We start from the raw sequence: 243,793 nt of genomic DNA, 5'->3' as shown, positions 1-243,793 counted from the left end.
CCTTTGCCTCAAGGGGCAACTACAAAGAATGTATAATTTCTAGTGCCACCCATACAGCTCTGTTAGCTCTGACCAGGCTAATGTATAAGAAGAAAGAGGTGGGTGGTCTGCAGGCTACCCAGTAACATATTGAGTAAAGAACGTAGATATGTTTGTGAACTGGCTGATGAGAGAAATATAGGAGTCAATATTTGTTTTTGGGATCCGAAGACAACTGCTTAAAGTGCTTTCTGCAAATCTAGTGGCAGGTTGCCTGTATTCCCCACAAAATGGCAAAGAAGATTTGGGTGCAGATTTCAGTGTGTCATTAACTGTCAAAGCGCTATGGATTCTAAAGGAACAAAAAATTGTTTTTTTCTGAATAATTTATTGCTTCCCTTGTGAGGTTACTTTGCTGTATGCTGGCCCAGGAAAGGCAGCTTATGCTGAAATATAAAAATGCCAAACCAAACAATTTATTCTAGTTCTGTCTTATGTTCACACTTAATCTGACCACATATTACATTTGCTTCCTCTTAAAAAAAATAGATAGCTTGTGCCCAAATTGTTTATTTTCTCTTTTTTTAGGTTCACTGTGCTTATTTAACTGATCAGATTGTTCTGGGTCTTTTTTTGAACAACCATTTACTCTAAAACATATAATCAAACAAGGAATTTGAAGAGCCGACAATTTTTTGTGTCCAAATTTTCATTTTACTTCCTCTCCAATTGCCAGAGGAAAGCAATCATGTGCTAGGCAGAAGATGAAAGTTTATAATAAATGCCTGTATTTTGAAACCTGTAGGGGATGGGGAAAAGAGTCACTTGGCTTTCACCCAGAACATGTGATAATCAGATTAACACTGAAGTGTATTTTGTGTGTAAATGCATCCAGGGTAGGAATGGGGAAGGACATTGGAGGGTGCACTACAGCAGAAGCCAGCAGTGAAGCATTCCTGGTGGAGGGGAGGAATTTCTTTCAAACCCAGGACTTTGGAGGGGGCAGAGACAGCACTCCATGCACTGAAGCGTAACACTGATTCTGTCCTGCTGCTCTTTGAGGATGTTGCTGTTTGCCATGGGTTTTCTGCTAGTCATCCTTCAGCCGTCCACCGGCCAGTTCCCCAGAGCTTGTGCAAACAGGCAGAGCTTGCTGAGGAAGGAGTGCTGTCCCCCCTGGGATGGAGACGGGTCCCCTTGTGGGGAGCTTTCCAGCAGAGGGTCCTGCCAGAACATCCTTCTCTCTCAGGCTCCTCTGGGCCCACAGTTCCCTTTCTCAGGAGTGGATGACAGAGAGGATTGGCCCTCTGTATTTTACAACCGGACATGTAAATGTGAAGGCAACTTCATGGGATTCAACTGTGGGGAGTGCAAGTTTGGTTTCTCAGGACCCAACTGCACTGAAAGGCGACTGAGAACAAGAAGAAACATCTTCCAGCTCACCACCAGTGAGAAGGACAAGTTTCTTGCCTACCTTAACTTGGCAAAGAACACCCCTAGTCAGGACTATGTTATTGCTACTGGCACATATACTCAGATGAACAATGGCTCCAACCCCATGTTCAGAAGCATCAATGTGTATGACCTTTTTGTGTGGATGCATTATTATGCCTCTCGAGACACACTCTTAGGTGGGTCCAATGTGTGGCAGGACATTGATTTTGCCCACGAAGCCCCTGGTTTTCTACCTTGGCATCGGGTCTTTCTGCTGATATGGGAACGTGAGATGCAGAAGATAACAGGTGATGAGAACTTCACCATCCCCTACTGGGACTGGCGAGATGCAGAGGACTGTGTAGTCTGCACTGACGAGTACATGGGTGGCAGACATCCCACCAACCCTAATTTACTCAGCCCAGCATCTTTTTTCTCTTCATGGCAGGTAAGGACGGGCAAAGGGGAAGGGGAAGAGAAAGGCTGATTGTGCCAGAATTATCCTGCCGACTCTAGGCACTTAAGTGATGTGCACAAGTTGGGAGCTTAGCCATGCTGCATTCCCTTAGACATCCCTGGAGAGAAAGTAAGCACTACCAGAGAGCAAATTAGGATTTATGTGGATTTAATCTTCATTTAGAGCTGTTAATTTGCCTCTTTGTCTTTTCTTTTTCTGACTGTGGGATTTAGGCTGCATAATTAAGAACCTAAAGTTAAGGTGGAAGGAGGAAAGTTATTCCTTTGTGTCCAGACGTGGCCTTTAGCAGGCTAAACAGGCTTGGGTCTGCTGAAGCAGTTAGGTGACAAAAAGCGGGATTTATGTACACAAATTGCTAGAACATAACCATTGCAAGATGGTGACAGAATGATTGGAAATAGAAGCAAAGAGTGTTCAGAGGCTCTACCCCTTTCCAAGAGTTTAAAACTCTCCAGCTAAACTTGTCTGCTTTTAAATTAAAAACCAAACAAACAAAATAAATCTTTAGAGTGCAGAAGAACCAGCTGTGGTTCTTCATCTTCAAAAGATACATAGGAAGTAAACTCTTTTGCTCAGAGGAATTAAGAAGCAAAATCAGTAGGTATTCTCTCCATTTAAAAGCACTGCAAATTAAATCAAGGTAATTTTACATATTTATTTAGGTGATATGTTCTTATATAGCTGAACTATACTGTGCTGTTCTAATACCGAGAGCTTCCAGACCTTTTTTTGTCTCTTGCTCATTACTGCCACATTGCCTAAAACACAGTACGGAGGTCTATTGGCTTCTGTAGGCACACTCCATCATGACAATAGCAACAGTCCCTTCTGGCGCTGAAGCCTATGATTATGTTGGTGTAAATCTGTCTTGGTTCTATTTATTTCTGTAGCAACAGCCCAAATGAAGGTTGGGCAGTTTTAGTGATTTAATGGAAAGTGAAAGAGAGACAAGCTTGAGCAGCTTTCTGATATTCTGGTACTAAAAAACAGCAACTAACTGGGCTGGTTACACTGTATTTAGTCTTGATTTGAGTCCTCTGAACAATACAGGCTGTGAATATACCTGTAAATTCAAACATTCTCATATTCTGTAACAGACCTATTTTAGGACATTCTCGGGCATATATTTTGTAAGTATTCAGTAGTTCTCCCTCAAAGAGGTACTTTTCAGGGACCATTTCTAGAGGATGTTTGCATACAGACACCCTGTTTGGGAAGCTAAAATGGTTTTACTGACATAGACACGGATTATTTGACACCGTTTGTCCTCAGTGCCCAGGAAAGATCCTGGCCACATTTAATTTACCAGTGTAGGCATAGCCATAAAGTAGGTATACTTTACAAGCACATATTTTCATCCATTTTCCAAGATTCTGCTCATTTCTAGCAGTATGAATCTGGATGAACTCTCCTAACTTAATTAGATTGCATTAACAGAATGAAGTGGGTCTGATGCTTTCTGCGCTGAGCTGAACAGAGAGTTATGTGAAAATGGTACAAGTACTAAAGCGGTTTAAATGAAATTAGAATTGCACTGGTTACATATGTCAAGTGGAGCTATCAATATAGTATATTGCATGAGATAACCAAGGTAGTAGGAGGCAGGTAGTATAAAGGAATCCGCAAGCTCCTAGCAGAATTTTCTTAAAAACCTGGAGGGGTCAGATGGTTATGTTTAGCTCATTTTTTCAAAGGTATTATTAATCATATCCAGATTCTTAGAATTTTTCCATCCTGGTAATAAGTACTCAAAAAATTTATGAGTAGTAATGAATATATTTACGAAACAGTCAGGTTTAAAACTTCTAATTTAAGGTAATTTTCCACAAACATATTTGGAAAATAAAAATAATATTTTATGAAACAAGTTGCTTTAACAGATATTTTTGTATAACTTTACTAGGAGCAACAATAAAAATTGTGCTATGTTTAAAACACATTTAGTGTCAGCGTACATATATAAGAGCACCTAAGTCCTTTGCTGAAGTTTTCCAAGTAATTTATGAAAATGGGTGCTTATCCCTTATATTTTTTCAGCCACTTCTGGAAATGCTACACTTCTCTCAAAATTTCAGAAACAGGGCTACAATAACTTTACCTCCAAAGGGTATTAGTCCCCTTTAACATCTTCCATCTATGTATATCTCTGCTGCCTTATGCTGAGAAGGAATGAAAGAGATGGAATAGATGTGCATTTTCAGTCGGTGAGTTTGGGGTGAAGATACAACACAAACTGATATTTCTTTATTAGCTTTGAATCCAAATTTAAACAATTGCTTATGATGGAATAACTTAGTCAATGCAGTTCCTTCAAGTAGCACAAAGTAAGAGACCAGAATCTCACTCCAAAAATTCAAAAAGGGACAAAAATAGCCTTAGCTTGAACCAGAAAACAGCCATAGATTTGATGGAGAATACGCTGATTATCCAAGCTCTAGCTAAAGAGCAAGAGAAAAAAAAATAGGAGGATCCAGAAATGTGAAGGAATTTAGGCTTTTAATAAGCACTCAAAATAAAAAGAGGGCAAGAAAAACCTTTTGAATAACACATGTATAATATGGTGTCCTTTTTTAGAATTTTAAGTCTCTTTCCAAAGCATAACAAAACAATGCGTGTTATGTTAGGACATATTTATAGATTTATTGAAAAAAAAAAGGTAAAGTGCCTATTTGCAGAACAGCATCTCTCTTTTTATAATCCCTAAAGAAAGGAGAAAATACTTTATTCCATTGAAAAGTTGCCATGGCAACATGGATACCCATGAATGCATGCTGAAATTCTTGCTTTTGCCTTACTTTTTCTTCAGCATGCTGCTGTTACCACTCAGCTGAGTGAATTATCTGTCCACATTTTTCTCATGTTTATCATCTAAGTGAAACTTCTGATTCCTGCCTCTGTTTTTACCAGCAGACTATCAGGAATCTTTAGTGTTTTTACTTGTTTGCTTGGCTCATGTTTTAGGGTAGATGGGAAGGATTTTGTCATGTTTTCAGTTACTTGTTTGTGATGATTCAAGTGTTGCATTCAGAATTAGGACTGCATGACACCTACTAATGATTTACCAAATTTTGTAGTTCCACGCTGACATGCTGACACATAGAAAACTATGTGGGAAATGGAGATCTTCCATGACATTTTGAGAGTTTTTTTGTTTTAGTGCCCATTTCTATAATTATTCAAGGTAACGGATTTGCTAAAGAAATAATTGTTATGCCTTGCTTAAATAGCAGTAGGTGAAATTCTCCTCTCCTCTGCACCAGAAATAATTTGGAGAAATAACTGAAGTCAGCGGATCTACAAATGCATAAAAATTTACTTCTCAGTGAAGAAAATAAAGCAGGAGAGCAAAAGTGCTGTTCTAGGTTTGCTATTGTGGCAAGCAGGCTATACCACCAACTTCAGCCTCCCTGTAATCTGTCTCTTCTAAAAGAAGAGTGACCTGAGACAAGTAATTGCATAACATGGAGAGCTGTCTGCTCTCAGATGTGCTGGTGTAAGCCTGCAGCCCATTCTTTGTTGCAAGCACCGAGAATTTCCCTTAGCACTTCACTATGTATCACCCTGCAGAACACTTGCACAAATGCAAAGCTACTACAAAAGGGAAACAAGTTACACAAATACAGAATGGATATAATGCTCCTGAACTAATAATGACAGTACTTTAGATCCATTACCTGAAAATATGACTTCATAAGAAATATAAAATTTAGCTATTCAGACACAGTTATTTAATTCTAAGCACAGTTTATCAGGGAGCTGTATTGCTAGCTGAATAGTCTGAGAGGATCATTTGAAGCACTCTTTTACGTTCACCTTTAAAAACTGCAAGAAAATTTCAGAAATACAAACACCAAATCCAATGTTCTTGATTCTTAAATCAGCCAAAGTTTTACATCCAACTTCTTGTGTATGCCCAAGTATCTCATGAACTCAATGACTTTATTTTTTATTGCAACTTAATAGGTTTTGGTGCCAGCTACAGGCTGGTAAAGTAAAAAACAACAGCCCAAATGGGGTAAGTAACTGTAAAAGAAGAGTTTATCAAGATTGGTCTTCTAATTATATACTTACATGGATTATGAATTTGAGACATTTCCTATTATAAAGAGATAAGTCCCTACATACCACACCTCAGTAGCACGGCCTGAGGGAATTGGGATCTGTGCACAGCAGGGGCAGCCACTCAGGTATTCTCAGCCTCTTTAAGTCACTGTAACCTCAAAGTAATACCCCTTCTTCCATGGGATCACGAGTGGATGACAGCAGAGTTTGGCCTGTTGTTGCCTGGCTGTTGTCTAACACATAGCCATGCTTGCTCCGGAGTTGCATAGCGTAAAAGATAAACATCTTCAGAGGTGTATAAATTAATAGTTAAGGAATTTCATAAAAATTGCATTTTGTTAATAATTCACCAGAAAAGGAAGCCTACCTGTAGAGAGATGTGTCTTTGTGAATTTGCGGTAGACATGGAGACAACACCGCTAACGGTACAGCTTGCAGACAGCCAGAGAGCAGGGAATCACAGCCTGCCAAACCAGAAAGGGTTAATGAATATTTCTGCAGTAATTGCTAATGGAGTTTCCTACTCCACCCCAGCACCACTTTGAGGTGCTGAATGGGGTGTAAGTTACCCCCCAGTTCTGGGCTGTCTTGGAGCTAACAGATGAAACTCTGCCAGCTTTTACTGAAGGCTGAGAAAATACCTTGAAAGCCCTGCATTTGTTTCAGTGCTGTCACTTCAAGTTTGCCTCATCAGCTTTTAGCTTGAGTTTCTAATCTCCTTCAGTTACTGCATACACTGTAACGGTCAGAAAGATAATTAATGACCTTATACTTGCAAAAGATGTTTCTTAGAATTTCTTGAAGCTTTGCTTTCCAAGTTTTCATTCTCTGCCTGTTTTACCTTTCCATTCTTGCTAATATGGAGGAGTACACGAAGAACCAGATATAAATATACACAGGCCCTTAAAAACCTTTTGCTCTGCTATGGATACAGCACCTTTTGAAGTTCTGCCTATAAAAGCAAGCTCCCAAAGTACAGTTTGTTCTGTCGCAAGTTATTTGGGGATTTCCTTACATTTTCCCAGTTTGGTGAGCAAATGGCTTCTGGATGCCATTTAATTAAGATTAGATTATGCCAGGCCCTAATGCAGCCAAAAAAGTAAAAATAAAATGTCTTTACAATTGCCAAACATTTTAAACCCAGTGTGAGGGCTGCACTTTAACGCCATTCCCAAGCAAGGATGTGAGAATAAGAGAAAGGCAATGAATTAGTCCAAAATCTTTTTTGGCCACATAGTGGGGCCCAAGGGTCCAGTTCAGGAGTCTAGATTTCATGTAGGCCAAACAGAGACATCAGGATGTGTCAAAGAGGGCCAGGAAGTGCCCACATCACACCCTTAGGGAGAGCTGGGATGGGCGCCACAGATAAGCAAGTCATGTGGTTGCTCTGGCTGTAGTCTGAATTGATTCTTTTAGGCTATACTAACCTGGAGCATAACACCATGAAAACATGCTGATGTAGTTTCTGGATGGGGGCAGTCTCCTTCCTGGTGGGCTCAGAAGAGGAGCAGAGCAAGGGACCAGCTCTAAAAGAAGCTGAGGTGCAGATTAACCCTTTGTCTGGATGTACTTCCCCAGCAAACTAAGGAACTTCAGATCACTTTGCAAGTGAGCAGCTATTTCAATAATGTAGAAAATCACCTTTTTCCAAATAACAAGGTATATATTACCTGTGCTATATGTCTCTCTGAGTGCAGATCTAATAAGTCTAAAGCAACCAAAAAGAATTTGTCACTAAAACCCCCAAAGCTTTGAATTTAAAAATAGCGAACAAAGGACTGAACACTGCTGAAGACTCCTGTAATATAATTCGCTTTATTTGGGCACAGGGGCTAGTCTGTGCAAGCAGCTGCAAACTAATAGAGAAAAGGGTTTCCCATTTGTGAAAAGGTGCGAGACAGCAGCAACGCTTCCACACACGTACAGTCTGTTTTCTAAGAAACGATACAAAGAGCTGTGCTAAAGCTCTCAACTGCAGTGCACAGAGGGATTTTTTTGCTAGGGGCTACAAGGCCCAGGAGTGATGCTGCGTATTCTGGACTGCCATCTACTGGCACTTGCTCTGCTAACTACTTACATAAGATTTTCCTCAGAGTATCTTCCTAACAATTTCCCTGGAGCCAGTGAATTTATGCATGCAGTCTGAATATGAGGCTTTGTCCAGGGTAAACGGAGAAATTTGCTCAGGACTATTCTGAAAGGGAACAAAAAATCCTGTGTTAAAACAGCATGTTTCTAGTAGAAAGTCCTCCGTCTGAACGAAGAGAAGGCAATGATGTGACCCATTTTGTGTGTGCTTTGTGAAGATTACATCCAGAAAGAACCATTTAACTGACCTATGTTCTCTTACTACTCACACATCACATGATTGATAAAACAGCAAATTATAGTTTCAGGGTAGACTCATAGTTAAATTTACCTAAGCTATACCTTTCTGGAAAAACATCCTGACTAATTTTATAACCAGACTTAAATTTTCAGTTCAAAACAAATAGCAAAAGGTCACGGGCTTACCTGTGACCTGTGAAGGTCATTGGTGCCCGTTATGTTGACATTTCTTGACCATGAGTTACCAGACACCTTATAGCATCTGGCTTCTGTTTAGGATGAATTCTGTTACTCAGACAGTTAATGAGGGTTACTCTGAGACATAAAAGTAAAAACCAAAATCAGCACTCTAACCATTTATAAGCCTCATAACATTAACAGATACATTAAATCCCACTGAAATGGATAAGCAGAATGAAGGGGAAATGTTCCTTTGTTTAGATATATTTGAGCTCATGCTTGAAGATTTCCTGTCTAAATATCTGAAAAGCCGGTCTTGAAGGCAGCATGTGATTCCTCTTTAGGACCCAGTGGGGATATATGCCCAGGTCAGTGGGGTGGGTGTGAAAAGATAGGACGTGGCAGGGCACAGAAGCCAGAAGGTATGGACCTAGATAAGGTCCATAGGAAACAGAGCTAAACAGAAAATCCACGCGTGAGCCAAGTGCCAACTGGGAAATGGGTTGAGCTTCACCAGCCAAGACACACTTGCCTTCTTCACTAATGCACTTCTAGAGATGTAGGATTGTGCATTTTTATAAACAAATTACTAGAACATCTCCATCAGCCTGAATCATCCCCCTATTTCCCTTCTAACAGGAATAAACTCTCTCAGCAACGCAAAACCATCAGAAAAACAGCACCGTAGCTACCCTTTGTGTTTATAACTGTAGGTCTTTCCCTGTCTCTGCCTCTCCCTTCTTGGTGGAGATTCTTAAAAGAGACTTCTTGGAGGCACAGTGCTGACTTCAGTCCCTCTCAATACTGACCCACTTGGTGAGCTTCTGGGGGGAATGTGCACATGAAACTCTGCTGTAAAACTATCTACAGCCTCCAAGGGCACCTTAGTAGTTTTAACAGACTAGGGTGGATTTCAGCTAACAGAGCAGTCTCTAAGGATAAATTTATCTGATAAGCTTTCTTATCTCCTCAAAAAAAAGATGAGAATAATTTATTCATAAGATTCGTATTCATAGGAAACTTATCATTTAAGAACTCCAGATTGTTAAGAAATCTAGGTTATGTCACCATCTCCATCATACATTTTCTGTGAATTTGTGGTCAGATCACTTAGAAAAGGATTCATCTCATCTCCTTCCACTCTTTAAAAAGTTAGGCAGCAAAGCAACTTGCCTCTGGCTCTGTCTTTAGCCACTTCAGAGGCACATCCATGCCTCCAGGGTGTGATTCATCCCACCCTAATGCAGAAGCAGAGCATTAAGTTGAACACACTTAATTTTATTTCCCTGGCTAACTGCAGTCCAGAGACAGTTTCTGCATTGATTCTTTTTGTACATTTTATTTCATTGACTTAGTCAATGGAGAGAGTTAGGCACCTCTAGAGGTAAGGTCATCTCACCTACCAGACATCTGGCATAGGAGGGCTGGATCACGCTCTGGAGGTACCTCTCTCTGTTGACTGCAGAGGTTGTCCTAAAGTGTTGCTTCAGTCTGGCAATTTGTACACAGCTAGTGCTGGTGAAATTTATCTCCCTCTTGCTTCCGTCACTAACAGAGAATCTCATGTTCTTCCATCCCATTCACAGCAGATGCGATCACTTTCACTCACCTTCTCATTCATTGTTTCGGTCCATGAAATAGAAGTACACCTCCAGGATGAAAGAAGCCTAGAGTCAGTGTTATGTGCTTTCTCCTCTATGATGTCTCACTCAATAATGAGACCTGTTCTTTCTCCACACACAGTTCTCATTAACCACATTGATTACCTGCTGAGCACAGAGTCCTATATTTTGAAGGGATCCCTGGTGATTTGGAGTTTTATTTGTTTTGGTGAGATTTTCAGAAGAAAAGCAAAACAATACACAGCAGTTTTCGTTCAGAGCCTCAGCCTCACCTGAAGGGGATACAAAACAGCTTCTGGGAGTTTTGACCCACTGTGGCTCTGTTTATTTTTCATAGACCCATCAGTACACACCCACCAAACCCTCTAGGCTGATCTTCCACCCCTTGTCATTGTATCATTACATTTTTCTCCATCCTTCATCCTGACTCCAAGTTACTGAATATAACGTAGAAATATTAGCTAGCACTTGTGCTAACTCTCTGTAGATTTATTGTGCCAAAATATGAAGAAAATTCTTCCCTCTCATTCTGATCACTGGCCAAGCAGGTGATGCACGGAGACCTACTATAAAAGCTCATGGTCACCAGAGGACCCACGTCCTTAGGTAAGAAATAAGTTATTGTGGCTTAAAAAGATATTGAACAGCACCTTAGTGACACTGAGAGTCTGTGTTGGCACTTTTAACCCATGGCAATGGGAAGGTGCTTGACTCAGCCAAAATCAGCTGACTATCACTGGAAGTTACATTGAACTACATTGCTCTTCCAGGGGTCTCAAACTGGACTGGCAGCTTCCACAGATCATCTGACAAATAACAACTTGTTATGCCATGGTAACTGGACTTTGCCTGTGAAACCAGAACATTTATATAAACGATACTGGATTTTGACAGTATTTAATATCTGTATCCATTTCTCTCTATTTAAGGTCCCTTTCCCAATACCCGTCACTACGGTAGCTCAGCTGGTGATGTAAGTTCATCCCCACAACATTCCTCTGAAGTAGGGCAACATCTTTTCCAATTTGGTACATATAGCATCACCAAGACATAGTAAAACTAAGCACCCATTTAGTTTGGCAAAACACAAACAAATATTTTCAGAATAAAAGATTTTTTTTTCATATTCCAAATCAACAATTCCCACTCTTACTGTGTGTGGAGAAAAAAAATCTACATTTAAGGCTTTTTTCAATACTCTGCTGAAGCCAAAGAGCCTCCATTTAGCAACTGCAGCAGCAGATTGAACTCTGTTTGTGTCCTGCTGCATTGGTAGGTAACACTAAATTTAGCCTCAGCGAGTTTTCAAAGGTACAAATGAGAATTGATGCCTTAGTCCACATAGGTAGTTTCAGATACAGACTAGTGTATTATTTCAAAATATGCACGGTATTAGAGGGGTGTCTGCTATGAAACAAGCCAACTCATATTAAAATCATACATAGAAAACTGAAAAATTAATACATATTTATGCAACAGACATCACATTGTACATTCTCTTTGCTCCTTTAAAAAAATTCATTGAAGTACCTCTTTTGTTTACTTTTATTTTTTGCAGTTGCAACTCTGCTAATAGAAAGTGTTTTATACAGGTAATTTGTACTCGGTCTGAAGAGTACAACAGCCAACAGGCTTTATGCAACGCCACAGGTGAGGGGCCTATACTGCGAAATCCTGGGAACAACGATAAATCAAGGACCCCAAGGCTCCCATCCTCAGCTGAAGTTGAATTTTGTCTGTCACTGACTCAGTATGAATCTGGATCCATGGATAAAATGGCCAATTACAGCTTCCGAAACACTTTGGAAGGTAACGTGTTTTATTCTATTATGCCATTTGCATCTGTAAATTGATTCTTCCTGGGGTTAGAGTCTTTAAACTCTGGGCAGTTTGAGCTGACTCAATGAAGCACCACTCAAAAAAAAAAATATTCCGGAATAAAAACAGACAGAAAGAACCATGTTAAAGGCATTTGAAAAGAAAATAGAAACTATAGATTAGGTCAGACCCTAAATCCATCTGTTGGGACATATTGTCTCCTGCTGCAGTCAGCACCAGGCACAGCAAAGAAATGTAGCACTGCATAAAAGGAGATCATCTAATAATCTGCTTACACATGATCATAACCTTGTCCATGTGGGCTACAGGTTTGCTCTGGAATCCACTGTCTTCCAGAGGCCGTGCTGGACTACAAGGGTGAAAGGCAGTGCTACCAGTTGGCATGTTATGTCTACATCGTGCCACTGTGAACTCCATAGCAGACTTCTCCCCAAACTCTAAGGATTAGGGATTAAGTTATAGCTCAGAAATGACCCTTAGTATGATTTCCAAAATAATTTATTTATTTACCTTAATTTTCTAACTATTCAACCTGTTTTGAATGTTCCTAATTTGCTAGTAAACAAGGGTTCTTTGCTAAAAGGAATAGTTAGTCTTAACTGTCCATCCACCCAATTTTTTTGAATTTTGCTAAATTGCTAATAAACAAGGATAGCACTTTATATATTTATAAATAAAGATTGCTACAGTATCATATATCAGATGAACCAAATATTATCTACTTTTGATGTCGCAGAGAGGCTTGCTTGCAAGGAACTGTGCAGGGGCAAAACCAATGCAATATAGGAGTTGGTGTGAGGATACGAAAGCAAAGCTTTTAGTATGTTCAGTGTTACTCTTAATGCAGTGTGGAATGCCATAAAGCTTTCTGGGGGGGGGGGGGGGGGTGGGCGGGGGAAGTCAACCTGATTCTGCTCTAAGAACAGTAAAAAATGTGGAGCCTGCTGAAGCCAAGAGAGAATCCAGACATTAATTAACTCCAGCTCTGGACATAGCTGTGCTTTCTACCTTGGGTTTGGGAAAGAAAAAGGTGACATAACTGAGTAGAGGTTTGTTCACATTTTTCTCCATGAAGTATGTGAATAGATGCAAAGGGTGGAATAGTAGGAGTAGAGAAAAGGGAATTAAAGGAAACAAGTAAAGAAATAATGAGGATCTACCATCATGCTGCTAGTATTGCAAATGAAAGCAAGGGCACAGCCTATGAAAGTTATGCAGAGCTATATACAGTCAAAATGAAAGTTATGCAGAGAGAAGTCAGTCAAAATGGACCACTCACTCACAAAGCACAAATTTCAGCATCCTGACTGCTCATTAAATAACAAGAATTCATGAATACTTGCAGAAAAAGGGCAAAACCTGTTTTTTGTCCATGCTAACTCTAAATTGAAAGCTAAACAGAGCCATAGATCAAGTATACCTCTTTGATACAAATGGATACATTTTCCTATTGAAAATGACAGCAGCTATTTGAAAAGAAGAGATAACATAGATGTTCAACAGAATTGCACAATGGTCAGGAAAGCACCTACAGTTCCCGAAGAGCATGGGAGAAGTTGTTTTATCTCTAAAATCATAATCAGCGTTTTGTCTGATTAATTTATTGAACGCTTTCTCTACTTCTGTCGCTTTGTCACATTAATTTCATGGCTAGCAAGCACAGTCATGCCTGGTCTTTGTTAATATCATAGTGTCATGTGCCAATCACACCTGAAGAGGGTCATGCTTTAATCTGAATAATGGCAATGTCACTACACGTGAAAAGAGTTCTTCCAGATCAGATTTTCCTCCAAGTGCGTTCTTTTGTTCTGTGTAACAACCCTTCAGAATCTGAATAGTGTTCATATTTCTCCTAGCTGAGGTTATGAAGCTCCAGCTCAACACTGTGGTCATTTGGAGCCCTCCAAATGCTACATGAGGCATGTCATTGTTGCCGCCAATAGGGTCTAATGGGTTTCATGTGATTTAGATAGTCCTTCCAATAGTCTGGGGAAAAACCTCCATGTTCTCGAGGATGTATGCAAGTCAGATATGATTCAGAAGACACACACCTTAAGTAGCTACAGAAGCAGCATATATTATCTTGGTCATAGTGCTGCATGGCTTCTGGATGCATCCAGTTAGCTCTATGCAGGGACAAAGCATGCCTGTTTTATCAGTCCATCCAGATGTGCCCTCCCTGACACACCCCGTAACCCTTTCAGAGCATCTGTAGAACCCCTCATATGTGATTTGAAAAGGGAAGAAAAGAGGTTGAGCAGCTCTTTCTCTCCTGGCAGTGAGGACCTTTGCGAGTCCTTGGACCCAAGGGGAGGGAGCCTGGGAATCTGTAGCACAGTGAGGAAAAGCTCACTAGGGTAAGACTGAGGCAACTAATATCCCCTCCTTAGAAGCTCTGTAGACATGAAACCAAAAAACCCCAAACAACCTAACATTAGATCCTGCCTATTCCAGGGGAAATCCTGTTAAGAAAGTGACCATGTTTGCTCATAGTCCAAATCCCAGGGCAATTACCAGAGCCTATATTGTTGTCTAACTTTTATAGCCTAGCTAAAGGAGATCTACAGTGCCAAGAGCAGATATGGAAGAGAGTAAAGGCCAAAAGAGTGATGTTACATTTCTTTCCATAAGAACATTTCATTATAGCCAGAGATCACTGGAGTGAAGCTGTGTCCAGAGTATTCCATGATAAGAGGCTCTTTTGGTGATGAGTCTGTCTGAGTGAGGGCCAGGTGTGGCTCACTAGGCATTTATCTATATTATCATGGAGATGGAGCTTATTCCATCAGACATAGTGTTATTCTGAGACAGCTTTTTACTTTTTTTTTTCTTTGAGGATATTTTATTTTTTAACCTGAATTATTTCAACACTCAACTTTACACTGCAGGACCACAAACGTTTCTGTCAACTAACTTATTTAGCTAACAAGATAGTAAACTGCAATGCAAAGCCAAGAATACATGGCTAATGTTGAAAAATATTGTGGAAATGTTTTAAATTAGTTTTACTGTAAAAAAATATATTATACTGTGTTAGCTTCTTTCTTACAAATGGCCTTCTTAGGTTTTGTTGTGTACAGATGCCAATCTTAAATTGCCAGCTTACATTTATTGTGCTAGTGCCTACTTCTGTGTGATGGCATTCTTACAAACCTGCTAACACTCTAACATGTACTTTTCTAAGCAAAAAGCTTTTCAGTTCTTCTTTACACAAGTTTGTGCCAATACACTTAAGGACAAATTTTAGATCAAAAAAAAATCCGAAGTAAGTCCATTGACTTTACTGGAGTTACTCTAGACTTACAAAAGATGACCAGAATGAAGCCAGTGACTGTAGTTGAGCGCCTCCTGATTTCCACCAATGTGAGATTTACTCCTCAGTTTTAGTGCTGTAATGGAAAACACCTGTGTTCACTGATCATGTAAAAGAACCACTTCTGGGCAAAATTTTGTGCTCTTCCATGCTTGAGTGAAATTCCTTTTTACCTTTTGAAGGTGTAGGTATCAGCATCATTATAAGCAGATGCCAACAGTGCAGTCTGAATCTGTGTTTGACTGATAGAAAATGCTGCTATAGAGACAGAAATTATGTCACTGAACAGTAACAGCCATAAACACCAATGGTCAATATTAGCCAATAAAGCAACAGACCCCTGAGGCTGAGCACACAGGTTGCCCTCTCACTCTGGGACAGGCCAGTTTCTGCTCTGACTGAAAAACATGTTAAAACCAGTTTTCAGGTTGCCCCTTGAAGTGGAAGCAATTAATTTAAGTAGGATTTGGTGAATCATGGCCCTAACTGGGGAACGCTGTTGACTTCATTGAACACTTCATATATACAAGAGAACAAAAAATCGGTCTAGTTTATAAGCAGCAGCTGAGATCAGAAAGGGATTAGCTGCTTGCAAGTAAAATAGTTGGGTTTGTTCTTTGTGCAGCTTAGTTTTGGTGTGACACCTTGAATGCTACCTCCTAGGAATAAAGAGATGGCTGAAAAACTTGTAGTTTTTTTCTTTATGAGCAAATTCCACATTTAAAATTATTTTATTCATGACAACTTCAAATGAAAATCAGTGCCTTCTAAGTTTTGCAGAAAGTGACAAAAGAACGTTTTAAAAAAACCTAAAACTCTATTTCACTTTCCTTATTCATGAATTAACTCATGACACGTGGTGTCAAGTCAAGCCATGTCATAGCATTCCACTGTCTGTCACAATTATGTATCGTTAGTGCTGTTCTGTCATGAAATAATAGAATAAAACATCAAACACTTCAAAAAGTAATTTCATTTTAATAGGACATTTTCCTTTTTTTTCTGAGAGATTTTCATCTGGAAAACTTCTCAGTATTTTCATGGTGATCCATATAGCTAATGAAAAATGGTTTCTCAAAATGAAGTTTGCTAACAGAAAACTTCTAATTAAAAAAGTTTTATTCTGTAGCCAACAACCCTCAACCAGCTTAAACTCTCAATCTCTGGGTAAATTTATGCTGCACATTGAGAAAGTGCTGTGAAGAAGCAGAGGGTCATTACCAGAGAACTATAAAGACTGTTCAGCCCAGACCACAGTGAAGCTATCCAAGAGTTCTTTTAAGAAAAAAACTAGATGGTGACATGGTCTAAATCAGATAATCGCAAACTTTCATTTACTACAGCCCCCTAGGCCAAATTCTACAGATCTTGCAGCTACCTCACTGTAGAGGGATTACAGCAATAACATTGCTTGAGAAAATATGTAAGATTTAACCCTGAAAAATTTCCTGTGAGATTGCCAATGGCAGGAAAACTCCATGAACATAAGCCAGAAGAACAACACTAACTTCAAAGACCAGCAAGGATATGGCCTTAAAATTCTTATATCTTCCTTCCTGTTATGAAGTAAATGCATCCACCTGACTTGAACTACTCTAAAATGTGAAATCCTTATTAAAGAAAAAATCATCCTCAGGGACAGTGCGTATAAGTATATCAGCCAGCTGGACTCAGAATCATAGAGTCATTTAGGCTGGAAAAGGCTCTTAAGATCATTGAGTCCAAGTGTAAACCTAACACTGACAAGTCCACCACTAAAACCATGGCCCTAAGTGACACATCTACAGCTCTTTTAAATACCTTCAGGGATGGAGACTCAACCACTTCCCTGGGCAGCCTCTTCCAGTGCTTGGCAACCCTTTCAATTAAGAAACTTTTCCTAATATCCGATCTAAACCTCCCCTGACACAGCTTGAGGTCATTTCATCCTGTCCTATCACTTGTTACCTGGGAGAAGAGACCAGCACCCACCTCACTACAACCTCCTTTCTGGTGGTTGTAGAGAGCGATAAGGTCTCCCCTCAGCCTCCTCTTCTCCAGGCTAAACAATACAAGTTCCCTCAGATGCTTCTCAGAAGACTTGTTCTCCAGGTCCTTCACCAGTTTTGTTGACCTTCTCTGGACACGCTCCACACCTCAATGTCCTTCTTGTACTGAGGGGCCCAAAACTGAACACAGAATACTCGAGGTGCGGCCTCACCAGTGCCAAGTACAGGGGCACCATCCCTGCCCTGCTCCTGCTGGACACACTATTCCTGATACAAGGCCAGACGCTGTTGGCCTCCTTGCCCACCTGGGCACACTGCCGGCTCATGCTCAGCCAGCTGGCAGCCAGCACCCCCAGGTCCTTCTCCACCAGGCAGCTTTCCAGCCTCTCTTCCCCAAGCCTGCAGAGTTGCCTGGGGTTGGTGTGACCAAAGTGCAGGACCCAGCCCTTAACCTTGTTAAACCTCATAGAATTGGCCTCGGCCCATCCACCCAGCCTGTCCAAGTCCCTCTGCAGAGCCTTCCTACTTCAAGCAGATCAACACTCCTGCCCAACTTGGGGTCGTCTGCAAACTTACTGAGGGCGCACTTGATCCCCTGCAGGATGCACTCGATCCCCTCAACATGCAACATACAAAGCAGGATTTGACCTTTACAGTCCATGCTGTCCTAATCACTGGCTTAGAAAGTCATACAAAGATATATTTTTTTTTTAAGAAAAACAGTTTCGCAGTTAAAAAACACCTGCAAAATTGTTATGTATAGCTCAATGATGTTAGGGATACCACACATCTTAAGCAGTCCACTAACATAATCAGAAGGGATAGGACTGTTGGAATGGTTCCTCATTCCTGTATCACTGAACACTGCTAATGCTCTCCAAGCTCTGCATACCTTCTGCTAAGTGTCCTTACAGGGCTTCAGTCAATGGCAAATGCGCAACTAAGGAAAACACAGCCTGCTTTCAGTATATAAAGCTCTGCACTTGACTGATTGTACGTGGGCTTCTGTGGTCTCCATTATTAGATTGTAAAATCCACAGTTAATATAATTAAATACTCTATTAAAAGACATACACCTGACCCAACTTCGTGTTCAATGAGAACCACCTATATATCATCCTATAAACTGTCAAGCAGCTTTAATTGTGAGTGGCATCTTTAGCTGCTCCTATAATAAACTTTGGACTAAATATCCATCTGATTTAATTTGACCTGGATCCAGTGAAGCTACTGCAAATCCACTGAATCACTGTAGCTGATTTACAGTGCTATCAGAAGCAGCAGCATTAGGTCTATGATCTTTTAAAAATGTGATTTTTGTTGTCATTGAAATCACTGGTAAAAATTCCATTCACTTCAGTGATGTATGTCTCAATGGCTATTTCTAATGTACCATAATTAAATGGGGGTTTAAAAGGATGTCTGGATGCTACAGCTTCCTATAGTGGCCAGATGATTTAAGAGCTCCTTGCCAATGGGAACAGCCCTTCTTCTCTATGCAAGCTCTTCCATCCAGCAGTCAATTTCTCTCCCTCTTTGTTTGGTACCAATACTGGTTCTCATCGTATCCTTGCATGAGATACTGTGTCTCAGTAGCCTGAAAAAACCCCGAGATCCCGAAGTCCAGGGTAGTTTTCTGACAGATTAGTGAGTTAAATCAGTTCACAGAAGGACTGACAAGCGCTTCAGTTAATGCATGGGAAGGCACAGCATGGGGCGAGGCAGGTGGGGAAAGTGGAGTCCCCCTATCTAGAAGCAGGGAGCTCTTATTTCAGGTCACTGCAGTTGTAGATCTGTAGCCTTACATTTTCTGTAGAGGTGATTTTACTGCAGCCAATGCAGTGAAGTTTCCTGTACTCTGAAAAAATTCTCATGTTTCCACATATTCTTTTGAATTCATTCTACCCAATTTAATATTATCCTGAACACCTGGTTTTCCTGAAGTCTTTTAAAAGTCTGAGGGAAAAGAATAAGACCCAGGCTAATAAAATAAAGTGACACCACATTGTGGTTTTATTCCTGCTAACTTTACAACTTATATGGAGTTTCCATAACAAGAAATCAGATATTAGAGCTTGCCATGCACATGATTAAACATGGTACCAATTTTGACACTGACAGAATGTACCCCAGTTAACTGGGAGCTGGAGGGTGAGGTTGCTAAAGCTCTCCCAGTTAGAGAGGTTTTGATTATTAAGATTAATTGCTTGTGTGCAGATGTTCCATGAGAAGTTGTGCAGAGCCAAAGTAACTATTCTGTATATTTTTTAATGAATTATTAGATCAAGTGTTTGCAATGCATTTAGGAATTTTAAGTATCCCAAGTCCGACACAGAACAGCTAGCCTTTGGTGTAAGTCTATCTTAAACATACTTCTGTTTATAAGTGAATAAATATAAGTGGAAGTGTTACTTCAGAAAAATATACAGACGGAGCATTTTCATTTAATATTCACTTAAATTTCCTAGTATTGCTACATCAACTGATCCCAATGATCACCCGCTGTGGCCATCAACAAAGAGGACAAAATTGTTGCCATCAGTTCCTGTAAGTTCTGGTCAGACTGTCGATGCACATCATTCATCATAGCACATTTGGTAATATTTTATTCTGCTGTTTCACCTGAGTGAACTCTAGGTGACACAGAATTCACCATGAGGCAAATTTCTGTGGGCAAGTTTTTTCCTTTGAGCACTTCTGCCCATTGTTGTTTATGTCACCAGGCAGTGTTTCAATAATCCTGGTCCACAATGACGTACTTAAACCCTGCCGTTACCTATAGACATCAACACTTTCCTCTTTCTCTCCTAAATCCAGGCTCAGTCCACCTGGAAGTCTTACAGTTTTCATCATAAGCTACCACTACCTCCTCCAGCTGTCTTTATTATGTTTTCTCCTCTGACTTCCCTTGAATTTCTCAGAATCTTTGTGATACTATTACAATCAGAAAGATAAATGGTTATTATGGTATATTGGTTCCTAGATGCCACAGCTATGATTTGATCCTTATTATAATTATCAATGTTTTTACGCTGGAAGCTTTTCTATTGTTTGAAGAGGTTACCAGACAAGGCAAAGCCTGATGAGGGAATTTAGAGTCACAAAGAGATGCAATCATTTCACACAAAAGATTGGAGTCCCAGTGAGGTGTAAAACTCAGGTTTCCAAGTGCGCAGGGTATGACTTTTCTCATATGGCATCTCTAGCCATGTGTCAATTAATACTTGGTGTAACTCAGAGAGGAGCAAATCCAAAGAGCAAAGCAGTTGCTCTGAGGACCTGACCTCCTTGTTATACATGAGGGTTTTGACAGGGAAGGGGTTCCTTCAGACTCGCTCTAGTTCAGTCCCATGAACTGGGCACCCGCTGGTGGTTGGCACATTTTAGATTTCCTCCAAAAGGAACCCAGCTTGTAAAGACAGATATTGCCCCGTGATGTGAGTCACAGCACGAAACAGAAGGACTATTGGGAGATTCACTTCCTGGAAAATCGCAGAGAAGCATCGGATGCTTGAGTTGACTTTTATTAGGAGTCCTTACAAGTAGGGAGGAAGCTTGGCTGTGAGAATGCTGAGAAGGGCTACCAACGTCAGAGCTGAGGTATGGACAGGCTACTAAAAAATAAAACCTGATATATAGACCCATCTTCCAGCATTTCTTACTGGGGGTTGCTCTGTGTGACCTCTTCTCAAAGCCCATATTTTAAATGCCCTCCAAAATAAGAGCAATCCACAGATGTTCATCCTGTAAGTCTGGCTGTGGAAGATTATTGATTATTTACCAAATTCTTTTGTAAAGGTTATAGCTTGTGTTGTACTGGCTCCTATCAATAAAAGAACATGTTCCATAGCGACAATATTAAACGACTGAGTATGTGAGGAGAAAAAATATCTTGTTTTATCTTAGAAACCTGTAAGTACAGAGAAAATAAATGAATAAATAAATGAATAAATTTTCTCAACACAAATAAATGTACATGCATAAATGTCTGCAGGGATGACGTTGCCTTTTAAAGGCCAGACAAAATGGACAAAGATATTTAAAAATTCGGAGAAATTAAGCAGTACATTCTCTGACATGCTGCATTAAGTACATGGCAGGAGTTCTAATTTAGCTTATTCTAATTTCATCTTTGCTATGCCTTTGAAATATATTAACACTCCTTTACTTGTTTTCTTAAGCCCTTGTCTAAAAAGCTGAACGTAAATGAAGTGAAAGTAGGTACTTTGATCTTCAGTCTTACTGGGAAAAGAATTATACGCATTGCCATGTCAGCATATGATTTCCTCTTGAATATACAGGCTTTGCTGATCCACGGACTGCAATATCAAACATATCTCAAAGTGGCTTACATAACGCACTTCACATTTACATGAATGGCTCCATGTCCCAAGTACAAGGCTCTGCAAATGATCCTATCTTTGTACTACACCATGCATTTGTTGACAGGTGAGTTGACTTCTTCTTGATAAACCTAATTTATTTTGTGTTTTTACAGTGTGCTTTTCACCTACGTTCCAAAACTGCAAATATTTTACATACCATTACATGCACAGCATTTTCAGACATGTAGAATTGAGCTCTGCTATGGTTTGAGAGCATCTTTCCTAACCTGTCTGTATGTTCACTGGATTAAATATAATTTGAAAAGTTGACAAATGCATTCAGCTATTATTACCAAGGTAAAAATAGTTCTCCAATGATGTCATAGTGATTAATATATATGGATGTGTATGTCAGGAAGTTTGGACCAAAAGTGCGTGACTCATTTTAACACAACTATAATCAGTTGGAGCAACTCCTTTACATTCTAAATGTCAGTGCTGTTTTAATTTCTATTCCATAAGGAAAATCCAAACGTGCTATTCATAAATAAAGAAGAAAAAAATTCATATTTCAGTGTGATAAACAAAACTGTGACTGTCTCTTGATGAAAGAGTACAGCTGTGCAGAATGAAAGGAAAGCAAACAGAAGGATATCATGTTTATTAATAAGAAAGGGTAGAGGAGCACATTTTTGCAAGAAAATAGTGAAATTGCCATGTTAAGGACAGCATTCCAAAATTTAATATTGACCTTAAAAATTTCTGTGTCACTATAATATATGCAAATGGCTACAATCAATTTACTGTGGACTGCATTACACCAAACTCTGATGACTAAAGAGCTATAAAAAAGTTAGCTAAGCAAAGGACTGTAAAACCGCAAACCCAAAACTTGTTCTGGAGCAGTTTAAATTACCAACTTGCTCTACTTTCCCACCAGGCTCTGACCATGACTTGGCTACTGCAATGCTCAGAACAAAACAACTATTACCCTGTACAAGCTTCTGGGAGTCTTTCACAAACTTATATGCTAAGATACCTACTGACTGAGACCGTGCCTGCATGCAGCAAGGCGCTTATTCAGATGAAAACCAAAATGGTTTCTTTATTTGGGTCACTGAGGTACGCAGCACAGGAGGGCTGCAGATTACATCTTGCAGACATCATCTTGCACTGAAGTTCTTTAGTTTCAGGCAGTTCACACCAAAACTCTCATACGAAACTTTATCATATTTAAACAAAAAGCTAGTCGGTGTAAAAGACAAATTTGAAGTTGGGCTTTATCTCCTCAGTTTATATATTTAATGAGCCTAATAATTGTATTCTTCATACTTTACCCATCCAGGAATAGGGCATCAAGTCTAAGCAGGTCACCCAGGCATCAGCGGAATGGTTCCTTCCACGGGGTGACCCACGTCTTCTGCTTCTAATGCCATAGGGTATAATTAGCATCCTGGAGGTGTCAGTTTTGTACCTCTTTGCTGTGAAAACCTTTTCTTCAGAACATTTTTAAAGTTAAACAGTGTAGCTTAGCTGTGATTTAGTATATCCACCCATTGACTGCTCGACAGGATGGATGCACAAAGGTTTCAGGTGTGGTTACAAATTTCTAGTTTGGCACCTGGAAATTAACTTTCCAACATTAGACTAATAAAAAAAAGGATCAATTGAATATTTAGAGAAAAGGAACACATAAGGGAAAGCATTATGCTCTGCAATATCAAAAGGATTGTTTTCCTTAGACATTCACACTTGCATAAGACCTACGCATCTCTTAGCTCCCACTCGTTGCAGGGTTTAAGTAGCACCTTGATCTTCATGCTGACCCCTCCCACAGAGGAATTTCAGTCATAGGCATTATGAGCCCCCAGAAATACTTTTCATAACTGCAGTTGTTATCCATTTTAAAAGGCAAAATTATTTGCAAAATGTAACATCTTTAAATCCTGCTAGTGTTGAGGAAAATAATCACTGCACAGGCACGGTGGGGGCAATACAGATATCGGTGATGCAACCGCATCCCATCTGTGGCATGAAGAACGTTAGCAGTGCTCTGCAGCTGCTGTATATATGGGCTTTAGTACACACGGATGTAAAAACTGATAATAATGCTGCCTTTTGTATAAGTGACAGAAATGCATTAGCATGATTAGGGTTACTTAGCAGCCTTATCCATGACAGATTAATCATGCTTTTAGTTATAATTAATAAGTAGGTGACTGATAGGTACGTACAGTACATTTAAAAAAACCCTGTTCCTCTCCTACATAAACTTTAAATCTGAAGGGCTGCAAAGAAGTTCTTTTCTGAGAGGCAAGCAAGAATACAAAGAATAGAGGAAATAGGAAAAACAGTCTCCACAGCAGCAGAAGCAATTTTTTTTTGTTCCATACCAACATTTCTCATTTGGGCAGAACACTTCTGAGCTGATTGCTGTCACTACTTTGGGCCAATGGGCTTTTAACTAAATTTTTAACTAAATCTTCTGCTGAGGACAGCATCTCTTCCAAGTCTTGATGAGGACATGGAGAGTTGTGAGATGGGGGCTTACTGGCAAAGGGTGTAAAAAGACTGGACACCAGCAACCGCAGGTCTGCTGGGTTTTACAAAGGCAGGGAACAGTTCTGTGTCAAAAAATCAAGGATGGTCCAGCACTTTGAGCATCCATGTAGGACCCAGAAGAGGGATTCCTCACTCCACTGCAAATTCCTTGGGTGAAACTGAGCGTGTAATTTGCTCTTCCAAACTCACATCTCCTGGAGGTGTGTTTCCCTCCCATTGATTTCAACAAGACTTTTGAGGAGCTGTTGATCTGAGCTTCAGCTAACCCATCTGTAAAGTGGGTGATATTAGATGCCTACGCAACAGGGACGCTGTCAGGGTAAATGCATTAACGACTGTGAAATGCTCAGTTACGACCATAATAGGAGTGATAGAAGTAAGGCAATAGATCATTGGAACTGATTTTACATGGAAACATATGGTACAGAGGAGGATAAACAAGTGTATACGGAGTCTGCTGACAGGTGTGAGCCAAATGTTAGGAGCTGCTTTCCAAACTGAGCAACAGTCAGCCTCCCATCTGCTACCCCCAGCTTTTCCTACCCAGGCCTGATGCACAAAATGATGGAAGGATGGACGGAGCAGAGGTGTAGCTGAGAAGATCCCTCAGGTGAAAAGCAAAGTGTTTACTTGCAAATGCTCTGCTTTATTTAGGTTATTCTCCTTCAGCAATGCAGAAGTATGAAGGTACCCAAGCAACAATTTTCTTGGCAATGATAAATCAGGCTCTTTGCCTTCTTATATGCTAGCCAGAAGACCTAGAGATCAGAGCTCGGTGCTTGGTAAAAGCAGGTGACCACCCTGAAAATTATTAATTGTTAATTGAATGGCTTAAAAAAAAAAGATGCAATAAAATATACATTCAGCAAAAATGAGAGCTTTTTTAGCTCTATGAAGCATTTCTCTTAATTGCAAATCTCTTTGCTATTCAGATATGCTCTACAGTCAGCACAAGGGAATAACAAGGGGGGAGTCAATTCACTCAAGCTGGAAGGAGCAGCTGCACAGGCAGTGAAAGCAACGTCCCACAGTTCCCTTGAGCTCACTAGGGTGTTCGCTCTGAAAAGGAACTCTTTCCTTTTTGTCAACTTTTCAGCCCCTCCATCCCTATAGCCACATATTATCATCATTGCTTCTCCCTGCCCTTTGAATTTTTCTTCAATCTTTCTTCTTATTTGTTCTGTACCTCTCCCCTCTTTGACTTCATGTCCCACCCCAACAGTTCCCCTCAAAAACTGCAAGAAAAACTAAATAGCATTGGGGAAAATAAGTTGCCATTAAAGATCTCCATACTACTCTATACCTGTACAGCAGCTACAGCAATTGGGCCCCAGTCTCATCTCATTTATAAGTTGTGCAGTAAAGGACAGGGTTTATTACCATAATATGAACGACTTTCAGAGGCCCTGATTTTAGAACAAGCAATTTAGAACTGATTTTCTGGAGTAACACAACAAGGTGTAGACTTTCAGTCTCTTGCATCTCTAAAAGGTAGACTTGTTAGACTACTTGTACAGCTTGACCCGGATTGTCAGTTCTAGCAGTGCCACCACTACGGCACCTTTTTCTCCAGCTTTCATGAGTAACTGAACAGCTTGGAATTCTGTTGCAACCATCACTGCATTAACCCAGTGTTCTGACCAGTTGTTCCTCTGTGTTCGTACCCTTCTACCATTTCTTTATTCTCTGTCACATCAGATGAACTGGTCTCTCTTTTCAAGGTCCTTCACTGCCCATCCCCAAATCATCCCTTTTTCATTGCTGAGGAACTCTCTCACCTCTTCAATAAGTTCATGGTATGAATCTCTATCTTACATCTATTTGGCATTCAGACAAGTCCCTCCATACTCGTCCTGGCTGGGAATTTTTTACCTTATACATCCACAGATTCAATCATTCTTTCTTTGCAGAAAGGCTCAGGCATTAGTAAGATAAAACCTTCACTTGGTGGGTGGACCATTGCAGTCCCTCTGCATGGCTGCCTAGTTCTCCTCCTATCTGTTTGTATCCATCTGTTGTCCTTTGTCCTATGTGTATATTATAAGCTCTGTCATTAAGGGACTGTCTAATTGCACTGGTCTGCACAGAGCCTGGGACATTCTTAGCCTCTGTCTATGGGTCTCATGTATCAAAGCACCATGAGGTTTGATAGGAGAAAGCAATTGCTTCATTTACAATCATATGAAATGGCAATGACAAGAGACAGCTGGACATCCCTATGCTGATTTTGTTGCTTCAGTTACTCTTTTGCTTGCTATCACACAGGACTAAATCCTTGTGTCAAAGAGACAGTATTACAGAATCACAGAATCACAGAATCCCAGAATCACAGAATCCCAGGTTGGAAGGGACCTCAGGGATCATCTAGTCCAACCTTTCTAGGAAGAGCACAGTCTAGACAAGGTGGCCCAGCACCCTGTCCAGCCGACTCTTGAAGGTGTCCAACGTGGCCGAGTCAACCACTTCCCTGGGGAGATTATTCCAATGGTGACTGTCCTCACTGTGAAAAACTTCCCTCTGGTGTCCAGTCGGAATCTCCCCAAGAGCAACTTGTGTCCATTCCCCCTTGTCCCATGGGACTCTGTGTAAAAAGGGAACCTCCATCTTCTTTGTAGCTACCCCTTAAGTACTGGTCCGTGGTGATTAGATCCCCTCTAAGCCTCCTTTTCTCAAGGCTGAACAAACCCAGCTCTCCCAGCCTAGCCTTGTATGGCAGCTTCCCAGTCCTTTGGTCATCTTGGTGGCCCTTCTCTGGACCCCTTCCAGCATGTCCACATCCTTTTTGTAAAGCGGGGACCAGAACTGTACACAGGACTCCTGGTGTGGCCTGACAAGCACTGAGTAGAGAGGGAAAATAACTTCTTTATCTCTGATGGCGATGCCCTTTTTGATGCAACCCAGCCTCCTGTTGGCCTTCGTGGCCGCAGCAGCACACTGTTCGCTCATGTTGAGCTTCCTGTCCACCAGGACCCCCAGGTCCCTTTCCACAGAGCTGCTCTCCAGCCAGGTGGATCCCAGCCTGTGCTGCACTCCTGGATTATGTTTTCCCAGGTGAAAACCTTCAGGGGTGGGGGCTGTGTATTTGTGTGTCTGCACAAACACTCTGCTAAAAGAAATCCAAGTCAAGCATTAGGTTACGTAGGAAATGGAGACACTCTCATTTAAAGCCACTTACGTACATGCACACTTCCAAGCGGGTGCAGGAGAAACCCTCCTACACATCAGCTTCAGAGCCCAATGAAAATGCCACTAATTGTGCCTGATCAAGGCAAATGTCTCTTTGCTGTTCAGCAGCATCAGCTGCCACAGACTCCTCTGCAGGATGCTAAAATAACCCCTTCTGCTTCAGTGGCAGGCTGGAGCTGGGAGCTTTAGGAAATGCCAGACTCTGGCTTATCTGAGGATCTAACAATAAAATGTTCCTTACTGCATTGCTTATCAATAAAGTGTTAAACTGAAAAACATGTATGGAACAATCTGTTAAACAATATATTGGAACCTGATTTGTATGCCAGCCGCGCCTCATTTCCTAAGCCAACTTTATGGACACTTTCTGTACCTGTGGACTCAATATACACATCTTCATGCCAGTCCCTTCCCCTTCCACTCCAAAAAAAAAAAAAAAGTTAGCATCGTGTCAAAAGTGATTTTGTTGGAAAATATTTTAACAAGAGGAAATTTGATTTTCACTCCCAGGAGATGTCAAAATAAAAGCTTCTTATTTTTACTCTGTTTCTGAAACAGAACATTTTCATTTTCTCTTAAATGTCATCTCAGGTTTTTTAAACCAAAAAATGGCACTAGAAAAACCAAGTTTTTCTCTTGTTTTGAAATGTTGACAGGAAACAAGGACTCTTTTTAGCAGTTAAAAACTATTTGCTTCAAGAATTTGGAACATTTAGAGTGAAAGCATTCAAAAAGAATAATTAGAAATTCTTGTAAGGCAACACTAGGTTTCCAGACTTGTTTAATAAATGAAATAAGATTCGTTCCTTACCTGAACTGTCTCCAGTGGGAGAAAACATAAACAAACATGCGGCCTAGGAAGTATTATCCCCACTTGGTATATGGAAACTTAGAGACACCAAAACAAGTGACTTAAGCACAGCTGAGATGGAGATTGTAGTACAATGATATATCAGCTAGTAATAAAGCCATGTAAAAATTGAGAAGTCAATGCATAAACACTAAGCATAAGATTAATTTCCTCCTTTGATATGGGCACAGTGAGACTTACTGATTTCTGAGGTGTTTGCAAAAAGTGATGACACAACCTAGAAGTTATATTTTTCTGGAGCTGAATGAACTATGACCTGGAGCCACATGAAATCTGTTAGACAGAGGCAGGTCAAGAGGCTGCCATTAGCAATACACCTCCTCCCACAGTAACAGTAAACCCACAGTGCTTCTGCATCGTGTCAGCTCAGGATCTCAGTCTGTGTGCCCAGCACTGCACCCTCCCAAATGCCTGCATAAAGGCAGTTGATGAGGTGAAGTCATCTCCATAATTAACCCTGGCATGAAGGTGAAACATGGTTTCACCTCCAACCTAAAGCATTCTATGATTCTATGGTTCTATGATTAAAGTCCTTCCACTCAGTGAAAGCATGAACATCACTGGGCTATTGCTATGCCCAGGGGTAAGCAAGTACAGCTTTTATGAGAGAAACCCCTGAGATTTGCTCCTGACCTAGGTGTGTTTTGCACCATTTCCAGAACAGAGCTGAGATGATGATGGTGTGTAGCAGGACAGCTCATAATGCTCCCAAATACCACTTCACCTTGTAAAAGCTTTTGATATCTGGCAGCGGAGTGAAACCTCACTGAAGCTGGTGGGTGTGACAGTCATTTCTTACTCAGGATGCATGTCCATAACTTTTAGGCTGTCTTTTGGAATTAAACATCTGTATTATAAAGTGCCTTTGCACAAAATAATTGAACCCTGTTCACCATGCAGCAGAGATGGAAGGGGTGAGATGGTAACAGTGGAGGGCTGTATGGTTTCAGTGGGACTATATGCATATGTTGAATGCATGCAAGATGCATAAAGAGGGGAAAAAACCCACTTTAGATACAGACAGGCAAGGCAGCAGGAAGCCAAAGATGGCTGGAGAAGCACCGAAATGTGGTGATTCTGGAGCCGTAGCAAAACATCCAAAGGAGACCCCATAAACCGTTTTATCTGTAGGGCTGTGACTAGTGAGGCGCTCTGTGTAGGAGACTACCTTAGACCTTAGTCCGCCAGTCCCAGGGAGCTCTGCTGTCCCCTGGCAGCTTGGCTAGTGAGAGCATCAGCATTGGAGCTGATGACCTGCTCACACCTTAATTACCGGTTAACCTGTAGACCTGCATCAGAGCCACAGCTACAGAACTGCTCTAAGGAAACACACTTTTAGCACCGGCTAAGCTGTGTTATTCTTGAGCTATAATGCAGACATCCCCTTTTAAGCCCCACTTATAGTCAGTAGAAATTACAGTCAGAGAGTCACTGACTAGTGACCAGCTCAGCTGCAAACATCTCTGCTGAGGCACTTTTTTGTCTTTTGATTAAATGAGTCCACTCAAAATGCTCCTTTTTATCTCTGCACAGTACTTAGCACAGAGGGTTCATTTAAACTCAAGTTCAGAAATTACTGTAATAAAAACACCCACAACACAGGTAATGTAAGGAGCTATGTCCCGTTACTTGTGTATGTAATAAAACTGAGTCTGGGAAAGTTACCTCCACACCTCCAAAGCTCTTGGGGGAATTAATTACATTTCTGCAATGCATCCTGGGTGGCAGTTGCCTATCAGACCTCTTCTCCCTGCCTTGCATGTATTATATGGCCCCTACTGGGAAGAAAGCCCTGATCAGCATGCACAGCTATGTCCCACCAGCAGGCTTTGCAGCACAGAAGCAGGGTAGCCCAGCTGTCACCCTTCTCTGATGCTTAACAAAATCACTTCATTACCAGGAGCTTCTGTGCTGGAAGACCCGGTATCACAGAAGCCAGGTCTGTTTTACCAGGAGTGACATCAGAGGAAGAAAACTGCTCTCCAGCAGAGCTTTGCATATGAGGGTGGGCCAGGAGTGACTTTGGTCACAAGCTGTATTGGCACACTAGTGTGACATACAGAGCAGATCAGTACTGGAGTGGGAAACTCAAGCATGGAAATTTTTAGAAATGAAAGCAAGGAAGGATTTGTCTTAATTTTGTTTCCCCTTGGGGATGTCTACAAATGTGCGGGAGGACACATGCTCCCTCTGTTACCACGAGCCCTCGATTTGCACAGAACCGGAGCTGCTAACCTTCCCCGCTTAACCTCTCAGGCTTAGTAGCATGTTAACCAGAGCTACTCAGCTTGTTTGATGGAGCTGACTCACTCAAAGTGGGCTCAGTGTGTGGGTAGAGTGAGTTCACATTTACTGCAAAATACCACAAAAATATATCCATGGAAAACAGAGTGTAAGTGGGAAGGCTGGGGTGTTGCTGAGAAACACAGCTCCCCAGTATCTCTCTTTTGATATCCCCATGTCTGGGGCTGAAAGGCAAATCATACAGCAAGATGCTGAAGCTGGACTCTTAACATCTGTTTTAGTAATGCTGGGCAGTTCCTGTTACTGCAGTTGCAAAGCACCCAAAGGGATGCAGGAACTGCCTTGGAGGGTCACTCCACAGGTCCGTCTGGCCCGTATCATGGCTAGAGTGATGGCCAGAAGCAAAAGCGAAGGAATATAGGTTTAGAGCAGCGCTTCTCCAGAACTCCCTGCTTTGCCCATTGGACAGATAGAGGCTGAGTCTGTATAGTACACTTGAGATTGCATCTGCGTCGAAAGTAACCCACACTCTTAAATAAGTCCTCTAGCAATCCACTGATAGATCATACAGAATCAGAGACAGAGAGAAATAAGGACAAGGAACAGGCTCTGGAGATGAATGTTCTTTTTATTGATTAAGCATGCATAAAACCTACAGTGCTGCTGATCCACCTTGCTTTGGGCAACAGCAAGAGGAAAGTTAAACAGACATCTTCTGGATTATATGTGAAATATAGTAGTTGGCAAATTCACCTGCTATTTCATTATTCAGGTTATATGATTGTAATGATCCATTCTGCTCTTAAAAATTAATAATATAGGAGGTTCAGTTCAAATAGGCCCATTTAAAGTGCATGTTTCATATCACTCTTACTGCAAGATTTTAGTCCAGCCAACGCAGTTATAGAATGGATCACTTTGTACGCTACATATTATGCAAGTGATTAGTGGTTTTTAAAAAGAAAGGTTACTTTTCCCTGAAACTTGGCAAAAGCCGCATGGTTAGTCTTCACCTATTCTCTTAACGCTGGGGGAGGAGAAAGCTCTTTCTGTGACACAGCGATCAAGACAAGCTCTGATGCAGACAGCTAGCATAGCATTGAGTTTCCTTCCTGCGGCATTTCTGCAATAATAGCTACTGTAATTGTTCAAATTGTAAAAAATCACAGGAAAACATGGTACTTTTCTCACCCACGTGTAGCTACCTTCTATTCATCAAAAGAAATTATCACTTTGCCACCGTAGATGTGATTTATATATTACATGCCCTTGTGAACCTCAATAATGACAATCTCTCAGTCTCAAAAGAATTGAATTACAGAGCACAGGAGTGGATTACACAGAGTCAGTCCAGCTACCTCCACAGCAGTCCATTTTAATCTGCTTGTTATCTTTCTCTTTAGGGGAAACTAGTTACTAAATTTTGGAGCAGCTGGCATTTGTACTATCTCTTACTTCAGGTGATGTTTTCCTGTTAGCTGTAAACCATGGCAAAGATGAACCTGAGAAAGTTAACACAGGTTATATGCTCCAGCAAATGTTAAATCTTTTTCCCATGCAATACATGGTTGCATTTGTATTTCCTTATTTACAAAGCACACAGGAAACACCATCATGTCTCATTTATATCTTGGATTTTACAATGTTGGACAGCATTGGAGACCTAAATCTGAATGAGAAACAAATATTTCTAGCCAAAAATTGCCCTGATTTGACAGCAAGGGGTGTAACACCACACACGGTGACAGCTATTTTAAGGAACAAGAATGTCTCTCTTGCAGCTAGGAAAAGTTATTGTTGGCCTTTGTTGTTGTAAAACAGAGGCTGGCTTGACTAAGAAGAGTGAAAGAGTTTAGATCAGATATCTGACCAAATCTCAGCCCAGCTAAGCCTCACCTAAACTCACCATTTCTTTCCAGCATAGGTGCAGAATAAGCTTCCGCAGGAGTTAGCTTTCTTTGCCCATAACTTGGTTACAACGAGGCCCTACTTAGTCCTACACTAGAGAATACTGACATTCCTCTGCACAGATTCCTCCACAATTTCCAACACCCAGCTCCTGTCTTTAGTGTTGTGAGCAATATGTCATGCTCAGCTAATCGATTATCTACTTTTCCAGTAGGAATAAAGCTTTTTATGTTGTAATCCATCATCAACTGATCAAATACAAGCTGGGCTCAGCACTTGTTGGTTCTGTGAGGTTCATTGACTGGGAAAGTGGGTTACAGGGCTGCCCAGCAGATTAGGCTTTGTGGTGCAGGAGCTATGCCCCAGGCTTATATGCAGTGGGGTCAAAGCCCCAAGCAGCTGTAGGGTTTTCTGGAAAGAGTTAGGCATTTTGCAGTGTGTCTCATGGAAATCAGCACAGCAAATGCGGAGTAGAAATGCAGGACTTCAGCAGCTCTCTCTGAGAGAGGATAGGCACTTGGTCCTACACCACCAGCAGCAATCTCTGCTCAGGATTATTTTGTCTGAATCCTCTGCAGGAGTCAGGTGTCTGAGGAGTAATTTCTCACAACAGAGGTTGGAGGAGCTGCTGCTTCTTTTATTCTAGAAGAGAAACACTTGGAGCACTACATGATTATTGACGCAATGACTGGAAGCTGTGTAGCCCTCTGCACCCAAATGAGCATGCTAAGTAGCAATGAGAGATCCAACTGCATCTTCTCCAAATGGCTATGTATATTTAAATTGTTTGACATAAAGAGGAACAGTTTCAGATGGAAAGGCTGAAGACCCTTTCTCTTTCCCTAATCCTACAGAGGTTTTGAAGGCATTTTAAAGATAAGATAAAAACTGCTCTAAATCACATTGGTAGAGGGAATATTAAAAATACCTCATAACCTCAGCAGCTGCAGTAACCTTGAAACTTTCAACAAAGCAGGACATGGGCAAAGAAAGTGGCATTCATTATCTCTTAGCAGGGATTGGTTGTGTGGGACTATACCTTTCCCATCTCTCTCCCTCTTGGTTTCTTTATCCAACACTTTCCAAGCACCCAGTTTGTGCAGTGCTGGAAAGGAGATGGAAGGAAGTACAGATGCTTGTAGTGGGATGGTAAGGCAGAGTTGTGCCAAGATCCTCAGGCACCACATGGCTCCCCAGCTCTGGTGGTACTTTGTAATGGGTAGGAAGGTGTCAGCATGGTGCACTTTATTATACCTCATCCAAAGAATGGTACTTTAGGAGGCTGCCTGCAGCCAATGTCAACGTGGCTGAATGAGTAAGGGGCTTGATGTCATCTGCACATTGCCCCTTAGTGTTGCAGTGGCCTAGTCCACTGTGATCCACAAACACAAACAACCTTTTGGTTCAGAAGGTGGAGTAAAGGGAAGCAACACAGTAGGCCAGACCTTTCCTGACAATTAATATTCATATTTCAGAGACATATAATTGATATACATGTGAATATATCCTCCAAGAAAAAATTAGAAGCACGACATTACATGGGGGAACAACTCCACTGGACTAAACCAACCTTTTTTGTCTGTTTTGTACAAGATTGTGTTTAAAGTGCTAGGTGATGACAAATCTAGTAGCCCAGTAGTGGTATGGCTACACCAGTGACATGGCAGCTCCTGGGAGCAGGGGTGCTCTGCTCTGCCAACATCGTGATGCTCTCAGGGAGGATCAGGTGGATAGGGAATACATGCTCAGCCTCGATACTGGTTGGACCCAAGAACACGGAGCTGTGGATAGGCACCCACACAGACAATATTTATATATATGCATATGCATATATGCATATGTGCTTGACCAGCTATGCAAATCAACACAAGAAATACAGTACTCACACCAATTCCAACAGCACCAACAACCTCATCTTCCTGCCCTCTTTGGCTGACCAGTATGAAAAAGCCTGTTATGGGAAAATGCATGTACATATGTATGTGTGTATATATATCACGCATACAGTTTGGATGGCTGCATAACTCCCTTAGATAACCAGTCTAGCCAGTAACTGCCCCTGAATCTCTTGGTCTCCCAGTTGCCTCACCCACAGGCAGACACGTGCACGAACAGCTCTCTCTGGTAGCGAGTCCAGGGACTGGCATAGAAGTAACTTGGCAGTGGCACTGCAAGGGTTTGTGGAAGCGGCTTTGTGCCCAAGGACATTTGCCACATGCTGCAGCCTGGAAGTGATGGTGGAAGCCTGGATGTTCCCCAGCATCTAGGACTGGACACAGAGCAAACACTGTAACACAGGGAAGTCCTCAGTGGTGATTCAACAGCCGGCGAGACATAGCCTCAGAGGCCTTGGATAGGTTTCTCACAATAACTGTGGGCAGCATCTTAATTTTTAATCAGACACTTGCATTGCAACCAGCGCCTTTTTTTTACAATCTGCCTGAGAGTCCCTGTAGTGTCTTTAGCCAACTTAAAACAAAAAGAAAAAAAATTACACTGCAATAAAACCGCATACATTGGCAAACAGTACAGTGCCTTGACTCTACAACCTCAGCATTAGCAGCTCTTCCAGGACTGAAGCACCAATGCTTCCCCAAAAAGCCTGGGATGGGAATTACCTGAGGCAACTTTGTAATACCAGCTGACTAGAGCCAACTTTTAAAGTGATGACTACTGTGTAACCACAGTCTGCGGACTGGCATTTCAGCTTTCCTCAATTTGCTTCCTTTCCCTTTCTTTCCAAATGAAAATACATGTTGCTTGCCAGACTTCTTTTACAGAATGTCAGATCTCATGATACTGAAATAAATAGTATAAATGAGTTCTAAGCAACAATGTTCTGCCTTATTTCTGCCATAGTCAGCCTGATCTAGCCTCAGTCTCACAACTGTAGATGAGGAATGAAAGTCTGTCTCAAATCTGCACAACTAGTAGCATGGTTTCACATTTAAATGTGATAAGGTTATTAGTGGCTTACAAATTTGCCATCTAGCAGCTAAACCATTAGTACTGTCTGTGTGCAGGCTTAGCTGAGGCGTGGATTTATTAGGCTACTGAGAAACAAGGGGCGCAGTTTCACTGTTGCTTTAAGTCAGCTTAACCTAGCACAGAGGTTAAGAAGAAGAAACAGTTCCGCTCACCAATCAGTGCTACCAAGAGGTGCTCACCTCTGTTCCTCCCCTGTGCTGATACTGGCCAGCCTGCCAAAGCATGATGAATCAGGTCCATGACTTTATTTCAGCTCAGCTATCCCAGAATAAATAAAAACAAATTACATGTTTGGTTTTAAACCAAATCAGTTCCTTCATCCTGATTATGGCCTGGTTGTGCAAATTCTTACAAGGAAAGTGAGGACAAGAAGGTAGGAGGAAAGCAGGACTGTGTCCCCTGTAGTAGTATGGACCTAGGTTGACCATTACCCTTCACCTTAAGGGGACTGTCATCCTCCCACTGCGGACACCTGCAGTGTCACACATGTTCCTGGTTGCATGGCAGAGGAATTCAGACAGAGGTGCTGAACCCTCTTCTTCCCCTTTTCCTTCTCTCCAGCTGTCCTTAATTGCAAGGTAAAACACACCAAATTAAACTTCTGCTGGAAAGTCTTCCTGAAGGGCCAGTTAGGTTTACGCTATGTGTCAGTGTCTCTGCAGTAGTTGAATACAAGGAAATCTTTAATAACAGATATTTAAGGTCTGGTTTCTCCTCCTACACTGCAGTTGGTCAAGTGCAGCTCTGCTCACGACTGTGGAGGCACACTGCTGAGAAATGGCTTTTAGGAGAGACTCTTTTCAAAACGATAAAGAAAATGCCTACTCTCATTGTTTTACTCTACTTTTTCCATCTTTAAAGAGTTCTTTCTTGTGAGCAGCATCTTTTTTTTTTCAGACCACACAACATTATCTGGAACAGTATGAAGTTATCCAGCCTATATACAGCAGTACTCTCTTACTCTGCTTGATATTTCCCACTGGCAACGTAAACCCATTTATTTCTTGACTCATCCTTTCATTAGCTATAATCCCATTGCATATATTATTCATAGAATAATATGAATTCAGAAATATATATCAGTGGCTTTTTTTTTAATAAACCTGAAATCAATCTTATTTTTCCACCCATTCTTTAAACCATGTCTTTTTTTCCAAATTAATTTTCCACTAAGGCTCATTTCATTTCACTTTGTATAATCTAGTATGTATGGAGCAGAATAAAGTAAATATTCAGGTCTATTTATATGCAATTAAATGGAAGAGATATATCCATGTCTTTTATAGATGGTTTTAATTTTCTCTGTAAAAGCACCTTACCACACTAAAACTCTTCGTGAAAGCAAAGGATGTTTCCCCAGAATGAAAATTTAAACTACCGAACATCAACATACCAGATGGGTGTCGTTATTACTTTTTACCACATACCAGCCTTTTAGTGCTGGTACACACAAGTATTAAGCTCACTAACAGTTAGAGAGATCTGTATATAGATACATAGTTAAAAACTGGAATAAAATTGAGACTACATGCTTTGCAATGGTATAACCTGACTCCAAGAGGTATCATAGTCTGGTAGGCACAAAGTGTGCCATAGTTGAGGTCACACTCCACTGCAGCATGTCTAGGGTGAACTTGGGCAAGTAATTTTTACTCTGTGGCTATTTTCTCTGAAGTAAAATGGGGTCTCTAACACTTTCTAAAATTTCTCTGACATGCAGGAAGACTATTCTTTGCCTTTATGACTTTTCAGGAATCCATCTGACCAGGTAGCCTCCCTTAGCTATTTCTGCATCAAACATGCAGATTCTGACTGAACCAGAGAATCTGTTTTTCCCAATATTTAAATAAAAACACTGAGCTTTATTTTAGCTTAAATTTGTCTAAAACCAACCCATTCTGCAATATTGAAATACTGTTTATTATCACAAAAATAATCTTTGCATAGACTGTTGATTATCATCATCTAGTAATTCTAAAACCTTCAATTTTTACTTTAATAAAGCAACCACTGCATAATAATTTCTACTTTGGAAGAGTAAACTAAAAAGATTGAGCCTTTCTGAGTTCTAAATGTGAGAAATGGCATCTTTCAGACTTCGAATTATTCTTCTATCCCTTTCAGTTTCTTAGCCTCTTATTTGGGACATGGAGTTCTGATTTCTTCAAGCAAAGGAAGAAGCCTTCCAGATGCAAACAGTATTTGCTCTAATCTCGATAGAATTATTTTTTAAACTGTCCAAGGCCTTTAAAGAAAAGCTACCTCTTCTGAGTCACTTTTGCTTGCCACTGAAGAAATACAAAGGGTATTAGAGCTATCAAGAGACTGATCTCCATTTTAATTAGTTCATTTCCATATTTTAAATTTGTATTTCTTAAGTCCTGATTGCCCATGACCCTTCTAGGTAAGAGTTGTCACCCTAGATGATTTATGGTTTATTCCTGCTAGATCCCAGGTTGGGTTCTTCCCATTTCTATTCCCTGAATAAAATTCCCGATGACTTTTGATTAGCTCTTCTCTTCTTTCCTTTATCCTTCCTCGCATTCCCCATCACGCTCACATCCCATCTGCTTTCTTCAGCACTGCCAACATCTCCCAAATGATGCCTGTCTAGCTGGGATTGCCATGCTAAAAAAGTCTCCCTGTCTAGAAAATGTCACTCCTACCTATAGAAATAACTAATTATCTGCTTGCCCTCTTTGTCTATATGCTGAGGAAGAAAGTAACCAACCAGACTGCTGTAGGAGTCAGACAGATTTCTCTCTCACTGAACTCTTGCCCAGTACTTTTTTTGCACAGAAGCAATATGGAGATTGGATATCACAGAGCCCTGATCCGATTCTTTAGCTGTCTTTTTGTTACCTTTAGTCTCATTACATCAAGAAAAGAAGGAAAAGTAGAATAAAACAGCCCTTTGGCTGTCATTTAATTCATAGCCTTGCTTTGTTAGGCTCTCAGGGCGAGGGGAAGATGCAGAGGTTCATACAAGGACAACGTAATAGCAGTGGTTTGCTAAGATAACCAACAGTTCCAGGGAGTTCAGGTCTGCTGTTCTGCCACAATCCTGGCTCTTCCACCAGGAACTCTGTCACTCCACAAAGGGACTAACTAATTGCATCAGCATTTTGTCTCTCTGCATGTAACTTTAATTCTGCAGTCCTAAGCTCTTCCAAGCTTGCAGCCACTGAGCAAAGCACAGAAATCAAGTATATATCTTCAAGGTACTAACAGGAAATAACTTACAACATGGCTGCTTTTAAGGGGAAAAAAAAAGAAAAACTTCTATCAACAGTAAGTGGATCAACATCTGATGCTGGAAGTACTGATTTCTCTCTGTCACAGAAACCATATGCCCTCATATAAATAACTGCTGTCAGATAAAGCAACTGTTTCTGTAGACCAAGGCACATGAAAGAATTGTCAGATGATCCATTGTAGCTGTTCAGATGTGTTCTCTTTGCCTACAGAAAGGATAGCACTGCATGAAGGAGAGCACATTTGGTGCTAGCTGCCTTAAATGGAGCCAGGGATTAAGAAAGCACCTTCTTTGAGGAAAAAAGTATCCTACAGCGTGTAATTCAGTTCCAGCACTCTGAAACAAAAGGCAGTGTGATTATTTTCTCCAGATATACTTTTTTTTTTGGCCCAAGACTTTCCAGTTAAGACAAGTCCCCAAGGATAAGGGCACTGTGCCAGTGTTACTGCCTGGCTGATAGCAAAAGCCACAGGCTACTTCAGGATTTCAGTCTTCGTTAAAAATGTATGAAGGGAGTTAACAGAAAAAGAACTATTTGCACTTCACAACAGAGATACCGCTTAGGTTGTACTCTCCTCATGGATTTTCTCCCCAGCTGGATGTAGTTGGGAGGTTTCTTCATCCGCTCAGCTGGAAAACCTTTCTTGAAAGGCAAGGGTAAGGTTTCTTCGTAACTTTTCTTACAAAATATAAGTAAGGCAGGGAAATAGCTGTGCCCTCTTTTAAAAGGAGAAATACAGACAGATGAGGATGTGAAAAATACTACTGATATATTAAATCTGTTAGTTTTCTCAGACAAAGAAGAAGATCATGATGATCCTCATGAAAATGCAGAGCATCATGCATTATCTTGCCAAGAAAAAATTAGTATTGTGAACCCATCTTACTGAACAAGCTGGGAACAAGACTTTAAGTGGAAAAAATAAATGCAACTTCACCAAATTGCTTTATTAGCAAGCAGAATAGGATCCTAATCTTTCAAAATGTCAAAAAAAACCCAAACCAAACAAAGCAAAAAAATACAAACAAAAGATAAATACACAGGGCCAGATATTATAAAGGGAAAATAATGGAAAAACCTCTTAAAACCCTAATGGATGTTTCTGAGAATGCTACGGTGGCATAAAGATATGTTAACTGAAACAGTTTTCAGTAAAGATTGTATAATCTTATGCTGGCTAAAGGACAGAACTGTTCATAAACAACTCAATGAATTGTGCAATATATATATCCTTAGACTGGATATAAGGAAAAAATTTTTTACAATGAGGGTAGTGAAATGCTGGCCCAGGTTTCCCAGAGGTGGTCAATTCCCCATCCCTGGAAACATTCCAGGTGAGGCTGGCCGGGGCTCTGAGCAACCTGATCTAGCTGAGGGTGTCCCTGCTCACTGCAGGGGGTTGGGCTAGATGGCCTCTAAAGGTCCCTTCCAGCCCAAACCATTCCATGATTCTATGATTGTATATTGTGCATCAGCACAACCCATCATATCAGTAATTAGAGGCATACAATTGTGTCTAAATCTAAAGATCAGCTGCAAGGGCAGACAATTCAATGCTCCTGCTATTGCTATGAAAAGCTTGATACCTAATGTGGGAACCACACTGTGAATGAAGGAATCCAAAAGTACATATGTTCATTTCCATGGAAATGCTTTGCATTTGCATTCTGCTTGAAAGATTACTGGTCTAACGATTCTTCTTGAAACTGCTTACAAAATGGCAACATTAAGTCATCCAGAGAGGATGCTGCACTTCAGGGCATGTCATACAAAGCTATTTCAGGAAAATGATGAGTTCTGGATCTGAACCTTGTGCTCATCAGCCCTCCAGATAGTCAGATTGTGGCTGCTCAGCATTTTCTAAAAAACAGACCCCAAGAAGTACCTCAGATCGAGCATTCAAAAGTTAGGGTATGATCATCACCAGACTTTGAAAACCTGATCCAAACCCTATCTCTGCCTTCTTCTTAAGATATTACCATGTTCCTATAACGAAAGTATCTCTAACCTCTGACAGCCCTGTGCTGCAGAGAAGAGCTGTCTCAGCTCCCATCTACAACTGTTAGGAAAACAAGGCACTGATAGTCGGGGTGCCTTGCCAATTAGGGAAAGGACTGGAGTCCAACACACACCCCTACTCCCCTCAGACTAAACTAATGTCCTGGTTTCCTTTATGTTCTATGCCTTTTTAAATGATTACTGAATTTCCCTATGCTGTTCTCCAAAGTTGTAATCTGATTACAGTTTCTGTTCAAACTTTCTTGTGATAACTGCAGCTGAAGCCTCGATATCATTGTTTAAATTTATCCATCTGAAAGCTTCAGCTGAACATTATTATTCTGACAAGAGTTTTTCTAGACAGGGCTGATGAAATTAACTGAAGAAGAGAACTACAAATGAAGATTTTAATCAATATTAATACCTGCATTGTTAAGGGTTGACAAGAAGTATGAACATAGTGATGTTGTCATCTATTAAATCTTTTGATCCTAAAAAAAGAACCAAGGCTTTGGCCTTACCTCTGTTTTGATGAGCGTGATAGGGCTTTAATTTGGTGGGGTAAGCAAAGTGTTTTTCAGCATTTCTGCCCAAAGACAAAAGGTAAAAATCTACTGGCAGAATTCTTGGATGCGCTGCAGAGATCCTGATACTGCTGAGCACTTGCATTTGGATGTATGTTTTTGTGATAACTTGAGTCCCTGAACAGGTGGTTAATAATTACAAGAGGGGGCAAAGTCTGTGTCCTCCAGCCAGTGGCCAATGTCACGGAGCAGCAACTGTTGAGCCAAGATATCAAGTACAGTCTATGGGTCTCTTTAGACCATTTCCGCCCCCCATAACAGATAAATTAATTCAGTGATGCCTCCTTCAGCTTGATGCTGATAATCTCCCCTACCAATATCTTCTGATTGTCTATGGGGTCCCTTTTCTTCACGTATAAAATACCTGCATCTGCTCCCCTTGCAGCATTTTGCCAACTCCCAGTTCCAACCATCCAGGTGTCTGCTGACAAGCCAAGGTCACCATATAAACAGCAGGGGATCAGGGAAGGGATTTGAGGATTGAGACAAAGTGAAGAACTGAGCAGAAAAAGCTTGGACACAAAAGGAGGAGATCTGAGAATGGTTTAGAGGGTTGTTCATGTTGCTTTCCAAACACTTCCAGTAGTTGACTTGAAAATGTCAATGCAAACTCTTCCCATACTGCAACCTTTAAGGTTTCTGCTTCCAAGTTAAAGAACAGACATACTGCCCTGCACTGACAGACAGCTAATGGGAGAAACTTTGGCAGAGAAAAATGGAAAGGATCAGCTGAGGTCCGAGGCATGGGTAACAGCCTGTGTTTGTGAGGCAAGGTTTTGGTAGCAAGGGGGCTGCAAGGGTGGCCTCTGCGAGAAGATGCTGGAATCTGCCCCCATGTTGGATGAAGGCCATCTGGCTCCAAGACAGGCCTGCCACTGGCCAAGGCTGAGCCCATCAGTGACGGTGGTAGTGCCTCTGGGATAACATATCAAGAAAGGGTAAAAAAATCTGTGCAATAGCAGCTGGGAGCAAGGAGTGAAGTGAGAATATGTAAAACAACTATGCAGACACCAAGGTCAGTGAAGAAGCTATGGCTGGAGAAAGACTCTTTCCTGATAGCTGATCTGCTTTATCAAGTTTTTGGACTCATATAGCTTATCCCTTCTCCCTCAGATGTTTCCACCTCCTTGGTGGTGTCAAACCAACCATGATGTAGCCATACTTTAACACAGATGTGAAAAACCTTGGTAAGAATATAGAGGAAGGGGAACAGTGCTGAGCAGTTGACAACAAGACCATTCAAAGCAGCCCTAAATGTTTCTGAGGGTGAGGAGGAAGGACTGAGGTCTATAATCCTTTTTTCTCTATCCTTCATGACCATGTGAGTTCCTGAGCAGAAACTGCAATGAGGTCACAGTGAGACAGTGAATTCAATTTATGGAATTTAAAATGGATTTTTTTAATCTTCAGGAGGAAAATTTCTGCCAACCTCCACAATTATTTGACATGCTTTTTCTTCTACAGCATTTTTGAACGATGGTTAAGAAGACACAGGCCCATGCTAGAAGTTTACCCAGCAGCCAACGCACCCATTGGGCACAATCGAGAAAATTACATGGTGCCCTTTATCCCCCTTTACAGAAATGGAGAATTTTTTAAACCCTCGAGAGAACTGGGGTATGACTATGCGTATCTGCAAGAACCAGGTAACGTTGTTATTTTGGGAAAATGCCAAACTTGTTGCCTATAACCTGGAATATATCTGTAAAATGAGAAGAGATTAAAAAATCCTTCTATTTCAGCTTTTTGCCTGAGTATAGTCCCAAATTGTACCTGCTTGTTTTCACATTTCTTGTGTGATGTAGAGTCAACATGATACCATTAGAAAAGTTCCAACCAAAAATCCATCACTGACTTCAATCCTACCTATCCTAGCCTATTAGGAGCAGAATTTCACCCAAATGGTCAGCTCATGATCAGAACTGGGGAGAAGAAGTGCTGGATTTTCAGTCTGCCATTTACCCAGCTCAGCTGTTACCGTGCAGCACAAATGGGAAACAGTGGGATTTTCAGATTTCTGGACATGGCTTAAAGGAGGGCAGATGCAAATGTCTCTTTCTAGTTTAAATGTAATGTGATCTCTTAAATACCCAGAGTAAAATTCACTGCCAAAAGCCAACAAAAGCTCTGTACAGCACTTAGAACGGTGATCTCTGACTTTGTGCTTGTCCTATGGTTCTTTATATGAATGCAACTTAATAATTCATAATGATAATTTCATTTAATCAAATTAATTTTGCACTGTTTAGTGATGGTTTTGACTTGCATTGCTCTTCAGAGAGAGTTTTGAGTTGGGCATCTTGGCACAAGGAAAACAGAGGCCCTTAGGGCTGTAGCTTCTGGGGAACCTCAGGTAGACCAGGTCTTTTGTTCAGAGTAGTGGACTTCATAGTTTCGCTTGAGTAGTACAGGCCTCCTTATTGTCTATGGGAAGGATTAAAATCTGCTAAAGATGTAAGGTTGCCCGGAACTGAGGATTACTCAGATACTTTGGCCCAATCATTTACAAAACTGGGCCGTTGGAATGATCAGATCAGTTACGTTCACCACCGCCAAAAGCTAGCCAGGATGTGGGCTGCAGCTCTTGCAAAGCATTGGCCACGGAACAAGTAGGTTACTGGGCACGCTTGCTTTTCCTGTTTGAGGCAGAAAATTTCTGTGAATGTGTCTCTTCAGCAATTAAGAGCTGAAAGTCCAATTACTACATAACAAGCACACAGGACTTTTTAGTGATGCTGTCATTCTTATAACTTGCTTTTTGTCTTTATCAAAACAATATTAGTTCTCAGGGCATCCCTGCTTTCCTGACAGACTTTGCTTACTAATGGGGTGTATGGTTTCTGCATACTTGATCAACTGTGCAATCATGCATTTATCTTGTTAATTCACTTTACAAGTAAAATCTAGCTTGTGATTTAAAGTCACCCAGAAAACATGTTTTTGACTCTCTTATATGTAACAAAAGGAATCTGCCACTCCCCTGTATAATTGTGAAAGCTGTTTTAGTACTACAACCCAGGGATATTCAATATCAATATCAATATCAATATCAGTCAATATTTCTCCTAAAATGCCATTAACTATTTGATCAACCCCAAGCATTCATACAGAAAATAATCTAATTCATACAGAAAATAATATAATAAAAGCTTCAAATATAATATCAAAATTATTATTTTGGTCTTGTTAGTAGTATTTTTGCTTTTTTTGAATGTTGCCATCATTTAACTCGTGATCAAGACCAAAAATATTTATACATATTTTTAATGAAAGCCAATAGTTTCCTAAAACCACATTATTCATAAAATTGTACCACTAAAAAAGTGCCAAATACCTTGGCTTCTTTAAAAAAAAAAAAAAAAGCCCTGAATTGTTACAGCAAAAAGAAGCAAATGGTAAACTATTTACCATTTAACGACGGAATTCCTTTGCTTTCTGGTATCTTCTCTTTTCCCAGGGGATCATACGGTCCTCAGAAAATGAAATTCTTATTAAATTCTGCCTCCTCTTCCCCAGAAGGAAGGAAAGTAGTTTCTTAATTATTTTGAAAGATAAACACGAAGAGTGACATTCAGCCTCATTTAGAAAGCTCAGATAATCCTCGGATGTTGCTCAGCCCCTTGTTAATCTCACTGAGAAGAAGAGAGTTTAAGATATTTCTTATCAGAAGGAGAGAACTGGTACAAATGGAAAATGGGCTGGAATCTCAAAATGCAGGTATGGATTTTCTCAGCACTCCAGTGTTTAAACGCAGACTTTTCTCCAGATAGGAATGTGGGGTTTCTGCTCAGAGGAACATGAGAGCAAACAGGAACTTCTTGGTGGAGGACCAGAATCAGGAAAGCCTGCTGACCCTCCCTGAAACCTCCCGTGTGCTGCAGGGGGAACAGAAACTCTGTGACTGGCAGCCAGGAGTTACTAGACAAATAAGAAAAAGTTACAAAGAGAAAAAAAAAAATCACAGCAGTAAAGGTCTGGGTGGTTAAGAAGGGGCAGCATTTCTGCAGATCTTCCAAATGAAGAGGAAGAGGAAAGGCAGAGGAAGAGGACAGGACAGAGTGAGGAATGAGCACACAAGACCTGGCTCCATCCTGTCCTCAAAACCTGGCTTGTTTGTTTTTAAATATAGCTGGAGGAAAGCAGCAAGGGCAGCGGTTCTGAGTTAGCAACTTGGTACAGATGAAGCAGGACTACACAGAGCGTGATGAGGCTGGTTACAAGAACTAAAACTTGGAAAGAGTCCAATGACAAAATGGCATTTTAATGTTAAATGATATTGTTGCTGTTCCCCTGAGGAAAAGCTGATGCCTGGATCCCTGCTTTCCGCTGAAAAGCAAATCAGTATGTGACAGTATGTGGTTATTTTAATTGCAGCTTCATTTATTTTTATATGTACGACAGCCCTGAAGCAGAAGTTGTCACAAACAGCGTGTGTGGAAAACCATCCCTCAGGAGTCAAAGACACATGTCAGAGTCTAGTTACTGGGGAGCTGATCTGAGCAGAAACTAGAGCAGACACCCAGCTTTCCTTGACATGAGAACCATGAACTGTAAAACTACCACAACCCTCATGGCTTCCTGGAAATGAACATTTGTTAGCATCAATAAAATGATTTGGAAGACTAACGGCACCACCTAGCAATAGCTGTCAAAACAATTCTCTATGGCAAGAGCTGTTCCAAGCACTTACATTTCAGGGCCTGGACCAAGTCTTTTCTATTTTTTTTTTCTTCCAGAAATAGGAAAAGATAAATCCGTAGACAGAGCCTTGACTTTTCCCCAGAAAATCTCCCTCTTTCAGTGGGAACAATTTGACAATCACTACATGTGTAGCCCGGTGATTCACATTTTTTGGGGGAAAAGCAGGCAGCTACCTAATTATAAACCCAGGAATCTAACCATCAGTTGCAATTTTTGGACATCTTAACTGAGGATCTTTGACACTTAGGGCAAAGCAAGGGATAAGAGCATTCTGATTACAACATAGAAGGCCAGGTTGCTCAGGGATGTGTTGCAGGAGGAGCGCTCAGACACAGAATCTGACTGCAGCTTATTTATATTTCTGTTTTTTCAGCAATTTGGTTGCAAAATCACATCCAGGCGAGGATGGTCCCTGGTTTTCTTCAGGCAGAGATAAAGAGGTATAGATTAAGGTTAATTAAAACAGGAGAGAACCATAGAAAAGAGGATGCAAAAATATATTCCTCAGAAAAAAGAGTATTTTCATCGTTATGTAATGAAGTTTAATGGAGGAACAGAAATACAGATTTTTAAAACTGGTTTGTTTTATTTTTCTTTTTTTCTGGGAGCCATTTAGGGGTAGGAAACTATCTTTACGTGAGTTATTAACACCCTAGTGGCATATGGTGTCATGATATCAGGTATCCTATAGCCAGATCTCACCTCTTCTTTGAGACATTTATATAAGTAAACTGTGAAAGAGCGCCTATGGAGTGCGGATGTTAACTGAGGTTGTCAAACAGAAAGTAAACAGTATAGCTCTATAAATACACCCAGGAATGCTTCATTTATCTCCTCTCAATATTCCAGAGTAATCAATTTTTGCCAGTGTCATGGTTTAACCCCAGCCAGAATTAAGCCCCACAGAACTGCTCACTCACTCCCTCTTGGTGGGATGGGGGAGAGAATTGGAAGAGTAAAAGAGAGATAACTCGTGGGTTGAGACAAAGACAGTGTGATAGGTAAAGCAAAAGCTGTGCATGCAAGCGAAGCAAAACAAGGAATTCATTCACTCCTTCCCATGGGCAGGCGGGTGTTCAGCCGTCTCCAGGAAAGCAGGGCTCCATCATGCGTAACGGTTACTTGGGAAGACAAACATTACTTGGGAAGATAACTCCAAATATCTCCCCTTTCCTTCTTCTTCCCACAGCTTTCTATGCTGAGCATGATGCCATATGGTATGGAATATCCCTTGGGTCAGTTGGGGTCAGCTGTCCCAGCCATGTCTTCTCCCAACCTCCTGTGCACCCCCAGCCCCTCGCTGGTGGGGTCGGTTGAGAGGCAGAAAAGGCCTTGACTCTGTGTAAGCCCTGCTCAGCAACAGCTAAAAAACATCCCTGAATTATCAACACAGTTTCAAGACCAAAATAAAAACATAGTCCCACACTAGGTACTCTGAAGACAATTAACTCTATCTCAGCCAAAACCCACAGTAATCCACAGCCAGTAATCCACCGTGCGGATGTGCCACCTTTGTCAGCAAGTGGGCAGGACTCCACAGCAATATTACAACACAGAAGTAGCAGGTGGAGACAACTCATCAATTTCAGCAGTGAAAAATGAATTATAAATCTGTTGTTAGCCATGCAGAAATGATCTAATTCTCACCGTTTCTAGAACAGCACATGATGAAGGCTGGGTCTCAGTTTCCTGATTTACCCACATCGGCCTGAAGGCAGAACTGAAAGGGACTAGCTTGAGTTTACACCATTAGATACCGTAGCTTGCCCATAAACAACCCACTACCACCCACTGCATGGCATCTCTTGCAGTCCACAGATAGTGGACTAGGGCTGACAGTCTTCTCTAGATTGTCTCTCATTTTTGTCAGAAGACAACATTTCAGAATACTTTCCAAGCAGGAAAGAGACTCTGATTCAGTTAGTGGGAGCTGTGAACTTTCCATCACTGCAGAGACAAGTGGTCCTGCCTTAACACAGACTGAGGGACTCAATAACTTGAATCCATCCCAGCTCATCGTCCTGGTTTTTGATTGTGGAAGTCTCACTGGTATTTCCTCTGACCACCCAGAGGGACACGATCAGTGAACCATACACAAACAAGAAATGGCAGAAACCAAATGGAAAGAGCTTTCTCACCAGGATAAGAGAAAAGTTGCAAGTCGACATAATAAGATATGTTTGTGCAGCCTCAAGGCTTGCTCTAAAATCTTGTCCCCATTAGCTACCCTTGTTAGGGGTAGAAATGCATGTAAAATGGAATAGCAAGACTGCCAAAATATCAGTGGGGTATATGGCAATATAAATGATAGAAAATTAGTTCTGTTTATTTCTTGACTGGCTAGAGCTTTTATTTCTAATTTGTGGAATTAACCCTAGAAAGACTTTGCCATCCTCTAGTTTACAAAGAAGGCATAACTAAAATATATAAATATTATTTTTAAAAATTAAAATATTAAGTAATTATAATTAAATTAAATATTAATTAAATAATTAAATTTTAAAAGTAATTAAAAGTTAAATAAATGTTTTCATCCTTGGAATCCATTATATCAATAATGTAGTTTGACATTACCACAAAAGGAAGAACTCAAGACACCCAATAATAGAATGGCCATAGCATGTTTCTTCTTTAATCATCATGGCAAGTCCACATTATAGCCCTAATATAGGAGACACATTGGTTCACCTTAAAATTACACTGTTTTGGTTTCCTACTCTCTTGTTGTGGTTCAGCCCCAGTCAGCAACTTAGCACCGCACAGCCGCACTCACAGCCACCAGTGGGATGGGGAAGAGAATTGGAAGGGCAAAAGTAGAGAAAACTTGTGGGTTGACATAAGAACAGTTTAATAATTTAAATAGTAATAATAGCAATAATAATAATAATAGGAAAACAATGAGGGGGAGAGAGAGGTGAAATCCAGGGGTAAAAAACCCAAGTGATGCAACCACTCACCGCCCACCAACTGATGCCACCAGTCCCTGAGCCACAATCGCTGCCCCTCCCCAGCCAACTCCCCCCAGATAATATACTGGGCATGACGTCACATGGTATGGGATATCCCTTTGGCCAGTTTGGGTCAGCTGTCCTGGCTGTGCCCCCTCCCCTCCCGGCTTCTTGTGCACCCGGCAGAGCATGGGGAGCTGGAAAAGTTCTTGACTAGTACAAACACTACCCAGCAACAACTAAAGCATCAGTGTGTTATCAACATTATTTTCATACTAAGTCCAAAGCACAGCACTGTACCAGCTGCAGAGAAGAAAATTAACTCTATCCCAGCCAAAACCATGACACCAGTAACATCCAGTAACCCACACTAAATGGGAGTTCCTGGTATTTTTAAATTACATTAAAAAAGAATGATCTGATGGTATTAGGACTAAGAAATTATTTGTTGCTCTTATCTAGAGCTAATACTGTCTTTGAGAAGGAAGGGCATGTCAAGAGTTAAATGCTAAGACCATGGCTGGGGTTAGTCACTGCTATTTTCCTATCAGAAAGAATAAGACGAGGAGATATTGTTGGTGTTAGTCACTAATAGGAGGGTACATATATCAAACACCAGCCCAACCTGACTTCCTCTTGCTTTGTCATGAACCTATTGACTGAAAGGACAGTTTTAATCTATATTCATGGCAGTTTCCAGCGGGGATTATCATTTCACTCTGAACACTGGTATAAAAGGAATGGAACTGGCTTTGGCTAATGTGTCCCACAAAGCAGCTATGTGTCGCTGCCCCCCACCACTCCCTTGACCTTTTTCTCAGGTAGTCATCAGCAACACAGTTGTTGCACTCTTGGGCCTTGCACAGTAAGAGATTAAAGAATTATGATAATGGAATACTTGAAAGCCTAGTTTGCATGATTTTGGCTGGGCAGCCAGTCCAATCATAATTTACTGTTGTGTTACAGTCACAGGCTAACAGATTATAGGGTGTCCTGGAGTGCTCCATCCTCTGACACCCAGGAGTTGTCATGACAACTTTATGGTAGCGATGCCAAACACTTTTTGTGCAGCAAAAAGAAACAGGCAGTAGATGCCAGGGGGTGGCTTTTGGCTTTGAGCTAATTACAGAAACTGTACAGACTGAGGCTGAAAGCAAGAGAAGGGCATGTTTGACTGATTATCAGGATATAATAAAATAGATTAATCCCTTCTGAAAGAGCCTGCCATGAAATGTGACATCTCATCACCTCAAAGTCATGTTATGTTTTACCAGGGAGATGATAGCTCAGGCCAACTAATATTGATGGAAGAGATGGTTCAAGGACAAAGTATGAATTTAAGATGTCATTTAGAAAACCCTCATATCCCAGATATATTCTGCAAGGAAGAGAACCCTGTGATAATGCTCTTCTTCCATAATATTAAAACAGTATCAAGTTCTTGTTATTTATCAGTTTTCTTTTATCATATTCATACTTGTCTAAATAGCCAGATTAGTTCTAATTCAGACATGTTTGCAAAATAAGCATAAAAGAGTGAGGTTAAAAAACATTGGAGCTACAAAGTCAAGCACACAAGGTTAAGAAATGCCAGCATTAATGTTCTCTGTAGGGTCATAATTCACCTTTCCCCCCCCCCCATATGTATGTATTAGCTTTAATTGCACACTATTTTTTCCCCAGACCCTCTCCTCATTCACTACACAGCATAGACAGCATCCGTTAAGAACCAGATGTCCAATCGTTTTTACTTTTGATTCTCGTTTCCTCAGTTCAGCAGTGTGTAGCCTAGCGTATGATTTATCGCACACTTTTAAAATGCTATCCTGAAGATGCTTCCTCTAACACTTTTCTTTGGTGCCAATCACTACGGCAGATGAGTCCTGCAGAAATATTAATTTATATTCACAATACAAATGATTCAGTGAATGGTACCATCCTCATCTGACAGATGAGAAATGAGGGATTAAAGAGATAATGTACCTCATACCCGGAGGTTTGTGGAGTTCACTCTGAAACATCAAGAACCTAATTTTTTTATAATTCTTAGTGCTGTATGTCTAATGAGGTGAGAAGCAGAAAGCTGAGCATGCAGATTCTCGCAAATACAATCTCAGAATACAAAGTTGGATTAACTGGAAAACAGGGACCAGAGAGTTAGTAACCAAACATTCCCCAAAGCGAAGCTGAGTTGTAGCAACAAACAAATTGTATTCTGCCTAAATGCAGCCTAAAATGGAATTAGATCTCAGAAAGTGATTCAGACACCAAGTGCTAAGGATAGCTTAACCTTAAAGGTGCTGCAAACCAAAAGCATCTATTTGGAGCACAGTGCACATAACAGCATATACTCAGAAGCACCATGATCCAAGAAGATATATGGGTTACTTTTCTGGGCACCAGTGAAAAAGAAAGATGGAGGAAGATGTTTATAGCCTTTGTGGGGGTATAGCACACTAAATGTGGTTAAGAACATCTAAATCAGTCCAGATGCATAAACATTATTTAAAAACAAACCACCATAAGAGGTCCCTCCGTATGGGTCCCCTTTTCTTTCCCTAATAGCTAGCAATTACAGCTAATAATAGCAATTACAGCTAGTAACTGGGAGATGGGGATTCCAAATCCTCCTTGACCCAAGGGGACAGGTATTCCCATTTCTCAAATTCAAGCCAACAGCTTGTTGGATGCACTGTGAACAGGTCGTTTTCCAGCCTCTACCATGAAGTGAGAGCCCTGTATGGCAGGGTTTTCATATCTCGTTAAGCTATAGTGGAAAAAACAGAGACACAGACACACATATTCATACCAAAAAGCACTAAGACAGCTGATTATCTAAACAGTGAGAAGCTACCCTGGATTCACCAAAGGAAGAGGATTTCTGCTGCAGAGAGTCACCAGAGATTAATTGTCTGCTGCCTTTCCCCACACAAGAACTAGTAAATGAAATGAGCAGGGGGCAGGTTGAAAATCAGTGAAATGAAGGGTTTTTTTCCCACTCAATATGTAGTTAAGGCAGGCATATCCTTGCTGCAAGAAGTTGTGATAAAAGTTCAGAGAACAGCTAGAAATGCTGATGGAAGGAAAAAAAATCCTCCAATGACTATTATATGCAACAACACCACATCTGGCTGAGGAAATCCCTGAGCTGCAAATTGTTGAAGGCTGGGTAAGTATTTTGTGAAAAGATTGTAATAGGCTTGACCTGTTCTTAAACTCTTCCTAGTGCTCTGCTTCGGTTATTGTTGCCAACAGGATGCTGAGCTAGCAGCACCTTTGGCCATACTGTATCAAACTTCTTGGGTTATAGTCTTACAGTTTTGACAAAACCATAAAGAGCACTGGGGACGGTGAACTCTATTACTGCCTTTAATACAAAGATTGAGAAACAGACTATAAGGACTGAAGTGATTTGTTTATTTATGTCTATTTGTGACCTTCAGACAATATCATTCTTTTTTCCCTCAGCCTTCCAGTATTATATGTTATACAACTTTTGTAAACTGACACTACATTGCATCATGTAAAAGGAGCTTTCTTTTCTTTTTTTCTTTGTTTTATTTTGTTTTGTGTTGTTTTGTTTTGGTTTGTTTTGGCTTTTTTTCCAGCACTTGATTCTTTCCAGGAGTTTTTAATACCCTACCTCGAGCAGGCCCGTCAGATCTGGGCTTGGTTGGTTGGAGCAGCCGTGATTGGAGGCATCATTACTGCTGTGCTCACAGGGCTCATTCTGGCCTGCCGGAAGAAAAGAAGAGGAACTTCTTCAGAGATACAACCCTTGCTCATAGAAAGTGAAGATTACAACAATATATCTTATCAGTCCAATTTCTAGAGGCCTCCAGTAACTCAGTGATGTTACTAAGGTGCTAATCAAGCACGCAATGTTTGATTCATGTTTACAATACCATGTTGAGGTATGCTGCATAAGCAGGCTGGACAGTTTGGCTTCTCAAGCCTCTTGTAACCACCAGTTTTGTAGTATCTCATCAGATCTACTCCTACAAAAATCTCCCAGGTCCAACAGAAGTTACCATGCCACCCAAAGAACATAATGTATTTCCTATGCTTGATTAAACAATGCTCCTATGAAACCAGACTGGTTTGTATATTGGTAGCCTTAATGTACAATTCTCTGCTCTTTTATTTGCTCTTTTACAGCTGTAGGCTCCAATCCCACCATGTGATTGGTACAGGGATTTAGGGAGAGGTGCCTGACTGCACCACCAGTGCTACGTTGACTCCATCTTATAATGTAAGAGCAGAAAGAGCCCTTTAGTTTAGTAAGCAAAATATGTGGTGTCTCTGAGCAAAGTGAATGACCTCTAGACACATTTTTCTTCTAGGATAAAAATATTTTTCCCTCCCGCTCCTGTAATGCTCTGTTTGTCCTTGACTGAGCGCCATCAGCAGCAGAAAGCACGTTCTCAGAAACCATGTTTCACTTGTCTGAAATGCTTGTTAGTTGTCTTCTGTACCATCCTGCATTCATCCGTGGGGCTGAGAGGTTTTCAGGAGATGAAACCTGGTCTCACTGCGTGCACCTCTGTTTCATTTGACTTAAAAATTACTCATATTATGGTTGACTTTTGGTTGCTCAGTATGCATATGTACCATACAGGTAACCCACACATAACAAGACAAGGTGTGGTGGGTTGACCTTGGCTGGGTGCCAGGTGCCCACCAAAGCCGCTCTGTCACTCCCCTCCTCAGTTGGACAGGGGAGAGAAAATATTACAAAAGTCTCATGGGCTGAGACAAGGACAGGGAGATCACTCAGCAATTACTGTCACAGGCAAAACAGACTTGACTCAGGGAAATTAATTTAATTTATTGCCAATTAAAAGTCAGAATAGAAGAATTAGAAATAAAACCTAAAACTTAATACACCTTCCCCCATGCCTCCCTTCTTCCTGGGCTCAACTTCCCTCCTGATTTCTCTGCCTCCTCCCCCTGATCAGTCTCTGCTGCTCCTTCCTCCTCAGGAGGAGACTCCTCACACTCTTCCCTTGCTCCAGCGTGAGGTCCCTCCCACAGGAGACAGTCCTCCATGCACTGCTCCAATGTGGGTTATTCCCATGGCCTGCAGTTCATTAACTGCTCCAGGGTGGGTCCCTTCCATGGGGTGCAGTCCTTCAGGAATAGGCTGCTCCAGCAAGGGTCCCCCACGGGGTCACAAGTCCTGCCAGCACACCTGCTCCAGCGTGGCCTCCTCTTTCCACAGGTCCTGCCAGGAGCATGTGGGCTGCCCACGGGGCACAGCCTCCTTCAGGAACATCCACCTGTTCCAGCGTGGGTTCCCCCATAGGCTGCAGGTGGATAGCTGCTCCACCATTAACCCCCACGGGCTGCAGGGGCACAGCCATGGTCTTCACGGGAATCTCTGCTCCGGCGCCTGGAGCAACTCCTCCCCCTCCTTCTTCACTGGCTTTGGTGTCTGCAGGCTGGTTTCTCTCACATGTTCTCACTCCCCTCTCCTGCCTGATGTTGCAGAGCATTTTTTTAACCCCCTTAACTATGTTATCCCAGAGGCGCTACCACTATCACTGATGGGCTCAGCCTTGGCCAGCAGCGGATCCATCTTGGAGCCAGCTGGCGTTGGCTCTATCGGACATGGGGGAAGCCCCTTCTCACAGAAGCCACCCCTGCAGCCCCCCCATACCAAAACCTTGCCATGCAAATCCAATATAAAGGTATCTAGTTACATGATGACCCTTAACCAAAGAGAATCACTCCTTTTTTTTGGGGATGGAGACTCCAAGTGGCTTTCAATAGTTCCAGAGCTAATCTCCAGCCAAAACCATAAATTCAGAGCTGTCCCAAAATGCTCTGTACTCTTAGTCTGGTTCAGAGGATTCCCATCAGTTTTTGGTTTTCTTTTAAAAAATTAACTGAACAAAGCAAGGGCCATGCCTTTGGTGCTGGAGAGACCTGCTCTACTGATGATGATGCTGCCATCTGGGTTTATTCTTGTGGTTAAAGTGATAGATGCAGCCTTAGAGAACTGCAGATGAGGGCACCTTGAAGACTGCAAGGAGCCACAAGCAGGTTCAGAGGGACTGTGAGAAGGCTGAGAGAAGGAAGTTGAGCGGGAAAGAAGGAACAACACTGCATCATTTGAAAATGGGGGAAACGTACTTTGACCATCGGTCTGAGTGCACTTTCCTACTCAACAAATGCCATGGGACCTCTCAGATGAGCTATTTTCACTCACAACTGCCTCCAGAGAACATCACCATGGCGCACTGAAAGGAATTATTTTGATAGTTTACAACTGTCCAACTGCATGGATTCATTTCTATTTCATGGCAATTGCACTGGAATTGTCCTGTGAACTACGGAACTTACAGCTCTTTACCAGGCAGAGGACAAGACAGTAAGGGGCTGGTATGTGCACTGGGAAGGGTCCACCTAGAGCAGATGTTTGTATAGGAGGTGTCCTTCTGCATTTTTTTCACATCAAAGTGTTAATATCCCTCTCCTGCTGTGAAAAATCCTGCTTTCAAGGAGCATACAGGACATTTGCAGTCTCCCAGCTATCCTTGACTGAACAGTAATAGTCACAAAAACAGGCAAAATGGAAGGTGGGACTAAAACTGCCAGCGTATTCCACTAGCAGTAGAAGGAAAGGTCACCATCTACACCCCCAAATCCAACCATATCCCATACCCTGTAGCTAAGTGACTGACTGGTGCTGAAGATCTGCTCCATAATTCATGTAATAACGCCATAGGTGGTTCTTCACACACTTCAAAACACATTTTGCCAAACCTCAGTACTTGGCCAGGGGAAGGTGAGTGGGAAAGGATATTCTTCTTAATGAAAAACACCGTAATAATTTTTGAAAGTATCATTTTTTCCTCTGATAACTCTTCCCAGCATGTCACTGACCTTGCACTAGGTATAAACACCTTGTCCATTTACACAGCTCAGGAACTTTGATGAAGTGGAGACATTAACTTTGCCTACATGTTTTTAACCTAACAATTAAAATAAAATGAGAAGGAATAGGCAGGGTATTTTTTCATCTGGCTGCAGTTAAACTCATCATCCTGGAGGGATGGTACCTTTTGCCATCATTTTATCAATACCACTTGGGAATGAGAAAGCAAAAGATACAACCTTGAGATTAATATATGTAGTTGAATTGTGTATCCTTACTTCTCAAAAATAAATAATTAACCAAAACTTTTGACAGCAGTTCAGAAAAATCTCAGAGAAGTCTGCACACTTGTATAAACCATGTTTCACACGTAGTTTTCCTAAAAAACCTACAACCCTGCCAAATGCAGAAATTATTAGGTGGACAGCTTCCAGGACATTCAACATCTTGCAGAAAGACCGAGTGGGTGCTTTGGTCCGCAGTACATCAGAAAGACCCCAACCACATTACTGGGAAGTGGATTATGACTTTTAAAAAATTTGTTTCAGAGTTGCTGTAGAATCAGATGTGACTTCAAGATCATAAAAAAATATCAGCTCTCTACTAAGATCTATCAAAAGCAGTACAGTCTGAGTGGGTGCTTCAAATAAAACACTGTGAGAGGCTTTACCAGACCAAGCAGACTAAAGAAAATGCCCGGATTTTGTTTCACTCAGTCAGGTTCTTGAGCGCTTGTCTTAAGTGGGAAGGATTTCTACACACTTCTGGAATGGGAGGGAATTTTGTTCATTGTTGATTTTGGTGGGTTGGGGTCAGGCAGGTGCTGCTTTCTGTTCCCACTGTGCTCTAAACAAAGACACGCAGAGTGCAGAGGACTGATGTGCTTCAAAGTTCCAGTGGTGGGATGACTGTGTATGAGAAAGAGATAAACTTCTTCTGCTTCTGAGATGGTCTCATAGTCAAAGATCCCAAAAGAATGTATTTGTCACAGTCCCTCATTCCGAATGGTCTGGATTTATCAGGAATCTCAAGAGGTGGCATATGAAGTAAGCATGTGCCTAATGTTTTAGGTCGGAAAATGACTCTGGGTGGCTAAATAAGGGTGCCTGGTACAATTTTGGTACTTCAGGTATCCTACCCAGCTTCCTGCTGTAGTCCCAGGGGATCCTGGGTCTCCTGTAGCATATCTGCCAACCCTGTGTGGATGTTTCAGCTAGTGTAGGGCATCTCAAACTATATTAGAGCCCCTGTTTAAGCAGTGAAATCCCAGCCTTCCCTGCCAGCAGTAATACATACGCACATATGCACATACACAATGCTTCCACAGTTAAAGCAGTATGCCATTAATTAAAATCAGGTCACAAACAGCAACTCAACCATGTTTTGTTGTTGTTTATTCCAAAGTCATGAAGCTTCCTGTAAATACCTTGAGAGTACAGTGTCATAATTACATGATGAATAAATGTATGGTGCTTTGTCAAATACAATAGGAGACATAAACTCATGTTAGGGTGTCCTGCTAATATAACAGAATGTAAAAATAACATCCGAACCACAACAGAACTCAGCAGCCAAATACTTTGTCAAGATTGCCATTGAGATAAATGGCTAATTCAGTCTAGTATTTTTGGGAAGAAGCATCCTTTCCGTACTGCAGCCAGGATTTTGCAATTTAACTAAACAAATTTGAAATGAAGGAATGTTTGCCAGGCAAATCCATAAAACTCTCTTCATCAGGTGTGGCCGTCCCCATTTTACAGGTAGGCAAAAAGAACATGGGATTTTAGACAGAAGCTTAATACAGTTGAGTATCAAAACCTCAGTGAACTTGAATTCAGTTACTCTGAAAATACCAAGCAGATCGACTGGTTTGTAAGGAAACTTTGTAAGATGAAGGGATAGAGCTGAGGATTTCTCCCTATCTGATCCCCTTTTTAGCCAATGATTTGCACCTTCCTGCACAACACTGTATAATTAAGAAAGGGACACTATGGGAAAAGATTTATGCACATGACTCAGGAAAAAGAGAAGAAAAATACCCCAAAGGACTCAGGAAAAAGAGAGAGAAAAAAAAAAAACCCAAGCTTTTTTTATCATTAGTTTTCTAGCTCTGCATTATTACATAGCTAACTGGTAAAAGCTTTGCTTCATTTGATGGGAACTAGCAGAGTCAAAAAGCTTATGGCTTACTCTTTGAAGGTTTACGAGGCATGCAGTTACAATAGTGACCTATTTAAATCCTTCCAGACAGTGAAATACAGTTCCTCTGTTGTGTTGTGGGGCAGCGAGCTGAAGCTACAAAACAGGCTGTTTCATATGACAAGAGTATGAGTTGTTATGGGCAGGAACCCATGAAGTATTATTCTTGTTCTGAAAGTCAAGCCTGGGGGAAAAAATTAACAATGAAAGTTCAGAACCAAATTTTGCCTTCTGTTTCACTTGGAAACTAAGCAGACATTTCTCTTCAAAGAATTGTACCACATCCTGATCTATAAAAACATAAGAACAGATTGAAATTACATTAATGTAAACAGGCATCTCTGAAAAGAACATTGAGTACTCAAAATTGTGGACATTTATGCTAGTATTTTCCAAAATGGCTATCTTGCACATTGTATAGAGATAAAAAAGTAAATGCTGCCTTCCTTTTTAATATATTATTTTTATTTCAGCTCTAGTGGAAAAAATATATAATTACAGAATTGGAAATTCAGACCAAATTTTCTGGCCTCTTTCTTTCAGGACAGGAAAGAGTGAGGGAAGAATGTGGCCAGCACTGAAAAAGTCAAAACCTGTGACTACAGAAAAGACAGGGCATTCATTTTTTTTCTATCACATTATACATGTTAACTGGGAATAACTACTTCCAAGGCTTATTTCTTGAAAGAAAAATTGGAAAATTGAACTTAGTTTATTGCTTTTTCCAAATTTTAGGAATGGCAACAATCTCATCTGGAGTCCATATCTTTCTTCCTGAGACTGGATTTTGATTAGTTATTTTCTGTCTGCATAGCACTCTGGTTCAAAGAAGTCCTTTGACTAGTGGGATCGCAGTCTTTTCAGGATACCCACACTTGTACCAGTGTGCCGAGCTCTCGGACATTTGCCATATCAAACTCTCACTTGGCTTACGAGCCCCAAATAACTATCCAAAGTGAGATAAAATTGGATCATTTATCTTCTTCCTTTCTGAGATAATTCCAACTCTATATCCTCATCAATTCAGAAAACCACTATGAAATAACATAAGCTGTGGCTAAAGAAGGCTAAATGTCCAACCGGCTCTCTGCCTTCAGTGCACACGGCTGTCTCATGGGAGGAGGGCTGGTGTGTGCCCAGGAGTCCATCAACCCCCCAGCAGCTGGCTCAGCCTCCGGGTTGAAGTTATGGAGCAACCCAAGTGTAGACCTGCTGCAGACATTGCCTTGAAGGTTCATATGACAGTGTAGACATGATCCTAGAGAGATGCTTTGCTTTAAAACAAAGATATTCACTTGTCAAAGCTCTGATTGCGGTAGTATTGCTTAGTTTGAACAGTACTTTTCACTAATGAAGTTTGGAAAGAAAAAAAGCCCAAATAATCCTTCGCCATTAGAAAGTACTAGGGTTTTTTCCAGCTGGTTTCCACTCTCTTGAGCATCTTTGAAGGTTTATTTTAAAACAGGCATGCTTTGGACATGCTAACGTTTCCCAAGTAAAAAGATGATTGGGTTTTTTGTTCTGAAATGAAAACATATTTACATAAATGTAAAACCAGAGAAACTGCAAAAAAAAAAACCCCAACCCCATACGCACATTGTGGAACAAATATAGCTGGCCCAGTCAAGGCATCTTTTTGGACGTCGGTTTGAGGAAAAATGTCACAATTATGATTTTTCTCCTGAAGAATTTCTTACCTAGATGTGCTGCTTCAAATTTGCTCTTGTAAGTGATTAGAAGGAACAGAGAGAGAGAAAAACTCAATGGGAATAAGGGTTTCACAACCTGGCGCATATGGGCTAAGGCTTCTTTCAGAAAAAGCTAATTAATAAGCCCAGAGCTTCATCAACATATACATCCTGGAAGAGGTTCTTGGTCACATCTGAATCTCGGTGAAAACTCTGCCCTTCTGCAGTCACAGCAGCATCAGTGCCTCCTTCTCAAAGATGCAGAGCAGAACATATGTATTGGGAGTTGTCTGCTTAACAGCACAATCCTTCTTCTTTCCCTTTATAAACAATGAGCTCTCAAGCTCCCTGAAGCAAAGAAACCATGCGAGGAAATATTTAATCAGTGAAAGGAGGAATTTATATGCAGTTGATAAACTAGAGGCTACATGGAAATAGAGAATGTAATTGAAAAAAGCAACCCTTTCCATCACTGCCCACTGTCCTTAAACGCCTACGTGTGAAAGCAGAAACATGACTTAATTTCAGTGATGACCATAAATGGTCAGACTTTCACCAAAGCAAATCCCTGATTCTCATTCAGATTACATAATCTTTGCTATTATGGCTCTTCCCCATTTTGTACACAGTTGTCCTTGCAGCACTGCCCCTCCTCTCTTTCTAAAAACCATCGCCAGGACTGGGATGATGCAAACCATCACTTTTCTAAAGCTAATCAAGGTGACTACAAGACCCCCATTGGTTTGTGCTCATTAGGAGCGCTATAAGGGCTGGTGTATGTTATAATTAAAACTGAGGACCTCTGCATTTCCCAAAGTGGCATTTTCCTGAGTTAAGGGAAGCAGGGGGTGGGAGAAGCTTCTTGACACAACATGTGCTATGGAGGAAGAGAGAACAGAAAAGGAGAACTATGAGACACAGGGATGAGGCTGTTTCCAGTCACCCGAAGGTTAGGGCACATCTCTAACCTAGATGAAGGCTTAAGGCATGCAGAGAGGAAGAAATGGATCTGAAAGCTCAGCTCCCATTCATCTCCCATGAAGAGGGAGTAGACAGAGATTAATGAAAGCACCAATGCATCCAGCTCCAACAGACAATGATACTTCACTATCAGGTGGAGACCCTTTGCCAAGTTGCATCTCAGCCATGTTTTTAAGCTCTTCTTGGGGGCATTATATTTTTCTCAGAGGCACATATCAAACAGTTACAAGTGCTTAAGCAATAGAATAATGCCATACATGAATCTTCATGTTCTTATCAAATATTTTTAAGCAGTTAATTATGTTGTTCTGACATAATAAAGGAAAAATGCAGCACTTGTATCTTCTCTGCAGAGATTTTGCCATTTATTCTGCATGAACACTAGCGCAGATATGGTCAGGGTATATTCAGTTGTCAGTGGAAGCTGGCATTCACCTCACTCATCTGTTCTAGACAGTACATGCTTTCAAGCATCTAACACCTAATGTGGCACAATAACACACCCTGTACCCCAGGTCCTGAACAATGTGTTTCTACAAAGCTAGAGAAATACAGAGGGTATGTCCATACCCTCAGCTAGCCACACAACTGAGACTGCACTCAAGAGTCAGACAACCTCATTGTCTACACAGTTCGCCCTCAGATATGACAGGTTGGAGCTTCAAGCTGGAAAGTGCACACAGGTGGCTCACCTGGTTGCATTTAAACCTGCTTTCAACTCACATTGCAGATTCAATCCGAGGGGCCTCGACTCTCCCTGATGCCAAAGTGTACCTTTAGGATAGGCTCTGACTCAGCACCATACAAAGATGTAATGGCCAATGTTGTGACATGACCTGCTTCTGACTACAGATCATGTATCACTGCTGTGTTTCTCCTTAAAACAGTTGTTTTCCTCTTTGCCTTAAACCTCTCCTTTTCCCAGCAGCTCACAGAGTTTCTGCGCAGCATGCCTAACCAGGCTGCACTGAGTGCAGCTCAGGACACAGTCCACTCTGTATGCTTGCTGGTGTTTTGTATTTCTCTCAGATTATTAAAGGGAGAAGAAAAGGCTCAGAGGTGTTATTTACTCAGTTCAGAAGCAACATGTTATCACTTTGTTACATTTCTAACATGCAAACACTGCTGCAGAGTGCCAGGAGGGAATCAGTTTCCCCTGAAAAAGAAATGACATGCTCTTCTGAAATCAGAAGAAATGCCCTGCTGTTGATGAACATATTCTTGGTTACAGCACAAGCAGGAAGTTTTTGCTTTTCCTCCCCACCTCTCATCCAAGTTTCTTCCCCAGGGATGTAGAGTATGAGCTGAGCAACGTGACCTTGCAATGACAGCATTTCAATGTGTGACTGGTGCACCAAAAGCAATGCAGCAGCATCTCTCTTCTCAGTGTTGCTATGTACACTAGACATTTATGTAACACTGCTTCTCATCCTCAAGGCTGTCCTTACCTAGGGTCAGCAGCAACGAACACAAAATTTATTTATTGAACTGTCAGAGCTACTTACAGAAAGCACAGAGAACTATACACTCCAGTATTTTGGTGAAAAGGAGTTAACAGGTAAAGCCATTCCCAACCCGGAAGCTGCAAAACAGAAGTAGATGTTTTTTGAAACCGTTTAACTCAAAAGAGTCAATAGTGGATTTATTTTAAAAAAATTTCTTATTTCCAAGGTGTTTGCTAAAAATATACTAGTTTTCTTTTGTGCTTTAGCACAAAGTTGTGCATAGAAAGGCAATATCTTTGCATATATTAGTTCTCAAACCCCAGGGAGACTTTGTATCCACATCTAGACAATAGGGCTTGCTTGTAATTTCTAAAGGTAAGAAGCCAAGAAGAATGTCACACTCCCATGTTTGAAATATTTCATCCTGTTCATTGCTGGCATTCCTCAGCCTCTCCTGCCCTCCTTGGTTTGCTCCTCCGTTGACAGCAGTTTACCTGAAGCTTCAGGAGCTACTCTCGGCTTCTCCGTCCTGGCGTAACAGTACAGATCGTTGTGCAGAAGGCGCAGATTTTGGGCTGTGCGATGGACAGACTTTGTCAGGAAGAAGCAGACAGCATGTGAATATTTTTTTGCAAGGTCTGACGTCCTCAGAAATCTAGGGGCTCTGGAAACAGGCAATCTACAGTTGGGATGGGTGGCTGTCTCCAGCTTTCTCTCCATGCCCCCATAATAATGGGGCAGATCCACTGCTGTTAGCAAGGCTCCAGAAGCTCTCTCTTACAAATATGATCCTTCTAGAGAATATAACATTTCAGGCATGGCAAACCGTGAGCATCCACTGCAAGTCTGGAGATATTCATAACATCAGAGGCAGTGCACAGCACTCTATGGTACCAGAACAGATCCCACCGTTCTTATGCCATGGATCATAAAACCAGCAGGATACTAAATCTTCACAAATACTCATCCAGCCCTTTAAGGAGCAGCATTTGTTTATTCGCTGTTTCCTGATTTGAATTTGCTGTTACCTTTGTGTAACAGCATGTCAGTCCAGCAGGGAACTCAGGGTTCAACCCTAAAAGATGCTGCCTAATCAATCTACTGTATCTACAAAGGAATTCCAGAGTTCCTGGGATTTACTATCCTCAGTACAGGCACTAAAATATCAGGCTTTTTCTGGGAATGAAGAGTTTCATTTCAGCTCCATGTGTTTCACCAGTGTATCACTACAGTGACCTTAATGAAATACACCAGCAGCAGAGACGATTCAAACCCCAAATCACCATTCAGAGTTCACTCATCAGCTGTATTATAGATATCCCTGAAAAATGTACATTCATTGCAGAAAAGCTCAGTTCAGCACGGGCAACAGTGGCATTCTGATGAAACCTTGCTGTTAAATCCTCTTTGTTAAAACAATAAAAACTGGTTTTATTTCTGAGGGGTGGGAAATCTGCAGACAAATCGGATGCATAATCCAGAGAAGAACAGATCCAGCTTGTCTTAAATCATACTGGCATGTTGATGAAATGATTGCCAGGCTGAAGTGAAAATTAATCTCCCTGGAAGCCCTTTTATTTTTTAAACAAGTAAACATTGTATTTTAATAACGATGTCTCTTCTCTGACTTATGGGTCTTGAACTGCTATAGGCAATGACTAGTTAGCCTCCTGCCTGCTTCTCCAAGCAACATCTTGTAGTTTGAAACTATGACCTGGTGCGTTAGTGTTGAGTAGAGGCTTTTCTCTTAGGCAGCTGTTCTAAAAGCAAATTTCTCACCAAACCATTACTTCTCTGCTCTGTTAGGCTGTTATAGCTGAATTACTGTTCCCAATGCAGCTGGTCTGCCACCCATATTACCTGCCTCTTCTCAGCCAGCTCCAAATCACTTTCTCATCTATGTGCTAGAAGCATTAGAAGCAAAGACTGCACTTGCTTGCACTGCTGCAAGGGATGCTCACAGGTTGCTCCATGCTATATCAGGCTCCGTGCATGGATGCAAGCATATGTAGTATTTCTCTCACCTGCAAGACACATCTGCTATCAAGATAGGTGAAGATCTGCAACCATGGAAAATGATGGAGATTCAGTGCTGAGGGAGTAAGCCCATGATCGGGATGCAGTGCGTGTGTGCTGCAGTGCTAGTGGAAGCTGAATGCGAGCAGTGCTTTCATACACATCTTCACATCAGCCTTGTGTGGGCAGGAGTCTTTAAACAGAGAGAGGGTTTATCTCATTTCCCTTCACAGCAACTGTTCTCTAGTTTATTGCAGCGAAATGATTGGCATTCTGCAGAAAAATGTATTTGGCTTCAACTTTCTACCCTAAGCAGTGCAGTCACCAGCTAGGCATCTGTGCACGCATGGGTGTGCTCCCTCCAGCCCAGGTTCAAGGTTCTGTGTAGTGACCTCTCATATGCCTTTCAGCCCTGTCTGCTGGAAGAGCAGATAAAAGACCAAGGAAGAACTCACAAGCTACTAGTACCATATGCTGAAATAGGGAAACGTTGCTCCAAACTGAGGGCTGGAATCATCACGGAGGGACAGGCTGTCCTGCAGACTTCAGGGGTGAAGGTCGCTCCTCATGAGGCCTTCCCACGCTCCATCAGGGCTCACCTCTGCAGTCCTTTGCTACGGCAGTGAACATTTACTCACACACGTAGTCTCAGGGAGTAGGACTTCTCAAGTAAATCTGATTAATCCAGCTGTTAGCTGGGTAAAGCCCCGAGTCTCACACCGCTGTACAAAGGCTGGATTCCCATTGCAGAGAAAGGGCTTGGTTTCCATCACGGCATGAAAACACTTCTGTTTTAAACAAAAGTCCTGAAACTTTTATGATGAATAAAACACAAAGATCCCACTGGGCAAACACTGAGGGGTCTGCAGTTTTGTGACAGACTGAGCGAGAAGTGGCAGAATACACGGTCGGATCCTTCCCCTGCCAGCAGGACACTTACAACAGACCCACTTACAGGACTCAGTTTAAAGCATAAAGAGACATTCAGTTACATAAATCTGTTTGATCTGTAAATGTGGAATTAAGTGCTGTCAGCCTTCACTTATTTGCCTGGCACAGTTATATTTTCTTGTACACTTGGCTTACAGATAAAAAAGCTATGGAGTTGAAAATAGGGCTCAGCTCATTTGTGCAAGCTGGAGACATATTCAGAAGCAGCAAGGACAATGCAGCCTGTTGAAAGACTGTGTTTACCATAACATCTGCCACTCCAGAAGCCAAGCCACTGTCACTAAACTTTTTTCTCCTCTAAAAAGCATAGCTCAGGGAAAAGGAAAGAAGCAACTGAGACTTTTAGCCTTTCCCCAAACTCACCCTCACCTGATCTAGCAATTGCTCATATGAACAGCAGAGAGGTTTGGTCAGATGAAGCTTTACAGAAAATAAAACACAAATACAGTTGCACAGCAATTAGACAGACCTTTTCACTGCAGGTGCACTGAAGTGATCCTGAAACATTAATTAAGCCTCACAACACTCCAGAAAGGTAGACAGTCCCAAGCCTGTTTTACAAGTGAGTCAGCCGAGGTGGGTACAGGACAAAGATAAAAAGAGGAGACCCTGGCTCTGCTTGCATCTTGCTCTGACAGCACTGCCTGATGTAACGACAGCCATTTAACAATGCCTACATGTAGTGTCAGCTCCTGCTGCAATGGAAAACAAGAGCACAGTACTATTATTAATATTTTAATTATAAGGCACTACCTATATAGGAGCTGAGCCAGAAAATATAATCTGTTTTAGCACAGAGCTAACCCCAGAACCAGCTGCTCGTTATACGATAACGGAACCAATATCTGTCAGAAAGGAGACGTTGAAACCACAAATAACATTGTGATTAGATGACTTCTAAACTGTATTTAAAAACCATTAGATACTAGATCCTAAAACAGGAGGAAAAAGATCACTGTCTGGCTGTGGTTAACAGAATCATAGAATCATTAAGGTTGGAAAAGACCCTTAAGATCATCGAGTCCAACTGCTAATAGATGCAGTCATTATTTTAATCATGCTTTAAGCTAACTGGCAGCCAACAAAAAAGCCTGTAGTATTGGCAATACCTGATATCTATGCATTTTGCCATCAGTGTTATGTGTATTATAAAGCCCATGGAGGCACTATTAGAAAGAAATACTAATGACTAAAAAGGATCTAATGCTTTTCTGCATGCCCCCAGTTTTACAGTGATGGCTGAACGAGATCCAATGGGAAAATAATGATCCAGCCCCTCCCCCCCCCCAAAAAAAAAAAAAAATTAGAATCAGTAGCTGCAATGTAGGCTCCCATCTCACACTGCATTTCTGTTTTGGCTTCTCTCTCCTCTAGGCTACTTTGAGAATTCTCATCAGTTGAAATATGTCCATTTCTGGCTCTTTCCTTCTCTGAATTTCAAATTGGGCAGAGCCAGAGGTAAAACTTCAGTGCAAAGACCAAACGCTGAGAAACAAGTCTCAAAATGGCTTCATTGCTGCGCCTCCATCCTGCTGCTCCACTGAGGGCAACTCCTGAGCAGAAGCTGCCAAGGCAAAGACCAAACTCATTTTCACTAGTTACACATACAACATGCCTATACACCACCTCCCAGAAAAATGCTTCCCTCTGAACACTGATATTGATACTTGCAGACCCCTGTACAGAGTTTGTTGCGAGCTGAAAATTAGTGTCTTTCCTACTAAAATAAAAAAGGTATCATTGAAGAGCTGTAAACTGAATCAAACGCACTATGCTAAATACAGGTGAACCATGGGCATGAGAGATGCTGAGCCATCTTACATCTGCATGTGCTGCAAACACTACAGGATATTGCTCCCAAGCTTTTGCTGGAGATTAAGGGGCAGGTTGTCAGCAAGTGTAAAGCAACGCTGCTTTATTAAGATGCACCAGAATGGTGCCTATTTATGCCAGCTAAGTGCCTGACGCTGCTTAAAAGTCTTCTCAACAAAATAAGGCAATAGGGGTAAAAAAAAAATTTAGGAAGTTGGATCAGCCATTGGATGGAGGAAAAAAAGGCTGCATCTCAGAACCAAAAAGTTTTAAAGTGCCTGTTTCAACACCTAGCCCTTCCATGGCAACAATGAGCAGAGTGGAAAACAGCTGTGGGGAGAAGGGAAGGGGAGATTCAGTTTGGATGTTTCAGATCCTCCCCTTTGGAACATACTGAAACCATGCTGCAGCTTCTGCAAAGTTTCTATCTGCACACATGATGCAAAAAAGCCACTGGCCTGATCCTGCTTTCAGTGACACCAGGGCAAACAAGTATGACTGCAGGGAAGGTACTCAAAGGGTCACAGTCAACCAAACATACTCTGGCACCTCTAAAATGGGTTTTCAACCTGCTGCATTGTAAAATAATTGGTAAGAGAATCTGAGTGCTTGAAGTACTTGACATTCAAGGCATGTGAGTGCAGAACGAGTGCAACTTCCACGTTGAGCATGTGGTATAATAAAACATCATATCCTGTCTGCTCCTGTTAATTGCTTTTCTTGCTCCATCTTTCTGGCCGCATAAATCACACTTATTTTGCAAACTCACTGAATGCTGAGTCGATGCAAGATAAAGAGTTCTTCACGTACAGCTGTTTGCCTGCCAAAAGGCTGTGATTTACATCACGGCAGAGGCTGCCCACAGGTGTTACACAGTTGCGCTCGCTTTTCCACAGGTCAACTTACATCTTTCCCCGTATTCCACCCTCTCTTCCATTCAGGGTGGGAATTTTCACATCCATTACAGAAGTAGACTAGTGAGAGTAACGCTATATTTTAAATACAGAATCCCGATCCTGCAATGTATAAAATATTTAATATGGAGTATTTCCACCCGAAAGCCATGAGATTTGTATACCAACAAAAGCAATAGGTCATTGTAATACGCTACGTTTTGTCATTTGGATTAACCTGGGGTTTGGTTTACTGATCCAGCTTCAGAGGATTGCAGCGGAAGAAGTTCAAACGTTCCAAAGATTCTTCTTCCATTAGCTTTTAAAGCAACTGTGTCTCTCCCCAGCTTCTGCACTTTTTAATTAACAGAAACAACTCCAAAGAATCACGGCTGCCACAGATATTGTGCGAGCGCATTTGGCTTTGAGCATACGCACTTATTATTTGTTGGTATACTGCTGTGCCCATCATTTTCCAAAGACTTAAATAATCATAAATAAGAAAATACGTGCTATTCTTTGGTACATTTCTGTCTGTTTAAGCCACTGCTGAACTTTTAAGTTGTACAAAGAAAAAATTGCACTTTTATCTTCTAGACAGTCTTGCTAGTCCAACAGACTTTCAGCCGAAGGATTCTTTATTGTACTCAAACCTTGTCCCATAAGAGTTGCTGCTGTTGCTCAGTTTATGAAGTATCTTAGAGATTTTGTTTGGCCCACAACAAAAAACTCCAATGGTCTTCCTGTTAAAAAACAAAAAAAAGAGAAAAAGTTATGTTATTGTAAATAAACAGTAACTTCTAACGATAGACAGAACTGGATTCTGGCCTCACCGTATTATACATAAGCCAACTTCGCGTAGATCTTAAGGTGAGAACAGCTCACTAGATCATGTAGTTAGTATTACTGAAGCCACCAGACCTCTCCCAGGTATCCCCACAAAAAGCGCTATTACTTATTTGACTAAGACAACTCTTAGAAAAAAAGTGCCTCATCTTCATCCCAAGACACAAAGTGATGAATAATTATGACTTCCCACTCTAATTTTTTCCATTATTCATCACTTTTTTTATTAAAAATGTGTCTCACTGTAATGACTTCGTTAGTGTAACTCGTGATTTACACCAGCAGGAGATCTACTCACTAGCGGTGATTTGTTACACTAATGAAAACAGAGCACTACTAACCCATGATTATTTCTGGCAGCAGCAGAATAATTCTACCACTTTAGTTTCACATTAGCATGCAGTCTTTCCTTCCACAGCTGTATTGTAAAATCTTACGAAAAGCCAAACACAGAATATGATCCTTGTTCATCGTCCACAGATACCAGCCCGGGTACATTAGCTAACCTGACTTTTTCACACCACTCCACCGACAACAGCTCTTTGCTCTCTGCTCACCTTAAACACAGGCTATAAGTCAGACTCACACTCATACAGCATGAAAGATGAGAAGGGAAAGGAAGGAGCAGGGAAAGAGGATGCGGTGCTGTCTCTTCTACATCATGAAAAAAAATTTCTTCATCTTCCTGTTGAAATTGTTCCACTACAGAGAAAGATCTTAAAGATTTACTGGGATGGAGATGGAGCACAGAAGAGGAAACATGGCTCTAACTATTATGATCTACAGCACTTGCTAAAAGGCTGGAGACTGGAGTTCTGGTCCCTGCCTCCAGGACTGTTTCAGTATTTTATCCAGTAACTATTTAATATAAAATATCTTAGCACATGCAGGATAATCAAATGCACAGTTTAAAGCTGCCTCTGTATGTGTTTGGTGAGAGAAGGGAACTAACACATAAGAAAAGAAATCTTTGATGCATACTTTCAAGTGTATGAGTCTTATGCAGCAGCTCAAATAGCATGGCAGCCCATGCTGCACCAGTGCACAGCGACACCGCAGCGCAAGTGATGACTCAAACATCAAAAAGCATCACAAAGTTATGCAGGTAACTGCAATGGTGCCCTTGTGCCGGCACCCTACAACGCTGCCTTCAATTACATCATCTCTCTTATCAACCCATGGCAAATATTAATAACATACTTTTCTCACCCTTATGTATAACTATTAAATTTTGCTGTCCTGGAAGTACTTATTCTAATGGCAAGAGGTGTTATGTTGGTGGCTGGATTTGCAGAAATAATGAGAACACTATTGCTCATTGCTCTCAAATAAGATTGCTCAGCACTTGCAGAGCCTCAGAACCTGAACGTCTGCTAATCTGCGCACAGTGGAGAAAAAGGGTGCATAAGCTGCCAGCAAGAATTTGTTTTCTACTGTGTATTTAATTGAGAGAATTAATGTTGTTTGTTTTCATTAGTCTAATTAGTACAGACAACTGACAAATAAACCCCAAAGAGTTTGTCTGTCTCTCTCCCTTTCACTACATATATATAGCCTCCAAAGCACAGACATGTCTAAGCAGCACATACTGCTAATGTATTCCCATCCCAGCAACATTCTTCCAAGGCACACAGAGTTTTTGGCTAGTAAACAGAATCACAGAAAGGTTAAATGATTTACCTAAGGTCACACAAGAGACCCATGGCTGACTGGGAAGGTCTCCTGAAACCCAGCTGAGCCACTGCCCCATGCGGTGAGCCAGAGGCTCTCAGTCTTCCTTCCTGGGATACCCACCATCAGCATCTATTCTGGATGTCCTTCCATGTGCCACTCACCTCCCACAGTTCATGCCCCATGTCCTCCCCCACCTACACCTTCCACTTCCCTGCCTGCAATACCTTCCTCCCTGCCTCCTTTGGCTCCTGCCTGGTGGCAGTGACACGAGCAGGCAGGCAGCTGAAGGCAGCTACTACCCTGAGATGATGGGCCTTAACTGCTTATCACTTGTGTGGGTCAATGGCTCATCTGGTTACTCAGATGAAAACAGGCAGCTAGGTATTGCTGAGGCATGTCTGAAAATCTTTTAAATACCACTAACATGTTTATAATTAGGAAAACCGTGTCATAGGCTGTTCTTTGTTCTAATAATTGTAAACATTAATATGGGATTTTACTCATTCAGAGCGTTAAGCAAATAACTCCTCAGTGTTCCTCTGGTCAGCATGTATTGCATCCATTTTATGAACAGCAAGAGGTGAGGGAGAGGTGAAATACTTTGCTACCTAAAGAGGATAGTCAGGACTTAAAATATTCCAGTTTTATATCTCATATTCTTTCCTAGAGAGAGATTTCTCCTTTACAGGGCACAAGAAATGTATCATGGTGCTCCACACCTTCCCCTCCTACAGATATTCATGTCTTTTTCAAGGTCAGTCTCCATCTGGAAAAAACCATGTGTCCATCTGAACTAAGCGAAATTGAGAAAGCGCGGCAGCCAAGGCATGGCATCAGCTTTTCATCCAGGAGACAACTGACCAGAAACAAGGCTGCTGCTCCATCCCCAAAAAGGGAGCACAAACCCCAGGACCAATAATTTATTCAGTAAAGTGTCCCAGTGCTCATCCTTGGGACCACGGATGTCATATAAAATTTCAACAGTAGATGGCACGCGTCTGCTCCTCTTAGTCCAGACTCGGGAACCTGATGCTGGGGCTGTCCCATGTCACGCTCTGAAGGTCTGGTAAAGCTCAGCCACTTACAAATGCACTTTGCTTATTTGGGACCCAAATAGCAACAACAGCAACAATTCACAAGCCACAAACCAATCAGATGGCTAAACCCATGAGAGATTTGCCAGCTGCATGTTTACTTATGCGCAGCTTTTACTAAAAACACAAGATAAAAAGTGGAAAGTATCTTGGCTGCCCATAAACAAGCCCAAGGGGATGATTGCAAATACATGTGAGAGCCTGACACTGGCAGCAGATGTTAGAAACAACTTGGTTGCCCTGCTTTATTTTTTTTTTTTTGGTGTCTCTATTGCGGCAGGGTCATTTAGATGGTAAGTTACTGAGGAATAAGAACTGAAATAAAGTTAGGAGACCATGAAATGGTAAGACTTGGACTATACAGAAAAAATAGAAGTTCCGATCTTGTCCAGGGAAACAGGGAGAATATTTACCGACAACAGGTAAGTTCATGTGAGATAGCTGAGTTACACGCCGCACCACCATCTGTCATGTTACATGCAACTGTATCTATAGATATATAGACCTGTATCTACAAACCGTGATAAAGGGGTGATAAAGGGTGAGGAAGCTTACATCTTAGCGACTGCAGGATAATCAAAAGTCAGAACATTATTTAGGTACTAAAAGACACCTTGTTTGGAAATGGTGGCACAATTTAGAGACCTAATGTGGAAAAGCAGAGGAAGTGGTACTTGAAGTCTAATTAGGAGTAATGCGACGGAAAGCACAAAAGAAAAAGCAAGTATGACTACCACTAATAGCTTCATCTATGTTATGTGCACTTACAGTCTTGCAAGGAAGCAGCAGAAACCTCATCTTTTTCATCTTTAAAACTGCATTCACACAGTTAAACAAAGAAGACATTAGAATGGAGCATAAGAGGTCAACACTATTCTATGCAGAGGACTCTGAGCCAGAGAGTCAACTGGCTTCTCTGACCTCTTTATTTCCCTTTCTTTTCCATGGTTCTTTACTACAAAACCCTTCTTTAAGTGACACTTGTTTTCACAGTGTGAGAATCCTACTAGGGATGTCCCTCTGTAGCAGTCTTCGGGGCATCCTGGTAAGGGACCTGTCCACAGCATCCTTTAGGACCTGAATCCAAGCCAGCTTGCTAACGCTGCCAACTGCGACACATATTGGTGCCCAGTACTTCTCAAGAACCAGGGCTGTGTCCTTTAGTCTTATGCAGCCTCAGAAGAGGAGAGTCAATAAGCCATGGGCAGATGCTCACTTTGCAAGTGCAAGAGAGGAGAAAATGTTCTTGAGGGAAAGTTCGGAAGAGGAACGGGATCATGAGAGCACCTCTCAGGCTGGTGCACCCGGAACACTACCAACAGCTACTACAGGTGGTTTGCTCCCACCCCACTGACTATACCAGAAGGGAGTTAGGGAAGACTCACACAATCCCTTCTACCAGATCAGCTTTTGAAGCAGAAAACTGCTAGTGGGGTGTAAAATACTCAGCCAACAAAGCTGGAACTGGACAAAGACATTCCATAGTCTAATTGCGTGTCTTTTCTGGTTTACAATTGTATTGTTTCAGACCATAATATATTTCCCTGGCACAGTAAAAAGGCATTGCCAGGTCTTAAAAAAAAAAAAAAAAGTGCCAGGGATCTCCAAAGACAATATATCTGAAGACAATATATCCTTTGAATAATAACAATACAGGTCAGTGAGAGTTGTCTTCTGTGCATCCTGTTTGTAAACCAACACTATAAATCATGAAAATTACAGAAGTAGTCAACAATTTTTAAAAATGCAACTTTTGTATATAAAACCAGATTATGTTGCAAGCAAGATATTGCCATGGACAAAAACATATGCAATCTCTGCGCAGTGAGATGGAAATCTATTACTTTTATCTTCTGGGCCACTGAACATCCTAGCTGCATAAAAAGATGAACTGTTCTGAGCGTAAAAAAATGTTTCAGTTTGTATAGGCTATCTCTCACAGCAAAATATTAGCTAATTTCAACATCAGTAACTTAAACATTACACTCTAAGATAAAATCCCAAAATATTTTCATACAAACATAGCTGGAAACAGATAATAACCCTCACCCTTCAAAGGGTGGCATCCTTCGAGCAGACTGGTACTTACCGCCTGTTACACTTTGCTATTTCATCAAAAAGAAGCTTCCACCGGGGCCGCCCAATCAAAAGCCTTGAGTTTAAAGCTTGATATTTTTCACCAATTATTTTCTGCAAGAAACAAAAAATTCCATTCTGCCTGATTTGCAAATTGCCTCATATCACCCAGGGCTCCCATATCTGACATTGGCTGACTTACAATATCGCTGAGGTATAAAACCTGAGCACAAGTATCAGACAGTTGTGATTAAAACTGCAGCCATTTCATGCACCGATACCTCTGCTCACTGCCTTTTCAATGGCTCTCCTTGGTGTTCGTTATAGATTGTTCCTCATGCAGCTGCTCATTAATCTCCCCATTACTTTTAAACCAATTTATTTAAGCCATAAAGCAATAACCACGCTCCTATTATTCATTCCCCCATTGGCTTTTAATGCTAAGCTGGAAGAAACACTGCTGATGCAAAAATCATGTTTCTGTCTGAAGTCTTTTTTTAACTTTGTACGAGTAACTATTAAGATGACTAGGTCTGAAAAAGTAACAAGGGAAATCTTACAATTCTCCCTGAGAGTAGTTTGCCAGCTGTCTTGAGCTGCCGTAACAGCAGAAAGCAGCCAAAACTGCTCCCTGGATGGTTCCCAACCCATTCCAGCAGTGCTAACTCACCAGCATTTCGATAAGGTCAAATGCCCTTCCATTGCAAGGCATTCGCTTTCTTTGGTTTTCTGTCCTAATGCGATAGAAAGATAGAAGTTGCATCTTATCTAGGCCAGCAGATTCACTCCACTGCTGAATGACCTGAAACATCGCTCGTACCAGTGCAAACACAGAGCCTTGGTTAACTCATCCTCTGTTGGCCTTTTATATTCAAGAGGCATTTGCTGAAGGGTGGTCTTGGCTCCCTGTTGTCACACAGGCATGCTACTTCTGAGCAAAGGGAGCGTGAAGCGGAACTGCCCCAATTTGGGTAGCACTCAGCACTTTGGACTAACATCAGTGAACAGAGAAGCTGTATGGCAATGGAGAGTTGAGTTTAACTCCCCCTTGAGAAATCACGAGCAGCATTGTATTTCATGCCACTTTTGTCCAACAGCCACAAAAGAAAAGTGACTTTAAAGAAAGACTTAAAACAAAGTTGACTTTAAATTCAGTAACTGCATGAAAGACATTACTACAGTCTTGCTGTGTCATTGCAATGCATTCTTGCTTCAGGTTTTCATTTTAACCTAACAATTGCATATCAGGTTCACCAGTTAGGTATTTTCAAGCACCCCATTCCAGTTGACATACATCATCCAGGCTTTAAATCTGTGGAGTACTGTTCATAACTACTGTAGCTATCACATTATTTAGACTACTGGATAGCGTTCCTACCAGATCTGTGAATATTATGCTGTCTCGACCAGATACCAGGCAGAACAAAATCCTTTGGGCATGGTTTCTCACTGCATTTCATGTTTTGTACTAATTGTTAGGCTTGGTTCTGGGACCGCTGCAGTCAATGGAAAGCTTCCAGACGCAGCAGGGTAAAGAACCAGGCCTAGGCTCATGTGTTAAATAATGTAAAATGAAGATCATAAGCATAAATAGCTATGGGAGATGCCAAGATCTGAGGAATTAGCCCAGCTCTGGGGTTGGTAATACATGACAATCGGCGGTTCAGTATAATTTCCAGTCTCATGCATCAAGAGATTTGTAACTTTTGTCTATATCTGAGGCAAAGAAATACAAAGCTTTTAAAAATAGCTAGTTTCTCTCAAAATATTTATTTGAAAAGAAGATTTGAGCTTGCAAGCGCCTAGAACTATTCTGTTTTGATTCTTCGCCCAGAAATGATGCAGATTTCCCATAAATCACGGCCAACTGTCTGGTCTGTGGCCTGGCCTGAAAGGACCTCTTTCCTAGAAAAGGAAGACGTGGATTTCTGCCCACATCTAATCAAGTTAAGGTTACTAGACTAGATTCTCTTAATGCTGTGGGGATGGACTTGCTTTCTTGTCCTAGCAATGAATCAGTCACCTGAGTTTATGGCCTCATTTCCTGTTTTTACCATCTGCAGTAATTCCCTTTTGCCTTTGACTGACAGTTTGCATTGTCTACTACCCCAAGGTCCAGTTCGGTTTACAAACAGCATTTAGCCACATACCTGTATTCCATCTGTTTGACTGAGGTACAGCTGGATGTTTATATAGTCTGGTCGATTCTCCTGCCAAAGCTGGGAGGATGATAAAAACAGCTAGTGAAAAAATATCCCTTCTCTTAATGTAAGCGTAAAGTCACTTGTGCCTACTAGTGCTTGTGCCTGGGAGACCTGTGTTTCAGCATCAGTGAAGTAAGCTTTTTAATGAAAAAGATACGCTTGCCTAGCACCCCTTCGTGCACTCCAGAATGTCGCACATCATGCTGTAGAAAATATTATTTTAGGAAGCTACACTGCTCTTAAAATCTACCTGAAATTGTAAATCCTCCTGCCTTCTCAACCTGCCTACTAGCCAAATGGCTAAAGGCCACCCAGACTCCCCAGCTTGCACGTTCTTCTTCCATCTTGTAACTTTCACAGACAAGCATCCAAACTCCTGGTACCTGGCAACACTGTGCAATGAAATACTGGTGACAGATACTCAAACTGTTTTGTGCAGCTCCAAGAATAAACAGGCGCTGGGTCAGGTAGCCCAAGCAGACGTACTGCTGGAGCATGCTTGTTTTGAGCAAGGATGCCTTATTCTATAGCATGCCAGTTGTGTGGTGTGGACACACCCTGCATTTATTAAGGTGTCAGAATCCCTCCAAAAAGCACCCATTACCTTGTTATGCAACATACAGAGCAGATCTGCAAACCAGCGGAAAGATTCAATGTCCCTGCACACCCAAATGAAGTAGAGTCTTCTCAGCTTGTAGCATTTCCAGCCGTCACTTGAAAATAAAATGTTTGGGTAATTAAAAATTATAATTTAAAAAGGAAACATTGATTAAGATGCTTTATATTTATTAGTGGAAACCTGAACTCCCACTAGAAGCTAACTGTTAAATTGTTCTTCATCCTGTGATCCACCAGACACTGAAATGACCAATGCACCCTGTTATCATGCTGAGAATATTAAATCTCTAGCACAGAGCTAACAACCTTCACAGATACTGTTTCCACATTAGGAATCTGTCAGCTATGCAGATGATTTGGACCGCAAATATGGATTCATGCATCAAACTTTTATTTCAAAGAAAAGCAGACATTCTAAGTTCAAGTGTATTATGTCAATTCTTTATTAGGTTTATAAAGCGACCCATAAGAGGAAAATATTGACAAATGCAGTAATGTCAGGGCTTTATTCTGCCTTTCTATGTGAAAGGCTCTGATTGATTATAATTAATACTCTTGCAAAATCACAAAGACCAAATCAAATCAGAGCTCCATTGTGTTAGGGACTTGTGTGATATATTACAGTCCTCAGAAAATGCTGGTGGGGAGAGTGCAGTCATGGGCAGATTCTGGCTTTGCATTTATTAAAACAGGACTCTCGTGTCAGATTTCTTATGCAAATAAAACACAAATATAGCAGAAAGGAAGGACTGGAATGAACTAGGAAAGAAAATAGAAGTAAAAAAAATCCTGATGATTAATGAGTTCAAACAGAGCACAAATATCCAGGAAGTATCTCCTTAGTTAGCCAATGCTGTTTTCTGTTGTTCTGATCACTGAAATAGCCAGTGCACAGATTGTTTCCTTCTTTTCCTCCTAAAATAATTTTCAGACAGAGAAGGCCATAGCCTCCCAACTTCAAATGCTAACCCCAGGAGCCAACCCCAGTTGAAAAGATTCATGATACATCGCACAATATCTATTATTCATTTTTTCAAACTCTAGGGCTGCTGGCATATCCGTCCAGGGTACTGTATTAATAGGTCTACCTAAGTGATGACTCTAATCACTGCCTTACCTCCCCATACCCCTAGCCTCCACTGTATGCCGAGGAGCAAGGATGGAGATGTTCTCAGCCGCATGTAGGGGCTGAGAACTCGCCTTCTGTGGAAACTCCCCACAGAGAGAAAAAAAGTGCTCTAAGACTGGAAGGCACAGTGTCTTTCAAGTCCTGATTTCAGGCTTTTTCTTTGCAAACTGTTGACCTGCCGAGCAGGATTTCCTCCATCTTTTTCTAACTGCCTATACTAAGACAAGCCCTTAGGAAGGGTCACAATCTGGTCAGATGTGACAAGATAACTAGAAGCAGTAGCAGGGAAAATAAGTGTCTTTCACCAAAGAAAGGATAAAAGAAGAGAAAAATGCAAGGCATTTGGTATTGAGTGGCTGTAGCTCAGTAATAAAACACCACTCTCGGTGATGAAACACTGCAGCTGGATAAAGAGGCTGGACTGTAAGACTTCATGAAACAAGTCATGCTTAGATTTAAAATAGCACCTCAGGCACATATGCTTGGGCCTACCTCCAGCAGGATATATTATGCAATAAAGTTGAAATTCCCCATTACAACCAAATTCACATGTATATAACACTTCTTGTGATTTCTATTCTACCACTGCCCATAATAACTGCCATTATTTATAGACCCTGCTGCATGAAAGCCACTAGCTTTCCTTGGTGTAAGTTGTATTTGCTTAACAATAGGGCATAGGGTTCAACAGTTAAGTGGAGGGAAGGGCAGGAGCAGGAATTAAATTGTGTACATACGACAGGAACACAACTGAGCAGGAAGCAAATGACTGTGTCGACAGGCTTCTGACCTCCCCCAGACCTGCATGTCCTTGACACAACAGGACTGGCCCCCGCTGCTCTGCAGCGCTGGCATCGTAAGGCAGTTTGCATGTTCGCACCTGCCAATTTCTGCTTCTAAGCCAGGGAAAAGACAACAGGCAGATCGTCCACTAAACCAGTTCTTTGTTGATGTTCAAATACTGAGAAGGAAAGCAGGCTTAGACTGTTACTTTTTCCCAGGATCACAGAATGATTCCCCTGTATAATGTTACAGTGCATAAGGGGAAGATTGGCTAAAAAGGCAGGTTATGGGATTGGCTGCTTGAGAGGCCATTTATGGCTTTATCCAGACAAATGGACATTGCAAAAGCTTTTGGACACTAACCTTCTACAGCAGTGTCTGTGCAAGTTCCTACAGCCTCTGACAACACAGTGGTAGAGGCAAACATCTCATTACCTCCTGTTGGCCCATCATTATCATCTGTGACATTTTTACTAAGCACTGTCAAGGATAATCCATCACGAGAAAAATGGTCATCTTATCCTCCTGGGCCCCAGGCTTTTAGCGAAAATGTACCCTCTTTTTGAAAGGATGATCAATACACTCTCAGGAAAAGAAAATGAGGGAGCCCAAGATGGTCTCTGAGGGCTGCAGCACTATGAGACAAGTGGGGCTGATAATTTTCAGAAGTGCTCAGCACTGTCAGGTCCAGCCCAATCAAGGACAGAAGAACGTGCACAGCATCTGAAGCCCAGGCTTTAACTTCACTTTCATGTCACAGTGGGCTATTGGCATGTTCATGTTAGAACAAATGCTTCAGATGTGCACTGTAAAACCCTCTCAAAGCCAGCTAGCCTTTCAAGACTTCAGGGAATGTTTGCTGCTTTGGTTGGCTGTTTATATAGTGCCTGTGAAAGCGGGGTGCTTAACCTGTGACTGGAGCTCTCAGGCAATAATCTAGCAAAAAAAAATAAATCAATAGCAATCATAAAAGCAAGCCTATTTCACACAGCACAAGATTTGATGGGAACCATGTTGCCAATGTGACAGGGAAACAAGAGGTGAAAGGTTTGGTCTGAATAGAATGTCAAAGGTTTTCAATTAAAAAAAAATAAAAAAGAGAAAGAAGAAGAAAAATGTAAAGAAAAAGGCATACCTAAAATTTAAACTTTTCAAATGGAGTTAAATATCCAAATACTATCTGAATCCAAGTTGATCCCTTTTCTTTAAAACCTTAAGCTTACACATTTACAGAAGTCAAACAGACCAGGAGAGCTGGCCCTGCATTTCCAGCAGAAAGACTGTCACAACTTCCTGACTCTCGAAAACTTACATAGTCCATAGCCTCATCTAAGCCTGGGGAACAAGTCTAGCTGAAGGGCTGTGACTACATTAATTACAGGCTAGGCTGGTGGCAGGCTATAAAGGTTAGCGACACTGTTCCAGCTCAGGTGCATTACTGGCACAACTCTGCCACAACTCTTTGGGTTATAAAGCCTGCATGAGATGATTAATACTCCTCAGGGGACATCCCAGTCCACTGCCTCTCTCCAAGGAGTCATTCATACACTGGAAGTCTTTCTGACATATGGTAAACTGGGGGGAAATGGCTTTAAAAGGCTTAAGCTCACTTACAGCAGTGTGTTGAGTACTGATGCAAATGGTGTAACTCCAATACCTCCAGCCACGCAGAGGCTGACCTCGTAGTTCAGGGATTCCTCAAAGGGACTTCCAAAAGGTCCATCCACATACAGTCTGCAGAAAAAGCAAAAGGAACACTTTTAGAGGAAGCTGCTAGAATCAGAGAAGAGAGGAAAAGAAAATCGGGCTGGAATTAACATCCCACAAAGAAATTGTTTTAATTTTTTATTAGTCTTGGGATGCAGAATATGAAAACCTTTTTCCTGGAAAGCTTTATGTGGAGAGAAAGAAACGTAAAAGGGGCATGAAAAACTGTTATATGAAATCTCTTGGCACTTTCCATGATTAGATAAGCCATTTTTTAATCAAACAGGTGGAGGTGACTGAATTATGACTGCCCTTTGTGTCTGGTATTAGAAGGCAAAGAAAGTGCTGCACTGGAAAGAAAAACCGCTTGGTGGGTCAGAAGCAGGAAGAGAAATTGGCTAGCCCTGCCTAGGAGGTTCACCTCTCGAACATCAGAAATAGCTGAGATGGACAATGGGGTATTAAAATCTATTTTTCTTGGCTTCTCATAATGCTTTTCAAGGGCCTACGGGGAATGAAGAAGAGGTGACATATATCAATCCTGCAGTGAGTGAGAGGAACAAATTCACATCTGTCTAATCCTTCACTTCACATCCAGACCCTTGGGAATGGGATCTATCCCAATCATACAGGCTATCTGAAGAGGCAGAAAACCCACTGAGTTTACCTCTTTAACTCACACTTCTCATTCTTATAACAGTCTTGTCTACCTGTTTTTAAAGATCATTTAGGAGACTGAGTCCCATTTCCAACACATTTTTAATATTTCATATACTGCTGGAAAGTCAGTTGAATATAATTTAAAAATGGGCTTTCAGGCATCTCCAAAAGTTTGACCTCCTAATCTTTCCTACACTGCTGAAAGTCTGACCAAGGTCATCCATAGGTAGCTCAAAATTTATCAGCTGTAATATCTCTAATAAAATTCACATACCCCCTAGCCTACTTATGGAATACCAACTGCATATCTTACTTCAGTAACAGATTCACCTTTTGAAACTATTATGAAGAGAACTTGAACACTACATTTTGTCAAGGTCTATTCTGTGTATGAGTGGCTCACTGGATTACCACATTTTAGGTAACTGGTCAATACAGCAAAGTATGGTGGGACCAGCACTGCATTCCGTGGCTCAGTGACTAGGTATTTGCTCACAGCTCGGCTGACTGACATCAAACTCATCCACAAAAGTTCCAACATATATATATCTTTATACACACACACACACAATGGTACTATTATGCAACTAAGCTAGGCATACTGTTTGTTTAATAAAGGACATAAGCTTCTCCTTTATACCATCAGCCAGAGAATTAAAGGCAGAGGAGACGTCTCTTCCCAGACAAAGTCTTCCAACCCTCCCTCTCATTCTTTCCTTGAGGGCTGGGTCTCAGCTGTAACTTAAGATCTCAGTCTGGTCTCATTTCTTTCAGTTTTGTGGTCTGACCCTTGGCATCTTACCAATCAAGTCTTGTTTGGGTGACTTTGGCCAATATGGTCCTTTCTAGGAAATTTCTTCCAGACCTCTGCTATTGCTGACATCTTGATTCCTCATATGTTAGTCTCTTTCTTCTACTGTGTCTTATCTAAACACAGATAAGTACCTACTTTCTGATGGATCTGGAGGCAAAGAGGCTGAGCCTTAACTATGCCCTGTCTTATAAATTCCTTTCTTTGCTCTTGGTGTCCTACCTGGAAAGAGGGAGAAGACACTGGGGCACCCACAGCCATCATCAGAAAGCATTGGAAGTGCTGGCAGTAGACATTTTTAAATAACCAAAATTCCTCACTGATGCTCATAACTAATCAATCTGCAACCCATATATGCTTGTTCTTATTTCTGCCTTTGTATTCTGAAGTCACTACAGTATTCTACAAATCTTCTCTTGGAGAATATCAAAGCTTTTCAATGTCAGGTATGTTAGTACCAGCATGATGAGAATACTAGAAAAACAAATTCACTCTTAACTTAGGAGAGATAAATTATTTTGCACAATGGGGCCAAAACAAACTTAACTGGACATGTGTGTATAATATAAACACAACTTTAAGTATCTTCTCATTAAATGCTTCCTGTTACATAACACTTTATACCCCATTTGCTTAACAAGGGTTTATTTTCCACTAATGAAATGATACCATTACTGGTGCAGAGTGCAGCAGCAGCTGCTTTAAGAAATCTTCTAAATGTTGCCCTATCATTTGACTGAGAAGGTAAAGGAGCATCTCTTATTTAAATAAGCAACAGGGGAAACGTAGGGAAGCAGGTCATTACTCTGAAATGAATCTAATCCAGGGGACATTTTGAGAGAAGTCCGCAAATGTAATGGGTCTCAGATGTATATGCCAACAGAGATCTAATTTGGGGAGATCAGTTAGGGGAAAAAAACCCCAAACCTTTCTGGATAATGAAGACCAGCAACTGGGGTCCACTGTCCTTCCTGCCATACCTCTTACACATATGTTACCCTAATCAGATCCTGCCTAGCTGGTAAAATCTGGAGAATCGCTTCTAAAGATATGCAGGGCATAAGCATACGCCTGAGGGCAATTCCTTGCATTTTGCACAACCAGCACTAACCTTTGGATATACAGACTTAAAGCCAACATTTTGGGGGGAAAACACAAGCAAACAAAACAAAAGCAAGCTAGCAAAGGAGATTTTCCCAGAAATTATCACAGTGGATGTGACAATAGTCATATACTGTAGGGGTGCCACTTAGCAGAATTGCGCTTAAGCCTACTTGAGGACTATCTGAAGTATGTATGTATGTCTGATCTCAGAAGGGACTAAGCAACTCCTGGGAAGTCTGAATGCCACTGAATACCACTGACATGATCAGGAGTTGAAACATGCAAAACTAGATCTGGTCACTGCAAACCAGTCAAGCACAGTGTATAATTCCATGCCAGAAATTTAAGAAACAACCTTCAGTTAAATATGTATTTTGGTCAGACTGCTCCAGTTTGTGGCCCATTAGACCCATCTGGCCTGCAAAATATTTCTATCTGCCCACTGCATCTTCCTCTGAGGGAGTAAAGAGCAGTTGTTTGGACAGCAAATGCAGTCAGAGGAGCCAAGAGCTCCTGCTGTGCCCGCATGCGGCCCAGCACAGAACAGCCAGAAGTCACCACTTCCAAGTGCGAGAAAGAGAAATGGAGAAAAAGCTGGAGAAATATTGCTACTGCGTTAACCCACTCCACAAGACTGCCTGAAAAGACTGATTCCAAAGATAACATGACCTCCCCAAAAGATTTTGTTGCATGTCGTAAACATGTACTATTTCATCCCATTTTACTATGGGCATAATTTATAACTGAAAGAAATGGGACCCTGGTGTCTTGATGGAGGTGGTCAGTTAGGAATTGATCCTTCTTTTATTCAAGTCAGTGGAAGTAAAACCCCCCTCCTGACACCACATTAAACAGCGTAGGGATGAACAGAGCCGCGATTCAGCCATGGACTTTTGCAGAGATTATGCAACTTTCACTTCTTGTCAACATGTCCCTCCCTTCATTTAGTAGCACTGAAAAGTTTTGCATAAAAGCAATTCATTATTGCAAATGAAATCTCACAGCATTCAATAGAAAGACAAAGCAAGGGGGGTGAGATGACTTTTTGTTTCTAGAGTTGCGCCCCAGATACATCACACCACCATGCTATGCTCTCCTATCCTCCCAGCTTTCAGTTAATTAAAATGAAGGAAGGGAATGGAATTTTGCTAAAAGGTTAGAAATTCCCCCTTCAGGCAAACTTATTCAAATAACGAGTTGTTCTTTTCACATGTATTCATTTCCAGTCTTAAGAGTGCTCTCAGTTATTCTGGCACAATTTCTTAGCTCACAAACAGAAGAAACGCTCCTCAAAGCAGAAGATATCATAAAAAATAGCAGAGCACATTATTAAAAAGCATCTTACAGATAGCTGGTGAACATGTTTTCTATTTAAAGCACACTTACATTCTACAGTTCAGTGGTACAGAAATATCCCAGCAAGCACCAAGACAGATTGTTCCAGCGCTGGGCAATGCAACTGCAGTAAATGGGGCTGTCCCTAAAGCAAGGGACACTGTCTCAGGGACACAGGCAGCTGTACTGCTTTTGAGACCCAAGTTACTATCTTCCTTAAGGAACTGAATAGTAATGTGTGGAGACACCTGCCCACATCTCTGCTGGATTTGGACCTCAGTGCCATGCTTGACTGCAGGGTGTCGGTGGCCTTAGAGAAGTTTAATGCTTACCTTGTACTTCACTACCCAACTGCAAATGTGGATATCATATCATAGCTTTTTTCCCCAGGCTTTTTGGGAGCTACTGTGAGACATTATGAGGGATATTAGTGGAAAAACAGATGGATAGGGGAGTTAATTCAAGAGCTTATAGAAAATTTAATTAAAGAAGTATCAGCATTTGCAAGTTGAACAAAATGCTTGGATATGAAGTACTGCACAGAGCACAGAAGGTGAAGTTTGTGGCAAAACTCTTACTAATGTCAACAGAGAAAGGATTTCACCCAGCAGTATGAGGTTTTATATCCTTGGAGTAGTATTCAGTTTGTTATTAAGACCCGGGTGCAGGTATCCTTGTGTAAGCATATGGAGTAAGTCCCCGATACAGTCGGAAGAGGTGCAGTCAATACAGTTAATGGAGCCTAGAGAGAGATTTAGGATGTGATGAACTGCTTTCTGTGTCTACAGACTGTACTGACTCAATTAACAAGGCCTTAGAGATCAGTGTCCCTCTGGAACAGCTGAAGGCCAAGCAGAAGTGAAATGGCATTAGACGCCTAGCCTGAGGCATCCAAATCCAGATCTAGGTCTCCACTGAGAAAACTGGAGCTCAGATACCTACCTCACACACAGACACCCACCGGCTGCAGATGAATCCCTCCCCTGATCCCCTGATATCCTACGGCAATCCCATGCCACTGACTTCAATAGGTTTTGGATAAAGTTCTCCAAAATCAAAATAAAATCAGCTAAACAACCCTCCTCCCATGCTCGTTCTTCTCTTTAACTTGTCCTACTAAAACCACAGCCATGACGGATCCAGCCTGAGAACTCCGCAGAACCGACTGATGGCTGCAATGATCTCCTTACGCTTTTCTGCTGCTGTAACTTTTATGCACCAGAGAGATGCCATCACCTCCCTCTGATAACCCACATTACCAGCCTCCACCCCCACGTGATAAATATTCAAACAAGTGCCTTCACGTTCCTCCCACACTGCCCTTCATGCCTGCGAGGAAATCTCTGTAAACATCTGCAAAGCTATTTCATTACCTCCTTTCAAATTACTTCTTAAGACTCCTCTTTCCTCTAATACCTAAAAATCCCAATAAACCAGAAGTTGACGGTAGTTAGGCTGCTGCTGTGCTCGCCGTAGCTCAGTCGTATTCTGGCCCAGTACTGTCTCACTGTTTCCCTGAATTTTGCTGTCTGATTATATCCATCTGTTGTCTCCTGTTCTAGTTTAAGTTGGTTGGGTCAGGACAGTCTCTCTCCTGTGTGACTGTGTGTATCAAGATGGCTTCCTGATGCATGACTGGTTCTTCACGGCACTAGGATAATACAGATAAATGAAGAATTACTGGAAGCTTTCCAAGTCTGAAACTTATATCAGAGGCAAACGTTCATATTGTAGGCTTGCAGAAAGCAAAACTGACTACAGAAGTGTTTCCGATCACTTTGGAGTCTAAGGCTCAATTCAGCTTTCAGTAAAAACTTAGCTACAACAAATTACATTATTTTATTTTTCAAAGAAGCTGCACTTACTCCCATCAAAGATTTTCAAATATTTTCTGCAGCAAAAATCAAAACAGCCGCTTCATCTTTTGAAGTTAACATATGACACTTCATGTCATTATTTAAACCTCAATTAATAACTGTACACTCTAACACTATTTTTCCAGAGGGCTTGTGATTATTGACAGCATTTCAGTACCAACAGCCTTTTACAGACGAAGAACCATCACTGAACAAAGCACATCATCCTTCGTTTGTATAGATTTCTGAAAATACAATGGCTTTCATGGTTTAAAAGTGTAACAAAATGTGACATCTGGCAAGTGAGATCAGAGATTCCCACGTGTTCTCCTGACATTGTGAAGGATGATGTTTTCATTAAAGAAAACAAAGGCCCCTTAGACGTTTAAGCTTGCAAAACCCAGTGGGTCCAATTAACTTTATATACTATTTTGTGCAACATTGCAAAGGGTTATGATTCTAATTCAGATTTCATTAGGCATCCTCTCTTTTTAACAGCTTGAGTTTAATTTCTGATTGATTATTCACATTTTTTCCTTTCAACTTCAAACATATTCTTACAATATGTGCTAGAGCTTGTAGAGTTTCCTTCTTTCTTCTACAGAAGCTGCTTCCTTTATCAGTTGGTGAAACATCCAATTGTAACAGCATAGATGGCTCAAAACTCTACAGAATCAATTTGCATCAGATTTTCTTCTCATAGAAACATGCCAAATTACTCTGATTTTTAAAATTCTAGGAAAGCTATTGATTTTAGTACATCTCAGTTCCATTTATTTCTCCCTAGCTGTGCAAAACAAAATTAAATCACTCATTTTTCAGTTTATTATACTCACAAGGACCCAGAGATGACTGAAGAAGAACTTCAATTTCTACAACATCCTTAGCACGAGAAAATATGTTGAAGGCATGATGAAAATGGCAAGAAAGTGGGAAAGCAGAGCAGGCACTTGCATTTTCATGGATAAAGCTCTTCTATAAACCCAGAACTGAGATCCATGGTTTTCTATGAGACACGGTGCAGGTTCAAGGAGAAGATGAACCCACTGGAGTACACTGGAACGCTACAGCAGCAAAATTTGTACGACTACCTACGGGGAGCTGGACTTGCAACAGAGGAGTGAGGAGGATGGTGGTGGCAGGGAAAAGAACCCCATAATTATGAATGAAAATTTCAAAAAAGCACAGAGTAAGAACTTCCACTGAAGGCAACAGAAAACTGACTTGCACAACTGACGGACACCCTTGTAAGCATGGCTCTTCCTTGTTCCGGACTCCTAAAAACCAATCTGAAGGAAATTTCTCAGACCAAGTACATTTTCCTTAGAACAGAATAAAACTGTCTAAATATTGCCTAAAGTATTTATGGAGACCCCATATTTCCTGTTACTCATTGCTGACTATTTTAGGAGAGAAGCAACAGTTTACACCATTCACTTCATTAAAAAGGTCTGTAAAACCACTATGAGAACTACAATCAAGTATAATTATGTATTTAGACAACTTTGTTCTCTGAAAGTACGTGTACTTTCTGTACCAAATTCTTAGGTCAATATTCTTAATTAATATTCTATTAATTCTTCTCCGTGGCAGCTTTTTTACTGTAATTTTAATAAAATGTTTCCAAAATGCATTCCTTTGATTAAAGTTCACACATGATTTAATTTTATTTTAACAAGAAATCCAATTTTCCACTTATTTCATTACCAATTACAGTATCTATTTTGTAAAGTGCCTTGCTTCTCTGTTAACTTGTCTCCTACCAATTTTGCCTCAGCTGATAAAGAGTATTTGTACTGACCACACCACTTATAGTAACTTGCCTTTTGAACATTTAGTTTGTTACATCATAAAGTGATAAGATGCTGCAGATCAGCAACCACAAGCAGGGTGAGCGTGTTTGTCATGTTCCTCCACAGCTCATTCGTTGGCACAGTAGTTATCTGTCCACTCCACTGCAAACACGTTTTCTGCTTTAGAGTAATCCACTTCCACATTTGACCTTTTGTCTCTTTCAATATTTAGAGGAAGCTTTTTCTTGCCTATACTGTTCCCTTTGGCGGTCATCTCAGAGTTGCCATCTGCCAGATGGCATGGTCCTTCTCACAAGCAGTGCTGATACTAGCACTGAGCCCTCTTCCTCACTTGGTAAACTATGCTCACTAAGGCACGATATCCCACATCCCCATGTCAGTGGAAATACCTGCAGCATCAGTATCTCGGTACTGTTGGAAACTTGAAACAACTGAAGCATACTGATGCAACTGGATTGCAGATTTCAGACGTCGATTCAAATTTTTCACACCTCTAATTATTAGGTATTAACCAGCATCAGAGGACTAATGCAATTCCCTCAGCCAGGGTTTGGTTATTTTCAAGTTAAGTAGAAAGTCTACATGGGAGTTTAGGATTCAGGAAAGCCTTGGCAGTTAGTACGTACATGAGATGTAGTAGTCCCCCACGCCTGACAGCTGCTTTGCTCTTACAAATATACTTGGAGGCATAAGGTCAAAATACTTTTTTTGATAGACTGGGGGCAGAAGACTGCTCAAACTAGACATCCACACTGCCAGTAGGCTTTCCCAGTCAAGCTCCAATACACCTTAGGGCTAGGGAAAGAAAAGTTGGCACCTGCTGACAAATCCAAAGGATGACAAGGGCAGAAACTAAAATCCTAGCTAGGTACCTGCAGAAACAAAAGGGAAGGAGAAGCAGCTGACTGGAGCACTGGAAGATGTAGCTGGCAGCAGATCAATCCGAAGACAAGGCCAGGCATATCACAATCTGCTCCAAACACAGCCCTTTCAGGCTCTTTGCGCTAGACTAAGTAGAGACGAAGAATTCAAAATGAAGAGAATAATAAGAAGAAAAAAACAAAGAAGGACAAACTGCACAACAAATTCTGCAGTCAGAATGAAGAGGTCAACCCTGCAATAAAATGGGATCCTCAATATACAGTAAACCTAAACACAAATATGCTGCCTAATATGTAATAAACACCCAAGAAAACTTTGCCATGTCTTATTGCTGACTCTTCTGTCTTAAGGTGTATGTTTAGGTAAGTAAAGTGACTTAGTCCAGTCAGAAGCCCATCTTTTCTCTGGAAAACTCTTTTCATAAGGAAATGTCTCTCACAGCTGCACTTCCTTTAAGGAAAGATGCTCTCAATGAGCCTCAGTCCTATAAAGGCCAGTGAATGTGCCTATAGGAGCAGGTTCCCTTCAGGGCAGCTTCATGAAGCAAATAATTACTGGTTTGGGGATTGTAAAATCTATTTGCTTGAATTTAGCTGCCAGGAAGCCTAGAAACAAATTCTCTAAAAATTGCTCAGACAGTTGAGGAGTGACATCTGCAAGATAATGAGAAGGCAAATTCAAATGGCTTCCAGATGTTTGGTGATGGTCAGACAAGCTCATTTCTTCAGACAGACAGCCTCTTATCTGGAAAGTGATACAGAAAACTGGCAAGCCCAAAATGGAAAGAAAGAACACCTGCCGAACGCTAGAGTAAACCATACGCAGTTGCAGTAAAATGGCAGATTAAGGATGAGATCATCCAACTTGGAGAAGGAATTTCTGAAGCCAACATAAGCCCGTAGATGAGTCTGCATACAGACTCACAGGCAGAAGCTTATCAAGCTACCGGAGAATATACTGCATTACATCATAGATGAGCTCAATCCACCCCTGACCATCTTGACCTCTTCATTGTTTTTCTCTGAATACGCTCCAACTTCTTATTTCAAGCTCTGTGTTTTAGAGTGAACAGCCCATTATTGTCTGCACTATTCCAATTTCAGTCCTGCCAAGGCCCTATATAATGGCCCCATTATTCATAGGCGGTAGTGTCATTATTACTACCTTTCTAGACATACAAAGATGCCTCTGTACAGCCCTCTGGCCTCTTAGGTTATTCAAAATAAAGAATTTTTCATCCCTTGAATTTTTAAATTCCTTCAAGCTCTTACCTTTCTATGTACTGTAAGAGTATCCATGATACCACAAAGTGTCTTATTTTTAGCATTTCTATGAGTTTTAAGAAGCTGAGAGAGAGCAGGTCACCCCGAACAAGACAGATGAGCAAGTGACTTCATGAGAGACAGAGAGAGAGGGGACTAATGTTTAAGTACTTCAAATATATAATTCCTCTCATAACCCCTCCCACCCTTACTTTTCCTAAAAGTCCTGAGAGTTACAACCCACTGGGTGCAAAACACTGCTGTAGGGCAAGGTGACGGTAAGGCACTGAAGAGGACAGAGGCTGGACATCACAGCAGAATGCATCTGGCACAGAGTCAGGGTCTAAGCAAAAGGGGCTTTTCCTGTAGGTCCAATACCAGTTCCCACTGATCAGGCTCCCTGAGGTTGCTCTGTGTATATACAGGGAAACCACACTGTGTGTGACTGGTCTTGTCATTCTAGAGAGACACAGCAAATCCTGACTCGTGATACTTCTTGCATAAAATCAGTGTCCTGCAGCTCCACACTGGTCAAGCTGATTCCCATCATGTTCGCTGTCATTGTGAAACACGGATCACAGGACTGTGCCTCAGGTCTGACCTCAAATGCCAGTTTTAATCGGTCAGAGAGGAAGACAAGTCAGGATTTTTAATCCCACCTCCCTCATGCTGATCCACTGTCATTTCCAGAATGTCATCCTCAGCTATGCTCTTTGTTTTGGTGAAACCAGGTAGCAAGACTTTCTCAGACCTCCCCTCCACAAGATCAAAAATGCTTAATTTAATATATTTAATACTCTGATACATGCAGACAAAAGGCTGTTATAAAGTGCTAAGTATAATCCTAACATTTCCCCTGTACCATGTCACTGTTTATTCTCTGAAGATGATAATTTCTCTCTTGGTGAACTATCTGGCATTTCAGCCTATTCCAACTCATCATCCTTTCCTTCCACCCACATCCTGAAATTCGCTAGATCATTCAGAAATTTCAGTCTCTCTGCTCTGAAATATACTATCTTTCCTGGCCGAATATCATTGGAGGACTTAATCAACTTGGTGTTTACATCTCCCTCCTTGTAATGCATTACCTGATATACTGAAAAGAACAAGTCCCAAGATGAATTACTGCATATTTGATACCCCACTCCTTTTAAGACTATCTGCTTAAGACCTGTTTGCTGTTTGCCACCTGTCAGCACTGACTTTCATTTTTTCTTTTTTTCTTTTAAACACACTGGGCTGTATACTGCTACGTCTATTGTGAAAGTGCCCAAAGGTCCCTCTTTCTTAGGAGAACTTGGGCAAGTCAGTTTGTCACCGTGTGACACCATCTACCTGTTACAACAGAATAGTTATATCTCTCAAACAGAGAAGAGCATTGCAATGACTTCATTAAAAGACTGTGAGGCCCATAGATACATCTATAATGGTGGTCATAAACCCCATTAATATATGGATCACAGTCCTTAATGAAAAAATAAAAGGAAGGGAAAAACAACATTACACAAAGCAGTGTTTCTAGAGATTGACTGTTTCACAGTTTCATCCATCTAACTGATGGCTTTTATCTGCAGACCTGACATACGCAGTTTAAAAAAGGGTAAGCAATAGCTTCTTATCTCATTGGAGAAGTCTTGCCAAGACAAACAAGCGAAAGAAAGGGTAAAGATGACTGTGGATAAAGGCACCAGCCCTGTTATTTCCTTTGTTAATTCTATTTCATCAGTTTGGTTACCCCTACGTGACAGTGTTCAAATACTTGAGGGTTTGTTACCACCAGTGACCCAATGATAATAAAACTGTACATGATTTAGAAGAACTTTTGATATTTTTTTTTCTGTGAACAAGTTTTATGGTGCGGTGCCCTTAAACTTTTATCCTCCATGAGACCTTAAAGCGCAGGGAAAACCAAACCCCCAGACTCAGCAAAATCAAGACACTCTTTATGTTGGGTTTTTTTTTTTTTTGATGGACGATAAATATTTCAGTCATGAGCCTTCTCCTTGGACATCACAAGAAGGATGGAACAGGGGAACGAGCCAATTTTAATTGGCTCTTAATTGCCAAAACATTTCCACACGGTGCAGATGCTATTCACTGCTGCTAGAATCTGAGTGCAGGGCCAAATTAATAGAGTTAATTCAGTGAGGAGGGTTCATCTGACCATGTATAGCTGGCGTAGCCGATGCAGAGATAAATGGATTTCTTAAGCTGTAGTGATGCTCTTTAGAGTTGCTTGCAGTCAACCTGCTCTATTTTGGTACCAAATGACTTGAGAGAACCAGCCCAAATTTTGATAACCACTGTTTGCACCAATCCCTTCAAGTGGATTCCTTACGTGCTAATCTGCACCAAGAAAAAGAAAAGTTGACCATCAATCACTACACAGAGAGTTCCTGCCACTTAATAACAGGCAAAATCCATATAGACATACACAAAGAATACATTCAAACAGCAAAGTACTGCTGCAGATGGGGCAGGAAAAGCTAGAGAAGTTCCCCATCTCAGAAGTGCTGACTCTGAAAGAGGGAAGCAGGGGCTGAGCCCCAGGGGACAGCCCTTCTGCTGCACTTAGAGCTTGGAATTAGATGCTCAAGTGCGTGCTAATGGCACCATGGGTGAAAGAAGCCTTGGAGATGCCAAACTCACAGCCTGCTTTCTCCTGGGGACACAGCGATCAGCAAATAAATTAGCAAGACATTCCTTAAGCCCTCCTCCCCAACACAAGACAGAAGGAGCTCAAGTTGTCTGTCAATACCGGCACCACCTGCCTGTCACAGAAGAGCAGTGCCCAGAGGCTCTCATTACAATCAGAGCCCTACGCAGCTCAACAGGCTCATTTTATTTTGCTCTGTTGATCCCATAAGGTAAACCTGTTCTTTTGAATTAAGGTATCTTTCTCTGTGTAATGCGTGGACTGAGCACAGAACAGAAAGCTGCATCTGTCTTTTCCTCCTTCCTGGTCTCCTTCTCTCCCACCTTCCATCCTCCCCATCAGACCATGCAATATTCAGCATCACTGCTCCCTTTCAAGCCCTTCAGAAACCAAACTTATATCAGAGTTTTTTCTTTTGCTTCAGTTTATCAGCGTTTGACACACGTGAGCTAAAGCAAAACTTCATGTGGTCTCCTTCAAACAAAACAGCGCTGACAGAGAGGCTGGCAAGTAATGACTGTCCTTCACAGGAAGTTTGCTCTTTCTGGAGGGAAAGTAGCATAGCATTTCACTTGGACATAACTGACATATGTAACCAATGGCTTTTACACTCTTCAGATCTGCTGTGATCCTTCAGGACAGCAGCCCCTGCCACTCCCACTCAGAAAGGCTGGTGCAGCAGCTGAATTGCCTGGTGTATCACCCTAATGGATTTTGGTACTTCCTAGTCTTGCACTTTATACTAAAAATTTTATGGAAAGACTGATTTCAGTTCACAACTCTGCCAGATTTTATCTTTACCAGCTTGAACAAATTGCCAGGCTCCTAGATTTGAGCCAAGTGAGTGGGATCTCTCCAACGTACTTCAGACTCTTACTGATGGAGTAATCAGCTGAAATCCTAGAACTGCTTCTGTTGAAAACTGCAGTGGCAGGAGATACTGTTGGATAATCTTCAGATCACAGAGTTTCATCTTCACAGCGCACAAAAGCCCAGTACATCAGGTTTATGACACCTTCACAAAATAACAGTACATCTACATGATTTGCCTCATCCAAGTTGAAAATACATCCGGGGATGAAGCACAAGAAAATAAATGGCCCAGTTCTGCCACCATCTCTTTGCCCTTGCTCTGGTATTAGTACTACATGATGGAGAAATCATCACAGACCACTTTCACTGCTCTATTTTCCCTCATAACATAAAAAGTATGGCACAAAAAAACCCCCTACAAATAGCTTTTAAAGTATTTTGAGATTTTTGAGAGGATGCAAATACCTTTATTTTGGAGAAAACACTGGAAATAAATGCCTACATTTAAAATATTGTTTAGGAAGCTTCAGCTATCCATGCAAAAAAAGTACAATTTAATCTATTTTAAGACCTTCAGAATTGGTTTAGCAGAGGGAAATTGATATAATAAAGAAATTCCGTCTTTTGTGGTGATTTGTCTAAAAGACGGATTAATTATACCTTAAACATTCAAATATTAGAAATTATCAACAGCAATGTATCTAAAAACCTATTTGATGCTGTAAAGACATAGTATACAGTGAAGGAAAATCCAAAACTATAATATCCTTAGGTAACATCACAAAGCACCACACAGAGAAAAGCAAGACCCCAGTCCTCATAAGTGCTCATGCATTTGGCTTCCGTTAGACACTTTTGAGTACTTTTTGAAACCAGAGAGGACACAGAGAACACTCACACTGAAACTCTATAACTTGCAGTATAGGTTGCTGTTTCCGCACTGGTCGAGTGGATGTGGGGTAGGACAACTGACCCTGCTCCCGAGCGGTTTTTTTGGACTATGCAGAAATTTTGCCTTATACAAGCTCCCAGAGGTATGAGGAAAGTTCCTTGCATAGTTCTAAATGAGTTTCAGCTCTACACAAACTTAATTTAAACCTCTTATTACAAAGATACCTTGACAGAAATAATTAAGATAATTAAGTCATAAAGCAAAGTGTTACATGAAAGCTATCAGGCTCTAAAGCAAATTATATTAGTATCTTTTCTTTATGGTTGATGCCTATAACATAGCTTTTGTCATTGTTTCAGAGGGAGAAAAAATGTCACTACATTCATGATACTAAGGGAAAGCATTGCTAGTCACCTCACTTGACACATGTAATGCCTTACTATAGGTGCAGACGCTTAGACTAGTAATTTTCTGACAAATCTGAAACACACAAAATTCTTCTATTAAAAAACAACCACCAGGAACTCTGAATATCACCCAATTCATCTCCACTATCCAACAACTCAGTAAATACCTTCTATTCAAACAGCTTTTGTGTTAGGGCTTATCTACTTTAGTCTTCAATTCTGCTCATGAACAGCCTCAGCTAGCTGATTAGGCAACACTCAGAACAGATTTGGCAGCTAATATCACAGGCCATTGCTGTTCTGCAGCTGCTAAGAATGTTTTCCAGCTGCTAGCTGTCTGGTTGTTCAAAAGCACTTGTGATTCTTACAAACCACTTGACGTGGTCATAGAAGAACTTTCCTTGAAGCTAGGCTTGGGCCACTGGGTACAGTCTCCCAGCAGCCAGCTCCCATCCCCGTGACTGAGGATAATCAACAGCTGGAATAACATAATGTAAGATGAGATGGATTTTCTACCACTGCCAGTTTTTAAGACTTGATAGTTACTTCTGAGCTACGTTCTAGCCTAGATGCTGACACATCTTCCTCCAGGAAATGTGGTTGATATACCTATTTACTTGGGGGATGGTCAATTCAGGTTGGTCCAGTTGGCATCCCACAGCCCAGATCTCCTATCCATTTCTCAGAAGATGCAGGAGATGGCTGTTAGATCAACATGTGCTTCTTGCTGCCTCTAATGAGCTAAAAGCCCAACTTGTTGCATGAAAAAGAAATATGAAGTGTCTCCCTCACATATACTAAAGAGCCTGGCACTCAAAATTGAACACTCCACCAGTGCCACCCACCAAAAGGCTGCTAAAACTGAAATCTAGGCTCATGTCCTGATGAGAACAAGCCATCCTTGCCCATTTTATACAAAACTAGAACATCATAACTGTATCCTCTGGCTTGAAGGTTCATGCTCCCCTCTGCTCTTACACAGAGCACACACCTGTTCTACCCCAGGGGCAGTGCAGTTTATGCTGTTTTCTAAGGTATTAAAGGGCACGAAGAGGGACTTGTGGTACAGCTAGGACATTTATCTAACAGTTTTCCTGCTTCTTCAAACCTTGTTTGGGGAAGGGCCAGAACAGCAGTGAGTGTTGGTAGATTTCTGCCCTCCTTAGAGAACAGGAAATATAGTTTTTGCTTATGTCTTACATGAAATATAAAGGAAGACATGGTAGGAAACTGCTTTATCTCTCCATTTCCTTCACATGTTCAGGGGCATAATATTGTCCATTTTCCCCTTTATTATAGCTGGAATCTTTCCTTTCTCCCTTTTTCACCAAGACTCACAAACTTTTGTTTGTGATGCCACGTCCTTTAACAGGTTCTGTGAAAGAAAACAGCCTCTGAGGTCCCACACTGAAAGCACGGGGCTGAAAATTAAACTGATAATGAGCAGACAGGTGTATAGGAGTGAATGAAAGATGCTCTTCCTTATTATCCATAGAGTCAAGGAGGAAGTTACTACTGTCAACAATCACAACTCTTTAGCACTTGTTTTTCTTTTTCATGAGCCTGGTGCTTGGATTTCTGTAACTATAGTAATTGTGAAACTATTTTTTAAACTAATATAAGCCATTATTTTTAAAACTATATTGGACATAAGGGCAGAAGAGATCATTGTAACTCTCTCTTGCATAATGAATCAAAGAACTTCACTAATAATTTCTGCATCAAACTACTGTAACTTCTGTTTGAGCTGTTTAAAAAAACATCCTTCAAGACATCTGGTGGCAGATAATTCCTCACAGTCTCACACTGTTGCTCAGTAGCAGGCAAGTATATATCAATTAAATCAACAGGCTTTAGCAAGAAACATGCCCGTGCTCCCAAATAGCAGAATGAAAATCAACTGTAATGTTTTATCTTATACCATTCACTGTCAACAAAGCAATGACGTCAGCTCCCAAATATTTCAAAAGGTTATGGCATCTTTTATTTTCAGTCAGCCCTTTCCCCTTCTCAGTTGGGAGTATTGCAATGTTTTGCATAAAACAGTTCATGACAGCTAATGAGCCACAACTATGCTACGATAAATGGAGCTAAGTTTAACGTGCATTCTAGATTGCTTGGTATATAAAATAAAGTATATATGCACATGGAGTTTTGATTTTGCATCAAAATTGCTTTACGGATCTCTGAGAGGATACAGTTTTTTCCCCACATCTCTCTACATCTGGAAGATTTGTACTTGTTTCTTCAAAGTTTCCTAGACTTCAGGTCTGAGCCCTGCTGAAGTTAGCAGCAAAATTCCCCTCGACTTTAAGGGGACTGGTTGACTCCGTGTTGTCAGTACTTGAACTCAAGGCCTTTGGAAACAGAACAAAAGTGTCTTTCTTTTGCACTAGAAGCTACTGGGGCATTGTACTGATATTCTAAACAAATATAGCCTCTGTCTTGAGGAATTTATGACCCACATTTGAGTTTAATGTTCAGTCTTAAATATTTCAAGATATTGACTTGGCCTTGTTTGATATTATGTGGATGTATCCACACGAGTCTCTGTAGGATCTGAGCCCACACATGTAGTGCAGAGCATCAATTACTGTCCTCTTTCTTCCCATTTTCATTATGGTTTCAACAAAATCTAGATCCAATACTTGCATTTTTAGTGACTGATTGCTCCTATAGCATGACTGTTTTTATGTAAACAGCTACCAGCCTCTACCGCATTGCCACTGTTGTTCTTACCATTTGGTAACAATCCCAAATGGCAGGAAAATGCCCTTTCTTATAGTGGAGGTTTCATTGCCATGGAGCTCAATCCTGCACTGGTCTGCAAACGCTGCAAACCACTGCAAGTCATATTAAATAAAAAGGATTAAAAAGAAGAGACAAAATCACAAATGACTAAAAAAACCTTATGAACGTTCTCTATAAACAGCTTGAGTTTCTTTTAAAGGTCATTACAGATTCCTTAAGCAGGTATCCCTTTTTAACCGGTAATCAAAATTCTCTGAGACTCAGATTTTCTGAGGGCTCACTGCTGCTGGCAAGCTAGCTAGCTTCTAGCCTGCATTTCGAAATAAATCTTGGAGCACTTCAAAACCAGTAATTTTCATGCTTAATGTACAATGCTACACAAAGCATTTAAAGTGCTTGTGTGGGCACTTCTGAAAGGCTCCTTCACTTGGCACTTTCCCATCTGATTTCAGCAATATGGGCAGGCCACGTGTTTTTTGCAGTGGAAAACAGGATAGATGTTATTTTAGATGAGAGAGCCAAGTGCACACAACAGAAAGGACTGTGGAAGACATGATTTCTACTTCTGGCCTCGTACCCAGGAGAATTGTTCCTGGGTGACACTGGTAACTCACATCAGAGTCCCATGCCTCAGTTTCTCCTCCATAACAAGAGAACAGTCTCTGTAAAGCACTCCACAGAAAGCCTTTTATGGAAAATCACTCCGTGAAAGTTCTCACCTCTTCTTAAAATTAAAAATCTCTTTGCCTTACAAAGAAGACTCAGTGACAAACACATAGGTCATGATTTTTCCCCCTCCTGAACACCAAGGAAGAGGCTGCCTTTGTTTCTAATACAAACTGAATTGTGTTTCTAGGCCACGATCCTGCTAGCTATTCTTGTGCATACTTAAATCTGGGATTCAGGGGGAATCTCAGCGGATGCACTGTCTGAACTTCATCACTTCCAGAAGCCACAACCACTTAGACACAAATTATTTTTCTCTAAAAGGAAAAACATTCTCAAGACAGCTACAAATCAGGTAGAAGTTTTATTCCTGAGATACTATTTAAGAAATATTATCAGTTTCTTGGCTTTGCTCTCGAGTTGTAGTAAATTGGCATGGATCCATTACAAATCCATTATCATTAAAATGAGTAGCAATTGGGAACCAGATGGCACAATGGTTTAGGGCACTAACTTTCTGCCGCCTATTTGTCTAGACTGCTCCATGACGAGAATTGAATAACACCATTTGGCTTTCTTTGAGTTGAAACTTTTGGCAGCTTTTCAAAGATGACCTTCTAAAATATATATTTGAAGATACATATACATATATATACATATATATATATATATATATATAAGGTTCCTGTATTTTCTGGGTTTTTTTTGACATGAAAATGGCTGATGTTTTTGTGCATGCACAAGAAGTTTACCTTAATTTACTAAGAATATATGCCAAAGAAAGATTTTAAGTTTATGACAGATGGAAAGTAAATGCATCTGGAATTCTCTGTTATTTCATTACACCTGCCAGGTTCTAAGTTCACTTTTTTCTTGAAAGTTCAACACTTTGTCACTCTATTTAAATAATAAGGTAGTGCTCAATTTACACTGTCTCCCTATTTGATTCCAAAGAAGTGCTGTTATTTCTTCAGGTACACATTACGAAAACAATTAGCAAAAATACTTTCTTAATTCCTGCTTGTGTTTCAAAAAAAAAAACCAAAAACCAAAAACCAAACCCCAAACCTCCAGCTTTGGAAAGGTTTTTAAAAGAGAAAACAAATTATTAGGGACTTTTTAAGTAAACCTCACCCTACAAGAAAATTTTTAAAATTTAATTTGTTCAAGAAAAGGATAAGTTTTAAAATTGCCTCCAACCTCTTGTATGGAGGTGTCATTTCAGATGCTACAGGATTTCTTGCTTAGCAAAAAACGGTATAGTGAGATGGCAGAGACTGGAAACTGAAGTTAAAGAAATTATCGTAATACATACGTGAAGTAATTAACAATTGAAACAAGCTGATGTAAAGGCTTGTGAATTCTCCAGGTTTTAACATCTCAATTTAAAGGCTGGGTGTCTTTCTAAATTCATGCTCCAGTTGAACGAGAAGCTTGCTGCAGGGATTATCGGATAATGCTCTATGGCTTATGTTAAGAAGGGACTCAAATTAGCTGGAACATAACAGCTCCTTCTGTTCTTAAAATCTGTGAATCATCCAAGAACTTTTCCACCAAACCCACAGAAGATAAGAATGAAGACTGCAAATATTTCTGAAGAGGGAAAAAAAAAGAAGCAAATAATCCCTCTAAAAAAATCCACATATGTATTTGAGGATTTCAGCAATATCTTGAAAATACAAGGTACATCTGATCTCTCAAGTCACTTGTATACAGAGAAATTTGCTAGAAAGCTGTAATGCCAGTAGCATTTCTGGCACATCCCTCTCAAGCGCTATTTTGTGCAGTGTCAGCCTCTCTCCTGCCTCTTTCACCCACCAACCTCATTCCTCACTCTCACACTTCTTTTATCACTTCCCTTATCATTCTGGTTTTTGTTTTTTTTTTTTTCTTTTGACATTACCAGGCCCAGCTACAAGAGACACTTCTCTCTAGTGTTGCAGGGCACACTTGCACACCCTTCCCTTGCACACACATCATGGGCGGTCAGGTGGAGGCAGCAGAAGACCAAAAGACCGTGGTGGGTCAGAGCGATCTGGGCCCCGGCTGCTAGCGCCAACCATCCTGTCCCAGGCTGACCCCTACGGCCCAATTAATGACCACAACAGTGTCTTCTTCAGGAGCAATCATCTGTAGCCTGTGTGAGCACTTTAGCAGCTCTCGCATTTTATGACTGAATCTGTGTGATAAAACTGTAGCAATCTCATGGGAGAAGCAGGCAACCGAGGAAATCATGAGCTTGAAACCAACGTGAGGAAAACTCCTATAGAAATGTGCTGAGAGTGAAACTCTGAAAAGGTTTTTAAGAGATGCAGGAGACCTAATGCTCATCGTCAAAGTGACAAGTCAGGATAAGACTCATTGCAACAAGTGTAGTTTGTTGGCAGGCCTGATCGTGTTGGTGTAACTCACCTCGGCAGGCTCATGGAGTGAGGGAGAGAAGGAACAAGCTGCAAGTATGTCTGTGATGTGGTTCATGTGCTGATGCTCTTCCCGGGTGGGTGCACTTGGAGGCTGCTATGCGCCCCAGCCCGGTCGCCTGCGCACAGCTGCAGGTTTATTCTTAGTTTCAGGAATTCGAATCCTCATGCACATGGCAATGGCTTCATGTCAGCTAGGAGACTGATTTTCTACTCAAAACATTTATCTCTGTGGATGGATGGATTTCCTGATGAGGTGGATGAGGGGGGTCTAGCGATGTCTGATTTCTGATTCATCTTCTGACAGTCACGTCACTTGACGTATCAAAAAGACTTGCCTGGATTAGACTGGTCTTGCTAGTTCAGTAGCTTGTAACTATGTGCAGTGCAATATGTTTCATTAAGAAACTCTGCTGTAGGCATTTATGGGAGAACATAATTCCATATTCCATAATTTTTCCAAGACACGGTTACATTGTCATGAGAGTGAAGCCTAAGATAAAGCCAAGCTCCTTCTGCTCTGCAGTCTTGCAAATAAAAGTGAAAGGATGCATGCTGCGGGTTGAGCTGACTGGGTGGATGCTGTAGCGATGTGCTGGCATAGTACTACATCTCAGCCTGCAGGCTGTGATGAGAACTGGTTCCCATGATGCCACACTACTTGTGGACACACAGTAATAAGTCCAGGAAGTCAAGGTGATGTGCTGTGTGGCTTTACAAGCCTTAACCTTTTTAAACTCAGGCCTCTCTATAATCTCCTCTACACGCCAGAGTAGGTATTTGCTCCTTGGCTAAGCCAAGACCACCAGAATAACCCCAGGCAAAAACAAGGACTATAAAAAGGTCCTGCATTCCTCCCCTCATCAACCAGGAGCACAAAGCATGTTTCTCTGGCATATTTACCCTAGAAAATCCAGAACAATGTGCATACATATTCTAGAAAACTTCTTCCAGCCATTCCAGTGCACGGACATCTTCTCTGAGAACAAGCACATACCCAAAATCATCCTGCTGTTCTGTGGGAAAGAGTTCAGGTCTTAATATAATAAATATACAAGAACACAATTCAGGCCAGAACATCAAGGTTTCTATTTCTGTCAAAAATTGAGGGATTGTATTTGCTCATTTAGCCTTTAATATTTATTACTATGACTCTGAATATCCTGAGAGTTGCAGAACATCTTCCTATCCAGTCTCCTTCCTTTGGGCATATGTCTCTTAAATAGGTACAAACTTTTGTCCTTTCTACCTACTAAGCCCTGCTTAGTCAAACTATTCAGCTAAGTCATTACTAAAATTTCTCTATTTTTAACCTTCCATATTCTTTGAATTTCCTTAAGCTTTACAAGCTCCAGCTTGTGCCCCATGACAACATCTCATTAAAATGACCTCATTGCTCAGATTCTGGTAGTAAAACCAGCCATTGCTCAGCTGAAGTCAATGATGTGACACTGATTTATGAGGCCTGTCTGTTCGTTATTTTTATTTCTGTTAATTGACCTTTCAATGAAAAGGAGAATAGGGAAGGGAAAAAAACTGGTATGGGAATAAGACAAAATATATTTTGAAGAGGAACAGGTTTTCTACCTTGCTGAACACAAGTTGTCTTCACTTGAAAGACAACCTCTAGGAAATCAGGACATGTCAATAGTCTTCAAATAGTTTCTAAATGAACTATAATAAATTTATGTAACAAGCAAGAAAATTTGCACCAATTAATGATGCTATAAACAGAAACCTATTCTTTTTAAGAATATACGCAAACTTCTCTTTCAGTTAGGTGCCAAAGTTTGGCCGGTTTTGTATATTAGAGGAATTAATCTTGCCAATCAATGTGGCTAAAAACATGTAGCATTTTGTGATGCAAGGCCACTGTAACTTCAAATAGCAACAGAACTCCATACTATAAGCTATTTGTTGTATTGTCTTCAAAGAGCTGAAGCATCCATTGAAGAGAAGACAACTGGCACTCATTCACCCATGAATCTGACAATGTGTAGTATTGCTAGTAGACTCTACTTGCCAAGAATGCTAGTAATAAATTGAATGTAAGGAAATGGAAAGTCAGGCGCCTTAGGAATGATTTATATAGAAATAAGTCTGTTCTTCGAGGAAGAAGAAATAAACTAGTTTCTCAGACCAGTCTGACAGTGTCCATATCATAAGTGAAAACATCTAAGCCAAGCAAAGCATTCTATGCCATGGAAAAATAACTGTTCCAGTACTCCGAAGGGTGAGGAGAAAAGTAACAATTCATGGAAGTCCTAGTGAAACAAGTAGACCAGTCCATCCAGATAAGGTGCCTCCCACCGTTTCATATATTGTCCCTCTACAGTATTGCAGTAAAACAGTGACAATGAATAATGCAAACAATAAATTCAGGGGGATAAAACTCTGTCTCCTTTGAAGTCAATGCAAAACTTCACCACTTTCAGAATCAGGATTTCACCCTTGAGTGCTTTTATTTTCAAATATTCACAGCCAGGATGTGACTGGTTTTCAGCACTCAGACCCGCTATTTGTTGCCTGTTCTTAAAAAAATTGTATTATCAGATTTTAAGAGCTGTATTTAGCCCTTAGCTCCACTGGCTTCTTATGCATTTCAAGAACTGATAACAAAAATAATTAAAATATGTTTCTTTGCTTACTCCCATCATCACTGCTGGACTGGCTCCAGACATTCTTTCTTCCTTCTCCTCCCTCTGTTCATCTTGCACTAGACTCCTTTCATTGCTCACGCTGGCATAGCTAATGAGAGGACTATTTCTTGTTCTTTCCCTTTCACTGCCTCTTTTTTACACTTAGCTGAAAGTGACTAACATAATAGCAAGGAGCATTGTTTCATTCAGGTATGTCACCTGGGAGAGGAAGAGTTTTCGTTCAGGATACTCAATACAAGCAAGACCTCCTAAACACACAACACTACTCTTTTGGTTTGCCTGTACATACATCCCTAAAAAGGGCAGAAAAAATGATTTTTAGTGCTTGCAGGCTTCCAGAGGGGAGCCTGTTAAAATCCAAGGGAATCTGTCACCACAAATGATGGAATCCCACAAGACAAGAGTGGGGATTAGCCTGACAAAACATCTGCCTATGTCAACACGGTGTCAAGTGAAACAGAGCTCCACCAGACACTGATCCAGGCAACTTAACGTCTGCACTCTGCCACCACCTCCCTGCTGACAGCTGGGCACGCTTGCAAAGCATGTCTGCTTCCCCCTGACACCACTGAAAGACTGCACAGCTCAGTGCAAGCGGGGCTCCCTGACAGCTCTGCCTTAGGACTTCACACCAAAAGAATGTACAGTACTATAAATGCTTCACTCTCCCTCGCTGCAAATAGATAAAGATTTGATTTCTCCCAAGAAGACAATCTTACTTACTTGGGATAGCGCCTCTGCTGAAAGATGGGCAGAATCTCTGCATCTTGGTTTGAATGTAGAAGCAGTAAATCCCGAAATCTTTCTGTCAGGACAAAGAAAAAAAAGAAGAAAAGAAAAAAAACAAACCCAGACTGTGACTCTGCATGATAAGTTCAGGCCACAAGTAAGCAAGCAATAATCAGTGAATTCTCTTCTCCAGCACCATTCACCAGAGGACAAAGCTAAGAGTATAGGGAATAAGATCTATATATGCATACAAAACTGGTGCTAAGACTAGAAATCACAGTTTCCTGTAAAACTTTTTAATAATATTTCAAAATGTCTTTTATTTTTCACCCAGTATTGAATTTTCGTAGTGCTTACATGTTTCTGAGATCTGCATACAGGTCTTCTGGGTACCACACACAGCCAGCCATAAACAGTCCCTGCCTTAAAGAGCTTAGTCTAAACAGAAAGGAGGAGCCGCTAAGAACTCACCAGCCACTCAAGGATCACAGTAGTCTAAACAAACATAGATTAATCAATTAATCTAAATTAAATTGCAGCGTGAGTCCTTGGGTAACTGATTCACTTGTATTTTCAAAGATTATTGGAAGACTGGATTGCTTCTTCTTCACTATTATGTATTTAAGAAACTACATTATAGGATCATCTGCAGTAGGTAAGGTTTTTGTAGCTTAGCTTCACTGATCACCAAGTGAAGGGGTGATTGTGGTTTGTCTATCTGCCTTTCTCTGATGCCTTTCTCTAGAGGTGGTTAAATGCAATACATAAGTAGCATCTGTAGGAGCTTCTGTCAGTATCAATTTCTCAGTTCCTGGAAGATTGGAAGCTCCTCACAGTTCACTTGTTACCCAGATTCTGGGATAGAAGGGCATTTCCCACCCAGGTCAAATCCCCTCGGCACACCCCGTAGCTCTCCATAGCATGGGACGTGCTCTGTTTCCTTCCTCTCCTCCATCACCTGCAACTTTTATTTAACCAGTCCTCCTGTGGCACTGAAACCTCAGACGCTGGTGATGCCCCTTCCACCTTCTCATCTCCTACTCTTCCTACAATACCTTAAAACTGTGGCTTGAAGCCTTCAGCTATGGGTTTTATTCTGCATTTGCTGAACCACAGTTTGTGGCCTGTGTTGTGTGTAGTAGCTATACTATGGGTTTCTCTAAACCAGCTATCTTTTCCTGTAACTTTTTCATGCTAGGAACTGAACCTGAGGATAAGTGTAGTCCTTCCTCCCCTTGTCCCTGTGTATCTCAAAATATCCTCTGACACTGGGTTTACAGGTAAGGAAATGAAGGGACAGAAAATCAGTGGAGAGAAAATCTGAATCTCCCAGCTCTGAAAAGGAACCATAGCAGCTTTCTTACTTCTTACAGGTTAGTATGTGATGGCTTTCTTAACACTCAGTTTTAGGTACTGTTATGTCATCCATTAATTCAGAAACAATTCTGCTATGTAGCCTCTAAAATGGAGGCTCCCCACCCCAATCCATGCTTCATAAAATTTTAATATTTGAAGAAAGCATAATAAATTCAGAAGAAACACTCTTTTGTTAAGGGCTCATTTTTAAAGGCCAGTTTTCTCAGATGGTCTAATCTAGTCTTTCATCAGCTGGCTAAGATGTATTGCAAACATACCAGAGCAGATACCAGCATCTGCCAGTGAAGAAACAAGGGCTAATACTTAGTATATTCATTCTTTTATTTCTACACCTCTTCAGATTCTGTTTTGAAAGAAATAAGCATTTGTACTTCCAAAATTCTTACTGCATCTTCAAATGTGACTTGGCTTACACCGTACCTAACCAGGACAGAGACTGGATGTGGCCAACAATAATAAATGTAGTGCTGTGAAGGTGGAAATGAAACTCAGTGAGCACCTTTCAGGGAACAGCCTGCTCATTGTCTTGACAAAAAGCTTGCCATTACAGCCACTTCTTGACCTCTTCTTGAATTTTTAGGAAGGTGCAGAGATTTGCTTTTTTCTCAGTCCTCTGGTACATGGCAATATGCTTTACGCGGGCATGCCCTGTCATCCTTAAAGATGATAGGATATGATCTTCAAAAGCCACTGGACAAAAACTGAAAAGCTTCAGGAAGCTTTCACTGGTGCAAAATATCCAACTGTATATGTATCAGAGCAATGACATTAACTCCCACCCCTGCCTCAGGAATCTCCCAATGCAACTCAAGCTACTGGTGCATTTCTAGGAACCCTTTATAAAAAGGCTTCATATGAACAACAGCCTTTGTGAGTGCCTGGTGAAGGAATGAGAGGAAGCTTTCAATGGCAAACACTGAACGATAGCACTTCCTTCCATGACCTGAGGGTTTTGACCTCTGAAACGTGGTGCGAGTCACCATGATTAAGGATTTCTCTTTGGGGTGGTCTGATTTATCTGTTTTTTAGGGCCTATAACTAGGCACAACAGCAGTGAAAGCATGCGGAGATGTGCTCTTCTTCAGTTCAGTATTGCACAACCCCAAATTACGTGTAAGTGAGTGAGGCTGGTTTGGCAGACTTTGCAAAGGGCCTGTGACCCTCTGGGAGAGACAAAACCCATCTCAGTGAGGTGGCAGACATGTCCCGCTCCATTGTTCTGCCCAAGATGGATGGCACCCAGGCCAAGAGCCATATTCCATCTCTATACCCTACTCCGTGACTCTTTTTCTTGTGCTGCTGCCCTTTCCCATTGATGTAGGCCACCTGGCTGCACTCCAGGACTCAATTCAACAAGCTGCAATGTTGAAAATATTTTGAATAGTAATGTGACAGGGCTGGCCACTACTGGAGTGAAAGCAGCCAAGTTATGGCATCTGAAATTGGCCTAAACAGCTTCCCTACTGGATCTTGTTTTAGTTAAAGTCAACTTTTATTTTTTTCCCCATGCTATGGCAAATTTCCCAGGCAGATGTATTTTCTTTTCACCATATGACTTCACTCTTTTTCCATGGCAACACTTAAGCTATACGGCAGCGTTCCACCTCATCTCAAACACATCCTACAACTTCCTCCAGCACATGTAGCCTCTACGTCCTCTAAATCCTCTTAAGAGAAATGGCACACTGAACAGAAGCCTTTAGGATTAATTTGTCCCACAGGACCATTATGTACATGCTTCACCCTTTAGGTCTATGATATTACGTGTGCAGAGTGCAAAAGTCACACTGGTGCAAATGACACTATTGCCTTTAAGGATGACCCAGCAAGGTGATGAGGGAGGTGACGAGAGCTTTGGCAGCTACTGAAAGAACACAGGTACTTTTGGTGCTCCTACAAAGGTGAACATCAGATGCCTAATACTTGTTAGGAGAAGGTATTTCAATTTGCAAGAAAAAAATCACAGTGCTACCTTCAGGGGGTGGAATTTTTCGAAAAAAAAAACAACCCCAAAACTTTCTTCTAATCCATGCTATAATAACAACTGAAAGATTTGAGAACTGGTTAACAAAAACTAGTAATTAGAGCATTTTTCCATTATTTTGATTTGCAGTCACTAGTTGATCAATAGAACCAAACCAAGTCGCAGGCAATCTTATTATTACTTGGACCATTTTAGAGAGCCATCTTCCAAAATTGAGTCTTTTCCACCACTTCTTACAGTAGAGTACCTAAAATGTGACACTTTTCTCTAGGTGTTGGCCTGTTTTGTTAACAAAACATGAGTAATATTTACTTAAGCAAGATTTAAAAGGCTTAATTTTGAAAATCTGCAATGATCTTCTCTGTCCTGCATTCTAGCCATGCAATTTGCATTAATTTAAGTCTGTACTAGCTAGTCTCCTAACAATTTTTAACATTGTTCTGAGATCAGTTATACCATTGATTGTTTTGAGCTCTCCTGAGTGTGACACTGCAGACATAGTCTCACTGACTCTCCTGTAAGTCTACCCACAGGACAAAGGTCTCACAGACATCAAGAATGGTTGCACAGTCACATCTTATGCTCAGACTTATCTTTTCAACATGCTGAGTGTCTGCACTTCCTCCTGGCTTTCATTTTAAGTGTACAGTTCCTTCCCAAACCTTGATCCGAGAAGTCCTTGGTTAAATTTTTTCAGTCTCACTGGGATCATATATGTTTAGCTAAATGTGTAGCATAGTTACCTGTGACGACTAGGGGCTGGATGTAATAACACAATCTTATGCCCTGTCCTCCTAAATCAGGCAGGTTGTAGACTGGTTTTGGCTGAGAAAGGGTTAATTCTCTTCACTGTAATGCCTGCCATAGGCAGGGACCTTTCCAGCTGCCCGCGCTCTGCCATGTGGGCAGGAGGCCAGGGGGGCGGGGCCACGGCCGGGGCAGCTGACCCCGACTGGCCAATGGGATGCTCACGCCGCACCACGTGACGCCACGACCAGCACATTCGCGGGGGCAGCTGGCGCGTGGTGGGGTGGTTGTGGCTCAGGGACTGGTCCCCGAGTGGCTGCGTCACATGTGGTTGGTTCATTCCCCACCCCGGGTTTTGCCTCTCTCGTTATTCTCATTTTTATGGCATTGTTTTTGTTGTTGCTGTTGTTATTGTTTTATTTTGATTATTAAACTGTTCTTATCTCAACCCACGAGCGTTACCCTTCTGATCCTCTCCCCCGTCCCACCAGTGGGGGAGTGAGTGTGCGGCTGGGTGGGGCTGAGCTGCCGCCTAAACCATAACAAAAGGAGAAGAGAAAGTTTGTCGTGTCCTCTTATATACACCTTTCTTCCCTGTCTCTCACCGAATTCTTCCTCCCTCTTTTCCTCCCTTTGTTCCTCCTCTCCTGTCCCAGCTCAACATATTGACAAGCCAGCCCCTGGAATCTCAGTATAAATGCCCACTAACACCTTTATAATACCTCTTATGACAAACCAGTTACCAATTTACAAGGACAGAAGGATGCATTTCAAGGGAAATTTTCCCTTTGAAATATTTAGATGCGTGTCATTGTTGTTCTTAAGCAGCATGGTGAGTAAAAGGTAATGCCAGAAAACTGTGAGCAAGAATGGGCGTATGGTCTGAACCCATTCAAACTGGTTATACAGCCAAGTTTCCTTTTTTCCAGGATACACTATTAGGGAGGTGGAAAGAGAGAAAGGGAAATTTTATAATAATATTTTAATATCTGGGGCTCTGAAAGCAAAGGAAAATAATTTGTATTGAAGGTCTCGGTGAATTAAAACACATTATTATTCACATTCTGTAGACTGACACTACGGCACAGGGAGCACTGGCCTTGTTTTTTGAAGCTGTCCCATCCCCTGAAGCTCTTACTGCTTTAGCACTTTGAAGATGATGCCAAAGTCACACACTGCAGTTTTGTCAGGTTTGACTTTAAAAGTCAGGTCTTGTGTTCTTCTTTCCTTACTCCTCATTACAAAATATTCCACAGCAAATAACAGCAAAGTCACTCTGCTGAATTCCAAGGGTCTTGAAAAATCAAATTTCTGCTCTTTCAGAGTTTGACAGGTCTGTACCTACAAGGCCACAGCAGCATATAACTGAAGTCTGAGATTTTACTGGTTTGTTTATCCCAACTGCCTTTTACCCAGCAGCTTCAGACCACTCTGAACCTCTGATAAAACCAGGTCGAAGTGCATGCAGTCAACTCAATTAAGAACACTGCAAAACTGATGGTAATTGCTTTTCATGGGATAAGGATTTTTTATATCACTTTTGTGGATTTTTTTTTAAATCAAAGTTCATAAGAATAAACAGAAATGTGATTAGAAAGCAACCAGAGAACGGGAGAACAGCATAGCCTCATCAGTTATAAAGTACACAGCATCGTGGTCCAGAAGCCTAGCTGTTGACCAAAAGGTCTATCCATAGTGACATTCTCCTGCATTTGGATATTTTGCAGTCATGTTTCTGTAATTACCTGTAGCACTTCTGTATTCATTGAGACACAAATCTCAGTTCCATCTTTCACCACATGGACATTTGTGAGCCCTGCAATTTCAAACTGAAAAATCTGCCTAGTTTTATGCAAAATTCAGAGGCGTCTGGAGCACCTTCCATGTGATGAATAGCTCCTCATCACCTTGCAATAATTTAAAAAATAATTTAAAATATAAATAAAAAAATAAAAACATATATACATAAAATTAAGTCAGCTTTATTAAAACTGCCAACAACATTTAAAAGGGTTTGAGACCCACTAAAATCTGACCTGTTTTCAAGCTCTTTAAATTTGGAAATGCTGTCTTAAGTAGTTCTTCAGTGCCTTGTAAAAAGAAAAGACATTTAGGGCTTTTCTAAAAGTCATAAAGAAATGTAATGTAGGCCATGTAAAGGCCATGTAAAGAGAAAAGGCATAATGTATAAAATTATGATGAGCAACAAGATGGCACAAAATTGAAATGTCCAGTATTTTAGTTTGATCTGTGGCTTATTAATGGCCAAAGTTTCTGAAGTTAAGGAAGGCTCTTCTCTTGAAGAGCCAGTGCTACAAATATCCTCTGTCAGATTAAAAGCAGAGGAAAGAAAACAAAGATGAGTTAATGTTGAGCTAAAGGTTCCAGAATTACTGCAACAGAAGCCTGGAACATATATATCTTGCTGATACAAACAGACAAGCTTTCTGACCAGCTTGAACTTCCATGATTCTCAGTCCATTAAGCCTCAAGGAGTTTAATTCTGTATTTTCACCATGGTTTCCTTCCCTCCTTATCAGCCATCTGAAAGACTAATTAGAGCCCGGCATTTACAGAACTACTAAAAAAAATTAAAGGCTAGTAAAAACCTAGAAAATTTAAAATTATATAAAACACCTTGCTGTTTATATTTATTTAAGGGAAATAGAGAAGCTTTTACAGAAAGGCAACTGGTCTTTTCATTTTCTAGGGAGGTGAATAAACCACAGTCATCCTTCTGTTCAACATTTTCTTTTGTAGGATTTTAGGTTTTTTAAGCAGAGAGGAAAAAATTAGGAAATCCACTAATCATTACACAGGTCAGCAGTGAACCTTCCAGACCCTCTGGACCTGCAGAATAGTCCTCCTTTCTTTGAAGAGTGTCTCTGTACACCCTGCTTTCCCTCCTAACCTGCATTTGCTTCCTAAGAAGTAGTTAGCTCCTTCTCTTTCTCGAGCTGTGTGCTTACCAGCTGGAAATCGTCCTCCCTCTCCGATTCTGGGATCAGCACATCCTTCCCCTGCTAGGACTCTACGTGCTTTCTTATGTCTTAAAAATATCCCACCTACTATGATCAAATTAGCTTGAACAGATTTATTTCTAACTAGACCTCCCTCATTTACACTATGATCACACATATTGCATGATTTATGGTGTATACCCATGTATTAACCAATGAAGAAACAGAGTGAAAGGCAGTTCTTGTCCAAAGTTGGAAGATGAATGATGGGAAGGAAAAAGCATCACTTGCTTTGTTTCAAAACAGAGAAGAGAGATGCTGAGGACCGTATTTAGACAGCATTTTGTATGTCTAACTTGACAAGACAGCAGTGAGTGGCCCAGACTGCTTATTAGCTACGCTGCCAGACTTGGGTTCCCCAGACATGCAGTGAAGAGAAGCGGACACAACACCAAAGTTAAGCAGTCTCGATGCTCAATACTGAGTTAGAAATCCTTCTGTAGGTTATACAGCACCTCCCTGGCAGAGCTGGAGGTTAGCTACATTGCTGGAGTTCAAAACCAATGTCTTAAGAACCCTTTTTTTTCCTGAGGTACTTACTATACTTGAAGACTATATCTGTCATGACAGTAGAGTTCATTCCCCATCCTGACACTTTCAAAGTGCAACAGTAAAAACGGGTTTAGAAACAACAGAAAACGGTAACTTTAAGTTTAAAAAAAAATCTTTATAAATACATGCTCTGAAGTAAATGTTATTTATGCAGATTTTTTAGGACTGAGTTCTACAATTGCTCCCTTTGGCCATGAAGGGTCGTACTTTGCTGTTTGAACTCCCCATGAGCCAATGCAGGGAGGCTCAACTACCATTTCCTTTGCTAGAGGTGCACTCTCCTCTTTCACAACATGCCAGAAGAAATGTTGAGGCATCAGTTTATCCCTTTCTGGTTTCAAGGTAAAGTTGTGACACTTGATCTAAGAAGTCCACAAAAAAAAAAGACTCAAACTATGCAAGGGGGGGATTCAATTGACTCTCTCTCCATAACTTGTAATCTGATACAGAAACTAGAGAAAGCCTAACCTTTCAAAAGCTACATGGGATTTTAACACTGAAATGTAGCTACTATCCAGCTGTGCAATTACTGCAATACTATCCAGCACTGCAGAGTTCCAGAGGGTATGCCTCTAAAAAGCTGAGCAAAGGCACAATTCATCAGGCTGTAGTGATTCACAGCCAAGGGTCCCCCTACCCTAATATCTTGCTTCACATGCAGACATCTATGGAAGAATCAGCACAGGGCAAGACCCTCCTGCTGTCACTTTCCCAGCCAGCAACCATTTCTATCTCAGCCGATCTCCTGAGCCTAAGGTGGTTTGTCTGTTAAGAAATCCCTTGACTTCTCTTTAAAGAGTATTTGTCCAGCCCCCCATGCAAACCTCCTAATTTATCCCCTCCTCCGACAAAGAGTTACATGTGTCTCTCTCCTACTACATGAAGATCCGTCGGTTTACGTCTGCTCTGAAATAGTGTCTTACTGACTGCATTTGATGGCCAAAAGTTCTGAATCCGGCAGAAACTGAATCATCAGGCCCTACCCACTTACTCTTACAGTGTTATGTGTGATTTTGTAGATCACTTCTATATTCCTCTAAATTATCTCTTTTTCAGGCTAGAGAGCCCCTGCATACTCAGTCATCCCATTTGGAAGCTTTTCCATGCTTTTGATCATCTTTGTCATTCCTTCCTGAACCCTGCCCAGTCTCCTGTCTGAGAGATGAGGACTAGACCTGCACAGTCCTGGGAGCACCACAGAAATACCCAGCTGCACAGTGATGTCCTCTGCTTTACTCTCTACTCTCCTAATAATTTTTCTCTTCATGCTGCTGAGCGCTGAGCTGATGTTTTCATAGAAACAATTATCATTACTCCAAAGTGTTGTTCTTGGGCTGTCATGGTCACATCACTTCCAGCCACGTGTATTAGTTTGTCACCAAATGTATCAAACATCAGTATGTACCCACATGCATATACGCACTGTTTTTAGGCAGGTCTATAAATAGGTTTGTGAGTGTAATGTATTTTATACATCTGAAAAAGCTACAAGAACATTTCATTAATGGAATTAACCCCATCCAAGGCTAGAGTTTTGTATCATAACAAAACCACCACAAGTCACTGGGAACTTATTCTTGGGTTTTTGTCTCTTCACATTTGGTCTCTGGTTAGACTGTAAGCATAGGATCATTTCACCCTCTTGCTAATACCGACACGGCTTCATTATTACATTTGAATACGCAAATAAATTACTGTATAATAACTTTGCAGAATCACAGAATAGTAGCGGGTAGAAGGGATCTCTGGAGATTGTCTAGTCCAATCCTACTGACCTGAGCAGAGTCAACGAAAGCAGGTTGCTCACAGCCATGTTCAGTTGGGTTTTTAATATCTCCAGGGATCGAGACCCCATAACCTACCTGAGCAACCTGTTCCCGTTCCTGACCACCCTGACAGTGGAAAAGCTTTTTCTTACATTTAAAAAGAATTTCCTGTATTTCAGTTTGTGCCAATTGCCTCTTGTCCTGTCACTAGGCACCACTGAGAAGGGCATGGCTCCATTTGCTTTACTCCCTCCCAGGTAAAAGCAGACAGGACAAAAGAACAATTACATGCCATGAGACTTGGATTTAAGATTTAATGAACCTTTCCCTGTGCAGCATAAAGGGCAATTTAAGGCTTATATGATTATATTTTATCTTCAGCCACTGTTGTTGAGGTGGGTGATGCACAAAATACTTTGCATACCCAAAACACACAACAGGCCAGGCTTAGAATCATAGAATCATAAGATCATCAAGTCCAACCATCAACCCAACACCCCAGGCCTCCTGAACCATGTCCTGAAGTGCCACATCTACACGTTTTTTGAACACCTCCAGGGATGGAGACTCCACCACCTCTCTGGGCAGCCTCTTCCAATGCCTGACCACTCTTGCAGTAAATAAATTTTTCCAAATATCCAACCTAAACCTCCCCTGATGCAGCTTGAGGCCATTTCCTCTCATTCTATCACTAGTGACGGGAGATGAGACCAACCCCCACCTCGCTACAACCTCCTTTCAGGTAGTTGCAGAGAGCGATAAGGTCTCCCCTCAGCCTCCTCTTCTCCAGGCTAAACAACCCCAGCTCCCTCAGCTGCTCCTCATAAGACTTGCTCTGCAGACCCTTCCCCAGCTTCGTTGCCCTTGTACAAAACATTCCTACTTTGTTGCTTCTTGTACAAAGCACTCCTACTCCATTAAAACAGAATAGGAGGGAAGCACTAGCAGATTTTAGCCTAGCAAAGGACATATCACAGCTAAGTATGTCCCTGTTCTTTGTGCCAACTCCTTTCTTAAGTCACCCTAAATTTCACTGTTATAATCAGCAAGTCTTCTTACAGGAAAAAAAATTGGATATCAATATTCTGTGCTGTCTCCATTGATTGCCACCTTTGGATAAAACTTTGGATAAAACTGCAAACCAACGTCTGTTTGAGGAGCAGCGGATTAGGAGGCGACTGTCCCCACAGCTGATAAACGCACAGTCAGGGTCTCTTAGTTGGGGCAGGGATGGGAGGGGAAGGGAAAATGGTAAAGAAAAAAGAGTTTTCAAAAGAGAACAGGAGTTTCCATGTTAATACACTCCCACTCCCTGCTGTCATATAAGGTAGAGCTGAGATTGCCCAGCCCTCTTCCCTCCAACTGCAGCTGTGAATGATGTTACTAATCACTGAGGCTTAACTGATGTTAGCAAGGTCATTAAGTGTAACGTTCACTTCCTCACAGCTAAGCTGTATGAACACCTACACTGAAGGTGCTAAGTTGTTCCCAGGGTCTGTGCTGAGGGCCGGAAGAAAAGCTGAAATATGCTGAATACTTAGAGACAGTGTTCGGACAAAACAGCGCCGGTATGTACCCTGTGGGGGAAATGCCGGCCCAGCCAACCACTTAGCTAAACTCAAATGCTAGAAATAATAATAATAACAACAAGGCTCTAAATAAGAAACGAAAGAAGAAAGAGGGTATTAAGGGACTCGATATATAACAATAGTTTCTCCTGTGTTTTCAGCTGCCTGTGTCTTTCAGAGAATACATACAAGTTCTTCTCTAAAAGCACTCCTAGCACTAGTCGCACTGAAGCATAACACAGGATAAAGTGATCAGAGCTCAGCTGGATCCTATTTTCTATATAAATATTGCTAGTCAACTGGGGATGATCCACTGGGAAGAAATGCACATTTATTCCAAAGATCTAATCACATCTGAGGTTCCATATCTTATAACATCTCTCAAAGGGCAGTATCAAAACCTTAGCAGGAAACCATTTGAATGACTGGCAAATGAAATGAGCCATTAGATATTGTTTTTCTTTTTTTTTTTTTTTTTTTTCTGGATAGGAGATAAAACATAATACACACAAGTGTATCAAGAAATGTATCAAAAGTTTGGTTTAATTTCACCCTGCTGTGAGCCATTCTGTTATTTCTGCTTACATCTGAATTAGACAAGTCATTCCTGAGAACTTAAGCCAGCCCGCTCCCTGAATATAAACTACTATATATAACCTGGTCTGGGTACTTTTTGCTTACTCTTAATTAATAATTTCTTAAAAATACATGTATTTGCCGTCTTAGCACTAGCTTTTGTGTAGACTCTCCCTAAAATATGCTGCGGGATTTTCTACTGGATTGTCGTCTCCATCTTTCAATCATCATCATGTTATGAATGTAATGAAATACTAAATAGACATGTTTTTATATGACAGAAAGTCTGTTACTACTCAAGTCAACAGAATAAGTATTCCCAGCCTTGAATGGGAGAGAAAAGCTTGAAAATGTTGCCATGTAATACTATATTGATAACTATTTTCTACAACAAAGAACCAGTGGTTTAACATGATTTAGATCACACAGTTCCTCACATCGTTGTAAGGAAATGGTTTGGCATGTAGTTTTCTGAAAAAGTGATTTTTCCAATTCTTATAACTAGATAAATTATAACTATAAGCTGTCATTAGATACCTACCTTTTGATTCTGTTAGTTACCGTCACAATTCCAGTGATACAGAACAGCACAGAAGTGATAAAAACCTCTTCATGCAGAAATGGCACATGCTGGTACATGTATGTTGAGAAGTGTGGGAGACTTTTAAAGAAATCTTATTTCTAAACAATTAAATACTGCTTGATTTGGAAACTGCAGTGAGAAAATTTCGTTTGCCATGCTTGTTAATAATGGGGCACAATTAGCATAATCCCCTCAACCCATTAAAAAATGCAAAGATCAAGTAACAGAAAAAATAAAAATATCTTCCTTTAGTTATAAATTTTGCCTTTTTGAAACCAGTCACAGCTAAGCTCAAGATCAAGAGACGCTCAGCTGACACAGTGTAAGCAAAATCCTTGAGGGAAAGCCCTGTGCTGTCAGGCTGGCACCAGCCACTTGGCAAAGCACAGCGAAGCATCACGGCTTCGTCTTTGAAAATGTGCGTGGGTGTCTGTGGCATTTTCCTTGCGGAAATGGCAGTTACAGTGTGCTTAATGAATAAGGGAATATGTTAAATTTATGGGGAGAGCCCTTAAAACTGCTTGTCGGAATGAAGAGCACAAACTGCCCACTGATTTATTTTCAATTCACATAACATGAGGAGGCTTCGCAGAGGCTGTAGGTGTGCTAGTTATCATCGACAGTACAGTAAAATCATCACAGCAGCCATTTCAGCAAAACTCAAAATAGCCAATAATCTCTGAAACTCCTCCTCTCCCTGAAATCCCCCTTCAACAGTGAAAAATATGTCATCAGCCCTCAGTAAAAGGCACCCTCCATGGAGCCCCTCCTTGTCCAACACACAGAAAACCACAAAAACACCTATCTGGATCGACAGACTTTCCAGGCTCCCCCCTCAGCAGAGAAGTATTCTCTCCTACTCATGATCATGGTATTTACTACGGCATAAGTTAAAATTTTCTGGTTCCAGGTAAGTCACAAAGCAAAGCAGTCATCCACTGTTTATCAGCTTCTACATACAGAACAGGGTCCCTTCAGATTACTGAAAACAGAGTGATGCTTTGGGTAAAGCATTGTCCAGATATTACTCTCTATAGATGGCCAAACATTTTCAGTCAAAATGTTGTTTAAATCGGATATTGAGATTTTAAGAGAAAAAATTATTAAAATGCAAAAAACACCCCAAAAGCTGAAAGTTTAGGGATGCATATGGGCACGTATATATAAATAAAATGCAGCACTTCATGCAAGTCACAGTGGAATTTTCTCAAATGCCCATCTCTTTTCACAGCTAGAGCTGCCAGCTGGACTGTATCTGTCATGATGCAAGTGCTTGCTATCTCCAGGAAAGAGTGAAACCATGGCATATTACAGCAAATATACCCTAAACTGGGAACCCAGCCAAAAGAAGATACAGAAAGCTGTGGAGAGAGAAAAAAATCTAAGAGGCAGTGGGGAGAGTATTTACAAGTGATATGTTTTGCTTTCAGACAGTATTTTTGACCATATGAATTTTTTGAGAAACAATATTTCTCATGGAAAAGGTAAATCAACTTTTTTTAAAAAAAGGGGGGGGCACCTTCTATTCATTTACTAGGCAATGTTGTTGCTCATCTTTCTCAAGGAAAAAATTGCTTAGAAAAGTAACAGGGAATGTTATTTTATTTCCTGCTCTTTGCTTTGATTTTGCTGCCTCTTTGTCAAACCTGCTGAAGGCGCTGCACGCCTGAAAGACAACCTGTTTTTTTCCAGCTGTTTCAGCTGATCTAATAAAAGATATTACCCCTCCCTACAAAACTTGCCTCTCATGGAATATTATTCCATTATAGTGTACTTTGGTCTAATCTGCTACAAATGTCACAAGCTATATAAATAAGAAGTATCATGATATCATTTTTGAAAAAAGCTCTGTCACTTTATTCCCATTCTGAGCAAAATGCACCTTAAATAAAGAAGGAAAAGAGGAAGAACAAGAACATGCCTGAGCTGCAGAAATGCGGGTTATAATGTCAGTGAAACAAAATACACGCTGCACCCTGCCCATCAGCTGCTGCACTTCATACCACAGCACCGTTTATTGCTGTCACTCTACTCCGCGCACCACGACGGGCAAGGCTGCAATCCCATTCACATGTTGGAAAGTGATTTCCAGCTTATGAATTCCCTCCTACAGTTCCTTCGCACAGCGCTTTAGTTAATAGTCAGATAATCGAGCCATTTGTGTCATTAAGAAATGCCACGTTCAGCACGCAGCAACCACCATTTCAACTTTTACACAATCACAGAATCCCAGAATGGCAGGGGTTGGAAGGGACCTCTGGAGCTCATCCCGTCCCACCCGCTGCTTGAGCAGGCACACCCAGAGCAGGGGCACAGGAACGTGTCCAGGTGGGGTGTGAATGTCTCCAGGGAAGGAGACTCCACTCAATTTCACTCAAAATTCACACACGGGCAATTAATTTCCTTGGGGCACCTTAAGCTTTATAGAGCATTTCTGCCTTGTTGCCTTTTGAAATTTCAAAGCCTGATAAAGAGAAGAAAATTTGGTTTTAATTGCAAATTAATTTAGTGGACTGACATGCACAAAAGGATGCCTTTATATTAAAAAATGGATCTCACTGGTGGTCTGACTCCATTCCCATTAGGAACTTTGCCTCCACATCTGTGTTCTGCACCAGGGTGTCCACTTTTTTGAGGCATGGGACCACGAGGTTCGTAGTTCAGTACAGAGCTATGATTACTGTGTCATTTCGTGTGTGGTTTAAGTTCATATAAAAAGCATAGCCATAAACATTTTAAAATAAACTTTTCTAATCTGTTTATAGCAGATACTGAAATAACTATATTGACAAGGTTTCTTTTGGAAACTTGCTGTTGGCCCAGTGCATGTTTTGAGGTTTGGTTTGGTTTGTTTCTTTAAAGGAAGAAGTAATACTTTTGCGGCTGTCACATACTCATTTGTTTTTTTTACAGGAATCCTATTTTTTGCAGTTGTTAACCATATAGTTGGTTGGTGGCAGATTTTTATTAATAATATTTATGATTTAATGGGACAGATCTCCAGAGGAGCGCTGGGGCAGAGAAGAGCTGTGGCTGCAAGGTGCCCCTCAAAAATTCTTGGATCACAGACTGGCTATATTTCCTTATGGTGAAACCCAAATTCTCCAGCTAGTGACTGATGCATCAGAGAAACAATGCATGTACGAAAGCCAAAGGACTGGATGGAGCAACAGGAAGGTGTGTGTGGCACATGAATGCGAAGCTGCGTTACAACGGGCTGTAGGGAATTCATGCTAAATTTTGGAGTGTAGGATTTGCTTCATATGAACAAGGCCAGCACTGATTTTAATTCATCTTGGAATAAAAAGAAGTTTTGGAACAGAAAGTTGCTGTTTCAAGGAATTCTGAAGGTTGGGGGAAGGACATGCAGCTGGTGAAAAGTGGGATAAATATACTTATGGAATGAAGGAGAAAAAATAATGCAATAAAGGAGATGGGAAACCCAAACTAGTACTTCAATACTAATATCACGCCAACAAGGAGCTATAAAATATTTGCCGTATAAATAGGGTGAAAATGTCATTTGACCATGTTATTTGATCATGATGACATTTGCAATGTTGTGGGAGTTTTAATTAACTCCCACAGATTTAACTGCTGAGCACAGAAAAACTTCTGAGCAAGTGACGGCCCCTCTTCCTTCCGATCCTAGCTTAGACAAGGCAACTCTAGAAATAAGCAGACAGGTAGGCAAGACCAAGGAATAAGGAGCAATACAAGGTAGTCTTCTGAAAAGCCCAGCAACGACCACTGCTGGTGGTCTTTATGGCAAAAGAGAGCTACACTTTAAATCATATCACAGCCAAAATCAATGATGAGACCTCTACTGAAAAGCAGGCCCACTTCTGTATTTAAAAGGGATGTTAGAAGTGGAGAGGGTGCAGAAAGCAAAGAGCCAGACAAATGCAAGGTCTCAAAAACTTGAACTTAGTACAACAGATCAACCAAACCGAAGGCTCAAAGGTGCCATGCTCATTTTCTCTAAGTATTTGCACAGAGGCAACAACTGAAAAGCACACACGTTTTCCAGTGGTGGTTCTTGCCCTGAAACGGAGGAGGAAAGGGGAAAGGAAAAGAAAAACCCAAAACAAGAAAAGCACTGAATTATGACATCATGACAAATTTGATCTTCATTTTCACAAACAGCACAGAAAGAGCCCATGGACATCCAAAGGTTGAAGCTAAAAACTCTGCAGACTATTTCAACTCCAAGTTTTGGTTTTGGCTTATGTTAACTTCTGTGTAGAAATTACTCTAAAAAATTCTAAAGCCTCTCGCAGGAGTTGGGAGTGCGTAAAGATAACTGTCCCTTCTGATCGTAAAGGTTATAAATATCAATAGGTCCTACAGAAGTTTTTTCTATTTTTTTAATGTTCCAAATTTGAAATCTATTTTTCCTAATTAACTACAGCATTTTCACAATCTGTTAGAAAAGGATCCCAAAAAGAAACCTTTCAAATCTCCTTTTAAGATATTTTAACTAGCAAGTATTAGTTAAACGTGGTAACTCATAATTCCAAGTCTGAAGTGCGTCTGCTTTTTCCTTCTGACCCTGAGGGAGACGTTTCAATGAACTGGGAACAAAACAAGAATTTTGGTAGGGATTCTTCAGGAGAACTTGAGTGGCACCTAGGGGACTCCACTGTTGCCCCCAGGGACGTGCAGGCATGCATGAAGAGCTGACATTTTGATGTGAACTCTCCTGTTTTTCTAGAAACCGTTACACACCTGAGCTTGTTAAAGGTGCTCACACAAAGGAGCCATGAAGTCCAGCCAGACTTCGTATATTCATTGCTTGAGGCAGCTGTGTACCTCTGCACAGAAATGACCATGAGAATGGGACTTCCCTAGGCACCCCTAAGCAAAGATTAACAGAAAAATAGTGAAACACGGGCAACTCCAGAACAGCAACTTTGCCTTCTTAAATAGGCAAACACAGCTTATAAATAGTGATTACAAAACCAGAAATTTGCCTGGCAGCCGACTCAAATACATGCCGTAGAGCTTTCCTATCTTGTGACTGTATTTTCAAAGTAGAGAGTAGCTTTTTGGTTTTTTTCACTGCATTCATTTAGATCCCATAAGCTGCTACACGTTAATGTGCTCCACAGGGTTCCTTCCTGTAGTTCATAAGGGTACTTAAAACATCCGAGGCACGGCAAGGAATCCTTCAACCTTGTGTTCTTCGATCAGTTCTTCACTACAGCAACATCCACACATCCTGGGCATATTATATCAAAGGATAAAAATAATTTACATCATTCAGCCATGCCATTTCCTATAATCATTGCATGACTGAAAAGAGCCTAGGATATGCAAAAGGTGGAAGTTTACAAATAGCAGGATGCATGAAGAAAGGACTTCAGAGCAGGAGAAAATTTCCTTCGAGGCAACTTTCTCACCTACAAACTTTTTTTCCCTGTAGAGGTAAAGCTCATTAACTGTTCAAACCTGAGTTGACTCAAGTTATACTGTTTTTGGTACTAAGTCAGCTGGAGTTCAGCTAATGTAAAACAGTCCAGGTCTGGAGCCAAAAATTCAGATGAGTTCACCTTCAGCATTAGTTCTTTAGTCAAAGCAAAATGGCTTTCAGCATTGAGCCAGTAAACTACTCTGTTGTTCTTTTTCTCCGTTCTCTTAATCTTGTATTTTATCAAGCTTTTTTGCAGTCATAAATAAAATAATTAATGAACATTAATGGCAATGAAGAATAAAACTGTATTCCTTACGGCACACTTTGGCTAATTATATTGTTAAGGCATTTTAAACTCCCAGTAATGTAACAGTATTACTTTTACTACTAATGTCAAATTATATAAAAATAAACACAGTTAAGCATTTTTAGCACTCAATTCCGCTACCTTCCTCAGAAGTGTAAGTAGCATTCACTGACAATATAAGAATCGGTAGTCATAAAATCTAAGAGGGGAAAATAACGTCTATCCCATCTCTGTCTTCTGCTTCCAAAACCACATGTTGATTTTGCTGGAACAACTGACAGGACCACACCATTAACACCCTTACACCCTGCCAGGAATCTCATGGAATAACTGAACACCTCAAAATACATGTTACTATGGAATGAAAAGGACCCAAATCAAACAGAGCTTGAGGTAATAGCAAAAGAGTTGACCATCTGTTCATCACCAGTGACTAGATATTTTTACAGAAACTCAGTAGCAGTTATAGCGATCCTGGGACAACCTTGTCACATCCTGCGGTCAGACTTCGTAGTCGTCTTATTCCTTTTTGCCATCTTCTGCTTCACACATTCCTCCAGTCTCAGTCAAGACCTACTACGAATATACCAGATACTGACTGAATGATCCACTACTTCAATAACTCTGAAACTGTCCCCGGGGTTACTGAAAATAAAACATTGCTTCCTTGCTAGCTCCTATGCTTGCTGATAAATTCCAGCTAAGCACAGCAATGCGTAGTGAGCCCTGGGGTGCTTCAGGCATTCTCTAAACCAGGAGCTGCGAGGGCTTAACAAGGCCATGTAGATACTCCAAACAATTTGACAAACCCTTGCAGCCCAGCAAGTTCAGATCATTCTACCTTCAGAGCCACTCAAAAGGTATGTTTATTTTCTTCTGGAAAGTATGCAAAAAATCCTTAGTCAGACTCCAAACAACTGCCTTAAAACTTTTGTCTATTTAAAAATAAGAAATTTGAGTTGTGTACTCTCTTCTGTCTCAGGTTTTAGTCCATAGGGAGTTAAACAAGATGCTTTTATACATTTGCCATGTTCTAGAAAATTGTTGTTTTTAACTGAAAAGTCTCTTATTTTCCCCCACTGAAACTTCCTGCTCCAAACCTGGACCTCCCAGAAAAAAGACTGACAATATCTGACAAAAATTCACATCATACCATGTCAGATTCAAAATAAGGTAGTCAGTACTAAAATGACTTAGTGACCATGTATATCCTCATCTCTAGCAGGAAGAATTAAGCAAGATACCTATTTTCTGACATTTTCTGATTTCTGTGTTTACGAGGGTGATGCAGATCAGTACCCCATGATCTGTCTGTTCTGGCTCCAGCTGCAGAGCTCCTGCACACATCAACACCTCCTGCTGCCATGCCATTTAGTAACCTATAGGACAGAAGTCTCAGGTTCAACGGGTGGTATTAAAGTGCTCTTATGGCATCCCCACCATAAATACCACGCTGCTCAGAATGGTAGCCAGGCCTGCTAAACATCTTTAGGATCATACGCAACTACACAGCAGCCACTACAAGATAAAAATTACTGTAGAGCGCAGAACAGCAGCAGTGTTTTAAACACGGTCCCACATCAATTTGTACCAGCAACACACTGCAACATAACAGCAATGTTTTATTGCCTGAAGGCGTGCAGTTCAGCTTAACACCTCTGAGTGCTGTGTGTTTGTTTTCCGCAAAAACACGCTGCATGGCTTCAGAAGTCTGTTATTTCAGCATCATCAATATCACTTTCTGTCTTGCACCCTGAAGTTTGTCTAGTGAATGAGACACATTGTCTTGATACACTGCTGTGGTTTTTTTCACTGCTGTCAAGTGCTTGGACACGAGGCATGGCCCATGGCCTCTCTTTTTTCCTCCAGAGGTGCCAGATGAAATGTCAGCTTTAAAACTAAGCAAGCAGTAGCACTTGAAGCAGCAGCAAGGGCAGAGGAAGCACAAGGCTGAGAGATGACAACACTGAGGACGAACTAGACAGTAAGTGTGACAAAAAAACTTTCAAAAAACCCTTCTGTAAATACTAAGCCAACAATTTTTTCAAAGCTGAAGGAGAAATAGGTAACCAGAGAGATATGAGAGAAGCAGAATAAAAGAGGTGCTTAGAGGGGAAGCTAGTAACAAGATCAGCTTATTATCTAATCCATGGACCTCACAGCTCTGACCCGTGCACAAGCCATCACAGGGACTTCAGCATTACCGTAGGGCTTAAAGTTGCCATCCAGCAGCGCAGCTGCAATAACTGCCAGGCAGCTGCAGGGGAAGACACGCCGGCTTAGCTCTGAGCCACGGGGCTAACCCAACCTGCAGGGCTTCACATCTGCAGTTACCACAGGTCGGCCACTGTAAGCCCATCACAACTGGGTGCCTAAGGTCTGACAGGCTAACTAAGCTGTGGTCTACAGCCACAGGTTTCACCTCTGTAATATGACAAAATAATTGCATTAATAGTACGAGCCACCACAATGCCACAAACATTTTGTTAATACAACAGGTGCTGACTTAAGTAGTCACACGTCAGCACAAGGATAGCAATTACATTATCACAAAACCATTCTTTAGGGAGGTCTATAATAGCTGTTCCAATATTCACAATACCCAGTGCACATGGCAGAAGATGGAAAAATCATGTTAGGAACATTTACATGGGAAAAATCACAACTAATTGTCAGTTAACTAACCTAACTACCCCTGAGGTAGTGATGCATATATCTAGACTCCCTTTAAAATGAATGAAGAGAAAAAGGCATGCTTGGGGACTGGATCACCTCATCCTAAACTAGACACATAGACAGGTCAGAGGTCTACAAAGGGAGCCATGGGAAGTATTTCAGGTGAAACTATCTGCTACACAGGCATCTGAGGGCAAATTACAGCAATACCAGTGCCTGTGTGTCTCTGTTTTCTGTGATGAACATGAAAGCAAAGCACAATACAGTTACTAATACCACCATAGCACAAATGAGAAATGAAAAAGCTCAGATTTGTATTGGTAATTTACCTAAAGAATGCTGCTGCCTACATAATGGGGGGAAATGCTGTGTCTTTATCCAAATCTACTTCTGAGAACGGCAGATTCTCAGCTCTTCTAAGCTGAGATAGCACCATTTGATTTCAATGGAGCAAGAAATACATCACTTAGGGCCTGGATAACCATTTGGGTTGCCAGGGTCTCAGAGCTACCCTTTCTGAGGTTTCTTCCTCTCTTCCCTACTTTTTCTGTCCTATGTTTTTCACTATTCAAATCCTTGCTTTAAGAAACAATAGCACTATTGCCTGAAAATCTACTAAATATCTCACAGAATCACAGAATCCCAGGTTGGAAGGGACCTCAGGGATCATCTAATCCAACCTTTCTAGGAAGAGCACAGTCTAGACAAGATGTCCCAGCACCCTGTCCAGACGACTCTTGAAGGTGTCCAGTGTGGCCGAGTCAGCCACTTCCCTGGGGAGATTATTCCAATGGTGACTGTCCTCACTGTGAAAAATTTCCCTCCCATGTCCAATCGGAATCTCCCCAAGAGCAATCTGTGTCCATTCCCCCTTGTCCTCTCCATGGGACTCTATGTAAAAAGGGAGTCTCCATCTTCTAAAAAATATCTGCTCCTATGCAAAAAATTATTTCTAGAGTGACTGTCTTTTTCAGAAGCCGCTTCTTGTGGCTTCTTCTATTGGATATCTAAAACGATATGCACTGGGATCTGGACAATAAATTACTTCCCATTAACAGTATTATTATTATACTCAGCTCCATTATCAGGAGCTGATAAGTCTATCATCCCTTACCTATCATCCCTTACCTTTTCTTGTGACATGCAACCTACAAAACAAAGTCACTAAGGCCATGAGGTATTTTATTAAATTTTCACAGCATAAGACTCAGTGTCAGAGACTTGACCTGGAACATAACCTGCAGAATTGGTTTGCCTCCAGCGTGTATCCCCACTCAAGTCCTTACAGCGAATGGCAGGAAATTGTTCCTTCACCACATCTCCCAGGTGCAGGCAGCAGAAGCTGAAGCCAGCAAGAGGAGAAATGTCTCACACTAACCAGTTCTTTGCTGCATTTCACAGCATATCTGCACTCTTCTCATATCCTTTTAATTTAGGCTTGTAATTGAGTTCTCTGAAATAAATTGTCAACTTTCTTTGGTGTCAGGCATAAACTGTCAGGAATGTGAAAACGTGATACAAAAGAGAATTTGAATAAAGAGGATAAAGGCTGAGAGAATAGGTCATGAGAAGAGCGCAAATGACAGCACATGGCATAAAAACTCCTCCAGTTCAGTATCATGTCTGCAGAAGTGGCCATTAGAGCACGTTTAAGAAAGATTATAAGGAACGTGGCAAATGTAATAATCCTTCCTCAAACAGTCAGCGGATTAGAGACCATTAATTGTCACAGGGCTTAAGGGACCATACGAGAACAGAGCTTCATGGTACAGATGCAGCATAAAGGGTTGGGTAAACTGCCTGCTTCTCGACAGCACATTTGACCCCAGGAGAGATATCCCTGTTTAGCAAAACTAATATAAGAAATGGTCTCTGTAATGTGACAGCATCCTGAATCTCATACAGTCCTACCTAGGCAGACCTGCCTCTCAATGGTGAATATAGGTACTGAGTTGGGAGAATAACATTTAAATGCTAACAGAAAGCTATTCACACTACAGAGGCAATCAGAAGACTTCAAAGATGTCACTTCTTTTGGAAAACTCATTTAGCTCATAATCCTCCACCCCACTTGTCCCAATAGCCTACTGCCCTCTCCCAGGTAGGACAATGCTTAACGCAGAAGAGCCATCATCCCGGGGCAGACCAGAGGCTAATTAGGCCCCTAATCTGCCTCTGTCTGGCCAACATCCTATACTTCATGCCAGAACAGAAAATCAGGGTGATTATGTGGCATAGGTGCATATGGCATTGATCTCCTAGTCTTTGCCTTAATATTAAAGTTTCAGTGACTTCCACAGCCAAGTATGCAGCCGGACCAACAAGTTCAACAGATATTCCTGGATTTATTCTCCCTGAATTGGTCTAATCCCTTTTAGGTCAAGAAGCTCATTTGACTCAGTTCCACAAACACACAAGCCAATACAAATTAACATGGAAAACGTTTCTTCATATGAAATGAACAAGATGGTGTTGTGTATTTCTCTTCCTTACATGGAAATGCTATGCTAAGCAAGGAGAAAGTCAGCCGCCAAGGAATAATGACAACTATCGCTTGAGTATACAACTGTCACAGGAACCAGCAAATTACCATTCTCCTCTGCGGGGAATCCTGGCTTACACCCCTGGTCTGGAGGACATTCAAAGAGCAATGGAAGAGCATGGAAGAACATGAAAGCAACCTGTAATCTCAGTGTAACATAGGCATTAATTAACCTGGCAGCCATCCAAATAGCTGGCATCAAAATCTGCTTATCTGGGAGCTGCACATTTCAGCATTTCTGCAGACACTACTACGCACAGAGGCACTCCACTGCACATGGGGCAGCAGGCTGCCAAGAAATAAGAAAAAGAGACAGAAATGGAGAACACTGAAAACTATTACATTGCAGTAAGAAGATGTGTTAGTAGTCGGAAAAACATGTTTTCTGGAGAAATGTACATCTGAATAAAGCAGGGGTTGCATCAAGAATGGAATAAAAACAACTTTGGGGAAACAAGCATGAACTATCTCTCGTGAGAATACACCAAAATCAAGGTTGTGCTGGTTTTGATGGGGTAGACTTAGATTTCTTCAGAGTAGCTAGTATGGGGCTGTGTTTTGGATTTGTGCTGAAAACAACGTTGATAACACAGGGATGTTCCCGTTACTGCTGAGCAGGGCTTACACAGAGTCAAGGCCTGGTCTGCTCCTCAGACAGCCCTGCCAGCGAGGGGCTGGGGGTGCACAAGGAGCTGGGAGGGGACACAGCGGGGTCAGCTGACCCCAACTGACCCAAGGGATATCCCACATCACATGACGTCATCGTCAGCATAGAAAAAAGCTGGGAGAAGAAGAAGGAAGGGGGGACATTCAGAAAGATGGCATTTGTCTTACCAAGTAACTGCTATGCATGATGGAGCCCTGCTTTCCTGGGGATGGCTGAACACCCGCCTGCCCATGGGAAGGAGTGAATGAATTCCTTGTTTTGCTTCGCTTGCATGTGTGGCTTCTGCTTTACCTTTTAAACTGTTTTTATCTCAGCCAAGGAGTTTTCTCACTTTTCCTCTTTTGATTCTCTCCCCTGTCCCACCAGGGGTGAGTGAGCAAGTGGCTGTTGTGGTGCTTGGTTGCTGGCTGGGGTTAAACCATGACAAGGTACAATCATGCTGAAGCCAGAAAGGGATGACAGTTCAAGTAAAGGTATTTGTCTCTGAAAAGGAATTATGTTTCTACATACCTGTCCAGTCTCCTACTACTTTAAGGTGGACCCCAAACGTTGCTTTGGTATCTGTAGGGCACTAAAAATATTAAATATATTAAGGACCACTTCTGAGTAACAAGAAAATAACAAAATACATTAAAAGTACAGTTGTTAAGACAGAACCTGGCGTAAAAAGGTCATTCCTGAGCAGCCGTATCAGAAGCTGTACCCCTTAAAAAGCAAGTCTAGCATCAGTACAGTTCAGGAAGGTGAGCATGGCTAGTCTCCACTCAGCCTTAACCCTTTCTCCTGGTCGCAGAGGAGTCTGGGATGGCCTTGTCTGGCAGTGTGATTTGGAACAGCTTCTTCACTAAGCAGTGATACTAACTGAGGATACAACAGTACAGAAATACTCCCTCTGCTGTTGACACTATCATCCAAAATCGAGAACTGCCCTATTGCTCCTAAATCAAGGCATTTAAGACACTTCTGGTTCTTGAATGTCAGGGCACATGTTTTCAAGCTGATCATTCTCACACAACTGTTGATTTCTTCTAAACAAAAACTGAGATTTTGCTGCATTTCACAAGAGCTTAGGGTTTGCAAAGGGAAAACGCCAGATAAGCATGGCACATCATAAAAACCACTTTGCAGCCACCATGTTCTCACTCTGCACCTATGCCCTCACCGTGGGGCTACTTGTGACTATCAACACGGGAATGATGTTATTTACAGTCTTATCCACACCATGGTGTCTAAAAACCTCCACTAAAGCCAAGTCAAAGGTCTAAGGAGCCCCCTCAGTTTCATTCCTTGTTAGGTGCAGGGAGATTTCAAATGCACTGTCTGGACAGCTTTTGCAGGTACACCAAATGATTTCACACTTAAACAGGACAAGCAACTATTCCTCAAGAAAAAGACTCTTCACTTTCCTTGTATAAACCAACCAGTAGTAATAGAAGATACTACTACTGAGTTTTGACACCTTTCTTCGAACCTGTTAATGATTAATCCAAGGTCCATCATGAACCCAACACCCAACAGATGACACTCCTGTCTATTTTTTTCTACTGCTACAGACAAATACGGATTCTGAGGAGAGGCCTTAATTCAAGGAACACATCTGTATTATAAATAAAAGAGTCCCAAGTAGTGAATCCAAGCACGAAATACATAATCATCCACCATGCTTGTGAGGACACTTCTTGGCTCTGTTCTGGACCATTGCCATTAGTGTTCCCAAGATAATCTGTCATGGAGTGGGAAACCATTGGCCTCAGGGCTGAGGATTAGTTCCTATCAGTTCCTTATTTAGCAGCAGACACAGATAAAAGGTTAGTATTCTCTACATCTTGGCAAATGTAGAACAGAGAATACAATACCCTGGCTAGTCACTCCATTTTCCTGAAGGGGAAGAGCATTCTTGTTAAGAGTACTCATTACTAGACAGACTCGTATTTAATTCCTTGTCATCTTTCAACTTTTCCTATAAAAATTTGGTACAGAAACTTAGAGTCAGAATTATTTCAGCAAGTCTTAGCTTTCAAAAAAATGGCATCAAGGGAGGGATGCAGGCAAACCTCACACAACGAGGCCAGTATTTGCTATGGCTAGCTGCAATGTCTTCCAACAAAAATATCAAGACCAATTCTCCGTATAAAAGTCCGCAAGCAGCCTTTCAGCTATAAAGTTGCATACTGGTAGCAAAAAGATCTGTTCTCCTGGGACAACCTGTAAGAGCCTTTAGCAGAGTTTAATTTTCAGCCTGGGCTGTCCCAGGGGTCTCTGTGTTTCACAGGCGGTTGAGTGATTTTCTTAGTCCAACTATGCACAGTCCCAGTTCAGCACATTATAAAATTGTCTGTCATTCCCTCCTTCCATTAAAGTTAATGGCAGAACACCCCTTGTCTTCAGCCAGAATAGGTTCAAAGCTGTTATCCTTTACATTACCCTTGTGACTAACTCCTTTCTGCACTACTTTGAAAAATTATCCAATAAGAAAGAGATTTATTTCTCTCTTGAGTTTAGGAAGCCTATTTTGATACCTATAACTGGGCATGAGAGTTCCTCAGAGAGTTCTGGAAAAGTCCTATTGTGCTGCTAAATCTTACCAGAAGAAACGTGCCCATCACGTAGGCTACACAGAGTGAATTTCCCCCAGTTCAAGAGAGAGAAAGATTACAGATGGTCTGGTAAAGGGCCACCAAGATAACGAGAGGATTAGAGAACCTGACATACAAAGAGAGGTCAAAAAGGGAATGTGCTTATGTAGCCCACAGAAGAGAAGGCTCAGAGAGATCACTGTCTTCCAAAACGTAAAAAATAGCTATAGAGAAGATAAAGGTGCTTTCTTCACCACCATACGTGGTGAGAGGACAAGAGACCAGGGGCACAAGTTGCTTCAGGGGAAATTTCATCTGAATATAAGAAAAATATTCTTCACCATGGAATAGATAGCCAGAGAAATGGTGCAATTTCTCTTGCTTATTCAGCTTCACAGGTCCCTGGACAACCTAATCTATGGCCCTTGCACCAGAAGGTTGGACCAGATGATCTCCAGAGGCCTCTTCCGACTTAAATCTTTCCTATGGACCTGTAATTTTAACTCTGAAAATTGTATTCATGTTTTTACTTTACAGAACACTTATTTTACCTCTCTCATCTCAGGGACAATTAAGTCCCCAAATTGTGGCCTTTCCAGACTGTTAGAGAATATACTCCCGAAGCTTAAGAAGATATTCAAAGACAGTTTTTCTGAAGTTAAAACATGAAAGTGGGTAAACTTTCCTATGTTATTAACAGACCGCTGGGCATGTGTAATGAAGTGCAATGAAAATATCCTCATATATTTAACCTTCTTCATGAAATCATGGAATTGTAGGATAGCTGAGACTAGAAAGTGCCTCTGGAGCCTAGCTATTTCAAACCTCCTGCTCAAGCAGGGTCTGCAAGAGCAGGTGGCCCAGATCAGTGTCCAGTTGCGCTTCGAGTATCTCCAAGGATGGAGAGTCCACAGCCTCTCTGGGCAACCTGTGCCACTCTCTCAGAAAAAAGCAAGTTTTTTCTTATGTTCAGATATAAGACTATAGCATGTTATGTACATGATACGCCTCCTGTATTTTAGTTTGTGTTGTCCTGTCACTGGATGCCACTGCGAAGTCTGGCTCTGTTTTCTTCATTCCTTCATCAGCTCCAGATCTCTCAGCCTCTCCCCATATAAGAGATGTTCCAGTTCCTTAATCACCTTCATGGCCCTTTCTGCTCCAATCCTATTGTCTCTCTTGACCCTTGTCTCTCTTTTACTATGTCCTATGTCTCCTATCCCATGTTTCTCTTATACTGGGGAGTCCAGAACTGGACACAGAGCTCCAGATATATCTCACCAGTGCTGAGCTGAGAAGGGTCACCTCTGACAACCTGCTGGCAATGCTCTGCCTAATACAGCCCAGGAGGTTGTTGGCCTTCTTTGCTACAAGGGCATATTGCTGGCTCATGGCCAACCCAGTGGTCACCAGAACCCCCTGGTCATTCTCTGCTGAGCTGCTTTATAGCCAGTCAGTTCCCATAATGTACTATACCTGGGGTTATTCCTCATCAGAGGCAGGATTTAGCAATTCCCTTTCATGATCTTCATGAGGTTACTGTCAGCCAATTTTCCAGCCTCTCAAGGTCCCTCACATGGCAGCACAACCACCTAGTGTATCAACCAATCTTCCCAATTTTGTTTCATTTGCAAACCAGTATTGACCCCTGAGGTACACCACTACTCACTGGTCCCCAGCTGGACTTCGTGCTCACAATCCTTTCAGCCCAGCAGTTCAGCCAATTTTCTACCTACCTCCCTGCCCATACATCTATTCCTCACTTCATCAATTTCTCTGTGAGGATTTTATGAGAAACAGCATCAAAAACCTTGTGAATTATTATCTTGTCCATTTTACATATCTAAGTCTCTGATCACCTATTTTACTTTTCATTTGCCATATGTCATCTTTAAAACACTGCACAGCTAAACACTGCTTCAAGATCCTTATTACAGTCGGCTCATACACACATTTAAACTGACATCTATTTATGTTCTATGAAGACAAGCACAAGCTGAAGCACCCTCTTGAATTGGAAATCAAGAGAACAAGCACACGAGCCTTGGCCAAATAAAGGCGTATCAAAGTCTCAAAGACCTCAGCAAGTCATGATGTTGTCTCTGCAGTTACGAACAAAAACAATTAAAATTGTTTTTAAGATGTGTTTTGGCAAATAGTACTTGGATTTCCCCCTGTTCCTTTTAACCTGAGAGCCCAAAGAAACAAGCCAGTGACTATCAATCAACTGTACTGGGGCAAGAGCTGCATGCAGCCCCTTATTTCTTCCTTACTGCCCAGTACACTGCCCAAGAGTAATTCAGTAATTCTTTCTGCATTTTGAAGAGTTAAATGAACCCCATTTGCCATACTCATTCGATTAAAATGCTACAGTACACAAATTAGTTCTGGCAGATAGTGTAATTAAGTGAAGCTATGTTAATCTTATTCTAACCTCAAGCTATCCATACCTTTAGAAAGTGAAAGACTTTACAGGTAGGAACGTCTATGCTAATCATGTTATCTGCCAGCGTTTGGCCATCCTCCAAAAACAATTGAAAACCAAAGGAATTTGTTAAATTTAATACAGCTGTGCAGATTTACACCCCCGGAGCAACCAAACTATGTTCTCAGCATTGCAAAGTTGGTAGGTATCCTCAGAGTTGTTAATCACATGTGGCATGTTTATAATGTTTATTTTTATTTTATTTTTGTATGTATTTTCACATTAAAAGCAGTGAAAATAGTATTTTGTATGTGGATAAAACTTATGGAATACAGAATATTCTACATCTTGATGAAAAAACACCTTTCCATATTTTTTTTTCATTTTTTCCCAAGCTAATTTGAAATACAAATGCAAATTATCGCATCGGGAATTTGCAACAATCCCTGGAGAACTTTATGCTTATAAACCACCAAATTAATTGCACTCACAAGTAGCTGCAGGTCTACTATTTATCTCTATGCTGAGATAAAATACAGATGATGATTTTTAATAATCTTAATTAATGTTTAATGCACTACTAGACTAATACATACTTGAAATGTTTTTATTTATCAGTTTTACATCGTGAACATGATACTCAGTTGTCCTCTATGCCTTGCTTTTATATGAACCCGAAGTGAGTGAACTAATTACTGTTAAATCATAGTGGTAATAATTTACACCCACTTCATACTGGTATAAAAATCTACTGGAGGTGATGAGAAGTAGAGAAATACGTGTGTATGAGAGCACAACATATAGCAAATGGAAACTATGTTATCACCATCTGTGTTTCTAGCTTAGAATATCCCAAATATTTAACATCACTGGTATCTACTCCCAGCCAAGAATTCTTCCCAGAACAAGAAACAGGAGAAACCTTATTGAAATCATTTTAATATTATTAAATACTGCTGAAATCTTGTACAATACTCTTTTGGGACCTTGGGGCACAGGGTCTTGGGGTGAGTCAACAGCAAACTAGCAAGAAAATAGGTTAATTCATTAAAGTTTCCAGTTCTTTTGTACATCTTTACCGTAAGAATTGTACAGGCTCTTTAGAGCGATGTTAGGTTTTGATTACAGCACTGTCACAGGTGCACTGATGCATACACCACGGTAACACTGCAGAATATCTATTATCAGAAGAAAGTAGATGAAAGGGACACCCATGTTATGTACCCCATGTGGCTCTGCCAGTAAAGCTTCTTACAAGTTCCTGTGGAGATACTGCTCTCAAGCTGATGCACCACAGTAAACACCAGCTTCTGCGTCTGGTGCTGCAGAAGGTGGCCTGAACAGTGCCCGGAGTTACAAAGATCTGTGCTGGAAGAACAAAGTGAAACCTCATCTTTGTCTGATTTTGGAAACTAAAAAGCTTTCTGCAGAGTTTGTTTAAATAAAGGATAACTCCTCCAGAGAAGGCTTCCACTTTGGGGGAAAGCCATGACATGATCCTAATATGGATTTGAAGATATCCTGGCAGGGACTATAAACACTGCTGAGCCCCTGATCTGCTTCCGTGCCTCTGCCTGCCTGCCTGCCAGGGTGAACCAGCTGCACCGCGAACCCCATTTCATCAGCCCATCATTGCTCCAGACTGAGACAAACCCTTGCACAGATCAAGAGAAACACATTAAAGATTCAGCATGTTTGAGAAAGAGGCAGAATTTTGGGGGGAAAAAAGAACTAAACACAACCAACTTATTTCCCCTCCCACAGAGGGGGGGTGAAAAATAAAAATAAAAGATTTTCAACTTTGTCAACTGATGAGAAAATGTGAACCTCGGAAGCTCAGTAAGTTGTAGCTTGTCTGATTTCATACAGAACTGATATAAACATTCCTAAAATGATTCATCCTGACATTAGAAAATGAAAAGGAGTGATGACAAACACAGGCATGCTATATAAAGGTAGCCAAAAAATAGTAGCTAGACTTCAGTCTGACTCATAGGAGGTGAACTCTGTTACACTGGGCTACCCCTGTTTTAACTAATGAATCCCATAAGAAGCAAATTTCAGAGGAAAAAAAGTTAATCTGAGGAGTTACTCTTTTAAACACATCTCTGCCTCAAAGGCTAGGAGATTCTCTAAAATGGCTGTTTATTTTTCTGTTTTGTGTTACTTTACAGATCAGATCAAACCAGGTTTTGTCTAAAAGCTTTCCCTGTTAGAGACTTGGCCTTACAGCTATCCTAATTTAACTGGCAGACATCAGCAGACATTATAACATCTCCAAACATGGGGAAATCCTAACCAGGGAACATGACTTAAGTATCAAGGGTGTCTGGATGATCAAGGCAAGACCACCATGCCTTGAATACTCATTGCTTCAGCCAGAGCCATCCCACTGCAGAGCTGATTCCCTGCAAGCAGCCCAGCTGCAGAAATATATCCCAAACACTTTTCCCTTTTGCTTTCCATTCCCTTATACTCCTTGTTGTACAACCTCAAACACCTGCAGTCTAGCTAGTGGAAAAAACACACCATAATGCTGTGGGATGCTCGGGACGCATCACTGGTCAGCTGCAGTGCCAAGAAGGATCATTCTGGTCATCTGCGGTCTAACTTCTTCTGTAACATAAACCACAAACCCACACCCACTAACTCCTGTGAGCCTGTAGTTCGGCATTTGCTACTTCACTTCGTGAAGTCTCAGTTGTTAAATTACTCTGAGAGTTCAAAACAATCTTTTTTCCAAGGTCTCACTCTATGAGCATTTGTTTCTTCATTTCCCTCTTGCACCACAAGAAAACACAAACGTTTACTCTAATAGATGTCTTAGAATTGTAAACAGACCAATAGTTCTAAGTGTCAAATATATATAATATGGCATAATATATATATTATTGAATAAATAATATGGAATTACTTTATTTGTTTTCTAGTAAGTCTGTAATAGCCCAACTGCTACCGTGTTGCTGCTCAGATACACTACAGATACACTTCTACATAATTCTGTAGTCACTATTTCTTTGCCTCTGCAGCTCAGCAGAGGTAAAAAACTTGCTGACTAGCCCTTCACCCCAGCAGACATATTGCATTTCACAGAATCATCAAATGCACAAGTTGGAAGGGACCCGTAAGCATCATCAAGTCCACCTCCCTATAACACAGTAAAAATGTTTCAATCCTAGCAATATTCAGCCCATATAATTTATGCATTTCAAGTTGCTAGCTAGTGGAAAAAACAAACCACAGCCTTATGGGCTCCTCAGGACACAAGCCTTTGTCCCTGAAGGAGTAAAAGGCAGTAGAGAAATATTTCTGCCCAAGGCTGCCTCTCCAAGTTCTCCCAGGGTATGTGGGCACGCTGCCAAGCAACACTGTGCTGAGCTGACAAATGCATGAACAAGGAAACGGAATGGCACAAAAGGCTCCTTCTCCATCACCCCTGAGCAGAAACTACAGGCCATCTCCAACACCTTGAGGAATGCTGCGTCCCTCCAAACTCCCTACCAGCACATACAGCATTTTGCCAGGCTGAAGTACAGGTCCCAGCCAGTCAGCTGGTCTTAATTTTAGGACAGCAAGAGGCTGGGAACTTCATTTCCTCTAATAGTTTGTCCACGTGCTTAGAAGTAGTGCTTGTTTTTTTGATTTTGACTTTCTCATGAACTTCCTAGACCTTTCTCTAACCTGACCTAGCAGCTAACCTGGAAGCACTACCTCCGATGGGGGAAAACACACTTCTCTGCTAAAGTCAGTAGATGCTTGTTATATATTGTAAATTTACTTTCATAATATCAGAAAAAAGACCTGCTCAGAAGAGTGATCTGACACCTTCTGTTTAAAGTATCTGCGGAAGGAGAACCCAGGATTTAGCGAACTTGAGTGTAACAATTTTTGTGTTCCCTTGATCCGAAAGTGTCAGATTTGTAAATTTAAATGAAAGTGAAGGTTTACTTTGGGTTTTTATACAGACCCCAAAACTATTAAGCCTAAAACCAAAACAAAGCAAACAAACAAGTCTAAAGAAATACTAAAGGCATCTGAAATATTAATCTATTCTATTTTTTGTTTTACTTAAATTCTGTGTCAAACAGCTGCTAGATTTTCTACTTCTATGAAGAGCAGACAAGCTCTAGGGATTTCTTTAGTTTGCCAGCAAGATATTTCACAATATCTGCATCTCCTTAAATGCTCTGTAAATCATCTCATAAAGACAAGTTTCGTAACCATTTGCACAAGATATTTAACAAATCTTCTTAGAATATCATGTTAGATTTTGTTTTCATTGTAGTCCTTTGTCAGTATGAACTTAGCTCTTGATGTCCTTACATGCTTTCTACTTAGGCAAACTTCCAACAACTTCTCAATTTTTTGTCATAAAGGATTTCAGATTTGGCCCTTAGGCTTTTCCTGTTGTGGGCAGTTTATTTCTCAAGTTTACAGTACAGGACATGTGTTTCTCCATCACCTCTAGTTTTGCTCTTTGGGCAGTACAAAATTTCTTGCTTAAAAGAAGCTTAGAGTTGGAACTTCACTGCTAGACTGTTAACAACTTCACTGATTTTAAATGAACTCTGGATTATCCAGAGATAAAGACAACCTTGGCTCTACAAAACACTAGTTTTCTCTTATAAAAGCAAATGTGTTACCTGTGACATTGCTTATACTCATGTATTATTTGCTGAGACCTTTCTGAAAAGGCATCAAGCCCAAAAATGTAAATGTACAGATCAGGGCCGTGATCCAGTACTCCTATCATGCCTAAATCCAGGAACCAAATGGACTTAGAGGTTCAGAGGTAACAAGGAAAATTCAATCTACAAAAAAAATCAAACCGATCACCACCAAAACCAGATATGAGGCTTTAACAGCTGCAGACACCCATGAGCAAGGTCTGCAAGGTGCAACTGTACCAGCAGCACAGAGTGGATACCGCAAAAAGAAGAGACGAGTGCTCGTAGTGGGTGACTCTGTTAAAAGGCATTGAGGGACCTGACAGGGAGTCACGGGAGGTTTGCTCCCTTCTGGGAGCTGTGATCCGAGACATTGCTGAGAGAGTGCCACAACTTGTCAAGAGCACAGATTACTATCCACTGTTACTCTTTCATGTGGGCACAAATGATGCTATAAGCCAGAGCCTGGGGAGAGCCAAGAAAGACTATAAAGCCCTAGGGGAACAAGTGAAAAATATTAGTGCACAAGTCATCTTCTCCTCTATTTTACCACTTGGAGCAAAATGGGCAGGCAATAACAGAATAATAATGCAAACCAACTCTTGGCTTGTAGCTGGTGCTGCTGCGAGGGTTTTGGCTTTTATGACAATGGGACTTTCCCCAGCAACCAAAGCCTACTAGGGAGGGATGGACTCCACTTGTCTGGAACGGGCAAGGGCATCTTTGGCAGTAGGCTGGCCAACTTGGTGAGGAGGGCTTTAAACTGAAGGACTTGGGAGGCGGGGTCCAAGTGGCAATCTAATGCCATCACATCCAACAGGAGAATAAGCCAGGCCAACCCAGGCAGTAACTAAGGTGCCTTAGCTGCCTCACGAGATGACAGTCGGAAGACCAACCACCTCAAGGGTGTGCATGGCTATAGTGGGTCCTCGTGCACTTCTCCAGGGGAACCTATGAGCTCAAATACCTCTCTGAAATGCCGGCACACCAACGCACGCAGTGTGGGGAATAAACAGGAGGAACTAGAGGTCTGTGTGCGGTCTCAGGGCCATGATCTCATTGCAATCACAGAGACATGGTGGGATAGCTCGCATGACTGGAATGTGGTCATGGATGGCTACAGGCTTTTCAGGAAAAACAGACCAGCACGGTGAGGTGGGGGAGTTGCGCTTTATGTGAGGGAGCTACTGAAATGTATCAAGCTCTGGCTCAGGAGGAAGGAAGAAGCAGCTGAGACCTTATGGGTGAAAATCAAGGAGCAGGCAAATATAGGTGACACAGTTGTGGGCGTTTGCTACAGGCCACCTGATCAGGAAGAGGAAGCTGATGAAGCCTTCTACAGACAGCTGAAAGTAGCCTCACAATCGCAGGCCCTGGTCCTCATGGGGGACTTCACCCACCCTGATATTTGCTGGGAAAGCAACATGGCAAAGCATGCACAATCCAGAAGGTTCCTGCAGAGCATCGAGGACAACTTTTTGATGCAAGTGGTGGAGGAGCCAATGAGGTGACATATGCTGCTGGACCTTAAATATAAGGAAGAACATAATCAGGGCAACATATTCAACATAGTCATCAATGACCTGGACGATGGGATAGAGTGTAACCTCAGCAAGTTCGCTGATGACACCAAGCTGGGAGGAGTGGCTGATACACCAGAAGGCTGTGCTGCCATCCAGCGAGACCTGGACAGGCTGGAGAGCTGGGCCAAGGGGAACCTCATGAAATTCAACAAGAGCAAGTGCAAGGTCCTGCCCCTGGGGAGGAACAACCCCACGCACCAGTACGGGCTGGGGGCTGAACTACTGGAAAGCGGCTCTGTTGAGAAGGGCCTGGGAGTGCTGGGGGACAGCAAGGTGACCCTGAGCCAGCACTGGGCCCTTGTGGCCAAGAAAGCCAACAGTGTCCTGGGGTGCATTAAAAGGAGTGTGGCCATCAGGACAAGGGACGTTATCCTCCCCCTCTACTCCGCCCTAGTGAGGCCACATCTGGAGTGCTGTGTCCAGTTCTGGGCCCCCCAGTTTAAGAAGGATGTGGAACTGCTTGAGCAAGTCCAGCAGAGAGCTACCAAGATGGTCATGGAACTGGAGCATCTCCCTTATGAGGAAAGGCTGAGAGACTTGGGTTTGTCTGGCCTGGAGAAGAGAAGACTGAGGGGGGATTTCATCAATACCTGTAAATATCTAAAGGGTGGGTGTCAGGACAATGGGACTGGACTCTTTTCAGTAGTGCCCCATGACAGGCCAAGGGGCAATGGGCACAAGTTGGAACACACGAAGTTCCAGCTAAACATGAGGAAAAAACTCCTTTCCTGTGCGGGTACCAGAGCAGGGGCACAGGCTGCCCAGGGGGGCTGTGGAGTCCCTTCCCTGGAGACATTCACACCCCGCCTGGACACGTTCCTGTGCCCCCTGCTCTGGGTGTGCCTGCTCAAGCAGGGGGGTTGGACAAGATGATCTCCACAGGTCCCTTCCAACCCCCGCCATTCTGTGATTCTGTGAAACCAAACAAAAGCCTCAAAGGTAAAAAATGTATGAATAAGTAATAGCTCTAAGACATTTAGGTACAGTACTATAATTTGTCATACACATCCAGAAAACTCTTTCAGGTAATTTTTCTACCTACTCTGTGTTGATTAATCGACTTAAGAGTTTCGCTGCCTGGCTTTCAGTAACTATTACTTTATAGAATTGTTATTTGAATACTAAACAGACAAAGAATTCTTCCTCAGTAATATATATTTGGATTTTGCCTGTGGATCTGGGTATCTGCATATGCCATCTTGTCCTCTCCCCTCCTCCAAGTTCAGCTTTGACTTATTAAAAAGTGCACACATACCCTAACTTGCTACATGCCCTAAACCACATAGCAAGGACTTGACCATCCATGAATATGAGCAGAGAATTCAAGTCCCTCCAGACTTTTTCTTTTCTTACTGCTGTAGAACTTTATGTGGAAAGAAAGGGAGAAAGACGACGCACTACAAATCCTCCTGATGCGATCTGCTTCAAATTAATCATCCGCGCAAAAAGACGGAGAACTAGAAAAGGGACAGAACTTCTTGATGCTTTTTGTTACCAGACTCTTCCAGCTTCTACTTCAATGGGATTTAAAATCAAATTTGTTATGCAGCACCAAAGTAGGGGAGGTCAGAGCATATTATACCACAGGAGAAAATTTCTAATTTCAAAGGAAGTTTCGAACTGCCTGTTGCAGGTAGTTGATCTCTACTTACCTGCTACCAGAACTAGGATCTAGACATTGAATGAAGAGCCAAAACTCTTTGGAGGAGCTGAAGAAGCAGCCACTCATGCTAGTATAAAGCAGATATTTCATAAAGTCCCGGAGTCTGAAGACTGGGGTGTTTGCTTTCAGCTCCTTGTTTTGGTGTTATTCTTCACTTTATGTGTGCCACTTCCGTGCCCTCTGCCTCTATTAACTCCATCCTGTGAAGCTACTAATCAGCACACAAGCACGGTACAGCTTAAGCAGAGAGGCAGAGAAAGCTCAACAGGAGATTATGTAAGTTACCTGTGTGTGAGTAACAAAGAGAGTATCTTGGAATACATGTATGTGTCAGTTAAAAAAAATTACTGAAGGACAACTTCAATGCTAAAACAGTATTAATCTGAAAAGACAACAAACATCAAGCTCAAGATATATGTCTGTTGGAATAACAAATGAGGTCCTGGACAGCTTTATAGATATGAGTAAAGTACTAGGACATTTATCCAAAATATTTAACGTTGTGCTGTTCACAGGAGCAGAAGAGGTGGTACTTTCTACATGGACAGTCAACTTCTTACAATGTAGAATAACATCTTCATATTAAGCCTTTTACCTTAATAACAGATGGCTTTTTCCACTGTTTCCAAAAGGGACGCTGGATGCTTAAAGGGGAACTGTAGGATGGGACGGGGCATCCTACCAATGGTGCTGGGTCAGGAGGAATGATGGAGAGAGGAATGAAAACTCTGTGTCAAGTTAGTCAGTGAAGGTTGACCTACACAGACCAGGAAATGCTTTTTCTCTGCCTGAAAAGCCTGAGCTTAGTGGGCTAAGAACTACTGTTTCATAACTTCCAACAAAATGATGTCCCAAATCACAGAGAAATCCAATATGGATTATTTGCATGAGTGACTTCAGTGAATAGAAGAATTGAGGTTGGGTCACTGAAATCACCAGATAAGAACTACAGAGTGCAGAACTCAGTTCAAGCCTCCCACCTCTTCAGCACCCGCAGCATCTGAGCAGGGATTCCCAGGGACTAACTCTAGCACTTCTCTAGTCGGTGCAGTAATGTGATTCAGAGGATTTAAGGTTTGGCTCCTGTCCTGAATGTCTCTGAGAAGAGTCTCCTGCCCTCGTACTCCAGAAGTATGGATTAGCCAAAATCACTCCCCTTTGTCTGTTTTGCATGATGAGAGTGCCAGTCTAGAGGAGGTGCTGTCTCAGTGTCTACAGAGAATGCATAAAACCCTGATGACTCATGTCCTGGGTGATAAAGTGGTACTTCAGATATTTTGTTATGGTGAAGTGTCAAAGTACCTGAAAAGGCAGTTTATTATAAACACACAATTGACAGAAATGAAAGAGAACAATCCCTTGAGAACCAAAATTTTAGATAAAAAATATGTCTATATATAGATAGATAGATAGATATAAAAATCACTATTCCAAACAGCAAATCTATGTTGCTGCCATAAAACAAAACTTAATGAAGCCTTTCCATCAGCAGTTCAACTTCAGGAAAGAGGATACTGCAAACTGACTCATTCAATCACCACACCATCTGCTACGCTCTCCTCCATAGCCACCACTGTAAAAGGGGCAGTAAAGAAGCTTTGATGAAAGTCAGTTCTCTACTGAGTTCTCTACTGAGAACTGACTGATTTTCTTTTCTCCTCAGAGGTGGTACATCTACTTTAGAGATGGTACCTATTGAAAGAACAGTTTTGAACAGTTTGCATTGTTCCTTGCATGCACCAGAAGGAAAGATTTTAAACTTTAAACTATTCAGCCAGCAGTTTAAGCGTGCTCTGAATTCACACCACAACAGCCGAACAGCATCTCCTATCTTTGTGCAATGTAGAGTCCAGTTCCAAGGGGAAACAGGGGCATAACATCAGCTAGTGACAACCAAAACTGTCACAAATTTGAGATAACAGATTATTTGATCCTGCATTTGTGGATGTTTGTTGCAAGGCAGAAGTTTTCACCTAACTTCAGATCTGAGCCATCTCCAGATTTAAAAGAATTCATCTCTTGGTCTTGTTATTATTTCAAGGTCTGTCACAATCTAAGTTCCATATAAAGTGATGTAATTGTTTCCTACATTCTTTTGCCACAAGCAAATCAACACTACTAAAACAACAAGGTTACCAAGCTTTACGAGGTGCTGGGAGTAGACACCAGTCTTTTTGTAGCCAAGCTGTCTGAACTGCAGCTTGTGAGAGTTTGTGGCTTGCATTGACTCGGTAGTACACTCTGCAGAGACCACATGAAAGGACCCAGCACATCTTCTGAAGCGCTTAACATCTGCAAAACACAAGGCTAGTTCCACGAGGCTTACTGCCAAGCACTTCATGCCACGCAAGAAATGCCAAAAACATAGCAGAAAAGGTGACTTCTCTTGTAAGACACTAATGTATTTTGTAAACAGGAACCTACAACTGAAGTCACTCATTAGCAAAAAAGGAAGTGCACAGCCATAAATGGTCAGTACTATGGTTTCTTGCTGCTGCAAATAATCAGTAGTGTGGTTAAGTGTCTGGAAAGAGAGGGAACTCAATCCTAAGTGGAAAATGTAAGATGGAGATGGAAAGAAAGCCAATGCTACTATAGACTGCAAGCCTGAGACTCTTCTTGTTCATACAAGTTAAAATGAAGAGCAACCATAATGAAGTCAGAGGAAACAAACACTTTCCAAAATGTAAAAACAAAAAGATGGAAGAATCTCCAGAAACGGATTCTTTTTCTTAGTTTTGGTAAGAGGTGAGGCTTTGTGTACTAAAGAAAGTGGAAGAAATGTTTTGAATACATAAACTGTAATGCAGGACCATCCTCACGACTAGAAATCTGTACAATGCTGATGCTTGTTTTCTTTTCCAAGGCTTTTAAAGATTGCTATAGGCAATGACATTTAAACCGCATTCCACACCAGATGAGTTCCACACTTTCTTCCTCAGAAGTGCAAAGAAATGTCAGTCTTGGGAAGTACAACACTAAAGAGATAATTTCTGATGTTTCTTTGGATGGTCGCATCTACAGACCATATTGTGCACTTGGTCTGAAAGACAAATCTCCTTAAAAGAGCTAATCAAGTGGAAACACAAAAATCATTTGTCCCTTTACAAACCCTCGACTAAGAGATTTATGTACAGAAAATATTTCTCCCCCCTACAGATCAAAGTATCTTGGAACTGACTGTATTCTGCTCAGATTCAATTTTAAGGTGCAATAATGTCCTACCTAAAATAAGTAAATCGGACTACAGGGAATACAGGTCTAAAAGCGTTACTCACACTGTTTTACATAGCATAGCAACAGTTGTGTACAGTTGTGTATAGAAACCAGTGAAAGAAGCACTGTAAAACGTGTTAAAAAGAAAACATTTTGACAAATTGAAATCAAAGACAATGGAGCAATGACAAAAATATGAAGCTAGGAGCCCAGTATGAACTACCTAGAACTGGCTGGCAGGTCACCTGCAGGAATCCCAGACATCGGGTTATCCCTTCATTACCACTCCCAGCCTTTCCAATGGGTAACAAAGTCAAGGAGTCACACTAGTGAATACAAAGTCACACAAGTGAATTAAAAAAAAATAAAAAATCAGTGGAAGCATGCTTCAAAAATTGAGTTAAAAAATGCCAGCTTCCACACAATCCTGAGAGAAAACTGGGATCTCTGAGTGCCTGAACTTTAGAGCGTACAAGTGACATTGCCAGGAGGCCGGGGGAGGTGATGCCTCCCCTTTATTCAGCACTGGTGAGGCCACACCTGGAGCACTGTGTCCAATTCTGGGCTCCTCGCTGCAAGAGGGGCATGGACTTACTGGAGAGAGTCCAACCAAGGGCGATGAAGATGATTAAGGGACTGAAGCATGTCTCCTATGAGGAAAGGCTGGGAGAGTTGGGTCTGTTCAGCCTGGAGAAGAGAAGGCTTAAGGGGACCTTATCAAAGTATATAAATCCCTGAAGGGAGGGTGCAAAGAGGGTGGAGCCAGGCTCTTTTCAGTGGTGCTCAGTGCCAGGACCAGAGGCAGTGGGCACAAACTGAAACACAGGAGGTTCCCTCTGAACACCAGGAAACACTTTTACTGTGAGGGTGACAGAGCACTGGCACAGGTTGCCCAGGGAGGCTGTGGAGTCTCCATCCTTGGAGATGTTCAAAAGCTGTCTGGAAATGGCCCTGGACAACTGGGTCTAGGTCGCCCTGCTCAAGGAGGGCCGGGGACAGGATGATCTCCAGAGGTCCCTTTCAGTCTTAACAATTCGGTGACTCTGTGACATGAAGCCTTTGACAGCCGAGCCAGGGCACCAGGTAGCAAAGAAGCCAGACTGGCAGCTCTGAGTTCAGAGCAACAAGGATTTTGTATCTCCAAATTCTCGTGTGCATTTTGCACCAATGACTTCTGCTCATTCCTTCCATCAGCAGGGGGAAGAACGCTTTCAACTGACAAAAAGGAAAAGAAAATAAACACCACTGCACACGTTCCTGAACAATGCTTACCTCTTTATGCTCACTCGGTTACGATTCAGAGCTCCCTCTGGCTCCGAGTGAAACACATGGGAGCTTTGCCAGAGTGCAGTGGGAGTGGGTTCAGGCCTCCCAGTGTTTTCCTGCACCCCAGTGTTATGTAAGAAACGGAGCTAAACTGTAAATATTACACAACCTTGAAAAGGGAAGGGACTAGTAAAATATCTGCATGACTCCTTCACGCTGACTCAACCCTTCCTTTCCGCTTTTGCTTACAGTCCTGCTTAGAGTATAAAGATATGCCTCAACTGGTCACTGCTTGTCTTTTAGGCATACTCCAGGCACAGTGAGATGTTTCATCAGCTTAGACAGAACATCACATAGAGACTAAGCAAGACAACAGTGCCAGGAAGGAGGCTGCAGCCTTCCCCCTAGCTCTGCTGCAGTCATCGCTGCGCTGCACTTCCAGCATCGGAAGCCCCGCAGACCCCTCATACCCCTCACGCTGTGGCTCTGAGCCCCACGCTCCTACACCAGCCTCGAAAAATAACACAGGGATTATCATCACCCAACAAAAGCAGCAGCAGTAGTATTCTAGCTTGCCTGGTAACTACAGGTAGATCAGACGGGAGCAGGAAAAAAATACTGAGTTAAGCTATTCCCTACACACTCTACAAGCACAGTCCCAAGTCTGGCATCATATTAAACAACAACAACAAAAAAAGCTCTCTAAGCAGGAGAGCAGCCCAAGGCATATTCTATGACCTAGAAAGACATGTGGAAACGACTGTCCCCTGCTTAGGCTGGGCAAAAAGGTTGTCATAAACCTAGACATTTCAGATCCTCATTATGCTGTAAAACAGCCATTTACTCAATAACAGCATTTCTCCAGCACGGTTGGCATTCTACCGAAATATGTTTGTGGCAATAAAAATGAAGCTCAGTAACTCAGTGGTAACTTCATATCTTGTAATAGTTAAAACATGTATGCAATCTTGAAGTTATGCTGAAGGATATCACTGTACTTTAAAGTGTAAAAGCACTAAGCATGAACAGAAAATGCCCAGTATAGTATTACATACTTAAAATATAATGCATTGTGTCTAAGTGGAAATTGCTAGTTCTAATGTTACATATTTTATACATGACTGTAAAAATTACACAAACTGTAATTTATCAACCAGACATATATCTGAAATATACTTCACATATCTGAATATAACTGAGTTATTTATATTCACTAAGGAAACTCAGACTTACAACAACAGATCTATTTTCCATAACTCCTAGATCCAGAAGTTTTTGTGCAAAAACCATTTTTCATAACATGCGTTATTGTTGTATGCCATTTTAAGTACTGCATGAAACCCTCAACTCATGCAAAGAACCTGACTTCAATAAAACATCATATTCAACTTCATTTTATGATCTAACCCAGTAGGTCCATGTCAGCACTCTCTTTTCTGATAAAAACTCTCATCATAACAAATAAGAAGTATTGCCAGAGACAAGACTACTGAATCAGGCCTAACATCCTTTGATTACATTATTTCTGGGAATCAGAATCACACAATCCATTGTTTTTGCAGTGTCCTAATATAAGAACAGTAAATCTTTTTAACAGCCTCATAGTTTCCAAACTGTGCAATTACTACTTGTGATCAAATTATTACCATTATTTCAACTTCCACTGAGATGGACAGTCAGCAATCAACAACATGGTGTTTTGAGATTAATGTTTAAATAAGATAAGTCCACTGGTATAGAACAGGTGTAACTTTATTAAATATAGCTACGCTAGGGCCAAACAAGCGTAAAGAGCAATCTGACTTATGCTAAGTTATTTAAATTTATTTTCTGATCACTAAACTAATAAAAAATATAAATACTCATTGAACCATTCTGCACAAAAAACCAGCTACCATTCCATTTTGCAGTATTGGATATCTAGTTATCTTTACACCCTATACAGAGGAAAGCCTTAAAAACTGTCTACTGGAGTTAACAACAGATAAACAACATACGCCTCTGCTTTCTACCAGTTAAGTGAATAGCCAGGAAAACCTTGCAAAAATCAGGCTATGCAAGTGCCCATATTGCTTCATCAAGCTATACAGAGGCAGCTTCCTTTAAGTGAGATTCACTCCAAGATTGACAGCACAAAATTTGTTTTGGATGGAATTTAGTGTGGGTTCCCTTGTGACAGTAGCTGCCTGCCAGCTCAGCATATAGACAAATAAATTAAAACAAAACACCCCACAAAACCAAAGAGCTGGGAGTGGATAGGAGCTGGCTGTGCCCTCTGACTTTCAAGTAACATTAAAACATCTCAGCTGTTCCGTAGCACAGGGTACAATTCAGTGGGGATAAAGTATCAGTTATCAGTCCAAAGAAAAGAAACATGAATATTTGTCTCCATGGTCTTCCTGAAGAAGAACAGCAGTTTCAAGTGATCCTAAATTACTCCCTTTGGAAGGAAAAGGCTGGCACTAATATCCAACCTTAGACTCTGCTTTTCATAACAAGATAGCCAGTGCAGTACAGTGATTTTCTGGTAGCGTTTCCTGTGCCTCTGCACTGCTCACTCCTGGAGAACTTCAGATATGTTTACAAACAATTTTGCTTTATTCCAGCCTGTCTCCTGGGGTCCAGTTCCCACTCTAGATCAACTGAGCTGAGTAAGTAAAATCCCAATGTTGTATGACTTCACTGGTATGTCACTTTAAGTCATCGATACATCTCTTAATGTGAAAATAAATCAGAAGACTATTTTAGAAACTCCTTTTTTAAACTTGATGCTTTTCTAAGTTTGGAAAAAGGCAGTTGCAAGGATGTTTTTTCATTGAATAGGAAAGATGACAGAAAATCTGTTACAATTTGTGCTCATTCTGTGTTAAGGTCTACAAAAACGGCTGAAGCCTCTTTTATGAAACAATGATCAAAATCACATGGATTTTATTTATTTATTTATAATTGTTTTCCTCTTATGGAAGACTTTGAAAAAAGTTCCCATTATTATTTTCTCAACAGTGGAGAAAATTAAATATGTATTGAGCACTGGCATACATAATAATAATCTGATTTCGTATTCATTGGTACCCTCATAAATGAAACATAAGCTCTTCTGGAAGGAGTTTTCACCTTGAAGGCAATAAAGAGCATTTGCTTACCAAATATATATAAAAGGGGAAGTACAGAAAAAAAAAAAAGTATTTCTTACCATTGTAAGGGTGAATGGATGGCTTTCCAGTGCGGACACTCTTGGACAATGTAGAATAACATACTGAAACAAAATCAGCCAGAGAAAATAAAATGATAGAAAATATATGTTAAAAACGTTCAGTGATGGGTTAGTACGTACAAAGTGAAAGTCATCCCTACAGACAATGCTACGTGAACAGCAGTGATTTTTTCAGGGGCACATTAGCTCACCTGACCAGGCCTTGCTTTAAAGTCGCCTTTCACCATCCTTACTTCAAGGACATTGGAGGGATGGCTTATCACTGAAGTTATTGTGACCGGTTTATTGCTGCGGATGTAGCGGTACAGCCTTTCCACACAGTACAAGCACAGAGGACCAGAAATCCAAAACCAGGTCTATGGGAGAACAAAAATATGTTACCTCAAGGACTTTTCATTTTATGCTTTCTAATTTCAAAACTACACGAATGCTTTTAGGCCCTTATTTCACATCTGTTGTGGAACAGTGGGTTGGTCACAAGTAACCTCCACATCTCTCTACGTGCGGGAATCAGAGTGCATTATGGAGGCTTAATCAGTCTAACTGGCAGCATCACCCACAAGCACAAACAATTTCAATCAGGAACAAAATGCTAATGACCTCATTTGCAACCATGTTACTCTGGTTTTATGTAGTTAGACTGCAACTGGTTTCAGCAGTGAATGACACAGTACATACACTGTTTCAAAATCTGACAGACCAGAGCACTAAAAAACTGGTTAACCTTTATAGAAAAACACTTTCTGGCTTGCAATATTATTTCACTATTACCTTCTTTTGATCATCTCATGTACAAGCAAAACCTAAGAAAGAGGCAATTCTTGTGCTATAGAATTTATGCTTATATTAAGCTAGTGTAAAATCATAGACAAGGGAAAGAAATGGGCACTTCTGAATCACGATTCATTTCCCCTGTGGAAGATGTGTATGCTAGACCAAAAATGCTCTGGAAATGCCCATTTCTTTGCACTGATTATACGGGGAGCCCTGAGTGACTGCCTCAGGTGGAGACCTTTGCAGCTGCTCAGCTAAATCCTATCCTAAGAGTCAATTACTAACCGCCATTCAAGCCATGGGACTGAAGTGCCCTCAACCCTCATCTATCTTCCCAATTTTTGAAGTTACACATCAGCATCTCTTGCAAGTAGCAGAGTATTTAATTTCCTCAAGCACCTCTGGCCTTAAAAACTTCAGTAGTTCACAAGACGTAAGGCTTTTTTTTTTTTTTTTTTACACTTGGTATCACCAAGTGCATAAAATGCTTCCAAACCCAAAAAAGGCCTAAAATAATGTTACGAGCTGCCAGAACACTGAGTGGCCGTTTCTTTCCATGGCTCTTCTTTTCATATAAATGGCTCCAAAGCTGACATCTTAAGCCCCAAATAAGACTGTTTTGGTGTCCTGTGGGTCATATGGAGCCAGATATACACCAATGCTTGCAATTCAGGAGTATTGCCAGAACAAAATACAAATCCAAAGAACTTTGTTGGTGGACTTCAACGTAGAATTGACTGTTTCTTATTACAATTACATGCTCCATAGAAAAATGGGTTCCCACTGCAGATAGTAAGGGACATAAGTGTCCTACAGAAAACAATTTAAAAAAATAATAATAATAAAATCCTGTGATGTCTGTTATGGGACCACCCTGAATTGTGGGCCTTAGACTTGTGAACTCTGTACTCCCAAACTTCCTCAGGCTACTTGCCAAAACAGTCCAGCCCATCTTCTCTCAAAAGAAAAGAGAAAATTTGGATGAAGAAAAAGCTGCTGCCACAAAACATAAAGAAACAAAAGGAAAACGGAAAACAGAAAAAGAAAGGCTTTTCTATCCCCACTGTCATCGCACTCATTTACCCATGTCACATATAAAACAAGCCTATCTGCAAACAACAGGCTATACAAAGCCAAACCACAACCAACTGCAACCCAGAAATGAGTACTAGGACTTGCATCCGCATGGTAAAAAAGAGAACAAATGGAGTTTGATTATTGCAATTAACTACTGCCGCACAATGCTTACAAAGGGACCTTATGAATATGTTATATAAATGTTTGCTCTCAAGTGCTATGCTGTAATTTAAAGTCACATTTATAGCAAGACCAATACATCTCTTATCGCGTCGTACAAAAAAAGAACATTATAGCCAATCTCTTGACATTTTTCTACCCTATTCTATGCACCACATTGTAACGCAGTTCAAAGTTTAATACAGATTGTTTTTTCCCCACCAAATCTTTGAATGCCTGAAAGGGTTTTAATAATATTTTCCATTATTAAAACATCTGGTCTGGAAAAGAAATAATTAGTGGTTATGGCTGACTGAAAGACTTGGCATGGCTTGTAATACCTGAAACGTCGGATCATACAGACCTCTGGGAAGTGTGACTGGAACTTGGGTTCCTCAGAACAAATTCTCATAAAGTTATTTTGCACAAAGGGTTCTGGTACTGATAAGTCCTCTGGGAAAGGCTCAGTAGTATAGTCAGGAAACGTCTCTTCAAAAGTTTTTGGCACCGTCGTATTCTCTCGGAGTGTTTTGTTAGGATTGAAGCAACCAGGAGGGTGTTCCTCTAAGTTGGTTTGGTACTTGAGCACTCCCCTACAGGAAAATAAAAATGGCAAAGACACTGAATTAACAGTCAAAACCAAGCAACTTATCTTAATTCAGTGAGGGTTCTAGAAAGCAGTCACAAGGCTCATCTTCTGCAAGATTTTTTTTTCCGTTTGCTTTCAGGACTTTCAATGAGATTGAAGCTTTGCAAGAACAGAGCCTTCTGTCACTAGAGGCAAGGTTTAACTTTTCCAGCTCACTTGGCATTCCCCCACTGAACAGCCTCAAGCTTAATACGGCTTGAAAGGCAGAGATATTGTGGGAGCCTTGAAAAAAATTAAATAATCACATTTCCAGTTCAGTCACACCCAGGCTGTTTTCACTCATCCTCCCTACAGTCAGCAAACCCCGTTCTTTAAGGCAATCTGTAGCAGAAGCGGCCTAAGTTGCCAAATCATAAACTGCAGGAATGTTCCCAATACTCAGTGTTTATAAGTTTTGCACACAACGGTATAATTTGTTCCTTTGAATATCATCTTGTCCAATAGATAGAAGGAAAAAAGAAAGTCCTGCATGATAGCCAAGGAACCTTGCGAATTATTTTGTGGGGTCCATGCTTGTTTTCTAAGCTGAAGTTAAATTTCTAGTAAAATGAAGTGAGAACTTTGCAACTGTAGGTAGAAACTATGAAGGAAGAAGTGGAAACCTGAGACACTCTGGGATATCTCAACACATGAATGAATCACTGAAAACAGAGAAGAACCAATAACACTAGTAATAAAATTCCATGCAAGTACTACTTGTCTCCAAATCTGGATTTGATGACAGTAAAACAACAAGAAGAAATATTTAAAAAACCAAAGGGCTAAATGACAGCTGTACAGGATGGTGCTGGGTGGGAAAAAAGGCAAACTGACACAATGTCTGGTGAGATGTGCCCTCTGAGCACTAGGCCATGTGGTAAAGGCTCATCTCAAGTACAGGACCAAATATAAGGACATATGGTCCCCCCTCCTCTCCCCAATGTATACATACAGCAGCAGCAGTGACAGAGTTTAATTCACAAGACGAATTCACAAGGGTATCTGCAATATTACCAACTTAAATGGGTTGCAACAGGCTACTGGCACTCTTCCGTACCGAAATGCAGTCCTGACAGCTAGTAACAAGCTTTCTGCATGGTCCAGTGAATAATGTACAGCTTGGAGGTTCAACCTGCTCACTCTGAACTCCACATCTGACCCAGGTAGGATCACTTGGGAAGCGTCCATGTGCCTACATCCATGCTTCTGTCTGTATTTACTGCCTGATCATGCCTACTGCTTGCATCTGGCATCACTGTTGGTCATCGCATCTTTGCAAAGTGACAGATACGCCTAGCATTATGCTAGTTTCCTGCTCCATAAATATTATGGTGCCTTGTGGATTTAGCTGGAAGTCACAGCACATGTGATATTTTTTCAGTCAACCTTGTGTCCATGCCTGCCAGCTGTTCTTATGGCTTCTCTCTTCTCAGAACATCCCAAAAGAGGATTCAAAGTTTTCCTTGAGACATGAATAGCTGAATCGCAAACATGAGCATCCCCTCCAGTGATCTCTAGTTTGTTGAAACTATTACAAACATGCTAACTGAGTGGCAAACTGGGATGACAAAGCTGCCTGCTAACAGCTGCTGCAGTGACTCCCATTTCTGAAGCTGTCAAGGAAAGTCAAGTTGTCTTACACACCCAAGATCTGTTCCCAGAAAGGTTGAGTTCTGCCCAACTCTTAAGGAGCCTGAGATATATCCCTACATATTTATTCAGTGTATTGCTTGAAGACATAAAAATTGATATTGTGGATGTCAGCAAGCAGGAGACAGACATCCTTAGCAAACAAAAATGGGAGAGACAAAAATGGCAAGGAATATGAAAGTGTCCTACCAGCTGAGGAACACAGCATGTAGTCTATTTGCATGGGCATACATTAAATTCTGCCCCAATTTTCCACCCCCAAAATAGAGACAACATTCACTTCTGGCTAGAGCTGGAAAATATATATCACTATTTCTTGTAATTTTAATGATGATAAGCTAAAGGGTCAATAGTTCTCAATGTTTTTGTAGGGAACTACACTGCTTTTATCTTCTCATCCATCTGCTGCTCAACTCAAGGTGAGTTGCTTGAGGGGTCTCCTAAAGGTCAGTATGTGGGTGGAATCTTAAGAATTTTCAGCCTCCAGAAGATAAGTCCTTGGATAACTCTAGTGACTGTTATTCTCAGCTCCTATGAACCAGCATAACCCACTTAACTCCACAGTAATACCAAATTTGGATCAGCTGAGGATCGGACTCCAAACATTTTGTATGTTTTATAGCTACTTATATTGACTAGAAATATCAAGCTTCTGTATTCCAGGAGTACTGTGGAAACACTCAGAAGGAGAGATTCCCAAGACAGGTAAATCCTCACCCCATCTGCCTGCGCAGTCCAGCCACAGGAAACGCCTTACTCTGTAGAGTAACTGGCCATGTGTCTGCAAACCTCTAAGACGTGCCATTTAGGAGTCACTTGGGCACTTAAGAGCGGGTGTCTAAACTTCCTTTTTTCTCAAGCAATCTTCTATTCGATAGCACAACGGAGCCCAGAAATCAATCTAGCTCATTTGAATATAGATTTTTGTATCAGCATGTTAGCTGAAGCATTCCCGGGGCTCCATTGACTGTATTTATTAGAACTCATTAGACTATAATGGGAGACAGACACTTAGAAAACACGGAGACACCTACATTTAGGCATCTTAAACTTGAACTGACTCCCACTCTTCATGACTCATTCTTCTCCCACTTTTAATTGACACTCAGTTCTTTCAAATTCGCACTGAAAGGCTTTCCAACTCAGTATTAAGAAGGCTGTGTACAAGAAGATGCCTGTTTAATGCTTTGTGTATTCCTGCAGCCTTGGTTTGTGAACCTCTCCAACTAGACTACTTCTTTCATGAAGTGGCTACATGGTTAGGAAGACAATGGGCAAAGGATAATACACTGAGGAGGTGAATTAAACTGGACATGAAAAATACTGCAAAGTCAAACACTGGAACAGATTGCCTAGGGAGGCTAGAGGATCGTCACCGGATGTTTTCAAGAAGTTAGACGAACACCTGTCAAGAATAATCTAGCAAAAGTTCATCCTGTCCCCAGATGGGGAGAATAGGTTAGATCCATCTTCTCCAGTTATGGTTATGAGCTATGCCACAGGAAAAAAAAAAACAAAAACCACAACCCCAAACAAACCCACAGAGAACTGGAACTGTGTCCAGGAGTTTCAATTGTTTTGAACTTATTATTTCAGTTCACCAGATTTGTTTTGTTCAACAACATATTCCCTACTGTGACCTTGCTAGGCCTAATTACCTTTCACTGTTTACTTTAAGCAGCAGTGCTGATTGTCACACAGACATTCCAGCACCCCATGTTTCAATAGAAGTTTGATGACTTGAAGAAATAAAACTTCTTCAAATACACCTTCCCTTCCCTATACCAATCTCCGCACTTACATCCACAAAGGAAATTTCAGAGACGTTAACAGACCAGATTTTCACACGTCGTAACTTGTGGAAGCTGCTTTACGTCGCAGTAGAGCTGGGCTTGTTTGTGCCAGACACCGACCCGACCACCAGCTTCATGGCACATGAACACTGGTCTGATGTTTGTGAAAACAAGTAGAAAAACTAGTAAATTTTCTATTATTGCAATAAGGAAGCAAAAATTAGGGAGAGACCTTCCCTTCCCTCTCCTTAGGAGTCAAAATGGAATGCACAGAGGAAAGAGAAACGGATAACCAACTTTGCTTCACATTCTCCTCTCAGCAGCCAGGTAAGAGGGGGCAGAAAAGAAACAATAACGTTTTCTTGATTTTCCACTAGAAGCTGGTAACATGAACAAGGAATAAACTTGAAAGTGAAGGATTTTGTGCTAGCTGGCTGTAGTAACACACAGTTCTAGCTCCAGTCTGAACCTTATTTAAACAATAACCTGTTGAAAAACTGAAGACCATAGTGCCTTGTCAAGACGTTGGCCCACTGTGCATATGTGAGCTCAGGAAAGGCAGTAATCAAGGGAACTGCTCTTTCTGGCTGTGCTTCAGGAAAAGGGATGGTGTTTTCCATTTACTTACCCAGAAACATGCAGCATCAGCAGCATATAGAAGACAAAGAAAAGGTTGTGTGTATACCAGAAGATGTCATAGTTTGAAACCCTGAAAAGATAAACCATGGTTCAATGCTGTTTCACTCAGATGAAATCACTGCTAATTAAAAGCAGATCTGGGCAAACTGGACATCATTATACACCACGTAGTCATGTAGAATAGTCAAAGCCCAGTATATATTCCTACAGACACACTGCACTCACAAGCAATTAAGTGTTGGGAAGAACAGATGACTGGCACAGAACTGAAAAGCTGAGAGAGATGAAGGACACAGAAGTACATAGCTAGCTGAAGAACTGTTCCTAAATTAGGAGACTTCACTACTTTCATAGGTCCCACTTAGTCCCTATCAGATCCTTATAGCTAGAATAGTCCTTCAGTCTCCAGGCTCAAAACTCAACCTCTTTACAGTGAGTGCCTCCTTGCATTCTCCCTGCCCCAATACAGTGCTGCAGTGTTTAATGCATCACTACTGGTACAACATACAACCAGGTAGCATAGACAGCAGCAGAAAGTCTAGTGGGAAGGTAAAACCACACTTGTTAGGGTATGGACTGGAAGGAGACACAGGAGGAAAGGGAACTATGGCAAGAAGGCAACAAAAGGACAGGTAGGAGAATTTTCGAGGCGGGAGTCCACATACGGTGAGTCTGCAGGGCTGATGGTCTTGAGAGGAACAAGAACATCACCACTGTGAGGATCAGGAGAGGTGGAGGGGAAAGAGGACTTCCTTTCATCAGTAATTTGTTAGGTAATGTAAACAGAACCAAGACCAAAGCCCATCTGGAACTGCTTTCTGTTAAGCCTGTTTGTTTTTTCTTGAGTAAAATAGTCACCAAAAAACAACAACCAAATGGTTAAGAAAATACTCTACTTCATAGCACACAAACACACCTCTCTCACTACACAGCATGGCAGGAAAGTCCCTTCCAAAACCAAAAAACCTGTCCCCATACATAAGCCAAAACAATTATGAAATAAATAACAATCTCAACTCTGGAAACATAGTTTAAGAAGCTACTCCTCTGACATAGCTAACTTTTTTTCAGAATTTTTTCCCCTCCTATGGCCTTTTACACAAACAGCTAACTACCCTTGCCTCAATACACCTGAAACCTATACGGCATTTGTTCCTGTCAATACAGGACTTATTTGTCTTCTTTCTCAAGACAGAAAAAAGTATTTTGATAATCTGAGGGCCACCAAAATAAAACCCAAGCAAGGGCAGGTCTAAGGAACCCAGCAACAGCATCAGGCTCTGAACCCCCACCCCCACCCTGCCATCCTTCCCCCATTCAGCACCACACTAACACTTTCTCCTCCTTGAGGCTGCTCAAACCAGATCTAACTACCCACACACTGGTCAGCATTTCCATGCAGTCAATATCTGTAAGGAGTTGTGGGAGTGAACATCAGTAAGATGAAAGTAAGGGATGATGGTGTAGGGGAGTGGAAGCACAATGAGAAGCCACAAAGAGAATACCATTTAGCCCCAGACCCAAAACAGGTCTTGGATCTCCAGTTTAATTTGGTATCTTGCTACAATACCAATGCACACTGAATCAATTTTTATTGGTTCTTGAGGACTTTCTTCAGAATGAACCAATTTTTTCAAAATTTCAGTGATAGAAAGTCAATCCCAGCTTCTGATGTGTTGTTTTCAACAGCTAATTATTATTGCTGATTAAAATTACTGTACAATTCTTGTCTGAATATGTCTAAATGTCAGCTTCCATCCAGTTGCGCATATCATTCTTCTTTCAGCATTCCTGCAGGTAACTCTACCATAAAATCCTGATTCCTCACATATATCAAGTTCCCCTAAATGTAATCAAGTCCTCTCAACTTCACCTCCTTAAACTAAAGAGATGGAGATCCTTGAATCTCTTACCATGAAGCATATTTTCCAAGATTTTAATAATTATATTTCTTGGTTGTATCTGTCTTAACCTGTGTGTTCTGCAGATGCATGTAGTGTTCTAATACACTCAATCTTTCTACTGCTATGTATCTATTTTTACAGTACTTCAGAACATTTATTACTTTACCTTCTTCTTAGGGCTTAAAATAGACATTATTCACAGAATGAATGCATTTCTTAGGAACTCAAAAAAACTCTAAGATAAGACCAGGTTGAATAACTTTAATTTTGGTTAGCCTACTTTGGTGTAGACCTGCAAGAGTTAATTTACTAAGAAGTATAAGGGGAGGTCACTGTGCTTGAAAGTGACACAGAAAGCAGCACAGTTCTGGAAAAATTTTTAACCCTGTTACAGCTAGTTTTGAAAAAGGAGATTCATGTGGTAGTTTAGAAGATGAAACACAAGAATGGAATATTTGATTACAAAAAGAGACACCATTGGAGCCGCTTATATTTTAACGATCCTTTAAATATATGATTTCCAAAGTCACTAGTAATTGTGTTCAGTGGAAATAGTCTTAAAACATTCATTTGAAAGTTAGCAGAAATGTCAACATTTACTCACAGGATTTATTGTATTTTCTAATAACATCATAACCCTTCCAACAAACAACTGTTGAACACCAAATGTTGGTCTAATTCTCAGGTATGACAGCAAAAATTTAGAAAATTTTTCAAACAATACTCACTTTCCCCCTTTAAAACATTACCAGCTAATTCAATCTTCCTAATACTTACACAGTTTACTGAACAAGTAAAGGCATGAAAATAGCAGGATAACCATGCATAGAAAAATGTCAGGAAGAATATATGAAGGAAGAAATGATTAAGCAGGTCAGCGTGCAAGAGCGGATTAGGGCTGAAAACCAAGAGTATAATAGTCTCTGAAATACTTTTTTAAAAGCCCACTTTCTGACAGAAGTGAACATTTACAATTAATTTTTCTAAGACTATAGTGTGAGCTTATCCATCATAAGGCATACGAGAATCCACAGGGAAAGAGATTGAAAAGGGACAGAAAGATGCATATGGAAGCTTGTTACCTTAGTAAAACACACTATAAAGATAAGCTCGAGCCATATGTCTGAGGGAGAAGCCGGGATAAAATTTCTAAATAAGAATTATTGCTAGAGTAAGAGGAGATGCAGGTGATCTTTTAAGGGCTTTGATTCTGCTGGCTAGATGACAGAAAGACGGGAAAGCACTTGCACTTACAGTAACTGAAGGAGGAAGTAACAAGTATGTAACTTTGAATGATGGAAACCTTTGTTGCCTGAACCCCAAAATTATTCTTTCCAAGAATATGTTTGCACTACATATATTTTCCTACTTTTCTCAATCACTTATAAATGCTGTTGTTTTTTTCTAATTTATCATGGCCTTGGAGAAAACAGGACTTTGTTCTGGCTCACTGCTGCAGAGTGAAGTAATTGTTTTATTTTTCCATCTTCCCAAAACTGGCTTTCTTTTGCAAGTAGAGCCATCTGTGTGGACTATGTAATGTGCAGCCATGTCTGACATCTTGTGCAGCAATCTTATCCTACACTTCTGTAGCCTACAGTTCCTCACAGACATCTCAACCCTGGAAGTACCTTTGTCTACAAAAAGTGCACAAGCATTTGCAGAACTACTTTCTTGGATCAGCGGCTGATAACATTGCTACTCGGGAAGGACGGATTAGTTCAACAAAGTTCAAACTGCATATCTAGCTTACATCAGTGGAGCACCGTTAATGTTTGAAGATATGGAATTAAAATACCCTTCAGTGTTTCCTGAATCGAGATGACATATTTACATAATCAGTCTTTGAATTCACCAGAGACTGCTACAAAAATCAAGGGGATTTTTATGGTTCAATTGCAGAATCCAAGCCTTAAAAAAGGCTACGCTGTTGGGCTAGATCCTCCGAGGTACCGGCCACTCAAATGTACCACAGTCTGTGTTCAGTAATGTTGGTGCAGAACACGAACCCACTGGAGGACCAAACCTTTAGAAATCCCAGCACTACTCTGAGCCAATTCTGCACTGCTGTTTCAAAATTATAATCAACATTAAAAAGACTATATCTGACAACCAGAAGCAGAGCTTTAAAAAAGCAACATTCGACTTAAGTAGCACAATTCTTTCTCGGTTTGCTTAGTTGCTGGTTTGTTTTTTATTTGTTGCCCTTCTTTACAGTTTGTCACTACAATTAATTGGTGAAAATAATTAAGATAAAGATATCATCTCATTTTACTTGCAGTGGACTTTTAACTTATGCATTGGAGAGAACTTTCCATGTGCTTAGTTTACTGCCTCCCTGTATGAACAGGAAAAAAGAACTATTTGAATTTTTAAAGGTCTAGATTTTTAACTGAGCACATTCCTCAAACAATATATTTTTCTCTGATGGCAATTTAATCAGGTTTTGTGATTTTTTTGAATACAAAATTCACTGTGCTAATTTACCTGCAAGCTAGTAGAAAAAAAAAAAGTAGGGCAAGAAAACTGGTATTTTTAACACTCATTTAAATAATTCTTGCTTCGTATGGCATTTACTCTTCATTCCCTCTAATCAGCAGGAGAATATGATTACTCAAATGGCATTTTTCAGCATAATGATCAGATTAAGTCTTACCTGATGGCATACGTAGAAGCTGTGCACATCAGGAATAATACTAACACCATAACGACCCCAGTCAGACCTGGAACTAAAACAGACATAAGATAACTTACATTTGAGCTGTGAAGAGGCATACTTGCCTCCTATTACCTTTTAAGAAAGTGGAAGTTATTAGACATGCTAATCATGATTCAGTCAAACTCTTGCATGTATTTATCTCTTGAAGACAACTTACATACCAAACTAGATAGGAAAGTGTTATTTCCCACCTTCCCAGAGAAAACTGCCTTTTTCCTTGAATTTCACCATGCATCACTGATTTCCTATCAGTCTTTGCTCCTGTAATCATTTGCTCACAACATTTGTCTCTAAGCAGGTAACCCAGAACAAATCCTGTCTATTTGTTTATTTGTAAGACTGGCTGTACAAGTTTCTGTATCCCTCTTTTATTCCAAACCCTGAACTCTGTTGAACGTGACAATTAAAAACCTGGTCAGGGACAGAATTTCAAGCAAATCAATTTCTATGCAAGCTGTCACTATAATTGTTTGCCAACCCATTTCATTCTGGAATGAGAAGGAGCCTGAAATTACTCTCCATGGCATTGTAACATGCTTGAAATTGTTGCCCGTAGTGCAAGGTCTGTGAGAGTGATCTACAGCCAGCATTTGAGAAGGAAAGGTTAAAAACATTAGGGATTGGACTCATCTGCTCAAATGCAGACTCAGATCAGAACTAGTCTATCCTCAGCTCTTTTTTAAGTCAAAGGAGAGACACAAGTATTTCTACAGCATGATTCCTCTCGTCCTAAAGTAGAATCCTACCTATAAGTTACAGTAAGCCATCAGCCTGTAGATAGATTAGAAAAATCCCAAAGTTATCACATTTCCTGAGCACCTTATCTTCAAAATTGCCATCGCAGGAATTAAAGATCTGAATTAAGAGCCTAAAATCCATGAAGCATTACAAAAACTTTTTTAGTCTTGAAGAATGATAGTTTTTAAGCATGGTGCCCAGTCACCCTAAAAGCCACATGTTTGGATTTAAAGAAAGTCCGTCAGGCCAATCCCCAAGCACAAAGCTAAGTAAGTGCTGGTTTAGTGCCAGAATATAAGCATCTCAACCAGCTTTCATGGATATAAATGGCAAAACCACAGGTTTTAATGGTCCAGGATCTTATACAGGATCACATCCTAACGACACGAACAAGCTAATTTTTTAAATAATTGATTGTGATTTTAGAGTCTTTAGACATTTTCAAATCTTATCTTTTTATAAACTTCTCAATATCCACCTGTTGAAAAGTCTGATACCTAAAATCTGATACATCCTAAATCACTCCTCAGTTTTACCAACCGCAGGAAAAATCCTGGTCTTAGAATCAATGGAAGTTTTGTCATGGACTGCATAAGGAACATAATTTCACCCCTTCATGCAAAGGTTACAATTAAAAGAGTTGCAATAGAAAATATGCATTCTTTCTGTTGCCTCCTACTTTATTTCTTCTTTCTTACTCTAATTTGATATGTAGTGTGCAATCAGTCTCCCCTCTGACACAAATACTTCCAATCCAAGTGCAGTAGAGCACTTGATTCAGCTTCCTACATGGTCACTCGAGCCACAGGTCACCTTTTACATCCAGTTCTTCAATTCATTTCTCCATCAAACTGCAAACATGAAATGACTCACTACCTTCCCCCAATTCATCAGTGTAGTTTTAGTGTTTTCTCTCCTCCCTGTCCCTGTCTCTCTTTTCCTCCACCAAGTATAGTCTTGAATACTTGTTCCTCCCAGAGCCAGCCTCACACCCTTAAGCAAGGAGGTTCTTTCCTGGACTGATCTGAAAAGCCATCACACTGTAAATCTTTCCAACTCCTTATTCCTTTTCTTCACTGTGTTAAAAAGAAACAACCAATAAATCTAGTTCTGAACTGTTTGGGAAGAGACCCTTTTTTTTTTTTTTCATATTTGTACAGGTCGCAGTGCAGCAAAATCTTGGTCCCTGTCTGAGCCCTCCCCACAGCACGAATAATACATGATATTTACCAGTTGTTAGGATGGGGAGTGATCTGAGTAATTTTAAATTTAAGATGACTTGGAATAACTGCTTGTTGCAACAATGTGCTCAAAGCTTTGAAAATGCAATATTTTCATGACTGTCAGAAGGTAAAGGAAGTTCCACCTTGCAGGTCGTCTGCTCAACTAGAGAGTTCTCACAATGTCCCCAGAAGCTGCGACAGTATTTCATGGAGCCTCTAAACTCATTCTGCACCCCAAGTCCTTCTCCTTTATCTAAGATATTAAATATAATACTAGCTGCTTGTTCTGATTCTCCCTACTCATATTTAACTCTCTCCTCTGTGAGTTACCTTCTTTCAAGCCTCCGTCACTGATTCACTAACTACACCAGTTACCTGACATATTTCCAGCTAGCAGTTAACTTGTACCTCAATTTCTATCGTTTCACTCTCTCACTTCCTCTACTCTTAACTGATCTAAACCTCACCTTGGGGTTTTGGAAAGCCCTTTCCCACAGGCCGCCAATTATAGTAACTGTATTGTGATTGACAGGTCTAGAACCCCATTTATTGCTGTCCACACTGATTCCTTTGGACTTTGCCCTAAATGCTATCAAGTTGGGATTTCTGCATTTGATCGAGAGAGAGATGACCTCAGAAAGGACCTTTACGTGTTTGTGAAGCACTACAGCTCAGGCTTGTGCCTACTCCTCCGTACTCAAATGTTCCTCCCTTCTAAATTCCTGCACCAAAACTTTCTCTGCATATTTATTCTTTATGAGAGTTGAAGCTTGATTCCCATGTATCAGTTCAGATGGCTCTAAAGTCAAACCAACCCTTAAATAAACCAGCTGAAGCAAGAAGACTGCTTTTTCTGTTGTGTTTCTTTTTCTAGAAATTGGATCATTTAGGAATTTGGTTTTAATATTATGCAGAATCTCTGTTTGAAACTGATGATTTTCCACTGACTCATCTGTACACAACAGCTTTGAAGATGCTGCTCATCCTACTACAGGGCTTATGTAACTCCTCCCTCCTGACTATTGGATAAGCAAACCCAGGTTATATTAACACAAATAATATCTCAGCCTAGCTGAGATACAGCAAATGGAGCATGCGAACATAGGATTAAAATGTTTTGTCTGGAGAGTGATGATGAGAAACAGCAAACTTTCTCATTCAGTTTTGCCATGCACTTACCAGTAGCAAAAAGCAGTTTCCTCGGGTCCTGAAAAACAGGCAGGCCAAAAAAAAGATCAACATATATGATTTTATATCCATACGAGTAATGTAATAATAATAATAATAATAATAATAATAATAATAATAATAATAATAAAATAGCTCATAAAGCTCACGTGCCCAATGGCATAAGCAATCCCTAAATTTGCACACAGGAATGGATTTGGTATTTGGTAGCAGTTTTCCCTGACTGCAGTTCAACATAAACTAAACCTTTAACCTTTGCATTCCCTCAATGAAGACAGTTCCGATCTGTTATGAAAAATTAGGATCCAGATAATTTAACAAATAATTATTTTTTGAAAGCCTAACTGTACTCAGTTACCTCATACCTTTGGGAGGACAGAGGGGAGCAGGAGAGAGAGAGAGATTTTGAATTTAAATGAAAGACTGGGGCAAACATTTTACTGCCAGTTACATCACCAAGACATTTGCAGTGGACTCCAGTGAAGCAGGACTGAACTCAGCGGAGCTGACAATACAAGGCCAGATGTTCTTGTGTCCTTCACCACACGAAAGCAAGAGGGAATATATCAACCTCACAGGAAAGCGCCTCACTCCCCCGAGCCCTATGTTTTGTGAGGTTTTGCCTTCACTGCGAAGAAAAACTTTTTTTTTTTTTTTAACTTGCAGTAAAATGCATGGAGGGGAGGTGAGCAGTCTTCACACAGGTCAGGAAAAACAAAGTGTCCCTCTCCCTGACCTTGTCTGCATCCAGACGTGTGCACCCATATACAGAAGAAGACAGCAGCATCCAGACTGCCCACCATAGTTAAAAAACAAGTTTAAGTGGAATTCAAGCACAAAGGTTCAAAAGCTACTAGAGTACCTAAAATCTGGGAGGTTTTGATCCTAGAGTTACTAAAAGCTTGTTATTATCTATATTTTCTATTGCAAAATTCCTAAAGCTGCTCAGTACAGGCTGACATTCACACCCTGGCACATTCTTGCCTGGGACAAGCTTCTGCTAATGTTCCTGATGAGGCTAAGTCTATCAGACCACTCCTAACACATGCAGACATTCAAGTTTAATCCAGAACCTCAGCACAATAGTTGGTGTTGGCATGTCTGTCTGCCATAGAATACCTCGGTGATTAAATCATTCACCAAGGGAGTAGAAGACCTTGGTTGTTGGTCCTTATGAGCCTGGGCTGAGTCAAGCTCTCCTTTTCCAGGAAGGATGCAGCTGGGATAGGGTCATTCTAAATATTTCCTAATGAAGCTGGTAGAAAAGGAATACAGATTTGAGACTAGTATTAATAGGAACAAGAGAGAACTTGACTGTAGCCCAAAGGAGAAAGAGTCCTGGGCTCTGGTCTTAGTCCTAAAATCTGCAAATATCTCTCCAGTGCCAAATGCATAAGCAAGCAACTGGAGGAGGGACTAGGACTCTGGTATGCCTTCAAGGCATCTGCACCACAGTCAGAGAAGTCATGTAAACCAAGTATTTCCTAAGTAGAAATCAGCTTCCACCCCAGTTCATGCAGATAGATAACTAATTCCACCCTTGGCATACATATACTCCAGTTCCCACTGCAGTTTCAAAACGCAGAATCAGTCTCAGATCTCCCTACCCTCAAATCCCCAGTACACGGCACACACTGCTCTATTCTAAATAGTGCAAATGCAGAATGTATTTTCCCAAACAACAGCAGAAGTGTCTCAACCAGGCCCACCCAAGGAACAGAGAGAAGCAGAAGAAGAAAAGCAGGAGAACAGGGTACAAACTGAAAGGACTCGATGACAGCATTCTCCACCTCATAATCCAGTAGGACCGAATCCTGCTGGCTTAAACAAAAAGTGCTTAATACATTATTTGTCCAGAGAAAGAAGTAAAATCCACAGCAATGCACTTGGTGGTGAGTTTTCAGTGCACAAAACGGCAGCAGTGTATAGCTTACAGGATGGATCATACAGTGGAATTTAATATAAAAATAATTGTATATTTAAATCATATACCTAAAAGCAAAATATGAAAGGACATCTGTCTCACCTCACCACGATAGTTCGCTGCATTGAGTGCCAGAAAGTCTTCACTGTAGTTCTCAGAGAAGTTAAGAGCGTTCACCAGATGAGCAGCAACATGTAAGACTAAAAAAAACCAGAGTAAAGCTGAGATCCGTAAACAAGAGATAGATGTTCCTATGAAGTAAAGAAAAGTGGTTACCCAGATGCCAAGCTATAATCACATCACCTGCATGAGATGCACCCGGGAACTAAGGAATTCTTCTTCTAAAGTAAATCAGATTATAGATATTCATGGCAGAAAGCTGTATGTATTTTAAGATTTTTTTAACACTGCAGCAATCATTTTTGTAGGGCAATTCTTCAGCTGGGAGACAACATTCAAAGGTCACCCAAGAATATTCCTTTTTCACCTAATTGGGTATTTGTCTCCACTGCTCCCTCTTCTGCAGATAAGCCTGTAGCACCCTGCTTCTTCACTCAAATCCCTCGAGTGTAATAGAAATGTAAAATTACAAGATGTAAATGTAAATGTACATTTATTGTACATATAGACTTGATACAAATGTAAATTTTACAAGAAAGTAAAACCTGTAATGGCAGATTTTGACCTGATCTCATATACCTGTCCTTTCAGAAACTGGAATTTTAAGGAAGGGCTCGGCATTAGAATGTAAACCCATGTGTTTAAAGGAAAAATAAACCAAATCCCACATCCATCCAAGAAAGCATTCACACTTTAAGGCAGGGAAGCGCAGAGCAAGACTACCCCCAAATGTACTGTGCAAGAAAAACCACAAAGTACTGCTTCAGTGTGTTTCCCGAACAAGCTGCTGCTCAGCACAATAAGATCTCACCTGAAAAGATGCATATTGTAACACCACACATCACATGGAAAGTTTTACTTTTATCTAGCAGCCTTCTGGTTTTCCTGCTGACAACCTAATAAGAGAAGAATTCAACCAATCTCTCTTCTAAAACAAAGCAAAGAAAAAAATACTAGCAGCAACTGAGGTAATATAATAGCAACTTCAGCTTTTACTGGGTTTAACGCCCTTGCAAGCAGAGTACCTGAATTTAAAAACTACAGGATTATGTCAATGAGCCAATTTTGAGGTCTTAATGAAGAAAGTGCAGTTGGATCTGTATTACAGAGATGTGAAGAGCACATAAAGTCATCTCCCTCTGGCCTTAAAATTTAGTAATTCCAGCACTAATTGTTGTAGGTGTCACTGATTCTTTAGTGAACAGAATCAGATGGAAAGGTATATTTGCATACATATATGTATCTATAGGCATCAAATCTTACAGGCACAGTCAGAAGATGAGCAGAACACATAGGTTCAATTTGCAATCATCTAGAATACACAGATGTTCCTCAAATGCATTATTTATATTTCTGTAAAAAGCAACTGGCAAATCACAAACAAGCTAAACTATTGTTTACTGAATGCTGGTACAGAAAACAAAGCCTCTTAGCTTTGCCAGAACTTTTTTTTTCTCCCTTGATAACAAATATATCAGGTTGGTTTTTTAATTTGAATTTCTGTCATCCCCAGTAGGACACTTCTGGTCATGCCGAGTAAAAGTTCTTTTTGGTTTTTTGAATTCTAACAGGAAGTAGAGAGGACACGATGTCTTTTATATTAGAGTTGGGAAAGAAGGAGGAGACTTCGACTGATTACAGTTCCACAGCAACCTCCCTGTCCTTCAGAAATGCATTGAAGAAACATTCCTCACGAGTCCAAACAAGCCAGACAATACCATCCAGGACACTGTCTTCAACAGAGTCATGAATCTAGTCTGAATGTCTGATAGTTGCACCATGCAGGCACATACTGTATAATAAACAGGGATGTAACAGATTTTTTTTCCTATTATTTTTAGACTAAACAGAGACCAGGGCCCTCTTCTCAACTGCTGCATTCTGAGGACAGTGCTTACCTTCTGAGATCCTCGCAGGAAGGCCAAGAGAACACGGCACATCGGTAGAAGGACCAGGCAGCAGTTGAGATTGAGGACAGATGCTGAAGCTCTGCTAACACACAATCCTAGCTGAACAAATATAGCAAGAGTTAGATTACAGGGAGAAAAGATGCTCTAATGGATCAGCTGTCAGTCAGTATTCAACCTCCTTTTCTTTGCCGTGACACCAAACAGTTCCCATGCCCTCCTGACTCATCAGAACAGTGGAGTTCCATGATGTTTTACATGTACTGGAAAAACCACTGTACACACGCTATCCTGTTCTCTGAGGGACACAGCTTCCATCTTTGCATCAAAAAACTATTCAAAATTAATTTTTTTCAGAAAAATGTCAGAAAATGACAACTTCTACTGAAAGAACCAATACCCTTATCAGCGCTCAAAGCCACATGGAACAAAACGTATCTGAGAAAACTGTAAGCGTCCACCAGGAAATTACCTGAAAGCTTCAACAGACATAATTAAATAAGAAAGAGGGATAAATAGTATGAAGACACTAGACAGCCACTTAAGTGAAGTGTAATGATTTTCTGGTAAACAAGCCAGAAAAAGGTGTAAAACAAAATTGATTCAATTAAACTGAAATTATAATATTGTTTCAAGGACTGTTATGAAATTGTCACAGAACTGTTCATCCATTCACACTATGCAGTGCCGTATTTGGACCTAGAGAAAGTAGATTTTCTTCATTTTAACTACTCAACAGCTGGGGACTGTAATGAAATCTAATTTCACTAATGCTTTCACGGGTATATTTGGAACTGACATAATTAGAACAAAAACACTTGTCAAATCAATGAACAAAGCACACATTAATGTCATAACCCTGTATTTTTCAACCTTATTATATTCTCTCATTCATTTATGATTTTTTTAAAAGTTAGCAAAATGCCATTGTTCTCCTAGTTATTAGGTTGAATTACCATTTTACTAGCTTATATAAAAGATGCTTTTAGACTGTCAACAGATTTCTGGAAGGATAACTCTTACAATGTTCTTAAAATCCCAAGTTTTTCAACTCCTGAATAAATTAATGAAAAACTATTATAATATTATAAGATAACTCCAATACTGCAGTTATGTGAATGATTTGAACAGGTACAAATTATCTAATAAAAATTACTAAAGATTTATTACTTTTTCAAAATGAAACTTGATGCCAAAAAAGAACATCTGTTATTTCTCAGTCAAAAAAAATTTTGTCAGTGAAACATTTATATTCACATCTTTCTTATCAAGAAGAGGAAACAAAATTGGGGAGAAACAAAAAGGTTTTATTTATTTGGAAATGAATATTTTTTACAAAAATTATTAGAAAAGCCTTGTAATTTCAAAATTAGTAATTGTTATTAGTTTGTTTTTACAGACTTATCTGCATGTCAAAGAACTGGATTAATATATGAGCTAGTAAAAATAAACAAAATAACTGGACTTTAGCACGTCTAGCAAGATCACAAGCACAATGGCATGACAGGAGTTTCTCAGGACCATAAAACATTAAAACTGCCTGCTCTCCCAGTCAGTAACACCCGTGTACCCCACTTCCTCTATAGTACATCTGGGAACAAAACTAGTAGGCAAACAGAAGTTAAAGAAGTTCAATCTAGCTAAAGCCTCAAGCTCTCCACCTAAATCCTGTTTCTCTTCACAGAATCACAGAATGGCAGGGGTTGGAAGGGACCTCTGGAGATCATCTTGTCCAACCCCCCTGCTTGAGCAGGCACACCCAGAGCAGGGGGCACAGGGACACGTCCAGGCGGGGTGTGAATGTCTCCAGGGAAGGGACCCCACAGCCTCCCTGGGCAGCCTGTGCCCCTGCTCTGGCACCCTCACAGGAAAGGGTTTTTTCCTCATGTTTAGCTGGAACTTCCTGTGTTCCGACTTGTGCCCATTGCCCCTTGGCCTGTCACGGGGCACCACTGAAAAGAGCCCAGTCCCATTGTCCTGACACCCACCCTTTAGATATTTACAGGTATTGATGAAATCCCCCCTCAGTCTTCTCTTCTCCAGGCTGAACAAACCCACGTCTCTCAGCCTTTCCTCATAAGGGAGATGCTCCAGTCCCCTCATCATCTCGGTAGCTCCCTGCTGGACTTGCTCAAGCAGTTCCACATCCTTCTTAAACTTGGGGGCCCAAAACTGGACGCAGCACTCCAAATGTGGTCTCACCAGGGCAGAGTAGAGGGGGAGGTTAACCTCTCTCGACCTGCTGGCCACACTCCTTTTAATGCACCCCAGGATACTGTTGGCCTTCTTGGCCACAAGGGCCCAGTGCTGGCTCAGGGTCACCTTGCTGTCCCCCAGCACTCCCAGGTCCTTCTCAACAGAGCCGCTTTCCAGTAGTTCAGCCCCCAGCCTGTACTGGTGCGTGGGGTTGTTCCTCCCCAGGGGCAGGACCTTGCACTTCCTCTTGTTGAATTTCATGAGGTTCCCCTCGGCCCAGCTCTCCAGCCTGTCCAGGTCTCGTTGGAAAACTGGCTACTTCACATTATTTAGTTAGACCTGAGTGCTAACAACCTCCTCACCAGAAGTTACCGGCTTCCCAAGAGCAAAGCAGACATAAGGGCACCTTCCCTCAATAGTTGCCTGTGAGAAGTAAGAGAGTTCACCCCACAAGATGTGCTCTACCTTGTTTTCTGCCACATAAATGTGGGATCCCTGGCAAACATCCTGGGAGCAGAAGTCATGAAAGTTACACTGAGAGGGACACTTACAACAGAGTTATCTCTAACCTACGGAATTATAGAAAATAAACTAGAATGAACCACATCACTTAGTTTTTTCCCCACCCTCCAGACCTCCTTTGCTATTTCTTGTGGTATGTCGTCCACTAGTGTTAGTCCTTTCTTTCCTTACATAAAGCCTACCTTGCTTCTATTTAATCTGTTACTTCATGCTCTGTTCAGACACACAATGAGAGATTATTCTTGCCCTTTTTCCCTCGCAAGTTCTTCAAACTTTAAATCATCTTCTCCTCTCTGGACTCTCCCACCTGGTCCAGAGCCCAAGCGCTACGACTACAACTGAGCACCAGCTACAATGGCCACAACCTCAGCAACTGAGCTGAGGTTTTACTGAATGCCAATGTCACTTTCCACTTCGAAGTATGATAAAGAAGAAATATATGTGAACAACCACAGTAAATATTTATCTGCCCTTGCCCACAGTAGCTTAAAGTGACTTTAGAACATCGTAAACATTTTCTGGACTATGAGATAAAATGGCAATACCCTTGAAATGATTTGACTTAATGGAAGTAAAATGTCTCTATAATGTGCCATTTGCACATACAAGACTGTCTCTATTTTCATTAATTATTACTCCTCTAAAGGGAAGCTAAAAATGAGCTCTACATCTCATAAAAGCAATGACTTCAAAAACATGAGCATTAAGCACATATAAGCATTTTTATTAGAGCTTGCTGATGTGCTACAGTATTCCAGTGACCAAATGAGCACGATTTGAAAAACCCAAGAATTATGTAGAATTAACATTATGCAAAACCCAGAAGTAAACCGAACCATTTTTGTAGCTCAAGTAACACCCAAAAGCTGAAAAAAGTTGCAACACAATTAATAAGTAAAGCAATTCAAAAACCGCAATAATTTCTCTTATATGGTACATCATTAGTTTCTCAAGAATTTGTTGTCTTTGAGTTTAAACATAAATCAGGCATGATCTCAGTTATCCAAGAATTCCTTTATCAAGCACAACTATTCTTCTAACATAACTTCAACCAAACAGTCTAGTTTGGAATAGTCTAGAATAGAGTTAATTCTACACTGTACAGTATTATATAAATGAAAATTTATTGCAAGAAATAAGTAAAATGCCAAACAATGTAACTGGTACAAAAAAAATATGAATCAGCTACGGTGAGTAGAAAAAAGCTACCCTACTAAGTGTCCTTTGTGTTTTTTCCATGCCACTATTTAACAAATAGGAAATACTCATTCATAATGCAAGTACTATGGAAGAATACCCTTACGTTCTTTCTAATTCAATGCTATCAGCATCTGTACAAAGGGAAAAAAAAAAAAGAAAAGACAGCAGGAAATTACTTCTTCAAATATGTGGTACACTTCTAGGAAAGTGTGATTCAAATATTTTCACAAATGGTTTGGTTTTTTTTTTCTGAAGAAATAAAGTTGGGCAATGGTTGCTGCAACAAGCTCATGAAAAATTTGAAAACAATGGTAAAGTAATAGTTTTGGCAATGCTTAGAATCACAATTCATGGAAGACCCAGAAGAATAAGAGTACTAACTTTGCTCTTAACATATATCCAAGGGCTAAAAATAGCTCCATGAAACCAATTCTTTCCAAATGGGTTCCAAGTGGACTTTTTCCTGACTTCCTTTGCATTGCCTGGGTGGCGCAGTAACAAATTAACAGTGCATTGTTGGATTTTTAAACAATAGTAGAATAAAAGATGATTTTTGCTCCAAGACAACTCACTGGTTCTAGAAGGGAATTTATATCCTTATGAAGTAGCTAAGAAATGAGAGAATTATAATCCTCTTTTCTTCCTAATATTATTGCTGTCTTAAGGAAAAAAAAAAAGTGTTATTTCATGTTAGTAGCATGTGAAATTTCTGTAGGATCAAAAAGAGAGAAAAAAGCACCCCCCAAAATCTCTGCTAGACACTCTCTTTTATCCACCTTTCCTGATATCAAATCCAAGCATTTGACAACCTCCTTCTGTACTCTGCCTACCCGGTACCACACATGCTGTTATCCCATTTTCATGGAAGGACAAAAAGGCATAAAAAAACTAAAGGATTAATCAAATTCACAGAGGAAATCTGTGATAGGGATAGTAGGCAACTGGACCCACTACAAAGTCAAATCTTAAAATATAGACTAGATTTTTTCTCTAGACAAGTATAAAGCAATCATCATATTTTCCTTCTCCAAAGCCGCAGAAAAGGGCTCCAGAGATACAGTGGGAATATAAGTTCTCCATCTATCCCTGTCTGACATACAGTCCCACAGAAATCAGGATAGTTTCCTGGCCTATGCTCATACAACGTGCAAAGTAGGACAGAGAAGCAAAGAGTCAGTTCTCTTTGGATGTTCTGTATGTTGCTGCCAGCAAAGTAGGGGAAATGAGCTTCCCTGTAGTTAGGCAAATGATTTCAGTGTTACATTGAGGGCTAAAGTAACTTACTCTGCAGCACAGAATTCCCTAAAGTTCATCAGTTATAAATATAGAGATGAATGTTATCTGCAACTGCTGTGCACAGAAATCTAATATTCAATACATGGTTGCAAAACATACTGCGGAGCAGAATACAGGAAGATTTCAACAAATAGAGTCCTGTCTCATCTTTTAAGCCCATCTTGTAGCAGCAAAAATGAAGAATACTGCAAATCCTTCCACAACTAAAAGTGATGTCATTCTGTTTCTCAAGACTTCGCTACCTACAAGCAACAATCCTAAACAGGTCATGGTGGAGCAGAGACAGCCCATTGATGCTCTCTCTGGAGGCCTGCCTTTGACCTTTTTCAGTCTTCTATGTTTCAGGGTGACTTGAAAGGTTGTGGGAAGACTCATGAACCACATGCTGCTCTGTAGACCCAAGCCATAGACCACTTCCCCAAATCAGTACTGAAGCAGCTAAAAATATTTATTTTTGTAGGTGGGACGAACTGTGTTACACAATGTGCCTCCTTTTGACCTGAGTTCCTTTTCTTCATAGGGAATGCCTTGTTTTGAGTAACAGAGCACAGATAATCTAAGATGAAGGACAGATCGGAATTGTGCGGATAGCAGTTATTCCCCCTAGGCCTGCCAAATCTGGCTGGAGATCTAGCAAAAAAAATAAAAAAAAACCAAAGCAGCTGAAAGGAAGCTGAAAAGAAGGAAAATGTGAGGGTAGCGGAAACCCTCCAGAACATCTGAAAACTCCTACAAAAGTTTGACTTGGTTTTGTTCTGAAGATGGAAGATTTCAAGGCAGGACTCTGTAAATCCCAACCTCATGCACTGCAGCCCTTTAAAATTATTTTAAGAATAAGTGGTGCAATAATTTTGAATTACATTTGGAAAACTATGTTAAGGATTTTAAAAAAAGACAAACACAAAACCCAGCAATTTTCTACACAGATAATTTAACAGCAGCCCAATTCTCTATGCTAATTTCACTTCAGTCTTCCGCTTGCATATATGAATCAGAAGTTGGATATGATATTATATAAAGGAAGAATTATCAGGAGTGGACAATGGTAACAATATTTTTAGCTCTTTCATGAGATATGGGGTATTTGCTCTGCACTACTGAGAATCACTATTCTCACCTTTCACTTGTAACTCACCAAACAGGCATTCCTTGAAGGTTTTCCTTCTCTTTCTGTCCACATATTTAGGTCATGTTCTCATTTTAAAAGCAGTCCCTTTGTGTTAGATGTACTCCTCCTCCTGCTTAAATCAGTCATTCAATCTGAAGAAAGCAACTACCTTAACCTGGAACTCAATGTTAGTTCCCAACTTCTCTAATAATCTCTAAAGTGTATTTGCTTACAAGATTTCAGACCAAATGCTCATCTTCATTAATCTATTAATCAGTTAATTTAAACTGTTAGAATCCTGACCTCAGGAAATACAATTTTAGAGACAACTTTAGTCAATGCTGCTGAGTTACAGGTTTCTTTTTGGGGCAGGCATAATGATACACGAACAGACCGGAAGGGATCCCAATTTATCTTCCAGATTTGAGTGTTCCAGGCCCTCCTTCTTCTGTAGCAATATCACAAATTGTGGAAGTATTTTATATATTAATTAGCAACAAGAGCTTGAATGGCTGATCCTGCAAGTCGCAACATGATCTGAACTCCATGAATTTGGTCATGAATCAAGGGATTAAGGGTACCCAGGTCCCCCCCAAGAGATTCACAACACACTGCAATGCGTGAACACAGCAGGAAGTTGCTTGTTGTCACAGCCGAGTCAGTCATATAGAACTGATGTAAGGTCTGCTACTAAGGGCTTCCTCTGTGTTTAATTATTACCCCTTATCACAACACAGTAGGTAATACGATCTGTAAAACTGGTCTTCCGGAGTGTAACACAGCTATTTTTATTTTAAGACCAGCCATTGCTGGACTACCATGGGAACCCTGAAATAATACATAATACAGTGAATAATCAACCAAAGAAACATTTTGGCCATAATTCAATTCTGTTCTACACAGAGTATTACGCCATGATGATCTTGGAACAAGAAGCAATGATGACAAGACTATTTATAATACAAGTCTGCGTGACACAGCAGTAAAAATTTCTGTTACTCATTTGAGATGTACCTCTATTAATTGAACCTCCACTACTGACATCTTCTCAAGAAGTTCTGCAAAGGTGGAAGTTCTCCCAGGTAAGTTAGTAATATAGATGTCCTTTCACAGGATTACTGCCACCTGAGCTACAAGGAGGGAAAAAAAAAAAGAAAAACAAAAAAAACCCAAAGCCATCAGAAGAACTATATGGCGCAAAACTCAAGTTCTTCATTGGCTTATAACTGAGAATAATCCCAGCAATGATGCTGAACTGTGGGCTGTCCAGGAAGAACTAAGGGTTGAAGGAAAGTCTTCTGGCAAACAAAAAAATCTATAATGATGGAAAGAGAATGCAATAAGAGATTTATGTGCACATTCAAGGGGACTATCAAGATAAGGTCTTGTGGATTAACACCCTCAGTCTCCATTAGGGAATCCTGCAGACAGAGAGATATATAGCTTCCATAGCAACATAAATCTATTATTAGTAATTTTTCCTACATGTAACACTCTAAAGAGCATATCCCAGATAGCCTGATTACAAGACAATTAAATAGCAAACACACACTGCTTTAAGGAAAATACAGGGTCGAGATACACAACTCCAATGCTTAGATGTGTGGGGGAAGCAGGCTGCAGTGTGGTTGCATAAGGAGCAATGGAAGCAGAATTTGGCCTCCATTAGTTAAATCTCTATCATTATGGTAAACTAGCAAGGAGAGACGTGAAAGTTACTGGAACATCTGGAACATATTCCAAGCAGTGAATAAAGATGACATAAATGTGATGCACAGTACTGCGCAGGCAACAACTGTAGAGCTAAAAGAGTGAGGCAGCACTTGTCCTTTTCAGTCCCATTTTCAGTTATTCTTTTCCCAAAGAGATCCTTCTGAGAACAAGTTTCCTCCACCTTCATCTGAAACACAGAAGCTTATCTTTTGCATTAACATCCATTTGACTACATTAGGGTTATTTGAGCAGGGACTAAAGGAGTAGAGAAAGAGAGACCTTTTATGTCATGACAAAATCACCCAAATTGTCTTTCTGCACATGGCTAACTCAAGCAACAAGAAACAAATATTTAATTTAATGCTGTTAAAAGTAAGATTTGAGTTCTATAATACGGCCAGTACTGCATTTAGGACTGAACTTGTTGGTCAGATACAAGCAAACGTGTTGGAAAAAAATACAGCCAAGCTAATCTGAAGGGAGAAATCTTGAAATCTGCAAAGAAATTAATCATCTGGACAATTTCTCTGACTGAGCAGGCACAAAACCTCCGGCAATGAAGATGTTGGAGTCATGTCAAGTAATTCATGAATCTTCCTTTCCATAATTCATGCCTACTACATCTATCATGAACATGAAGATGAGAATATTCCTTTCCTTTTTGCCACACTCTCTTACAAGAAATCCATGCCTGTTGGGTGTTTCCCAGACCCTCTTCTTTAAGCAATGTAAGGCCACAAGTTACCATTTATTATGAGAAACTGAGATTCTTTATCTGAATCATGTTCCTGAAACAGCGGCAAAGAATGCATTCAGGCAGTAAGACTATGATCTGCAGTGTTACAAGCAATTAAGTGTCCAAAGGATGGTTCATCAAGGCAAAAGTACTGGGAAGGGAGTTACATCCACTAGGTTCTGGTTGAACTTACATCACAGGAATCATATAGTCACAGAATTATTCTGGTTGGAAGGGACTTTGGGATGGCTCTGTTCCAACCTCCTGCTCTAAGCAAGTTCAACACCAAACTCAGACTAAATTTGCTCAGGGTTTTGCCCAATTAGTTTTTAAAAACCTCCAGGGATGGAGATTCCACAGCAAAGGGTTCATGGTCTCACAACAGGCCTCAAACTGAGCAAAGCAGTAACACTTGACACAACATAAATTTACCCGCTAAATTTTGTAGTGTAGCATAGGCTGATTAACCTCCTCCTTGCACATCAGTGCCTTTCCCTTCTTTATTCTCTTTGGTTTTTGTTTTTCCAGGATACCACTGTGCTCTTAAGTGCCTTTTTACAGGTATAGAATTAAGGATCAGAAAGATTGTAATTGAAAGATTGAGTAAAAGTTAGGTACCTAAATAATTTTAAAATTCTGTGCTAAGTATCTTGTTCAAGGTCGCAAAGGATGCAATCGGAAAGAATGAAACTGAGCCTCCTCCTTCTGTGGAAGGCTGAAGCAAAGTGAACCACTTCAGTGACCACTGAATGAAAGACTAACCTCATTCTTTCTCCTTCTTCACATCAAAAAGAAAAGGCATGGCATGAAAACATGGCAGAGTTGAATATATCAGGATATTCAGTCCAAGGTCTCATTTCATATCACAGTCCGATTTCCTACAGCAACTTCTTGTTCTCCATCCCATTACTTGGTAAGCAATAAAATTACCTGTGGCAAATCTTTCAGTGCCGAAAGTGCAGAAGTTCTTAAGGAGATACTAAGGCTATTGTAGCATAAAGAGAGAAAAAAAAATCTTTAGCAGATGCCATTGAAAAGCAAGAGAATTTTTTTCTATTCAAGAGATGCCCTTCCTTTTTGCCTTTTTTTGTTAACTAGCTGGAAAAATGAATCCATTTTCATGAAAGAATCTGTAAAAAAAGCTCATTCTGTTAAGACAAAAAAGAATTCAACTGTTAAATTATAAATGAAGATTTTTCATCTAAGCCTCAAAATTTTCAAACATCAAGAAATGGCACACTGAGGCACTGCAAGGCACTCACCCGTGTATGGAAAAAAGAGGAGGTGGTTAGGCAGGTGGGCCATGGGCCAGTGGCTACGCAAACCAATATCAAAAATGCAGAAATCCTCATGGAAGGAAACAGCGGCTGTAGGACAGATATGCTTACTCTGTTTAATGAAAAGACTAAAATTGGGTTCTGTTTCCCCAACCCTTGCAAAATAATCTGTATGATTTATAAGCATATAAAAATATGTTGAAGAGAAGGGAGAAAGCTAGCTCTGGGGTCTAAGCATGATATTTAGACAAACTCTAAAAAGTGAATTGCAAGAACGTTTTACAGTCTAATATTTTCCAAATTTTTAAACTCGGTTCAGAACTTTGACCGAAAGTATCTTTGAGGCTTAGCTCCACTTTCCTCCTCATTTTAGAAAGTCTCTAAACTTTCCCCACAGTTGCAGGCACAGTTAGACAAACCCAAACGCATGGCCTCCTGGTCCTCACCTCCTGACCAAGACAAGGAATCTGTTGCTTGAATCGTGTCACACGTTCTGAACACACTTTATATTACTTTGTATGTGGCTGTCACTCTGAAGTATAAGAAAACCAAAAAAAAAACAGACCAGACAATGAGCTGGTACAAGGCAGATGAGTCTTCTGAATTGAAAGGAGCTTTGCTGATTGATACCAGCTGACAATCTGGCCCAACATGTTGACCCAAGAACATTTGCTTTATAAACAACCCCCTTGCTCTGCCAGGAACAAACACAGTTTTCAAATGGATGCACTGGGCTGCAAAGCCGTTACAGGCTATGGTAAAATTAAACGTGTTTTCATGTTTTTCCTATCAAGGAGGTTATCATCATGAAGGATTTAAATATTTTCATTCCCTTCTTTTTGTACTACCTTTGCTAAGGTCCATTTCTTGAACACACCTGAGTCAGCCATAGGAAGTCAAAAAAGAAAAGCATAAGAGGTCAACCTACTTTCAAGAAAGTTCCCCAAAGCTTATGGAACTGGCTAGCTATGGCAATGATATCAACCATATGAAAAAGTATATCCTGGACCTACCTAGATATCCTGCATATCTACCAAAGGTAAAGCCCAGACGCTCTACAGCAGGTGAGGATGTGCATCATCTGTGCTTTAACCCCATGTCAACTTCCCATTGAAATCCATTCCCAAGCATGACAGCATTACAAAGCATGCACTTCTTCCTGGATTCTCAAATTCTGAGCAACTGTAGAGCATTTTCCAGACAGCTCTTAACCCTTAATCTACCCCTTTGGGTAGAAGTCATTTCAAACAATGGCAGCGGGTGTAGCTGTGGAGAGCTTCACAAGACAGACCAGTATCTCACTTCCCCAGATTATCTTTTTGGGTTCTTCTGGTGGTGGTGGATGCTACCCTTGCTAAATCATTAAAGCATTCAGATTCCAATAATTTGTTATTAGAAAACAAAAATTATATAGATTACAATGATTTATACAGAATGGAGGATCCATGAGGATGACAAAGACTGAAAAGAATTGACTTATATAAAGAATTCCTTCATCAAAGATGTATCACAATAACTGGATTAGAAAGAATTTGCCAGCACGAGCCCATAAGCTTGGCTAATGTTTTGATGACAAAAAGCTGAGCTCCAGTCATCTGTTGAGCATGTTTGTGTTCCTGTGAGCCTGTCTGCAGCTGGGAACCCCGGGAGGGAGGAGAGGAAGGAGAAGGATAGCTGTCCCACACTTGACTAGCTCTTTTTATTCTAAACACTGTTCACTTTCTACTTCTAAACAACTGACAACAGTACCCCAGTAATTTCGTACTTGATCTTTCCTTGCTTTGCAGCATCCAACAGGCAGTTTGAGTCATCCTTGATTAGCAAATGCATTCTGTTCCTTTCCCATCTCCCAGCATCCCAATTTTTCAAGGCAAAAAGTAACGTCCGGGTCACTCACCCCTAACATCTGATGCAAATAATAATACTGCAGCCCTTGATAATAGAGGAGGAAGGTTTTCCAGAAGAGCCATACATTGAGGGAGAGCCAGAAAAACTAAAATAAAACAGAAACAAGAGATTATAAGTGAAAGTTACACCCACAAACTTTTCAGTGTTAATTTCATTCATAAAACTTGTATGCCTCTAGTTTCATAAGCGTATGTAAATGGAACGGGAAAACAAACCTCAAGCATTTAGCATGAAATATTGTTAAGTATTAGAAGGGACAGCCCCTATGTGAGAAATTTTCACTTTAACTGAACTTCACAAAACTTTACCTTTGTGACTTAAGACTACTGAGAGCCGGTGAAACCCTCTGCATACAAAATGCTACTCCAAACCTTGATTTAGATGTTGCAGTTGAAGACTCAAAGGATACAAACTAGCAACAAAGAGACAAAGGCAGGAAGAACTTGACCTCCAAGAAGATGCGTCTTCTCCCCCCAGACATTTCCAAAGAGGATCAGACAAAGAGCAAACACCGAACAACGTGTGCCGGGTCCCAGCAGGACGCGGACGCCTGCGTCGTCCCGGGGCCGGGGCAGCCGCTTGTACCTGTGCCAGCCGCGCACCGGCACGGAGCGCATCCCACCGCATCCCACCCGCGCACCGCCGACCCCACCGGCGCCCGCCCCCGCGCTCCTCCCGCCGGGCGCGGCTGGGACCTCCCGCACCCCGCCGGGGGCGAGTGAGCAACGCCCCGACCCCCGGGGGCTCCTCACCGCCCCGGGCTCCTCACCGCCCCAGCCCCCGGGGTCCTCACGGCCCCGACCCCCGAGGGTCCTCACGGCTCCGCCGAGCAGCCGCCACCCGCGCCCCCCTCCCGAGCCTTCCCCGCAGCTCAGCCCCGCCGAGGGGACCCCCCCCTCCAGGGGCAGCCCCCTACCAGAAAGAGGTGCTTGCTCCCCTCATTGGCCAGCCAGCTCCGCCAGGACGGAGCCATGGTGCGGGACGCCTGCGGGGCAGGACCCGGGGGGGCCGAGGGGGGGGGCGACGGGCGGGCGAGCCCTCCTTTTCAGCAGGGCCGAGCCGGTCCTCCCCTCTCCCCACCCCTCACCCCCCGCCCTGTCTTCCGGCCGCCGGGGCGTTGCGCTCCGGCCCCGCCGCTCCAGCCTCCCCCCCACCCCCCCACCCCGGCCCCGCCGCGGCCACCGGGCGCTGCCCCTTTGTCCGCCGCCGGCCGCCCCGGGTGCGCGGCGCTGCCCGGGGATGCCCCGTCCGCTGCCCCCCGGGGCGGGACCCGCCGCGGAGGCCGGCGAGGGAGCGGCGGCGCCGGGGGTCTGGCCGGGGGCCACCCCCGCAGGGACTCTGGGGCGCCGGGGCCTCCGTCCCGGACCGATGCGGCCGGCTCCTCGCATCCCCCCCCCCCCCACCCCGAAAAGCGCGGTTCCCCACGGAGAATCCCGTCCGTGGGGTTCCCCCTTGCCCCAGCCCTGCCCCCCCCATCTGAAATGTGATACAAAAAGCAGGCGGGAGCGGGGGAGCAGCCTGGCGTGCAACTGTACTGCAATTCGGGGGGAAACAAAGAGGCCGTCCAAGAAACTACTGTTGGGGCTGCGCATGAGGTCCTCGAAAGCTGGGAAGGGCCAGGCTGTGCTACTCCGAGGTTGACCCTGCTCCACCGGGTGTCCGGGGGGGCTGGCAGGGGCAGGCGCCGGTGCCCGGCGCAAAGCGGCCGAGCGTGCGGGCACAGGGGTCTGCGATCGCAGCGCAGCCACGAGAAAGGGCGCTGCGGGCACCTCCGCACCCGCGGCGTCCCCAGCCCCGCCTGCTCGGCGGCGCAGCCAGCCTGCCCTTTGTGGCGGTCTTCATGTTTGGTTGGGGTTTGGCTGGGGTTTTGGTTTTTTTTTTTTCGTTTGGTTGGGTTTTTTTGAGGGGGAGTTGCACCAAATACTGATTTTTATATTAAGAAAAAGCTTTAAAATAACCCTCTGTTGCTAGCAGCTTTTAAATACAACACCCTCGTGAGTCACTAGGGGATCTTCCACTCTAAACCACCTCCTTAAGATAGCAGCAGCAGTGACAGCTGGCAGCAGAACAAGGCTGTTTTTCCAGGAGATGCCAAGTCTGAGGAGCAGTGCCAAGAAGTCTCATCCAGTCCAGCTTCAGCTGGCCGTCTTTCTCTTACAAGTCGGAAAGTTGCCATTTTTTGTGTTCCTCACGAGCCGCATACCAAGGGTCTGGAGAAAACTGGGAGGAAGCTAAGGTCCATCTTTCTCCAGTTCCCTGTAAAGATGGAGGGAGTGTCTGACCCATATGTGGCCCTAAGCGTGAAGAGTGCGAGTAGGGCATGGCTCCTGTGAAACTCAGCTGGGGGTGTTCTGGCTGCGGCAGGAGCCCTGTCTCAGAAAGTGGCAGGATTTCTGTGGCGTTATGAGGTGCCAGGTGAAGTTTTGGAACAGCAGGGCAGAGGATTACTGCTATTTTTTATCATCAAATGACACTAAAAGGAGAACAAGTGAAAAGGAAAATACATATCCTGAATTTAAAACTCACCGGAACCATATTTTTGATGTCAAAGGAGCTCTAACAGCCGAAGAAATAGTAGTTTATTTATCTTCTTTGCTATTTCCATTCACTTCCCCATTTCTGCAGGAATATAAAGAGAAATAGAAGCTGCTTACACAGAACCAGACGATGGAACTTCTCTAGACAAGCATGTCAAAGCTGGAATGACAGAAAATAAAGCTTGTGGGGTACGTCATGCCTAATAATGTGGGGCCTCGGCCAAAGCCGGAGCCGCAGCAAGCACAAACAAAACCAAAATAATTTGCCCATGCCATATGCTATACTTCAAATACCCTTAGAAATGTCTCTGAAAAATCAGCTTATGCAGGATTTGACTGCCCACTCACATGAAGCTGGTGACTCACGCACCAGCGACTACTTCGCTGCCCACTTACCAAGCACCGTAATGCTTGTGGAGTACATGACTCATGCTCCAGTCGACGCTGGATCCTACACCATATCTAGGTACAGAGCAAGGAGTGCATTTTTGTAGAAAACAGCCCCTTTTTTTCTTGCTCCCTGGAAACAGCAAAGGGTTTTGAATCCGTACCCCAAGAAGCAGCTGGCAGGGGCCAGTGCCACCCTAATACAGCTGCGTCCTCCCTCCATAGAAAAGGCTGCATTTGCAGGTGGCTAAAACATGACTTCCCAGGGGTCTCTGGAAGTTTTCTGTCTTTTTTCTCCGTTTTAAACTATCCCAGATGTATGTGAGTCTGTGTTTTAACTGCCTGGTAAAAGCACTCAGAAATGGCCATAGATGCTAGTTATAACCTGCATAATTAGAAAAGTTATGACATGACTCTCAAACATCATTTGAGCACCAGTTCATCTCGTCTCTGCTTCCTGAAAACATCCATTCTCCAGTTATGACAATCTGTGTAGCCTTATTACTTAGAATAGAATCATAGAATCATTAAGGTTGGAAAAGTCCTCTAGGATCATCAAGTCCAGCCGTCAACCCAACGCCACCGTGCCTCCTAAACCATGTCCTGAAGTGCCACGTCTACATGTCTTTTAAATACCTCCAGGGATGACGACTCCACCACCTCCCTGGGCAGCCTCTTCCAATGCCTGACAACCCTTTTGGTGAAGAAGTTTTTCCTAATATCCCATGTAAACCTCCCCTGATGCAGCTTGAGGCCATTTCCTCTCATTCTATCGCTAGTGACCTGGGAGAAGAGACCGACCCCCACCTCACTACAGCCTCCTTTCAAGTAGTTGTAGAGAGTGATAAGGTCTCTCCTCAGCCTCCTCCTCATATTGCTTCATGCTCCCAGGTGGAGAGACCACTGTCAAGGCAGGCGGTCCCTCTTAGAGACTGAGCACATACTTCCTCTGATAAGGTTGCTTCTACTGCATCAGCAAACTCACCCTCACTGCACACTCGCCTTACAAGTCTACTTCCCACCAACACCCACCACACTCAGATCTACTCTCCTAGAACTTCTTCATGTACTTTACAACACTGCTGAGTGTTGCAGCTAATGTTACAGAGGTGGCTTAAAAGGTTTCTGGTGCCTGAATTTTGCTTATGTACCTGAGAGTGATCAAAAGCCAAACCAATGAACTTTTGGGTGTCTCCATCTCAGAATATCATCATCACCCTGCAAGTTCCTGCCGTGACTGTAGGTGTAGTGAGCACAACACCATGTCCTTCCAGTCTGGGGAGCGATCCAGGCACCTCGCCTTCTGCTCTGTTGCAATCTAGATTTAGGCAGACAGGCCCTTAAATTCCGCCTGCATCCCTAAGGGGGTTGATCCAGTGTGCCTTCTCAAGGGTATTTACCCTTAACACTGAGCTCATGGGAGGAGGAAGAAATGTTGGCACCGATTTCATTACAGAGAACAGGAAAAGTACAGTTTCTGCATAATAGCTGAGTGATTAGAGCACTTGCCCAACAGTGGGAGAGCTGGACTTTCTCAGAGAACTGAATCCATTGCATTCACATCCCAGGAAAGTTTCCTAATGACTGCCCTTCTCTGGGGTCAGGGAAGGAAACAATCTCCAAGTGAGCCACTGTGCAGCCAGGAATGCAAGAGAGAAGTCAACGAAAATCAGAAAGGGATGCTGGCCAAGTGGTAACAGCACACATCTAAGGAAGGGAGAGGATCATCTAGGAAAAGGAGACTTGGGATGTTAGTTCATTTTTTGTTTCCACTGGAAGAAAAAATGCGGAGCGAATTTCAGAATTCAAAATGCTCGGGAGAAACTGCAATCACAGAAGAAAACAGAAACAGAAAGGTTTTCCCGCAAATTAATTTCATGTGTTTCTTAGAAACTTTCTCATTAAACTTAAGCTACATGCTGTTTGCCTTTATAATTTTTCCTATAACTCCAGCGCGTAGTCACTACATAAGGGTAAAATAGCGATCAAAATGTATGTCACTCTTAAGGTCTGTGCCATGTGAGTAATATCCTGTGCGATGGCATATGGCTTTTATGGTATTACGTGTTGTGTCATTTCTTTCCTTTTCTGAAACTGGATCTTTACATTTGCTGCATACCACAAGATCAGCTTGCTTTCTTGTGTGCTCCCTGATGGACTCGGAGGCCTCCCTAGGGTGAAATGCTTCTCCAGAGTTGGGTGAGAGCCAAGTTTATTAATTTCAGGGAAGTTGCAGTGATTCATGGTAATACATTATTTACTGCTGCCATAGTGTCTGGGAGCATTAGCCATGGCCCACACTTTACCTTACCAGAAAAGTGAAATTTATGCCCAAAGACTTCAAACGAAAAGTCAGACAACGACAGATGGAGATCTGATCCCCGACTCTCATAGACACAGCAAAACAGGCAGCAAGGCATGAGTGCACAGTAGCATTAGCAGGCTGCGTTTTGCTTGCACTGAAACTCTCTCCTAAACCAAGCCGTTCAGCCACTGCTCAGTTCCATGCTACAAGCTCAAAAATATGACAGGAGGTCCTACAGTATTTTGTCCTCAAATAACCTCCTCCACATTCCTGTTTCTAACAAGAAAGATAGCATGACAGCTCCAACACACGGCAACGCCGTTCATCACAAAAGAATGCAAGCACGTAGCACATGGAGAAAATGTGTATAATAAATACAGCTGGAGTGCATTCCATGACATTTTGAGAGTGATGTCAGTTATATTTATTTTTCAACTGTTTGTAAGATTTTCTTGAATGCTTATTATAGAATTGAACCGAACCATATATCTATGGATCATCAACACACAGCATCTTGTACCTTTTAAAATGTTGTAGGTCCAATCCACCTTCCACTGAATTTATGGGCCTTGCCTTGATTTTGCTATGAGTGGGGACCACGTCTGAGAATAGTACAGGGGTTAAAACGTATCTTGCATTGATTTTAGGGGTTAAAGCAACCATAATGTTCCCCCAAACGGGCATTCCAGAGATTCTCAACCCATTATTTCTGTATTTGGCCAATTAAGTCTGTTTGAGCTTGAACAGTTATTATAAAAAAAAAATTGCTAGCCTTATTTTAAAACTATTGAAGAAGGAAATAAACACAACCTACCATGCTAAACAATCCGTTAATTCATTATTCTTTACTTTCTTTTGTGGATGCAAAGTATTTTTAGACCAAACAGGACTAAAACCATTTTGGGAGCACAGGCATTATCATGGCAATGAATCTACCATCAGAAATCCCTTTTCAGTTTCATATAATTTACTTTCAAGTCATCTTTCTATCCTTTTCCTGGTTAACTAAATAGACTGTGCATTTAGTTCTTAATTCTTCCCTCCAAGACAAGGCTTCCAGAGTTAGAGGGATTTTAGTAGACATTTTATCTTGCTTTCTGAAGAGGAGACCTCTTCTTTTTATGCAACAGTCCAAAACCAGACTCACTAATAGGTAGAAGTATCTTACTACATTACAGGATACTCCTCTGCTTATATGCCAAGTTACTACATTTGCTGATTTAGTTACAGCTCTTCCATTTCAGTGGAATCATTAATAACTGAGTCTTAGAACAATGCATGAAATAAGTAAAAGCTGGGCAAGAAATGCTTCCTATCAGCACAGTCACTTCTTGGGTAGAAGGGGAGAGCTGGTTAAGTGTGCAGCAATAACATAAGACACAGAAAACATTCTTTTACACCTCCGGTAGCTTGCATCCCAAGGTGACATAGTGCATGCTGAAATTGTGCCAGGGCATCCTGATTCAGTGCCAGGGCATAAAGGTCAGTGCCAAATAATCTACAGTATCCAAGTTTCCCAGGGGGCTCATCGAGAACATGTCAGTCCTGGTTAACTGAAAAATTTTAAACAATTACAGTACAAACTACAGCTTTTACAGTTTACAGAGCATAGTTTACAGAAACTCTTAAAGACTACAGAACAACATCCAACAACATGCTTATGCAAGCATCATAAATATCAACATTAAGTAAACATTCATAATTCCTCAGTTCTTGGAAAAACATTTTTCCTCGGAAGATCCAAGAGATTGGCATATTCTTCTGCATTAACTCTGCCAAACTGGTGTTTGCACTCTTACTACAGAGCTGCAAGGGCAGGAGAAAAATTAGAATAGCAAGGGCAAAGGAGGGAACAAAGCTAACAAGGGAGCTCTGAGGACTGACACTGACTTTTACCCATGATCGAAAAAAAGTATAATTAGGAAATAACTTTTGATACAGCATGAGAAAAAGGGACAAAATTCTGATGAGATATCCCAGATACTAGAAGTTCCCATCTGAGGAAGAGGTCATTCTTTGTCTATTCACATTGCCACACCTCAGAATCCTCTTTAAATACTGCCTTGGACAACTTTATTACTCTTATGTAATCTGGGGTTACATTGGTCCTCATAAATCTTGATCAAATCACTCCTATAGACTACTTCTATGGAGCTTCACTGCTGTCTCCACCTTTGAGAAAGAAATTCCCATGGTGTTGTGGTTTAGTCCCATCCAGCAACCAAGCACCACTGAGCTGCTCACTCACTCCCCCCGGTGGGCTGGGGGAGAGAATCAGAAGAGTAAAAGTGAGAAAACTCCTGGGTTGAGACACAGCCAGTTTGATAAGTAAAGCAAAAGCTGCACACGCAAGCAAAGCAAAACAAGGAATTCATTCACTCCTTCCCACGGGCAGGCAGGTGCTCAGCCATCCCCAGGAAGGCAGGGCTCCATCACGCATAGCAGTTACTTGGGAAGACAAATGCCATCACTCCAAACATCCCCCCCTTCCTTCTTCTTCCCCAGCTTTCTATGCTGAGCATGATGCCATATGGTGTGGAATATCCCGTTGGTCAGTTGGGGTCAGCTGTCCTGGCTGTGTCCCCTCCCAGCTTCTTGTGCACCCCCAGCCCCTCGCTGGTGGGGTGGGGTGAGAGGCAGAAAAGGCCTTGACTCTGTGTAAGCCCTGCTCAGCAGTAACGAAAACATCTCCACATTATCAACATTGTTTCCAGCACAAATCCAAAACAACCTCATACTAACTTCTGTGAAGAAAATTAACTCTATCCGAGCCAAAACCCACACATGGGAATGTAGAAAAGAGCTATTCAGATATTACTCCCCTAATAACTCTGTCTTTAAAAGTTTACCATCTAAAAGATGCCTTTAGGCTGTCTTCAAGATGCGTCTTGCTGCCTGTACAGATAGGGAATCTGAACTGGAATACATGCTATTGCCAGAGATATGAAAATCTCCAAATGCCCCCATGCAGATGAAAGGTTGTAACAGTATGAGAAAAACAAAACAAAACAAAAAAAAATAAAACAAAAACAAAACACCAAAAAACCCCACAAAACCGCATAAGCGTTGACTGGAACCTGCCAGGTCAGTAGTATAAACTCAAGGCAGAAAAGCTGACTGTTTCATACAGCTGCACTTGCTGGGGACTTGAGGAGTAATGCAAACATGGTGAAACAGCAGGATCTGCTCAGCTTGGAGAGAAGTGGTGGTATGGGATTCAGTCAGACAAAGCAACTACAGTTGGCAGTAAAAGCATAAACACTAAGGAGGGAAACCACTCTACCACTCTTTAAATAAAGGGCAACACCAGTATGTGAATAAATATTTATACCCTAATCATGATTAAATTTAGCCTGGAAACTAGAAGAGGTGCAGCCAAGTGCTGGAACAGCTTTCCGCTAAGAGTAGTGGGAAAAAATATAACTTGTTAAATGTTAGAGCTCTATTGTTTTATGAAAAGGACTGTTTAATATCTTCCAGAGTAAGTAGAAGGCTGTTAAATGATCCAGTTTCAGAAAATGTCTTCCAGTCCAAACACACCTCCCAGCAATCATTGCGACGGCCGGGGACTCCCAGCAGTCAGGCACTGTCCTGACTTCACCACTCCTTCCATTTCTAGTAGCAGTTATTTCTGATGTTTTATTTTCAATTTAATATTGAACACAAAGTTTCTCTCTTCCTTTTAATTAAAATCTTCTTGAACTTTCTTGAGAATGCCCCTATTATTGTCACAATTATAGGGCCCTACTCCAGAATTCAACTACTTTTCTAGAAGTAATACTTAATATTCTTACTTGGCAATTAACCGCACTGCAAATTTAACTCAAATTCCTTGCTTCGTATGACCTACAGAGGCAACCTCACAGTGCTAGAGGATCCCCAGCCCCCCGTTCCGTTTGATGAAGCCTAGCAACATGTGGAGCTTTCTGCAGATCATGTTGCCTTTAGTGCTAAGACAAGGTAAACAGTATGAGGCAAGATAGTTTAGAGAAGAAAGATTGTGAACATTATGGAGAAGATTATAGGGGATAGACTTGAATCCCCTATTTTATTCAATTAGGCTTTCATCCAGTAAGGGTCTTAGGCACACATTTAACTTGAAAAAAAACAAGCACTGAGGTCCACTGAGTCTAACTTTGCTTACAGTTAAGTAAAGGGATTTCTTTGCTCAGTGAAGGCTTTCAGCACATATGTAAGCCCTTTCTTGAATCAAAGTCTTGCACAGCACTAAATGAGAAGCAACATTACTTTAAGTGCATGGAATTATGTCAGTTACACTGAGAACAAAATATGGCTGGTATTTCTCCTTGTCCTCCCCTCAGTATTCTGAGTAAGCACAGCCAGTTTTATTAGACAGCCATTATGACAAACCTTGACACAGAAATGCTGCTGGCATGAGAACATTCATTTTAAATGCGTTTAAAGTTTAATAACACATTTAAGCGGTATTGAATATCTAGAGGCTTATGATTTGCTTGCATAGATAGATATGCTTTAACTGATGCTATGACTTTTTTTTTTCAGACCATGCCATTCTTTTGCAAAGTATCTAGGTAGACAGTTAGGACAAGTCTTAGTTACCTGAAACTATTTGGGGACTTCTTACTAGACAGTCTTCTGGGAGAAGCCGAAGGTCTCCTCATTGTATAATAAGGACTTCTATTTGAGTTAATGTTCTTTATTCCTCTGGAGCCACAAGCCCTTGCAAATTAATGGAGCACAATTTCTGGTGAGGCTACCAACAGCATCATGAAAGGTGCGTCTTGAGTTTGTGAGAGACCAATTCCACAAATGAGAAATAAATATTCTTGCACGGCAGTCACACCTCTCAGCTATGCAGTAAGTGAACTATTTCCACAACCATTTAGGATCCCCCCGACCATGTTTTATGACAGCACTGTTCTCTTTTTCCTTATTTACATGGTGCCTCTGAAATATTTGCTGCAGCCACCTTTCTGTATTGCAGGCCCAAAATGTTTGCCAAAGGCTTCCCCCTGAGAACAGTGCCACTGTGGATTATGTTAAGCCTCACTGAAACTAAGGGCTGTAACCAAACTCACTTTCCTTATTTCTCTCATTTAATAGAGGCACAAGAAGTCACTGAGGTCTGCCAATGAAAAAGGTGTTGAAAAGAAATATCCCCAGAAAAGAGGCACGTTACTGCTCCAGAAGTCAAGTGTGCCAGATCTGAATTTATTACAAGGCAGAGTTTACTACGTTTTGATTAAGAAGAGCAGAGTTTGCATTTGCACATGGGAAGTATTGCAAGCAAAGCAAAACAAGAGAAGCAAATGGAAGACACAGAAAAGCTGGGACACCTTGAGTAAGAGTATCAAGATTCGTAGCTGATGAAAAAAGCATGGAGTATGTACAAAGATAATCTTTTTTGTTACCCGATCCCTTGCTAGGAAAATATAAGTGTACATTCTTTATGAACAAACACTTTTTGTGAATACTTATTGTATCAGGAAGTGGTTCGTTTCTTTATGCATATTTTCTTTAAACATTTCTTTCTTTCTGCAAGTCTAGCTCCACTGATTAAAAAAATAAAGGAATAGTGTAGGTAATAACATGGTTTCTTCAAGTCATGTACATTCAGATTTAATTGTTGAGTAATTCCAATTTTCATCTCAGGGAAAATATATAACTAACTTGTAAAAAATGCTCTCATTCCCCCAAGTAAGAATTCTTCTATGGTTATTCATCCTTTTTTGTTTAAAGTATTATGAACAATTTATAAACTAGAATAGATGAATAACATCTATTTGCAGTTGTGCTGGGCTTTTGGAATCGCAGCAGTAATTCCTCCTTACTTGGCAATTTGTTGCCTAAAAGCAGTTTCACTCTTTGAATGTTATTAAAAAGCAAAAGATTTTTCTCTCACATACATAATTTGAAGTACATTAAATCATTTAAATGATGAATGATATACCAAGTATTCTTGAGCAGATTTTTTTGGATGTTCTTTTTATTGCCCTGTACCCTCAGTGGAATTTAAGCTATCATCATCTACTTTGGAAGCCAAAAATGTGAATTGCGGTATCAACTAAACAGTTATTATTAATTAATTTTCAAGAATTTAGAGTGGAAAGATTTATAAAGATGTTTAAAATCCAAAGGTCAGTAAACAGCATCATTTTTCAATAATTTAATACAAAGAAAATTTTGCTATTTGATTAAGAGACACCAGGGGAAGGTTCAATACGCTTGCCAGGAATGAAATGCATTTACATTTTCCTGCCAGTAAAGGTAACTGACTGACATCAGAGACAAAGAGAAATAAACAAGATACAGTCAGTTCTCCATGGAAATGAAAAACATTTTTCTGTAATTAAATTGCTTCCCAAAGGAAATAAATTTCTCAGTTCAATGCCAAAGTCTTTCATCAGATAACATTCCCCAGCACCCACAAGGGGAGTGCTGGAACACTAAGGTACTGGCATTTTTAAGTATATAAATCTGCAAGATTTTATTTGACAGAAATTAATGCTCTTAATAGGAAAGGGCTAGTTCAGCAGAAAATTGTTTTTATTAGCTGGTTGCTGCTCATGTTCATTCTCAACTTTTCTCTCCTTTCCTTGTTTTGCTACACACTGGTAAAGGAAATCGCAGGTACATTCTCATCAGGTTTCTCTGCAAGCGGAGCTACCTGTCATCTAAACTGTCCTGGATACATCTTCTTCCGCCAAGACATGCTTTCCTGAGGGAAACTCAGGACTTTGGCTGCCCATCTAAAATTTCCAGACATACAGCAGCTTGATCAATTTATAATGGTTGATTGTAAAGATTTCTGCTCTTTTTTGGAGGTACTTCCTTTGTGAAGGTTTTTTTTTTTTGGAAACAGATGATCAGTCTGTGGTGGTAGCAGAGCAAGTAAGAAACCAACTGAATGAATCCCAGATCACTGAGGATGGCCATTAGATCTAGAGGTTATCTAGAGTGGCATCTGAAACTGAACCTATGTGTTTTGTCCTTAATCCAAGGAGATTTAGACCTGTTTTTCTGCACCACCAGTTTCCAGGGTGGGCTGGAGTGTGGTTATGTCACTGAAACTCTCATCCAGTGGACTAAACGATGCAAAACTCATGCAGCAAAAAGGAAGAGCACAAGTCATACCTCGACTCTGCCACAAGTGGAAGAGCACAAACAGAAAGTATAAATTCGCAGTTGCAGTCCCATCTCCCAGCGTCGCTGCTGAGCAGCACATTAACAAGTAACACAACTTGTTGAAAACAGCTGTTCCTTAAATTAGTTCACCAGGTGCTTACCTTCATGTTTTATGTGACATGTCACACTTACAGTAGAAGCAGATGGATCCAGAAAATCAGATCTTTTTTTATTAGTATTCAATGACTGTTGGACTTTGAGAAACAGAATTTCACAGTGTTTCTTCTCACATGCTGTGATATGTTTCAAGAAGATGTGATAAATGTTAACGACATTACAAAATGTAACTATAAAAATTAAAACCACCTTTATGTTTTTCCAGGACAAGTTTTTTATAATTTCCACTTTGGAACAAATTTGGAAGATAGCTTTCATTGTGATTCAAAATACCAATGATTTCTGCAAAACAGACATTTCCTTTCCTTTCTTTTAAGAGCCTCTGAAAAAACAACTCAGTGATGGGCAATAAAGTAATACTGTAGTAATAGGAGGAGATGCTGTACCAACAGAGCTGTGTCCCAAGTCTACTGCAGGATCCATGACTTCCAGCCTATGTTTTACTGCTGTACCAACTGCCCTCGCTACATCTGTGTCTTCTCCCAGTACTATGGTGTCTGCACAGGCTTCCTTAGTCCTGCAGCTGGAAGGAGGTGGCACTAGAGGCAAACTACACATCCCTTCTCTCCTCCCTGAGGGATAACACTCCCTAGAGCAGTGCTGCTGAGCACCTGGGAGTAGCAATCTCAGAAGGTGAGTGAGGAATGTAGAGGCTTGTGGAGTGGGGGTAGTCCTGCATGTTAAGAAAGTGCATGAGGAAAACAGGGAGTCCAGCAACCTTCTATAGCCCTTACCTTGAGATAAAGTTCTCAAGGAACATTTTGGTGTCTCGGCACATTTGGGCAGGGAAGGAAGAAAGGAAGGAGAAGGGGAATGGTGCCCACATCCAGAGTCAACTCAAAGCCTATTGAACGGTTTCTAAAAGGTTTAGTAGGATTAGTAAATACATAAATATATGTGTATCTCATAGGATTTTGAACAGTATCATCTGTTGCACTAATAGAAATATTTACCCTTTTAGCTGAGAGCAGTAATTCCACTAGCACACTGCAGTCATCACCTGCTATGCACCAATCAGCCAGGTGTTAGGTCAGGTATACTGCAAGGGCAACAGTCATGCCTGGATGGAAGTGCTGAGCACCTGGGTGGTCACTGCATCCCCCGTGACACAAAAATAGGCATCACTCACTGAGCAGTGCTAATACAGGAGTGCTACAATGGTTCATCCCGTCTTCCAGGCAAACCTGCGCATCATACGAATGCTGGTTGCATAGCCACAATCCTAAACTTCAATCCCTTTTAACAACAATCCACAGTACATGTGTTTATGTATAAAGAGAATTATGTATTTGCCAACAGCAACATCTCTTTATTATAGCCACAACGAAAGAAACCATTGTGATGACAAACTGGAAAATGCATCGTAAAGATCCTGATAACATTTTATATTTTTATCCATTTATTTTATGTCCCACAATATTTGTAAGCATCATTATTTTCAATTTTAAGTACCTAATAGGAACACTTTTTACATCCATTTCCCTTTTTATGATTGTGCTAGCTATAAAAATATATACAGTTTATCTTTTTGAATACAGAAGTCCCAGTGCTTTGGAATAAAATTGTTCTCATCAAACAAAGAACCTGTACCTACCGCAGAGAAAGTGTCGTTCTTGCTGGGGAATGTTTTGATTGTTTACCGGTTGTTCTATATAATTTCTAAATTATAGAACTCACAATTGTCTACTGAATGCCAAGATAACATTTGACTTTAGGTTTCCCATTGGGCTTTATTCTTTGTCTTTGCTATAGAAATGAAGAACTGGTATTTAGAAACTCCATTGTTCAAAGAAAGTGAATAGCCATGTATTTTGAGGAACAGTGCTTGCTCACACAACCTTCCTTCTGCAGGAACAAAGGCAACAAGAAGGAATTACGGGTGCAGAGCTGCAGACATTTAAAAAAAAACCCTAACCAACACTCGGAGGTTGCAACACTGCACGCGTTATTTCAAACAACTCATACAGCACATCTCCTCACTGGAAGCAAGAATAATTGACAAAGTATTGGTGTTATGTAACATTTCTAATCACAACAGTTGCCCTTCCATCATTGCATTATTTTAAGCTAGCCTAGACAACGATATTGCAAAGGAGTGTCAGACCTGTACCAAAGTGTGATCTGTGCTATTCTAATTTAGCTTGACATTTCTCCTGCTTTGATTATCGAACCATATAAATGAAAGAAAAATAAGGGAGTCATAAACTGATGTATAACGAGTGCCTTTATCATGCCATATAAAAAAAGAAAGAAAAAAAACACAACATTTTGTAATATAACCGTTAGAGTTGTTTGTTATTTAACCTGTTTGCTACATTAAAAATTGTCTTCCTGTTATTTCAGTGAACCAAAATGAAGTAACTCTGAACAGCACAACAAACTGCCTAGAAATGTCAGTTCCTTGGGGTAACCTAGCCTGGGAGCTGGAAAGTTTGCTTTTGGATTGGTTTCATTCCAGAGATAATAAAGCTAGCATAATACGGAAAAGGTCTTGCAATATTGTATCTAAAAAGGCATCGCTGGTTTATACCAAGATTCATGTGTTTATGTTTAAAAAACACACTTAAAAGAAACATTCTCAATGAGTGAATACACAAGGAGAATGACAGAGGTGTTTTTTATGTACCTAAGTGACCACTCACGTTAAGAACATCACCACTATTGGCTAACAGCATCCTTGACTGTGACTTTCCATCTTTTCCAAAGATAGGAAAGACACAAGAAGATGGATTGAAGTCAAGGCAATTAATATCAAGGGTATTAATAACTATAATAGGTGGTACAAGCCCACCAGCATGGCCAACTTTTTTTGTAAGCATGATACTGTAGGATATGAAGGAGGTCAATGAAGTGGCTTTTGAGAGTTTACAGCAAGCTCCTTTGGGCAAGAAAGGCAAAGTGGGGGAAAGCCCAGTTCATGTTTGCTGATGAATTTGGTAAGTGGACCAGGAAAGTCAATGGTACTGGCTGACTAAGCTTGGTGATTGACATTGTGATAGCAAATGAGAGGTAACAACCACCAAATCATTTCATAGCCTAAGTATTTTATCTTTGATGTGTCAGTGAAAGGAGCAGTTCACCACAGTGATTGATACAGAGGAATCTTCCATATGAAGAAGTTCACAGATCAGTGTCAAAACCTTCAGTACTGGTGGCAGGGACAAACTGCAGTATCTTCACATCCTGGCTGTAAAAGGAGATCAGTGATAGATCCTTAATCTTTCAGTATTCATGCAATGCAGTGAAGTATTACTGGTTTTACTAATCCCAACATGATCAGAGCCATAGAAACCTAGACAAACAGGCAGTGGGTTGTTTTTTTTTTTCTGTGATATTAATATCCTGGTTCTTTGTCTCACTAATGTAGCAGTCAACGGCATTTCAAAAATAACAAACTACTGTGACTATAAGACATGAACTTTTTTTAAACCCTTTAACTCTGTGTTTAGAGTCAGATGTCTTAGACGTCAAAGGCTTTGGAGCAGAGACTGGAAATGAGATGGCTGGATCTTGCCTGTATGCTCTCACTATCAGGATACTGAATGAAAACAGAAATCATCTTATTCTGTGTTTGAAAGAAAAAAATCCAATAGCAAAGTTCCCAGTTTTATAAGAGTTTTGAGAAGACCTACCAGATGTGGCCCAACTGTCATTAGAATTTTCAGATGACATCATGACTTGGATGAGAGCAGGTAATGGACAGCTTGATACCTGCTGGGAACAGGAGGTGCCTAGGCCTGGGTAGAAGCACCACCTTTAGGTTGCTTAAGAATTGACTGTTAAAATGATGCATCTAAAAGAGCATGAAGTAGTGACTGAGCGTGGATAAAATGGAGATATCCTCTTACTGTTCAGAGAAGGAGATCCAGAAACTGTGGTAACTAGGGCCATGCACATACCTTCAGCATCCAGAACCATAACCACAAGACTGAGCAAACTGACACAGTACCAACGAAGAGAGTGGTTTGGGGACAGCTCCAGTAAACAGGCATTTTTGTGACAAGGTCCAGAAAGACTTCAGAAACCTCACGAGGTTGTAAAGGACAGGGGAAAGATATTCAGAATAATATGGTGGCAGAATGACTAGTTAAGAGAGTTAAAAAGGGGAAAAAAAGAAGAAAAAATCCCCACCTTTCTAAGAAAAAAAAATAATATGCCTGTCCTCTCAAGTTAACCCAGACCTGCTGTAGGACAAGATGTGTTAATCAGGCTGTTTCTTTTGTTTTCTGGAGACTGTCTCTCCACTCTTAATAAATATTGTTGTTTGGGGTTTTTTTTGTTTTAAATTAGATCCTTTGATGGAGAGTGCTCAGCAAATGAGCCGTCTTACTAGTGTTTTCTTTTTATTTCTTTTTTCTTTTATCCTCTTCATCTAGTGTGTGGCGTCACGCTTCTCTACATTGCATTGCACGCAGAATGTTCTCTTTTGCCAGGAGCTTTTTCATTGTGTGCATTACCGCAGAAAATAAGTGTCTCTAACTTTCACAGATTTGCATGCAGTCTTGTGAGATGTCCCCATTTTACAGATAGGAAACCAAAGTAGAGTGATTTGTCCCTAAAATGCTTACTAATTCTGAGTGGGTGAGGTTCTTCAGTTCCTACATCCTTCAGTTTTTCCCTCTTCTGATCTCCAGTTGTGTTGGCTTTCCATTTATTACATTACAAGCTTTACAAGACCAATAGCCCTCCTCATCTTTGTGCCTTGTTAGTGGTAAATAAACAAAGCAGCATGACAGAAGATAATTTTTTTCCCACAGAGATTGAGAAAGAATTTGTGGTTCTGGCCATCTTGCCAGGCACATGTCAAATATTAGTTACTTAACATTTTGGGAAACAGAGAAAGCTTGGACTCTCAGTACCTTTCCTTTGCCTCCACTTCTTCAAAATAGTTCTCTAGGCTATGCAGCATACAGGCAGATTCAGCTCACAAGGGAATTGCTGTAGGGACTATGTGCTCTCCAGCCCACAAATACATGTATTTCTGTAGACTAAACATAACAGATATGTCTCTTTAGCACTGCAAAGCTGGACCAGTTTTCAAAGTTGACTGTCCTGGAGGCTCCAGTCTCTGTGCAATGTCAAGTGATCCAAAATGCAGAAAGACAACATGTAATTTTTATTATTATTTGTTGAAATCCAAACATCTGAGTTCGGATTATAAAAGTCTGAAAAAAAAATGCTTTAGTGTGCAATATCCATTCCAGGTCAGGCAAATGGCCTCGTGCACTGCCCTCTCTCTGAGGGTGGCCAGGGTCAGACGCCAAAGAAAAAAACAGAAAACAGTGAGAGTCTTAGGGATGCCTCTGCAGAATAATCTTCCAGCACCTCACTATTTGTGGTCCAGGGACTTCCTGAGTCAAGTCTCTTTTTAATCCTTGAGGTGTTTTTCCTCCCATTGATTGTCCATCACTTTAAGAACCATGTAGACTTTCAGTGTCCACTACCTCCACTGGTAAGAAATTCTACAGCTGAACAAATATTTTCTTCACCTGCTGAAGACCTATTACCTACCAGTTTCATCTAGTTTCATCTGACCTCTGCTGTTTGTTGTTTTAGAAGTACAATTTTTCTGTACTAATTTTTACCAAAGCAGTCAGGATTTTGAAGACCTGTGTGTACCCTCCTTCCCAAAGGTATGTTTCTTCCTGAACAATATCCCCTAATTCTTCTACTAGTTTTTTCTTCAAACTTTAATCACTTGTGTTGCTCCCCCAGTTGCTCACTGTTGCTCTCCCAGTTGTACTATGACCTTTTGGAAAGGGATGGACACTGTGTAGCACTGGTTCAGCAGAGCCCTGGCAATGCTTCTGCACTCTGTAATTTAAATATATGTAGGGAACAAAGGTTTACATAGAAGAAATTGAGAATTTTAGAAATAAGTGTGAACTCAGACAATTGTCAGGTTTGGTTAGTAGGACCAATTAACAGCTTGATGAATAAAACCAGGAAAAAAATACATTAACATGTAAAGGTACTGAACATGCAGAGAAAAATATTACTAGAAAATGTGGAAGAATAACGTCACACTGTAGCTTAAATTTGTGAAATGAACAGTTTGAATTAAAAAAGAAAAGCCTGTCGGTTTTCTTTAATGTTGACTAACCTAGAAAAGATATGCATCAACATTTAAGTAACGTCAAGGAGCTGCAGGTGATGGAACAAAGCTAATTTGGAACTATTAAAAGATGCTTTGACTTCAGTTACAAACATTTTGGATGGTACTGAGACACTTAGCTACCTGCTAAATCCAATCAAGAATTTTACTTACTAAGTGATGGTACAATGTGGTCTAACAGGAGGAGAAACTAAAGAAAACCTAAAGAAAAGGAAGCCTTAGAAATAAGGAGCAGTGTCAAAAAGTATCTGAAAGTAGAAACAAACTGTGAAAAGAGACATTATTGAAGAAGGATGGTACATTGGGGATCTCCTGAAAGAGGACGAAGAAATAATTTGTGAGAAGATAGTGGTGAGAGAAATGTTACTGCGAGCTTGGAGGAAGGTGCAGTATGACAGCCTCCAATCACAGAGTTGCACAGAAGAAAGATAACTAAACGCAGACTGGGAAAGAGAAGAAAATGGATATGATTTAATTATCTCAACAGAGCTGGTTTTAGCCACATCTGAAGACAAATAGAATAAAGGTCATTTGAAAGAATGTGAAGCTGCTAAGAAACAAAGAAAAATGGTAAACAAGATTTTAAAAAATGAGAAATGGGAATAAGGAGAGGAAGAACTCCCAGTCCTTGTCCTTATTAAATGGGATTTTGTCAAGCTTCTTTCTGTAAAACATTCAAACATAACAAACAATCCACAGCAAACATAAAACAAGGATCAGGCTGCTGCAGAAGTTCGTAGAGTGAGTCATCAGGCCTGGCCCCTAAAATCGACCAAAAGTTGTAGGCAGGAGGACAACACTTTAAAACGCTTCAGCGAAGCCACCCTAAAGACTGCCTTGGAATTCTGTACCAGGAACTTGGAGTGAGGGTTCTTCTTGCAAAGCCAGAGACATGTCAAGGGTTGTAAGACTACCAAGGTCTACAGATAAATGTTTCTGTTATGATCAGTTGTTATGAAGCCGTACAAAGTTTCACAGGGCAAATCACATTGGGATGGAAAAAATCGGATCAGACTGTAATGCAATTGACTTCATAACAGGAAGGTCATCCTGAGGTAGAAAGCAACACAACAAAGCCCATTGCATTTCAAAATGCAGTTCAGATCCAGACAAACGAAATGGGTTTGTCCTCAAAGAGTAAAGTTAATAGAAGTCATTGTATAGTATCTCCACTCTTACGGAGAAAGAACGGAGAGTTCTTTGGAGCTCATCTAAACTCTTATTTGCATTTAATGCCATCTTATAACTCTCATGCACAGGTGGAAAAAGGAGTGAGGGCAGCCTCCAGCAGCTCCTGGAGAGGGACACCTGCAAGTCTGAGCTGCACCAAGTGTCAGCTGGAACAAGACGTCAGCAACGTGTTTCTCCAACTTATGTCTTCTTATTTTGGGGGTTTTCTTCTGAAATGGCATTTCTGATTTCATAGCCAAGAACTGAATCTCTTGCTCTGCTACAAATCAGACTTACTGTTTGCATTTTGAGCATTTTAAAGGGAATTTAGGCAAATCTGACCAGTAAAAGACATCTTACTTTTTTGGGGGCAACCAATTACAATAAAATATTGCTATAGGTGTGCTCTCTCTCTGCTTCATGTAAGCCCCACTGTGTGCCACATCTTTGTTGCAGGGACAGAGGAAATGGTCAATGCACAAGTGGCAGGAGTAGAGCCAGGACAGAGAAGGCAAGTTACACCTTTTTTTTTTTAAAAAAATAATGCATTAAGGGACACCCAGCAGGACCAAGAGAGCAAGTGGTTCCCTTCTTCACGCCCCATAAAAGAATCATCATTTACAGAGTCCATAATGCTCACATTAAGGTGTTTTAAAGCACTTTATACTCAGAAAAACTTGGCAGATAATGGTACTGGCTACATATCAGTACCCTCGCTGTTAACAGGAAGTTCTACAAATCTTTACACATCTTTCTTTTCCAACAACATGCTTCTGAAGAAACACCTCTTCTATCATAATTTGTATCTTCACATTTTCCAAAGAGATAGGTTTCAATGGTCTTTTCCCACTCTGTTTCCACAGGTAGCTCCATTCTTTTAGGACTTGCTGTGAAGTATTGTAATTCTTTGCTTTTGATTGGAAGGAGAGAGGGCTTAAATCTTAAATCCCAGTCTCCAAAGGAAGCTGTCATTGGTTGGTCAACCATGACGTAAAGAGAACCAATTGAGAAATTCTGTCAAACCTGGTATATGATAGATTGGGGATTTCAAAAATTAACAGCATTTTAAAGACAATACAGAATTAAGGTCATCCTCTCTTACTTTCTGAGTACCACAGGTTAAAGGATTTTATCCAGCAATTCCTACAGTGACCACATAGAAGAAATACTTGATGCCAAAGCCATGTTTCTTAAAGATGCCCACTCTCATTTAAATATTTAAGTGACAAAAAATCTTCCACAGCCATTGGTAATAATTTTTAGTAGTTTATTAACATTCCTGTTCATTCCAATATCAATCTGAATTGATAAGTCATCAATTTCTAGAGACTGGATCTCAGACATACCTTGTTCTCCTAGACCAAAGAGCATGTACCATCAGAATTCTTTTCTTCTTTTGGTATATTCAAAAGAATATTTCTATTTGTAAACTAATTAGGCTCAGTCATCACACCTGATGTGATGATGTGATGATGATCACACACATCAATTCTCTCACTTCTTTTCAGAATTCTTAGAAATTGCTTGATACTTCTGTTGGAAGACAGCAACCAGATCTAGACAAAATATTCCAGTAGTGGTCTTCAGTGGTATTCAGTTTTGGGCCTCTCACTACCAGAAGGACATCGAGGTGCTGGAGCATGTCCAGAGAAGGGCAACAAAGCTGGTGAAGGGTCTGGAGAACAAGTCTTTTGAGGAGCAGCTGAGGGAGGTGGGGGTGTTTAGTCTGGGGAAGAGGAGGCTGAGGGGAGACCTTATTGCTCTCTACAACTACCTGAAAGGAGGCTGTAGTGAGGTGGGAGTCGGTCTCTTCTCCCTAGTAACAAGCGATAGGATGAGAGGAAATGGCCTCAAGCTGCGCCAGAGGAAGTTTAGGTTGGATATTAGGAAAAACTTTTTCACCGAAAGGGTTGTCAGGCATTGGAAGAGGCTGCCCAGGGAGGTGGTGGAGTCTCCATCCCTGGAGGTATTTAAAAGAAGGGTAGACGTGGTGCTTGAGGATACGGTTTAGTGGTGGACTTGGCAGTGATAGGTTAGCGGTTGGACTCGATGATCTTAAGGGTATTAATTGACCAATTAATAACCAGCTCAGAAGCACTGGGCCAAGACCATCATGAGGAAATACCAGATGTTTGCTGTTTTGTTTTAGGAAAATAAGAATAATATTTTGATCATTCAATATATGCTACACTTATGCACATAGGAGCATAGTTTCTTAACTTGCCCTCAAGAAATTGAAATTTATCAATAGATTAAACATATCTGGTAGCTCTTTCTTGGAGACAGTCTTAGCAAGTTAATAAACTTGCCTACCGAGGAATTTTGAAGACTATATTAAGTACTTAAGTATCTGCACTTCAAGATTTAGGATGTTTAGATATTACTATTGCTTGAAGTTTAAATATTGTTATGAAGTTTTTAAACTCAAGTTGGAAAAGAGGAAACAGCCAAAGAGCAGAAGAAAAACAGCCATCAGTCATTCCAGCTGAGATAAACAGACACTGAATAACCAACTTTTAATATCTTTTTTTCCTGGCAAGATTCTCTGTTTTTAATTTGCTAGACTAGCTTGTTGGTTTGGTTTGTTGTTTTCTTTTTTTAAAATGTTTGCCTGTCTGGAGAGAGATGCACATGAACCTAAGGGAAAAGAAGATGTACTCAAAACAGTAGCACAGCATAAAATGTTCAGACACTGGAAAGAGGTGACCTCATCCTATTTTTGCCTGAGTCGGCTGCTTATAAGAAGTGAGCTGACCATGAATCTGTTCCAGCAATTCTTTGGAGAACTCAAGCTCACCATTAAGAGGGGTAATGCAATTCCTCTTCCTCCACATTAATAGAGTGGATATTTTGGAAGTTTAAAATGCACAAAAATTAAAGGAAACTGAAAGGTTAGTCCTCCCATAGAAACATTAAAAACATCAAAAGGAATATATCACAGTATGCACTGTAAGCAGTGAGAGAAGTATCCAAGATATTTTTTTGCAGTGGGGAAAATTATGACCAAATCAGAGCAAATAAATTCACTCTTGAATGCCCATAGTCTTCTTAAGACACCATTTAGCAAGGATATTGCTTTTAATTTCTCTTCTAAGAAAAAACAAAGGAAAAATCTGCTTTCAGTTAAAAAATGAAACTAAAATTAAAAGGATCTAATCTAATTTTCTATTGAGGGCGTCTCTGCAAGTTCATCTTCTGCTCTTCATATTTTTGTTTTCTGTCCTCCAGCATGCTTAGATAAATATCCCAAACCCATGAAGCTCAACGCAGCATTCAACTTTATTATCTCTCTACAGTCAATATTGTTACATTGGTCTAAGCCTTAACTTATGTCTTGGTCTGTTTTCCTCAAAGCTGTTTCTTCAGTTTCAGAAAAAAAGCTGTATCCCCTTCCTGCTTGCCAGTAAAAACCTCCTCAGACTAACCAGGACTACCTTTCAAGCAAACTGGGAGAAGGCCATACAATACACTAGCTGAAACAGACTTCTTAGTTGCAGTTGTGTGCAGCCAGAACTAATTCATCTGCCCACACGCGTTGATTCCAGCACACAGCTATTTCCCAACCAAGCAGGGACATAGATTTCCCCTTTCTTAAAGGAAATGAGGGGCACAGGGGTTTCAGACTGCAGTGGGGCTACATGTCTCTCTCCTTTTTGCAGTGAGCATAGGTACACATACATACAGACGTAACCTCTCTCCAGTGTTTTGACAGAAAACACTAATAAACAAAACATATTCCTCCAAAATATTTTATCTTTGCAATTCATACTTTCTGACAAATGAACAAATGAAAAGTTAGTTCTATTCCTGGAGGGGTTTATTTGGGGGATTTGGGTTGTGGGGTTTTTTCTCATCAAGACAACATTTTGTGGCCTATAAAGGATTTCTTGGCAGTTCTTTCCAAATTAAAAAAATATTAGAAGATTAAGGAAAAGATTTGTAAGGTTGGAACTAAATTCTGTTGCCATTTCTCCAAGCCTAATCCAAAACAATTTCATTAAACCCAGTCACGTTTCTCTAGATTACTGCAGTGTAGATGAAATTCAGTTTGGTTTCATATGTCTAATTGATGCTTGCCACGTACACGGACACTTGCACAACCAAATATCTCTTTCCTCTTGCAAAGAAGGTTTATGCTTACAGCAAGATAGCAACTGAAGTGAAGGTAAAAGAGCTGCATATCCTGATCTAAAGTTTGTGTGACAAATTCTCAGTGCATTTGCAGAACTAGCTAACAAATTTTGAGGTTTTTTTCCTGAGAGCTTTAAGTACCTTATTCAGCACATCTCATCTTTAATAGTGAAAGCTGGTCTTCAGCCATGAGATGCTGCAAGTAATGGAAGAGGTTAACATTACACATAAGGTTTCTAGGTTACACGAGCTCAGTAATGACAGTGAATCACCTTCTAGACCATAAAGCAGAAAGCATGATGGTTTCCTCCAGAGAAAACAGAGAATAGTTTATGCATAATGTGTAGCCTTGTTAAAACGTTTTTTCCCTGTGGGGCAATAAAACAGTTCTGAGAAGTCATAGAAGGGAGGAATACGTTGCATTCCCTTTTTGCCTTTTCTTCAGAAATAGCAGCTGTGCCAAAGACATGAAGGGATGAGAAGTGTTCAGAAGTGGAAAAACGAGCAGATTTAGGCTGCTATAATTCAAACTGTAATAGAGGAAAATCATAGCTACCGTGCAGAGACACAAGAATTATGAATATGAATGAGTGAATTTTATATATAATTAATTCTACTGAGAAGCATAATTAGTTAATTGTATAATGGGAAGGAGATTGTTTCTTTCTATACACTCCTGAGCAGCAGGGTGCCCAGCACCTTGATATGCCCTTACAGGAATTTCAGTATCATAAGCAGCTCAGTTGCTTCACAGAGGTGCTACCCTCACCCTAATCTTGCAAAGGTGTAAGAGTGGGCATGGCATCATTTCCACTTCTCTGTTTCTCACAGAAGGAGGTATCATACTTAAGTTTAGAGTTGGCAGAACCTTACCGAGGCATTTCAGTGCTTGAGGCAGGATGTTAATCTGCCTTCCTCCCACTGCTCCAGCTCCCAACCCTACTGCTCCTCCTCCGCCAGGCAGATCCTGTGGCCATTCATGCTCTTGTTCTACATCCCTGATACTCCCTCACGCTTACCTGACTTGAATATAACTCTCTTCCCTAGAAGACATCATTAACTCTAAGTTGTCCTGGGAGTTCAGGCTACATTTTCTCAGCTCTGGGAGAACTGTAAGGTACTCAGCATTTGCAAAAAAAAAAAAATGTTGCCTTGGACCTATGATATACATACTGATGGAAAGTCATGTGGTACTTTACTGTGCTTCAATTTTCTTTTGTTACATTTTCAGGGTTAAGAGACTTCCACTTCAGCAAAATAAACCTCAGTTTGTTAATATTGGACATTTAATAGGTCCATTCTTGGCAGCTCTCTGGGGTTTTATATTTGCTTTTAAGGGCTTATCAACAAAAATATATTCCTGTGAGCAGTGGTATTCCTGTGGTACCCTCTGTATCACTGACTTGTTGGCTGCGTTCAAGTACATACATTAAAAAAAAAAAGCAAGTAGAAAGATCTCAAACATCTTTTTAAGTTTGTTTCTTTAAAGTAGTTCAAAAGCAGAAAGTTCTGCTGCTAAGTAAAACTTCTTCAAGTACAAGACTTAAATGTCAAACCCCTGTATACTGCAACACACTGATGTTAATTCTTAGTGTGACTGTGAAACAAATTATTTCAGTTTTCTGGACCTTAATTGGTTCATTGCGTGGAAATAAGAAACAAAATATCTTTGCCTTTGCTCTTAAAGAAATGTCAGGTCCTTGAACATAAAAATCTGCAACTACTTAGCATATCATTCATGGTCTGAGAAATTTTAACTGTCCCATCATGGTTTCTTTATGATACACTTCATCATAACTCATATTAGTACTTGAAGAGCTGTTGTTCTCATTAGCAGAAAATCATAAGTTCTTTTTTCTTTTCTTTGCCTATGTATTTAAAGGAGATATTTGAGCCAATTTGCATTTTGATTTTAGTAAATCATTGTCTTGGCTGTATATTGCTGCTCTAATTCTTCTAATGCTGCAAGAAGACACCAGAAGTTGTAACCTTCTAGGATGTTGGCAAGCAGGAAAGAATTTTTAAGATAAATATCTCTAAAAACAGGTACAATCCTCTGTTCAGAGAAGAGAGCATCATTTTCCTTGGGGTTGACTTTCTATATATCAGAGTGGACCACTCAATAATGGAAAAAGATCTCTGTCTCCGCAAGTCATCCAGTAACCAACAATACAGGACCATCTAATTCAGCACAACTTATTTTTTTTCTTATTATTCAGAAGAACATTAAGCAGTCTGAAATGTTCTGTGAGAAAGTGAGGCACACAGAGTAAGCAATAGACCATATCCAAATAAAAAGTAGAAACGACAGTTGTTAGAGTTGCCAAATAGTCTTGTTCTCTGACAAAATCAATCTATTCTCAGTCCACTGGAAAAAAATCATAATGTGGTTGGGAGGAACCTCTTCACCCAGTGTACTCAGACCTTTGAGGGACCACTTAGGGAAGTTTATTTCATAAAGCGATTAAGCTCTGTCTTAAAATTCATTCTCATGCTACTACTGCATTATCATTACACAGCTTCATTCTTCAAATACCTAGATACTTTCTTCCATTATCCAGCTTTACAAATGTATTTACATTCTCTGATATCAAGCCTGAATTTGTTCCATTGCTCTCTTTTAGCTTAAATTTCTCTTTTTCTCAGTTATTCCTTCCCAACACATTTTGAAGGAACCGTGACCTGTCCACTTAAGCTCTACTTTGCTAAGCCAAACCTGGAGCAGGGATATTCACTGGGGTAGTCTGAAGTTTTGCATCCCAGATATGCACCATGGTTGGGTTATGACTCCTTGCTAGGAATAGACCACAATCTCAGACAAGTTTCCAGGGTCTTGGTCAATGGCAGTAATATTTCCTTCTCTCTGGTGGAAATATGTTGTCCAATACATCACAGCATTGTGTTTGTTGTTTTAAAATTCTTTACTGACGCCCAGATAAGGGAAATTTATTGCATGTCGTTTATTTAGCAAAAAACCAGAAATCTTATCAGAGAAAATGGCTGGATTACTGAATATTGTTTGCTCTTGGGAAATTCATGTTGCTTTTTCTCCATTTCCCACACAGCATCCCATTAGTAAAGGACTTTCTTCTTCAAATTACGTGGCAAAGTCTTTCATATAACTAACTCAGTGTAACATATTCAAATTCTGTTTTATCCTCTCTAAAAGTTGAATATGTAACACCTCTCTCTCATCTCTCCCTTTCTTCCCCCACCACTTGGCAATAATCTTTACTAATACACTCATGTTTAATGCAATCTGAATATCAGAATTCTGGAATGAAATATATCTCATTCTCCCCACACATACAGTCTCCCGTTACTTGCTAAGCATCTTGAGATTAGCTTCCACTTCAGTTCTGGCAATTTTAGTTTTTGTAATTAAAGTTTCAGTTTGAACAAGATATTGATTGAATGGATCTGCAGTTCCAGGTGTTTGTAAGATAATACCTAAGCTCCTACTTAGAATTTCTGCAAAAACAAAATCAAATGTTTCCCATGTCAGGGAGCAGCAAAAGCAGGGAGGAGCAGGGAGCCACAGGTGCTGCCAGTATCTGAGAGGGTGTCAGAGTACTAAAACTTGCTTTTTCCTCTCTTATTCAACAGAAATTATCTCTACCTGGTGATGTTTTGGACACACCATAGGGACCACAGGTTTAATGGGCTCTCTGGAGAAGGTTAAGGATGTGTTTCTTAAAACAGGAACTGCTTCTGCAGCTGAAAAATTTTATTTCTTGCAGCAGCAATTTGTAAAATTATGATGGCAAGCTTGTAGCCTCAGACAAGAGTTTATTATTTTCATTAGACTATGACTCCCCTGCCTCAAATAATAAAACAAAACTGTGATTCAGCAGAGCTTTATTTCATTTTTGCACCAGTTTGAATTTCCATTATGTCCAGATACAACCTGTAAAGAAACCTACTTGTCTCAATATAGTAACACTGATCTCCTGTTATAGACCTGCTGTACAGCAATGCATCTAGATAAAATGGAATACTTTTAAAACATCAAAATCAATGACAATTGCGAACAGTCACCTCAGTTTTCTGCCACTTTTTAAAGTTGCAAGCACATCTGATGCCATTTCTAAATTCCCAGTAAATGTAGGAGCTGGCTTAAGTTCTTACTGACAAGAGAGTCTCACCAAAGGTAGTACAAGGTGAAAATATTGTAACAATGTTTTCTGGTTCATTGATAATGCAACAGAAGATAGACACAGACTGTAATGGCAGGGGATATATTTGGGTTTGGATGGATTCTGGGATGTACAGGTGGAAGAGCATGGCCTGAACCAGCATGTGGATATTCAATGCCCAGCCACGGAATGTCAATGGAACTGCTTCAGTGTGTCTGGAAGAGAGAGGGGCAGAGGGGCGGGAAGTAAATGTAGTCCTGTTGGGTAATTACCTCTCCAAAGAAAATCCTTTTCCCCCTTACTAGCTTATATGGTAACATTGATTTTTTTTTTTGATTGATGCCTCTATATGTCTTTTTCTCTGTTATAGTAATCCCTCTTTCCCACTTTCTCTTGACTGCTCTGGCACAAGTCATTGGCAGGTGTTACTATAACTTTCATGGCTGAAGTATTTTACATGAGGAAGTACAAAATCTAGTGATGCAAACCTAAAGCATGACTGCAGTCACAGTGCTTTACAATTAAGACAAGGTTGATGAGGGAACAGTTTTCTCTGAGCTCACAGTCTGCACAAAGTCTACATTTTGTAGCTGGCTACAGCTTCTGTCAAGAGAAGGCAGATGGCGATGTCATGATATTTTCATAGTGAGAGTCCTAAAACACTCTAACACTAATAAAAATAAAAAACCCTAATGATATACAGACTGCTAATAGTTCCCCTGTTGTAAGACACAGCTTTAATTAAATATATTCATAGTTAACTTACTGCAGATTGGAGGGAGTACTGGGACCGAAAGGTCGCCAGTGAAAGATCAACAATGACAGCCAACAGTCACATTAAAAAAGAAAACAAAACAACAAACCTGCTTCTTGGGCAGTGCCTGGGAAAGAGACAATTTCTCATGGATAATCTGCAAAGTGCTCCCTATTTCTGCAATTTAAAGCATAAAACAGCAATCAAAATAAATAACCACCACCAGCAGCACCAAGGATGCCAAATTTCAGATGACGGAGGCTTCAGCTGCAGGGTAGAAAAGGTTCCCAAGACAGTCTGGCCTCTCTTTGAAACGTCACCTCTCACTCTCTGTCTTTTTTTAGCTTCTTCTTGAGACCTGCCAAGTCCAGTAGCATTTCCTCCAGAAGAATTTTTGATATCCCAAGGAGTTACTCCCAAAGGGAATGAGCCTTCATCAGGGACCAAAAAGGGCATCTGGTTCAAATCAGACCTTGGATCAGAGAGCAGAAGTATTTTGCCTTTACTGGTATTAGACTTCTGCAGTTTCCAGGGAGCAGAATGGGGCACAGAGTGCCAATTCAATTAAGCAGCACTGTTGTTTCCTCTAACTCCATCAGGGAAGTTCACTGTTGCAAGGCAGAGACTCCTGGGAGACAGTAGTTCCTTGTGTTGTGACCTTGGGCAAGATTTTTCATATTCTCATACCTCAGTTATCTGGCAAGAGTGTTCAAGACTTAATTAACATGGGAGAGACATGAAGGTGACAGTAGAAAAAGTGCAGTTTTGTCATTATTACTTTCATATTTGGACTAGCTGATTCATCTCTGCTCCTATTGATCGCCTTCCAAAACTGTTTCGGTTTTAAAGAAAATACAGTGGCTGTTTGAATATGCTAATTTATAAAGTAAGACATGCTACTCCTAACCTAGTCAAGTCAAGGGGATTGCTGAAGGAAGCAGTCAGGACTCCCATCTCCTCTATGGTCAAGTGCTGCCTTGTGCTCATGCTTTCCTGAATGCCCCATGAGCTGGTAGTGCTCACTAAAGGCAGGGGAAAAAACATCTACCCACATGAAATGTTGGAGTTAAAGAACAGACCTGGCTCAGTCAGATCAGAGCTCATCTGGGAACAGCAGGAGCACGTTTCCAGGGAGCTGGTTTGGGGTGGAACAGGGACCTCCAGCCTGGTAGCAGTGAGCTCCCCTTGTCCCGTCTCAGCCTTATCCACAAAACCTCCCCTCTGTCCAAGCAGACATCCCCACAAATGATTCAGTTTTCAGAGAAGGAGCACAGGGCCCATAAATGTGACTCTTCCAGAAGCAAGAGGGAATGGTCAGAAGTTATGAGGCCTTAAAAGTCAAGAACAGTTTTAAAAACAAGCCCGCATATGCCTGCCTGGCACCCCATGGCCCTGGAAGCCATTTCTCATGCTTTCCTTTGCTTACTTCTTTCAGAGCTCTTTGCAGAGAGACAGGCAGCTGATAAGTGAGACTGGTGGAGTTGCACAGGAAAGTGTAAAACTAAGTTTGAAGTCTCTAATAAATATTTAGACCATTCCTTCATGATCATACTTTGGCATCAAGACAGCTTGCACATTAACTAGAGCAGATGAAAGGCAAAGAAGAGAGGAATTCAGTGGCATGTTTCAGAGGGAAAAAAGTTCATATTTTGCTCAGTTTTCAACTCTCCATGTTTTTCCGATGACAGTTGTTAACTAAAAATAAATATAAAGTGGAGGAAGAAAAAATTGCTGCTTCTTTCAAAACAGAACTTCAGCTGGGTGGTTTTCTCCCCTGTTCATTCTCCCATTTTTTTCAATACTGATCAATCCTTTTCCAACCAAGGCGAGGGGGAAAAGTAAAGGGCAGAATAAAATTTCCAGTTCATTACAAAAATAAAAAAATTCTCTTCTATCTCCTGATCATTAAGCCTTTGTTTGGCCGAGTGAAAAGAGGAGAATGTGATTTCAAAGGTTGGATTTTTTAATTTAATTGAAGTTATTTCACTAAGACCTGGCTGTTGTTAATTCTGCAGTCACCTCGAAGAAGGGACTAGAAGGCAAAATTGCTTCAGCAGTTGTTTTGGTCCAAGGCATATTCTGTTATCATATTTGTAAAGTAAAAATTTCCCAGCAAAGAAGAAAGAATCCTGCATCGTTCAAGCCTCCTCTGATCTTATTTGTTCCATGAAATTCAAAGTAGCTCCTACAACTACTGATGATTCAGATTAATAAATGCACAGTGCACAGGTGTACTAACACATGAAGCCCTTTCTTTGGCTCTAAATTAAGACTTATGTTTGGTTATCCTCTGGTATTTAAAAATTAGAAATTGTTCCTTCTCATGATCTCCCTTGCTTTAGAAGATGCTTGATGAGAACCAAACTACATTTCCTTGAAATTCTTTCTTTTTCTTCTGCTTGTTCCCACCCTTTTTTGGAATCATCTGAAGTTGGAACTTGTCATATTTGTTATATAATAATTGAGTAATCTTCTATTTTTACCACCCTTAATCCTTATTTTTAAGGTTCAGACACTAAGTGCCGTAAAGAAAAAAACCAAAGCTCTCACTCCAGAAAAGACATATTGAGTTGATAAGTTGAAAGGGCCTGTCAGGCAACACTGCAAAGGCAATTGTATGCTTCACCTTAAAATAGCAGGTCTAGGAGGTATGACAAAAATGTCAATGAACATGCATTCACACTAATTGAGGGAACAGAAGGCATGTGTCCTTCAGAGATCTGGCCTGTCATCTTCAAACCTGTGTTTGAAATTAAGTTTAATTAACCCCAGAGGATAAATCAAGACATTTAGCATCCCACTAAGTCCATCATGAATCCCTTGGAAGGGAGGAGCTAACAAACATATCCCAAAATAAGTACTTTTGTCTTTTAGCAGGAAGAGAGAGCAGACATTTCCTGATCCATATTAATGATAGCGTAACTTCAGCTTCAGCAACAAATCCAGTATGTTATCCAATCATGTGTGCAGGGGCTTATGTCCATTGGAAGCTGACCAGTTGTCTTCCAGTGAACGTAAGGATGTAGCTGTGTTTCTGGTGTGGCAGGTATGTTTTCTTTCCATGCTGTGCATCCATCCCAGCCCAGATGGTGCTCTACCACTTGTCAGCTGCAATAAAGTCCTTGCTCTGAACTTGGGAAGACCAGATGCAAAGCTAATCAGTGTAGGCCTTACTCAGGAAAAGTACTGTAAGACTACTGTTCCCATAGGTATTAGCAGAGGCCTTTTGCATAAAAAAATGTAGTAGGCTGTTGATCTGTTTCTGCAGCAGAGTCTCAGCAGGAGTACATCAACTAGTCAACTGAAGATCTGTCCTTATGCCTTTTCCTACTGTTGCCATGCTCTTTTTTGAGTGCTAATTGCACAGGTTTCTGGAATCTGAGGCTTTTCTGAGATAGAATTAATTCCAGAAAGAATGGAAGAATGGAAGAAGGGCTATTACCCTTAATGAATAAACCAAGCAGCCATAATGACTGGGACCTTGAGTTCCAGTTCATTTGTGTGAAAACTATAAAAACCAAATACAGAAATGACACTGAGACTATTAGTATGCACTTTGTAATACAGGATGAATAAAATTTTTAAAAGATATGGGAGACATTTCTAAATTTTAATCAGTGTCAGACTCACTAGGCTACAACAGGTGTGAGATCAGCAAGGTTACAGTCTCAGCCATGAAGGAGGGCAAAGATTGAGGCTGTTTGCTTGTACAGTGATGAGCCCCATGCTGCTCTGGTAAAGTGTTCTTTATACTCCAGCTGATCAGGTAAAAGCAGGAACAACAGCATTGACCAGGTTGGTGCTTCCAGCTTCATTGCCCCTTCCATCAGTGAGGTGGCCCAATCACTCATTAGCATCATGCATCAAGAAGCCAATTGCCAATTTACCTTTAATGTACTTAGAGTGGCAGAGATAATCCGTGAACAGACCCATCCTCTGTGCAGCACGGACAGAAGGACAGCTGGAGGCAGCAACTTCATAAGCTGTCCCAGGCTTTGCCATACTCACTGCCTTTGGGACCGATGCGATTTTCAGTAGGCCCACGGATGGCCAAGGCAACCCACACGCAGAAGTGCCTGAGACACCTGCATTTCATTAATATGTTTGCTGTGGATAAAGCAATTCACAGGCTGCACAATTTAATGCATCAAGCTAACGCACAGCTTTATATAAAACGTGGGAAGCTTTACAGTGTTTTAATGTAATTTTAGATGGAGATTTTATTTTTAAGGTGGCTGGAACACTGTTATTACAATTAGAAGGGCTTCTTCCTTTTTAAACAGGCACATTTTGGAAAAAAATGGTTGAAATTCATTTATTCATAGTCTCAGTTACTGTGACCCAGAATGACTCATGCTTACAAGTATCCACAATTCCCCAGGCCTCCGATTAGCTGTTATGCAGCTTTTGAAAGGTGCCACAATTTTCAAATTTTACACCAATATGAAATAAGTAACCAAATCACCCCTAACTACAGGCACTAACACTTTAAACTGAGGCAATGCCGTTAACATTGCGATAATGCTTTCTTGGATTTACAATATGATGAAGCATAGGTCAGGGGTTTACAGCCTTTGCCCACCCAGGATGGGTCAAAACTTCCTTTTTATTTTTAAAAACCTATTAATAATTCATATTAATGTACTGTTGCTGATTTGTTGTATCAAACTTCAAAATCAGGGTATATTTAGCAGATGCTCAGATAAACATCTGTAGCTCTTGTTAAAATAATAAAAACAAAATTTGTTTTCTTGGAAGGTCAGCCTAAATGTCATCTGCTGTCTGCCTTATTCTCAAAGATGGGATTTCTTTAGAGAAACAATTCATGTGAAACTGCTTAGTGTCATAAATTCCCAGTCCCAAAGCTACCAAGAGCGTCTCCTGGCTGAATATCATACCTGGCTCTCATACAGATTTTCTGGCTTGTCTCACGCTTTAGAAAGAGCTCTGCAATTTTTACCTTTATATTTAATGCTGAAAAAAAGAAAGCATCAATACTTTAAAAAAAAAAGAGAAGGACAGGTGCTACTTTAAAAAATAAACACTTACATTGTGCTCTGCTTAAACATATTGTGTATATTGAAAAAAATACAATGTGCGAAAAGAACTGCTTGGGTAAGGTTATATATACAAAAGTGACGTTATTCCTGCAGCATAACAGTTTACTGCTTGTTAGTCATAAAACTAAGGCAATTTACTTCTCAGTTGTAGGCGCCTAACACTGGTTATCAAGTCCATCACCACCCTTCAGCAGGCAGGTAGAAACCACAGCAGAACCAATCCATTTTAATCATGCGACCAGACTTTCAAGAATCTTGGCACAAATTTTGAGGCAAGGATTCCTGTGGTCTCAGCATCACATCTACATCGCACTCCACCACTGAGTGTACAGAAAACAAGTTAGCCTGCCTGCAAGCAGCAGTCTAGCCATGGTAAGTCAGAGCTCGACGCGGGCTAATTTCTCCTGCCGAGAATCTGAATACAGCCGTACAAACAAAACAAACCGCGTTAGTTCAGGTCTCTTATCTAAATTACATTGGATATTTTGAGGATCCAGACACCCAGAGTAGGTCTAGACAAGTGAATCTTTACACAGGTTAGTCACAGCCCCCTGAATGCCAGCAAGCCTTTTTTACTTTAATTCTTTGTTTGGTTGTTCTAATTCTCCCAGCCAGACTATGATGTTAATGCCTGTTTGATTTATAGGGTTTTAAAAATGTTTTTGCATATAAAATATTTTAAAATATTTCAGATTATACAAATGGGACAGTATAAGAGAGCAATATTTTTGTATTTTTGTTCTTATTTAGGTTGTCACCTTAACAGGGAATAAGGAAGTATAGTACCAAGCCCATAGGGATCCTGATCTAATCAGAGGTTTGTGTTATTGTTGTACAAATGCTAAAATAATGTCTGAAATTGAAATTCTTTGAAATTCTGGAACTGCTATAACTGACTATTAGTTATTTGTATAAAGAATAGAAGTCTTAGAAGGCCAAACTGACCAGACTCAGTTATTTTAGTGTCATCAGTAAATGGAGGAAGGCATCCATGGATCCATTACCAATCCTGGCACAGTTCAGTGCTGGAGCGTTCCTACTGGAGTTCATAATTCTTGTTTGAACACCCCAAATATACACCCCATTTCTGTCATAGTGTATAAATCAAAATATTTCTAGTAGTTTCCTGTTCCCTTTTGAAGAAAGCTTGCCAGAAGGAAATGCAGTTTCAAAGCCATCTTTTGTCCCCAGCACAGAGTACATGCTTGGGGAACACCTTCAGAATTCATTTTGAGCAGCCTTTTTAAATACATGCTGCCAGCAACAGCTAACACCATGAAGGCAGCAAAACTGTCAGTGCAAAGCATTCTGGGATGATGACTTAACTACTGTCTCAACACAGAAAAGGACTTTAATAATTATTCATATTAAATAGTAATGCATAAATGAGTGCGTGCAGTGCAAAGGTCTTGTAAGCATTAGAAATACACAACATAAAATGCCATCTCCTGTTTTGTCAGTTGGGATAACACTGAATGAAATAAGCAGAGAAAACAGAAATAAGGATACGTACTAATATAAAGTAAGTGAGCCAAAGAGAAGTTCATTACTGACTTCATTACTTAGCTCATTGCAACCTACTAACCACCCTCTCAAGTGCAATATATCAAGAACGCAGGTTGAAGTCAGGAGCTGGAGAAAGAATTGGAGCTAGATTTTAAGGCTAGATAGTGGTATGCTCCTTGGTTTGTGCCTTCTGTGTTCAAAAGTCAATATTTTATTTGGCTCTAACATCAGATAACCAAAAATTAGCCACCTGGATTGGAATGCAAGCATCATCAACATCAGTGCTAGTATTTAGTTTGCAGAAATAGAGGTCAAAGTGAAAAGTGATAAGAAGTACAAATCTGACTTTATGGTGATGTGGAACACTTCCTGCATGCCCTTCACAGTTCTCACTATGGAAAAGAGCCAACACAAAGCATCCTCAGAGTATAATTCAGCAGTGGCTTTTATATAGCTTCCCATTTCTGGCATTGTAGGTTGAGGTAGTATATCCAGCTAGCTAGTGGCAGTTCAGTTCTATGGGCTCTGGGTGATAAATTATCATCCACTGGTATTATTCCAACTCAATGGGAATAACTTGGGCCAGAGCTTCTGCTCCCCTCTGCCCACAAATGCATCCTAAATCATTATTAGATTATCTGTCCTTAATGGGCAATCTGTTGACCTGAGCAGGCAGCATTGTAATTTGTCTGCATAATATTCTGAGCCCGTCTGTGTGACTGATAACATGAGCTCTTCAGATTTTTCCAGTCTTTTCCTGAGCCATTCCATGAAAAAAGATATAATGATTACAGACAAGTAGAAATTAGGACAAATAGACTATCTTGCTGCCTTTGTGAGGTACAGTTAATTGAGATAAACTAAAGTTTGGAAGGTTTATCTGTCAAGTACTTAAATTATTTTTTTTACCTGGGATTTAAAATATAATGCAGCTTTGTAAATGGAGTAAAAATATGTATAATTATATTAACAGGCAGTGGTGATTTCCAATGGCCAGGCAGTCACTTATCCTTTTAAAGTTCTTATATGAATGGCACCTTTTAATGGATAGCTTACTAAACATATCAGAAAGAGTATATCCAGCATAAAATCTTCTAAGTAATTTGTGTCTCCTTGGAGACATGGGGTTGGCACTGAATCTTGATTATAATGATTAATGGTCTATTTGTCTTTTCCTTTTCATTCATTGATCAAGGTCAGTCCTTGTTGCAACTCAGAACACCACAGATTTTGACAGATTCACAACAGAACATTTGATCCATGAGGTTATCATAAACTTTGCTGGACATGACCTGGGGAAACAATCTGTTTTTAACTGTAGTACCACTGATCAAATGTGGAGATAAAAGGATAGCTGTTGATACAATTCCAGTTTAAATAAGCTGGATCCAAATCAAATATCTGAGATCTAAAATAGAATGGGAACTAATCAGTACAGCTGAATTCATGGAAGTCCTTAGCCTGCTAAGATCCATGCGCTCCCCCAGATCGTTACAGAGTTCTAATTTCACCTCCCGTGCATATTGCAGATCACTCCCTTTGGGGCCAGAATCACCAAAACCAGAAATCAGTTCTAGCACCAACTTGGAAACATTGGTTCCTTAATTCTAGCTGTAATTATTTGATGGTTTTTGCATAGGATATTCTTCGTTCAGTCTCCGGGATGCCAGTGCATATCATGGTAGTCGTGCAATCAGTGTCATGGAAAATGAAGATTAGGCCAAATAGGATAGCTCTGTGGTAGCTGTTTTAATTAACTCAGAGAAGAAAAGTTTAAAAGGGGCCCCAGAGTTAAACAGCTCACCTCCAAAATCAGGTCTGCTTACCCATTTTTGTTTTGACAGTGATTTATGTCTGTGATTCTTGCATAGTGAAGTAACAGCAATACTGCCTTAGGCTATATGTTATGAGACTTGAAAACCCAATGCTGTCCATGAGCTGTATTCCACGATATTACACCACCAATGTGAATTCAAGATAAAACATGTATTAAGACATACATACTTACCTACCTCACCTCCTCACCTCCTCCCAGCCTGCTACTCTTGTTTCCACTCTGACACTCCTTTTAGTACCTTAAAATGTGGGAGATGCTCAGCATCCAGAATAGACGAGGGTCAATCCCAGCATAGATGGTATCTCTTTCACACACTTGCAAATGAGATTCACATACCATGGGGAAAGGGTGATTCCCAGCTTTCATCAGAGGAGGGAAGCTCCTCAGTCTAGAAGGACCTGGAGTGGACTTGAGAATTTAGATGGGTTGTGGAGATGCTGAGACGTCAAGCAGAGCAGGCTTCCCATTGTGGTAGGTGCTACTTGCATGGCGAGCATCTGTCTCTGCTGGAAAGAATCCACAATGTAAAAGTGATCTGCGGCAGATACACTGCCTGTGTCTGCTTCCCCCCCTCCGTAACCCCAAGAGGGCAGAATGAGGAAGGAGCAGGAATTGCCAAGGCAGCCATAAGCATTTTGATCAACAGCTGTAAATTTTTTTCTTTATTATTTCTTTTAAATGGATACAATTAAAATTGGTTACTATGTTGGAAGTGCAGAGTACATCCCTCCTCATAGTGTACAAGTGCAGATTCCAAACAAATTTATTTTAAGATTACACATTTTAAAAGTCAGAATGCATTTGACTGATCTCATACAGTCCTCTTCCTAGCATGGGACGCTGAGCCTTAGCCCAACAACTCCAGTATGCAGGCACAAGCGGTACTGGAAATATAGTCAAAGCTATAAAATTTGTGAAGTGACGTTTACTTCTGTTGCATCTCTACTGTGAATGAGCTTGCAATTAACTTTATTTGGTTTTCTCGGTTAGTTAAGCTGCCAAGAAACATCAAAGTCCTTCATCACCTTGTTAAAAGATGACCTAGTGCCTGAAGAAAGACACCAGACTGTTCAGCAGACTAAGAGCAACAGAGGGTACGTTCCTATTTAAATTGATTTCTGTGATACTATCCAAGTTTTCTTACACATGGTACAGAAATTATGAACATGAGACGTGTTAGGCAGCTGCAGAGGACTCCATAAGCATTATTCATAAAACCATTAACATTCAGGGTAAAACTAATAAAACTGACAAAACTGTCACTGCCTTCTATGGATCAAGAACTTTCCCAGTGACATTAGACGAGGTATCCTGGAAAGTTACCATCTCTGCATAGTACTTGGACTGAATGTGCAAAAACCTATATATTTGTCCATTAATATGATTTGGTCCCAATTTCACTTCCTTACAACATTCACTAATTAAGGTGTATAATAATGACTGCAATATTGTACACCTCCCTGTCCTTTGCAGAAGGATCACTGGGTTGCGCTGCTGTAAATCAAGGGCACTGCTGAAGTGGTAAGTGGGAGGAAAACACAGCAGGTGCAGAAGAGAGCAGAGCAAGAGGTCTAGGACTAAAGAAAGCTGTCCTTGTCCAGAGAAAGGAAGCAATTATCTTCAGCACTCTGCAGAGAGAGCGCTGTTATTCACTCAGACTTTGTCGGTGTTGGTCAGGCTTGTTTCCAGTTCCCTAGAGATCGAGATTCATTGGTCAGTAGAGACATGCCTATTGAAACTGTTTTATTTGTAGAAGTAACACTTTTACAACTGGAAACAGTAGAAGGACTTAGGTAGCTAAAATACACTCAATATAATAGAAAACAGATGTTATACAAAGCAGACATATTACGAGACCCAGCTGTAAGATCACAGGACATCACCTACATTCAGTGTTGCCAAGTTTGTATAGTTTCATATATTATCTTTAAATTGAGCAGTCATCTAGTTATCGCTATTGTGCTTAGCCTTCTAAAAATGATCATTTGGTAGATCATATTAATTATAACAATAATAATTCCCCTTGAAACTATTTGTGTGTCCATAACATGGGCTGAAATAGCAATGGAGGGAAATACCAAGAGACACTGTTCTGTGTTTTCAGTCTTATTCCTGGACTTCCTTGCTGCAAGGGAGAGAAAGTCAGTGAATGCATTGCAGGTGTTCAAGCTCCACAATATCAGCTACTTTCAGTACACAGTTGTTAGTTTGTTCTTCCTCTAGTCTGTTATTCTAAAATATGATTATGTGTACGGTCTAAAGAGAAGTTCCCTTTTTCTTAGGTAAATGACCAAATTCTGTTCTCAGTTACCATAGCATAAACCAGTCAAGTGCCTGTAGACGGACAGAGCCTAAATGAAGAGACTTGTTTCTGACTGGTGCCACTGACCTTAATTAGGGTTTAGGTGGTGCACAGACTTCATTATTCCTTTCAGCTGAGAAATAAATTTCCAAACAGTATGAGCCATGATTCAGACATGTAATTTCATTTAATTATTCTAAACAAACATTATGTAGGAAGCGTGTTTATGTTCTTCTGAAATGCTTATCTTTAATATATAAAATAGCCTAATTTTGAGGCAGCAGCTGAATATTATTGTGTGATGGTTTTGGCGGTTTTGGCTGGGATAGAGTTTGTTTTCTTCAGAGTAGCTACTATGGAGCTGTGTTTTGGATTTGTGCTGGAAACAATGTTGATAATTCAGGGATGTTTTAGTTACTGCTGAGCAGGGCTTACACAGAGTCAGGGCCTTTTCTGCCTCCAGGAGCCCTGCTTTCCTGGGGATGGCTGAACACCTGCCTGCCTGTGGGAGGGAGTGAATGGATTCCTTGTTTTGCTTTGCTTCTGCATGCAGCTTTTGCTTTACTTATTAAACTGATTGTGTCTCAACCCAGGAGTTTTCTCACTTTTACTCTTCCAATTATCTCCCCCAGCCCACTGGGGGTGGGGGGTAAGCAAGCAGCTGGGTGGGGCTGAGTTGCCAGCTGGGGCTAAACCACGACAATTATCTGATAGCGCAACAAGCCATCTGGTTGTGACGCACTGTTGATTTTGCAGAACATGCACACATCACCTCTGCACTTAATGGATTTCGGACAGCTAGGAGTGATCCCAGTGCCCCAAACCGATGGACATAGGTTTGTATCAGTTCAGGTAATAACTTCCTTCTCTCAGACTGAGGGGAGTAACCAAAGTTCTGCCTTCAAAGGATGAGACTTTCAGCTTTGGAAAGCAAGAAGAACACAGAGATGGAGATAACCCCAGATTTCCTTTGTAGAAACAAAAAAATCCCAAACATTTCCCAGGCAGTCTTTTTACAGTTACCAAGTATGCAGTGGAAGGTGGGCAATCCTTCTGGTGCAGAGCCCTTTCATTTCATCTCACTATTAGGAACCATAATCTCTCTGTTGTTCTGGGGCTGGGAGGTATCCTTTGGAGTGATATGCCATGCACAGCTCAAGGTGTTTTTTTCCCTGAGGCACATGATCCAAGTGGGTGAGTTGCATTTTAACAGATTCCAGCCCTTCAACAATTCATTTCAAGGTACATGGGAGTTACGAACACAAGTCCAATTGTTTCTTAATTCTTTGGACTACAGCACCACTGAGGAGCTGCAACCTGAAATCATTTTCTGTTCATTACTCAAATCATACGTACAAAGGTATCATCACTCACAATGCAGTATTTTGTGGAGTGTGTAATCCATAGGTGTCTTCACAAAACAGAAAGTTGGAGGAAAGCTGTAAGCTCCATTTCTTTTAATCACCGTTCATCACAAGCCAGTAATCCCTCAGAGACTAGTGTAGCTATGCTAGAGGGAAAAGAAAGTTCAGCTTCCTCATTAGTTCACCTTTGACCTGACTTTGCTTCCACTTAGGCTCTGTCCTAAGTGCAGTCACCCCCTGGGGTCTGTTAGTATTCTGAATAAAGGTGACAGCCCTGAGGGTGCTGAGGTACTTCATACAAAACCTCAACAACAGAACCTCATCTAGCGACTGGAACTGTGGCTGCTAGAGGAGGAAATCAGAGACTCTGCCATGTCTGTCCTTTGTCACACTCAGGTGGTTTCTTGGATCAGTTCTTTAAGAACAACATCCCCCAACCAAGGAGAAGAGTCTACATATCCCAAATGGTAAAATCAGCCCCGAGAAGAACTCTGACTTTCAGAGAAGCATGGCTAACCTGAACTTCAGAGCTAAAACTAGCATTCACTCTTTTGTATGCAGAAATTCAGTAGCTGCTCAGTTTTTCTTGTTAATTCAAACACATTAATAAGTAATCAAATCAAAGAGCCATCCTCAGGACGCATCTCAAACTGGGGAAATGCTGAGATAAATGAGGTTAGAAAAATGAATTCTCTCTCTTTTTACCACATATTGAAATAGTCTAGCTTTGCACCAGGGACTAATTCCACAGTAGTTAACTTATGACCACGTCAAAAAGTGGTTTCAAACTCTGCCAAGACATTTGAGAAACGAGTGACATCCAACTCACTTTCTATCCCATTTAGCAAAAGATGAGTTGTAACCTTGTTTTGTTGTATAAAAAGTTCTTTCCCTGGTTTAAGAGTTATCTTATTATTTTGATGTTACCTTTGGATGACAATGCAGCTAGTAGAAGATTGCCAAACCCGAGCATTAAAAATACAACTGTGAGTCAGATCCAAAGAATGCAATTGAAAAAAAAAGTAATTAAAAAGGGCAGATTTTCACATTTAAATCTCTTACTACTTTGAACATGTTTTGAGATTTAATCTATAAACATGAGGTACAGCCTCTTTCCTTTCTGAGGGAAAAATACATTAGAACTGAGACTCTCACACTGAGCAAAATGATATTGGTTTAATCAAATTCAAGAGCTGACAAAAGGTTAGTATCAAATACCATGCAGACTTTCCATGACCAACCATTTCTGCCACACAGATCATTTAAGTCTTAACATATTTATCCTCACATAGTTATCCCTTTGAGGCAGCGTAGTAATTACGTATGAGTTTCCCACTGTCTCACAACAAGTCTAAGAACAGAACTCTGGCATTGTTTGCTCTGTGATAGTAATTTCTTCATGAGAACACTTTTTCACATTATACAGTTATTTTGTTTTCAGCCCCACAGCACTGATTAAACCTTGTTTACAGGTCCAGATGGAATAACCGCTCTGACAAAACTGAGTAAGTGCATCAGTCAGAACTAGATCCCAGGGTCCTCGTCTTGCATACAAACATTTTATCTTCAAATCAAGCATCCTTCTTGCCACGAAAGATGATAGAAATCATCCAAAGCAAGATATGCCCTACTAACAGACCTGTTCGTGAATACTATCACTGAATTAATGAGATTATTTCCACCTGAAGAGCTTATTAATATTACTGTGTATAGAAATAACTGTGAAAAAATCAAGGGTATTTAGGGAGACAAGTAGATATCTAAGAGACATTGGCTCTAGTCCTATGTCCTGTACAAGTCTAGCAAGGCACGCTGTCGGCTTGGTACTTCAGTAGTCTCTCCCAAAACAACAGGAATTGTGAAACTTCTCTGGCGTTGAGAAGTTCTTTGGAAGCTGAGTTTTTAAAAAGTGCCATACAAAGAAGACCAATGTTTTCAGTTTTGAAGTGTTTCCATGAAATGAACCTACTCACCTAGCAGATGGGAAATACATACTCTAAATCAGTCAGTGCCCTTGTGTGGACCTGGAATTCCCCGTGTGCTGGTTTGGGCTGAGAAGGGGTTAATTCTCTTCACTGTAGCGCCTGGAGCAGTCGGGGGCCTTTCCAGCTGCCCTCGCTCTGCCACGTGGGCAGGAGGCTGGGGGGGCGGGGCCACGGCCGGGGCAGCTGACCCCGACTGGCCAATGGGATGCTCACGCCGCACCACGTGACGCCACGACCAGCACATTCGCGGGGGCAGCTGGCGCGCGGGGGCGGTTGCGGCTCGGGGGAGGCGCAGCGCCGGGTCGGCGGGCGGCGAACGGCTGCGTCACGTGCAGTTAGTTTTGGTGGTTCATTCCCCCTCCCCGCCCTGCGTTTCGTGCCTCTCGTTTTCCTTTCCATTGCATTTTTGTTGTTGTTGTTGTTTTATTTTAATTATTAAACTGTTCTTACCTCAACGCACGAGCGTTACCCTTCTGATTCTCTCCCCCGTCCCGCCAGTGGGGGAGTGTAAGAGTGGCTGTGTGGGGCTGAGCTGCCGGCTAAACCACGACAGTCTCTTCTGGTGCCCAGCGTGGGGCTTAGTGGGTTGGTTTAAGATTACAACAGCTGCTGGTCACAGCACCATGTTGTCAGTTTTGCAGTTTGTGTTAAAGATTGGTGTTGGTTTGTTGAGTCTGCTGTGTTCTGCTGTGATTAGTAATGTTTTGCCTATGAGATTTGTTATGCAAACACTCGTTTTCAGCTTTATCTGGTATTTGGGGTTTTTGCTGGAACTGTTACTGTACTTTGGATACCACCTTACTGAGGCAATTAGCAATTATACCTCCTCCTCTGAGAGATATTATATGGAGGCAATACAGAATGGTATCTCTGCTACTTTCTTCTATGATGTTTCCATCTTTATTGCAACAACCTTTTTGTATCTGGAACATCCTGGCTAGTTAAGATATACTTATTGTTAGTATTTGGGCATGTTGTTCTGTTTTTCACTAAGGTTAGAAGGCAACTTAAGAACATCACCCAGAGATCTGACCCAAGGCTTGATAGTTACGAGTGGCAGGGCATGTGGGATAGCATGGGCAAATACCTAGGGCAGTGGGCACCCCCAGTGTTTTGGAGTTTCACCCCCGAACAAGTGCAGAATCCTGAAAAACTAGTAGGATATTTGGAGAAAGTATGTTGTTATGCTGGGAACTCCAGAGAGACACAGATAACTGCCAGAAAATGAGAAGCAATATGCCCTGTTCACTGATGGGTCCTGTCGCCTTGTGGGAAAGCATCAGAGATGGAAGGCTGCTGTATGGAGTCCTACACGACAAGTAGCAGAACCTCCTGAAGGAGAAGGTGAATCGAGCCAGTTTGCAAAGGTAAAGGCCATCCAGCTGGCCTTAGACATTGATGAACGGGAAAAGTGGCCAGTGCTCTGTCTCTATACTGACTCCTGGATGGTGGCAAATGCCCTGTGGGGCTGGCTGCAGCAGTGGAAGCAAAGCAACTGGCAGCGCAGAGGCAAACCCTTCTGGGCTGCCACTTTGTGGCAAGATATTGCTGCCCGGGTAGAGAACCTGGTTGTAAAGGTATGGCATGTGGATGCTCACGTCCCCAAGAGTTGGGCCACTGAAGAACATCGGAACGACCAGCAGGTAGATCAGGCTGCTAAGAGTGAAGTGGCTCAGGTGGATCTGGGCTGGCAACATAAGGGTGAACTATTTCTAGCTCGGTGGGCCCATGACACCTCAGGCCATCAAGGGAGAGATGCAACACACAGGTAGGCTTGTGATAAAGGGGTGGACTTGACCATGGACACTACGGCACAGGCTATCCATGAGTGTGAAACAAGTGCTGCAATCAAGCAAGTGAAGTGGATAAAGCCTCTGTGGTATGGGGGATGATGTCCGAAACATAAATATGGGGAGGCCTGGCAAATTGACTATATCACACTTCCAAAAACCTGCCAAGGCAAGCACCATGTGCTTACAATGGTGGAGGAACAATCCCAAAATGTCCAGCAACTCAAAGAAGGTATGTCCTGCTCCCCACCTGTACAGAGCAGTGTCTCAGCTCTTAGGAATAAGCGTCATTTTGCTCAAAAGAGAGAATACACACCATGGGCCACCCTATGGTTCTACCTGCGTGACCACGGAGAGGACATGATGAGGTGGGATGGCAAGCCTACCTTGACCATGGAGGCACAGGTACGTGAGCTGCAAGGAAGAACAGTCACTCGGGGGAGTTTCTTCTAGGAAAGCTGCTGCTCCAATCTCCAGTGAGCAAGTCCCCAGACAGAGGAGTAGAAGTGCTGATTTTATTTCTGAGATTAATAGGGAGACTCTTGATTCACATTTACAGGAAGTGAGTTGTGACTGCCATGATCAGGACTAGAGGGGCCCTGCCTCCAGCCAGGTGGAGGAAAGGGATAACCGGGCTTACTGGACTGTGTGGATCCGATGGCCTGGCACGCCCGACCCACAGGAGTATAAAGCTTTAGTGGACACCGGCGCACAGTGCACCTTAATGCCATCAAACTATATAGGGGCAGAACCCATCAGCATTGCTGGAGTGACAGGGGGATCCCAAGAGCTAACTGTATTGGAGGCCAAAGTGAGCCTAACTGGGAACGAGCGGCAAAAGCACCCCATTGTGACTGGCCCAGAGGCTCCGTGCATCCTTGGCACAGACTACCTCAGGAGAGGGTATTTCAAGGACCCAAAAGGGTACAGGTGGGCTTTTGGTGTAGCTGCCTTGGAGGCAGAGGAAATTTAACAGCTGTCTACCTTGCCCGGTCTCTCGAAGGACCCTTCTGTTGTGGGGTTGCTGAGGGTCAAAGAACAACAGGTGCCAATCGCCACCACAACAGTGCACCGGCGGCAATATCGCAACAACCAAGACTCCCTGATCCCCATCCATGAGCTCATTCACCAACTGAGGAGCCAAGGAGTGATCAGTAAGACCCGCTCACCCTGTAACAGTCCCATATGGCCAGTACGGAAATCTAATGGAGAGTGGAGGCTAACAGTAGACTATCGTGGCCTGAACGAAGTCACTCCACCGTTGAGTGCTGCTGGGCCAGGCATGCTAGAACTTCAGTACGAACTGGAGTCAAAGGCATCCAAGTGGTATGCCACAACTGATATCGCTGATGCATATTTCAAATTACAGTCTGATCGTAAGCCCTCTCTATCAGGTGACCCAGAAGAAGAATGATTTCAAATGGGGCCCTGAGCAATGACTAGCCTTTGAACACATTAAACAGGAGATAGTTCATGCAGTAGCCCTTGGGCCAGTCTGGGCAGGACCAGATGTAAAAAATGTGCTCTACACCTGTTGTGGTTCAGCCTCAGTTGGCAACTAAACACCACGCAGCCACTTGCTCACTCTGCCCAACCCTGTGGGACGGGGGAGAGAATCGGAAGAGGAAAAGCACAAAAAAAAAACCTTGTGGGCTGAGATACGAACAGTTTAATAATTACAATAAAAATAATAATTATAATAATAATGATTATGATAATAATAACAATAATGATAATATAATAAAATGGGAAAGGAAATAAAAGGGAAACAAAACCAGAAACAAATGATACAGCGCTCACCACCTGCCGACCGACACTGCCTGTCCCCAAGCCGCATTTGCTGCGTCCCTCCCAGAGCCAGCTCCTCCCAGTTAACATAATGGGCATGACGTTACATGCCCAGCAGTAGGCTGGCTAACTTGGTGAGGTGGGCTTTAAACTGAAGGACTTGGGGGGTGGGGTCCATTGTGAAAATGCTCACACCAGCACACCCAACGGGGGAGTAAGTCAGGCCAACCAGTGTGGTGACAAACGTTCCTTAGCTGTCTCCCAAGAGGTGAAACAGAACAGTAAACACCTCAAGTGTATGTACACGAATGCACACAGTCTAGGTAACAAACAGGAGGAACTGGAGCTCCGTGCCCACTCAGACGGGTACAGCATCATAGGAGTTACTGAAACATGGAGGGACAACTCAAATGGCTGGGGGACTGCAATGGACGGTTACAGGCTCTTTTGTAAGGACTGGCAAGGTAGAAGAGGTGGAGGAGTTACACTCTACATCAAGGAACACCTCGAATGTATCGAAGTCAACTATGGTGATTGCAACTGCTCTATCGAATGTCTCTGGGTTAAAGTCAAAGGGGTCATCTCCAAGCAGGACCTCACAGTGGGCATCTGCTATCGACCTCCTAACCACGATGACGAAGCCGACGAAGCGATACTTGGGGCACTAAAGCAAGCTTCTGGCCAACAGAACCTGGTCCTGATGGGTGACTTCAACTACCCAGACATCTACTGGAAGAACAATATGGCAGCTCGCATGTCATCCACCAAGTTCCTAGAATGTACAGAGGACAGTTTCCTGATACAAATGTTAGATGTGCCAACCAGGAAGGAGGCGCTGCTGGACTTGCTATTCACAAACCGAGAAAGCCTGCTTTGTAATATCTCGGTTAGTGATAGCCTTGGCTGCAGTGACCACAATGTTGTGGAGTCTGGGATCCTGCTGAGCATCCTGAAGGTCAGCTCTAAGACAAGGGTTCTGGATTTTAGAAGAGCAAGCAAACTTCAGTTCACTCAGGACTCAGTTGGGAAGGATTCGATGGGATGCTTCCATGGAAGACAAAGGAACTAGTGAGAGCTGGGAGTTCTTCAAGAACTCTCTATTGGACGCACCAAAGCCAATTTATCCCCTACAAAGGAAAGGGAAGTAAGCAGAACAAGAGGCACTCTTGGCTCAACCATGACCTCCTGGGTCTACTCAAATCCAAAAGGGAAGCATACCAGAGATGAAGAAGTGGAGGATTATCTGTCAAGAGCTACAAGGGCATTGCCAGAGCATGCAGAGATACAGTCAGAAAAGCAAAAGCCCAGCTAGGATTGAAACTGGCTGTAGATGTCAAAAATAACAAGAAAGGTTTCTTCAGATATGTCAACCATAAGCAGAAAAAGAAGGAAAATATAGGCCCACTGTTAAACAGAAAAGGAGAGTCAATCACCAATGATGCAAAAAAGGCAGAGGTCCTCAACACTTTCTTCACCTCTGTCTTTAATCAGCACTGTTGGGTCCCAGGCTTTGGGAATGAAATTGCTGGTTGATCCAAACACCGACCCACCATCGGTGAAGGAAGAGTTAGTACATTAATTACTACAGGAGCTTGACCCCCACAAATCAATGGGCCCTGATGCCATCCACCCGAGGGTGTTGAGCGAGCTGGATGACATCATTGCAAGGCCACTCTCCATAATCTTCGAGAAGTAATGGAGAACGGGGGATGTCCCAGAGGACTGAAGGAAGGCAAATGTTACCCGTATCTATAAGAAAGGCTCAAGGGAGGATCTGGGTAACTATAGGCCCATCAGCCTTACTTCAATCCCTGGAAAAGTTATGGAGTGACTCCTCCTGGGGGCCGTCACAAGTCAAATGAAGCACGTGACTGGGAAAAGCTAACATGGCTTCACTAAGGGCAGATCGTGCTTGACAAACCTGGTGGCCTTCTATGACAAAGTGACTTGCCTGGTTGACATGGGATGGGCAGTGGACGTTGTCTACCTGGACTTCTCCAAGGCCTTTGATATGGTCCCCCACAGCCTCCTTCTGGAGAAATTAATGCATTATGGCCTAGACAAGTGGTCTGTGCAGTGGGTGGGGAACTGGCTGACAGGCCGCACCCGAAGGGTGGTGGTAAATGGCTCCTTTTCCAAGTGGCAACCTGTCACTAGTGGGGTCCCCCAGGGATCAATATTGGGCCCAATGTTATTCAATATCTTCATAAGTGATCTGGATAATGGCATCAAGTGTAGCCTGATGGAGTTTGCAGATGACAACAAATCGAGTGGGGAAGTAGACACTCCAGAAGGCAGAGCAGCTCTGCAGTAGGATCTGGATAGGCTGGAAGAGTGGGCCAGCAAGTACCTTATGAAGTTCAACAAGGAGAAGTGTAAGGCCTTGTACCTGGGAAAACATAATCCAGGAGTGCAGCACAGACTGGGATGAACCTGGCTGGAGAGCAGCTCTGTGGAAAGGGACCTGGGGGTCCTGGTGGACAGAAAGCTCAACATGAGCGAACAGTGTGCTGCTGCGGCCAAGAAGCCCAACAGGATGCTGGGTTGCATCAAAAAGGTCATCACCATCAGAGATAAAGAAGTCATTATCCCGCTCTACTCAGCGCTTGTCAGGCCACACCTGGAGTCCTGTGTCCAGTTCTGGTCCCAGCTATACAAAAAGGATGTGGACAGGCTGGAAGGGGTCCAGAGAAGGGCCACCAAGATGATCAGAGCACTGGGAAGCTGCCATACAAGGCTAGGCTGGGAGAGCTGGGTTTGTTCAGCCTTGAGGAAAGAAGGCTTAGAGGGGATCTCATCACCACGGACCAGTACTTAAGGGGTAGCTACAAAGAAGATGGAGGTTCCCTTTTTACACAGAGCCCCATGGAGAGGACAAGGGGGAATGGACACAAGTTGCTCTTGGGGAGATTCCAACTGGACACAAGAGAGAAGTTTTTAACACTGAGGACAGTCAGCGATTGGAATAATCTCCCCAGGGAAGTGGTTGACTCGGCCACGTTGGACACCTTCAAGAGTCGTCTGGACAGGGTGCTGGGCCATCTTGTCTAGACTGTGCTCTTCCTAGAAAGGTTGGATTAGATTATTCCTGAGGTCCCTTCCAACCTGGGATTCTGTGATTTTGTGATGATATGGAATATCCCTTTGGCCAGTTTGAATCCGCTCTCTTAGCTGTGCCCCCTCCCCTCCCGGCTTCTTGTGCACCCGGCAGAGCATGGGAAGCTGGAAAGGTCCTTGACTAGTACAAGCACTACCCAGCAACAACCAAAACATCTGTGTGTTATCAACATTGTTTTCATACTAAGTCCAAAGCACAGGACTATGCCAGCTGCAGTGAAGAGAATTAACTCCATCCCAGCTAAAACCATGATAACAGACAACACCGCAGCTGGGAAGAATGGTCCTACCTGGAGCCTCTGTGTGAGTGGCTGTGTGGGACTGAGCTGCTGGCTAAACCACAACGCCCCACATCTCAGACAACTGGCCTTATCTCCAGATTAACAGCTTTATCCACAGTATTATTATTTAGATTGAATTCTAGAAATGAGGAGACAGCTTTATTGAAACTATTATTTAAGGAAACATGCTGGTTTCAGACAATAAATATTTCTCTCTCCCTGCCTTCTTACTCTTTCATTAACTTTTCCCTCAAAAAATGAGACAAAAGACCCCAACAAACCTTACCCTGTTCTTTAGCAACAGCAAAAGACTCATTTCCAATGAAGACAAGGGGAAATGGTTATTGTCAGAAGGCCACTCAGGCAGATACCAAAGTTCAAGTTAAACGATACTAATAATAACAATAACTAACATCAGTCACAGACACTTGGAAGGGTTTGATTCCATCCTTATGCAGTTTAACTTATCCTTAAGTATTCTCAGAAAAATGGTTGAAACTTTAGAGTTATGCTTCAAAAGCAAAAGACACAAAACTAAAGTTCAGCTGTAAACAGTCGCTTTTCAAGGGCAAGTTGTCAAATTTATCAGTAAGGGAACTCCCAAATCACACCGCACATACCCTGAAAGCCTTTCTCATCCACTTCAGTAACTCATACACAGGGTCCAAGGTAGAGATGGCCCCAAATCGCTGCCCAGTTTTCGAAGCTCATGTGTTCAGAACGGATGTTCAGGGAGTGTGTCCTGAGCTTCTGCTGCACCACAATAGTCTATGCATTGTGTGCTTTCACCTCAGAATTATCTAGGCAATGTGGAAAGGTAAGGAATTAATGACTCACATCAGCCCCTGCTAATACACAATCTAGCACGTCTGCACTATTCATGTATGTTTTCTTCAGCTCAGAGAGACTGTAACATCACAAATCAACTATTAGCACTGTTCCTTGATGAAGAGAGTTAAGGCTGAAGAAACAGTGTGTTTGCATGAAGATTTTTAGACCTGTGTGATGCTTGTTTCAAACTTGAGTTTGAAGTAAAAATGAATTTATGACTGCAGCAATATTTTATGTACAAGAAACCCAAACCTCAGCAGAACACCAGAGAACCCTAAAGTATTGTACTCTGTTCTGCAACCTTCCTTGTTCCTGAAATAACAAACCTACATAGGTTTCAGGACAATACAGGATATGGTGATTTGGAAAGAAATAATTAATATTTACATAGGAACATGGAGTAATTAAAAAATCCCTTTTCTTTACAAAACAGCTATCCCATTTATGAGGAAGTCTATCTAGATTAGTCTTGACAGATGAGCCAACAAAGAAATTAAAAGAACATAACAGCACTGACTTTTAAAAGAGAAAGGAATATAACACTTTGTCAGAAGAGCTACTGAAAAAGCATGACTTCCTAGAATCATTAAATCCTCTGGAAAACAAAGAAGAAAAAACAATAATAATAGTATAATCCAATGAATCATAAAGTCTAAAGTTGGAAAAAAGTAGGGCAATAATATAAGGAAACTGAAAAAAATCAGGAAAATTATATCTAAAAGAAATTAGCTACAGTCACCAGCAGCCTCTGGGAGATGAAAATTATCCTGTTCAAATAAAAACAAGTAGTAGAATGCTGTCATCCAAATCAGAGATAAGTGGCCTACCCTTAGCAAAAAAAACTGATAATATAAAAAAGAAAAGGTAGAAGAGGAACACAACACAAATTGAATGAATGCACTCTTGATAAGGAACTAAAAATATAAAAATGAACCCAGAGGAACAAGAACAAAACAACCACATGAAGGATGCCTTTACACACACACACACATTGCTCTCAGCAAAATTCATAGGACAACTCTCCCCTTAATATTCTGTTATGATGGTAAAACGATGGTGTTCTGTCACCTATCCCAATATAGATATATAACTCAGTAGAGAAAATTTCTTCAAGGCAGCAGAAGTACGTGGTAACCAGTGTTAAAAAAAAGCTACAAAACAAAGAAATGCTAATCGACAGCTGATCTCATCCAAGACAGGAAAGATGCTACCACTAATAGTAAAATATCCTCAACAGTGCAATTCACGTGCTCCAAAAATCAACAGCGCTCATATCCATCTTCCCACATTTAATCTACTCAACCCTTCTCTGCTACAGTGAGGTGCATGGGACGGAATGCAGCGAAAATAGAGACACTGCCCTATTGCACCAAAGCCACATTTCTAGATGAGGATTTAACAGTGTCCAGCACTAACACATCTGTATGCTTTCTGTGAAGCTGCTTTCTGGGGCGAACAGCATACAGCAGAGATTTTCCACGCTACATCCCCGTGTAAGAGCTCAGCAGCTGGTCTGGGCTGAGTGACAGCCCTGGTCCTGGCTGAGGGACAGTCTGATTGACAGACTGCTTCCTCACAGAACGTAAAACTCAGCCTGGAAAGAGAATACAGGAGTCACTCATGCAGTTGCTAACAAAGAAAATCCCCTCTATGACCCTAGCCACACCAAGACAACTGAGGCTGATAGGAAAAAAAGTGCCTAAACAGGGATGTGCATTATATCCAATGGAGGAAAATGCTACAGAAATTGTTCTTGACTTCAACCAAGTTCTTTGCCTTAAAAAAACACCAAGCAACAGCTCAGGGATTTTTCTATCACATTGTTTCAGTGTGCCTTTTGTCTATTATTTCTAAGAATTGAAGCCTGCTCTTTCCTCTAGGTCAATACTGGCGAACAAGATTTGTATCTAGATACCTAAGCTCTTTCTAAAGCTATGAACAGCAGGAATTCAACACTGCAAACAACTAAATTCCTGTCTCTCATCTTGTAAAAAGAGCTTGTGATCTAATTGATACCAATTCTAGGAAGCAGAGGAGAGAACCTTATTTTTTCATTGTGGTGTTTATGCATTCATTTGCATTAAGTGCATCATGTTACTGTGAAGATGCCTGTAAGGGCTTTAAGAGCAAGACATTTTACATTGATTGTTTGGGAGGAATATCTTTAACTCTGCCCTGAGAATGCCTTAAATGAGGCAGAACAGCTGGATCTCATATACAGTTCTATATATGAACCATCAATGTCAAGTACCATTCTACAGTCTTAACATTCACTGCAGAGCTTAAAGGCTTAATTACATAGAAGCCTCTTGTATTTGGTGCTTGAACTGAAGAACAACTATCAACCAGAGTTCCTCTAACCACACCATTGCAGACTGGGCTAATAGAAAGACAGTGACAATAAAAAGTGCTTAAACGGACACACAGTGAAGAGCAGGACTAGGCAGAGCATTTCTTCTGCTCTTACGCCAGATGACCAACAAGGAGATGTCTGCGTCAACAGTGATCGGCTTGCTCGCCAAGTGTGGCTCATATTTACACCAGCTTTATGCCAGCCAAAGAGGATAATATGTCTCATATTTCCAAGCAATATTCACAGGCCCCAGGTTGGAACCAGTTCAGGTCCACTCACATAGATGCAGCTTCCACTGCAGTTGATGGAAACTTTATCTGTGTAGTTGTACCAATGTGACCAATTATAAAATTAGACTTCCAACCCAAGATTTCAATGGATTATTTTGGTGGTGTTTAGGTGACAGACTGGTGCTGCTAGTAGTTCTGCGCATTTGAACAGACCTATTAAAAGAAATTTAAAGGATATCACAGTAAGCCTCCTAATAAAACAGATGACTAAAATCCTGTTTCAGCAGCAAGAAGCATGTCCCTTCCTACAGGTACCCTCTGTTCTACTAATCTAGAAGATTAGTGGGCAAATCAAATTAAAGCAGAGTGACTCGTCACATGAACAAGTAAGAAGTGAATTTCATTGTGTTCCCATCAAATCTCTGGAACTCTGTAAAAAGTCTTTACGTCATGATAAACATGAAAGGAGGCATGAAAGAGAAAAATTTGGTGCTGGATGAGGCACATATCTTTGATGAAAAATTTAATCTGGCCTCTTGTATGCAGAAGCAGAATTAATTTTACACTTTTTCAGCTGGCCTCAAAGAAAGGACAATATAGGGATATAGTATTATTTTAGATTGCCTGCAATAGGGATGTTTTAGTTGGGGCTGTTCTCAGCAGAAACAGCTTATTGTTGAGGCTATAATATCCTCTCTCAGACCTCACAGCAGCCTTTCTTTCCACACCTGTAGGAATGCACATCCCGTTAGAGCCAGAGAGCTTCCCAGCTATAATTGCGGAGCCCTGCAGCTCCCTCTACTCTCCCCACTGATGTGCAGGACCATTGAAGACATTGCACTGCCTAAGTCCAAGGTACCAGCCACATCAGTGGTAGCAAGGTAACTTCCTTCTTCAATGACGCAAGAGATAACATCAGCTATGGGACCTAGGGAGCTAAGAAGAAATTAACTGATTTACAAAATTCATGTTTGAGAAGACACCATGTTGACACCAGGACTGTCCTGGGGATCTTCACTCCATCCACCATTCTGCACCACAAAGTCTGGACTCTAAGCTGCCTCAGATTGCCAGCAGTGGGAATCACTTGTGCACATGCCAGTCAAGCATGGATTTAGCAACAGTGCTGTTTTCTCTTTTGTAATACGGAGTAGAACAAGGCACTATTGTATTACTCTACCAATGTACTGCACTGCAGATAAATTTTGTCCCAGCTTGACACTCTGCTAACTATCTGATCTTCCAAAAACATAACTTGCTGAATTCCTGAACTATGAATTTCGCAATCAGGAGATTAACAACTTGTGACTGTATTTCCAGAAATAATAACATTAATGAAAGCAGAACCATGCATCTCATTTCTTTTTCTTTTTTTTTTTTTTTTTTAATAATTATGCAGGGGAAAATCTTCAGTTAGACAGAAAACAGCCATTGAAATTTCTAGATTATCTGAAAGTCGGGAATCTAAACAGCAGCAAATAAACTCACTTATTTGCAGTCATTTTCTTTCAACAGCTAGGAGTGGAGTAATTTACTGACAAAAGCAGCTATTTTTCTCACAGCCTGATACAAAATAAATTAGTTACCTTTAAAATACAGTGCACAGCATTTAATATAATGCTACTGAGGCAGAGGGCACTTGCAAATGAACCAGATGTTGCTAGATCATGAAGATGACTGAGCAATATACTTTTGCACGGTTCCCATTTAACTGTTAGCAGTTGGACAGAACATCTGGTGCTGGGAATTCATCAGCTATTCTTCATCAACAGGCTTTCTAACAGACTGGTCTAGGGGTGACTGTGAATGCTGATCGGTTTTCCCTAGATTTCAGGGAAACCACAATATGTATGTTGAATATAAAGAAGAAAAATAAGGCAGGGCTGTGAACAACATAAAAAGAAAAACAAACAAACAAACAAAAGGATTTTGGAGGCAGGGAAGAGCCAGGTAAAAACATAAATCATTTTCATGTATTTTAGCATCAGAAACCCTAAACTGATATGAGAATATGCAAACTCACTGTATTAGCTGCTTTTAACAAATTAAAGCTCCACAAACAGAAGTATAGAAGCATCTACATTATAGCAGGCTTGGGATATACATGTATTTTTACCTCTGCAAAACTTTTATTACTGCAGTCTGTCCTGGCAGTGTTGGAATCAGTGTCTTAGCAAAAAGGGCAGAACCACTTACACCTCTGCAAAATATGGATAAAAAGCAAGAGACAAATCTCATACTGAGTATGCTCATGTCCTTGAGCAATTAATTCCTTTCTTTTCTACTTAAGCCTTAAAGCAGGCATCAGAGTTACCACACTAGTGCCTACACCCACTTTTGACTGGAAGAGCAGCATTACAGTTTCTTCAACTATTTAGCAAATTGCCCTGCAAAATTCTAAGGATTTACTTCAGGGACTCCACTCACAAGGCTCTTCCCACACAGCTGATGACTGAAGAGTTCATTTCTAATCATTAATCATCTCTACAAATTCATCAGTCTGGTTCAGTGTTCCCTCTCACGGGAATTTAGACATTTAATGTTGCAAGACATTTCTTTGTTTAATAATTTATATTCCTGCATCAAGACTTCCCTGAAAATTAATAGCACTTGCACTGCGCAACATGAAAAGGTTTTTAAAACACAGCTAGCCCAGAACAGAAACGGTGAGCACAGACCTCAAACCTGAAGATGCTACATAACACCAGGTCAGTTACTGCAGTGATTTGCTCAGTCCATGCAGCAGTGTAGGAATAACAAAGAAACTGCCAAAAGTTTTAAAAAAAACAAAAAAAACTTCAAAAATTGTTCTTTAATAGGAGAGCTGAGAAATTCTGATACTGTAAGCTTATGGAGGGCTGTGTTCCAGGTAGCCTTAAATCTCTGTTAGCAAAAGTGTCTTCCTTCTTCCTTCTGACACTGGGCCCAATTTTATTTTTTTGGATTCTAGTTCATGTTGTCAGCTTTCAACTCCACACACCACTAATCCACAGATACATCAGTTTTTTTCCAAAAGTTTTATACTCTTCTAAGATAAACATCTGAGAAAACATGACATGTGGATTAACCCTTCCGCTTTTAGCAGTGAAGTAGTGTCTTTAGTGATCTGTGCTATGCTGAGCCAAAGGGCATTCCACTGATCTCTGGAGGGTTTGCAATAAAATTGTGCATACACACGAGATCAGATAAGTCAGACCGACCCCTGTCAGACCTGTCAATGTTAGGAGATCTGGAAGAGGCCAACAGCCCACCACAGAGTACTACTACAAAGCCTCAGATCAGGCAGGTGTACAGCCCTATATTCATCTCTAAGTTATCTGCTATGTAAGCACTTGTTGCCCGACATCTTTGACATCTTTGACATCTTCTTATACTTCCTGATGCTCAATTTTTACAGTGCATCAGACATCAGGGTATCCTCCAGGATATAATCTATTTTACAACCAAGAATTGTTTAAAATTACTTCGTCTAATTCTGTGCAGTCTGGTGTTCCCATCCTTTTTCTTAATCAGATCTATGGACTAAAACCTCACTGTAATCTTTATGGTATTTTCTTAAGTGAGTTAGAATTCCTCATTCCTACCAATAAAATAATGCATTTGTTTAATGAGTTGGGCTATCCAGTATCAATTTTACATTGAACCAGAAGGATTGACACAGACTCTTGAGTCAAAACTAGAATTGCCAAACAAAAATTCTGATGGCTTCACTGTCCCTCATTTAATCATATGGCTTTGCACAAAACCAGATTCCCTGCAGACCTTGAGAACTTTACCTTCATCCTCTTTCCCTTCCTATTTTCCCCTCTACCAGTGTTCCATAGATGTATAGATCTTTCCAAAACCTATATTCTATAAAAAGATTTTTTTTCCTATCTGTTGTTGCTCAATCATTCAGCCAGAGAACCACGACTTCTGTTTCATCATTTCTACATCTTGATCCCTTTTTCCTTTTACTGCAGAAAACTTACAGAATATAGAGGTTCTACTAATGGCTTTTCCCTGAAGTAGACTAGTTCCTGAAAGCCAATTGCCCACTAACCGCTGCTTCAAACTGTGCCAGGTTTTCAAAAAGCAACTTCAGCAGACCAAATCTGCAGATACTTGCCATAGGACTGACTTGCAAGCTATTAGCCATACTAAAATGCAGGTCAGTTTTTCCATGACCCAAACTTCTTTCTTGGATTTTAGAGTATTCATATACCATTGCTGGATGACTGCATGTTGCTGTATCACACGCTTGATTTAGAGCAGTTCTGCTGTGAACACCCACCTTCCCACGTTTTTTAGAATGCCTCTTCCAAGAGTTTCCTTAGGAGTTTGCCACTTCTTTTTAGCATTTCAAAAACTAAATTCTATTATTCAGCTGCAGACCTAATGAATTACTTGCACTTCCAACTCTGTCCATTTAGCTAGGTGGTTTTTCAGTTCAGGAAAGAGATTTTCTTTGGACATGCATGATGTTCTTTGCTAACCAGTGTTGCATTTATAGTGATCCTTTTTATAAACAGGATTTTTACAGTGCCAGCACTTAATGGAGCAGCTTCCCTTAATTTTTGCATTTTTTGCCAATTTCCTTTGTGTTTGAATAGTTCAATAATGGTGTACTGGTTTCAGCTGGGATAGAGTTAATTTTCTTCCTAGTGGCCAGTACAATGATGGGTTTTGGATTTAGCATGAGAAAAATGCGATAACATACTGATGCTTTAGTTGTTGCTAAACAGTGCTTATACTAAGTCAAGGACTTTTCAGCATCCCACGCTCTGCCAGCAAGGAGGTGGACAAGGAGCGATGAGGGGGCACAGCCAGGGCAGCTGACCCAAACTGGCCAAAGGGATGTTCCACACCATGTGACAACACGCTCCATCTAAGCCTTCTTACCATTACAGAAAAGACTTTTGTAACTGTGCTTTTCAGCCTGCCTAGACATTTTGCATTTACTGTTCTAACAAAAGTCTTCAACTAAATGCCATTTTTTCTGCTTTTATGGTAATAAAAATAAAACAGAGTTTGGACTTTATGTTCTTCCACTATTTGTGCCACATTATTATAGATGGGTACTAGCTCACAGCATATCTTATTGTCAATATATTTTGTTTCTAGCACCATTATTGCCTTCATGACCACAAAGAAAAGCCAAATTCACTTCTTTTAGATCAGGTAAAACAAGAAATTGTGAAAATCTAGGTGACAGCATATGTTTGGTGCTGCTGGCAGTTTATAAGCATCTGAACCCTCTTGAACACAAAGGATGAAAACAAACGAAGGCAGTTTCCTGGCTTACAACAGGCATCTTTCCAGCAGCCTTCTAACCCGTTCTCCATACTAAGTTTTGATTGATTCTTTCTTCCAACCTCAGTTCCAACTTCTCCTTTCTCCACCTCAGTTTGCATCATACACACCAAATACACTTCACAGAGTTTATGCCAACTACTGAATGCCATTACACCTTCTTCTCTTTTGGGCAAAATATGTGTTTAACTCTCTTCTATAGCTATTTTACATGAAAAGCAATGATTTAATAGTTTGCCTTAGCCTTTTAATTTTATGTGCTTCATTGTTTATACAGTAAAAGACTCTGATGTAGAAAAGTTAATAGTCACAGTTCTAACTCCTCTGCCTTATCAAATAAACATTGTTTTTTGACTGAATGATATTTCTCAAGCACAACATCATATTAAGAAATCTTTTCTGCTGTAAACTTACAAGCAAATGCCAGGTGTTTCTAGGAGGTATTGGATAAAGCCTTTCCCTTCCAGCACAACCCTGTGCCGTTCAACTTAAAATAGGTGTTGTGTTTCATGCAAAGTATCAAATGTGAGGGAACCAATGAATGTAAGGGAACCAGTGATAAAATTGGTATATCACCAATCACTCCACCTGGGATGTCTGTCTGTTAGAATGGCTACCTGAGCCAAGTGCACAAAAGCACATAATCCAGCTGTTTGATGCTAACAGCCTGCCCAAAAGAAGTGACAGCTACTTCATACTTCACTTTATACCTTCTAAAGCACAGAAATCTCAGCTTCACAAAGGTGTGGTGCAGAACCTGACTCCAAATATACTGAATTCATAATGCAATTGATATATCATTTGGGAATGTCTGACAGCCTTATCTGGGGTGTCATATTTTGATGAAGTTCAATGACGGTTGGTTTGACCGATTAAGCACAGCTTCACCTATGCCTGCATTTCAATTTTCCATATGCATGAATCTGGGAGTATTCAATTCTGGGAGACTAAAGACTACCATCTACCATCTGTATCTCTTCCAGGACACCTCTTTACATGTCTAGTATGTAAAGTCACTTAATTTTCCACATAACAATCCAGAAAGGATGTGGATCAACTGGAGAAAGTTCAGGGAACAGGGCTAGTAAAAAGACAACCAAAATTTTACTAGAAGAAAGAAAAAATTGAGCTATTTTCTTTAGAGAAGGAAGACTAGGGAGATGTGTATTGACTTTTCAAATATGTAAGAGGTAGCCATAAAAAGATAAAGGGGATAAACTCTTCTTTATGCCTACCATGAGTAAAACCAGTATTAGTGTTTTAAATTACAGCGGTAGAGATTTTGTTCAACATTGGAAAAGAAAAGCTTCCTAGCAATAAGGACAAAGCAGCACAGGAATAAGTTATCAGTCAAAGTTGGTGGAACCTCCACCATCAAAGATTTAAAGATTTGTTGGATAGGCACCTCTCAGAAATTAAATCCATTTCATGTACGCTTACTTCACATATACCTTCATGTATACTGTCCTTTTATTCATCTGTGCTCCTCTGCAATCCCATTCTCTGTGATCAAGTCCTCCCTTTAAGTTGGGAACAGAGAGGTCTTTCAGGCAGCCCTGTCCACTTCAGAAGGCACTTAGACATCTGTCTATGACTTTTGATGTAATTCCAACTTCAACATTATCAGATAATACAAAGAAGCATTTCAGCTGAAGATTCATTGTTTGATGTTAAAGTCATAGATTTTTCTATGGCTTTGAAATGCAGTTGCAGTCTCTCCAATATATGCCATTTTTTCTCTTTAGACAGTTCCATTGATTGGGTAGAAAAAGATAGCTATGGAGTTGCTGCTAATGACTCTATTTTTCTACATAGAAACCAAATCTAGGAGGCATTGTGTGACAAGTGAATTTTAGCACTCTTTGTTAGTGTCAGACCACAGAATTTTGATTATGTCCATTGTATTTCTTATACTTATCTTGCTTGCCAGATTTTTTGTGGCACGAGATTCAAATAAATCTGTACTGAAAAATTTTATGAGGGAGAATACTGATGGAAAATTAAATAACTGTTTATGGACTTTTCTGACTCTGAAAATCCCATGCTGCCAAGATTCATCTGAATCGGTTCTGGGAAAAGAGCAAGGCTGAGATAATATTCTAGTTCACTTGCTGACTTATTTCATTAACATAACTATTTGCTCTAGACCCTTGAACGATGACTCTAAAGTACAATCAGCCACCAGCTCTATCAACATAAGTCAAACTGTATTTTTGCTGAAAGACAGAAGAATGCTCCATTACAGAAGGAAAGTATTCTGCAGTACCTTATGTAGCTTATTAAAATGTTTAAGTCCATATAAATTTAAAAATTGTCCTAGTGCTCAGCTTTTCTCTTCGCCACTGGAAGCCATCTGCAGTTCTCTGCTCCTCATGGTATAGTGGAAGTACAGTGGAAGTTTACCTACTTAAGCTCCATTTTCTTCCCAACTCTGAGAAGAGCTGAGAAACTTTGAAGTTCTGAGGTCTTCAAAGATCTAAGAAAAGGGCATTAGTACAATTTTTTTAACACTAAACAGTGAACTTGGAATAAATATTTAAGCATCCTCTATTAAAAAACCACAAGACAGCCAGCTGAAGTACAGAAGGTGAAATGCAAGTCATTTAAGATTTATTGTAGGTTCTGCTTCTACAAAATGCACCAATTAGTCAAGGATTGATTTTCTAGGGCAAGGAGCTCTACAGGAGATGTTTCCTGAATGATCAATGTATTATTGCTTATTCAGTGAGTGATGAAGCTTGCCTGCCTGAAAGGGCATTATCGGCTCACCTGGGAGCACATCTTGTCTGTTCTCTAATATGGAGAAGGGCCATGAGCAGTGGACATCTGTGACACAAATGCAATCCACTATGGCATTGCCATTACCACATTTTCCCTAGTGGCTGGATTATTCATGCATGTCACTGGTACAAGTGACTCGAAAAAATACTTCAGAATATGCTCTTTTCTAATAGCACACTCTTTCCTTTTCCTGGCACATTCCCCTGACTTTTGACATTGTAATCATGAAGTACAATTGAAGGATAGAGCCTATCTTCCTGCTCAGGCATTCCCCCTGCCCTCAAAAGCCACATAAATTTATGTCACCTGCCTTAAAAGCCTCCAGAAAAGGAGATTATGCCCTCATTGTTGGTAATCTCCTCCAATTTTTCATTCATTTAATGAGACTGCCTAAGAACAACCACACCAGGTCAGCTCAAGGGTCCTTGTGGCCCAGAATTTTATGTCCAACAGCTATAAACAGAAGGGTGTAATAACAGGACAAACACATAGTAGCACTTCTTCTTCAGACTACACTCACTGGCCATAATGAATTCTGGCTTAGGAAATCACTGAGCCAGCATTGCTCAAAGATTTTTTGTAATACACAACCTACAACTCACCTGCAAAGGGTAGATTCTATGTGGACTAAGGAAAGTCTATACTGAAGAATTATACAGCCTCAGAGTTAATTCAAGATTCAGTATTGCAATTTACATTAGAGTGAATATCTCTTGAAATGCTTCAAAGGTGTTCAATTAAGTTTCAGATTTTATATCCCATTTCACTTGTCTTCACCACTATCACTTGCTGCCACTGCTTTTAATAGACTTCAGTGTGCTCTGAGTTGGGCTCAGGAAAACATTCATGTCCTAATTTTTGGAAATTTGACTGCCTAGAGTAAACCAAAAGTCAATTGAAAGTTTTTACAATAGGATTCCCTTCCCTCCTCTGCTTGAAAAAGGTTATATTGCTCTTCTTTTTTTTCAAAATGGCTATCTGAAACTAGTGATTTTGTTACAGGAACATTTTAATTTTTAATTGGGCAAAAGGGATTTTGTAAAACTAAAAAATTAGAAAATGGTGGTTTCAACACAGAAACTCACAAAAATTGTAAGTATGCTTTAGTATGCTTTTTCTAGTCTTTCAATATGAAAGCATTTTTAAATTATTTTTTGTTAGGAACTTTACTCTTCCTATTCAGTTTTCTTTCATTTGTTTTCTGCTTCGAACAATATACAAAGGAAAAAAGCCAACAGTGTTTGCCACATGTAAGATGAGAAGCATTGTTAATGAAAGATATATATACAAATATAACAGGTGTGGAAGGTAAGAAAAAATATGTTGCATTTATTAAAATTATTGCTCATGTGCCTTTGAAAAAATCATTATTTAATTAACATTGATCGAACATCCTTGTTTTGCAGATGCACCTCATCATACTTGTGATTTTATTCTTTATTTCGATTTGCCTGATTTATCTCTGCCTGCTGTAAAGGTTAACTATTTTAATGGCTATACTCTCCAGCAAAGAAGCTAGGAGTATCTCAGGTTACATGCCACGGCAGTCTAATACTTTCGCTAACTTCAGTATGAACCTTCCAGAATGCTAAGAACAATTCTTAGATTTTGGAGCATCTCTGCAGCGTGCTCTGAAGGTATTAAAATGGAAAATAAGGAAATTTTAGGTTTACTGCTTTAAAAAGTCCTCACAAGTATTTGAAGAAAAAGGATACTGGCAGGTAACTTAAATCCTTAAGACACCATTGTTTAGATGCAGGTGTGTAGCTCTGAACAACCAAGTTAGGAAGTTTCTTTTTATTGCTGTTTCATTAATTAAAAACATGGAAAATAGGTTATCTTTTCACATTGTATACACAAAAGTAATACATACATGCAATACAAAAATATCAACATATATTATTTCTAAAAAATAAACTGAAATTGTGGAGAGGCCTTTGAATTACACAGGAAATTATGCCCAGTTAAAAACCTGACTGAAAGTCTCCACTGAAATCAGTTTTCTTAAAGGATAAGGATGCAAATACTATGTTTAACTAGAGCTATAGAGAACAGCTTTAGAATATAAACCTGCTTAGCTTTCCTGTCCTGGAATACCCAAGGGCTTCATTAGCTGTAAGGTGGTATATGCAGGGGAAAAAACTTAAATTTTTAGAGCTCCGGAGAGGAAATAAAGGGCACATGCCTTTGCAAAGCGTCAGTAACGCTATTTCGATTAGAGGAAGGTTTCTTTCTAAGGAAGCTATTAACTACAGAAGTTTAAAATGCTATTTTAAGATACTGGACTAAAGCAGCTGCACTTCAGTGAGCATTAGCAAATTATTTCTGGCTGCTTTTAGAGGGGTGCAGAGGGGTTAATTGGTTTTCTGAAAAAATGCAGAAGGATATGCTGACAGACCCAGGTATTATTTTGGAGAACAGATAAGGAAACACACATGCAGTTTGTGGAAGTACTGTCAGCAAAACCGACAAGCATTGTAAGTTGTACATTCACAATGTGCCTAAAATCCTGTAAAAATACCATACAAACCTTAGAGCAGGAAAAGACAGCCAGATGACAGTGACTTGTTCATTTTATGAGTACACTGAAGGAAGAACTGGGATCCTCCTCCAAAGACAGTTTGGAATAGCATGAAAGATTTCTTTTGACCAACTTAAAAAGCAATGTAAAGAGAAAAACAACTACTTCATGCATTTTTGCAGGTTTGCCATTTTGCAGCATATACCTGGGATGGGGCTTCTGTGACTATCAAGATTATTCATTCATCCTGGATGCTTTGGGATATAAATTAGCAAGTTTGCCAGTGCTCTTTTCAGTCGTAGATCATGTCACTCCTAGACCCATCATGTGAAAGGGACCCAGCACAAAACAGCCCTAACAGCAGCTGTGCAAGACCTACTGAGTGGACAGTGAATGTGCAGCACGTCTGGTGCCTTCCCAGGCATGCAAGATTTCTGCACCAGGCTCCAAAAGCCCTGTAAGCCTCACTGAGAGTGTTGGCCCCACCACCAGTTTGTCATTGCAGAGGGAGATTAAGCCAGATATACATGCACTAAGGATACGACATCTGCTTCTTTTGCCACATTGAGAGCAAAAAAGGGCAACATCAATGACATCTTTCCCACAAGAACAGACAGACCAAGACAGTATCCTTGGCATTCCAGTAGCAGAAGGAGCACATGGCGTATCACACACTGATACTCAAGTCCAATATGCATGTCTCTCTCGGGTTTATCTAAGTTCATCATCGTTTTTTCTCCCTGCACTTCTATGAGATCACTGCTTTCATACTGACACTGTTCTTGTACCCACTCTGTCTCATGCCATCAGTCAAATGTACAGCAAAATGTCTTCTCATTTCGAAGTCTTTCCCTTACACCCATTTTAAGCTCAGGAAGGGATGCCCAGGCCTCAGGATTCCTGCTTCAAATGATACAGCCTATTTTAAATAAACTGGCAGTAAAGTCCTGGACATGGCCTTCAGCGACAGACATTCTGCGCCCATTCCAAACTGTGCGTGAGAACAGATCTCAGATACTTGGTCCCTTATGAACAAAATCATCATCATTTATTGTCTCCTGGCACTGCTGATTCAGTGTGCATAGCCAAATGCTAGGGATGCATGAGGACAGATGATGGCATTTGATTAGGGTTACAGAAATGCAACCCAACCACCTGATACCACGGCAGGCTTAAAAAATTTGTAAACAAAAAATAATACATCTAGTTAGACTGTTCCAAGAAAAATGCCACAGAATAAAGATGCTGGTTGAAATAGCCTAAGGTTCAAGCACCATGTCAACCCTTAATTTCTATTTAATTTTTGAAGAAATTATGCCAAATATTGAACAGAAACTACTTAAAAAGAGGCAAAAAAAGGCAGTTGTTTAGTGTGACATCCAAAGCAAAAAAAAAAAAGAAAATAACAGAAGAAAGCAGAAGTACAGGCAACAGGTAAATCCAGAGTCTGGCCCTCTTAGGGAAGCTGCTTGGTATTTTTCACCCTTATTTTGGCAGGAAAAACGTCTTTTCATTACACATGGCAACACTGGCACTTTACTGTCCCTAAATTCTGACCAGCCAGTATGCCCACGACCCAGAGAAGAAAAAACACTAATTAAAACCCAAACTCTGTCCAGTAAGAAATTATTTCCACT

General features: G+C 41.0%; 2 protein-coding genes across 5 annotated transcripts; one reads left to right on the top strand and one right to left on the bottom strand.

Annotated features, from left to right (window-relative positions):
• Positions 1–1,042: 1,042 nt before the first annotated feature.
• TYR (tyrosinase) lies at positions 1,043–52,761 on the top strand. Its single transcript, XM_009510902.2, has 5 exons — positions 1,043–1,861; positions 11,676–11,892; positions 21,525–21,672; positions 42,611–42,792; positions 52,404–52,761. The coding sequence occupies exons 1-5, from the start codon at positions 1,043–1,045 to the stop codon at positions 52,625–52,627; spliced, it is 1,590 nt and encodes a 529-aa protein (XP_009509197.2). The 3' UTR covers positions 52,628–52,761.
• A 6,810-nt stretch (positions 52,762–59,571) lies between these two features.
• On the bottom strand, positions 59,572–179,369 carry NOX4 (NADPH oxidase 4). 4 transcript variants are annotated; one of them, XM_064441391.1, is made up of 18 exons: positions 179,216–179,369; positions 178,289–178,384; positions 166,335–166,445; positions 165,248–165,332; positions 164,419–164,516; positions 162,384–162,411; positions 159,181–159,253; positions 154,610–154,690; positions 150,275–150,503; positions 148,092–148,256; positions 147,880–147,942; positions 127,801–127,861; positions 103,507–103,588; positions 79,699–79,818; positions 76,159–76,267; positions 75,501–75,569; positions 73,364–73,464; positions 59,572–68,403 (listed from the first exon to the last, which is right to left on the bottom strand). In XM_064441391.1, exons 1-18 carry the CDS (start codon positions 179,270–179,272, stop codon positions 68,283–68,285), a joined length of 1,749 nt encoding a protein of 582 aa, XP_064297461.1. In that variant the 5' UTR covers positions 179,273–179,369; the 3' UTR covers positions 59,572–68,282. The 4 variants fall into 4 exon arrangements, with proteins under 4 accessions (XP_064297461.1, XP_064297463.1, XP_064297464.1 ...); XM_064441393.1 differs by having other exon boundaries at positions 166,335–166,441; XM_064441394.1 differs by lacking the exon at positions 179,216–179,369 and adding an exon at positions 178,608–178,869 and having other exon boundaries at positions 166,335–166,441.
• Between the last annotated feature and the right edge of the window lie 64,424 nt (positions 179,370–243,793).

This window comes from Phalacrocorax carbo, chromosome 1, assembly GCF_963921805.1.
Source record: "Phalacrocorax carbo chromosome 1, bPhaCar2.1, whole genome shotgun sequence".
NCBI classification, from domain to species: Eukaryota; Metazoa; Chordata; class Aves; order Suliformes; family Phalacrocoracidae; genus Phalacrocorax; species Phalacrocorax carbo.
The sequence above is the reverse complement of the archived record's forward strand: the minus strand, read 5'-3'. Positions and strand labels throughout refer to the sequence as shown.

What these genes read in the sequence shown, in the direction of transcription:
- TYR (XM_009510902.2), top strand. Translation starts at nt 1,043, where the DNA reads ATGTTGCTGTTTGCCATGGGTTTTCTGCTAGTCATCCTTCAGCCGTCC. An exon ending in CTTCCGAAACACTTTGGAAG is followed by an intron (nt 11,893 to 21,524) that starts GTAACGTGTTTT and finishes TTGAATATACAG; the next exon opens with GCTTTGCTGATCCACGGACT. An exon ending in CACCATGCATTTGTTGACAG is followed by an intron (nt 21,673 to 42,610) that starts GTGAGTTGACTT and finishes TTTCTTCTACAG; the next exon opens with CATTTTTGAACGATGGTTAA.
- NOX4 (XM_064441391.1), bottom strand. Translation starts at nt 179,272, where the DNA reads ATGGCTCCGTCCTGGCGGAGCTGGCTGGCCAATGAGGGGAGCAAGCAC. An exon ending in TCCTGCGAGGATCTCAGAAG is followed by an intron (nt 165,333 to 166,334) that starts GTAAGCACTGTC and finishes TTCTCTTATTAG; the next exon opens with GTTGTCAGCAGGAAAACCAG. An exon ending in GAAACTGCTTTTTGCTACTG is followed by an intron (nt 159,254 to 162,383) that starts GTAAGTGCATGG and finishes TGTCTGTTTTAG; the next exon opens with TTCCAGGTCTGACTGGGGTC.